Below are 288,358 nucleotides of genomic sequence, written 5' to 3'. Positions count from 1 at the left end.
CAATGAGGAGATAATACCAATAGTCCTCAAATTGTTCTAAACAATAGAAACATAATGAATACTACCAAATGCTTTTTATGAGGCCACACTTACCCTCATATCAAAACCAAACAAAGATGTAACAAAGAAAGAGAATTACAGATCAGTCTTGCCTATGAATATCGATGCAAAATACTCAGTAAAATACTAGTTAGCAGAATCTAAGAATATATCAAAGAATTATCCACTATGATCAAATAGGCTTCTGTTGCTGGAGAGCTTCTCTCCAGGTTCCACCAAGCCCAGCAGTCCCACATTCCATGTATAAAATAATCACTCAGACACTTATATCACTTATAAACTGTATGGCCATGGCAGGCTTCTTGCTAACTGTTCTTATATCTTAAATTAACCCATTTCTATAAATCTATACCTTGCCACATGGCTGGTGGCTTACCGGCGTCTTTACATGCTGCTTGTCCTGGCAGTGGCTGCAGTGTCTCTTCTCTTCCTTCTTCCTGTTTCCCCAATTCTCCTCTCTCCTTGTTCCGCCTATACTTCCTGTCTGGTCACTGACCATCAGTGTTTTATTTATATAGAATGATATCCACAGCACTTCCCCTTTTCTTCTTTTTTTTTTTAAAGGAAGATTTTAACTTTAACATGGTAAAAGTACATATAACAAAACAATTATTGAGCAAGAATTACAGTTACAATATTAAAGAAGATATCCTATCTATCTTATATTTGTGAGTTTAAGGTTTTATATCTAACTTATCTTTTATCATAACTGAGGAAATTACAACTATCTAGTCTTTAACCACATCAAAGATCTGAGAAGGAACATAATGGTACCTGAGAAATGGTAGATGGATGCAAGCAACTTTTGGGAATCTTGCAAGAGTAGACCAAGACAGCTGGCAGCCTGGACAGTCACCTAATGTTTCCCAACATTGTTGGTGCATTCAAATTGGCTACAGGCCTAGAGTATCTGACAGACCAATTTCAGAAGCAGGAATTCTGAGAGACCATCTTACCCTGTCTTGGCAGAGTACAGTGGTCGCTTTCCTTGTGTCCTGCTTGTCCAGAAAAGACAGCATTGCATTTATACTGTCAGCTGTCAAGGCAAGGGCAGTTCTTTGCCCAGTAGCCCATTTTGTGCCAAAAAGACAAACTTCCAAATGGAAATGTCTTAGAAGCCCAACATTCTCTCGGGATCAAATTGGTGCAGCCAGGAGCAATTGTGTCTCACATCAACAGAATTCTAAGTTATTTAAATGCCATATTCTCTAGGTCTATGAAGTGTTTGAAGATTATCTATCTATCTGAAATATATCTATGTATACCTAGAAGACTTAACTAACATGGCTACAAATATGATTATCATAGATGACTAATTATTAATCTATTTTTAATTATCAATTACAATTTTAAATGAGTTACATAAACATAATACCTCAAACAAGAATATATATATATATACATATATATATACAGTATATATATATATATATATATATATATATACAGTATAACAAAATTAACTTCAAGTTTGTATCAATAAACTAAAATCTATACCAATGTAAAACCTTTTAAACAAGTTGTTCTTTAAAATTAGGTTCATTAATCTACCCTTTTATCTTATCATCTCTATATCCTCCTATATATCTATATCATATCCCCTTTTCTTTTTTAGAAAGAGATCACATTTATAATCAATCTGTTTTAAATAAAAATATTGGTTTTTCTCTGTCCCACACCAGAGGGCTCCTCTGATTTGGGATGCAAGAATCTCTTAACCATTTCTTTTAAAGCAATATGTCTGGGTTTAGAGGGGGAGTGAGCCAATTCCACCTCTAAAGCCAGCTTGGTATATTTGGGAATTTGGGTGTAGCATCTCTTACTATTTCCTGCTGGAGGGGGGTGCTGTATCTTATGGGGATGCAAAGAAAATTTTAGGCCTATGGGGTCGTTCGTGAGGCTGTATTGTGTGAACCAGTTGCCTTGAAACTGCTCTGGATGTTGGATCATCTGGGCCATGGTGTCATCGGAGACCTTTCAGGGGGTCTCGGCTGGTGAAACCTGATGTATCTTAATCTGGAACAAATCCATAGCCTCTGGCTTTCTGTGGAAACAAAAGCAGAACCTCTTTTCCAAAGTAACATATCCTTATATTCAAATTTTGAAGTCAAGGTACCTTTAAAATTTACATTTTGGCATAACTGAACAGCTTTTACAATCAAATGTTTTTCTTTAGTTAGGAATATCAAAGACAACATAATCCAGATTTTCGGTGTGATAGCCATCTTTACATGGCTTATTACCTTTACTGTTTTTTTAAACAATTTATTTTTAGATACTATTTGTTTATATAATGGTATTTTTTTTATCTTTTAAGCCTACGTACATTTTTACATGTATTATAAACTATTTCATCTGAATCAGTGTTATTGACTGTAGCCTTCTAGGCCTGAAACAGCGCTGTGGCTGCTGGCTCCGCCCCCTTCAGCTTTTCAACATGGCGGTGGTACGTTTTCTCCAGCTCTGGGAGTCATCAAGTCTCAGAAATAGTAGGTCTACGCTTTTATCAAAGCAGCGCGTAGCCCAGAAACCTCTTTTTTTTTTTTTAAATACTAGTAAAGACTAAATCTACCACACAGCATAATGTGCTGCTGGCAGACACCTCATTACCGCCATACTGCTGGTCAAACGCACATGCCAGGAACCCGCCAGTGTTCAAACCCGCGTTTTGTGGCATCTAGCTGTCCATATGAGACAAGAAGCAGGAACCTGGTTTTGGCTCTGTTTAGAATTGGTTATTAAACATTCTCAGGTTTAAGGTGGAAACTCAAGCCGTTGGATGCCATTTGTTGCTGGAGAGCTTCTCTCCAGGTTCCACCAAGCCCAGCAGTCCCACAATCCATGTATTAAATAATCACTCAGACAGATATATTACTTATAAACTGTATGGCCGTGGCAGGCTTCTTGCTAACTGTTCTTATATCTTAAATTAACCCATTTCTATAAATCTATACCTTGCCACATGGCTGGTGGCTTACTGGCGTCTTTACATGCTGCTTGTCCTGGCAGTGGCTGCAGTGTCTCTTCTCTTCCTTCTTCCTGTTTCCCCAATTCTCCTCTCTCCTTGTTCCGCCTATACTTCCTGTCTGGTCACTGGCCATCAGTGTTTTATTTATATAGAATGATATCCACAGCAGGCTTCATCCCAGAGATACAGGGATGGTTCAACATACAAAAATATAAACAAACTGAAAGAAAAAAACACATAATCATCTCATTAGATACTGAAAAAGCCTTTGAAAATATCCAACACCTTCATGATAAATGTCCTGGAGAGAACATGGATACACGGTGCATACCTAAACATAATAAAGGCAATATACAGTAAGCCAACAGCCAACATTAAATTAAATGGAGAGAAACTCAAAGGGATTCAGCTAAAATCAGTGCAAGCCAAGGATATCCATTCTCTCCATATCTAACCAATATAGTACTCAAGGTTCTAGCTAGAACAATAAAACAACAAAAGGAGACCAAGGGGATTCAAATTGGAAAGGAAGAAATCAAACTTTCACTATTTGCAGATGATATGATAGTATACATGAATTACCTCCCCAAAATTTACCAAAGAACTCCTATTGTTGATAAATGCCTTCGGTAATGTGGCTGGATACAAGATTAACGCAATAAAATTAGTAGCCCTCCTGTATACAAATGATAAATGGGCTGAGAAAGAAATCAGAGAAACAACACCCTTTACAATAGCCACAAGTAATGTAATATATCTTGGGGTAACTCTTACCAAACGAAGGAAAGACCTATATGGCAAGGATTTTAACTCTTTGAAGAAAGATATTGAAATAGATATCAGAAAATGGATAATCTCCCATATTCATTTATCAGTGAGATTAACATAGTAAAAACAACAAACTTACCAAAAGCAATCTACAGATTCAATGCAAACCCCATCAAAATCTCAACACAATTCTTCACAGAACTAAAAAAAAAATCAACTTCATATGGAAAAACATAAAACCCAGGATAGCCAAAACAATCCTGTACAATTCATGAACTTCTGGAAGTATTACCATCCCTAACCTCAAGCTCTACTATAGAACTACAGTAATAAAAAAAACAGTTTGGTATTGGCATTAAAAACAGACAGGTGGATCAATGGAATCAAATCAAAGACTCCAGTATAAATCCACACACCCAAGACTACCTGATTTTTGACAAAGAAGCCAAAAATAAACAATGGAAAAAAGAGAATGTCCAACAAAAGTTGGTGGCATAACTGGATGTCAACATGTCGAAGATTGCAAATGTCTCCGTATCTATCATCAATCAGAAAACTCAAGTCCAAGTGGATCAAAGACCTCAACATAAATCCAGCTACACTGATCCTGACAGAAAAGAAAGTGGGATGTAGCTTTGAACACATTGACACGGAAGACCACTTCCTAAATATAACACCACCAGCACAGACACTGAGATAAGCAATTAATAAATGGGACCTCCCAAAACTGAAAAGCTTCTATAAGGCAAAGGACATGGCAAATAAGACAAAATGGCACCCTAGAGAATGGGAAAACATTTTGTCCAACCCCACATCTGACAGGGAACTGATTTCCAAAATACATATAGAATTGCTCAACATCCTTAGTCATCGGGGAAATGCAAATCAGAATGACTCTGAGACACCATCTTACACCTGTCGGAATGGCTAAGTACAAAAATTTAATGACAGTCTATGTTGGAAAGGATGTGGAGTAAGTTGAACACTCTTCCACTAATGGTGGGAGTACAAATTTGTACAACCACGTTCATAGCAGCATTATTTGTAATAGTCAGAACCTGGAAACAACTTAGTTGCCTCTCCACTGAAGAATGGATAAAGAAAATTTGGTACATCTACACAAAGGCATATTAATCAGCAGTAAAAAATAATGGCATCATGAAATTTGCAGGCAAATGGATGGAATTAGAAAAAAAATCATCCTTAGAGAGGTGACCCAGACACAGAAAGACAAACATGGAATGTACTCACTCTTAAGTGGATATTACATGTAAAGCAAAGGATAACCAGGCTATGATCCTCAGCCCTGAGAATCTAGGTAACAAGGAGGACCCTAAGGGAGATGTATAGAACTCCCTGGAAAGAGGAAATAGATGAGATGCCCTGGGTAAACTGGGGATGGGGTAGAGGGGCAGGGATGGTCAAGTTGGGGCCAGGGTATAGGGAGAGATTAATGAAAGAGATATCTTGATAAAGAGGGAACATTATAGGTTTAGGGAGAACCTGGTGCTAGGGAAATTCCCAGGAAACCACAAGAATGACCCCAGCTAAGACTCCTAGCAATAGTGGAGAGGGTGCCTGCACTGGCCTTCCCCTGTATTCAAATTGTTGATTATCCTAATTGTCATCATAGAGCCTCCATCCAGTAACAGATGGAGGCAGATGCAGAGATCCACAGCTAAGCACTGGGCTGAGCTCTGGGAGTCCAGGTGAAGAGAGGTAGGAGGGATTGTATGAGCAATGGGGGTGGGGGTCAAGATCATTCCAGGGAAACCCTCAGAGACAGATCACCTGAGTTTGTGAGCTCACAGACTCTGGACCGACAGCTAGGGCACTGGAATGGGACCAACCTAGGCCATCTGTATTTGGGTGACAGTTGTATAGCTTGGTCTGTTTGTAGGGCCCCTAGCAGTGGGACCAGGTCCTGTCCCTGGCACATGAGCTGGCTCCTTGGAACCTATTCCCTGTGGTGGGATGCCTTGCCCAGTCTTGATTCAAGGGAGAGGAGTTTGGTCCTGCCTCAACATGTTATGCCATGCTTTGTTGACTCCTATGGGAGGCCTTACCCCTTCTGAATGGAGATGAAGGAAGAGTGGATGGGGGGTGGTAGAAGGGAGGTGAGGGTGGGAACAGGAGGAGAGGATGGAGGGGAAATTGTGAGTGGTATGTAAAATACATAAATAAACAAATTAATTAATTAATTAAAATATCAGACAACACATTTCCTTCAGAAATCATGAATCTCATAATAATGGTAATGAATGCTGGTTGAACTGGATGATCCAAATACATCCATACTTATCACCAAAAAAACTCAACTCCGAATGGATCATAAACATCAACAGAACACCAGATCCACTAAATCTGATAGAAGAAAAAGTGAGGGCATAGCATTTAACTCAGTGGCACAAAAAGACTGAACATACACTATTAACACTAAGATCAAAATTTAATAAATATGGCCTCATGAAACTGAAAAGACTCTGAACAGCAATGGACATTATCATTTCGATAAAGCAGAAGCCTACAGAGTTGGAAAAGATTTTTACCAACTACACACTCATTGAGGACTAATATCCAAAATATATAAAACTCATAAAAGTGGAAATCAAGAAAACAAACATCCAGTTAAAAATGTTGTATATATCTAAACAGAGAATTCTCAAAAGAGGAAACTCAAGCAGTTGAGAAACACTTAAATATGTTCAACATATTTAACCATCAGGGCAATGCAAATCAAAACTACTTTGAGATTCCTTCTTACACCCATCAGAATGGCCAAGATCCATAAAACAACTGACAACTGATACTGGCGAGGATGTGGAGTCATCCTTTGATTGTGGAGTACAAACTTGTATAGCCACTTTGGAAATCAGTATGGCAGTTCCTCAGGAAGTTGGGAAGTGATCAACATCAAGACCCAACTATAGCATTCTTGGGCATATACCCAAAGGACACTTGATGCTACAACAGACATATTTGCTCAACCATGTTCACTGCTGCTCTATTAATAATATCCATAAGATGGAACATGGACCCAACACTACTTTGGTAACCAAGAACCTGAGATTAGATAGCCCACAGACCTAGATTAAAACCAAATACTACTGCTATAGAACAAACAAATAAACAAACACTCAGACAACTGTGCCCACCCCCAGAAAAAAGTCCATAGCAATATTATGAATGGTAATGGCATTCTTCTGTATTCATATATGAATACCTTGCTTAACCATCATCAGAGAATCTTCCTCTTACAACAGATAGGAACAAATATAGATACCCACAACTCACACAAGTGGCCCTAATTAAATTCAGAAGGTAAAAAATCATCAAAAAGACATGAAAGCAGGAGGGAGAATTGCTGGGAAGAAGGGTTTCAGTAGGAGGTGGAATAAAATAGGATATATATATATATATATAGTATATAATTATACTTAATTATATATTATATGTTAATATATGTACGGTTTGATAATTATATATACATCAAATATTTAAATTATCATATATTTCTAAGATGAAGAAGTAAATGAAAACACTAATTTGGTTAAACATTTGATATCAGTAATCATTTTGTAAAATGGAGCATGAAGATATGCATTATACATTTCATAGTTTTGTATCAAGGAATCATAGATTAGTGTCTTATAGGAAAGATGAATACTAAAACATGGATTTATCAGTGGCTCTCTCCCAAACACAAACAAAGGCTTTGGAATTCATGGGACCCTGCAAAGATAGATTGATTTTGAACTGGAGGTCCTTGGGCTGAGTTAGAATTTTAGGACTTTGGACACTAGGAGAGTCCATGGAGAAGTAATAACATCAACCAATGATTCACCTGACAACAATTAGGTGTCTAGGGGAAATGGAATCAGCAGGAAAGAAATTGGTTTCTATGAAGAGCCACAGCCCATGGGGAAATGATTGGCTGCATGGTGGAATAATGAGATGGAAATGTACCTAATGAGCAGATATGCATAGCTGTAAATACTGCCCCTGCTATAGTCCCATCGTGTATGCAGTTGAGGATTGTACATTGCATTGTCATTTCCTTTAATGCCCTCAACGTTTCAGGGTCTGATGACTGTCTTCCTGCCATCTAATTACACAGTGTCAGTCCTCTGTCAGCCTTCAACGGGGCAAATTGTTCTTACACACAGAAACCTTCTGTTTATACAACTCATCCAGGTGAGTCTCAAAGTCACCACAGCAAAGATTATTAGGGACAGAAGACAAGACCATTTGCTTAAAATCTTCTGAAAGCCAGTCCAGCCAAGCTGATCTGAGGGATGGCTCAGAGTTGGTTGTGAATATTTTCTTGCTTCTTCCAGGAAATCACCAATTCATGTAATTGATATGCTAGGATCAGAAGTAAACCTTCAAGTCAGCTATTCAAGATTATTGTTGACTGTGAAGTGATAGCAATGGGAGCCAATTAAAATGAGAGTAGAGGGGCTTGAGGGGATTTTATGTAAGCAGGGCATAGGTCAGGGGTCCTTGAAGTTCATTAAGGGGACAGGAGAAATTAAGTATTACATATGGTGAGTAGGAGGAGGAAGTTCATGCATTACTTATTTCTGAGTTCCATCACTTCTCTGAGTTTCTTAGTATTATTCTCCTATAACTATTTCCTACTTATAAGCATATCAGTAGAATTTTTGTTTTTATTCCTTATATATTTTTGGAATTGCTAGATATTTATGGTTATACATATTAAAACAATTTCTTAAGTGAAATATGTCTATGTTTTTTTCTCCTGAGTTTCTCATCTCAGGCAGCCCACCGATGAACTTTAGCTTTCCTTTCACTATTCAAGGTTTTAAAACTCAGCTAAAATGTGTTCTTGCCATGTGCTAAATGTTCACAAATAGCATTGTCACTGTGTATAACCAAGTGGCTTCAGTGGGGCAAAATATTAGAGGACCATTGTTCATTGAGTCTTTTAGTGTAGGTTATTGCTAAGTAATAGATAGATAGATGGATAGATAGATAGATAGATGATAGATACATAGGTAGGTAGATAGATAGATGATAGATACATAGGTAGGTAGATAGGTAGGTAGATGATAGATGATAGGTAGATAGGTTGTAGGTAGGTAGGTAGATAGGTAGTTACGTACGTAGATAGATGATAGGTAGGTAGGTAGATAGATGGATGAGTGGATAGATCACACCCAGTTATTGGTTTTTATTTTTATTTAATTCTTGATGATGAATACAAATCTATAGAATAAAAATGTAACTCTTTCACTTTCTCTATAGCCGCTGACATTCCTTGTATACCATAAATTTTAATTTTCTTTTAGACTTTGTTGTTGTTCTATATAACGCATACATATTCTCTACCACTGTGAAAGTGCAAAAGTGCACAAAGCAGGTGAGGTCTACTCACATAGCTCTCACATCTGAATGTGAAGATTCAGCAGAGTGTTCAATGTGATGGCAGAAGGGAATAGTCACACAGAGAATTGAATTAGGTGTGAAGGAGAAGTTTCCTGGTGAATGCAGGATTTCAGAGAACATGTTGTTGGGAGGTTTTTGCATGTTGGAGGAAACAAAAGGCAGAACTGCAATAGGCTTATTGGATTTTGCAAAGATTTCAAAACTAAAAGTTTCAGAATAACACAGGAAAAAGGTCCATACTGTGACTGGGGCAAAAAGCACGTGATATTAACAGGAGACTAAGAATCCCATGAGATTATGAGACTATGTTTTATGACTTGTTTTCAACAAGCGGGTGCACTGGTGTATGTGTGTGCTGTGTGCTGTGTGCTGTGTGTGTGTGTGTGTGTGTGTGTGTGTGTGTGTGTGTGTTTTCTATTAGGCTGTGGGGGTAGGTGTAGATTTGATAGGACAAGGGTTGCTGAATATATTCTAAAATGAGACACATATTATAGAGGGCAGAACACATTCAAAAAGTGACACATGTAAATAACAAAAAGGCAATTTCAACCGCATGAAGGTGCAAATTAAACTAGTGATCTGATCAGAGTAAATACTGGTATCTTCATGTTTCAGCAGCATCTAGGGTATTTTGTTTCTCATTATTTTCCCCTGCCACAAGTTTTGATTGTATGTTATGTTTAAAGATTCTATTTTAAAATTTTTATACAATGTATTTTGTTACTATTCTACCACCCCCCCCGCCCTCATACACTTACCCCCTTTCTACATACCCAACTCCAAGTTTTTTGCCTTCTTCCATTATCGTGGCCATAAGTTTAATATATTCTGCAATGTCTTCCTTGTTCTTTTAGGGTTTTGTTTCTTCAGAGAAATACATCACCATTTGTGTTGCAGGGCATGTGGAATAACAAGACACTGGATCTTGGTTGCTTTGGTCCTGATCTTCTTACCGTCCTTCTTTAATGCCTTTCTATAAACCTAATAGTAGATACCATCTTCTTTAGAGATGTTGAAAGGTTTTGGATTCTTCTACCCCTTTTGAGTCCCAACTGCTAAGGCAGAGCCTGCTTTCTCATACCAGAACCATCTGGGCATGGGGTTAGCCCACCCATATCAGTGACCAATCAAGAGAATGTGCCACAAACTTGCCCAAGGTGAATCTTACAGAGGCATTTTTACAATTAATCTTCTCTCTTCCCAGAAACGTCAAGGTTTGTTTCAAGTTGGAAAAAGTTCAACCATCACAAGGGTTAAGGTTTAAGTGTTTCAATGCATAACTTTTCAGTAAAGCTGAGAGTGAGTATTTCCACCTCAGAGAAGGCTAGGGTGCCAGGAGCCTTACTGTAGATGTGTTAAATGATCTAGGACAGATGTGTGAAGTTGGCACAATGAAGAAACTGTGACCACCTTTGTTCAAACAAGTGGCCTTGAATAGTCTGGGATGTTTTTATACACCTTTGTTGGTTTGTTTGAACAATTTTACAATCAGATTTGTTTCCTTAAGTTTCTAGAAATGGTTACTACAATTATGTTTGTTTTCTTTCCTTCTTTCACCCAAGCTCCCTCTACTTTCCCACTGGTACCCTTACCTATTTGATATAGAGCGCAAATGTTAGAAACACAAGCAATGTTGCAAGCGACAAAGGAAGTTTTCTAACTAGGCACACTTACAGATAGAACAGTTGGCAGCATTTGTGGATACAGCATCATGCAGAGTGGAAGATAGTTTTATCTCTAGTGGTTAATATTTACATCTGGTAAGGTCTGGGTTCTCACAATCCACTCACCAGCCAAAGCTGGATCAAGTCATTATACTTTCTGTACTACTCCATCTCCTCTGGGGACATACCAAGGCTTTCCATTTATCCTATAGACAGCATAACTAGGAAGCTTACTCTTAATAGTTTATCCTTAAATGTGTATCCCTTGTCCGTATATCCATCTATCTTAACTTCTCACAGTATTGGTACAGTTATTAGAAACGAGAGAACTGTGGATTTCTATGGTTCTATTTCATTACCCGTCTCTAGATTGTTCCCATTAACTGCTGATATCATCTCTTTTTAGCATTTCTCCAAAGCGCCTGTGGTTAAAATCATTCTTCCCAGAGCAGTTGTGCAAATATGTAATATTAAACTTATGAGCTACTGTGACTCTTTTAGGCTAGTTACAGGGTGCGTTGGAAAGGCAACACCTTTTTTCTTAAAAAGCCTGAATTCATGGTCACATTTGAAACACCAAAGGTTTTAGGGGCTGAATCAGGTCCACTGTGTATTTTTAGCAACATTCCCTTTGGCTGACTCAGATGAGAGTCATCAGGAGGAAGTTTTCCTTTTGTAATATCTATTTTATCTGTGACTGAGAAAGTGAAATTAAAGGTAGCCAGAAATATGGCTTGTATAGCAAAAGTAAGGAGAGAACTTAGTGCATATGCCCCCAGAGTCAAGTCCAGAATTATGTGGCAAACTGTCCACAGGCTTTGCCAAGTGGTCTATATTCTCCAGGGCCTTGCCTTATTACTCAAAGTCGCATGGCTCTCACCACTAAAGGGAGAACTATGCAAAAATTAAACACACATGAAAAACTGAAGAATTCAGGGCTTGACTAATATGATAGTGTTTCTATATAGTTACATAATTTCATCATCACATTTTCTCTGTTTTTTGTTTTATTTTGCTTTAATTTTTAGTAACATAAATGACATGGAGCTAGAGAATGACACACAAATTTCACAATTTCTCCTTCTGGGAATTTCAGAAGACCCAAGGTTGCAGCCTGTCCTCTTTGGACTGTTCCTTGCCATGTACCTGGTCACTGTGCTTGGGAATCTACTCATCATCCTGATCACGATCTCAGAATCTCATCTACACACGCCCATGTACTTCTTCCTCTCCAACTTGTCACTTGTGGACATCTGTTTCACCTCCACCACTGTACCAAAGATGCTAGTGAACCTCCAGTCACATTATAAGTTCGTAATGTACAAAGACTGCATCACTCAAATGCTTTCCTTCATATTTTTTTCAGGACTGGACATCTTTCTGCTAACCATAATGGCTTATGATCGATATGTGGCCATTTGTCACCCCTTGCATTACACAGTCATCATGAATCCCAGACTCTGTGTGTTGATGGTTGTGGTGTCCTGGATAGTAAATGTCCTGCATGTCTCATCACAAGGCTTCATGGTGCTACAGTTATCCTTCTGCACAGAATTGAAAATTCATCACTTTTTCTGTGAGCTGAATCAGGTGTTACAACTCACCTGTTCAAACAACTTTGTTACTCTCCTTGTCATGTATCTTTTACCTGTGTTGTTGGCAGCTGGATCCCTCATTGCCATCCTCTGTTCTTACTACGAAATACTTTCCTGCATACATGCTATCTCATCAGCTCAAGGGAAATACAAAGCATTTTCCACGTGTGCATCTCACCTCTCTGTTGTCTCTTTATTTTATTGCACAGGAATAGGTCTATATCTGAGCTCTGTTGTAACAGAAAATTCGCAGTCCACTGCCAGAGCCTCAGTTTTGTACAGTGTTGTCACTCCTATGCTGAACCCATTCATCTATTGTCTGAGGAATAAAGACATAAAAATTGCTGTGAAAAAGTTTTTGAGATAGAAACAAAATCACACCTGTTGAGCCTCAAAAAACAAAACAAAACAAAACAAACAAAAAAAAAAAACAACAACCCATGACTGTAGGATTCAGACCCTCAGGTCATATCTGAGATACATTGTTCTGATTATAGAAGTAGAATATACTCCTTCTATTATGTTCTTGGAAGCTCTCTGAATATGACTTCACTATTCAATTTAAAGTCTTATTTATTATGATTTTTTATTATCACTGAAATGTCCAACCTTCTCCATTATCTCATTTTCTACATTTTTCTAAGAAATACTTAAAATTTTCAATTATCTGATACCACATATTTAAGTATAGTTTATTTCAAATGACATATATAACAAGTAAACTTTCACTTCTTTAAAATAGTAATAAATTTTATTACTGTTAAGAAAAACCATACTTGGCACACAAAGCTCCATATATAAATTTATGGTGAAGGAAAAATCACAAACTATGATTTTTCAATATGTATTCTTCATCTCATAGTGTATGATTTTGATAGAATATTAATACATTATGCCTGGAAGTTATATTTTATTCTTACATTTAAAAATCATGTTTCTATTTCAGCTCATTGTCCTGAGTATAACATAGTCTTATCCAATCCAGTGTTTGAAATTTTAGCTATAACAATGAGATAAGATGTAATAGGGGTAAAAAAAAGGGAAATGAAGAAGTCACACTATTCCTCTTTGCAGAAGACATGTTTCTATACTTAATAGAACCTCAGACACTATAGGAAAACATATTTTATATCTAATATATATGTCTAGTAAAGAAACAGGATAAAAAAATCAAAGTAAAATTCAGTAGCTTCTATATATACCAGTAAAGAACTTGGGTGAGCAACAAATTGGGGGAAATATCACATTTGTGATATGTACAAAAATAAAGTACCTGGTAATAATCATAACCAAAGAAGAGAAAGACCTTTAGAACTAAAACTTTAAGACATGGAAAAAAGAAAATAGAGATGATAGTGAGACCTTCCATGATCTAGGATTGGCAGAATTAATATTGTGAATGTTGCCAGAATCTAACACAATTCCCATCAAAATTCCAGTACCATAATTCAGAGAGATAGAAAATATTCAAATCCATATGGAAACACAAAGTCACACAGACAAATCTATTCTAAACAGAATGGATAAATGTATTCAAATAGAAACTTCAGCCTATACTATAAAGCCATAGTGAAAGAGATAGCATTGTACTGCCATAAAATATACATGTAGACCAATGAAACAGTGCAGTGGTTTAAATGAGAATGTGCTCATAGGCTCTGACATTTGAACATCTTATTACCATTTGGTGATGATGTTTGAGGAGGCTTAGGAGGTAGGGCCTTGCTGGAGGAAGCTTCCATTCATTGGGGTAAGCCCCCAGGTTTAAAAGCCTTGGCCATTCCCAATTATTTCTCTCTGCTTCCAGTCTCTCTGTTTCCTACTCATTGTTTAGGATATGAACACTCTGCTTCTGTTCCTGATGCAATGCCTGCCACTTGCTCCCTTCAATAAAACCTTTCTTTTACATTGTCTTGGCCATGTAGTTTATTATAGCAATGGAAAAGTAACTAATATAAGCAGAATAGAGGGCTGATAAATGAACCCACATGGATATGGCAAGAACATTTGAAGCATGAACTGTTAATAGTGATAGAATACTGTCACAATTACTGTGGGTTCCTATGTGTAACTGTGTATGTTGTTCAGCAAATATCACTCCTTTATGCTCACAAACAGACTCTGGATTTTATGGTCTTTATGGCCCCTCTTTCCTGAAGATCTCTGGGACATTGGAGTGGGACATATAATGTAGATGACACATTTAGAGCTGAACATTCTTCAGCCTCTTAATCTCTGTACCCTGACCAGTTGAAGATCTTTGATTCATTGCCATCTATTGCAAAAATCTAAGCTTCTCTAATGAGGGTTGAGGGATATTCTAGTATATATGGGTTCAGTGAGAAGTTCTTCCTTCCCAAAACCAACCCTACAGAATCCCAGCATGGAGGTAAGGGTATACATGATGTCTAACCCCTAGCTAAGGAGGTATTAGGAAGGAGATGGAGAGTCATATTTCTTTAATGGTGTTACTCTGATGGGGCAACCATGCTCCAGAGGATGGCCACATACCCATGAGTATAAGTGTAGCACAAATTAGATTTGATAGATTATTTTTTAAAAGAGAACACAAATTAGGGTGGGTAGAGCTGTGATTGCAGATCTAGGAGGAGTTTGGGGACATGGTGAATATGATACATCATGTGAAATACACAAAAAACTAATTTTTTTTTAAGAGGAAAAAGATGAGAAGTCTGCTCAACAAATGGTGCTGGCAAAGCATGATATCCACCTGGAGAATAATGAAATTAAATCTATGTCTCTTAACTATATAAGTTATGTCAAAATGAACCAAATCCTCAAGCTGAAGTTATGAAACTGCCAGAAAAAATTATAGGCAGGATACCTCAGGATGCAAGTATGTGAATCACATAAGTGCTGTGGCAGTTCAGCATTTTGCAGAGGCCTCAGGGGAAGTTCAGGGACCATATTTGACATGATTTAGACCCACAGACACAGAGGAAGCTCCATTTTCCCCAGCAACCTCAGCAGTAGTCAAAGACACAGTGTGGGCCAATTCTTAGTATGCATAAAGCATATTGGTCCTTTGAATTTCCCACATCTTGTATCAGTTTCAGAAGCTGTGGGCTCAGTGTGGGGATGGAATCTGGCTCTGGGTAAGACTCATGGGGGGGTGTGGTGATCTCCATTGCTCACATCATAAACTGCATAAACAGACAGCAGGCCTGAGCTGAAACAGGCCAACACATGATCCACAGAGGAAAGCCTAAAATAGAACTTTTACTTCTAAATACTAGTCCCAAAAAAATTACACTTCAACCCTAAGTATAAGTTAGAACTCTAAAAACATTGCAAACTCCAACACTGAAATACAAGAAGAGTTGAATTTGCAAAATAAAGTATACAAAAGACATAAAGATCTCATCCATTTCTCTGTTGTTGGGTGATCCCTGTGTCTTTCTTAGGGTCTTGTTTTCTAGGTAGCCTCCCTAGAGTTGTGAGTAGCAGTCTAGTCTAGTCATCCTTTGTTTTACATCTAGTATCCTCCTATGAGTGAGTACATACCATGTTGTCTTTCTGAGTCTGGGTTACCTCACTCAAGATGATTTTTTTCTAGATCCATCCATTTGCCTGCAAACCTCATGATGTCATTGTTTTTCTCTGCTGGGTAGTATTCTATTGTGTATATGTGCCACAATTTATTTATCCGTTCTTCAGTTGAAGGGCATCTAGGTTATTTCCAGGTTCTGGCTATTACAAATAATGCTGCAATGAACATAGCTGAACATGTGCCCTTGTGGTATGGTCTTGGGGGAGATTGATTCCCGATTTTCTAAGAAAGCAACATATTGATTTCCAAAGTGGTTGTACAAACTTGCATTCCCACCAACAATGGAGGAGAGTTCTCCTGCTCCACATCCTCTCCAGCATAAGCTGTCTTCAGTGTTTTTGATCTTAGCCAATCTGACAGGTGTAAGGTGGTATCTCAGAGTTGTTTTGATTTGCATTTCCCTGATGATTAGGGATGTTGAGCAATTCCTTAAATGTCTTTCAGACATTTGAGCTTCCTCTGTTGAGAATTCTCTGTTTAGCTCTATAGCCCATTTCTCAATTGGACTGTTGGGCATTTTGATATTTAATTTTTTGAATTCTTTATATATTCTGGAGCAAATTGGACGTGTGGGGGGGAGGTAAAGAAGGGCAAGGTTTGAGGGAAAGAGAGCTTAGGGAAGTGGGAGATCCCAGCTGAATCAAGAACAGAGAGGGAGAATAAGGAAAAAGAGACCATGATAAATGAAGACCCCATGGGAATAGGAAGAAGCAAAGTGCTAGAGAGGTCCCCAAAAATCCACAAAGAGAGCAGAGACATTCAGGCCCAGCAGCAGCCCACAGAGGTAGACAGGCACGGCGGCGAAGGAAGCAGACGCAGGTAGGCCTGCGGCGGTGGCACACAGAGGTAGACTGGCCCAGCGGCGGCCCTCTGAGGTAGATGGGTCCAGTGGCAGCCCACAGGGACATTCAGGCCCGGCGGCAACCAGCAGAGACATTCAGGCCCAGCAGTGGCCCACAGAGGTAGACAGGCATGGTGGCGAAGACAAGCAGACGCAGGTAGGCCACAGAGGCGGCCTGCAGAGGTAGACGGGCCCGGCAATGGTGGCTGACAGGAACATACAGGCCCAGCTGCAGTCGGCAGAGACATACAGGCCCGGTGGCAGCCCCCAGGGGCAGACAGACCCAGCAGCAGCTGACAGGGACATACAGGCCCAGCGGTGGTGGACCACAGAGGTAGACAGGCCCAGGGACGAAGACAAGCAGACGCAGCTTGGAACAGGGACGCCCCTAACCCCAACACCTGGGGAAGAGGCTATTTCCGTGGGTCGGAACCAGAACGAATCTGAACACTCCATCTGAGGACAACCCAGGGCCCAGCTGCTGATCCTGTGAAACCCAACAACTTGGAGGTGTTGGTGAGACTACCCTGCTCAGCTGAAACCCATCTGGGAGAGGATTCAGATGCCTACAGTTTAAAGTCTGAAGAAACAAGATCAGCTGAGGAGTGGACAAATGAACAAAACGTGACCTGGGAACACAGAAGAAGGCACTACCCAGCCACCAAACCAGATCACCAGAATCATAAGTATATAATTCACCGATTGAAATCAGCTGCCCCTGAAGAAATAGCCCAATAGCACCAATTTAACCAAGAACCCCTACTAAACCAGACTAAAAATTAGAACAAGAGAGGCACTCTCAGACACAGACACCACCTGTACTGCACAGAGGAAGAGATGAGTAGACTCCAGTGCAAAAGTACAGGCAACAACATGAAATCCTATATGGCAACATCAGAACCTAGTGATTCTACACCTGCAAGACCTAAACATACCATGACAGAAGAAACAGAAGAAATCAACCCTAAAAATGACTTTAAGAAGATGATAGAGGCCCTTAAAGAAGAAATAAAACATTCCCTCAAAGAGGAAATAAAAACTTTCCTTAAAGAGGAAATGAAAAACTACCTTAAAGAGGAAATAAACACTTTCCTTAAAGAGGAAGTGAAAAACTCCCTTAAAGAGGAAATAAAAACTTCCCTTAAAGAGGAAATGAAAAACTCCATTAAAGAGGAAATAAAAAACTCCCTTAAAGAAATGGAAGAAAAAACGAACAAAAAATGGGAAGAAATCAAATCAAGCCAAGAAAAAGCAATTAAACAGATGAAAGAAACATTCCAAGATCTGAAAAATGAATTTGAGACAATAAAGAAAACACATTCTGAGGGAATACTGGAAATAGAAATCCTGACTAAACGAACAGGAACTACAGAAACAAGCATAACCAACGATTGCAAGAGATGGAACAGAGAATCTCTGACACTGAAGTCACGATAGAGAAAATAGATTTGTCAGTCAAAGAAAACACTAAAGACAAAAAAGTCGTAACACAAAACGTCCAGGAAATTTGGGACACCATGAAAAGACCAAACCTAAGAATAATAGGGATAGAAGAAGGAGAAGAATACCAACTCAAAGGCACAGAAAATATATTCAACAAAATCATAGAAGAAAACTTTCCTAACCTAAAGAAAGAAATACCTATGAAGATACAAGAAGCTTACAGAACACCGAATAGGCTGGATAAAAAAACAAAGGTCCCCTCGCCACATAATAATCAAAACACTAAACACACAGAACAAAGAAAAAATATTAAGAGCCGCAAAGGAAAAAGACCAAGTAACATATAAAGGCAAACCCATCAGAATAACACCAGACTACTCAATAGAGACTATGAAAGCTAGAAGATCATGGACAAACCTCATGCAGACACTAAGAGACCACGGATGCCAACCCAGAATATTATACCCAGCAAAACTCTCAATCACCATAGGCAGAGTAAACAAAATATTCCAGGATAAAACCAGATTTAATCAATACCTGTCCACAAACCCAGTCCTACAGAAAGTACTAGAAGGGAAAATTCAACTCAAAGAAGCTAAACACATCCATGAAAAATCAAGCAATAGATAATCCCACACCAACATACACCACAGAAGGACAACACAACACAACCAAAAAAAATAACAGGAATTAACAATCACTGGTCATTAATATCCATCAATATCAATGGTCTCAACTCACCTATAAAAAGACACAGGCTAACAGAATGGATAATAAAACAGGACCCATCCATTTGCTGCATACAAGAAACACACCTTAACTCCAAAGACAGACACTACCTCCGAGTAAAGGGCTGGGAAAAGGTTTTCCAAGCAAATGGACCTAAGAAACAAGCTGGTGTAGCTATCCTAATAACTAATAAAATAGACTTCAAACTAAAATCAATCAAAAGAGACCAGGATGGACATTACATATTCATCACGGGGAAAAATCCACCAAGATGAAGTCTCAATTCTAAACATTTATGCTCCAAATACAAAAGCACCCACATTCATAAAAGAAACACTACTAAAGTTTAAAACTCACATCAAACCCCACACATTAGTAGTGGGAGATTTTAACACACCACTCTCACCAAAAGATAGATCTACCAGACTGAAACTTAACAAAGAAATAAAGGACTTAACAGATGTTATGACTCAAATGGACCTAATAGATATCTACAGAATATTCCATCCTAACACAAAAGAATATACCTTCTTCTCAGCACCCCATGGAACCTTCTCAAAAATTGACCACATGCTTGGACACAAAACAAATCTCAACAGATACAAAAAAATTGGAATAACCTCCTGTATCTTATCAGACCACCATGCCTTAAAGTTAGACCTCAATAACAACAAAAATTATATAAAACCCACAAACTCATGGAAACTGAATAATGCCCACCTGAAACATCAATGGGTCAAGGAAGAAATAAAGACAGAAATTAAAGAGTTCCTGGAATTCAATGAAAATGAAAGTACAACATACCCAAACTTATGGGACACTATGAAAGCAGTGCTAAGAGGAAAATTCATAGCTCTAAATGCACACATAAAGAAGATGGAGCAATCCCATACCAATGAATTAACAGCACAACTGAAAGCTCTAGAACAAAAAGAAACAAACTCACCCAGGAGAAATAGATGCCAGGAAATAATTAAATTGAGAGCTGAAATCAAGGAAATAGGAAACAAGAGAACAATACAAAAATATCAATGAAAGAAAGAGTTGGTTCTTTGAAAAAATCAACAAGATAGACAAACCCCTAGCCAAATTAACCAAAAGGCAAAGAGAGCACCCAAATTCACAAAATCAGAAATGAAAAGGGAGACATAACAACAGACAACGAGGAAATCCAGAGAATCATCAGATCATACTTCAAAAACCTGTACTCCACAAAAATTGAAAACCAGGAAGAAATGGACAATTTTCTGGATAAATACCACATACCAAAATTAAATCAAGACCAGATAAACCATTTAAATAGACCAATAACCCCTAAAGAAATAGAAACAGTCATCAAAAGTCTCCCAACCAAAAAAAGCCCAGGACCAGATGGTTTCAGTGCAGAATTCTACCAGACTTTCAAAGAAGAACTAATACCAATCCTCTTCAAAGTGTTCCACACAATAGAAACAGAAGGAACACTACCAAACTCTTTTTATGAGGCTACAATTACCCTGATACCCAAACCACACAAAGATGCAACAAAGAAAGAGAACTATAGACCAATCTCCCTCATGAACATTGATGCAAAAATACTCAACAAAATATTGGCAAACCGAATCCAAGAATACATCAAAACAATCATCCATCATGACCAAGTAGGATTCATCCCAGGGATGCAAGGATGGTTCAACATACGAAAATCAGTCAATGTAATACACCATATAAACAAACTGAAAGAAAAAAACCACATGATCATCTCCTTAGATGCTGAAAAAGCCTTTGACAAAATCCAACACCCCTTCATTATAAAGGTCTTAGAAAGATTAGGAATACAAGGAACATTTCTAAACATAATAAAAGCAATTTATAGCAAGCCAACAGCAAACATCAAATTAAATGGAGAGAAACTCAAAGCGATACCACTAAATTCAGGAACAAGACAAGGCTGTCCACTCTCCCCATATTTATTCAATATAGTACTAGAAGTTCTAGCTAGAGCAATAAGACAACAAAAGGAGATCAAAGGGATACAAATTGGCAAGGAAGAAGTCAAACTTTCACTATTTGCAGATGATATGATAGTATACATAAGTGACCCCAAAAACTCTACCAGGAAACTCCTACAGCTGATAAACTCCTTCAGTAAAGTGGCAGGATACAAGAGCAACTCAAAAAATCAGTAGCCCTCCTATACACAAATGATAAAAGGGCTGAGAAAGAAGTCAGAGAAACATCACCCTTTACAATAGCCACAAATAATATAAAATACCTTGGGATAACACTAACTAAACAAGTGAAGGACCTTTTTGATAAGAACTTTAAATCTCTAAAGAAAGAAATTGAAGAAGATATCAGAAAATGGAAGGATCTCCCATGCTCATGGATAGGTAGGATTAACATTGTAAAAATGGCAATCTGACCAAAAGCAATCTATAGACTCAATGCAATCCCCATCAAAATCCCAACACAATTCTTCACAGACTTGGAAAAAAATATACTCAACTTTATATGGAAAAACAAAAGACCCAGGATAGCTAAAAGAATCCTATACGATAAAGCAACCCTTGGAGGCATCACCATCCCTGACCTCAAACTCTACTATAGAGTTATAGTAATAAAAACAGCTTGGTACTGGTATAAAAACCGACATACGGACCAATGGAATTGAATTGAAGACCCTGACATTAATCCATGCACATATGAACACCTGGTTTTTGACAAAGGAGCCAAAACTATACAATGGAAAAAAGAAAGTATCTTCAACAAATGGTGCTGGCATAACTGGATGTCAATATGTAAAAGATTACAAATAGATCCATATCTGTCACAATGCACAAAACTCAAGTCCAAGTGGATCAAAGACCTAAACATAAACCCAGTTACACTAAACTTAATAGAAAAGAAAATAGGAAGCACTCTTGAATGCATTGGCACGGAGACCATTTCCTAAATAAAATACCAACAGCACAGACCCTGAGCACAACAATTAATAAATGGGACCTCTCGAAACTGAGAAGCTTTTGCAGGGCAAAAGACACAGTCAATAAGACAAAAAGACAGCCAACAGATAGGGAAAAGATCTTCACCAACCCCACATCTGACAGAGGATTGATCTCCACAATATATAAAGAACTCAAGAAATTAGACATCAAAGTACTGAACAGTCCAATTAAAAAATGGGCTAAAGAGCTAAACAGAGAATTCACAAAACAAGAACTACAAATGGCTTAAAGACATTTAAAGAAATGCTCAACATCCTTAATCATCAGGGAAATGCAAATCAAAATGATTCTGAGATACCACCTTACACCTGTTAGAATGGCTACGATCAAAAAAACCAATGACAACCAATGTTGGAGAGGATGTGGAGCAAAGGGAACACTCCTCCACTGTTGGTGGGAATGTAAACTTGCACAACCACTGTGGAAATCAGTATGGCAGTTTCTTAGAAAATTAGGAATCGAACTACCTCAAGACCGAGCCATCCCACTCTTGGGCATATACCCAAGGAATGCTGATTCATACCATAAAGATACATGCTCAGCTAAGTTCATAGCAGCACTATTTGTAATAGCTAGAACCTGGAAACAACCTAGATGCCCATCAACGGAAGAATGGATGAAAAAAATGTGGTACATATACACAATGGAGTACTACTCAGCAGAGAAAAACAATGAAAGCATGAAATTTGCAGGCAAATGGATGGAACTAGAAAAAATCATCCTGAGTGAGGTAACCTAAACCTAGAAAGACAGTCATGGTATGTACTCACTCATAAGTAGATTCTAGATATAAAATAAAGAACAATCAGACCACAACCCATAGAACCATGGAGGCTATATATATAGCATGGAGGTCCCTAGGGTGTCTGTGGCTTATAGTAAATTTTGGTTTTACTCAATTATTGAAAAAAAATAGTCAAATGAATGGAAACACATGAACTATGAACCAAAGGCTGAGGGGCCCCCAGCTGGATCAGGCCCTCTGGATAAGTGAGACAGTTGATTGGCTTGATCAGTTTGGAAGGCAATTAGGCAGTGGGACCAAGACCTGTGCTCATTGCATGAGTTGGCTGTTTGAAACCTGGAACTTATGCAGGGACACTTGGCTCTGTCTGGGAGGAAGGGACTGGACCTCCCTAGACTGAGTCTACCAGGTTGATTGCAGTCCTCGGGGAGGACTTGTCCTGGAGGAGGTGGGAATAGAGGGTGGGCTGGGGTAAGGGGAGGGGGTGGGAGGGGAGAATAGGGGAACCCATGGCTGATATGTAGAACTGAATGGTATTGTAAAATATTGTAATATATATATTAAATATTGTTATATATATATATATATATACATATATATATATATATATATATTAAAAAAAATCCACAAAGATACCTCCACAATAGACTAATGGCAAACGGTCGAGAGAAAGCCCAAACTGACCTACTCTGGTGATCGGATGGCCAAACACCCTAACTGTTGTGTTAGAACTCTTATCCAATGACTGATGGAAGCAGATGCAGAGATCTACAGCTAGGCCCCAGGTGGAGCTCTGGGAGTCCAATCAGTGAGAAAAAGGAGGGATTGTATGAGTGAAAATTGTTGAGACCATGATTGGAAAAAGCACAGGGACAAATAGCCAAACTAGTGGAAACACATGAACTATGAACCAATAGCTGAGGAGCCCCCATCTGGATCAGGCCCTTTGGATAAGTGAGACAGTTGATTAACTTGAACGGTTTGGGAGGCCCCCAGGTAGTGGGATTGAGACCTGTGCTTAGTGCATGAGCTGGCTGTTTGGAACCTGGGGCCTATGCAGGGACACTTTGCTAAGGTTGGGTGAAGGGAGTTGGGGACTGGACCTGTCTTGACTGAATCTACCAGGCTGAGTTGAATCCCCAGGGGAGTCCTTGCCTTGGAGGAGATGGGAATGGGGGGTTGGGCTGGGAGAGGGCAGGAGGGGCGGGAGGAGGAAGAACAGGGAAATCCGTGGCTGATATATAAAATTAAATTAAATTATAAAATAAAAAAATCACAAGACAAAAAAAAAACAGCTGAATAAAGTTGCCACAGAAAGAGAAAAAAAGACAGAAAGAAAAATTCAAGCAACCAAACAACTCCAGATTCATGAGTCCCAGCCCAGAAAAAGAAACAACCCAAAAATCTTAGACAACACATATTCTACACAAATCTTAAGTCTCATAATGGTAACAAATACTGGTTGAACTGGATGATACAAATACATCCATATTTATCACTCTCACAAAACTCAACTCCAAATGGATTGTAAACATCAACATAAAACAAGATAAACTTAATCTTGAAGAAGAAAACTTGGGAAAATAGCCTTTAACTCAGTGGCACAAGAAAAAACTGAACAGAACATTGTTAGCACAGGCACTAAGACTAATAATAAATATAACCTTGTGAACCTGAAAATTTCTGCACAGCAAAGAACACCATCATTTTGACAAAGTGGCAACCATCAGTCTGTGGAAAGATTTTTACCAACTACACATTTGATGGAGCACTAATAAATAACATATATAAAGAACTCAAAAAAGCTACATATCAAGAAAACAACCCAGTTAAAACTGGGTACAGATCTAAAGAGAGAATTCTCAAAAGAGGAAACTCAAGTGGCTGAGAAACACTTAAAGAAATATTCAACATCCAAAGTCATTAGGGAAATGCAAATCAAAACTATTTTGAGATTTCATGTTATATCCATTAGAATGGCTAAGATCAATAAAACAACTGACAGCTGAGGCTATTGAGGATGTGGAGTCATCCACTGTTGGAGGGAGTACAAACTTATATAACCACTATAGAAATCAGTGTGATGGTTCCTCAGGAAGATGGGAATCAGTCTACCTCAACATCTGGATCTGCCCTTCTTTGGCATATGTCTAAAGGAAGCTCCATCTTACTATAAGGACACTTGTTCAACTTTGTCCATTGCTGCTCAAGTCATAATAGCCAGAAATTTGAAACAACCTAGATGTCCATCAGTGGAAGAATGGATAAAGAGAATGTGGTACATTTATGCAATGAAATATTACTCTGTCGTTACAAAATGAAATTCACTAGGAAAAATCATCTTGAGTGAGGTAACCCAGACCAAGAAAGACAAATATGGTATTGTTATTGCTTACATGTGTATATTAGCTCTTAATTCAATGATAAGCAAGCTACAATCCATAGAACCACAGAAGTTAGGTAGAGAGTAAGGACGAGTGGGGACATATAGTTCTTCTTAGGAGAGAGAAATGAAATAGATAGTTATGGATAGATGATGCAAGGAGCCTGGGATGTGCGGATCAAATGGCTGGGAAAAGAGAGGAGGGGAGCATGGGAGGAAATATGAGGAGAAACAGCTAAAATTAAGGGACATTTGAGGGGTAGTATGGAAACATAATATAGTAGAAGCTTCCTAAAATATATACATATATGGTGGTGATCTACATGAAATTGCCAAATAGTGGGAGAGGCAGAGTCCTAAATTTTGTCACATATGAATCTTCCATTACAGGATGAGTTACATCTAATTGAGTTGTTGGCCAAAGGGTTTCTATGGGAACCCCCAAACAACTGACATTTTTGTCAAGTCTAATGTGTTCTGCACAAATCAATAACAAATTTCTATTCTTGAAGACCACACCAACACAATTCATTGAACATGGAGAAGTGGAGTCGGTGCCTTCATAAAGCCTTTTATCCCTACATGCTGAGTCTTTGTTACAGGATGGTACTCTGCATCCTACTAAAGGAGAAGCATATACCCCAACCCAGCTACAAACCTTTTGCTCTAGAATAGTGTCCTGCCTTCAAGATATGTTAGTGCAATAATGGCACAAAGCTTGGGATAGCAATCAACCAATATCTGACTTATCTTAAGGTCCACTCCATAAGATGGAACCAATACCCAACACTATGCTGGTAACCAAGAACCTGAGATAAATTGCCCAGAGACCTAGGGTAAAACCAAATACTAATGCTCTAAAAACAAAACAGGCAGATAAACCCCACAAAGGTCAAAAAACAATGTACCAATAAAATGACTCCTAATGATATTCTGTTGTACTCATAGATGAGTACCTCAGCCCTCATCAGAGAAGGCTCCTCTTGCAATGGATGGGAACAAATATGGAGACCCACAGGCAGACAATAATCAGTGTGAGAGACATTTGCAACACTCAGCCTTAAACAGGATGTCTCTATCAAATCCCTCGCCTCAGGTCTAAGGGAACTCAATGGGAGAGGAAATAGAAGAGTGTAAAAGCCAGAGTTGATGGAGGACATCAAGGAAACAAGGCTGTCTACATTAACAGGATCAATGACTCTATGGGCTCACAGAGACTGAGGCAGCAAGAACATGGGTCTATACCAGAACGGGTCCTAGAGGTAAAAGAAGAAGAGAACACATGCCCTCTGACCTAGTACCTGTCTCCAATTGACAACCACTTGCAAATGAAAACCTAACTTTCTCCAAAGGAATCTCACTGGAGAAACAAACTACTTTTAAGGGTAATCTGCCTATCCAGAAGCAGGTGGCCAACAGAAAATGAACCCAACAGCATCTTTGGAGGTTCCTTGTCTCATACTGTTGTGTCTGGACTTTTTGTTTACCTTATTTTTTTAAGTTTTATTTCCATAATTTAATTTAATATATTTTTACTTTTTTCCTCTCTTTTTACCCTACAGGTATTTTGCATATATATCATGGCCTCTAGTTTAATGTTCATATAGAATTCCTGAGTGAGTGAATGAGTAAGTCTCTTGTGCCTACTCCTTGTGACCTTTCTTGGACTCTCTTCCTTCTGTTTGTTCTGTTTTGTCCTATTTCAATGTTTCAGTTTTTTATATTATATTATGATATTATTATTCCTTGGAAGCTTCTTTGTTTACTAATGAGAGACAGAAAGGGTGTGGATCAAATGGGAGGAGAGATAGAAGGAACTACAAGAAGTAGAGAGAGAGGAAACCATAATCAGGTATTAGAAAAAATATTTTCAATAAAAGGAAAATAATAATATATGAATATGCAGCAAGAAAACACAAAGAGTTGAATAAAATGTCAATTCAAGATATGATATGAAAATAAAATTCAACAAAGAGATGACATTTCTGAAAAAGAAAAACTCAAACTTAAATGATGCTTGAAATGCAGAACTCAGTAAACCAAATAACAACCCCATCAGATAACCTTAGCAATAGAATGAACCATTCAGGAAATGCAAAATTGGGGCCAGAGAAAAGGTAGAGAAATTGAATTCCAAGTGAAGGACAATTTACATTTATGAAAATCTACAAACAGAATATGGGTAAGTTTTGGACACCACAAAAGTCCCATCTTTTGATTATGGGTATAGAAGAAGAACATCATAGCAAATGTGTAGAAAATATCTTCATTAAGACCATAGAAGGGAATTTCCCAAACCTAGAGAAAAAGATGTCATCTCAGTTATAAGTCTACAATATCACAAATAAATATATGCAGAAAAGAACCTCCTCTGTGACATATTATAGTTAAAGCACTAAAATCACAGAATAAACAAAGGCTGTCAAAACCATAAAAGAGACAAGTCAAGACACTTATGAAGGCAGGCCCATTAGAATAACACCTAATTACTGAAAAAAATCTTTTAAAGCCAGAAAAGCTTAGAAGTATGTATAACAAGTTCTGGATGACCACAACTGCCAACTCAAATTGTTATACAAAGAAAAGAACTATACACTAAAATTGAAGAAGAGATATAAAGAAAAACTTTCTATGGCAAAAACAGATTAAAAGAATGTGTATCAACTAAAGCAGCTCTACAGAGGATACTGGAAGGAATACCTCCATCTGAAAACAGGGATAAACACCTGGAAGGTCACAGGACAATTCTAAAACAGTGTGTCAAGAGAAGTCCATTAAAGTGACAGAAAGCAACAAAATGATATACACTAATGAGCCCTGTTTGACAATAACTCTTTAATGATCTCAATTTCCAGTGAAGAGACATAGACTAGCAGTTATCTTTAGAACAGAACCCATCTTTTTGCTGCATATAAAAGACATTCCTCACTATCAACACTGAACACTGCTTTGGGGTAAAAGGACAGAAAATGGTGTTTCAAATGAATGGAAGTAGGAAACAAGGGTAAGTAGCTATTCTAATATCTGTCAAAAGAAACTTCAAATAAAACAAATCAGAAGAAATAAGGAAGGTCACATCATATTTGTTAAAGGAAGAACTCACCAAGAGGAGATACAATTCTAAACACATATATACAAGAAACAATATTGGCACCAAAACCTCAGAATAACCCCACACAATGAGAGTAGCTAACCAAAACATAGCTAACACCAAAAGAGCTGACAGGAGAAAATCATCAAAATCCAAGCTGAAATGATTGAAATGGAAAGAAAAAAAATCAACACAAGGAATCAATGAAGTGGTTTGGTTCTTTGAAAAGATTAACAAGATTCACATATTTTTATGGAAATTAAAACTATAGGAGGACCAGACTAATAAAATGTAAGATGAAAAGGGAGATTTTGCAATGCTTGATCCTAATTTATGTGTAGGAGAACACCATATGCTTCAGTATCACACCTGTCATGATTATATCTTCCATCATTCCTGTCACATAGAAGATTAATGAGGGAAAACTTTTTTATTCTGTAAAAAAAAAAAAAACCAACAAAATCAAAATCATGGGTTAAAACAATGTTTTTATCATTTTGTCTTCAAATTAAAATTACAGGCCGGGCGGTGGTGGCGCACGCCTTAATCCAGACTTGGAGCAGAGGCAGCGAATCTTGTGAGTTCGAGCCAGCTGGCTACCAAGTGAGTTCAGAAAGGCGCAAAGCTACATAGAGAAACCCTGTCTCGAAAAACAAAAAAAAAAAAAAAAAAATTAAAATTACAATGCCAGAAATTGGCCAACTAAACTCACAGTGCCTTTCAATAATTATGTAGTATGATCAAATATGATTTATTTACGAAGTGCATGGTGATCCATATAGAAATCCAAGTACATGCTAAACCATCAGTTGAATGTAGGAACTGAATGATCATTTTGTGGGTGCAGAAATGGTGTTTGAAAATATACAATCATCCTTTGTGATGAAAATCTTAAAAAAATCCATAATAGAACAAATGTACATCATCATGACAAAGACCATACAATGATTCACTGACATCTAATATCATATCCAGTAGGGGGAATCTGAAGGCATTTTTTTTCTGAGATTTGTACCATGACAGTATGCTCACTCTCACCATTAACAATACACCATGATTCCTGAAGCTGTATACAGAGCAAATAGACAAGAGAAATAACATCACACAAATTAGAAAGAAAAAAAAAGCCAATTTACCCCCTTTGCTGGAAACCTCATAGAGATGAAACAAAAGACTTTCCCAGAAAAAAAAAAAAACATTAGAATTGCTAAAGCCAGTAAGTAGCCTCCTTCATGGTCTCTGCTTCAGTTCCTGCCTCCAGATTCCTGCTGCACTGACTTCTCTCTGAGGGACTGTGATTTGGAAATATAAAATGAAACAAACCTTTCTTCCCAAAGTTGCTGTTGGTCAAGGTGTTCATCACTACAACAGAAAGCAAATTAGAACATCTGGTATATATAGACAGTAGAATACTCCTTGGATTTAAAGAAATAACAAAAATCCTACATCTGGAGCAGGTGGGTGAAATTAGATGACGTTAAGTAAAAGAAGCAACGCATAGAAAAATAACTACAAGCTCTTAGTCAAATGTGGAAACTAATATTGTCGACTTCATATGAGTAAAGGGTAAAATAATGGGTGGAGGCTGGAAGCTGCAGGAAAAAATGGGTGTGCACAGGGTTTTGTGATGTAATGCAACAATATAGGTAGATGAGATGTGGCATGTTCAGAGTGGTGTCGTCATAGACTGACAATACAAATAGACAAAACTATCTGCAGTGTAATAGAGTGATGATACTACATTGATACTAGTAAAATGATACTAGTAAAATTTACTGTGGATTTCAAAATAGGTAGAAAACTACTTGAAATGTTCACAAGGATATTAAGTAAAAACTCTGAGATGATGGATGGATAAAAGAAATACAGATAATTATAATTGATCTGTATTTGTGACTTTGTCTGGACACATGTGTTCATGTTTCCTCAGAAAAAGTTCAATAAGTGGATCTGTTGTCAGTGCCCTACCTGTTTGCTCTCATCTTCCTAAGAAGAGTTAACACTACATTCTGAATGAGCCCAGCTAGACAGATTACATAACCTTTTGAGTCCCATTCACACCAGATCAGAAAAAAAGTCCCTATTAGTACAGACCACAAGGAACAGAGTCTATAAAACCTAGAAAGTAAAGTTCCTGTCCCTCAGGATAATGTGAAGACATGTGTTCAGTCATTGAATATTTCCAAAGATAAGTGCTTTGTAAAAAGGTACATGAAGCCAAGGATCATACTGATCATGCTTTTATATTAAGACATGACAAATTAGCCCTTTACAGAAGAGGTAAGAATTTGAAATTCAGGTGACACTGAGGGCTATGTCCTCAGCATGAGTGAAGGCCATGGGATCCAATTAAAAGTAGTTCTTTAGTGTTAGATTTTGAGCAAAATTTCATTGAGGGTGTTGATAGGGTGTCAGGAGATAACATCACTTGGAGGCAAATGGTAAAAGACAATCAGCAAGAAAAAATTTCTCTGTGCATAGAAACATCCCATTGGGAAATGTTGCTCCCAGACATGAAATCATAAGAGAAACAGTGAAATGTGCCTAATGAGCAGACATTCAAAGATGTAAATATATCCCTTTTACATTTGCTCAGCATGTGTAACCTCTTTCTGCTCAGAACATGGCTGTTTGCGTTGGCATCACCATTGACTCAGGGAATGAAGATTGATCTAGTCTTACTGTCTCATCTTATTATATAACTTTTGTCTCCACTGTCAACCATCTGAAGAATTTAGAATTCCACACAGAGACCTCCCATCTTTAAACCACCCAGGTTAGTGTGGAAACATGGCTAATATGGCAGGAAAAATCCTGCAACAGGGAAGAAAAAAAAACATTTCACTACAGTTACCTTAGAACCAATCCAGAGGATCTCAGAGATGCCAGATGGCTATGGCTATTTACTGGCTTGTTTGATTAACTCAGTTGTATATTCACCATAACAGGAGGGGAAAGGGACACTGAACTCAGTGGGGCAGGGTCTACGTTGAAGATGAACTGATGGCGATGGAAGCCCAATCAGGAGAGGAGTTGGTAAGCTTCAGGTGGCTGAGTATATGAGTGTTAAAGTTTCTGTGGTTAATTAGGTGGAAAAGAGAAATTGAGTACTGCATGCAGAGAATTGTAGAACAAAGTAAAGGGTATCTCTGCCTTTTGAGCTGGACAACTGCTTAAAGTTACTTTTTATTATATTAGATGTTTTCTAGTTGCCATAGATTCAACGTAATCTCCAGTTATGCCTTCTATACCTTTGGAGTGCTCCTCTTATTTTGCTGAAATGTTTCTATCTTCTTACCTATGAATCTCTCACATTAATCAAGATGATTTTATCTACCATGAACATCTCCTTATGTTCCCATCTAATGTATTGTTTAATTTGATAATGATGTCACTATTTCCCAAGTTTTTCTAAGATATGTGAACTAGAGGACCAATTTTATGTTCCTTCTGTAAGATTGCCACTCACGCCATTTTTTTTTTTACTTAAGCATTGAAGCTTTTCTAACTCCATTAAGATACAACATGTCATATGTTAAATGTACATATACTCTGAGATCATTATGTACTGAACTTCTGCTGTAGACCACACAGTGAGTGGACTATCATGCATTACATTCTTTTAAGTGTAGTTTATTGTCAAGTAAATCAGCTATCTCCACTGGTAGCATTTGATTGTTAATATTATAGATGGTCTTTAACCTAATCACTGATTTTGGTTGAGCCTGTTTTCTATTGTTGTTTGGAACTCACTGGATTTTGCATTTTTCCTTTGACATTCTTGCTATGTCCCATGCCCTTTTCTTTCCTTTTATTCTATGTAATGCAGAAATATTCACGCAGCACAGTGAAACTTCAAAGTAAGCAAAACAGTGGAGTATCTGCTCATGCAGATCTCACTTTAGGAGGCTGAGTCACAGCACAATGGGATAAATGAAGGTACACACATGCCCTAAGGGTTCGTTGCAAAGAATTTCATAGGACATGTTCTGGGGGCCTCTTTGCATGTTGGGTGGAGCAACAGGGAGAATCACACCATGCCCTTTGGATCTGGCCAAAGAACTCAAGCTGCATGCACATTAGGAGATAAAAACAGAGATTTGCTGTGCTCTTGTGAATAAAAAAATTACTGATAGTTCTGTACCTGTTTGTGTGGTTTTGTTCCCCACAGAATGAGAAATAATAATTGAATTCCCATGGACTCTAAAACATTGATCTTAAAAGCAGAGATAGACTATAGTTTAACAGAAACAGGGTTGTGGGATAAGACTGGGAAAAGGTTGATCAATGGCATCATAGGGATATGCATTTTGCTGTTCTTTTGCCCAGTAGAGAGACAAGAGTTAAAAAATAATAAGCTAAATTGCATGTGAAGGGCCCTCACAATATCAAAGTCAGGCAAAACCCAGCACACAAAATCCCACCCCAAGCTGAGGAGCTAGTGGCAATTGATGGCTGCTAGAGGAGGAAGAGTCAGTCTTTTCTGAGGATCCTACCCCTTTGAGGTTACCAATGATGCAGTAGATGGTCCCACACCCATACATATACTTGCAGCACTAAGTGGAGTTGATGGGTTTCAAAAAAGGAGCACATTAAGTTTGGAGGGAGAAGTGAGGTTAGGGACAGAGAAGGAGTGAGAGAGAAGAGAATGAGGGTGGAATTGACCAAAAGAAATTATATACATAAATGAAATTCTCAAACAACAAAATATCCTGTACAGTATATTTCAAAATACCTTCAATAACATTGCATATTCTTAGTATAATTAAGCAATATGTAGTTGAGATGATTAGTACACTCATTAGCTTGTTTTGATTGCTACACTCATATGTATGCATGTATTATATCTTCATACTGTAATCCATAAGAGCATGCCATTACTATGCTCCAATAAAAGTGCAACACAATATAAATTCCAGTTAGTCAAATTTATATAGAAACTGTAGGAAAAAGCACACTTCAAATATTCAGTATAAAACCCTCCAAAATTCTGTAGTTATTTGTATATTTCTTTTCAAAAACTTTGTTTTAATTTATTTTATTTAAATTTTCTTCATACATTCTATTTTCCTCATGTTTTTCCCAGCCTCCATTTTTTTTGTGGAGGGAGGTTGTTTAATTTTATTTTGTTTGGGCATGTTTTATCTTATTAGTTTTTTGTTTGTTTTATTCTTGACTTTGCATTTTTACCCAAATGCAAGTTCAGCTATTATGGCATCACTCTAAAAGATATTTTTACTTCTATATTGTAAATGTTTTCTTTTTGACATTTTACTGGTTTTTTTATCCTATAGGAGATAGACACATGACCCCTGCTGCTCCGCCTCACCCCACTCCACACATAAGGATGTCTAGCTTGTCTTATCTATGTCTTTGTCTCTCATGCTCTCTCTCTCACTCCATTACAATCTTTTTTTATTTGAAGTACCAGCTTACCAGCTTTCTATCCTCTTTGAAGACTAGTGTGCCCTTTGTCATCCTTCATATATCACCTAATATCCCATTTCTAAGTGCTATTCCAACACTTACAGGTATATATATATATATATGTTGGAATAGCACCAGTATTCATCTCTATCTGATTCCTGACTGTGGATGCACTATGACCAGCCATCTTGTGATTCTGCTTGCCTCCCTTCTCAGCCATGATGTGCCCTCAAACCATTAGGAAATAACCTTTCCTTAAGTTAATATCATCAGATAATTTATCATGGCAATGGGAAGATAACAAATACACAGAAAATTTTGCAGCCAAGTTAAAAATAATGCAATGACATATGACCGGAGAAATGTCATTGTGTCTTGCTATTTCAACAGCAATAAAGCTGCTTCATCCTGCAGTATATTTTTTGTTTATTCTCCTAGTCACTCTACCTTTAGGTTAGACTTACACATTAAAACAAACACCTTCCTCAGAGCATTTCACTGGCTGTTCCTTCTGCAAGGCACATACTCCATTAGGTAACATAGCTCCCTATTAATTTTCTAGGGGTCTCTTTTCTCTTGTCTTTTTTTCTCACCCACATGCTCAGTACAAAATAAAGCTCCCTATTTACCATCTCCCATGTAGCTTTGTTTCCTTTCCTAGTAACTGTCACCAACTTACATCTTTCTTAGACTATCACTTCAAGTATTTATTTGTTTTTATTTGTTTGTGTTATTTCATCCTCATGTGATTTTAGAAACATTTGCATTCTGCACTGACCAATTCTTTCCTGAGAGTTGGCTCTTATACTATCATAACTAATTTATATTCCCTGAATGCATTCAAAAGAGATAGCATTTAAAATTAATGACCATTCAAAACTCAGCCAGGAAAAAGCAGAGTGTGGTATGAAGTTTTTAAATCAGATGTGAGATGTTACAAACTATTGTAGATCCCATTCATATCTAGAGTCTGCAAATTCAAATCTTGGATACAGGATATACAGGGACAAGGTTTCTCTAAGGTTTCACAATTGTGTCATGTATTTTCATGCCCTTTCTCTTTTCCTTAGTTACATCCACTAAATGGGGCCAGAGAATGACTCACAAATTTTACATTTTCTCCTTCTTGGAATTTCAAAGAACCCCAAACTGCAGCCTTTCTTATTTGTACTGTTTCTGGCCATGTACTTGGTCACCATGCTTGGGAACCTGCTCATCATCCTGGCAACGATTTTAGGCCCCCACCTGCATACACCCATGTATTTCTTCCTGTCCAACCTATCGTTTGTGGATGTCTGCTTCACTTCTACAACTGTCCCGAAGATGTTGGTGAATATACACACACAAAGTAATGTCATCACGTATAGGAACTGCATTGCCCAAATGCATTTCTTTATACTCTTTTCAGGGCTGGAAATCTTTCTGCTGACTTTGATGGCCTATGACAGGTATGTGGCCATCTGCCACCCCCTGCATTATACTGTCATCATGAGTCCTCGACTCTGTGCGCTGATGGTCCTAGCATCCTGGATCATGAATATCCTTCATTCCACAACACAAAGCCTAATGACATTGCGACTCTCCTTTTGTACCGACTTGGAAATTCCACACTTTTTCTGTGAACTTAATCAAGTTGTCCACCATGCTTGCTCTGACACCCTTCCCAACGATGTGGTTATCTATTTGGCAGCTGTACTGTGGGCTTGCTGTCCCCTGATGGGCATCCTTTACTCTTACTGCAAGATAGTTTCCTCCATTCATGCAATCTCATCACTGCAAGGGAAGTACAAAGCATTTTCGACGTGTGCATCTCACCTATCAGTTGTCTCTTTATTCTATTGCACAGGCCTGGGTGTTTACCTCAGTTCTGCTTCGACAGAAAATTCACAGTCAACTGCAAGAGCCTCCGTGATGTACAGTGTGGTCACTCCTATGCTGAACCCCTTCATCTACAGCCTTAGGAATAAAGATATAAAGAGGGCACTGAGAAACATATTGGGATGGAAGGAATAGAATATTCCTTTACTTGGGTGCTGAACATGATTATGTGTCCATGATCACACAGCTCAGAGTTCTCTGATGGGATCCTGAAAGTGGAACGTGCTTCCTCTGTTTTATCACTGGAGTTTCTCACTCTTTGTTTTCAGCTTCTCTATACAATTCAATCAGGGGATCCACTTTATCACTGTCAGCATTCACTATGACATTCATTTCTCTCTCTTTTGTCCTTTCCCAAATTTCCCAACATTTTTCTCAATCTTTGAACCAAGAAATATTCATAAATCTACACTGATCACAGAGAATAACGTTTAGAAATAATTTCCTTGCAAGGGACATGTGTCAGACTTAGAATTTTAAAATAAATTTTATTTATTAGTTATGCATGTGTGACTGTATAATACATACATGCTGACTCACATGCTGTGACTAACATGTGGAGGTCAGAGAACATTTTTGTGGAGTCAGTTTTCATCTCTCACTTTTGTATGAGTTCCAAGGATTATTATCATAGATATGACATTATACCATAATTTTTCTTGATGTTGCCATTGGAAGAGCTGAGTAAAGAATTTCTTTCCATCATTTCTTATTACTATATTTTCAGCTGTAATTTTTGCAAAATAACAAATAAAATACTACGTGGTACGTGAAAAATCACATGAGACCATGGATGTGAGTGTCATGGTTATATATTCAAGGGAGCACAATCCCCCATTGTTTAAAGCAGAGTGGTAATTTTCTAGAGACAGCAAGCTGTGCATTAGCAACATGTGAAATTTCAAGGAACCTACACTTGAGAGAAAACTTTAATTGGCTCTAGTATTTGTTAGAAGATAAATAACAAACCTTTAGTGTAGAAACTTGGTGGAGAAGTAACAATAGTGATTCCCCTGACTTTTACCCAGGTCACCTGGGACCAGACAATTCAGGAAACATTTTTGTTGCACACAGGACAATATCTCACAGGGTTTTGAGTGCCCAGGAGATGGAGTAGCAAGAGACATGTGCCAAATAAGCAGGAAAAACATCAGTCTCCTAGACTTTCTATCTTTCAGATTATGCAGCATTGGTCTTCACAGGACATGATTTTTTTTCTTAAAATCCTAATAGTGGTATAAGGGCCAGTGTCCTCATTTGGAAGTCAGACAACAACTTGGACAGGCCAGTTCTCTCCTTCCACCATGGGGGTGGAGAATGAGGAGGAAAATCAGGTCATCTCACCTGGTGGCAAGCGTCTTTACCTACTGAGGTATTTTGTTGATTGGAGGAGATAGATTTCCAGTTCTATATCTGTGGCTCCAACATCCTGCTTCCAACCAGATGACCTGGGGATGTGGCCAGAGGCTGTGTGTCAGCTCTAAGTCTCAATACCACCTCTCTGGGCACATATGGATTAAATGGGGAAACTGTGGGATGGGGTAAGTGAAGTCATGGTTTTGTTAGCATCTGCAGAGATCTTAGAAGGTTCACACTCTACAGGTTGACTCTGAGACTCCCCAAAACAAGGACAAGTGAACATATGGAGATAAACTACCATTGTAGCAGAAAGGGATGGATTTAGACCAGTCATTCAGAGAAAAGCAATAGCTACTAGAAAGAGCTGGTATAGTCTACAGACAGGAAAACAAGAGATATAGCACCTAGATCAGGAAGCATTGGGTCAAGGCCAGGAGAATTTCTGCCTAGAATCCTGCTCAGAAGTCCATCCTGGGTCCAGTGCTCACTTTGTTCACCCAGGCTTCCCTGCCTCTCGTGTTGAGTGCAGGCGAGCTTCATGGAGTAGTGATTGTAACTCATGGTTGTTCCATCCCTGGTATCTTAGCAGCTGCTTGATTCCAGGCATGGAGTAGAAGAGTAGAATCAGCTCCTCTTGCACTCAGCCAAGAATTAAGCTTCACCAATTCTCCTTGTGCTTGGTCTGCACACAGGAGATGAGGGAGAACATTATCACATCAAGCTTCCTTTGGCAACCTGTGACATTGATGTTGTGCACCATCCCCCACTACTTTGATAAGGCAGAAGGACATATCAAGCTTAGAGATTAATATCTGTCATCATGGAGTGACTAAAGATGTCAGAAGGTTGGATGTAAGGTAGAAGGTCATGGAAGTCCGTTGTGAGAGGATAGTATACAGCAAGGTCACATACCATAGACCATCAGTATCCTCAACTATAAATGGAACATTAACAAGTCACTTATATTGAAACAATCATGGTGGCTCATGCCTGTGATCTCCACACTTTAATGGCTAAAGCAGGAGAGTCACAATTTCAAGGAGGCCATGCAGGGCCACAGACTAAGTCCCTCTCAAAACTAAAATAAACTGTTTTGATCTTAATTCCACTTCTATTACTTACCAGCAGTGTGATCCTTTCCAAGTGCTTTTCCCTTTCTGAGATACTGTTCTTCACCTATAAAGTAGGGAGTAAAGTCCATACTTCATGAGGTAGTTGTAAGGCTCAAAATTGGAGTCTCTTGGCATAGACTTGGCAATGTAAGTTCTCCGTACAAAATTGCCATAGCAGCACACCAATGTAACCCTGGAATTTTGGAGGTGAAAGCAAGATGTGAGTACAAGACAAGTCTAGATGCGTGTGTGTGTGTGTGTGTGTGTGTGTGTGTGTGTGTGTGTGAGAGAGAGAGAGAGAGAGAGAGAGAGAGAGAGAGAGAGAGAGAGAGAGAGAGAGAATGATCAAAGTAAAAAGAGGCTATCAGTTTGAGAGAGAGCATGTGAGGGGTTGGAAAAAGGAGACATAGGAAGGGCTAGAAACAGGAAATGAAAGGGGGAAAGTAATACAAATATAATTTAATTTAAAAAGGAAAGTATTTTTCCAGACTCTAATCTGGAATTCTTCTTTTTTCTATGCCCACCATGTATAGATTTGACATTTTAATGGTGTCTCAAAAATGCTGTATGGTCTGTTCATGTGCTAAGTTTCTTGTTTACTTTGAGGACGTGAGGGATCCTGTTCCTCTATTTTGTCTTCAAGTGTTGGTATTCTTTCTTCTACATGGTCCAGTATGTTGGTGAGGCTTAACACTGAGTTTTTTTATTAGATTAGTTTTTCATTTTCAGCTTCATGTTCATTTAAATGTTTTTTATTATTTCTATCTAATTCTTGTATTCTAAACTCTAAATTATAAATTCTAACTCTCATGTTGCTCACATGTGTAGCAATTTTTTTTTTGTAAAGTGTAGATAATTGGAATCAATAGAGTTTGCTCTCTCTGCATATAGGAAAGACATGACTTTCAGCCCTTTGTTGTGAATAAAACAGATGGTCCAGCATTAACAAATGATGAGCTAAAATGAAAAGGGAGGCAACCCTTAGGAGATCCAGATGTGACCAGTTGGTAGGAAGTATACATGGATTATGCTAAGACAAGTTCCCTCAACCAAGTCTACTTCAGAGCAAAGGCTGGTGCTGGGGAAATGGCAGGAAAAAAGCCTGCCTTGCCCTGAGCACCTTCGATGGGATTCAGGGTCCTGCTGACAGTAGCAAAACTACTCCAGAGAGACATGGGAATGCACCAATGTGAGCTCTAGAGTGAGCCTTGAGTCAATAGAAAGGAAGAGGGGCAATGCCTGAGAGAAGGCTGCCTCTGCTTACTTAGAAAGCATGCTGACACCATGTGTTAAATAAGGTCATAGCAGCAGGTACAGCCAATGGCAGGTGGAGAGAATTGGTTCCCTAGACAGGTACTGAAACCAGATTCAGGTGGAAGGAGCTTTAGGGATACAGAAAGACTCCCGCCTCCTGGTGAGCTGGCAAAAAGGTGGTACAATAGAATCTCCTGAGAACAAATGGAAGGCCTAATTTTTATAAAAAAAATTTCCCCAGGTTGGGTGCTGGTATATTATAAGGTCTAGTTACAAGGTAAGTACCTCCAGGGTACATGCCTTGGGCAAGGAATTTGGGAAGAGGGAGAAAGTTTATCTTCTGTCATTCTTGTTGTCTCATAGATCTGGGTTTTCAGGAGGTCATGGTTGTATCTTCTTTGTTGAGTTATATAACTTTTCATATGCCAGTCTATGTCCTTCTGGATATTCATACTGTATGGGATGCTCAAAAATGCATATTGGCTTAATACACAGCTGCCTATAGTTTAAGGATCCACAGACATTTGTAAGAAGATCCCCACTTTTTCTTTTTTCTTTTTTCTTTTTTGGTTTTTCGAGACAGGGTTTCTCTGTGTAGCTTTGCGCCTTTTCCTGGAACTCACTTGGTAGCCCAGGCTGGCCTCGAACTCACAGAGATCCGCCTGCCTCTGCCTCCTGAATGCTGGGATTAAAGGCGTGTGCCACCACTGCCTGGCAATCCCCACTTTTTCTAACAGCTCCTCATCCTATTACCTGGACAGCTATAAAAATTTTTCCATCCTTTTAAATTTCTCAAACCCTGATCCAAATACCATGTTCCAACCCTTAATGGGAGTGGCTTTTTAGGCTGCTCTTCTCCTTCTGGGATCTCCAATCTGGGATTCCCCCACCCCATCATCTTTTCTCCTTGCACCTTGGTACCTGTTTATCTGAATAGGACAACATTTTTTTCATGTCTCTCTAATCCACTTCTGTCTCTCCAATAATTGGAATTTTCACAGTAGCGCAAGTAACTCCAAATGTGGATTTTGCTTTGAAAAACCAGAGCTTTCTTGTTCTATTGGCAGGCAATGCACCTGGAACCTGATTCATAATTTTGATCCGATGTTGGCCAGTCATGCATTTAAGTACTGTTACTTGGGTTAGGGGATAGAGGAGCTAGAGTTTTCTGAGGCAGTGAGGACACAGTTTTCTTAGAGAAGGATTGTGAGTTTGGTAAGGGTTCTTTTGACTAAGAGGCACTGTTTTCATCATTGTCACATCACTTTGGCTCATTGGGATGTCACAATGGGTTGCTGCAATATCACAAGTGAGCACTATGATCTCATAATGGGACACTATGATGACACAGGGGAGAATTATAATTGCACAACTCAATTGTGATGGTAAAGGGGTACACTGTTATAACAATGAGGCATTATAATCTCACACTGGAGATTTGCTATCACAAAGGAGCATTGCAATGTCAGAATTTAGCTTGTCATCCCATAATGGAGCATTGTAATATCAGAAAGGTATGATTTGATCTCTCAATGGAACATTGTGATGGTACAAAGAACACTGTCATGCAAAAAAGGAGCATTGTGATATCAAAATGGGATATTGATATATCAAAATGAGTCACTATGATGTCATAATGGGGCAGTGTAATATCACAAATATATTTTGTGGTGTCATACTGGAGCAATGTGATGCCAAAATGGTGCATTGTGATGTTACAATTCAATGCAACATTGTTATGCTGAAATTGAAAACAAGAGAGCATCATGATGCCACAATGAATTTTTGAGATGGCACAAAGGAATATCCTGAAGTCACAAGGATTACTTTCACACTGTAAAGTTACAATTAAGATTTGTCATCATAGTTTAGCAGTGGGATAGCACCATACAGCTTTATTATGGTAACATAAACTCTAGTTCCATAGTACAATGGAACATGATAATGTCAAATTTCAACATGTTCATGGTTCATGGAACAATTGAGAATTATGATGTCAGAGTGTAGTACATGCAGTACACAGTTAAGTCATCATGCCACAACATAGCATTGTGATGACACAGGTCTAAAAGGACAAGAAAGGCAAGCAATTGCATGACAATAGAGACAAGGTTATTCTGAATAAACTCACCAGAGAAGGATAGAAAGCAGACTTCTTACAGGCTGGGGTTTATCAGGACTCAGGGGTGGGTCAGTCAGTTTGGCCAGGTAGTGTTAATGATCAAAGCATGACATGAAGAGATAGTATTAGTGGTGTGGACCGCAGGAAACTGAAAAATTAAAGCTGTTAGTCATGAGAGTAGGGTGCTGCTCAAGCTGGAATGTAGTTCAAAGGAGGTAAGGAGCTATCAAGGCTGGAGAGGGGTTTTCTCTAAGTCATGATCTTATTTTCTCACAAGGGAGCTATGTGCCCCCCAAAGGGCCCTTTAATTGTGCAATGGGGCACTGTGATAAAATATAGTGTTATGATGTCACAATTCAACATTTTATAAAAAATTTAGTATTGAAGTGATATAATAGAAGACTCCATGCACAATACAGCATTGCAAAAATCACAATTCAGCATTATGTTATTGCAACTGACTATTGCAATGTCAATTTTTAACATTGTGTTGTGACAATGGAACTTTGTGATATCCCAATATAACAACTTAATGCTACAGTGCAGCACTATGATGTCATGCAGGAATATTACTGTGTCGCAATAGTTGAAATAACACTAGCTAACATTTTAATAGGACAATGAAACATTTTGATGCTACCATTCAGCAATGTGATGTCATAATGCAGCACTCTGATGGCACTACTGATTATAGTGGTGGCATAGCAGAACATTGGGATGTCAAAAGCCACCACTGTGATACAAAGTGCAGCATGGCCATGCTGCTGTACAGTCTATTAATGGCAAAGTGGAGCACTGTACAAATTCAAGTTTGTGAAAGAATAATGAAGGACTGTGATGTCATAATTAGCATTGGTATGGCACAAGGCAGCACTGCGATGGCCAAAGAACATTGCTATGCAAAGATAGGACACTGTGATAACAAACAAGCAAAGGTGTTCTCAAAATTCAGCACTGTGGCATTATAAGCAACATTGCAATAGAAAAATAAAATATTGATCACTTTTGGGTCATAATGCAATATGGTAACGCTACAATGGTTCACTTTGGTGTAATACTGGAACACTGGTATATAATAATGGGGCATAGTGATGGCATAATGTAGAGTTTTATATATGGCTGCTATCTTTCTGAAGTCATAAGGGAGTATTGTGATGCCTCAGCAGGGTATTGTGATGTCACAATAGGGAATTATGATGTCACCATGGACACTGTGATATAAAAACCAATCATTGTAATATAATTTACATTATAAAGACAGTGAAACATAACAACACTGAAGGCACAATGTACCTTTTCAGTGGCACAGCTCTGTGTCGTAAGAGCACAATTTAAAAGTGAGATGAAAATGTCACATGTGGTGGCACAGTGGGTCACTGTGATGACATCTATCCTTTAATGGTGGCATGAGGCAGCTTTGTGATGTCACATTTTCATAATGTGATTACAAATTGGAACATTGTGATGACAAAATGGATCAGTGTGATGTCACAATTTATTATCATGATGATGTAATCTAGCATAGTGATGGCACAGTGGATCTTTGTTGTCATGAAGACACATTATAACATCAAAATTCATAATTGTGATGTCATATATCAGCATTATGCTAACATCACAAAATACTGTGTTGGCTTAATGAAGCATGATAAGGGCCCAATAAAGAGTTTAGTTTTTAAAATTAATGATTGCAATGGCACAATGGAGCACTTTCATAAACAGTATAATATTGTGGTAGCACCATAGAGTGAGTATGTGGTTATCCAGTGCACGATTTTGCTAACTCCATGAACCTTGTAGTAGCTCATGGAGTGCTGTTGACATAATGAACTTTATGCTAACCTATATAGTGTTACTGGCCAAATGCATCATTGTGATCACACATATGAGCACTTTCATGTCAAAATTTAGCATCATGAAAAGACAGTGGGATTTTTTGATGTCACAAGGCCTCATACAACAATTCATCATTATGATATTATAGTTGAGTCATATGATAGCATATGGACTATTATGTAATGGCAGAGTGAATCATTGTTACATCATTTTTGAGTATTGTGATGGAACATATTTATATATTCAAGTATAGTGATTTGTGTGACATGTTATATAGATGACAGAAGGAAACACTGTGACATAAGAGCACCTGAGGTGAATTCACATTGGAGCATTTCAGTGGTATAGTACAGCACTAACTGTAATGCAAACCTAATCCTAACCCTAATGCTGACTGACCCTTTATAAAATCCAAACATAGAATAGGCTTAATAATAACAATAGTAATAGCCATATCCCAAAGTACTGCCATGAATTGTCCAAACACTAACACCAACAGTAGCTCCCAGAAGGCCTAAAGAAAAATAACAGCATTATCGTTAAATGTAACATAACCTAACCCTAATCTTACCCATTAACTATAACCTAACCTCTAACTATTAACTTAGTTACTAACCCAAACACTAACTCCAAGAAGTAATTTCTAAAATCAACATTAACCTAGCATAAACTCATTGATCTAACCTAATGCTAAATCCTAAAACATAACCCTAAATACAGCCTAGAACTTAGTACTTAACCCTAACTATAACTCTAAACAAAAACCTAACCCATAATCCTAACTCGAGCCTTAACTCTAAAACATAATCATAATCTTAACTAAAAATGGCCCAACTCCAAACATCTAACACTAACCCTCTAGTCCTAACCCTAATCTGAATCAGAACTCTAACCTTATACTTAACATTGACACAAATTCTGATATAGACACCAATTCTACACTCTAACCAGAACACTCAATTAACCCTTCCATTTAACCTTGAACCTAACTCAGATATCAGCCCTACAGAAACCCTAATACTATTCTTAACATAACTTGTTGCTCTAATAATAATCCTATCCCAAACTCTATAATCTAATTCAAATTCTAACCCTAACTTCATTCTCTAACATTAAATATAACGTAAGTTTTAACAGTAACCCTAGTAACTGCCTCAAACCCAAACATCAACTTCTTAACCTTAACCCTAAATTCTAACACTAGTACAAACCTAAAATCTAAATCCTAACCCTAACACAAACACTAACTCTAACCCTAACACCTAACCAGTAACCCTAACCTCTAAAGCCTAGTACACAATCCTAATCACTAACACTAGCCATATCTCCATATCAGTATTCCTAACCCTAACACTAATTCTAACCTAACACCTAACCAGTAACCCTAACCTCCAAACCCTAGTACATGACCCTAACCACCAGTATTAGCCATATCAGTATTTCTAACCCTATCCTGTAAAACATAATATGTCATCCTAACCCTAACCATATTGGTATTCCTAACCCTATCTTAATTCCTAGACCCTAACATATAATCCTAAACCCATCTTAACACTAACTGTAACTTCTAATCTAAAACCCTAAAAATAATCCTAACCTGTAACTAAAAGCCCAACCATAACCCCTAAGCCTACTCCTAACTATAACAATAATCCCTCTAAGTGATGACCCAAAACTCTAAAGTTAATTCTAACAGTGACCTAAAGATATAACTCTAACACTAAAACCTAACTCAAACCTTAACTTTTACTTCACAGACTAACACTTACCTATCACTTATTACTGATCACTAATTACTAATTACCTAAAAGTAATCTATCTCTAAATCAATACTAAATGTAATTGAAAGTTCTAACAACCCTAATACTCATCCTAATGCTAACCCCATCTCTGAAGATAACTTTAAGCCTTCATATATAACCTATAACTAAAACCTTCTTTCTAACTGTAACTAAAACCCTCTACCTAACTGTAAGGCATAACTATAATCCATAACCTTTACTTATCCCCTAACTGTATCACTAAAATAACTTCTAACCCTAGCTTTAACCCAAAGGTAAGTCCTAATGATTAACTTTCATCTTTATTCATCCTAACCCTAACCCTTAACCATAACTCTAACCCTCTCCCATAACACTGATGCTTGCAGGTTTTCAGAGGCTAGATGGAATTTCTACAACATTCAATTTAGTCCTAAGCACTCAACCTAACAGTAATAGGTTTTATATGTCAATCTTGAGGAGTATTCAGCTAGCTGCTGGGTTGTGGGCTGATTTCTAGGAAAGAAAGGCAGCTATAGACATTGTGATTTAACATTTCCCAAAGAAGACATCAGTTTTGTTATATCAGTCTTGTTACCAGTAGTCAGAGTCAGGTGTTTCCAGGTTGTTGTTTCTAATTCAAAAACACTAAAAAAAATTCAACATAGATTTTCAAAAGTAGCAAGAAACCTGTATTTAAAGCAAAACAATAGAAAAATGAGATTACACTGCAAAGGAACAGTGGACCATATATGAGTGATGAAGCTCAAGGGCCCCCATTATTGCTTGGAGCTTCCTTTTATGTGATTCAAGGGAAAAGGCATTAGGTTACTAAAAGGCATGGTGAGGATGGTTCTCTGATTTATAATCATCTTTCTACTGCTCATGTCACTTCCCATAAGGCATCTGATTTTAAATCATATTCACTCCTATGTAAGCTAAATAAACCCTTTCCTCCCCAAATTTTCTTTGGTCATGGCATTTTGTCACAGCAATAGTAAACCTAACTAGGACAGAAGTTGGTACCAGGGAGTGGGGAATTGCTATGACTGGCCTAACAATGCTACTTGTTGGCAAAATGTGGACTTTGAGACTTTGTATGAGAAAACAGGTCAAACATTTTAAGCAGGGTTAAATGGGTCATTCTAGTAGGAGCAGGAAAGATAGCAGTGCTGAGGGCAGTGTAAATTATGTGAAGTGTGAAAATAAAGCCTAGATTTTGTTGGGGGTCCCATGGTGTTGGAGATGCTAGAGCTGTGGGAATCCTGCCAAGAAGAGCTATAGAACAAGGTAAGAACCAGCCCAAGAGAGAAAAGCATGTTGCAGTCAACAAAGTTCAATGGAGGTGGAGAACTGAAGAGTTCTTTGACATCATACATGGAGACACAAATTTTGGAGTTTGTCCTGCTGAGTTTCAGTATTGCTTTGGTCCAGTATTTCCTCACTAGGTTCATTTTCCTCCCTTTTGGAATGGTAATGTATATTGAAAGTATGTAATCTGCTTTTTGTGTTTGATTTTAAAGGTGATTACATTTAGAAGATTGCCATGAGTCTCAGAAGAGATATTGAACTTTGGACTTTTATTAAACAGTGTTATAACTGTTAAAGACTATGAGGACATTTGAAGTTGAACTAAATGCATTTTACATTATGATCTGGCTACAAGGCTATGGGGACCAGGGAGTGGAGTGTGGTGGTTTGAATAAGAATGGCCCCATAGGCTCATATATTTCAGTGCTTAGTCATCAAGGAGTGGCACTACTTGAGAAGGATTAGAAGGATTAGGAGGTGTGGCCTTGTTGGAGGAAGTGTGTCACTGGGGGTGGGTCATCTTCGGTGTTTCAAAAGCCCACATCAGGCCCAGGCCAGCACCCCTCTCTTTCTCTCTCGTTTCAAAAGCCCACATCAGGCCCAGGCCAGCACCCCTCTCTTTTTCTCTCCCTGCCTGCAGACCAGGATGTAGCACTCAGCTACTTCTTCAGTGCCATGTGTGCTGCCATGTTCTCCATCATGATGATAATGAAATAAACCTCTAAAACAGTACGCAAGCCAATAAGAGCACCCATCCATGGTCACTGCATTAGCTCCTGTTTTCAGGCTTCCTGCTCTGTTTGAGGTTCTTTCCTGACTTCCTTCAATGATTGACTAGGATGTCGAAATGCACGCCAAATAGACCCTTTCACTGCCACATGCTTTGGTAATGGTGTTTCATCACAGTAAGAGTAACTCTAACTAAGACAGTGGTATATAGAATAGTTTGTCTAAAACTTTACTTAAGAAAATGGTATATCTTACCAGACATGAATCAAAACCAGGTCATATTCAATGGCCCTTCCCCAGCCCTGTACCCTGACCTAACTTGGAATATGTTTGAGTGAATTATATCCAAGTATGCCGGTTGTTAGGGAAGAAGCATATTCCACTGTTCAGAAGGATACATGTGTATTCCATTGCAGATGGGAATGCCACTTTGATAGGTTGCTAGGAGAGTGTGCTGAGTATATGCAGGTAAGGCTCTAAGACTACCAAGTGCAGTATGGTAAAAGGAGTATGTGTACAGCCCAAACTGAGAGTCTCAGGTCACTGAACTATTCTCTGTACTTACCTGCCTCAGCCCTGCTCAAAATTTCAGAAGGCAAGAAGGATTCTATCAGAAACCTGGACAAACACAATTCATGAAATAATCTGGCAAGGTTCTGGTTTTATTCTGATTGTGCCTCAAGTACTTGAGTGAATCTAAATTTGAATGTAATGAGATCCTCTGTTAGGTAGAGAAAAATCTCAAGATGTGAGAGTATCAGTCTAGTGACGAGAAACAAGCTGTAATTGTCAGAGATCAGCACCACTAAGGAGAAAAGTGCTGTTCTGGGTCAATGGGGAGGGCGTTCTGAAGGCATCCCACTAGAGGCTCCATTCTGTGAAGGCTCAAACTCATCTGATGAAAGCAAACCAAAACTGAAGAGATTTTCCTGTTTCTCTAAGTCAACGGACTATGACTATGACACAGAGTCAGCACATAGAAGCTGATGTCGCCATGGTCATGAGGAGACAGGCTCTACCTGAAGTTGGCAGCAGCAGCATCCATGTAGTACTATTTTGAAAGCACACAAGACGTAAGATTGGTGGGTTTAGGAAGTCCTGCTTCATGGTTTCAGAGAACATCTGAGGCCAGGCCATGTGGGGCAGTGCTGGAGTTGCCTTGGGAAGGCCCTGAGAGACCACTGTGTTAAGCAACAAGAAAGTAAACTATGACACTGGAGATCATATCCTGACATACATAATAGAGGTCACAGGCTGAGGACAGATTAAGCCTCCTGAGAGGACCAGCAGTCCTCTTCAGCAACCCAAAGCACAGCAATCACTGCCCACACCACCCCTGAATCTAGGTGAGTCAGCCAGGTAAGCAGGCCTAGAGACTCAGTATTCCTGTGGCCAGAAGATAAGTGGTTGATGTCAACAGATCCTCTGACTTGAGCTCCTGAGAAGCCATTGTCAGTGCCTGCCTCCCTTTCATGGATTAAGGACTATCTGATCCCTAGCTGAAAAGTATAATAGGCTTCTTCCATAGTGACAAAGCATGTGTTTCACTTGCTCAAACCTCCTACCCCACTCTCCCATAATACCCATCTCCAATTTTGGTTAAGATTCCCCTGCTTGATGAACCCAACCTTCTTGTACCCCAGTAGTAGCTCTTCATTTGTTTTTGTTTTTGGTTTTGGTTTTTCGAGACAGGGTTTCTCTGTGTAGCTTTGTGCCTCTCATGGAACTCACTTGGTAGCCCAGGTTGGCCTCGAACTCATAGAGATCCACCTGGCTCTGCCACCCGAGTGCTGGGATAAAAAGGCGCGCGCCACCACCGCCCGGCAGTAGCTCTTCATTTGTGTACCTCACCAGATACCTGGGCAGGTGATGAGAGGGCCATCAGACTCCACAGCAAATTATATAGACCACAACAACTCAACAAGACATAGAGCTTTCAGGAATTTATAATGAAGAAATAACCAACCAAAGGAGAAGGAACAGAGATGAGAGAGGATGCCAGCCAAATGGTGCTTATAAACTATGCTAGGAAACAGTCAACATCTATTGGGGGTTTAAGGAGCATCAGTTAACACCACCCCACCACAAACACTGGTCTGGGGAAAATTGGTGTTAATCTCTTTGCATTGATATGAATAGATATTAAGGTACAGTATAAAGTGGGGAGTTTGAAACAAAATCCTTAATTTAGTTTAATAAAACAATACTTTCAGAAACATAAAGGATTCAAGGTGGTAAGGAAGATTCACTTCCTATCTTCTTTACCCTTTCTGAGCTATCTCCAGTCGACTTTGTTGCTCAGAACTCTAGGAGGAGGGCCCATGAACAAAGAAAGGATTGTCATATCACTCCCCATACCAACTCATAAAGTTAATGAGTGGAATAGGGTGGCCCCGTGTATAGGTGAGTAGGAAGGCTCAACAGTGGAAAATTCTTCCTTGATCTAGGTAGCCTTACTGCTCAGCACTTGTCATTCACATTTATCTTGCCTATAGGAAGCAATCCTACCTTAGACTTATGATACCACAAATTTTTTTCAGAATCTTTGCCTATACAGAGAACTGCTATCCAAACTACTCAGTGTGGTATGACAAGAACTTTTGGGACTTCCTAGCCAGCTCTCTTGGGGAACTCTGGGAACACTGATTTTTGTTTAGGGAAAAGCTCTGTAACTTGAACTGGTGAATAATCCACACTTGATCATTCCATGTGCTGGCCCATCTCCTCGTGGGTAGTTTGGCCCAGGCTGCACTGAGAAAACTCAAAAAGCATCATGGCTCTCCAGAAAGCATTCCAAGAAGGAGGTCTGGACGTCAGGCCACTGCACCTGAAAAACCAGCTCAGTATTACACATAGAGGGATGCTCTCAGGCTCTGAAACACCTGCCTTCCTACCTGGGTACCTCCTGGACTCATCAGACCCATTCTCGAATTAGGAAAGGGATCCTAGGAGAGGGAGAGGGAGGGGAGGGGGAGAGGGAGAGGAAGAGGTACTCCAACCCCTACCCAGTTCTGAATATAGTAACATCCACCCACAAGTTCCTTACTCACTGCCCAGGATAACTACCTCTGAGAAGAACCATGCAAACCTCAGAGTGTCTCACCTGGCTGGAGGGCAAGGTTTGGCATAGCTCCATGGTTGATACAGGTGCTGGCATGGCAGATGAGGCTGGTGACACCTCTAGAAAACTGAAAGGGAAGACCTCTGTCTTGTACAGTTCTGTTTCTAACATCAGAAAAGGTTCTGTCTCTAGGAGATACCAGATGACATCATCCCCATAGTCCCATATCTATATATCAAAGCCATTCTGTATGACAGATAGAATTGTGAACACTGGTCAGACAAGGCAATCTGAAGAGTTCATCAGGAGGAAAACATAATAATGTGAGCAGGCTCATGTGGTAGGTCATAGACAGCAAATGAAGAGGGCAACAGTGATGCTGATCCAGTCCTCCCAGGACAATCTCACAGTGCATACACTAAGCACTTGACACCAGAGAAAAGCAAAGCAAAAGCAAACAAAAGGCTGGTCATGGAGCCAAAACCTACAATTACAGCACTCCAAGGCTAAGGCAGGAGGACAGCTAGGAGTACAAGGACAGCCAAATCTACAGAAAAAAACTTTTGTCATCAAACAAACAAACAACAAAAACCCTGAGTGCACACTATCTGATTCTATTTACATGGAATTCTACATAACTGTCAAGGAGTCATTTCCTCCTTGTTGAAACATTCCCTCCAGGAAGGAGGAAGATGCATGAGACTCAGGAATTAAACAAACTTCACATCTGGGAAAGCTGAAACTTTTAAGATTCACAAAGATCTCTCCCCCAAGGTTATCGAAGCAGTAAGCAACTGCTGAGTGTGGAGACTTGGATTAGCCAAGCTGCCTGAAGGAGACTCTGAAGAGCTGAGATGCCCAGGGAGGATACTAAACTTGTCAAATTGCCAACAAGAGAGCTTCAGGATTCCAGGTTTTGGGGGTCATCACACATGTTGGGGTAGGCTTTTGGTGATACAGCTGCATTTGGTCATCCCTACTCTGTAAGTGACCCCTTAAACTTATCCTTCACCCAGATGGACTTTGGTGGTAGTGCTACTTTGATTTGTTTTCAGTTCCCTGTTTGGGATGAGCATACATCTATTTCTATCTCCCCCTGGAATACCGTCACACAGAAGAATGAAGCTAACCATTATACTGGAAGAATATCCCTAGCCCTGAGGTGTCAGAGACCCGGTGGGTGACATGAGGAAGGTTCCATCACAAACTGGAAGTATGGCCTTGGCCATCCCTAGTGAAGATAGGACAGGTGTATACTGAAACAGGATGTAGCAACTCTTTTAGCATCAGAAGACCCCAGGCAATACTTCCAGTCTTCTTGAGATATCTTCCAACCTAGAGGTTTTTGTCATCTTATCTTGACCAAAATACCTCAGATCACTCATATACTTCACCAATCTACAGTCTCTTGAAAACCTGGTGCATCTTCTCTCAATAATAGAACCCTGGGATACTCTGGACACTATCCATCTTTGTCTCTTTAGTCCCTTAGGCTGTTGGACACTATCTCTCTACCACAGAGCCCTCTACTGGCCTATACACTCATGCCCCTCCAGTCCTCCCAGAAGCCCTTGGTATCCTATCTTAATAAAGCCCATGTCTTGGCATCTCTTAGGTTTTTTTAAGCCCTTTCAAAACAATCTGAAATATTAAAAGGCAAAACCTTGATGCTTCTCAGAAACCAGCAGCCTTAGTCTATGGAATAAATATGAAGAAAATGCTTGCAAATTCAAGGAAGAGCTCTGGCCAGGGGCAAGCCTGCATACCGTCCAAGGTACAGGATGTCCATGTGTGTCAGTGTTTGTGGTGTTCCTTGGTTGAGGAAAGGAATGCTAACATTTTCAGAAACACATAAGGAAAGAACCTTATCTGCAGATTCTGAAGTGATGAGTCTGTAAACTAAGCCCCAATCCTGCCTTGCGATCCACAGAATGCCCAGGACTCTTCTGCCTTACCTGTGGGGATGATGAATTTTGGAGCCTTCAGTGGAAGCTGCCTCCCCACTGCTCAGTCCTGGACTATCCTCTGGGTATAAGCTCTTGAAGCAACTACTGTGGAGGTCAATAAATTCTGCAGGCAAAGAAATTCCACAAACCATAGGTGAAAGGAAGGCACACAGCACACCTGTGGCACAGTCACTGTCTCCTGGAGACAGCCAAAGCTGTAAGAAAACAGTTCACCACCCCAGGGTCTCAGCCTCACTCTCAAGAAAATGATGGGCAGATCTTCCAACCTCTTGGCCTATCTGACCTTCAGAGACAAAGTGCAAGTCCATTTCTGTTGACTCTAGGCTGGGCTTTCCATTACGGGCTTTCGACAGTCCAATGCCACAGTTTCAATCTACTCCACATGTTCCCCCTCTTGTCCATGACATGCAACCTACACGTCAGGCTTTGGCCACAGGCCAGCTTTACTGTTCCCAGTTTTCACCTCTGATCTTAGTTTTCTGAGATTTCATTCAGGAGAAAGCTAGTGCTACCTCACCCTGCCCATTGACTTTCTCTCCAGCGGTGCCACAGAGTGACTTTTTGGAAGACCTTTAACTCTTAGAAGAAAAGATAATTGGGTTATCTCTGGGTGGATATACAGGTAGGAGAGAAGCCTGAAAGGAAGACTCCACACTGCCTTTAGTCCATGCAGTAGTACAGCCAACACTAACATAGCTTGACCCCAGACCAGAAACAGGGGCCTGGGGTAAAACTTGCTCTAGCCTCCTGCTTGACAACTAGATTGGAAGTGGAAGTAAGAGACTCCCTGGAAGCTCTCAGGCCAGGCAACAAGCTTGGTGTATGCAGTGAGTGTCAAATGGAGAGAAGAGAGGAAGGAGGGATTGTACAAGCAAGTGGGGTCAACATCATGATGGAGAAACCCAAAGAGATAGCTGACCTGAGCTAGTGGGAGCTCAGACTCTGGACCAGCAGCTAGGGAGCCTCCATGGGACTGACCTAGGCCCTCTGCATGCGGGTGACAGTTCTGTAGCTTGGTCTGTCTGTGGGGCCCCTAGCAGTGGGATCAGGACCTGCCCCTCGTGCATAAGCTGGGTTTTGGGAACTTATGGTGGGATGCATTGCTCAGCCTTGATGCAGGGGGGAGAAGCTTGGTCCTGCCTCAACTTGATATGCCATGCTGATGATGCCCATGGGGGAGGCCTTCCCCTTTCTGAATGGAGATGGAGGAAGAGTGAATGAGGAGGGTATACAGAAAGTGGAGGAAGGGAACAGGAAGATAGGAGGGAGGGGAAACTGTGGTTGGTATGTAAAATAACAGATAGAGACAGAGAAAGAGAGATACTTTTAAAATATAGAGCTTGTGATGCTTTGGATGAGAACTGTGTCCCATAGCTCAGGTATTTGAAAACTTAGTCCACTTTTGGTGGTGCTTTGCGGGGGGTGGGGGGTGGGGGTGGGGGGTCGTATGGAACCTTTAGGTGACAGGGGCTTGCTAGAGGAAGTACATTTTTTAAAAAAATGTATTTTTTAAAGAGGCAATTAGAAGCTGCAAGAAAAAAGGATGCATTATGTTCAAGGAATGCTAAGAAACACAAGGCAAGTCAACACGGCCTTGCAAGATGGAAAGTTGCATAACTCTGTTGTGTTATACACACAAAAATGCAATTTAAAGGCACTTACAACTACAGTAATAACTGAAAATCAAACTACTGACATTTCTACCCTAGAGTGATGTGCAGGACAGAAAGAGGCAGGTACTCACGCATTAGAAAGGACAGTTTGGGGGGTGGGGACAGTTTGACATATGGACATAACTACTGTCTCCCAGTTTAACTTTTTCCTAATTGTCTTGTTTTTCATTCATTTTTTTACTCAAAGACATAAATGAGAAATAATCTGGATAATTTGTGGGAAGAGTCTGTTCCTGCTCCAGTAGTTCTGGGTTTTACTGAACATTAAAGAGTCAAGCAGACGGTGGCCATATCCACACTTCCTCCCCAACACAGAGCCTAAGGACCTGAGGACATGAGTAGTTGTGGGGGCCAGACCAGAATCTCATTTTTGTGCAAGGTGGACCCACCTGTATGGCTGGGATTGCTAAGGGTAGCAAAGGCCATGGCCATGGGGGCATCTTCAGGATCCATCCCAGAATCCAGCTGGTTTTTATGGTCCATTTGCCCCATGTCGAGAAAAACTTCCTTGGAAGATGACAGTGCAAGGGACATCATCCTTGACTCAGGGGTGGCCATAGAGGAATCAAGCATGTTGCTGCTAGCAGCCAGGGAACAGAGGCCAGGGGCAGGACATATGGACGTGAGGTTGACAGGATGGTAACTTAGCTCCTCCTGGTACCCCTCACATCCACAGAGTGACCTGGGGAACATGACCAAACAATGTGCCTTTAGTGGGTAGAGACCAGGGCTGGGAGGGAGGAGTTGGGAGGTGATGCCATCTAATGTTGGAAATGTGGAATGTGGCAGACAAAGCTGTGGAACTTGGCACATCGCTAATAACCCTGCCTGCTCACCCCTGTGGCTGCCAAGTCTGGGCTCTGACATGCTCAGTCACAGACACTTATAAAGTCTATTGCATGGAACCCCAAAACAGAAAATGAGTGACAAGACCTTAATATTAAGTGAATAAATGATGGTTAGTATTAGAGGAACAAGCCGGGCAGTGGTGGTGCACACCTTTAATCCCAGCACTCGGGAGGCAGAGGCAAGCGGATCTCTGTGAGTTCGAGGCCAGCCTGGTCTCCAAAGCGAGTTCCAGGAAATCCAGGAAAGGTGCAAAGCTACACAGAGAAACCCTGTCTCAAAAAAAAAAAACTAAAAAAAAGGAACATCAGGCAGAAGCTGACAATAATCTAATGAAAATTCCATCAGTGCTAATGTGCCTCAAACATGAACAGAGCTTTTGTTCAATATCCCCTCAATCTCTGTGACAGCCTGTGTGGCAGGCCCTATCACATCCCTATTTCATAGAAGAGAGGTCACATGAACCATCACCTAGGCACACACCTGGCCAGTGTCCAGCCTGGCACTGCTCCCATGACTGATCAATGCTCGGATATATGCAGAAGGTTTGTGCCTTGCCACAGGGAGCAAAGTGCATGGAGAGGATCAGGCAGTGAGAAACATACCAGCTGCTGCTCTCTCCATGAAATAAAAACCTGACCAAATAGTCAGAAAAAAAAGAATACAAAATCAGTCCACAATGTCAAGGCCCAGCACACAAAGGACTGGGGTTAAGGTTAAATTATACTCTTCTCTCCACCCAAAGAAGAATAGGACCAAAGAGGAATCATGTCCCATGGACTGAGTTGATGGCACTACCTGAAAGCCATGATTGTGAGGTTGTGTTGTCTTCAGAAGAGTTCACAGCCAAGGACTGCAATCCATGTGATTCTTGGGTGGTCTCTGGGGACTGTAGAGTCCCACTTCCTTCATATCCAGCTAAAAGTAGAGCAGAGAGAGGGGTACAGTGGGTCTTAGCCTCCTTCCCAGCTGAGAGCAGCTCCACAGTAGCTTGTCCCTTGGTCTGACTTCAGTACAAACCAACAATTCCAAACCTGGAGATTGATTCACTTCTCAGATCTACTCATTGTCCCCCCCCTCACTATGTCAATCCCCACCTTCAGACACACACAGTCATGCCATGGTCAATCCCAAGTCAGCTAGATCTTGTAAAAATCAGCCCCCAAGAAGCCCTTGGGCTGCTCACCTGACCACTGAGACACAGTTTCAGACTCATGATGGTGTTCTGAAAGTGGCAGTGCTTCAGGACCACTCTTACTTGCACTGGAGACTTCTGATGTGGCCTCCTGATTTTCAATGTGCAGGGCACAAGCCTTCTGACGTCGCCGATAATTGGCAAACCAGTTGTACACTTGCTCAGGAGTCAAGCCAGTCTCCAAAGCCAGTTCCTTCTGACCCCCAAATAAGACAATCATCTTTGAGTTACAAGGGTGCACAGAGGTGACTGGGACAGCTCATATTCACTAAGGAAGCTCAGCCTAGCCTGACCCCGGGAATGGTGGCAGAGATGGTCATCAGTGAACTGGTACACTGGAATCATATTGTCTACTTAGCACATGCTGAAGAAGTAGATAGAGAACAATACATACATGCTCCACCTCCTGCACCCACTCCTTTCTAGGTCAGCTGAAGCTCTAAGACCCAAGACCCTAAGACAGGAAAAGGACTAGATTGATGCTACCATGAATCAGTGCCTGCACTGCTCTCAACCAGGAGCCCTCTTCCTTGCCCCGTTGTCACCATCACTTGGGGGCACAGAGCACAAGATTGGGGAGCATCTGCGAATTAACCAGGGTGAGAAGTAGGCACACCCCCCATGAGAAAACCAAACTTGGCAAAAAAGAGGTCAGGAAAAGGTGGAGTCCACCAGCACCCTGGGAGAGGGCTGGGGATCCCACTGAGCTGAGGAGAAGGAACCAAAGATAGCTGAAGGAGCTACATAGTGGAGGGGGCCGCCTGAAAGAAGAAGGACCTGCCTAGGAGAAGGACAAGAGGCCCTCGGGGAAGACGGAAGGGAAGTCGGCTGGAGGGAAGTAGGAAAAGCTGCCTGGGAAGAGAAGAGAGGTACTCAGGAGGAGGTGAGGAGACTTAGTTATTGGACGAAGGAAGGCTTCTGGAGTGTGGCAGAGAAGCCACTTGGAGTAGGCTGTTGTCCTTACCAACTGGGCCTTCTTGGGATAAGTGCTCACACCTGTGGCAAAGTTCTGCAGATGGCAGCGGATCTCTGGGAGGAAGTTCCGGCTCTTAGGGCCCGCAGGGCAGAGGGTAGGAGGTGGGGGGTTCCTGGATAAGGAGGGCCAGGAGGAATTACAACGTAACCTCCACTTGCTCCCTTCTCAGGTCCTGGCACTCCACAGGGAAGGGGTTCTGAGATGCATTCTCCAGTCCACCCCTGCCTCCCATTTCAAGTCACCTCAAAATGCCTAATTCCTACTTTCTGGGAGGCCACTTGGTTGTCTACCACACTTTGCAGTCCTCCAGTGAGAACAGGATACCCCAGAGCTCAGCTTAGCAGGAACACTGACTCCCTGTACTCCCCTGTTTACAGCAGGTTTAACAAATTTCTTCCAGCATTTCTTCTTCAGGGTCATCCCTATGAGCTCTTAAAGCTGGGAATCTCTCACCTTATACATGAATCTGTCTATACGCCTCTCTTTCATAGCATAACTTCTCAGAGAATAAGAAAGATTATTGCCCCAATCTTCCATATACTGATGCTGGCATCCCCTTGGCCCTCTCTCACTATTCCCTGAACTCAGCTTCCTAGCCCCTTGTATCCTCCATTCTCATCCTCCCACCACACTTCCCCTTTTATGCTCTGTGTGCATAAGCCCTTGCACTGTGCAGGAGGATCATCATTTCTTCCTTCCTCTCTCTGCACTGCATGGGGATTTCTGAGTCACTGAGGGGACCCTGTAGCTTTCTTTCTCTTATGTCTAGGCTGATTTTCCTGATCTTTCTTTGAATTTCTTCATAAAGGACATAGGGCATGTATAAAGGTCACCTATCTGTGGAACAGATGATATCCAGATGTATGGCATGTGTGCACAGCCCAAGAGCATCTCATCTAACACATCCCAAATGCAATCCACCTAGGACTCCAGAGCCTCCACCAGGCCAAACACATCCAGAACGAACTACCCTGCTCTGGGCAGTTCCTAATCAACAGAGAGCACCTCCTTTTTATACTTCAGCTCTGGACCATAGCTGATCTCCAAGACACTGCAGTGCTGACCAGCATATTCGCAGCATATCCATGTTCTGGTCACTGCCCACATGCTCCTGAGGTTGATTGTCTGTCTCCAATGACTGATTGCCTACTGAGCTTCCAAGGACTTATCTCATACTGTCAATATTTTTTAGATGCTGATTAACAATAAAATAAAACAAAAAAACAAAACCCAAAAAACTCTGTTCTTCCTACAGTGCAGTGAGTGGACCCCGTGACTCAGAAAGCCCGGATTACTTGGAGCAGCAAAGGAAAGCCTGCAGCCCTCCTTCTCCACTGAGAGGCCCCAGATGTAGAATAAAAGCTCCACAATCTCAGTGTCTAGGGATCCCTGACCTTGTATCTCCCATGAAACTCCTCAGGCATGGGACGTGACTATTTCATGTAAGATTTCTCCTCCATAAATAATAAAGATGAAACTAATTATCGATAACCTTCTCATCCTGCAGCCCCCTGCCCCATGTCTAGCCTGGCACCTAGATGTGAGGAACAGATGATCTGAGAAACAGTTGAGCAAAACTCAGTTTCCCTTCACACTCACTATTCTCATCTACAGGCTTCTTGTCTAGTGATGATGGGAAGTACAAACAGTCAGGATGTCAAGGTGCACACAGCAATCCACTTCCAGCCACCACAGCACTGCGCTGTCAGGCTTGGTGATGGGCACACAGGGGTTGCAGTCATGATGTTCATTACATTTCAATAAATACTGCTAAGGTGACTTCCTATCCTTGTTTCCTCAGCTCTCTTAGGTTTTGGATGACACATCTGGCCCCTGGAAGACCCAAGGATCCACAACAGAGGAGAATTAGCAAGTACCTCTTCCTGCAGCGAAACTTCTGCACTGGGCTCAGCATGGTGACACCCAGCTTCCTCATGGTTAGGTGGTAGTGAATGTCATTCCAGAGTTGTACCAGCTCCTTACTGCCTCCTGGCACCCGACACCCCTGTGGGGAAAGCCTGCTGAAACCAGTCACCCCTATAGGCCCTGGAGTGTGTGGAAATCTGTCATCCACACCAACCCAACCTATGGGAAAGGCAGTCATCTATACTCGAACCCACTGGTCAACAAACAACTAACGTTAGCCAAACATACAAGCCCTCCAAATCCTACTAGTCCCTGAGGAAGTGTGACCCTGGGCCAGCCAGTTACCTCACAGGCCATGGTAGACATTTATGCCAACAACAAACAGATCTAAGGTCTGGTTTCTGATCTTAAACCCTTCAGCCCTCCAAATAAATAAGTAAACCCAGTCATCCAATGAATCATACAAGTACAGAGAGCAAATATAGCAGTTTCACTATGTGCTGTTCTCTTTACCTGGCTCTGGGCAATAACTCCCTAAATGAGTTCCTAGTCCCACTCCAGGGTTTCTAATCACCAATGCCACTAATTGTTACTGATTAGTCACCTCAGTTACAACCATGCACTCCCTGTCTGTTGATCTCATTTTTTTCCGGATGGTTTTGTGTTATCATTTTGACACAGGCTGGTCCATAACTCGCCATTGCCTTTCCTCGGCCTCCTGAGTGCTGAGATTACGCTATGCACCATTTTATCAAAGCTTCAGGTCAGATATCTAGGGGTCTATGTCAAAGGTGCTACACAGCATTACATCAACACATTTGCTCACCACCTGGCATAGGATCACCATCCAATAAGGATTTTGTAAAAGGTATTTGTCAAGGTCACCAAGGAATATCTTGGTCAAATGGGAGCGGGCCACTCTGCCTGAGCTTATGACACTTTGGGGATGGTGGAGGCTGCTGTGTCCCCACTACTCTCTATCATACCTCTAGAATCTGGAGGGCTGAAAACTGCTGCTCCTGCTGGATCAGGACCTGGGTGCACACCAGTGCCACATCTGCATTTTCCAGCAGATGCCAACGATGTTGGCTGTCCAGAATGGCTTCCACCAAAGATAACACCTGAACAGGGTTGTGTTGGAAGTCCCGACACAGCTTGCCTGCGAGAGTCACCAGCTCTTGTGGAGGAGAGTGGCTGTCCCCATGCTCCCTCAGCAGCCTCAGGAAATTCTCCATCCTGCAGGAGCAACTCTGTCAACACAGAACGTTCAGAATAACACCGATATCAACTGTGTTCCATCCGCGATTCTTGGGAACAATTCCAGGAGGCAGGTGTTATGAGGCTACATCACTTCCACGGTAGAATAACACACCTGAGAAAAACTAGGGTGGTCTCATACATCCTTCTTCTAATTCACCCAAATAACTGTGTCCCTAAGGAAGGCAGCTGTGCACAGACCATTGAACAGGGCACTCTGCAACCATCCAATCTCACCTTTCGGAGCCTTGACCCTTCTCCCTGGACTGATCCTTGCATCTCTTTTTCCTTACTATGCTCCAGGCTCTGATATAAGCTATGATCAAGTTTCTTTTTGCTCTTTCCTGTGGCGCCAGAGTTTTCCAGAGACCCTGGCTGGCATCTGCCACATGGGTTAACAAGGCACTCATCTAACCACAGGCAGTTGCTCCTTTCACAGAGCAAAGGGCACAGACTTCCAGGATGAAATGTTGAATCCTGGAGCATTTGAAAACAGAAGGAACCCACCAAAGGAGAAAATACAATGATTTGTCAGTGAATTCACAGGCTCTAAGAGCCCCCCCACGTAGGGCGTTGGCACAGCATGTTGATGATATATTTTTCAGGCATAAAACCTAATCACAGAGATCCCATTTCTGTGGAACACGGGGAACAAGTGAGAATGAGTACTGGCTGTGCCTTGCAGTAGCCTACTGGGCCTGCTACCAAGAACCTCCCTGCAATTGGTTCCTGTGCACACTGGGGTCTTCATCCTGTGCTTCAACAGCTCCCAACAGAAGGTTCAAGGCTCTCATAGACGAGGAAGAAAGCTATCTTAGGACTCCCATTTTGTCCAGTACTCTAACTCCCTGCTGGCTGGAGCCAAGGTCCATTCCTGATGAGACCCTTATCCGAGGAAGGAAAAGGCTCTCTGAATCCCCCACCCAGGCTGGAACCACAGGGCCAGCAACACGGTGCCGGGTACCTTTTCAAAACACTTCTTTTTCAGGAAGAGGCTGACCAATGCTGGACTCCAAACACCGGAAGTGGAGACAGGAAGGCGCCGTGCTCAGCCCCACAGCCCACCTGGATTTCCGGACACCACCACCCACACACACACCCGAGGTGCCGTCTCACAACCCCCTCACACTGTGTGCCCTTCCGCCAACTCCTGGCTGACATGCACTTCCCACCCCCACATCCCACCTCCCACCTTCCACCCACCCCCGTGTGCCTACTTTTGTGGTTTTCACAACCGGTGCCCCTGGGCTGAAAGGTATAGCTACAAAGTATCCAAACTTCAATCTCTGTACTGCCCAGGCCAGAGGCCCGTATGACTATTGAATGTTGGGGCAAGACACCAAGACCTGTGCTTTGTATTTTCTAGCAGGATAGGAGAAAACTGACCCAGGACATGCCCTGTAGCGTCCTCACAGTGCCTAAACCATAAGCAGAGTTGGGGCCACTCTTGTGCCCTGTGTTCTTTGACTTGTCTCTGGCCACATGGGAGTGTGGGCACCCCTGACACAAACTCTGAAGACAAGCAACTTTGCAGGCCTTGCAGGGATGGACAGAGCCTGTACGAGGGTTCCCAGATATTCAGAAGGTGAGTATTCACTCTATGTTCACACTCCATAATCACACTATGGGTGTGGGATGAATCAAGCTTGGGGGCTCTGGGCAAAGGTGACTCCTACAGCCAGTTTCCAAGGGGTGGCTGAGACTGGTGGGAGAAAAAGATAGTTTAGCAAGTACATAAATGGCATTCAAAAGCCAGGAGGAGAAAAATGCTCTATCCAGTCAGCCAGAGATTCCAGCCCAGGCACACTGTATGTTGACAGCCTCAGAAGAATTCCCATAACCCAGGTCTTATGTTAGATTTGCATAGTAGAGTTCTGAGGGTGGAATTCTGGTTATCATGATCAGGACAATTGACCATGCTGTATGGCACAAGCAGATGGATGAGTGTTGTGAACCCATGTGGAAAGCAAAGGTGAAATTATACACAGCACATTAAATTATAACTGCACCTAGAGAAAGATAATTTGTTGTTATATTGGTTTCTGGTTTGCTGTTATTTGGATTTGGGTTTTTTTTTTTTTTTGGTTCATGTAGACCCAGCTGGCCTCCAACTATGTAGACCTTGAATTTGGTGTGGAGACAGGATAACCTGGAACTCCGATACTTCTACCTATCTTTCCCAAGTACTGGAATTACAATGGAGTGAATGCTAAATCAAAGTAGCATATCTTTTAAATACATGCAAGATGCTACATTCTTTTGTACATTTGAAAGAAGTCTGATACAGCATTCTAAGTTCTCCTTAGTTGTGTATGTTTGTGACTGTCTGTGGGTAAACATGCCACTGTGTGTTTGGAGGTCAGAAGACAAGCTGAAGGAAGCAGTTCAAGACTTTCACCTGAGGTACCCAGGCCCTTGCCTCGAACCCTGGCCCATTCTGCAAACATGATAGGCTATGGAAAAAGACCTAGCAGGGTGTAGGCCCTTGGCTCAGCAAGATGTGCCCTTGAGTCACTGACCTTGGGCCTAGCTCTACTTGCTAAAATTGCCTCACCAGATGTCCCCACATGATAAAAAAAATAAAAATTACAAATAGCAGGATCATGATAAAGATAAAATGGAGTAACCACAGCAACTGCTATAAGAGAACAATAACTTCCCTGCAGCTGCAACTGACCAATTAAGCCAAGGACAGCATCACTGACTGGGAGTTACACCAACTCAGAGTCTGTTCCTATGCATCCCATAGACCCCCAGATCCCCTTGCTTTACCTATAAATACCCTGCCCCATTGCTACTCGGGTTCTCTCCTGCTCCACTGCTGTGACAGACAGAGGGAGAGGCCGAGTTAACTTGCAATAAAAAATTCTTTGCTTTTGCATCAGATCTGGCCACTTGGTGGTCTTTAGGATTTTGGTCTCTGGGCACAACATTTTGGAAGTTCCACTGAAATTCCCCAAACCTACTACGACCACCTGCCATTCAGTCTTACAGTGCCTACTATCAGGTAACTTTCTAATTTGCACAGGCAAGCTCTCCTTTCAGTTTCAGGTTTTTGTGTCTGGCTGATTCTAGCTGTTGGAGTTCTGTCTGTGAAGCCCGCATAAAATCTAAGTGAATGCACTGGCAGATCATGGGTTGGGTACCTGGCAGACAATCTCATCTCAAGGTGGAACAGATATCCTCTAAATGGCTGACCTGCTGGCTAACTAACCCCAAGTCCACCAGAGGCAGCATGGAGTGTGGCTGAGAGGGGACCACCCAGGGTCTCATTGAGAGACTGGCTTTACTGAAGTAAAGCCTGGAAAATATGGCTATAAATTTCTATTAGTTTTTATAGATACTTTTCCAAAATAGGTAGAAGTCTTTCCTGCCAAGCACATGAAGGCCCACATGGTGGTCAAAAAGCTACTAGATGACATTATCCTCATGTATGGAATGCCTGAATTGCTAGACTCAGATAAGGGACCCACATTTGCTGCCTAGGTAACTCAAAGCTTAGCTAAGGTTTTGAGGGTGGTTTGTAAATTACATTGTGCTTATAGGCTACAGAGTTCTGGACAAGTAGAGCATATGAATCAGATGCTAAAAGAAACCCTTACCAAATTAATCATGGAGACTGGCTGAGATTGAGTGTCTCTCCTTCCTTTTGCTCTGTATCAAGTGCAAAACTCTCTGTATACACTTGGACTCACATCATTTGAGATCCTGTTTGGTAGACTCTCTCTCATAGTTGCCAATTTGTGGTCAAAACTGATTACTGAGTTCAATGATGCTAACTTGTTTGCCTCCCTAAATGCAGCAGCTTCAGTATTCAAAGATATCTGGCCTTGATTGCAAAAGATGGGTGAAAAAGCCCCTCCCCCCACTTTGCACTAGTTCCAGCCCAGAGATTGGGTCTATGTCTGCAGACATCAGCACAGAACCCTAGAGCCTCACTGGAAGGTACCCTATATTGTGATTCTGATCACACCCACTGCCATCAAGGTTGATGGAACTGCCAACTGGATCCACACTCCCATGTCCTGGTTTGGAGTTGTGAGTCCACTGAACACATGTGGTAGAAGCTCCCGGTCACAACAGATCTCATCTCACGCCACCAAAAACCTAATAGTGTCCCCACTGATCCTAAATCTGATACCATTGTGACATAATTTTCCCAGGACCTGTCCCACACTTCTGTAAAGATAACCTTCAGAAAACAAGGTAAAAAGGCAAAAGACTGGAATATCTGTAAAATATGGGGCATTAGACTATGTGAGTCTGGATATGATTCAGGGGCTCTATTCACTCTTCAGTTGATAGCCTTAATCCCTACCCCACCCCAGGAGGGCAGGGTCCCCAAAAGATAGGGCCGAACAGAGTGCTGGCCCCACCTGAACTGGCCCCTGTCCCAGAGTGAACACACTGACTGGTCCCATGCCATCCCAGCTCCCCTATCGATTGTTACACCCTTCAGGGCACCTCACCTCCCCACTATGCTGTCTGCTCAGACCTTACCAGAGCCAGACCTCTCTTAAAGCTGCTAGAGGCCCTACCAAGTCCTAAATGCTTCTAAACCAAACATCACCCATTCCTGTTGGCTATGCCTTGACACTAAGACCCCTTACTATGAGGCAATAGCTACCATGGGAAATGATGCTGAATCTGTCCAACCTTCTCAGTGCTGTTGACAGAAGAAAGGAGAGGGCAGGCTCACTCCACAGTCTCTTGTGGAAATGGGACTCTGCCTAGGAACTGTGGCTGCCTCTAACTAGCCACTATATAATTAGTCAATTCAGAGCTTCCCACAGATATCTCCTTCTCCTGGAGGATGGTGGTGGGCATGCTCCTGCAGGTTGGCCCCCTGTGTCCATTGGCAGGTATTGAGTCAGACAAAAGACTTTTGCATATTGATATGTTTGGTTCCAAAAATAATCTATCATCAAGAAAAAGACATATGCCAAAGGGTAGAGTGGAACCAGGCTTGACTAAACTGAGAGCCCATGACAGCCTTTATGTTAGGTGACCTCCTAAGCTTGGGACTAGCAGCTGCAGGGTCTGGGATATCATCTTTAGTGGTACAAGAGAAATATTACAATGACCCACGAGCTGCCATCAACATAGACATAGAAATGCTTGAAAACTTTCTTGCTGACCTACAAGCCTTGCTGTCTTCTGTTGCTGAAGTGGTGTTACAAAACAAATGTGTGATGGACCTCATATTCTTACAGCAAGAGGGGCTACATGCAGCTCTTGGAGAAGAACATTGTTTCTATGTTGACCATATGAGGTGATAAAGAGTCTTTGGCAAAGGTCAAAGAGGGGTTGGCAAAAATGTAAATGGGAACAAGAACAAACACAGAGCTGGTGGTCACTGTTCAACTCATTCTCATGATTGAAAATCTGATTTCCACCTTGCTGGGTCCTATACTGATGTAGTTACTATTTCTCACCATTGGTCCCTATATCCTGAACAAATTAGTTTCCTTTGTTAAGGAACAGATAAATACAGTATAGGTGATGGTGCTGAGGTCTCAGTACCTTCTCTAAGGGACCCTCAGAGAGAACCCATGATTGGGTTCTCTTAAGTAACATCTAGAGGGGGGAATGAGGAGCCCAGGCCCTTGCCCAGACCCTGCTTTGGCCATTCTGCAGCCATGACAGACTGCAGAGAAGACCCAGCAAGATGTAGGCCCCTGGCTCAGCAAGATGTGCCTTTAAGCCACTGACCTTGGGCCTAGTTCTAGTTACTAAAGAAACCCCATCATATGTCCCCATATGGTAAAAGAAACTAATTAAAAATTAGAACTAGCAGACTCATGTTAACGATAAAATGTAGTAACCACAGCAAACCCTGTAAGAGATAATAACTTTCCTGTGGCTGCAACTGACCAATTAAGCCAAGGTCAGCACCTCTGGCTGGGAGGTACACCAATCCTGAGTTTGTTCCTATGCATCCCATAGACCCTCAATACCCCCTTGCTTTACTCCCTATAAATACCCTGCTCCATTGCTATTCAGGGTGTCCCCTGCTCTACTGCTCTGAAAGATGGAGAGTGAGGACCAAATTAACTTGCAATAAAAGACTATTTGCTTTTGTATTGGATCTGGTCACTTGCTGGTCTTTCAGGGTCCAGACTATGGGAACACCATCACCATGTGGGTCCCAGGCTCAAACTCAGGTTGTCAGACCTGGCAGCAAGTGCCTTCATCTGCTGAGCCATCTCCTCAGCCTTCCTCCCATTTGGTTATTTATCGTTTTTTAATCCAGGTCTTATACATGTATGATTTCAATTCTGAATTGAAGTTCTTAAATCAAGAAACTTCTCTAGTTCAGACTCAATGGAAATTATTATTTTTATATTTTTTTCCTTGGGCCATTACTAAATGGTCTATCTCCATTTAACTAAGTTTGAAATCAGTAAATTTCTGCAGAGAAACTTAAATATATTTTATCTGCTTTGGTGATTTAGACTCAACTCAAACCTAAGAGAATTTACGATGTGTCCATATAAACCAGTAGTTCTTAACCTGTGAGTCTTAACTAACAGCGGTCACATATTAGACATCCTGAATATCAGATATCAGTTATGAAGTATCAGATATCAGTTATGAAGAAGCAATGAAAAAATCATATTGTTGAGGTTCACCACAACATGAGGAACTGTATTAAAGGGTCGCAGTATTAGGAAGGTTGAGAACCACTACTCTAAACCTTCAGACATGCTTTCAAAAAATAAGCATGCCATTTAAGGAAACAATTTACAAAAATGACATTCACTGCAAAAGCTGAAGAATCAAGTGGAGTGATAGGTGGATGTAGTCTTGGAAAAGGCAACTAACAGTTGCTCAATTGCGTCAAGTTGTTGACTTTGTTAGCTGCCCTTAAAGCATGGTATGGGGAAAGAGGCATTTAGATAGCATTAACTCAGGCTGCTTTCTCACATGCTTCTCCTGTTAAAACAAGAGTAACCATGAGTTTCATAAGTGGGAAGCTTGCTATGCCCACTCTTTTGCATCCTGTGATAGTGGACAGGTGTGCCTATGTCTGTGAGTTCTGTGGCCATTTGTGGAGCAAGTGACAAGGGACAGTGAGAGACCTACTCTGGCTGTGGGGAATTTTTTTCTGCATGAGATGCACAGTTCTATAGTTAGATTCTAAATCAATGGGCTCAGCCTTGCATGAAGGAATATTTAATTGTTATGAGATAGTTTTTTGTTCTAGCTTGAAAACTTGAGCCCCATTTAGGGCTTAGATTTGATGATAAAATGAATTCTTCTTGAAGGATGACCAGTGTTCAACAAAATGCTTATGACCCTGACAGCCATACACTTAAAGAAATGGCCTTCCTGCACCCTTTCCTAGTCTCCCCTTTCTTGGCTTCTTGATAGACTTGGGAGGCATCTCTAGGCTAAAATATGGTTTTGATCTCTTTTGAAAAATATTTTATGTGTATAGATGTTTTGACTGTATGTATGTCTGTGCACAGTATTCATGCCTGGTGCCCAAGAGGCCAGAAGTTGGAGTTGGATCCCGGGAATAGGAGTAACAGATGGTTTTGAGCAGCCATGTGGGTACTGGATTCAAACTCAGGTACTTTGGAAGAGAAGTCAGTGCTCTTATTGCTGAGCTGTCTCTACAGGCCCAGTTTTTTTTCATTCATTTCCCTGTCTGGAAGGATACAACTACAAGTTGAGCTTGAAGATTATCTGTGTGCATGTTGTTAACACGGGGGTTGTGGTTACATTAGTAAAAACTAACACAATTATTTTCAGGTCAACTTTTACCATTATGTCTTGGAACCAGAGATTTCTTTCTTTTGAGGCAATAGTTTTGCTAAGGGTCTAACAGTAATTTTTGGATGTGCCCATATAATGTTTTAGTTTGTATTTGAACACCCAAGAGATGAATAGCAGAATCGGTCGGAGCACTATTTGATCTTGATAATATTATGTAGTGGATGTAAGAATATCATTGTTTCTAAATACACAATGATATATAAATCTGTTTATGATGCAGTTAATGGAAATTGACATCTTTGTTCACTTGTAATGTGCTCTGTGCACAGGAATTGTGTTCAGTAAAGTTTGCTCTTTCAGAGTGTTGCATGAGAAGGTGTACTTTATTCATAGATCTGTGCTGTTGTACGATTTTAGTTTATTTTCATGGATTCAGAAGACACCCTCTACCTGTTTTAGTCTCTTTTCATGTTGTTCTAACAGAATGTGTGACAAAAAACAATGTACTTACCAAGAACAGGTATGAGGAATTAGATATATAAGTAGGTTTCAGTAGGACAAGAGTCATGACTTTTAAGTACATCCAGAGTACACAATTAAATAAAGCACAAAGGTGCAATACTATTTAGTCCTTTAAGCTCTGGAACTCCATAGAAAATAATACAACTTATGCATACTGTAGAATGGTGTTTGACTGTTGAATATACGGTTTAAAGCAAAGGTATTGACAGAGAAGTACATTTGTATATAAACACAACAAAGACTACCATTAAATATTTCTTTTATAATTTTTCCTAAAAATGATAAAGAAATATTCTAAGCATTATTCAGAGAATTCTCTGAAGTTATAGGTTCATGACATTTTATTCTTTTGTTCTTTTTTCCTTATGTCCTGGTCTTATAATAGTAAGTAAACAATAAAAGTTTTGTGTTAAAAAGTATTATTAAAAATTATCATGGAAATGTGACAGTTAGAAGCATATTGAGGAAGTAAAAACGATACAGTAAAAGGATCCAAGCATTCTTATGAAATGATATGTCTCTGTGGTAAAGGCTCTGTCTTAGTGAGTGTTCCATTACTGTGAAGAGACACCACGACCAAGGCAATTCTTATAAGAGAAAGCATTTATTTGGGTCTTGCTTACTGTTTCAGAGGTTTATTTATCATTATCTATTTTCATCATGGTGGGGAACATGGTGGTATGCAGGCAGATGTGGTGCTGAAGAAGTAGCTGAGAGTTCTTCATCTGGATCACAGGCAGCAGGAAGAGAGAGTAAGACACTGGGCCTGGCTTAGGCTTTTGAAACCTCAAAGCCCACCACCAGTGACACACTTCCTCCAACAAGGTCACACTTACTCCAAAAAAGCCACACATCCTAATCCTTCTCAAGGAGTCTACTCCCTGATGACTAAGCGTCAAATATATAAGCCAATGGGGGCCCTTCTTATTCAAATCACCACAAGTTCTGAGCACAGGAGCCAACTTTGGCTCCCATCAACCAAAGGGTATGTTATAACTTTAATAGTGATTTTTGGATGAGACAAAACCTATCACCAGATTATAGATAAAAACTCTCTTGTTCAAGTGTCACAATGTGAAATTAAGAATGTCTTATATTCAAACAAAGATGATATTATCAATGCACATTAAAAAAATCTGGGTGGGTGGTGGCACACACCTTTAATCCCAGCACTCAGGAGGCAGAGGCAGTTGGTTCTCTGAATTTGACACCAGGCTGCTCTACAGAGTGAATTCCAGGATAGATAGGGCTACACAGAGAAACCCTGTCTTGAAAAAAAATATTATCAAATATTATCAGAGGCTTTCCTCTGCTTCAGGATTAAGTCAAAACCTTAAATGTTAAGTAGAAGCCTTTCCAGGGAATGAATGAGATTCCAAATAATTCTTTATTTATAATTTTTATATTTTAGTTGAAATTTAATTACATCTTTTCTCCAATTTACACTTCACACCCTCTCAAGTTGATGGTTTCTTTTACTTTATTATATATATATATATATATATATATATATATATATATATATATATATATGTATAAATACAGCTACCTGAGTCCATTTAGTGTGGCTTGGGTGTGTATCATTTCAGGGTTGACTACTTTGCATTGAATCATTGAATAGCCAATTATGGAACAAATCCCTGGAATAAACTAATTATTCCTCCTCACCAGTCATTAATTACCTCTACTTTTTTTTATTTATGGGAGGGGTTCTGCAAAATTGCCCCCTTTCATGTTAATATGTCTATTGATTTTACCATGGTTTACATCTTGTTTAGGTAGCCATACTGTTGTGGTTTCTAGTGGAAATAACTTACCAATCATTTCTAGGAGACACAATCTTACAGTAGATTTCTTGGTTCTGTGAGCCAGAAGAGCAGAAGTTGTGTTGTAGATGTCTCCATTAGGACTGGGCACCTCACAATCAATTCATATCTGAGATATGATTATATAATCATCTCAGTTTGTTGCAAAGAGTAGCTTCTTTGATGTGGGGTGATACCTACACTAATCTATGAGTATAAGGATATGTTTTAGAAAGCAGTTAGGAAATGTGTTGCTCTAGTGAAGTGACCACAGTAGGTTCTCCTCGAAGACTCATGACCTCACTAGCCATGGGTAAATGCCTAGGAATCCAGTACTAGACATTATTTCCTTCCTGTGAAGCAGGACTTGAGTCCACTTAGACAGCTGTTGGTTACCACAAAGACATGTGTACCCTTGGAATATATTGCCATGCTGATTATGTTGTGATTCATAAGCATCGCAGCTATGTAGGACTCTTAGTTGTTTCCCTCTCTTGGCATCTTGCAAGGCACCTTCTGGTACTGTGAAAGCTAGATCTCAGGGAGAAGAGTTTGAGGTTAATTCAGCTCAAATATTCCTAGTCCTGTGTCTGAAGTTTGTGGTGTCTTGATCAACTGGGAAATGAACCATTATGGTGAGTTTTCAGTTTGAGGTGCACTTAATGCATCACAGAGAAGTTAGTCTCTTTCTGTCACAGTTGGGAGTTTAACACATGCTGGTTTCAGAATTCTGAGTGTTGAAAAGTTTTAGGCACTCTGCTAGGTGACTGGACCCAGGAGCAAAAATGAGACATTTTCAAGTTCTAATAATAAATGTATTAGATAAAATTGGCATCCTGAACCAATAGGAGAGGGAATTTGGTAATGGGATTATGCAAGGAAAACACAAAGACTGTGACTCTGTCAAGTGTAAGCCTATGGGAAAAAGAGAAAAAGAATTTCTCATGATCTTAAAAAGTTTAAAAAAAATTAAAAAATTCCTCATGACTTAAAAAACCTCTGTCTTGTCAGGCAGTGGTGGCCAACACCTTTAATACCAACACTTAGGAAGTAGAGGCAGGCAGATCTCTGTGAGTTCAAGGGCAGCCTGGTCTACAAAGTATGTTCTAGGACAGCTGGATCTGTTACATGGAGAAATTCTGCCTCAAAAAATCAAATACATAAATACATAAATAAATGAATCCACTGTCTTGTGCCACATTGTTATGGCAGCCATCTTTCTTTTCCTTTATACTGGTGTCCCTTTCTGCACAACAGCCTACTAAAATTTGCTTTGCTTTTACTAGTCTCTTTCATTTATTGAAGACTGAGTAGTCTTGTTCCCCACACGCTGGGATAACAACTGACCTGTGATGAAATACCCAGCTGATTTGCATCTTCTTAGCACTTCATTAACATTTAGGGCCTTTTGTTAACTTCAATGATATTTTAAGCCAGCTTGCAGAGACATGCATTTCTCTTGTCTTGGTTTATATGTCACTAAATTTTCAATAACAGCTCTGAGATAGAGGTACTCTCCCTGCCTCATATAGAGGGTGGGGGATGTGGATGCAGGTACATATTTTGTATATTCACTTGTGTGTGCATGTGTAAAAGCCGGACTATTAGCGCCCAGTATCTTCCATTATTTCTCTTATGATTTTTTTAAGAAAGGGTCTCTTAGTGAAACTGGACTTTATCATTTAGGCAGGACTAGATTGTAGACAAATTTCTAAATGGTCTTAGTAAATAAGAAACACAGAACCAAATATAGGGATGAAAGCCTTAGAGACCGGGGAAATAGTGAGAGCCACCAGCTAACCTTAACTCACCACACTGCCATAGATTTCTAAGAAAGCTAATTCCTGTCTAGCCAAGCTTTTATTGCTTTGCTGTTCTGTTCTCTCATTGGCTCCTAGCCCAACTACCTCATTTCCTTGTCACTGTCTGTACAGACCTCCAGGTCTCTATGTTTGGTACTGGATTAAAGGCATGTGTTACCACACTTGGCTGTTTCCTTGAACATACAGAGACCCTGCTTACCATGTAATCAGATTAAAGGAATGTGCTACCACTGGCTGAGTTTTATGTTAATGGCTGGCTATTACCTCTGATCTCCAGGCAAACTTTATTTATTAAAATATATTTCAGCACAAATAAAATATCACACTAGAAGATCAAGAAGACCCCAGGATTTGTGTCTGTATCTACCTTTGTACTTCAAACATAGCAAGTGCCTTACCCACTGAGCAATCTCCTCAGCCTACATTTTCTCTCCTATAAGTTTGATTGTATGGTGGAAGTGCTTTGGATGGGATAACAAGGATGGATTGTTAATGTAGAAAGATGAGTGAGAAGGCATTTACAACATGTCTTTTATTGTAAGCGGCATTTCTAGTGAAATTATTAAACTGTTAATTTAAAAATGGGAAAGGAGAAAGGTCTTAGGCAATAGTTAATTATACTGGAATTATTGACTCTCAAATAGAGAGATAATTCAAGCAAATTTCTGGATGAAGGGCTCCTGTCTCTTCCCATGTCCTATATTTTCCCTGATTCTTTGTCTTACCTCACATACAGTTGTCACTAAAAAAGCTGATCTGGAAGAGAAAGGACCACAGAATGTCCATTACTTGGAGAACAATCAGATCTAGTGTGTTCATATGTTGTGCAGGGTCAAGTTTATGACATTTGGAGGACTCTAGTTGCACCTTCTGCTTTGAACCATGCTCTCTTGCAGTCTGTATATCCAGAGTCTCCCCAATATGCTAGCATTTCAGTGACTGTAAGAACATAGGTTTTTGGTCCCAATTCTCAAAAACGTCCAGGAGTTGCCCTACTGTTCACTCAATTCCTGCTTCACCATAAATGCACTGCCAGGCTCCTATTGTAGCTGGCTTCCTTCTTGTGGGATAATTCACCTTCCAGGGAGAAAGAGCTAATCACCAGCCTCACCATGACCCCCTTATTCTCAAGAAACAGGGAACCTCAGACTATTGACTGAATCCCTGCAGCTACAAGTGTGCTGTCTAACAATTTCCTATGAGTTCATACATCCATTTCTGGAAGAAGGCTCAGGAAGTGAAAGACCCTAGCCCTTCAGGCTTACACCCCCAAGCCTCAGGAAAAGAAAACTTCAAGCACCAGGAAATGAGAAACTCAAAATCTAGTTCCAAGGGCAACCTGACTTAGCCATTGTTCAATCTCCCCTGCAACCATATAACAATGTAAAAAGATTTCTGTTAAGAGATGTGCTCAACTGTGACTGGGATAGTTGCAGGTGTTCCAGGAAGGACCACCGTGACCTGTGTGTAAACTCCACTCCCGCCTTGATACCCCACCTTGAGGTTTCAGGAAGAATATACCTGTTGACATAACTGTACCCCTTCTGTGATCACTCTATACCTAGACCATGACCTTGTGAAATGAAATTGTATGGGAATTGTAATCTTATGGGTTTTGTGGGTTTTTCCTTTATAAACCCTTATGGGGCTGCAGTAAGATGTGGCTCTTGCTCTTAGGAGCAGGGTTTGCCCTTCTATATAGAAGCTTTAATAAATCCTCTTGCATTTGCATCAACTGGACTGGTCTGGGTTCTTGGGGCACCCACTCGAGACCCCCAGATTTGGGGTCCAACATTGGAGGTTTCACCGAGATGGGGTGCCCCCCGGACCCCCACTCTGCCAGTTGGAGGTAAAAACTAGCTCGATCTATGTTTTATGTCTTGTCTTTTGTCTGGTTGATTTGGCGTTTGTATTCGGTGCCAGCAGAAGTGTGCAGGACTTGTGTCTGGGACTTGTGTGGGAGAGTAGACGTGCTCAAGAGTCCCCGGGTCCCCACTCTGGAGGTCTCCTCCAATCTGAAGAAGGAGAAGAGTCTCTCCTTCCTTGGGGGAGTGAGGCTGTTCGCGTCCACTCCCATTTGTTTGCTTGTGCAGCCAAATCAACCATGGCGTGGATTGTGTTTTTGTCTGTTTCTGCTCTTTACTGCTCTCTAATTTCCTTTCCATGGGGCAACAACTAACTACCCCCCTAAGTTTGACTTTAGATAACTGGAGAGATGTGCTCACTTGAGCTCACAACGCCTGTCTGGAAGTCAAGAAAAAAAAATAGATCACCTTCTGTTCCTAGCCAGGGGATGGGACTTTTAACACTGACATCATTTCACAGGTGAAGGCTCAGATCTTTGATCAAGGACCACACGGACACCCAGATCAAGTGCCTTATATTTTGGTCTGGGAGAGTTTAGCTAGAGATCCACCTGTCTGGGTGAAGCCATTTCTCACTGCTTCACCTGCCCCAGCAACGCTGGGACCCAGACCTCCCCCTCTCCCTTCTCAAACTCCCCTTACTCCCCTTGTCCCTTCAGCCCCAGCTGCCCTCTGACCGTTCCCCCCCTTTACCCTCTTAAGGAAATCAAGCATGAAAAACCCCAGTCCTTCCAGTGGACCCCGGAGACTAATGATGGAATCACCCCCTCATGCAGATCCGCCCACCGGCGAAGGAAAAAAAAATCCTCCAAAATGGCTCTGGACTCTGTGAGCAACGGAGCAGAGCAGAGCTGGCAGTAGCCAGCTGGAGCCTTGAGGAGTCAGAATGTGGGGGCTGGTGGAGAACTAACTGGGTCACAGCTGACAGGTCTGTGGGCCCAGCCAGGGCATGGAGTCACTTTTAGTCTGCCCCTCTCCTGTACTTAAAAATCTGAGATTAATAGCAATCTTTTGCCCCCAGGTGCATCTTCTTCATCTCCCATGCTGTTGGGTGGGACTCCCAAGAACTTTCCTGGAGCTAAAACCTGATCAGGATCTGGCTCCAAGAATGGAATGTCACTCCCTATATGAGGTTAACCTACAGTTTCTTGTCTAAGGTACAGTACTGATACAAATTTAGATTTCTAGATTACTGAGAAAAATCACAAGAAAGACTTTGATATAAAAGGTTATAAAAGGTCAGTAAACTGTTATGGTTTCTTATACCTGCAAATACTGAATTTGAAAGTTAATTCTGGTTGGTTTTCATCTTTAAAATGACTAATGATTCTGCAAACTGCTTATGTGTGTATATGGACAGGTATGTGACTTGGAAATGTAAGCAAGCTTTAACTGTATGTATGTATATATGTAACTTGGATCCAACTGTGTGTATGTATGCAAGTAACTATTGTTTCAAAAAATATATATGTAACATCTAAATATTTATGTCTTTACCAAGTGTTCAACAGTAAGTTTCTAAAAATTTAAATAGATAACAACATATGTTTAATAAATAAAATGTTTGATGAATATCAAAGCTACACATCAATGCCTTTATACACAGAAATATACTTTTCTCTGGCATCTAAACTTTGTAATTTAAGATTTACCCATGTAAAATGATAATGATCTTAAAGACATAAAAGGACCCTAGGAAACAGCTGAGGTCTGTAAATAAATGGCAGGACTAAAGTTTCAAAAAAAGTCTGGTTACAATGGTAGACCTTAGCAGTTTTAAAAATTGCCAACGTCAGGTGTTGATCACCGGAAACACCAGCCATAATAAAATAAAACAGACAGGCTATGTATGTGCTGCCAAAGGTAGGGTCAAAGAAATCATCCAAGCCTCTAAGTAAAAGAACCAAAAAGATTATGTTTTCTCCCCCTTAAAGTATATTTATAAGATCTTAATCTTTTAAAGACAGTTTTTATAGTTAAAAACCAATGACTTAAAGATGTTTCTCCTTACCTAAGGTACATTCAGGCTTAAGAATGTTGTCTAGCCTCCTTGTATTTGCTAATTTGCTAAACTTAAGTTATTTAGTTAAGCTGATACATATATATGTCTTATATTGATATTTTGTTTTGGTTTCTTTACTGAACCTGTATTTGATGCTAGAAGAAACTTCACCTTAAAAGCATTGTTTTTAATAGTCAGCCATGAGTAATCAAGTTTCTTTTTAATTATAGTCAGGATAAATAAGTACTGATGTAATATTACAGGAATAAGTTTAGTCATTTATTCAGTCGCTTGCATATGTTTTCAGGGTTGAGCTTGAAACAAATAGTTAAAAACAAAGTTTGTCTATTCAGACATCTGGACTGCCCTCATCTTCAGAGATCTGCAGAATATGGCAATTAAATGTTGATCTAAAAGTTTATTATATCAGACAGGCTTCCAGATCCTAGCAGTGATCCAAGGTCTCTGAAGAAGATTACATACGAGGCACCACAATGTCTCTGCCTGGATTATGACAATGCTGACCACAGGGCAAGATGCCCCAATGCCAGGACCCAGCCCAGACTGGACAAGCAGTAGGACACTGGAATTGAAGGTCAGTCTTCCGTGTTCCTATTCCACAGGAAAAATGCTCTGCCTTATGGGCCTGATGGCGGAAGAAGATTGATGCTGTTCTGACTGGTGCCTCCAATGCTATGGAGATCTGGGTAGGGAGTGATCCCTGTAATTTATGGGATTGGATGCCTCTTGTACTCAGATATAGTTTATCCTTCTCAGATCTCTGACAGTACTGATGGCTAGGCTAGCTCTAACTTTGTCAGCATGGGAGCATCAGACAACCAGATCCTTCTGAAAGGCCATAGCTAGCTTGTTAGCTCACTTAAAAAATGTTCTAAGATATAAAAGTTTAAATAAATCATAAGGGTTCAGATATGAGTCTAAAATGAGATATGTTTCAGATTACTCTCCTGTTCTATGGTTCAGAGCTTAGCATTTAGGAGTCCTGATGAGCTGATAGAGTAATGACTACTTACTATTCAGTCACAAGCTCAACATTTTAGATTTGTTTTAGATGTCATCTAGATATGGCTAAATGTAAACCTAAAAGTGCTTCTCACCAGGCCTAAAATCTCTGTCCAATTTATACCTGGCTTTCTGGACAGAAGAAAAATGCCCAAATCTGCAGTTCTTGTTGGGACTCAAAGGTATGAGTCCACTTCTGCTGTTTTACAGATACCCATTACCTGCTTTGTCTACAATATGGATTTCAGTAAAGATTGGTAATACTAATGTATCTAAAACTTTTATGTCATTTTGTAAGTAGGCCTCAAAGGATCAAGAAAATCATAAAAACCTAGATCCACTTCACAGAGGTCGAAAGGACCCCAGATAAGTATTCCTAAAGATGGTATTTTTCCTCTCTCCTGGTCTTGGGACTAATGCTTTTCCCATTACTAAGGGTATGGACCTAAGGGTTCCAAATAAGTTAATAAATTGTAACTTCTGTTCCTAGTTTAAATCTGTCTCAACAGATTTCTACTTGACTGGCAGACACCTCCAAGTTTCAGTTGCTGACTCCACTGCTCCAGATGACTGTGGACTCCGGACGTGCTAAAAGCTAACATGGACCAGCCCAGCTAACATGATTCTTCTCTGTCCCTAGGGGGTCAGGCAGCTACATGCTACTGTCAAATGCCTCCTGCTCAGTCTTTGACCAACTTTTCAGCCTTTTGGGGGAGGGGCCCTGATAACGGCGCCCCAATGCCAGCTCGAAGCAGTTCCAGAAGAGAATATATCGTCCCGTTTTCCTTGTTCAGAAAAGGCTGAAATGCTGGGTCAAAAGAAAACTCCTTGGCATAGAGACAAGATGGCTAATTATGCATGGACTATGCATGGCCATTGCAGACCATGAGTTACTAAAATAGGCCATGAGTTACTAAGTATAATACCAAAATTTTAAGATTAAACACATGTGAACAACACACACACATGCACACACACACACACACACACACACACACACACACACACACACCTCGTCTTGCAAAAATGGGTACAGGAAGTTAAGAGCAAATTTGCGGCTTTTTCAGAGGACCCTGGTTTGCTTTACAGCACCCACAGCGGGTACAAGCTCAGTCCATCTCTCTACTCATTGGAATGTTCTAATTTTGCCATCTTATCTTCAAGCTCCAAGTCTGCCTTGATACATTTTATTGGCCAGGCTTTCCACAGAGCCCTTTGTTACACTGAATGTGTTCCCTTCAAGCATTTCAGTATGCTCTTCACTGAATTCTTCTTTCAATTTTTTTGATTCACTTTCTCCTTTTCATTTAACTGTTTTTTTGTGTCATCATGTGATTTATTGTGGGGTTAATTTTCTTCTTTAATTTCGTTGGCAATATATATATACATAAAACCATTCATTTGAGGACTATGGTATTTCATCTAATTCATTCTGATTGTAGGTCATTTTGGGGAATGCATAATTTTGGGAGGAATTTTTTGTGATATTTGTTTCTCCTGTTATCTTGTTTTTTCCCCCGATTTCCTGGTGATGAAATGGCTCTGTCGTAACACATCAGGGGTATTTGTAGTACCTTCCCTACATGAGTTCATGAGCTCAGTTAACCCACATTCTTGTAAAGGCTATGTGGCATGGTGAAATTGTTGGACCTGTGAACACATTTTGTTTGTAGTAACTTTTAATGAGTGTGGGAGTATTTGGGCAGAGTACAAGTAAATGTGGCCCAGAAAACTCTGATGCCTCAGAGAGTTACTCTTCTGACCCTTGATATTAAGCAAATTTTTCCCTGTTAGAATTCAGATTTATAAGCACTCTCCCCATTTCTTGGTTTAATGGCTTCATCATTTGCAAAAGCTTCTTCCAATGTGTCTGTTTTCACATCTTTAAAGTAAGAATGAAAAATAGTACCAGTACTACTTATCCCACAAATGTGATGTATGGAACTCTTTTTTTAACTTTTCAATTTATAAAAAGATTTTTTTCATTATTTTAAATATTGTGCTCATGTGTTTATGTGTATGTGCATGCACATGTATGCAGGTGCCCACAGAAACCAGAGGTGATGAATCTCCCTGAAACTGCAGTTACAGACAGTCATATGCTGCCTAATGTGTATATTAGGAACCAAACACTGTGCCCTTCGAAAGAGCAGAATAGTCTCTTAACCAATGACTATTTGTCTAGCCCCTGTATTTCTTCTTTTTTGTTTAATGTTCATATATACTATATAAAGTGTTTTGAACAAATCCCCACCCCATTTCCTCACCTCCAGTTTTTCTACTATACCCTCCATAACTCTTTCCTCCACATTTCATGTGTTTTGTTGTTGTTGTTTAATATCCACTGATTCCATATAGGCCTAACTGTGTGCCCATGGGTATGAGACCATATATTGGAGCTTGGGTAGTACTTTAGGACTCTACAATTTTATATTACCACAAATCCCTAAGACTAAAAGATCATCAAGGAAGAGGAGAGAGAAGGATTGTTGAGCCAGAGAGAGCAGCTGTTTGCAGAGAAACAGACAGTGCAGTTACACACATGACCTCATGGGGATTGTGACATAAGATCAAGCATGCCAGCACCCCAACATGGATGCAAAAAGGGCTCATGCAGTCCCATCTTTTTCTTATAATTTTGTATTATTAAGAAAATTTCTATTCATTTTACATACCAACCACAAATCCCCACCCCTTTCTTCTCCCACCCTCAGCTTTCCACCCATATCCTACCTCCCATTCTCACCTCCTCCAAGACAAGGTCTCTTGTGAGGAGTCAGCAGAACCTGATAGACTCAGTTGAGGCAGGTCCAAGCCCCACTTCTTATACCAAGGTTGGGTAAGATGTCCCACCATGCACACCTAAACACTCCAAAAAGCCCACTCATGCCCTAGGGATAGATCCTGACCCCACTGCCAGGGGCCTCCTTAAGCAGATCAAGCTACAAAACTGTCTCACCTACGCAGGGGGCCTAGCCCAATCCCATGGAGGCTCCACAGCTATTGGCCCACAGCTCATGAGTTCCTACTAGTTTGATTTAGTTGTCTTTGTTTATCCATCATGATCTTGATGCCCCTTGCTCATAGAACCCTCTTTTTTCTCTTTGCCTGGATTCTTGGAGCTTGGCTGTGGATCTCTGGATCCTTCAATCAGTTACTGGATGAAGGATCTATGATGACAGTTAGGGTAGTCACTAATCTGATTACCAGGGTAGCCTAGTTCAGGCACCCCCTCCACTACTGTTAGTAGTCTCAGGTGGAGTCTTCCTTGTGGATTTCTGGGAACTTTCCTAGCACCCAGTTTCTCCATATCCCCATGATGTCTCCCTCTATCATAGTGTATTTTTTGTTGCTCTTCCACTTCATCCCTATTTCTGCTCGACCATCCCGTTCCCTTATATTCTCATTCCCCATCCCCTACCCTCAATTGCATCCCCTCACCCCCAGTCTACTCATGAAGATCTCATCAATTTTCCCTTCTGAGGGCAGTCAATGTGTTCCTCTGGGGATTCTCCTTTTTAGAAAGCCCCTTTGGAGCTGTGGGTTGTAGTCTGGTTATCCTTTGTCTTTCATCTATTATCTGCTTACAAATGAGTACATACCACGTTTACCCCTCTGAGTCTGGGTTACCTCAGTAAGGATGATATTTTCTAGTTCCTTCCATTTTCCTGCAAATTTCATGATGTCACTTTTTTTCCTACTGAATAGTATTCCATTGTGTATATGGACCATATTTTCTTCATCCATTCTTCAGTAGAAGGGCACCTAGCTTGTTTCCAGGTTCTGGCCATTATGATCAATGCTGTTATGACATAGTTGAGCATGTGTCCTTGTGGTATGATAGAACGTTCCTTAGGTATATGCCCAAGAGTGGTAATGCTGTGCCCTGATGTAGATAGACTCCCCATTTTTGAGAAACCACCATACTGATTTTCAAAGTGTCTGTACAAGTATGCACTCCCACCAAAAATGGAGAAGTGTTCCCCTTGCTTCACATGCTCTCTAACAAAAGTTGTTATCAGTGTATTTATTTTAGCCATGATGAGAGATATAAGTTGGTATCTCAGTGGTTTGATTTGCAGTTCTCAGATGACTAAGGATGTTGAGCAATTTCTTAAATGTCTTTTGGCCATTTGTGATTATTCTCTTGAGAATTCTATGCTTACTTCTGCAGCCCATTTTTTAATTGTATTGTTTGGTATTTTGATGTCTAGTTTCTTGAATTCCTTATATATTTTGGAGATAAGCTCTCTGTCAGATGTGGGATTGATGAAGATCTTTTCCCATTCTCTAGGCTGTCCTTTTGTCTTATTGACCATGTATGTCATTTGCCTTACAAAAGCTTCTCAGTTTCAGGAGATCCCATTTAATAATTGTTGCTCTCAGTGTCTGTGCTACTGGTGTTAAATTTAGGAAGTGGTTTCCTGTGTCAGTGCATTCAAGGCTATTTCCTTCTTTATCTTCTGTGAGATTCAGAGTAACTAGATTTATGTTGAGGTCTTTGGTCCACTTGGGCTTGAGTTTTGTACATGGAGATTGATGTGGATCTATTTGCAGTCTTCTACATGTTGATATCCAGTGGTACCAGCACCATTTGTTGAAGATTTTTTCTTTTTTCAATTGTATAGCTTTGAATTTGTCAAAAATTAAGTGTTCGTACGTGTGCAGATTAATGTTAGGGTCTTCAATTTGATTCCATTGGTCCACATGTCAGTTTTTATGCCAGTATCAAGCTGTTTTTATTACTGTAGCTTTATTATAGTAGATCTTGAAGTCAGGGATCATTATGGCTACAGAGGTTGATTTATTGTACAGGATTCTTTTAGTTAACCTGGGTTTTTTGTCTTTCCATATGAAGTTGAGTATTGTTCTTTCCAGTTCCATGAAGAATTGTGTTGGGATTTTGATGGGGATTGCATTGAATCTGTACATTGCCTTTGGTAAGATTGCCATTTTTACTATGTTAATTATACCTGTCCATGAGCATGGGAGATCTTTCCATTTTTTATATCTTCTTCAATTTCTTTCTTCAGGGACTTAACGTTCTTTTCATACAGGTCCTTCACTTGCTTAGTTAGAGTTACCCCCAGGTATTTTATATTATTTGTGGCTATTGTAAAAGGTGATGTGTCTCTGATTTTTTTCTCATCCCATTTGTCATTTGTATATATACGAGGGATACTAAAACTTTTGAGTTAGTCTTGTATCCTGCCACATTACTGAAGGTGTTTATCAGTTGTAAGTGTTCCTTGTTCAAATATTTGGGGTCACTCATGTATACAATCATGTTGTCTGCAAATAGTGAAAGTTTGGCTTCTTCCTTTCTAATTTGTATCCCTTTAATCTTTTAGCTAGAACTTCAAGTACTATATTGAATAAATATGAGGAGAGTGGACATCCTTGTCTTGTTCCTGATTTTAGTGTAATTGCTTTGAGTTTCTCTCCATTTAATTTGATTATGGCTGTTGGCTTTCTGTAAATTGCCTTTATTATGTTTAGGTATGTTACCTGTATTCCTGATCTCTCCAAGTCCTTATCATGAAGGGTTGTTGGCTTTTGTCAAAGGCCTTTTCAGCATCTAATAAAATGATCAAGTGGTGTTTTTTTTTCAGTTTTTTTATATGGTGTATTACATTGAAAGAATTTCGTATGTTGAACCAACCTTGCATCTCTGGGATGAAGTCTACTTGATCAAGGTGGATAATTGTTTTGTTATTTTCTTGGAGTCTTTTGCCAATATATTATTGAGTATTTTTGCATCAATGTTCATGAGGGAGATTGATCTGTAATTCTCTTTCTTTGTTGCATCTTTGTTTGGTTTGGGTTGCAGAGTAACTGTAGCCTCATGAAAGGAGTTTGATAATATCCCTTCTGTTTCCATTATATCGAACAATTTAAAGAGTATTGATATTAGCTCTTCTTTGAAGATCTGATATAATTCTGCATTGAAACTATCTAGTCCTGGACTTTTTTTGGTTAGGAGACTTTTGATGACTGTTTCTATTTCCTTAGGGTTTATTGGTCTATTTACATAGTTTATCTGGTCTTGACTTAACTTAGGTATGTGGTACCTACCCAGAAAATTATCCATTTCTTTTCAATTTCCCAGTTTTGTGGAGTACAGTTTTTGAAGTATGACCTGATCATTCTCTGGATTTGCTCATTGTTTGTTGTTATGTCTCCCTTTCCATTTCTGATTTTGCTAATTTGGATACTCTCTCTCTGCCTTTTGGTTAGTCTGGATAATGGCTTGTCTATCTTGTTGGTTTTCTCAAAGAACCAACTCTTTGTTTTATTGATTCTTTGTATTGTTTTCTTTTTTCTTTTTATTGTTTTCAGCTTTTCAATTTGATTTATTCCTGGCATCTTTTCTCCTAGAGCTTTCAGGTATGCTGTTAAGTCACTAGTGTGAGATTTCTCCAACTTCTTTGTGTGGGCATTTAGTGTTATGAATTTTCCTCTTAGCACTACTTTCATAGTGTCCCAAAGTCTGGGTATGTAGTACATTCATTTTCAATGATCTTTAAGAAGTCTTCAATTTCTTTCTTTATTTCTTCCTTAACCCGTTGGTGATTTAGTTGAGCATTTTCCAGTTTCCATGAGATTGTAGGCTTTCTGTAATTTTTGTTGTTGTTGAACTCTAACTTTAAGCCATGGTGGCCTGATAGAATACAGGAGGTTATTCCCAATTTTTTGTATCTGTTGAGATTTGCTTTGTGAATGAGTATCTGTTCTATTTTAAAGAAGGTTCCATGGGCTGCTGAGAAGAATGTATATTCTTTTGTGTTAGGGTGGATTATTCTTTAGATATCAGCTAAGACCATTTGAGACATAGCATCTGTCAGTTCCCTTATTTTTCTGTTAAGTTTCTGTCTGGCAGATCTGTCCATTGTTGAGAGTGAGGTGTGGAAGTCTCCCACTCCTAGAGTGTGGGGTTAGATATGTGGTTTAAGCTTTAGTAATGTTTGTTTTACAAATGTGTATGCTCTTGCATTTGGGCATAAATGTTCAGAAGTGAGACTTCATCTTGATGGATTTTTCTTGTCGTGCATATGTAATGTCATTCCCAACCTCTTTCAATTGATTTATTATTATTATTATTATTATTATTATTATTATTATTTTATTTTACAACACAATTCAGTTCCACATAATAGCCACAGATTCCCCTGTTCTCCCCCTCTCGCCCCCCTCCCTCTCCCCCAGCCCACCCCCCATTCCCACCTCATCCAGATCAAGGTCTCCCCCAAGGACCAGGATCGACCTGATAGACTCAGTCCAGGCAGGTCCAGTCCCCCCCTCCCAGACCAAGCCAAGCGTAACTGCATAAGTCCCAGGATTCAAATAGCCAACTCATGCAACGAGCCCAGGACCCGGCAACACCACACAGCTGCCTCCCAAACAGATCAAGCCAAATGCCTGTCTCACCCATTCAGAGGGCCTGATCCAGTTGGGGGCCCCTCAGCCTTTGGTTCATAGTTCATGTGCTTCCATTCATTTGGTTATTTGTCCCTGTGCTTTATCCAACCTTGGCTTCAACAATTCTCCCTCATATAAACCCTCCTCTTTCTCACTAATTAGACTGACTCCCAGTGCTCCACCAGGGGCCCAGTCGTGGATGTCTGCATCCAGATTCCTCAGTCCTTGGATGGGGTTTATGGCACAACTATCAGGGTGTTTGGCCATCCCATCACCAGAGTAGGTCAGTTCCTGCTGTCTCTCGACCATTGCCAGCAGTCTTTTGCGGGGGTATCTTTGTGGATCTCCGTGGGCCTCCCTAGCTCTCTGCTTCCTCCCCTTCTCATGTGGTCTTCATTTACCATGGTCTCCTATTCCTTGTTCTCTCTCTCTTTTCTTGATCGAGCTAGGATCTCCCACTCTCTTTCCCTCGACCCTCGCCCTTTATTGCTCCCACTCATGACCAGGCTGTTCATGTAGATCTCATCCATTTCTCCATGTCTTTTTTGGGTCCCGTTTTCCAGGTAGCCTCACTGGTGATGTGAGTAGCAGTCCAGTCATCCTTGTTCCACATCTAGCATCTTCCTATGAGTGAGTACATATTTGTCTTTCTGAGTCTGGGTTACCTCACTCAGGATGATTTTTTCTAGATCCATCCATTTGCCTGCAAACCGCATGATGTCATTGTTTTTCTCTGCTGAGTAGTATTCCATTGTGCATATGTGCCACAATTTGTTTATCCATTCTTCAGTTGAAGGGCATCTAGGTTGTTTCCAGGTTTTGGCTATTACAAACAATGCTGATATGAACATAGCTGAGCAAGTGCTCTTGTGGTATGATTGAGCATTTCTTGGGTATATGCCCAAGAGTGGTATAGCTGGATCTTGGGGGAGATTGATTCCCAATTTTCTAAGAAAGCGCGATATTGATTTCCAAAGTGGTCGTACAAGCTTGCATTCCCACCAGCAGTGAAGGAGAGTTCCCCTAGTTCTACATCCTCTCCAGCATAAAGTGTCTTCAGTGTTTTTGATCTTAGCCACTCTGACAGGCGGAAGGTGATATCTCAGAGTTGTTTTGATTTGCATTTCCCTGATGATTAGGGATGTTGAGCAATTCCTTAAATGTCTTTCAGCCATTTGAGTTTCCTCTGTTGAGAATTCTGTTTAGTTCTAAAGCCCATTTCTCGATTGGACTGTTGGTCGTTTTGATGTCTAATTTCTTGAATTCCTTATATATTCTGGATATCAGTCCTCTGTCACATGTGGGATTGGTGAAGATCTTTTCCCATTCTGTAGGCTGTCGCTTTGCCTTGTTGACCGTATCTTTTGCTCTACAAAAGCTTCTCAGTTTCAAGAGGTCCCATTGATTGATTGTTTGTCTCAGTGTCTGTGCTACTGGTGTTATATTTAGGAAGTGATCTCCTATGCCAATGTGTTCAAGACTACTTCCTACTTTCTCTTCTAGCAGGTTCAGAGTAGCTGGATTTATGTTGAGGTCTTTGATCCACTTGGACTTAAGTTTTGTGCACGGTGACAGATATGGATCTATTTGCAGCCTTCTACACGTTGATATCCAGTTATGCCAGCACCATTTGTTGAAGATGCTTTCTTTTTTTCATTGTACACTTTTGGCTTCTTTGTCAAAAATTATATGTCCATAGTTGTGTGGGTTAATGTCAGGGTCTTCAATTCAATTCCATTGGTCCACATGTCATTTTTTATGCCATTACCAAGCTGTTTTTATTACTGTAGCTCTATAGTAGAGCTTTCTAAAAATTATCACTTTCTCCTTATGAAGCAGGCCACGTTGGTGACACTATGTATACAGAAGGTCTAGGCTGAGATGCTGTTCTCCCACTCATCCTGTGTGGTCTTGGGTGAAGTTCGTATCTGGGCCTAGAGCATGGAAACTTCAATGCTAGCTATACTTGCACTTAGTGCTGTCGTTTTGGATCAGAGAACTAACCTTTCTTTGACTTAATATACCAATTTTAAGCAAAAGTTTTGAAAGTTTTGAAAAAAAATTATTTTAAAGAAGATGTATTTGATAAGATTCTTGATAGACTCACATCAGTAACTGTGTCAAAATACTTAAAAAATAAACCTTACCTTTCATTTTTGGAGTTTTCTCTCTGTCTCTTTCTGTCTCTATTTCTCTGTCCCCTTGTTTCTGTCTCTGTGTCTCTGTCTTTTTCTCTGTTTTATTATCTTTCTTTCTCTGTTTGTATCTATGTCTCTCTGTCTCACTCTCTCATACACACATGTGTTGTTAGGTAATAGACTATTGTGGGGTCATTGACAACACAGTCATATGGATTCACAATTTTAATGGCTCAGGTAAAGAGTTACAACTTTTCCCTGGTTTGGCATGTCTGGTAAGTTCTTGGGTTTGGTTTCTCTGATTGGATTTCAAGATGCCCATGTGCCTTGTAGTCTCAATTCTTCATGATAAATTTATAGGTGACAGCCCTTCTAATCCCTGGGATAAGTCATTTATTAGTCTGTGCCACATGGGTGGTACCCAACAGATGGTTGTTATCTGAAGATTCACCTTTGGGTATAATCATCCTCTACCCTCAAACTGGAATGAAAAGCTGTCTGTAAAGTGGAGTATCTCAGGTCAAGGTATGGTGTGGAATAACTCAGAGCAGTGCATATCTGATTTCAATAAAGAATTCTTAAGTCTCATACATTCACAGTGTGCTTTGTTTTCTGTATATAGAAGTCATACAGTCTATGTGAATTTCCTCACCTTGTGACAAAATTGCTGACAAGAATCAACTGATGAACATAACAATTAATTTGGTCTAACCATTTAAGAAAGGATAGATTCCATTACAGTGGAGAAGGCAGTGAAGCTGGGGCATCAGATGACTGCCCACATTGCATCTACAGGCAGGAGACTGACAGACACAAAGTGCAGCCAGAGATAAACCACGTCCCTATACACAGCATTACCAGGTGGGATGAGATCATCTGAGTACACTGGAGATATTTCACATCTAAAATACAATATTTTGCCACAGGCCCCATGGGTTCAGGATTTTAATGAGAACTCCTGCGAAGGAGCTATGTCTACAGAGACTGATAGACTGATTGGAACTGTCATAAGATGAAGATGTTGGAATGTTGCAGATCTGGAGCCTAATTAATCTATCTTGGGGAGTTTTACCTCCCTGGACAGCCATTCCTTGACAATCTCTGTGTCAGAACTAACAGATAAAACACATTTGGAATCTATTAACTTAGCTTTCACCAACCCCAAAGCTAAGATTATTATAAGATAGCATATGAGGCTTATATGGGAGATTTCCCTATCTTGCTTTAACCAACTCTATGAGGTACCAAAAGTAATTTTAAATTGGCTTGATTTATGGCTTATTTTGTTCTGCTACTATAAAAACTCTACAAAACTGCTTCCACACAGAAACATTATATCTGAAGGAATCTAAATGTATGTTTGCAGGCTATAGTCACACATATATGTTCCAAAATAAAACATGTCTTTAATTCTTTTGAGGTGAGACGTGTTTCTTTTGATGACAATGGCTATCTCATAATGCAGAATTCATTTGTTACTACTTCCACACTCCTCACACTCCCCACAGTCTCCATAGTCACCATAGTCCCAGAGTTGCCACAAAAATGTTCAAAAGTCCATTGCCTCTTCTGAGACTCAAAGCAATTTCTGGATTCTAAATCCTTGAGAAATTTAAAAATGAAACAAAACAATGGTACATGGATCCAGTATATAATGTCACTGATTTAGTGTCTCCATTCCAAAGAGATAAATGATGTTATAGCAAGGAAGGTTTAGATTGTAGCTTGACCAAAATTACAAAGGATAAACATGACATCTTTCAACTCAATTTTCAGTATCAGGCTTGTGATGGAATCCTGTGGTCTCTAAAGAACTTGGTGAAGCCTTCCCCTCAAATTCAGCAATCTACAGTGTGTACATCTCTCTTGACTCAACTCCTTCTTCTTAATTTAGTATGCATCCTATGGCCATGTGATCTCCAAAGTTCTGGGCTCTTCAGCTTCATAACTTCATGCAGTGTTGCCTAAGGGTCTCCTTTCAGGAAATTCAGCCTTTCTGCACATTGTTTGGCATCAGCAACATTCAGGAATCTCAGTGAAGTTTCTATGCTTTCTCACTTTTGTATTTTTATTCCCTCAAAAGCAGAATCATCTGAACGACACATTCTGCTTTCAGTTTGAGCTGTTCTCTAGCCTCCATGGAAGACAATTGCAGTGAACTCTAGGGTTCTCAATGGACAAATATATGAAAAGACTTTTCTAGGATTCTGCTCTTGTAGGATGCCCAGGTTCAAGCTCTCTATCTTTAGAGTTTGAATATTCTCATGGTGGATTCTGGGTCTTGTCCTCAAGGCATTTTCCTAGTGTCCAGGGGAAGAAGTTATGTTACTTTCACACAGGACTCATACATCACTTCCAACAGTTACAGGTACTTTGGAAACTACTTCATTTGAAACTTTAAATGCATTCATGCTCCTCTTTCTTTACCCATCTGCCTGCTTGTGTGTGTCTCACTGCTTCATTTATTTCTCTTTCACTGTAGACCTGGATAGGAGAAATTAGAATGAACCACAGTGAAGCCTTACTGCTATACTGTATTAAAATTTCCTCTGCAAAAAAATGAGCCCATTTCCCTAGAGAAGTCAGGAAACTTCCTACCGACCATTTAGCTTTTATACTGCCCAAAGGTGCTGTAGCCTGTTGCAGGAGAAGAGACAGCAGTGATCTTATGCAGTGTTGGAGCCTGCATGCTGCAATCCCAAACTGTCAGACAAAAATTGCCTACAGGTACAATAACAGTATGATAGTTATGAGTAACTGAATGCTTTATGACATATGATGACTAAAGCAGTGTTTCTTAACCAGTGGGTCTCAACCTCTTTGATGGTTTAGCAAATGGGAGCCACACATCAGATATCTTGCTTATCATATTTTTTTTGTTTTGTTTTTTGAGACAGGGTTTCTCTGTGTAGCTTTGCACCTTTCCTGGATCTCACTCTGTAGACCAGACTGGCCTTGAACTCACAAAGATCCACCTGGCTCTGCCTCCCAAGTACTGGGATTCGAGGCATGTGCTACCACTGCCCGGCTGCTTATCATATATTCACTTTAGGATTGGCAAGAGTATTAAAATTACAATTATGAAATAGCAACAAAAATAATTTTATGGTTTGGGGTCACCACAACATGAAGAACTGTATTAAAGGGTCACAGCATTAGAAAGGTTGAGAACTCTAATCTAAGAAGAGGTAAAAGCATTCCATTCTGCAGGGAACCTGCTAATTTCAGGAAACAAACTACTCAAAGTCTTCAAGAAGTCCCTGAAACTGACAAAATTCACTATACCCCTCCCTCCTCAAGCATTTATAAGCTGTTAGAACTTCAGAGAGACACAAACCAGAAGAGCTGCTTAGAACAGACACTCCAACATGTCAGGCTGTCTGCTAGCTGTGCTGTGTGCTCCAGGTCTCCAGTTTTTGTGAGCCACCACAGATGTTGAGGTGGGCTTTGGGGAATGTATCTGTCTTTGAGTCATTTTTACCCAATAAAAATTATTGGTTTATCAAGTAGAAAGTCGGTGGTATTCTTACTTTGGTCTGTCATTGATTCACTGTCTGGAGTGAGTAGATGTTGTTTCACATCATCCCAAGACTAGCGTCATACAGCAGGTCCTACATTCTAGATTATCTGTAGGAAATTGTTGAGGTTAAAGCCATGATAGATAGATGAATTCAACAGATAAGTGTTTATAGTCTTGTATCTATATGTTTCTTATTATGATTCTTTCTTTAGAATGACAGCTGTTGAATATTGATGTACTTGAGCACCAAAGAGAATTTCAACCTGCTTTCATGCTACTTTTACATATGAGAGTCTGTTATGATCTCTTACAATCTATGGCTATTTGGGAGCACATTTCAATCACTGAGCTTCAGTTTCTCCCTCTGCATGCCAGAGACAGTAATATAACCATATTAAGAAGTTAAAGTCAATAAAACAAAACAGGAATGCATCAAGATTTCCTGAGCTACCAATCCCACTCTTCTTTCAAAATGTATCCAAGATTTTCAGTTGCTCTTCATTAGCAGACAAGTTCTTTGCCACCAGTTTTCTTTCATATTTCTGATTATTCCTCAAATGCATTAGGCATGTTCTCGGAACAATACTGCATGAACATGTCTGCTTCTTTCTCACCCCATGTGAGGCAAAAACTGAACAAGGAATATCTGCAAGTCAACCTGCATACTACACAGGAGACCCTAGATGACATTATTTCATTTGCATTGAGTCTATGCATAGATTCCTGGTCAATGGCAATTTTTAGCAAAAACTATGAATTTTATTTAATGAGTCTTGGAGGAAAAACTATTTAATGTACAAAAAATGAATCTAGAAATGTTACATCACCTGATAATAGCAAAAGAAAAACAAAACCATCACACCACCACCAACACAACAACAACAAAAGAATTGAAAGATGAAAGCAAACAAGCAGATGAAGAAGTGACTATGTTGTACCATGAACACAACCTTCTACTACAACCAGTGTCTTGTAACAATCAGAGGTGTGTAGGTAAAAAAATGGGATGATTTGGTGTATGGTTTTTGGTAATCTCTGGACATAATAATAACACTGATCCTGTTGCTCAATATCCCACAGATTACCGTTGCACTGGAGTTAAATTAGGAGTGTGTACACAATTATTTTCCAACAGTCCAAACTAGAAGATGTCTCACGCCTTCAGGGAGAGGAAATACACAGTCTGTGGATTACTGTGAAAAGGAGACAAGACACTTCAAAAGTGTAAAAAGGAAATATGTTCACAAATATAACCTTATTTTTGTTTTCTAAACAAGGTTTATTTTTATTTTAAGTGCATGAGTGTTCTGCCTATGTGTATGTGTGTGCCATTTGTGTGCTTGGTGCATGTAGATGTCAGAAGATGTCAGATCCACTGCATCTGGTGTTATAGATGGTTGTGAGTCACTGTCTTAATCAATGTCCTAGGGCTGTGAAGAGACACCATAACCAAGGCAATACTTACAAAGGAGAGCATTTCATTGGGAATTGTTTACAGTTTCAGAGGTTTCGTTCATTATCATCTTGCTGGGAAGCATGGAGGCATGCAAGCAGACATGGTAGCTGAGAGCTCTACATTTTATTTTATAGACATCAAGAAGAGGGAGTCAATGGGCCTGGCTTGCCCTTCTGAAACACCAAAGCCTACCCTCTGTGACAAACTTCCTCCAACAAAGTCACACCTCCTGGTCTTCTCAAGTAGCACCACTCCCTAATGACCAAACATCCAAATATATGACCCTTTGGAGACCATTCCTACTCAAACCACCATAGCCACCATGTAGGTGCTGGGAACCTAACTGGGTCCTCTGCAAGAGAACAAAGACTTCTTAACCATGGAGTCATATCTCCAACCTGTCCTGTGTGATTCATAAAAACTCACTTGTTGGAACTCTCCCATCAAGATTGTGGTATAGGTCACACGAGACAGTTTCAACCAGTACAGATTGATACGTGTCACACCATATTTCTATTTCAGGTATTGGCTGAGCATGCATGCATTGTCAGTGAACCCTTCTGTTAGGTCATCCACACACAGCATAACCTTTAGTGGACCATAAGCAAGTCATTTGTGAACTACACAGCCTCTTCAACTACTCTTAACCAACCAATTTGGATGTCCAATTTCATATTTTCTGTGTATTGATACAATATTAGATACTTTACAGTCTTATTGTCTCTTACCTTCATAGAGACTGAACTTTTTCTGGACTTGATAGCTAATTTAATAATGTACCTTGACATCACTTAAGTTGTATGCTGATACCCTACTGTATATCGTTTTGATTAAAAAGCCTTTAAGACAATAATGTCACAAACAACTTCACTAACCTTTGATTTCCCATGTAATGAGCTTTTACAACCTAAGCTAATGCACAATTTTAATCTTAAATTATATATCCATCTATGTCCCTGACTCAGAGTAAATGCATGGGTGTGTTGTGGTAATCATTTGATGAAAGCAGCCTATAGGTTGGAAGCAACTCTATAAATAAATATCGACCATTAATGTTGCGAATAACATAAAGATACAGCATGGTAGTGTATGCTTGCCATACTTTTTTGGTATTTGAGGGTTTCAGTGTTTGTCGGAGTCAGTAAATCACTTCCTCTCCTCCATAAAACTCTCCTAAAGATTTTTGTAAAGAGTTCCTCATCCATTGTCCATGCCATGCTTTCTGTGCTGTCCAATAAATGCAGAGCTTAGTCCTTTGTTAGGGACACATAAACAAGCATTAGGTACACACAGATTCACAGGTACAGATGACCAATAAACCACACATGCTACAGAGAGAGGGAAGGCACAGGGGAAGAAGTGAAAAATTCAAGCTTGGGCTTGTGACACTAACATATTCTGGTCCTATGAGTATATTTTTAAAACACTTCACTGACACTGGGAATACAAAAATAATAGTGAGCAATGCCCATTAATAATAAAGTGTAAGGCAAATATATACAGAAACCACAAATGCTGCAAAAAACGATAATAAAAGAAATACATGGGAAATTTTAGTTTATCTAGGGATGATGTTTTCTTTGTCAATTTTGTTAATAATGTGATCATTTATCTTCTAGGGTACACAGGGTTCCACAGAAATATACATGTTTATATATTTATAAATGGGGCATGAGTTCAAAGATGTGTTTTGCAATATAGAGAGCCCCATAAACATCAAAGGACATGTAATGTCAATCACTCTATTGCATTTCTGACAAACATCTATGACCTCTGGTCTTACCAAGAACATTGGATTAGTTATTTATTAATTTCCTAGGGAAAAGAACTAAAAAGAAGTCAAAATGTAGTTTAACATAAACTATCATGAATTGTCAACTGAAGGTGTCACTCATGTTCTCCATACCCAAGGAAGATACACTGTTGATCTTTCTACTAGCACTAGTGACTGCTCCACCCCCTTTCCTAGCACATAAATCCTGCAGATTGTCTTCACGGATTCACACCTGAACTCAGAAAGACACCGCATATCCTAACCTACTAGGAAAAGAGAGATTTCTTGAGGGAAAAGAACAATGGACCTGATTCCAAACTTTTCCACAGAGACGTGGGCACTTCTGGCTACCATCCTGGTGCTCCTCTACCTGTGAGTAATTAATTGGATGTCTCCCATTTGTGGGCTCAGAGGTGAATAATTTTCAGGCCCCCTTTCCCTGTTAGAAAATCAAAAGGTATAATCCAATGGAAATTCATACTCCCACATCTGAACACATTTCTCCTGTAACCTAAATCATTTAATTCACTGTGCTTTTCAGCCAAGTGTTTTCAAGTAATGTTAAAAGTCCAACATTGGGAGACAATCCAGAGCAGGTTTAAAATGATTACAGTTCGCAGTTTCTCTTGTTTGTTTTCTGTCATTAGTTTTTCACATTGGGATAGGAAGGTGCGCAGAATATTGAACCCACAATGAGGGAAACTACACCTGAGATAATAATGATTATTTAGATTCAGGCCTGTCTGTCCAGAGAGTGTTGTCACGGAGATTGTTGGATTACTGACAGTAAACTAAATTCCTGTGGCTGATCATCTAAGTACAGAAAACTGTCTTTGTGCCATCTAGGGTCTAGGAAGAAACAGAACATTGCCGCATGGGTTCACTTGGATAACTCATTGAGTGCTTTGCATTTTCTGGGAAAGATGGGAACAAATATCCTTTGACTCAGTGGGGCACAATACAGATCAATGTATCCATTCCTCCAAAGTCCACCCTGGAGAGACATGAGTTTATGGAGTTATTACAGGAATGTGTTTGAAAGGTTACTTGGAGGAGCATAAATGGTTCAAAGACAACAGTAGCATCAAAACTCCACACCTGAACAAAGGACTCCCAAAATTGGTATCTTAAAAAATATATTTTTATATTGTCCCTATGAATGTTTTGCGTGAATGTATGTATCTGTATCACTTGTATGCTTGATATCCATGTAAATTAAAACCAGGCATTGGATTCTCAGGGAGTGGAATTATATAGTGTTGTTAGCTCTCATTTGGGGGCTAGGAATGAAACCTTGGTCAACTGCAAGGGCAGAAAATGCTCTTACCTGCTGAGCCATCTCCCAGCCCAAAACTGCACTTGGGAAGTTCTGCACACATTTCAGTCTGAGAAACAGGAAAGGATAGAGAATCTTGTCTTGGGGCTCTGCTGGTGGGTTATCTTCCCCCTCTGAACAACCTCACTATTCACTGCTTACTAATGTTGAGGATCTTGCATTGCAGGTTACTCACACTGATAATATGTGTCAACTTCCTAAGTCTATTGAGTCCTTTAGCAACATTCAAACTCAAGTTTATAGAGTTTTATTACATACTAACTTAAAGAATGGGACCATCAAGTGTTAAACTAAAAGTTTATAGTAAGATGGAATATGAAGGGGATTAGTTCTCTGAATTTTTATGTTGTATTCTTCCCACTTGTTACCTCACTGAAAAATTCTGGTAATTCTCAATATTTGCATCCAAGAATATATATATAATATATATATATATAATATATATTTATATATCATATATACTCATATATGCATGTATATATACTCATATAATACATATTGAGTCAATAATATACATGAATTAGTGTATATATGTAGACATTAATATGTTTATTTTTATATTTCAAGTGGGAATATGTGTATTTATGTGTGTGTATGATTATTAATATTTATGTGTATGAATAACAACCCCATTATTTGACTGACTTTATTCTCCGTGTTTTAGGTACGGGACCTCTTCTCATGGACTTTTTAAGAAGCTGGGGATTCCTGGCCCCAAACCTCTGCCTTTTTTTGGTACGATGCTTAACTATAGGAGGGTGAGTGTTGTTGGGTTCCCTACTTGGCTTCTTGTGACAGTGTCACTTACACAAATATTAAACCCCATGTCAGTTCATCCATTCTAATGGATATTGGGATCAATTGTAAGGCTTTCAGCTGGAAGAATTTTTTGTCACACCCACATCATTGCCAGGTTACCCTTGGGTTTTGCTGACATGTGTTTGTGACCTTAGGTTTGTGGCAGGGCAGATGACCCTGGCTGTTAGCACACTAGGACCTGAAGCTAAAATGCTGATGTGTAGACTTTGAGAGCATCAAATATTTTTTTCCTTTTTAGTGTACATTCCAGAAAAGTACAGTTATTCTTAATTAGTATTTAAAGAAATATATGTAAGGCCACTGAGTAGCACCTCATCAACCTGTGTGATTTATTAACATCTGAGTTCAGTAATAATATTTACACTCCTTGCTGAGTATCTCTGGAACATGCTTGTCAGGAAGCATGTAGTTACTTTTGGGGAATATACACATACTTGAATCCTCAATTGAACTGATTAATCCCATTATTACTTCCAAGGCTCTAGCCAAGCATTTGCTACCTACAAGAAGATTTGCCTTTACTCCTTTTCCCTTCAAGGTACAACCTTATGCATGAGTCTAAAGAGCAGGAATATGGGAGACTAGATGATGTTGCCTATAAAGCATACTGTGAGTTTTATTTCTTGAAACAGAAGCAGAATCATTTATACAAAATCACTAATAAAAGCGTAAGTTGACAAATCTGTGAAAAATATACGTGTAGTGTGAAATATATATATATATATACATATATATATATATATATAAAATTGTATACATATATACATATACATGTACCCATATAATAGGGACTGTGAATTTACACAGACATCTCTGGATGCTTTCTAAAGGTTGGACTCTTGGCCTGAGCTCCTGCGCAGGAGCAGTGCCTACAAGCAGGCTGCACTCTTGCAAGATTTGCTTTTCTGAATTCTCATGGTTTACTTATTAGATCATAATTCTTCAAAATTATTGCATAAGTTATGAGGAATACCATGCTTTGCTCCCAATTGAAAAAGCAATAACTTCCTTGTCATTTTTGGATGAACTTTTCCTTATGTAGTTTTTGAAATACACTTCTTTGGTTTTTGTTTGTTTGTTTCAAGTAGTCTCCTGTACACAAGATTAATCTCAAACTTGCTGTTCAGAATTTGACCACAGAATAATCTTACTCAGTACTTGGATATACCATGATATCCTATCTATAGGTGACTAGGTATTAATAGGGATGTGGTTATACTATGATGACCCAAAGCTACAAAAATAAGAATCACAAAAGGTGAGGTTTTGTGAGGGAGTACCAAGGGAAAGAAATAAAAAAAGACAGGACCTGAGACTTGGAGGTCTTGCAGAAGCTGATGACTTACACCAAGGAGGTTTATTAATCAGCATAGATCCTTACATACTCACTATTTGCATGAAGAAATAGCCAAGGTCAGCTGAGAGCTAAGTCTGACAATGTTGGGAAAGAGAACCCAGGATTCCTCAGACACAGCTGCCTTGTGACTGATAACCACAACCCAGGGAAAAGATTAGGATCCCCATAAACTACAACCAAAACTTCTTAGAGGCCCTGACCCCAGACCCAGAGAGGAACTTGTCAAATCTGTGCCTGAAAGGCCACAGAACTGTCATACCTTTTGTTCTTTAACAATGGTGTCTGAGAAAACTTTGAATTACTCTGTTTCAAAAAGGACTCCCCCCACCAAGACTTTTTGCTTTTTATGGCCAGATGAGTCATTTGTGTCTAAACATTTAAGAGCCTAAAAATGCTTTAAACCAGAAAATTACTCCTATATTATCAGATGGTTTATCAGCACAAGTAATTTGAGGATAATAGTGAACAAGTGTTTAACAGTGTTAAGGAGATTGCATGTAGCAGTTGTGTAATAAATCTTTGACTGGCTTCAAAGGGGAACTGAATGTGTAATGAGCATGGCACATGCCAGTAACTATTTGCTTAAGGGTTACAAAATCTAAAATAACATTCTGATGTTGTCATATTACCTGAAAATGATTTTAATTATCTCCCATTTCCATTCACATTCATCATAATTTAAAGGAGCAGCACAAATGTATCTAAATCCAGCAGGACACTGTAAAGATATTTAACATTATATTGCTTTAACTGTATCTCCCAGGCTCAATACACAAATTTTCAGAGCATTTAACTTAGCTTCTAGTTGTGGTTTTTATTTTTTATCTATGTTTATCTAAGCTACAGAAGTATTATAAGGGATCTGTTTAACAAAATGGGCAGTTTGTACTTGTTGGGCAATGGACACTGTGGAAGCGGACTCTGACTGGTGAGCTGTAAGTCCTGCAAAAATTATAGTTAAAATAAAATCCAGAAATATATTTTTAGTAAAATCCTAATGTAGCTCAAAGAGACTGTGTTGTCCAAAGTCCCCATACTTAAAGGATTATTAGGTTGCACAGGAACCATAGCAAAGCAAGACTATTAAAGTAAAGGAAGGCTCCCATGAGCAAAGGCATCTATACAACTAGTGAGGATACAAGTAATACATGTAATTTTGAAGTGTACTCTCTTTTATTTAATAGAGGGATTCTGAGTCAGTTAGATTTATGGAGTTTTAACAGAATAAGTGAGGTCAAATATAAAATGATATGCCATGGTTGGTCATCTTCTCTAATAATCCCATATGTCACCCCATTATCAGGGACAGTGGCTCAAAATCTAATGTTTTCCTCTAAAGATAGTATAAACAGGTTGTGGCCAATGAGAGGATTTTGGGATTTTATATTCATCCAGACCAGGTGGGCACCACTAAGACAATACAACCAGCACTGCAGATCATCTGTTCAATGGCAGGAAGTACTTTAGAATCATGGAGCAAGCCACTCAAGGAGAATTCCATTCTGAAGCAGGGCACAGGAAAGTCACTAAATTCTGGGAAATGTCCATCCAATGGGGTAACTGATGGATGATGAGAATGGTGAATGAGTTGGTGATGCTTGATTTTTGATCTCATGTGGATCCTTGAGTCACTCACATGAGAAGAACATAGTCATACTGTCCCATCAATGACAAACAAATGGGAATAATTTATGATCTACCAATATAGTTAAAGTGAATGGTGCCAGGCACGACATGTGAAACATCAGCATTGCAAAGTAAACAAGCATATCATTAGTAAATACTCTAGTAGGCAGATCTTCCCTTGTGATTGGATAAGCCAAGGGGAGTGTAAGCTATGCAGGCCCAGTAGACTTTACACTTTCCAGATTAAGTTTAGAGGTTGAGGGAATGCAAAAGAAATTTACCTTCTGAGAAGACTTAGCTGAAACATTCAATAAATGAGGAGTTACTTCTTAAAGTATAGCATTAGGCACCCTAGAGTGCTCTCACCTAGGAACACAGTATCTGTTTCTGGGATTGTGTACCTCCTATAAAGTAGTATTAAAAAATTTGAATCAGCCAGGCAGTGGTGGCACATGCCTTTAATCCCAGCACTTGGGAGGCAGAGACAGGTGGATCTCTGTGAGTTCAAGGCCAGCCTGGTCTACAAAGCGAGTTCCAGGAAAGGCACACAGAGAAACCGTCTCAAAAAAACAAAAAAAAGATCAAAAGATCAGCATGATATGAAGTACAATGCTGGCCCATAAGGTCAAAAAGAGCTACCTGTCAAGAGTCAGTGAAAACCCAAAGTGAATCAAATAGTGAAGATGTTAAGGGGTGAACTATCAAGTCAATTTATTATGGAATAAATTGATGGGCTTGAGGATTCCTGTTTTCTGGATAAGCTAAGCAAGGATTTCATAATAATAAGTCAAGGGACAGCCAACATCAGTGGGCAGAAAAATCCATTCTATAGTTCTCCTAGGTTGCAAGAGTCAGCCCAGGCTGAGCTCCTGGAAACCAATCGATGAGAGAGAGAGAGAGAGAGAGAGAGAGAGAGAGAGAGAGAGAGAGAGAGAGAGAGAGAGAGAGAGAGAGAGAGAGAGAGAAGGGATTCTGCAGTTGGTGGACATCGAGATGATGATGGAAGTACATGCAGAGATGACCAGTCACACTAGTAGAAGCCTATGAACTGTGGACTGGTTGGTGCCTGAGGAGCCCCCATGGGACTGGACTAGGCCCTCTAGATATGGAAGAAGGTTGTTTGGCTCGAACTCTTTGGGGGGCACCCAGGCGGGGGATTGGGATCCATTCCTGTTGCATGGGCAGGCTTTTGGGAGCCCAGTGCCTGTGGTGTGATGTGCTTGCACAGCCTTGGTGCATTGGGAAGGGGCTAGTACCTGCCTAGGCTCAGTGTGCCGGGCTATGCTGACTCCCTTTGGGAGACCTTGATTTGGGAGAGAGGGCTGGGTTTGGAAGGAGGGAGGAAGTGGGATCTGTAGGTGGTATGTGGAGTAAGTACAAAATTTCTCAGCCGGGCGGTGGTGGTACACGCCTTTAATCCCAGCACTCGGGAGGCAGAGGCAGACAGATCTCTGTGAGTTCAAGGCCAGCCTGGTCTCCAAAGCGAGTTCCAGAAAACGGTGCAAAGCTACACAGAGAAACCCTCTCTTGAAACCTCCCCAAAAATTCTCTCTCTCTCTCTCTCTCTCTCTCTCTCTCTCTCTCTCTCTCTCTCTCTCTCTCTCTCTCTCTCTCGACAGGGTTTCTCAGTGCACCATTCCTGGATCTTGCACTGTAGACCGAATTGGCCTCAAACTCACAAAGATCTGCCTGCCTCTGCCTCCCAATTGCTGAGATTAAAGGTATGTGCCACCACCACGTGGCTTAAAATTTCTTAATAGAGAAAATTGAAAAAAAATGTAAAAAAAAAAAGTCAGCCAGAAGAGGGGTCATTATCTCCTCTTAATGTGAAAAATTAGAGAGTCAAATCTTTTGTAATATGTTTCAGGGAAGATATAAGCCAATTCGTATTTCCTAAGATCTTTTGAAAATCAATAAATGTTAGTAGTTACATGTGGATCTTTGTGGGCAAATGGTACTGCCCTTTATAATATGATCTAAATAAGAAAAGGTTTAATATGTGATTTCTCCAAGGAAATTTCCAGCTGTGTCTGTTCTAAGTGATGGTGGATGGTGAGAAATAACTGAATAATTAGATTGTCAATCGGTACAGAAATCCCCTAGGTAATAAATAATCATGAAAGAAGGGTACTTTTTTCTAACTGTGAGTAAGATTTGAGCAATAAATTGTTGACACAAGTTGGAGCTCTTGGCCATACCATGTAGTAGCATCTTCCATTGATCTTTCTTCATGAGTTTTTGAAAACTAGAGGAAGGAAGGCTAAAAGGAAAATGAGGAGAGTTCTGAGGAGGATGGGGTTTGGCTCAGTTAAACAAGTAGGAGCCAATTCAGACAATATTATTACTTCACCAGCAAAAAGGAAGTTTCTCTTAATCCTCTGAAGTATCATGAAGTGAAAGTAATTCAAGACATTAAGGTACCTCCTGCTCCTCAGGTACTAAAATATCTCTATTTTGTGACCTTTTATTTTATCTTGTGTCTCCCAGTTTCTATTGGAGTATTTTGACTATATCTACAGGGGTGTTGAATTACAAATGAATCATATTCAAGCTGTAGATGTAATTAATCTTGTATAAAATTCAATAGCACAATCCCCAAATAGGAAACTCATGTGGCCCTCATAGGTGATATTTTGTCTTTAAACTTCCACCTACATGTTCCCATGTCTTTAAATTTACAGAACCTTATTTGGGGAACCAAGGGTATATTTTTTAATGAAAGTAAAGAATTTATCTAAGTACCATAGTGATACATGTCAAAATAGAAGCCAATGAAACATGTGAAAGAAAAGAAATTGTTTTTTAGAATCTTTTCTTTCCATGTTTTAATCTCAGCTATTCCTTCACCCTTTCTTTCTTACAGGTCCTCACATCTGACTCTTTTTGAACATTTAGCACAGTAACAATCATTCTTGGTGATTTCTATTTATCTTCAGCCCTGTATTGAGTACCGAATTATGTGAACTGGAAGGAATAAGGATCCCAATGGTCAAGGTGATGAGATGTTTCAGGAGAGGACCGTGTATGACAAATAAAGAAGACATGTATCTATGCCTAGGCAGTCTTGCATAAAATGATGAGTTATATCAGAAGATTATTAAGCAGAAAGCTTCCTACATGGTACATGTAAAAGGGAAATGGCCAAGTCTAGCACAGAACTAAATCATAAAAGGCTGGCAAAAAGATCACATATATCCATACCTCAGTCACAGATGCATTAGGACTGAAGCACAGACTAGAAAAAAGTCCAATCTCCATGAAACTACAACATTCACACTTTTGAGAAACTGACTCTAGCCCTGGACTGGTTCTTGCCAATTCAGTTCCTGGACAAGGACCCAGAAGTAATGTTCCCTTTGTAATTTCATTAGGATCTCAGAGAATACCTTAGTTCAGTCTGGCTCTAAATACTACGCTCTACACACTAGGCTCTATCACCTTCCTGGAGACATAGTTTTGTATAGTTGACATTCACAGTACCTGAATATGGAATTCCCTTCTGTAGAATGCTTGCCTAGAATGGACAAAGCCCTGGGTTGAACACAGCACCATAAAAACTAGACATAGGGGCACACACCTGTAATCACTAAATTCAGAATGATCAGCATTTTAAGGTCAGTTTAGATACATAGAAAGTTTGAGTCCAAGCTGAGTTTTTAGGATTTTATCCACTAAAATTACAATTGCCACTTAATGTTTACATGGACTTTTCCCCAAGATCCAGAGGTGAAAGTTCAAACCAAGCATTAACTTTTATGTTTCTTTATGTGAGGCAGTTATCCTCATCTTTCCATATTGAACAGGGACACTAGAAGGCAAATTCATTTGCCTCTGCTTTCTTGTTTCTTTTCATTTAATATTATGAAAGGCAATTACGTAAATCTAATATGCTATATACATCAATGTTGTCTTCACTTTACTGACGATACTGAATCCTGGAGAAGTAATCAAGTGAGTGAAAGGGGCAGTAAGCAGTGAGATGCAAATAGAATTTGCACAGTCATGGCAATCTCCCCGACTCTTGGTGCCCTCAGGCACCCAAGGAGGGGAAAAGACAGAGTGTTTCAAGATTTCAGAGTCAAGACAAAACTAGAGAACTCCCAAAGATAAAGACAGCTGCTACTTTAAATAAAGAAGAAACAGTTTTGGAATATACAATATCCAGAGAAGAAATCATGAATACCTTTAAATTCACTATGTCAAGTGTCTCCTGTATTTTCTTGTTTTTTTTTTCTCAGAGAACTTGGAAGGATTTCCATTAATTGCATGTTTAGAAAATTAAATAATGAGCCTGATGTCCTGGGCTTTGAGTAATTCGTTTCCAGTTTGGTGGCCAATACAGGTAGAAAAATAATGACTTTTCATTTTCTCTTCTTTTCCCAGGGCATATCAAAATACGATATAGAATGCCATAAAAAGTATGGAGATATGTGGGGGTGAGTATTCTGCAAATGTCTGTTATGCAGATTTGTTATGATGTGACAGAAAACTGCATGAGAGAACTTTGTCAGTCCAGAGTTAATTGGGTCATATTTGCCTGATTTAAAGTGTCTGAAATCCTGTCCTGCCAAGGGTTCCACAAGTATGTTGTTGCCCACAGTCTGAATTAAGATGAGGGCATTCCAGGTAATGATTTGTCTGCATCCATTGATGTTCCAGAAACACCAAGCCTTACTTGAATCCAATGTCTTATAAGGGTTCCTGCCTCCATATAGTCTTCCTTGAAACTTTAAAAATTTTTAAGATATGCGTTAATTCAGATGCATGTAATATGTGCTCATAAATTCAGAAGAGTGTCCCCTGCCCATACTGATTTATACTTAGATAAAAGCAAAATTAATTTTATAAAAAATTATTTCCAGTAAATGTGAACTTTTCAAAGATAGGTTAAGGGAAACATAGGCATATTTCCAGTTATTATTTTTGTCTAATTTAATGTGCGTATAAAGTATGTTTTTTTATTTTTATTACTTCACTTTTTGATTGAGATTATAATATAATTGCATCCTTTCTCCTGTCCCTTTCCTCCTTCAAATACATCCTCTGGTTTTCATTAATTGTTGTTACATGACTATATGTATATATAAGTCCATTTCTATTCGTAACTATGACCTATTCAATCTGCATACTGTTTTTTGTATATGTTTTCAAAGCTGATCATATGGAACTGGTAACCAGTTTGTGTTCTCTTCCCTGGGGAAGACCATTTCTCTCATTCTCAGTAATCCTTACCTGCCTGTACTTCTTTCTGTAGGTTTGAGTCATCCTGGGCCTTGCCCTGTTGTTAATTTTTTTGAAACCAGGTTTCAATATATCCAACATAGGTCTGGAATTTGCTATGAGTCCATATTGGCCTAGAAGTCTCTGTCTTCCATCTCTGCCTCCTGATTACTGGTCTTAGAGTTCTACGATTCCAAACTTCATTGAATTTCCTTTTACTTTTCAATTTTTGTTACATTTATACAAGACATTGACTTTTTAACTAAAGTGTATATAATTATTTCCTCTCAACACATACTACTCACTTTGAAGAAAAGTTGTTGGATATGTTATACCATGCTGTTGACTTCTGGGCTTGTTTCATTTATTTACTTAATTATTTAATTATTTATTTATTTATTTATTTTTGCTGTGTGGTGGTGGTGCATGCCTTTTTCTTTCTTTCTTTCTTCCTTTCTTTCTTTCTTTCTTCCTTCCTTCCTTCCTTCCTTCCTTCCTTCCTTCCTTCCTTCCTTCCTTTCTTTCTTTCTTTCTTTCTTTCTTTCTTTCTTTCTTTCTTTCAAAGATTTATTTATTATTTATATGGCTTGTATGACAGCAGGCCAGAAGAGGGCACCAGATCTCATTACAGATAGTTGTGGGCCACCATGTGGTTGCTGGGAATTGAACTCAGGACTTATTTTGTGTGATGGTTGAGCTAACTGGGGATTTGTCTAGAGCATCGAAAGAAGTGACATCACTATGCTATGTTCCACAAGCAAGGTGAAAGAGGTTCTGCCTCTTTCTCTATTCTCACTCATCACCAGAAACTACAGTAATAATCACAGGGTCTGCTGAGCTCTGATGGCCTCATGACCCAAGGCCATGGGCATGTTGTACTTCATTTCTATTGACCCCACGGAAAAATTCCTTGAAACATTACTGCTTGTCAATTGTTAATAATTTGCTCTTAGGTGCAATAGAGTAGCAGTGAGTAAACACCTGGTGTTCTTACAGAGGGCCAAGGTTCAGTTCACAGGAGCATGTATATATAGAACTAGGGGTAATATCAGGATCAAAATGTAATCATCTCTGTTTTCCCAATACAGGATATATAATGGGCTGGTCCCTGTGCTGGTTATCACAGAACCGGATATGATCAAGAATGTACTAGTGAAAGAATTTTATTCTAACTTCACAAATCGACAAGTAGGTATTCTTTCAAATATGTGAGGATTATACAAACCAAACATGTTATATATAGGAGTATGTATATGTCTATAAATATTCATATATGTACTCGATAACAATTATTTCAACAACCAGGCATGAATAAGAAAAAGAGAAGAAAGGTGTATGTGGAAGTATTTGAAAGGGAGAAATGTGCAATTACATTATAATCTCAAAAATAAAAAAAATTAAAATGTGAGTATTCATTTAAAAATTTTATCATGCTCCCACATAATCCATAATCTAGCAGTTAGGGTTGCTGGTTTTCACTCAGTGTGCCTATGTTGCACTCTAGGTATAGGAACAGCTGCATCTTTCAAAAAAATTAGCCAGGCTGTGCTGCTGCACTTTTACTCACAGCATCAAGGAGGCAGAGGCATGTGGATCTCTTTGAGTTTGAGCCTAACCTGGTCTACACATCAAGTTCCAGGACAGCCAGAGCTACACAGAGGAACTCTGTCTTAAAAAGCAAAAACAAACAAACAAAAAGTATTATGAGAGGCTAGAGATGCTGCTCAGTGTTAGATTAACCTGACCCAGAGTTCAGTCTCCAGTACTGAACAAACATTTTATTATGAAATTCTTATGGATTCACTGTAATTTGTCAAAAATTTACAAAGTATGCTATGAGTCTTCATGCTGTTTTGTCCAGGTGGAGGCTTCAACCTTTCCCAAGCAGAAATTCTCAGCACTCAGAGATAAACAAAACACTGCTTTTATTTGTTTACAACCATTGTTTAAGAGGCCCAAACTTGCTGTCTAAGTGGGTACTCATGGTGGTCACTTCTCAGGGGGGAAGAGCAGATGTGACCTTGGTCATCAGATAATGTGCAATCGGTGTCACAAAGCAGAAGTCACTAGTTCATTTTAGCAGCTCTGCTGTCTCAGGGCAGAGACTGGCTGTTACCTGCTCCTTATACTTATGTCACCCGATAGTCCCTAAAGAAGCTTGGTAATCATAAATAAGGTTAAAGTTGGTGTTTTCCTTTCTCCTCCAGTTTTTCCTAGGCAGTTACTTATTTACTTTATTTATTTTATTTGGCAGTGTGTTTAAGCTTCATTAGTGAGTGTCAGTGGTTTGCATCCAAACTCAGTTTGGTCTGATGACAGAGCTAATGTAATTTATCCACATTTATATACCTCCTTGTATAAACAGCTTTGAATGGTACTTTTAAAACTTTTTAGTTAAAATACAAATATGTTATTTGTTTTCTCCTGCTCATCCCTCCCCTGTTCCCTACCCAGCTCCCTTTAGATAATATAAAATATTGAATCCCTGTGTCATTCAACCATCCATAGTGTTATTCATCATTCCCTCTTCCTCTCCTGTATTTTCCTCCTTCTTCCCTCTCCAGTTAAAAGTCCCTCCCATTTTCCCCATTTCTCCTTCATATTACCTGTGTCCTGCTATTTCCCTCTTAGGGGTTCCCTTTGTCACACCCCCATTTTAGTTACTTCCTTTCTGTATTCAGTCTTTGTTGTATACACACATATGGAGATTGAGGGCTAGGAACCAAAGGTGTGAAATAACATGGGGTATTTGTCTTTGTGGGTCTGGGTTATGTCATTCAATATAATATTTTCTAGTTCCACTCATTTACTGCATGGTTTCAATTTTCTTTACAGCTAAATTGTATTCATTTTATACATATGCTGCATTTTCATTATCTATTCACTATCTATTAGTTGAAGGATATTTAGGTTGTTTCCATTTCCTAATAATTGTGAACAGACCATCAATGAACATGTCTGCAAAACATCCGTGGAGTAGGATATTGTCTTTTTGAAGAAATGGTAAGAATTGGTATAGCTGAGTTATGTGGTAAATTTATTTCTAGTTTTTTGAAGAATTATCCATAATGATTTTCAGATTGCATTAGTTTGCAATCACACTACCACACTACTGTTTTTAATATCAGAGAGATCCATCTTCCTTTGCTGTTGGTGTGCTGCTGTTAAATGTGTGAGACATGATGCCCTCTTTCATATCTCATTTTAAAAATGAGTTGCTTGTTTCCTTGAGTCTTTGTGCTTTGGTACCTTATAGATTTAGACATTAAACCTTTATCAGATGTGTAGCTGGGAGAGATTCTCACTTTGTAGTGTTCACCTTCACTCAATTGACTGCCTTCTCTTCTCTACAAAGCTTTTTATTTTTATGAGGCAATATTTGTCAAATTTTTACCTTAATTTCCAGACAAATGGAGTCCTGTTTATGAAGTCCTTTACTACACCTGTATTTTTTAGTGTACTGCTTCAGTATTTTTCTTGAATATCTAGCATTTCAGATTTTACACTGAGGTCTTTGAACCTTTTGTAGTTAGTTTTTTTTTTTTTTTGGTAAGGTGATCGAGATGGGTCTAATTAATCGTTGTACATGGAGATATCCTTGTTTCATAGCATATTTTTGAAGATTCTGTATTTTCTCCAGTGTGTATTTTTGGAATCTTTGTCAAATATTAGGTGGCTGTAATCATGTGTACTCATGTTTGAGTCTTTTGTTTTTTTCATATATATATATATATATATATATATATATATATATATATATCAATGTGAAATCTGGATCCATAAAGTAGGACAAATAGCTAGAGAAGTGTATATATATATATATATATATATGTGTGTGTGTGTGTGTGTGTGTGTGTGTGTGTGTGTCTGTGTGTGTGTGTACACATATGTTTTTGGACCAGTAAGATACATTGTTTATTAATACTGCTGTAGAGCATATTTTAAAATCTTGAATGATAATTATTCCCACATTGTTCTTATTATTAAGGATTTATGTGGCTATCCAGAATCTTTTCTGATTCCATATTTGTGGGGCATTTAGCCACCACCCCCACAGTTCCCCAGAGTTTTCTTGAGTGCAATCAGCAGGAAATATTAGATAGAAGGATTTATAGCAGAGAATCTTGCAGAGATAAACAGATAGAAAATAAAGGATAGCCTCGAGAGGGCCTGGAACCTATTCCAGCAGGCCCCAACTGTCTCTGGCCCAGGTTTTCTATAGAGACGCCAAGGGGTGGAGCAAAAGACCTCCTCCCCCAGCACAGCCAAGTGCAGACCATCACACACCTGCACTCAGGCCTGTGGTCCTGATCATCCTCTATTCGGACCTGCTGGGTAAAGCCACGTGGAACTATTTTAAAATAGTTATAAAATAACAATTTTCTCCATCTTACAGCTTTAACTCAATCATTTGAATTTTCTTGTTAACAGAACATAGGAAAAACTTTCATGTATTCACATTGAATTTAAATATTTCCTTAACTCCACAAAACCAGGGTGCATTAATATCAATAGGTTTCTGCAAACATAATTCAATCTCATAACTCCTCCTTTTCTTTATAATTTTTTAAACAAAATCTCAAACCTAATTAGAGGAACCAAAACTTACACAATTCCTACAAACCAATATTGAAAAGCAATATTTTCAATCTAACCATTATCACTTTGAAAACTTTTAGCAAAACATCCAAAAGAGTTTTACACTTTAAATTTAGTATACCTATTTGCATTTCTTACTAACTTAACATTAATCCACTCAAATAAGAAAATGTTTTTTTAAATTACGTAGACTAAGGAATATTAACTCTCACTTTTCTTTATAATTTAAGCAAAGTCTCAAGCCTATTTAGAAAACCCAAACTTTTCCATTTAAACAGTTCCATTTGTAACACAAAACCAGTTTCTTAAGTAATTTCATTTTTACATAAACAGTTCCACAAAACAATTCATGAATCACCAGTTAATAAAGCATATATGCATATACAAAACTGCATCTTGATTCTAGGTAGAAATAAATTTCTTCATTTAACCCAATTCCAGAAAACCGTTCCTAGGTCAATACTCAAAATTGTCCCATTGCAATGAAATCTCTAGTGTTTATTTCATTTCTTAAGTCTTAAAATTCAAATGATAAATTCTGGTACTAGCCTTCCAAATATGAGAAATCCATAACCAAAATCTTTTTGTAACTTTATCTCATTTTAAGTTCAAAAAGTTCAAACAAGAAAAATTCTGGTATCAGGCTTTCACTTCCAAATATGAAGAGACATTTTTCAAACAAACCTTTTTGCTGTTAATAATTTTTGTCCAAACAAGCGTCTCTGAACTTTTATTCTCAAGCCAGAGACCTTTTTAGGTACAGTAGTATTCTAAACCGCACCGTTTTTTATGTTAGCTCAGGTTTTTCGGTGCTGCGTCGATTTTCCACGGATTTCAGCTGCGGATGCCTTGTGCTGATTCTGGCGTCCACCATTCTTAGCTTCTTAGCGGCTTCTGGAGTTTTTGAAACCATTCAGACTGCCTACTTTGCAGTCTACTGGGACACTAACCTTCTGTGTCTTGGGTTCTTTCACCATATACATTAAGAATAGACTCACACTTAACATTTACACTTTACAAACTCACATGTAACTTTTTTTGCCTTGCAAAGCATTTAGACTCACATTCAACATTTACATTGTACAAACTCACATATAACATATTAACATCTACTTATTTTTATACTCCTTAAGGAAACTATAGAACTACTTTAGCAAATATTTCTTATTATTCATTCCATTTTATTCTTATTTAAACTTACATTTACAACTAGCATCTTTACTTCTTACAAGCTTATTACTACATATCTTAAGACATAGATACCTTAGATACTTCTTGCAAGCTTATATTCTTAAAGGAACTCTATAGATCTATTTTACAAACTTATATAGGTTTACTATTAGCATATATTTAACTTAGCAAACACCAAAAGATTTATTAACACAGATCTAACAAGATAGAATAATTTCTACAAACTCATATCTTATTTTCGTCTTTCTACTTCTTACTCTTAATTATTATCACTATCTCTATTAGAAAGATTCTCTTAACTAGACAGGAAGTACGTACATCATTTCTAAAGTTTATAGTTTATAGTCAGCTTTTCTATACCACACTGGGATTTAGTGAGTGTTGTTATAGAGTTGTGATACTTGTTGCTAGGGGACTGTAACATTCTCTGGACAAAGTCACACCCCAAAGTTGCCAGTTCTCTCAGCCTTTCCGGACTGGCAGAGATGCACTGTTAGCGGCAAATGTTTTTTAACTAGAGGCTGTCCCTTCACCCAAATTCATAACAATCCCCTAAATGCCCCAATTCAGACAAGCGTTTCTATTACAGCAGTATTTTTGGTTCGTTCTACCGAAAAACTTCACTTCACGCTGAGAGTGAAATGGCCGTATTTAGCTGCTGTAAAGCTCTTCGCCAAATACTGCACAGCTATTAGGTGATATAAAGTATTTTTTTCTAAAGGAGCTAGTAAGCCAAAAGCGGCCCAGCTCTGAACTCTTATTCCTCACTGTTTGCATTAAACCAGTGACAAAACTCAGAAATACTAATCGAGCCACTTTCATTCTGGTTCCTTTATAGGAAATGTCATTGGAGCTGACTTTTCTTAGTTCCACACTCCTTAACAAACGCTCCGGTAACCACCGAGCTTCATTCTCCTCTTGTGAAAAAACACAAACATGTCCTCGACCCCATATTAACACAGGATCGGGACCCTTCCATAATCCCGAGCAGGGATCTTTCCATTTCACTTGAGTTTCAGGATTTAGTATTTTCACTTCATTAGCTTTAACTCCTGATGTTATTAGCAGCTGTGATATTTAGCATTTATTTCTTATAAGGAACTTTCAGGTAAAGCAACTCTTTTGTAAGACAGCTAGATTTTCTGAAGTTTGTTTCCAGTCTATAAAGCAGTCATTTCTTTTTTGAATGCCTGTTTCCTTGTCTCCTTATTAGATTTGCAAAGGAATTACTCATTGCAGGCAGTTTGTTCAAACGGCAAATAACTTTTTTTTTAATTTCAACATAAGTTTCTTCATATCTAAGACAACGTTCAGTGTATAAACTGCTTTCCCTTATTTTAAAGATTTTAAAGTGGCTTGTTTGCTCTTAAAGGTAGCTTTTTGTCATCCAACTACCGTAAAAACTTTGCACAGCTATTAGGGTAAATAAGGCATTTTACCATGGGAGCCCCAAACCGCGAAGCACCTAGTTCCATATCCTTGCAATCTTTCATTAAAACTAATACTTAAACTCTTACACGACTTTCCTCCTTATTCTTTTAAAGGCTGTATTTTAAGTTTACCATGAATGTATTTTCGAGCTGACAAAAGTGTTTCAGGGCAATGTCGCCATCTTTAGCGGAAAAACTACCTTTCCCAGAATGCATTTCCCTCATATGAGTCCATAATAATATCAGTCTCATATCATTTTCCTTATATCATTCATTTCTCATAGTTCTTTTCGGGTCTGAGAGTCAACTGGTTCTCTTTTACTAGACTTGCTTACAAATTCTTGCTTGGGAGGTTTGAACAAAGTTTTTTGCTTTTGCAATGGGAGATTTGAACAAGCATTTTACATTTTCAGCTATGGCACATTGGGAGGTTTCTATTCTCCTCAGCTGGCTTTAACAGGTATTTCAACTTCATCAGACACTGGCCCCCGAATCAGAACCACACCTGCCTCGTTAGCCGGCATTGAGGCTGGCATTTCTGATAGCAACTTTCCTCGGGGCTTGTGTTTGCCTTAGCCAGTCACTGAAAAACAAGATCATTTGCAGCAGAGCTTTTCCATAGGTCCTTCAGAGATTTTCTCCCACTAATCTATCTCATTTTTCTTGTTCCTTCCCCCCACAGATGCAGAGCTTCAGCTATCTGTCTGTGGCTCTGTTCCCCTGCCTCCATATATATATCATAACACCGGCATGCCTTTCCACTGGCAGGGCTGACAGCACTCTCACCAAAAACTCTATAATAAAACTATTATTTTCCTTTATCTTTAGTCCCTCTTACTTTGTCTTTAGTCCCTGTTCATTTGTCTTTAGTCCCCCCTTTTTTTCTTCAGTCCCTTTTTTTTTCTTTTTTCTTTAGTCCCTGTTCAGGTGCCATACTGTGGGGCATTTACCCACCACTCTCACAGTTCCCCAGAGTTTTCTTGAGTGCAATCAGCAGGAAATATTAGAAGGATTTATAGCGGAGAACCTTTCGGAGATAAACAGATAGAAAATAAAGGATAGCCTCGAGAGGGCCTGGAACCTATTCCAACAGGCCCCGACTGTCTCTGGCCCAGGGTTTTTATAGAGACGCCAAGGGGTGGAGCAAAAGACCTCCTCCCCCAGCACAGCCAAGTGCAGAGCATCTCAGACACCTGCACTCAGGCCCGTGGTCCTAATCATCCTCTATTCGGACCTGCTGGGTAAAGCCACGAGGAACCCGAGAACGGGCTCCCACACATATTGATTTTAAGATATTTTTCTTGTTCTGTGAAGAATGTTGTAGTGATTTTCTTGCTGTTGCCTTGAATGTGTAAAATGCTTTTGGTAGAATTATCATGATTTATTATCATTGTCAGTTCCACCATTCCAGAATCAAAGGATGTCTTTCCATCTTGTAATGTCTCAATCTTTTTCTTCTGAGATTTAAAGCTTTCACTGTAGAGTTCTTTCCTCTATTTGATTAGGTTCATTTCAAGGTCTATTATATACTATGAAGGTATTGTGAGTGAAAATGTGTTCATGATATTCTTCTCAACCTGCTGGTGTACATAAAGGCTACTAATTTTTGTAAGCTAACTTTGTATCCTGCCTCTTTATTGAAATTGCTCATCATTTCAACATTTTTTTCTGGTGAAATTATACACACACACACACACACACACACACACACACACATATATATATATTCTGCATAAGGATAGTTTGATTTTTTTCTATAATTTTCTTCTCTTGCTATTTTGCTCTGGCTAGCACTTTGAGGATTTTATTGAAAAAGAGTGGGGAGCGTGGAAAGCCCTGTCTCACTCTTGATTTGAATTTAATTTAATGGTATCGCTTGAGTTTTTCTCCATTGAGGATAAAGTTGACTGTGAGTTTGTAATATAAAGCATTTATGATTTTGATATGAACTATATAATTTAATGTCTATTTCTGTCATTCCTACTCTCTCTAGTACTTTTATAATGAAGCCATGCTGATTTGTTCTCAAACACTGTCTCAAAAGTATCTTTGCCAGTCTTGGAACTCAATATGTAGTCAATGCTGATGTTGACCTCACAGATGTCTACCTGGCTGTCCATCCTGTATGCTGAGCTTAAAGCACACAGCACCACTGTGTTGAATTTTTGTATCACTTATTTGTTTATTTATTTATTTTTATAAGATTTATTTTTAATTTTAAAATTATGTGGGTATGTGCACATGAGTAATGATACTAATTCTTATTTTTATACCTTTCTTGTTTCATATATGTATGTACTATAAATTTTATTATGATATTATTGCAATAAATAGAATACATGCTAACATGGATATAAAATACATGAATATATATATGTATATATATGTATATATATATATATGTATTTTGCTTATATTCACCTCCTATTACCTAGTCTTGTCTCTCTCACAGTCTTACTGTTCCTCTTCCTCTCTTAAATTATTTTTCCTTTTACTCTAATGTCTTTCAAATATTTGGTGATCCAGGGAATTTAGTAAGTACTGATTACAAGAGAACATACATTGGAGAGTTATTTTCAGGAACATAGAGACCATATCACTCTCTACACTGCTGAAGTAAATGGTTCTTTCCTCTCTGGTTCCCACTACCTACTTATAAATCCTCAGGGGGAGACAGAATATGAACCCTTCCCTTCTCCATGGTAGAATGCCGAAGGATCTTATCGTGTGAATGGTCTTGGGCCATTAATCACAATTGTTGGGTTTTAAGAGTGCAAAGACCTTTTTGTGCCCAGAAGTGAACTTTTTATAACTCTCTACCTTTCCTATATATCCTAAATTGTTTAAGAAACATTATTTATATTTATTTAAATATGTGTATGTGTTTTTGTATATGAGTAAAATGTCCATGAAGACCAGAAAAGAGTGTTGGATCCCCTGGTTCTAGAATCACAGGCAATTTCCCCACCTGACTGGGGTTCTAGAAACTGAACTCAGGTCCTTGTCAAAAGCAGTATATGTTCTTAATCAGTGAGCAACTTCTCCAGTCCAGTCCTTATATTTCATCTGCTCCTCTCTCTTTTTTAATCTCTCCTGAGCCTTTGAGTGAGTGAATTATATGTCACATTATGAGTGAGCATTTTGAAGACACCTTTTTTTACATTGCCTAGTTATAAATTTCTATATTAATCTCTGGCCATTGTAAAATGAAACTTCTAAGACAAATCTGACAGCAGTTATCTGAGGTTATAAACATAAGAATCTAGAAGGCAATTAGATTATCATCACATTCCATTTCATAGCAACAACAGTCGTGGTGATATTATGTTCCCCAATATATTGTGCATCCTAGTAAAATTATCTGGAGACAGACAACAGAACAGCCACTAGATAGACATAGAGGCCAGAAAATGATAGCACACCCACCTTTAATCCTAGCTTTCCAGAGGAGGTAGAGATCCACTGTGATCTTTGTGAGATCAAAGCCACACTGGAAACAGCCAGGCATGATGACACATGCCTTTAAACACAGGAAGTTGTGGTAGAAAGGAGAAAGGTATATAAGGCATGAGGACCAGGATTTGAGCTTTTAGCAGCAGTTCTGCTGAGATCCATTTGGATGAGGACTCGGAGGCTTTCAGTCTGAGGAAACAAGATCAGCTGAGAAGTTGGTGAGGTGAGGTTAGCTGTGGCTTGTCTGTTTCTCTGATCTTTCAGCATTCACCCCAATATCTGGCTCCTGAGTATTTTATTAATAAGAACTTTAGAGATTCGTGCTACAAACATTAGTTTCTACACTAGTGATGATGACATGATTTTATCAGTTTTACAGTGCTGCTTATGGAGAGAAGGCTCAGGCATTAAGAAAACTAACTGCTATCACAGAAGACCAGGGTTCAATTTCCAGTATCCACATAGTACTGAAACTCATCTCTAAATCCAATCTCATTGGATCTGATTCCCTCTTCTGGGCACTTCAGGCACTACACATGTTCAGTAGAGATGTGTTACTGATATACATGGAAAATATCCTTGCTACTATTATTAGCTCCACAGATAGGGACAGTGATAATCCGAACCTCTTTCCCATCTGTGCTGGATTTTTAAAATTAGATTGGCCTTCTAGAGGTCTAGTGGGGATAACCATAGCATCTGTGAGTCCATGTGAGCCATACCCAAGTCATGCCCAGAGTCCAGCCCTTTGTGACGCTCCTCTGGCTCTAGCAGCCTTTTCACCATGTCTTCCACAATGTTCCTTGAACCTGGGGTGTGCGAGGTTGTAGGTATTTTGTTACTTTCAATTTCCTTAATTTTTTGTGTATAATCTTTATTTGTTCCATATAGTTAATAACATAACTTGAATATGGAAATATTTCTATTTCCAATGAAATCAACATGTCTTTTAGTTTACGTTTTCCCTTACTGCAATAGCTAGACACAAGGTTGAGATGTAGTAAAAGGTGAGAACAGATATTTTAAAATGGTTTCTTAATGTTAAAACCAGGGTTTCTTTCAAAGCAAGTTGTTGGATGAAGATTTTGTTTGATGTAGTTTTTAAGTTATGTATGAAAGTTCTGTCCCTCTATTACCATGTATTTATATCATTAAGAACTATTGAAATGTTCCAAGTTAGAATCAAATACAGGGGCATATGGTGGAAGGAACTTTCCATTGGGAAAAGAGAATTACAGTGGTCTTTTGCTTATATTTCAGTAAACACAATCAAGGAGAGATATTTCCATGATATTCAATTAATACTCAGGCTAATAATACCTAGTCATTCAGTATTTGTAATAATTTAATGATTACTGTGTCATGTGACTTCTTTTCAAAATATCTCAAGCTGAAGATACTTGTAAGTGCCAAACTGGTTTAAGGAAAAGTTAACCATTATAGCCCTCTGTTGCTGAAAGTTTTCTTGTGTCCCTCCTTGTCCTCAGCTGCTCAAACCCAAGTAAACACATGTAGGCTTATTTTTATTAAAACTGCTCAGCCATTATCTCAGGCCTATCACTGATTAGCTCTTACACTTAAACTCAGCCCATTTCTCTAAATCTATATGTTATCACGTGTTCTGAGTGGTGTCTTCCAACTCAGCCTTGCTCTTCCCAGCATTCTTATGTGCTTATCCTGCCTATACTTCCTGTCTGGCTACTGGCCAATCAGCATTTTATTTATCAACTAATCAGAGCAACAAATTCACAGCATGCAAAGTGATATGACCCTTCAGCCCTCCTATATGTACCCTGTTGTGCTGGTTGCTTTTTGGCAACATGAAACAAACCTAGACCTAGTTAGCAAGACAAACCTCTGTGGAGAAATGCATCCATCAGTTTACATGTAGAAAGGCTGTGGAGCACTTTCTTAATTTTTAGTGACTGAGCTCAACTCACTGTGGTTGGTGCCAAACCTGGGCAGTTAGTCCTGGGTTGTATTTGAAACCAGGCTGAGAAAATCAGGCTGAGCAAGCCAGTAAGTGGTATACCTCCAAATTTTTGGCTTTAGTTCCTGCCTTCAGGGTCCTGGCTTGAGTTCCTGCCTTGACTTCTCTCAGTGTCAGACTGTGGCCTGAGAGTTGTAAGATTAATAAACCCTCTACATCAGAAGTTTCTTTTGTTCATTGTCTTTATCACAGCAGTGGAAATCCAACTAAGAAATCTACATTTTCTATACTAACTTGGAGAATACTTTTGGTTTCCTACCTGTCTTTACACATAGAAAGACATATTTTGGTACAGAAGGAATCATATTGAAATGATGATTATAACATAATAGCTTTATCCTACAGAGATGGTTGTATGTATATTTAATTTTGAGGAATTTTACATATTTTATTTATTACATATGTGTGCCTGAGTGTATGTATGTGTACTGCATGTGTGCAGTACTTACAGAAAAGAAGACGGCATCAGATACTATGAATTGCAGTTACTGGCAGTTGTGAACCACTTAAAGTGGTTGCTGAGAATTGAACCAGAGTCCTCTGCAAGAGGAGCAAGTGGTGTTAACCACTGAGCCATTGTTCTAGCCCCATTTTGAGGAACTGTTATTGAGAGACTAGCATGAAATCTGCCACCTAGAAGAGGATAAGTAGCTGTTAAGAAATGTTGTCTATTTCATACATGTTTTATAACTGTTAAGATAACAAATCTAATGGAGGACAAAAATCTATTTTTCTTGGTATTGTAGATTCTTGGTCCAGCTGGATTTATGAAAAAGGGTTTATTTAGATCTAAGAATGAAGAATGGAAAAGAATTCGATCATTGCTGACACCAACGTTCAGCAGTGGAAAACTGAAGGATGTAAGTTAATGAAGAACATTTATTGTAACTGTAATAGAATCTATTGGAGGACTGGTAGAAATATTATCATACTATTTAGAGATGTTGCTTTGATCATTACATTGCTAAGGATAGTCTTTTTTGTTTTGTTGTTGTTATTTATTCTTATATAGTCCTTTTAAAAATATGATGATCTTTTTATAACTTCAAAAGACTTGTTATTTGGGGACTCAGATGCTGCCATTTACCATGAGACTGTGTTGTGTTTTGTGCTTAGATGTTCCCCATTATCCAAGAATATGGAGACGCACTGGTGAAAAACATGAGTCAGGAAGCAGCGAAGGGCAAGAATGTCACCATGAAAGAGTGAGTAGTGATGTAAATATACCCTGGGGACTCTGTGCCCCATCTGGTGACCTCCCTCTGCCTGACAGGTAGCTAAAATTATTCCAGATCAAGAGTAAGGGAGAGGCATGATGTTACCCTGCTGTGAACCACACATTAAATAAAATTTCCCACAATACCATTTGAGACTCTCTCCACTGTGTACATGAGATAAAATTAGGTTATCTGTTGTCATCTTGTATGTTTTAGAAGACAGTTATATAGTTTAGAATGAAAGAAGAAAATTTAGGAAAGCTGCAGATGTGGGGATTAAGAAATGTGGGAGGAGGATTTATGTGCTGCATCAGAGTGCATTGGTTTGGCAAGAATATTATAGCTGTAAGTTTCAACAATCTAAATCGTCAGGAGTTGCTGAGTGTCTTAGAAAAATATCAGCAGGAAACAAACTACTTCTGCCTCTCTTTCATCCAACTGAAGAGGGAGAAGTTTCTGGAAATGGTATGGGTAGTGAAATTATGTTGATTTCTGAAAATACCACAGTAGTAAAATCAGGCTGTGTTGATGATATTGCAGACAAATTGTCTCATACATCAGAGGTTGTATGAGTAATACATTAACTCACCTGCTTCTCTACTCAGCATCTTTGGGGCCTACAGCATGGATGTGATCACTGGTACCTTATTTGGAGTGAAGGTGGATTCCCTCAACAACCCCCAGGATCCCTTTGTGAAAAACACCAGAAAGCTTTTTATATTTGACTTTTTCAATCCATTGGCTTTCTCTGAAGGTATATAGTCTATTTTCAACTATATTAAGATCTTAGATTTCTTTTAATTAGCATACAAAGTAAAAAGGTTCCTCACAGCATATCCATACACAATTATTATCTCCCTCATCTTACCTTCACTCTTGTGTAATCTAGTTCTTTTATGACTCTTTGAATTTTAATATCATATGTGTTGATCCATCATTGCCAAATACTTTGTACTTTTTGATAACTATGAGATAAGAAGGTGATTTCTGTCTTTGAGCCATTAATGTCATGATTTATATTTATCCATTGACATATATTGAATCATTCCTCCATATCTTGAATGAAACTTGAATCAAAGTTATATTAATGTGATCTACTTCCAATATTTTTCTGGTTAATTTGTTATGGATAGTGTATTTATTTTAATATGAATGTAGAAGTCACTCACAATTATGTTGCAGGATTTATTCTGTGACATTGTATCTGATAACATTTGTTTTATGAAATGGACTGCACATATTGATGCATATATGTTTACAGTAGCAATTTTGTGTGGGTGGATGGTTTTCTTAGAGTGTATAAAGTGATTTTCTACATCCTTGTGACTAGCTTTAAATTGATATTGGAATATTGATGCACACTTGTTTCCTACATTGGTATTTTTGTGGTTGGGTACATTTCTTAGGGTCAAGAGAAAGCATTATGCTTGCTAATCCCATCTGCTTGTCTGTGTATTATTTACTTATCTTTTTATTTAAAGACAGGCTCCATGTATTCCTAGCTGGTCTAGAACTGCCTATGTAGACAAGATTTTTCTGAATCCCATAGTGATCTGCCTTCCTCTGGCTCTTGAGTGTTGAGGTTAAAGCATGTATCACTATCTTCAGCATTATTCTGTGTCCTTTGATAAAGAAATATAGACTTTTAATATTTAGAGTTCTTATTGAAAACATGCACTGATTCCTGACATTTTATTGTTTTTCTCCTCTCTGGCATTGTCTTGGCCCTCTTTTCTTAACAGCTGTCTTAGTATCATTATTTTTCCTCTAGCCCCTTGTCTGTATTTACTTTTTTCTCAGTCCAAACTGACCTTTATATTATGTAATGCAAGCAGAATTCATTGTGAAAAATTCTATATTATGACATAGCATGGATAGGTCTTTTTCTCTTTTGATAATAAGTAAGGATTTAATATATATATATATATATATGTATATTTATATGTTTGTATATATATTATACATATATTGTTCAGTAGTTCTTATTTTCTAAACATGAAATACAACTTTCTATGCCTTCCTGGCATTTTGTTTTCCATTTTGATATTCAGGAGTTATGCTCATGGACCTGTCTTTGTATGTGATTTTGTCCTTCTTCTCAAAGCTTCTAAAATACTTTCTTTATTCTGTGTTTTCCCATTTATTTTTTTTTCTTTTTTTTTTTTTTTTGGTTTTTCGAGACAGGGTTTCTCTGTGTAGCTTTGCGCCTTTCCTGGAGCTCACTTGGTAGCCCAGGCTGGCCTCGAACTCACAGAGATCCGCCTGGCTCTGCCTCCCAAGTGCTGGGATTAAAGGCGTGCGCCACCAACGCCCGGCCCCATTTATTTTTAATGTAAAACGGAAAGTTTCTTCTCTGGTCTTTTTATCTGTGTAATACTCTTTATCTACTTTTGGATCTTGATGACCATTTCTTACTTTCATTCTGGGAACTTCATTTCTATGATTTTATGCCTTTGACATGGAATTCTTGCCATTGCTCTATGTTGAAAGTCATAGACTTTTTCTTATATGCTCAAAACTTACAACTGTTTAACAAAGTGATCACTGTTCATGACTGAATAATTTTATTATTCTGCCTTGTCTTCATGTCCTCACCTTCTGTCTTCTATGTCATCCACTCTATTTCTGATCTTTTGCACTGAAATTTGTATTTGACTTAATGAAACATTAATTTCTATCATCATTTCATTTTGTTTTTCTTTTCTTTTTTTTTTTTGGTTTTTCGAGACAGGGTTTCTCTGTGTAGCTTTGTGCCTTTCCTGGAACTCACTTGGTAGCCCAGGCTGGCCTCGAACTCACAGAGATCCACCTGGCTCTGCCTCCCGAGTGCTGGGATTAAAGGCATGCACCACCACCGCCCGGTCCTCATTTTGTTTTTCTTATGTATATCTATCTCTTTATCAAATTCCATCTTAATATCTAGATTCAATTCCCTTATATCTTTCATTATTTGGTGCTTCCTTTGGATTAATTCAGGAGATAGTCATGTGTTCATCTTTCTCCCTTTAGCTGGAGTTTTTTTCAGTGTTCAGGAAGGCCTTGGCTGTATTAGGGTTGAAGTGATGTTTTCTCCTGTTAGGCTTGTGTTCAGGGCTCCAATCTCTTCTTCCAGTGATCCTCTGGTAGGTGGTCAGTAATTGCAACAATAGTTATCATCAATCATCAAACCCACTATCAAATTAGTGTAGCAGTTGACTTCAAAATAGTCATTAGTCATTCTTTAAGGGCCAACTGTATTATGGAGAAAAGGAAGATTCCATTCTTTCTATAAATGTTACATGTTTGTGGGTATAAGTAGAAATAAAGGGGAAAAGTAAGAAATAAGTCATGGTGGAACTAGTTATTAATAGAGTGTTACTAAGTGGTACATAGAGGAGCAGCAAAAACATCATGATAGAGTAAAAATGGGGGTATGGAAAGATTTAACAGTTTGGGTTAAAGTAAACTGGAAAAAGAGAGGTAAGACTGTGCAGCCATATTATGTAGAACAGTCTCAATTCTCTGGAAACTGAGCCATAGAGTCCTGTAACCAGGACAGTCTGTGTTACTAAGATGGAAGAAAGGATGTCTGAAAACATTTCCAAAAGCAACAAATTACATAAAATGTGAACGTTAAGAAACTGGGCCTACCTTCCTACATTGATCTTAGTGTGATATAAAAATGAAATAGTTGTAGGAAGAAATGCCATTTAGTGGATCTATTGGATCATAAAAGTAAATGTCCAGAATATAGGGTTATCTCATCACTGGGAGACCCTCTGCTTTGTTCTCCCCAAAAGTCCTGCTCCACAATATTACTTATATTGACTTTCAGCATCAAGTTCTTCCTTGATCATACCCCATGAGCGTTATATGAGCAGATGGACCAGTGTGCAGTGGTTGGACCATGATTATTTAGTTTGATTATTTTGCAAATGCTGTTTTCTTCATGATCATTTGTATTATTTGTTACATTGGATATGAAAACACTAAAGTAGAGGAACAAGACTGTATCAACAGTGTTGAGGAATATTTTTAATCCATGCAGTAGGGCAATAGAGGTGGGAAGAATTCAGTTCTTGCCCTATCCTACATTAAATCAAGATTCTTCCTCAAACCCAGATGCTAGAGTTGGAGCTTTATGACATGGTGCTCAGCTAGTATGCAAAAGGCTATGCCTTTCATCACCAACACTGCATTTGTTCTTAATATTTACACAGATTCTATCTAATAATCAAGTCTGCTTTCAAACTTGTGTTTCTTTGACTCAGCCTCCAGAGCAGACAATTACAATTTATTTTCATGTATTTTGTGTGTATTCATGCTGTAGCATTATATATATATATATACTTTCTTTTTGGTTCTAGTCACTGAGTAGAAGTAATGATAGAGTGAGAGAACTCTCATTGTCTAAGTAAAGACTTACTCCTTCAATTTCTATGTTAGCTCTTAGTTTCCATTAAGAATTCTCATAAAGTTAAGGGAAATCCCTGCTGATCCTAATTTTCTGAGAACATTTCTTAGGAAGGAATGGTAGGTTTTCCCTGATTTTTCAAAGTATTTCATCTCTGATTGCTTGTGTGACTTAGATTTATTCTGTGTTGTGCTTCATTGGGTAGTCTACAACAGAATTCTTTTCATGTTTCTGCATTCAGTTGGTAAGTGTTTTACTGATAAAATCACTTTGGTATATTTAAGTCACATTTCTATACAATTTTCCACTCCAAAATATATTCTGATTTTAGTAACAGGGCAATAGAAGCAACCAGATTCAATTTTGTACTTTCTTCAAGTTTCATAAGTTTTAGAAATGCCTGTGAATAACTGGTAAGTATTATCTGATAAATATTTCATAGAATTGCCATCCCATTACCAGAGTAGCCAGAAACCCCATCCAAGGACTGAGGAATCTGGATGCAGACATCCACAGCTAGGCCCCTGGGTGGAGTGCTGGGAGTCTAATTAGTGAGAAAGAGGAGGGTTTATATGAGCGAGAATTGTTGAAACCAAGGTTAGATAAAGCACAGGGACAAATAGCCAAACGAATGGAAACACATGAACTATGAACCAAAGGCTGAGGGGCCCCCAACTGGATCAGGCCCTCTGAATAGATGAGACAGTTGATTGGCTTGATCTGTTTGGGAGGCATCTAGGCAGTGGTACCAGGTCCTGGGCTCACTGCATGAGATAGCTGTTTGAAACCTGGGACTTATACAGGGACGCTTGGCTCAATCTGGGAGGAGGGGACTGGACCTGCCTGGACTGAGTCCATCAGGTCGAACTGAGTCCTAGGGGGTGGCCTTGATCTGGAGGTGGTGGGAATGGGAGGTGTGCTGGGGGGAAGGGGAGGGGGCAGGAAGGGAGAGAACAAGGGAATCTGTGGCTGTTATGTAGAACTGAATAGTATTGTAAAATAAAAGAAAAAAATAAAAAAAAAATATTTCATATAATTGCACCCTGAATATTCCTGGAGCTGAACTCTTCTCTATGTCCTTTTATTTAAAATTCAATTACTTTTAGAAGTGATATACTTTCTATATTTTGTAAATAAACTCTTTTCTAACATAGTTATTCCTGTTGTTTTGATATTTCACTTAAATTATTAAAATTTTGCAATTGGTGAATAAAATAACTGTCAAATGCTTAAATTTGCATTTTAATCATTTTGTCTTTTCTCTATAGCACTCTTTCCATTCCTTCCCAGAATATATAACAAATTAAACATCAGTATGTTTTCAAATGATGCTACATCATTTTTTAAGAAATTTATAGAAAAGACCAAAAAAGAGAGACTTGAAAATACCAAAGAGGTAAACTATGACAAAATTTATTTTAATCTTAAATTAATGATGTCAAAAGATAAACATTCCTCATAAAAAGACCTCCTCTGATATTTAATGTATTTGGTCTGTTCAATTTTGGTTGTAGTGTGCCTAGAACTTCAGCAATATCTTTGAGCATTGAGATTGCCACTTGTATAACCCAGTTTTGCTTAATACAGCATACACACTGGAATAAGAGTAAGGATGTTGGCTGAAAAAAATGATGACAGAATGCTGTCAGGGAGTCAGCATCATGTGCGAGGAGGTGCCACTGCTTATTTGCTAGTATTCTGGGGTTTAGAGCATGGTTGTCAAAGGGAGTGGCGCAATTAGGAGGTGTGGTTTTTTGGAGTAGGAGTGGCCTTATTGGAGGAAGTGTGTTGCTGTGTAGGTGGGCTTTGATCTCATATATGCTCACAGCATGCCCAGTGTCTCAGACCACCTGCAGTTGCCTGTCAAGGTGTGAGAACTCTCAGCTGCCTCTCTAGCATCATGTCTGCCTGTATACTGCCTTGATTTCTGCCATGATGCTAATGGACTAAATATCTGAACTGTAAGTGAGCCATTGGAGTTAAATGTTTTCATTAATAAGAGTTGCCAAAAAATTGATGGTGTATCTTTACAGCAATAGCAACCCTAACTAAGAGAGTAGGCAATCACATGAAACCTAGCAATCAGTTCCAGAAACACCAGTTGATGAGTAGGAGATATTGGTGAACAATATACCAAGGAGAAAAAAACTACAACCATTTAGCCAGGAGCCTGCCCTCAACAGCTACAGGTGCTTAGAATGAGGGAAAGCAATGCAAAATGATGTTGGACATGACAGCCTGCTACACTGCCCTGAAAGACTTATTTAAAACAAATATTTTTTCATGACAAGGTCTCTCTGAGTAGCACTGGCTATCCTGGAACCCATTTTATAGACCAGGCTGGACTCAAACTCAAAGATGAGCCTGCCTCCTAAAGTGCTGGTATGGAAGTGTGTGCCATCACTACTGGGTTCATGAACTTTTTGTTCCCCCAAATCTAGGGGTCAGTGTTTATGTCACTAGTAATTCAAACAACATTAGCTGAACTCTTAAATGAGCTATTTCCTCACATGAGAGTTAAACTTCTACATTTCATCCTTATTTTTGGCCTGCCAACCCACTTTCTGCTTTTAAAATTTCTGTCTCCTTTCAGCACCGAGTGGATTTTCTTCAGCTGATGATGGACGCCCAGAATTCCAAGGACATGGAGTCCCATAAACGTAACTAAGGATAATTTAGGGTCTAAAGGGAATACACAGAGGGAGGGGCTGATTCTTGAAATGTAAAGGGGTCATTGAAGCAGAAAAGGCTGCCTGCTAATTCTCAAAAAGACACAGGCATGCTGTTATAGGAATCAGCCTGAGGCACTTTCTAAAATCATGGTGTATATGCATACAGAACATATTATATTTATCGTACCTTCCCTCTGTGACTGGGAAGCTACAACCATGAAATATCACCAACATGGCTACCTAACCTAGACCTAAATTAGTCCAACAAGAGTTGACATTTCAACATAGATGGGGAAAATTTCATAAGAACCCATCCTTAGATGAAGAGATGCAGGTAGTTCAGGTCATCTGAGAGAGAGATAATTACACTTCCTAAGGGATGAGGCCCTGATTGTGTATCCAATACTAAGTTGCCAACCCAGAAACAGGTACAAGTAGGCAAAACTGAGTAGATTCAGTATGTTATATTTGTGAGTATTTATTTTTATATGTAATAAAAATAATTAAATATAAGGCCATAAATTTCAGAGTGAGTGGAGGTGTGACATGGGAGGATAGAAGGAAGGAGAGAAAGACAGTAGTGAAATAATTATATTTTAATTAAACTTTTCAAAATCTGAAGGTCTGTTATGAGCATTGCTTTTACACTCTAAGAGTCTTCATTGATGTGTGGATCAGCAATATCAGTCAAATGCTGATTCACAGTCTCAGGCAGGGCCACTGAATCAGAACCTCTACTTACAAATCTGCATCCAGAGGACCCATTCAGGAAGCACAGTGTCCAAATATCAAAATTCACTGTGCTTTATTCACTGGAAGTGTGTTCACCAGCTTATGGGACTGTGGAAAATTATTTTTACTTTCACAATAACATATTGTGAAGAATATTAAAGAAGAAACATATTAAAGAAGAAAAATCACAGTGTTTATAACATATTTCCTCTTCATTCTTTTACTCACTGTTTATTGCAGGGTAATGCTTCTTGGCATACATTGGTACTACAATGTGTGTTTTGGAAATTATAATTAATTAAGTCCATGGCTATTCCCACATTTGAAGTCAATGCCCAATTTTTGTTATTTTCTATTATTAAACATTTTTTAATTTAAATATATTTTGATCATATTCTTCCCCTCCCCCAAATCCTTCAAGATCCCTCCACCTAGTGAACATTAAGTTATTTTTCAAATGCAAACAAAAGCCCAATACAACAGAAAATTACCCAAAACCAAGGAAAAAATATAAAACAGTACCCCAAACAAACACTGAAATGTAACTAAATAAAAATACACACACACACACACACCGTGGAGACTACAATATATTGGGGAAATAAAATGAGGCCTGTCCTGGAGTGGTTGATATTCCCAGTGTCACTCCATTTGGAAAGAAACCTGATTTTCTCTCTCCCAACACATAAAAACCGCTCAGTTGTTTCCCTTTACTCCAGTGACTAGGTTTTCATTTATCCATTCATTTTCTCATGTAACAAAATAAAATATCAAAAGATAAAATCTAATATATCAAAGCTGGGAAAGAAAAACTAACAGAAGAGTCTAAGGGAAGATGCAAGAATCAGAGACCCACTCATTTGCACACTCAAAAATACCATAAAAACACTGGGAGCCGTAATACATACACAGAGGACCTAGTAGATAACTGCAAAGGCCCTATTCATGCTTCTTCAGTCCTGGGGTGTTCATATGACATTTCATCATATTGAATAGGAGTTTTGTATTCTTGTTTTTCTTGGTAGTCTCATCCCCATAGAGTCTTATGCTTCATAGAGTCTTCTTGACTCCTTTTCTGTGGGATTTCCTGGACTATGAAGAGAGGGATTTGGTGGAGACATCCCACTTAAGACAGTTTTCCAAATGCTCTCACTATCTGCCTATTGTCTGGCTGTTGTTCTCTACATTTGTTCCCATCAACTGCAGGAGGAGACTTCTCTCATGATGACAGAGCAAGGCTCTTATCTACAAGTAAAACAGAATATCATTAGGAGTCATTTTATCCATTCATTTATTATTTTCTTTTTACAACAGCATTATTTGGTTTTGCCCTTGGTTCCTGGGATATGTAGTTGCACATTCTTGGTTATCTAAGCAGTGCCAATCTTAGTTCCATCTCATGACGTATGTCATAAGTCAAACCAGTTATTGGTTGGTTACTCCCATATGTATTGTGCCACCATAATCCTTACATATCTTGCAGGCAGTACACCATTGTACATAAAATGCAGTGTATCCTCCTGCATCAAAACTGGTAGAACAAAGCAGGTGAAGACTCTGTGTAGGCACCAGCTTTGATCATTGACATAAAATGTCTAATTTCAATTCAGCTCTTTCTGATCTGGAGATCCTGGCCCAATCAATCACATTTTTTTTGGCTGGCTATGAGACAACAAGCACTGCTCTTTCCTTTACTACATATTTACTGGCGATTCACCCCAATGTTCAGAAGAAACTTCAGAATGAGATTGATGCAGTCCTGCCCAATAAGGTGAGTGGATGGTGCTGGGAGCCTCAGGGAAAATGTCAACCTGAAACACTACTACCGCACTTGCATTTAGAATTACAGTAAATACAGTAAAAATTGATTCTTTCATCAATAACCTGTGGAAATCTAAAACAAAGGAAAAATTATGTATAGAGAAAAACTAATCTCTCTAATTCTGTATTGATCCTACAATATGCAATGAAACAGTTCAAAAACATGCATAAAATCTCTTCTGATTTTTAAAGATAAGCAAGTGTCATTCAAGTGTCTTTAAATGTGTGTTTTGTCTGCATGTATATCTCTGTAACATGTGAATATCTGAAACATGAGAAAGACAGAGGATTTCCTCAGATTCCCTGTAACTAGGCTTCTAGCATATTTGCTTACCATATGGGTACCAGGAACTGAACCTGGGTCCTCTGCAAGAGCAAACAGTGTTCTTAACCACTGAGGCATACGCCTAGAACTTAAACAATTGATCTGACAGCTAAGTTATTATTACTGGAAATACTTTGGCATGACTGATATCAATGATGTTTTGTGTGGTCCTTTCTGGGCAGGCTGATTCAGCTATACTCTTCATTACTTCTCTCTCTAGTCACATAATTAGACTCAAACAAAGCACATCATGGCAGCTTTCAAATTAAAATGTTCACTCTACATTATGGTAATGTTGGAGTCCCACAGTGTGAGAGCCACACATCATATAATCTGTCTTCTCATCTATGCAAAAAACTGGGTGCAATGGGGTGTAAGGTACCTGAACTCTGGGAATGGTTGGATTGTCAATGACATGCACACAAAATGTCTTCAGACCTCGTACTCACCCCCTGTTCTTGTTTCATTCTTCACTGTGACAAATGTCATGACTCAAAACAACTATGGGGATGAAAACATTTACTTCATTCTACATTTTCACATGACAGGCTATCACTGAGGACAGTCAATGCAGGACTCAAGACAGGAACTTGTAGGCAGGACTGCCTGCCATTCTACATAGCACTGCTTCTGACCAAGGTATTCACATACAGCCAAAGAAGCACAGCAGGAACTATGAAGGTTGCTGACTGCCACCTGGCCAACTCAATGACATAATATTATCTAGTTGTTCTCATGCAGCCCAGGGTCATCCACTCAGGAAACAGTACCACCTGCAAATTGCTGGACCTTCCTACATCAATGAACAGTTAGGGTAACAACTCCCCCAGATATATGCACAATCCAATCTATTCTAGCAATCCCTAATCTTTCATTTTAGACCTCCTTTTCAGGTGACTTTAGCCTGTGGGAATTTGAAAGTTAAAGATTTAGTAGAACAACATATGAAGTAACAAGGAAAAGTTCCTTTCAGGAACTTAGCATGGAGCTAAAAGGGTCTCTCACTAGAACAGAAATTTTTTGCTCAATTCATCTCCAGTTTAGACTGTTTTACCATAAAGAGTTTCAAAGTGAAAAGATTCTACTGAAGTTAGTCACTGTAAATTCATATACTATTCCTGTTTAATATGGCATTGATCTTTAAATTGAACATCTATAGTAATAAATTAAATTTAATCATAGGATTTAAAAAGTGTGAGCTTTACTCTGAAAGGATTGATATAGAATTTTAAACAGGAATTAAATGTTTCACACATTGTATTTCCTCGGTCTGGACTTGTGGATTCCCTATATTAAATTTTGACAACCTCAACAGCTGATGTATGTTGAATGAGATTGACATAATATGCCATTCATTATTACTGAAAAGGAAAACAGTACAAAGGAAAACTGAAGATTTGGGACCTAAGTGTAAGCTTATGTGAATATTCTTCCATATTCACTTCACCATGCATTTCAGTGGACCTTTAGTATGTCAACACACATGAGTGTAGTGAATAGGACTTATCAATGATAAATCCAATCATTAATCTGGGTTGAATGTGGAGTTCCAAAAAACTTAATAGTACTGTGTAGATTGACATGAAAGTTAGCTTTAAATCTCAAACCAGCAAAGTCTTTTTTTTTAAATTTTCTCAGGCACCTGCTACTTATGAAGCCCTGGTAGAGATGGAATATCTGGACATGGTGTTGAATGAAAGTATGAGAATATATCCAGTTGCTATCAGGGTTAACAGGCTCAGTGAGAAAGATGCTGAAATCAATGGTGTGTTCATTCCCAAAGGGACAGAGGTGGTCATACCTGTCTTTGTTCTTCACCGAAATCCAAAATACTGGCCAGAGCCTGAGGAATTCCGTCCTGAAAGGTACAAGAACCCTGAGAAAGGGAACACATACATAACCAGACTTCTTTCAGTATGTTAAGATGTCTCTTACTTTAATCACTTAAATATAAATGTGTATTACCTTTCTGTATGTAAGTTTGATTTTAGAATTCCAGTAGTACAAAATGATAATTATTGTAAAAACTACAGACATTTTAATGGAACAAAAATAACATTTCTGTATATTATAATTTTGTTTTAGAGTCTTAAACCTGTCTTAGTTAAGGTTTTTTAATGTTGTACAGAGATACTATGACCATGGTAACTCTTATAAAGGAAAATATTTCTTTGGGGCTGCCTTATGGTTTCGGAGGTTTAGTCCATTATCATCATGGCAGGAAACATCATGGCAGCATGCAGACAGACATGGGGTTGGGCAAGCAACTGAGAGTTCTACATCCAGATCAGCAGGCAGCAGGGAGAGAAGAAAGGCAATAGTCTTGGCTCGAGCTTCTGAGACCTCCAAGCCCACCAGCAGTGACAATTTACCACAAAAGGCCAGACCTCCCAATAGTGCCAGTCACTATGAGCCTATGGGGCCATTTTCATTCAAACTACTATAAAACCTTAATATAAATTCCATTAGTATAATGATATTATTGGACATATTTCAAAGTGTGTGTAAATATGTAGATATTAGAAAAATCATCAGTTTTCGCATGTTTTTACAATTGCTGATTACTCTGTATAACATATAATTGCTATTTTATGACAGGTGCTTGAGTGTGTGTTTGTGTGTGTGTATGTGTGTGTGTGTGTGTGTGTGTGTGTGTGTGTGTGTTTGAAAGGGAGCAAGTACAATTACCATGATTAGGAAATCAATTATCTTATTTAAGTTGTGAAGTTTATATTTCTTTAATCTGGACCCATCCCAAAATATAGGAATAATTTCCCAAATATAGTAATCCATTGTATTAGCCATTGGTGCAGGTAGAGGTGCAGAAGCCTCCTTTCAGATGGTTTAAGGTGCATCGCTGAGGATGAATGCTAATACAAATCCTCTTAGTCTTATTCCTGACTGTTTTGTGAAGGAAATTCCCTCACACCTATCCAGTTGTTGAGTCCTCCAAAGTCAAGTAATCCACTCATTAGAAAGTTGTTATTTTAATCCTTCTGGAGTCTGAATCAGGGTATTCTGTTATTGGAATGTATTAAGCAGTCTATGGGAATTGTTACTAGGTTACCATTGTTGCCCCACTAATAAAAATACAAAATCTTACTTTATCGTAATTTTTTAAGTTTTGAGAATACAATTTGATATAATATTTCTTCATTCATTTCCTCACTGCAAATACTCCTATAGATCCCTCCCCACATTTCTTCAAGTACATGGCCTCTTTTTTCACAAAATGTTATTTAGGTGCTCACATATAGGTGTGTTGATATACATATATATTTCTATAAATAACCTGTCCAATCCATATCATGCTACTTATGTAAAAATTATATTTTTAAGATAAATGCAGCTGAATCAGGAGGCCGAGAATTTAGCCATGTAGTAGTATCTTTTATGAAATTCTTGATGCCTAAGGCCTTGTATTCTTAGCCATGTGTCTCTGGTGTTGGCAGATGGTCTATGTACAGTGCTTATTAGAGGTGTAGAATGGAGTCACCTAAGTCCTGTTTTCTGGTTAGGTGATTTCTATGTCCCTCTATATAGATATCATTTCCACCCCCTGTAGTTCAGTGGCTCCAAACTTGGACATTATTCATTTTGCATCTCAATTGTTACTTCTGCTTTCAATCATATAATATAGACTCAATGTTATCAGTGACTAGACCATGGAAGAGGAATGAAAAAGTTACAATATACTGATGTTTTAATCAAGTGCAGTACATAAGATGTCTACAGAAGAAAGCCAGTGCTTCCTATATGTGTATGTGTAAAATTTTCCCAAACAGGATTCCACCAAGTTCACCTTGCACACATATACAAGTACAACTTTCACTAGACTCCAATGCAGTTCTGTAAAATAGCTTAGAAATTATTTCTTTATCTTCCCTGATACGTCATAACTCTTAGAGAAAAGATGGTTATTAGTCCTCTACAACATTTCCAGAATCAGCATTTTTATTTAAATAATCATGTGAGAAATCCAATTTTAATTGGACATAGGTCTGTACTTTTAGTAGTCTTTCCACTAATGGAGGAGATGGAGAAAAAATTCAGTGATAACAGAGTAGAGAAGCAGCATGTGTCATTGAAAACCACTTCAGTTGATAACTCTTGTAGGTGGGAGATATAGTCGAAAATTATGTGAAAGGGACTTAATGAGGAAGAGGAGGAAGAAGAGGAAATGATTGGGATGAATAGAATAAAACAAGGACAGGAAGGAAAGAGATGATGGTGAAGAGAGAATGGAATATTAATAGTTCATTTGTAACATACATGTCCTCATTTTCCAATGAACAAATCCCCAACTCAAGTGTCATGGTCAGGGCAATTCCTTCCTTCTTCAATTTTACTTTCTGATGTTCACACACTGGGAACAAAAGGCATCCTTAATATTTTCAACTGTAAAGACACATTTGATTTCAATGAGCATTGGCCACAATCATCCTATTAACTACAGTAGCTCCTTTGGTGTAAATTTGTAAAAAGAACTTTATCTTTTAAATCTCATAATGAATTAACTCATGCTGATTGGAATAAAGAACATACTGGAGTTACCTGTATGATTCTGAAAACTGTAAACATGTGGGTCTTGTCCAATTAATATTTCTTTAATTGTTCAATTGTAATATCAGGTTCAGCAAGGAGAATAAAGATAGAATCAATCCTTATACATACCTGCCTTTTGGACATGGTCCTAGAAACTGCATTGGCATGAGGTTTGCTCTCATTAACATGAAGCTTGCAATTGTCAAAATCCTACAGAACTTTTCCCTGAGTCCTTGTGAAGAAACAGAGGTGAGTCAGAACATTATTTTGGCATGTTTTTGTTTTTTATTCATAGAAATTTTCATAAATATGTGGATATATAGGTTAACATATGTATGAAGTATACATATATATGTATATATAATATACTGTTTTATCTTTAATCGATATTTTCTCTGTCAGAGATCTATATAAATCTATGAGCGAGCACTAGGGCCCTTGAATTCTGAAATAGTAAGTCCGTGTCTACGTGTAAATATTAAGATCATGTAGAGTCATTGAAGATAATCTTTTTATGTTTACATGTAATATCACGGAATTTGAATATTTTTTCTTGTTACAAGTATATAGGCCTTTTTAAAATAACAGACTTTTTATAGCATTTTCATACTTGTATATACCATACCTGGAAAAGATTATTTTCTTTTTATTTATTCTTTTCTCATAAAATGCATCCTGACCACAGCCTCCTCTCCTCTTCCTCCCCTCATCCCAGTGTCCCCTCAAACTCCTCTATCTCCCAGATCCACTGCTCTTCCAATTCCCATGTGGAAATACCAGGCCTCCCAGGGATATCAAACAAACATGGCATAAAATATGCAATGAGACTGGGCATAAATGCTCATATCAAGGCTGGGTTAGACAACCTATTAGGAGGAAAGGATCCCATGAGCAGGCAAAAGAGTCAGAGACACTCCTACTCCAAGTGTTAGGATTCCTACAAAAATCCCAAGCTAAACAACCACAGCATGTATGCAGCAGGCCTTGCATAGACCCATGTAGGCGCCATTATTGCTGCTTTAGTCTCTGAGTCCCTATGAGCTCTGCTTAGTTGATTCTGTGGGCCATGTTCTCCTGGTAGCCTGAACCTCCCTGGCTCTTAAAATCATGAAACTGATTTTTAAATTGTATTTCAGTTTACCTACATACATGTACATGCTTTGTCTCTTAGAGGTGTAATGATCACTTTATGATCCCTGGGTGATCTCAAAATGTTCCAAATGTTTCACCCACCAAAGTGGCTTTAAACATTCTACAGTGGTTCCAATTTATAGACACAGACAAAATCACTGCATTAATTCCTTTTTAATGGATACAAAGGACTCCTCTTTTTTTTGGCCACTTTGTGAACTTGTCCTCACATTTTAGGAACTCAGGTCTAGACTAGCAGGCATATACGTACATTCTTATGAATTCATCTGTTTCTTCCCTTCCTTATTCATTATTATTTCTTATCCTACAAGTTCATATCAATCAAGTCCCCTCCAAGCCAAGAACCTTCACCAGATTTTCTTGGTGCAATTTTCTCCTGTCTTCTAGATATGCTGTCTTCAAGCTGCCACTGTTCAACAACCCCCAAATCTATGAACTACCCCATGTACTTCCCACTGTTATTTTATCTTTGTTCATCCCCTAATTTCTAAATTACCTAATTTTATTCTCTCCAGAAAATAAACTGTTGTCTTGGAGGACATTTTTATATTAAAATCCTGCAATAAATACATTAAATAATTCTAAATACTAAAAACTCACAAAATTATTTTTATACATGCATTTCTTTATGTATACTTTTAAACATTGTTATTAATCCTTTGAGAATTCATACAATGCATTTTGATTACATTCACCCCATCACCACAGTTTATCCCATATCCATCCCCACCTCACCTCACACTCAATGTGTTCTTTTTCCATTTTTCTCTCTAATTTTTAAGTCAATCAATCCATTTTCTGTGGCATGACTGCTCTTATCTGTTTGGCCTGGTCTGGAATCTGGTGTATTTAAGAGTGTTCACAGCATTAATAATAAAAAAAAACTACATTTCTTAGCAACTATCAAACATTATAGCTCCTCAGCCACGGGTGGGACTATGTTTCTACACACACACACACACACACACACACACACACACACACACACACACCATTTTGGATTGAGTTTGCACATGTTACATATCTTGTGCATGCTGCCACAGCATTGTAAGTTTATATGTGCATCTGCCCTTGTCTCTCTAGAAAATACTATTTCCTTGAAGTCTGTGACCATGTCTAGCCTTACAAATCCTCAGCCCCCTTCTGTGCACTGTTAATATAAGGTGTCACATTTAGAAACATGTTTAGAAAGATCTCCTCTGAAGAACTTAAGAATATGTTGTCAATACCTTAAATGAAGCAATACCCAACAAGTTTAATTTCATGACCCTTGTATTAAATATGACTCAGTAAGTTTTCCTCATGGAAGAAGAATATTATGTAGTCATTATCCTTTGGTGACTTTAGGTCAGCTGTCCTCCTGCTCTGTACTTGAATACAGTTCGGTAACTTTGTTTTGATGAAAGCCAATCTGTAGGTAACTGGCAATCTTTAACAAACTCAAACTACCTACAAGACAGCCTTTCTCAAAATATGAGGCAACAATTGCGTATTCTTCTGCTGATATATGATTATTACTCTGTAAGCGAGCCTTCTCTTTCACAAACCGACAATAATGTCATTTAAAAAATTAGTCAAAATGAGTGCAAATTCCCCTTTTAGCACTATCTTAGAATTTTAGAAGAGAGAGAGAGGATTAATATCATAGTGGTACCTAAAGCCCCCCCCCACATTCATGAACCCTCATGTATCAGATTGGAAAGTAAATGCATTGTGATAGTATTATCATGTACCAAACCTACTCATGGTTTTCTTTCCAGTTTTACAAAATGAAAATTAACTTTATATCACCCTTTAAAATCTGTTTGCTATGTGTTCACAAGTGTTCTTTACAAATTTCAAATTTCTAATTTTCAGTTAAAATTTAGAACAATAAAGAAGACAACCATCTCAATTTTGTCTCAGGCCTTTTACACATTAGATGCTCCATATGTATGTTGAAGTATGAATAGATTGAAGTATGTTTTCATTTTCTATATAAGCAATTCATGGCATTTGGTGTTTGTCTTAATTGGAGATTCTATTGTAATGATGAGACACCATGACAATAGCAACTCCTATGAAGGAAAACATTTTTATTGAGGTGACACCTTACAGTTTCAGAGGTTTAGTCCATTATCATTGTGACAGAAAGCACAGTGGCCTGGAGGCAGACATGGTACTGGGGAATTCTTTATCTGTATACAAAGGCAACAGGAAGTGGCCTGAGACACTGGACACGTGTTTATCATATGAGAACTTAAGGTCTACCTCCATAGTGACACACTTCCTGTAAGGCCACATCTACCCCAAAAGGACATACATCCTAAGAGTGCCACTGTCTTTGGGGGGCATTTTCTTTGAAAACATCACAATGTTAAAAAGTCTTTTATTCACTTATAAAGATGAATTTATTTATTTCTAGAAAGTAATCCATATTGTTCAAGATAGTACAGAACATGCTATGTAAACAGTCAAGTCTTAACCTTGTATTTCTCTGCCCTCTTACTTCTGAATGCTATGGTCACAGCCATGTGACAACAGAGGAAGAAACAACTATTGTTCTTAATATATTGGTTCTACTAGCCTTCTGTATAATTGATGATTTATTTAACTCATCAATGTATTTATTCAACTATTTTAGGTTCCCTTGAAATTAGGTAAGAAAATGGCTCAGGCTCCAGAAAAGCCTGTTGTCCTGAAGATTATATCAAGAAATGGGGCCATAAATGAAGGTTGATTTTATCTCAAGTTCTGGTATGTTCTTCAAAGAGTTCATTCTAAATACCTGGATTTTAATTTAATCTGGAAGAAAACCTACATGAATATGACTTTAATCTACCACACTTCATGACACAATCTTCAATTATTTTTTATTGTCTTGATTTTGTGTATGGACAGAAAATAATTATTTAGCAATCTTTATGTTCTCTCATGTCAAAATTTGCCCATTTTCCCAAAGATAGAACAATATGTTTCATTTCAATACTGATAAAAGATTTCTCCTTAATTGTGTCAATAATGTTTCCATTATAGAATCTTTAATTTCCCATTTATGGGTGAGCATTCCACTGACAATTATTCTTTGCACTTTGATGGATTGTCAGCTTTTTGTTAACCACTATCCACTTCAAAAAGAAATTACTTTGATTATATCTGAGGGCTATATTAAAATATTGGTAAAACATGCTAATTTAGAAGGCAGTTGGATATTAAGACCATTTATCAGAGCAATAGGTCCATTCTTGTGTCTGTGAGCTCCTCAACCATGGGTCCTTGGCTAGAGAATAAACATATGTTTCCTTCTATGGAATGGAGTTAAATCCAAATAGAAAGTGGTTGACTACCCCCATAATATTCATGCCATTATCCTATATATACATGAGATAATCTTGCCATGCTGGTTATTATGGGAGTTTATGGGATTCACTGCTGAGTAAGAAAGACTGTTGATTTCTTTCCCCCTAAAGAATCCTCCCAACTGCCTTCCAGTACTATAAAAGATTATCATCAAGGAGAAAGTTTCCTGTTCAGTACAATGTTGACCCTGCCTATAACCAATGTGTTTACTGTCTTCTGCTCTAGGATCTTACCCTCATGTTCTGCTTAGGAACCTAGAGCAATGGTAGACCCCTGTAGTTTTAGGTGTTGTTCAGGACAACTCTGGTGAACAATCTGAGTGTAGATATCCTACATCTGGTACATGTAGAAATAGATGGGCTATTTATTAGACACCTTTGGCTTCTGAAAGGACCATAATCCTCAATTTATGGCATGTTTTCATATGTACATGTAAAGATGATGAAAATGTAGCTTTCCATCCTGGTTTGTTTCAATTGCCCACAAACTGTATCCAGTCCTCACAAAGGTACAAACTAAAAGTAAAACAAGAGAGGAAGAGAGATGACTTATCCTTGAACTAGAATGGTCAGGCAAAAGACGTCACTACCTTCTGCCAGGGGTCAGGAGGGTGCTAACAAACTATGCATTCTAGAAGTTCCTGTTCAGTGGGTGCCAGCTATAGGGTCTCCTTTTTTCTCATAGCACATTGGCCAACAGGCTACAGGGAGAAATGGAGCAGAACCACTGAGTAGGGTTTGAATGGCTAGAGTATTATGGAAAGAACCTCTGAGAGTCAGCTTAATTTCATTCCAGAGAGTGGGGGGGAATATATAGGATGGGGACACTAGCTTGGGCATCACATGCTCATAGTATTCTTTGTTTGTATTATACTGGGACAACACCCTGGCAAAGAAGAAAGAGGAGGAGGAGAAAGGATGGGAAGAAGAAAGGAAATCAGGAAGGAAGAAGGAAGGAAGAAGTAGAAAAAAAACAAATAATTTAGTTTTTAAGAGTGATCCTATCTCAGGTATTCTATAGCAACATAAAACAAAAAAAACAATAATGACATCTAAGTGGAAAAATTTTCACAGCCATGTATTTCCATTTACCTATTTTTGTAGAAGTACTTTGTTTCCATGGTAGTACAAGAATGTTGCAACCAGCCCATGTGTATCAGTTACTTTCCTCCTGCTATCACAGGACATGATGCTCAAGACAATTTATAAAAGATGTGATTAATTGGAATTATGATTTCAGAGAGCTGTTTTCATAATGGTAGATCATTATCTATGTTTGGGCCTCCAACCTACATATGGCTCTCTGCAATGTCTTCCTAGCTGCTATAAGGATAGGCCATTAAATCCTAATTATAGCATCCATCCTATCTTCTCATTTAAAACTCCAATGTCATTCACATTTCTCTAAAAACAACATAGGCAAGCCTGTCACAGCAATAGCCCACTCCTTGGTAGCACCTTCCTTCTTACTTTTTTTGCTGAGTTAAAACACCATGACTAAGACAATATCTAAAAGAAAGCATTTAACTGGGCTTAGAGTTACAGAGTATTAAAGTTTGTAGTTGTGAAACAAAGGCATGCAGACAGGACATCTGCAAGCTCATATCTGGATCCAGAAGCAGGAGACTGAGAGGACACTGAAAAAGACTAAACCTTTTGAAACCTCAAAGCCTACTCCCAGTGACACAACTCCTTCAATAGGCCTGCACCTCATAATCCTTAAAGAGTTCAATTGGAGAACAAATATTCAAACATTTGAGCCTATGGGAACCATTTTTATTCAAATCATTAATCCATTGAATGCTAGCTCTCCATAGCTCCACCTTCACTGAGTTTGTGCTGCCTCTACAGACATTTTGCAATAAAATACTTCTTGGAGTGCCTGGTCTGGTTTCCTTTAGAATAGTCTTGTACACACCTGCCCTACTTTTCTGTTACCCTCAATGCATCCTAGCACAGTGAAATACTAATTCAGACAGGTGCACTAGGTCCTGCAGACCAGGAATATGCCTTGTGATTGATCAAAATAGAGTGTTGTGTTCTTGAAATAAGAAATTGTGTATATTGAGTTGGTAAGAACTCAAGGAAAATCCTTGGGGTTTGTGTTACCACAATGAAATGTCTCCACAGAAAGCCCTTACTAATGCCTGAATAATTATGCATATTCTTTTATTGTATGGGTAGTGAATTCATTATTTCCATGCACTCATCAAAGAATTTTTTAATTTAGGTGATAGTTAGAGATAACATCTTGGGAACTGAGGAGATTTATGAGACTGAAACTAGTGGTCCTTTTTTTTCTCTGCTCCATGAGGTTCATGGAGTTCATAAATCTGCATGAACTTAAAAAAATACTTTATTATTTCTAGTGATTCTTAAGTTGTTTTCTTGTTTGTTATGGTATATACATCTCTTTCTTTTTAACATTTTATTATATTTGAAAATTTTATCTGTGTGCCTATGTGGTCTCCATCTCATGTCACTGCATTGAGCTGGTGGGCATGCTTCTCTGGGATTGCTCTCTGTGTCCATGGGCAGTTATTGAGTCAGACCAAAGACTTTGCATATTGGTATGTTTGGTTCCAAAACAATCTTTCATCAAGAAAGACATATACCAAAGGCTAGAGGGGAACCTGACTTGACTAAAAAGACAGTCTACAACAGCCTTCATGTTAGGTGACCTCCTAAGCTTTGGACTGGCAGCTGCAGGGTCTGGGATATCATCTTTAATGGTACAAGACAAATATTACAATGACCTACAAGCTATACAGACATAGAAATGCCTGAAAACTTTATTGCCCACCTACAAGCCTTGCTGTCTTCTGTTGCTGAAGTGGGTTACAAAACAAATGTGATTTAGACCTCATATTCTTACAGCAAGGTGGGCTATGTGAAGCTCTTGGAGGAGAATTTGTTTCTATGTTGACTATTCAGGGATGATAAAAGAATCACTGGCAAAGGTCAGAGAGGGGATGGCAAAATGCAAAATGAACAAGAGCAAACACAGAGCTGGTTTCAGACACTGTTCAACTCATCCCCACGTTTGACTACTCTGATTTCCACTTTGCTGGTTCCCATACTGATTTAGTTACTCTTACTCACCTTTGGTCCCTCTGTTCTGAACAAATTAGTTTCCTTTATTAAGGAACAGATAAATACAGTACAGGTGATGGTGCTGGGGTCTCAGTACCTATCCTTAGGGACCCTCAGAGAGAACCCGTGATTAGGTCCTGTTAAGTAACATCTAGTGAGAGAAATGAAGAACCCAGTCCTTTGCCCAGACCCTGCTTTGGCCCTTCTGCAGCCATGACAGATTGTGGAAAAGACCCAGCATTATGGAGGCACCTGGCTCAGCAAGATGTGCCCTTGAGCCACTGACATTGATCCTAGCTCTAGTTATTAAGAAAACCACACCAGAAATGCCCACATGGTAAAAGAAACCAGTTGAAAGTTACAACTAGCAGGCTCATGATAAAGATAAAACGTAGTAACCACAGCAACCACTGTAAGAGATAAAATCTTTGCTGTGGCTGCAACTGACCAATTAAGCCAAGGTCAGCACCTCTGGATGGGAGGTACACCAATCCTGAGTTTGTTCCTTTGCAGCCCATAAAGCTCCAAATCCCCCTTGCTTTATACTCTATAAATACAATGCTCTACTGCTATGAAATATGGAAGAAGAGGACCAAATTAACTTGCAATAAAAGACTGTTTGCTTTTGTATTAGATCTGTTCTCTTGGTGGTCTTTAGGGGGTCCAGATTCTGGAAATACCACCACCATGTGAATCCCAGGATCAAACTCAGTTTGTTAAGCTTGGCAGCAAGTGCCTTCATCTGCTGAGCCATCCCATCAACCTCCTTCCTGTTTGTTTGTTTGTTTGGAGGGTGGGGGATGTGGGTGTAGGTACATATATTGGTATATCTACTTCTGCATGCATTCGTAGAAGACAGACTGTTAGTGTCCAGTATCTCCCACTTTTTCTCTTATTTTTTTTAAGACAGGATCTCTTAGTGAACCTGGAGTTCATCATTTCAGCAGGAATAGATGACAACAAGCCCCCAGGTTTTGTGTCTATCTCCACCTTCACTCTTAAGCATTCAAGTGCCTTACCCACTAAGCAATCTCCCCAGCCTTCTTTCTCTCACCTGTAAGTTTGACTGTAGTGTGTCTGTGGAAGTGCCTTGGATGAGATTATAAGGATGGATTGATAAAGTAGAAGGATGAGCAAAAAGGCACTTAAAACATGTCTTTTATTGTAAGTGTGGTTTCTAGTGATATTCTTAGAAAACTGTAATTTATAACTGGGAAAGGAGAACGGCCTTAAGCAAATGTAAATTATACTGAAATTATTGAGTCTCAAATAGAGAGAGGACTCTAGCAGACTCCTGGATGAGGGGCTCCTGTCTCTTCCCATGTCCCATATTTTCCCTGATTCTGTATCCTACCTCATAAGCAGCTGTCACTAACAAAGGAAGAAAAGGGACCACAGAATGTCCATTACTTGGAGAACAACCAGATCTAGTATGTCCATATCTTGTGCAAGATCAAGGTTATGACATTTGGAGAAATCTAGTTTCATCTTCTGCTTTGAACCATGCTCTCTTGCAGTGTATATACAGAGTCTCCCCAGTGTGCTAGCATTTCAGTGATTGTAAGAACATGTTTTTGGTCTCAATTCTCAAAAACTTCCATGATTTGCCATTCATTCAATTTCTGCTTCATCATAAATGCACTGCCTGGATCCTCTTTTTTTGGCAGCAGACGCTGAACAGGCTTTGTGCATAGCCTGTTTGCTTGCCCTAAGTTGCCCTTTTGTTCTTCCTCTTTTCCTGTGGTCAGTAAGTCACAGGATGTTTATGATACAGCTATTGCTGGGACATTGTTTCAAGAATCAGCTCTCTGCTTGGGGTCTTGCTGTTTGGCTGAACTGCTGGGACCTGGATGGGAACCTGAGGACCGTACCCTGACCCCATGGAGAGTAGGAAGTAGCAGGGTATATAAGGCTGATGGATAGTCAATGAAAGTGCTCTCTTTGAATGACGAATCACGGTGTGTCCTGAGTGCTGCTTAACCTCGACGTCCCTCGCCAGTTCTCGGTCCCAGGCTGTGAGGGTTGCAGCAAGTGGAGGTTCCATCGAGACTTTGAAAGAAGGGGTAAGTGTATGAGGCTCACCTTCACAAAGGAAGGGGGAGGATTGGATGTAACAGAGTAAAATAGGGTACGTACCATGGAAAATTCCACAGCTAAGGCTCAGTTGGCCACTGAGTTGAGAGAGCTGTTGCAGAAACAAGGAACAGGTATTAAGTCTAGTACTGCACTCACATTTGTGGACACTATAGATGAATCTAGCCCGTGGTTTCTGACAGGAGGAGGGTGGAATATCCCTGATTGGGAACAGGTGAAATGTGATCTACAGAAGGCATTGCAGGATACGGGACCAGAGGTGTTTCCTATTGCAGCCTTTTCTCTTTGGAGGCTGGAAAAGGATGTGTTATTAACTGACAAGGTGAAAGTGAAGGAACAATTAGCAGAATGTGAGCAGGCTTTTGCCACTGCCCAGGAAGCTGAAACTAATGAATCTTTAAAAGGGGAAAAAGAGGAAGAGAAGGCTATGAAACCCCGCAAGAGACTTGCAGTTCAGGATGATGAGAGTGACCTTGAGTCTATATATGAGTTGTTGGGTGAGGAGGAGCGGTTAGAGAAAGAGATCGAAGAATTACAACGGCGGCTGCAGAAAACAAAAGTAAAACATAAAGAGCCTTCAGCTCCGATTTGCTGTCATCTGCCTCCTCATAATCCATACTGGTTGGATAGGGACAATCAGGGTGAAAAGGAGGAAGGGAAATGGAGGGGACTTATCTGGCAGGATATTGTTCAGACTTATCCCGTTTCCAAAAATGTTAATGTTGCCGGACAAGCCGTCAGGAATCATGTACCTTTGACATTTAAAGAAATGAAACAATTAAAAGAAGCAGTGAGCAGTTATGGTCTGCAGGCTCCATTCACTGTGACACTTTTTGAGTCCTTTTCAGCTAGTTATTTAACACCTAGTGATTGGCAGCAATTATGCTGTGCTGCCCTGTCTGGAGGAGATTATCTCTTGTGGAAAAGTGAGAATTATGAAAGATGCTTGGAGCTGGCATGCATTAATGCATGGGCCAGTCAACCCCAGAGGGATTATGACATGCTGTCAGGTCCAGGGCAATATGCTGATATTCAACAGCAAATATTGTATGACCCTGGCACATGTTCAAATAGCTAATGCAGCGGTCTGAGCCTGGAAATCTCTGCCAAACCTTGCTGCAGGAGAACAAATTTCAAAGGTCTTGCAAGGTCCTTCAGAACCCTATGCAGATTTTGTGTCATGGCTTTTGCAATTGGCAGGAAAGATCTTTGGGGATTCTGATCAGGCCGTGCCGGTAGTTAAACAGTTGGCATATGAGAATGCAAGTAAGTAGTGCAAAGAAGCTTTAAGAGGGAGCAAAGGCAAGAGTTTTAATGACATGCTTCATGTCTGCAAAGTCATAGATGGTGATCATATTACTGGACAAGTTTTAGCTGCTGCCATGAGACATGGCTTGCAAGGCATGAATGGCCGAGGTGCTTGACCTAAAGGATGTTTCCAGTGTAAGCAGGAAGGCCATTTGAAATGCGATTGCCCACAAAACAATCCAAACCAGTCACTTGGACTATGTTCCAAATGTAAAAATGGGTCGGCACTGGAGTAGTGAATGTAGATCTAAGTAACCCACTACCTTCAGAAACAGGGGATGGGGCCCACTTCAGGCCCCAAAAGTCAGAGTGTATGGAGCTATGCAGACCCAAACAGTAATCCCAGGGAGTGGTCGCCTCCATTTCATTCCACAAAACAACCCCTTTCAATTGACCAACTCAGTCAAGGAACACCAGGAAGTAAAGGACTGGATCTCAGTTCCACCACCAGAGCAATCTTAACCCCTCAAATGGGACCTCAAGCACTACCCACTGGAGTTTATGGCCCCTTACCAAAAGGATCTGTGGGACTGCTTTGGGGTAGAAGTAGAGCGTATATGAAGGGCATAAGGATTTTGCCTGGGGTGATAGATAATGACTATGAGGGAGAGATAAAAATCATGGCAGAGGCAACACAGGGGGTCTCAGTGATCCCACAAGGGGAGCGTATAGCTCAACTACTTCTGCTTCCTATTGTTTCTACAAAAAATAGAAGTTTATGTGTGGCCCAGGGAAAGGGAGGTTTCGGGTCCACTTGTACTCCTCAAGCGTTCTGGGTAGCCCACATAGATTCTAGACCTAAATTAGAATTAAAAATTCAAGGTAAATCTTTTGTGGGGATTCTTGATATTGGGGCAGATGTATCTGTTATATCCAAAGAATACTGGCCTGCACGATGGCCTCTGGAGGATTCTACAGCAGTGTTACAGGGCATAGGACAGACCAGACCACAGAAAAGTGCCTGCATATTGAAGTGGAGTGATCAGGAGGGGCGTGAAGGACATTTTCAACCTTTTGTTGTATTAGGTTTACCTACTAACCTGTGGGGAAGAGATGTGTTAAAAACCATGGGAGCGGTTCTCACTACTCAAGCTCTAAAGGGAGAAAATCCGTTCGTTAATAATATAATGATGGATATGGGATGGACACCAGGAAAAGGGCTGGGAAAGGCAGAGCAGGGTTGTGTTGCTGCTCTTACTGCGCTGATGAGGTCACCAGACTACTTGGAGATCAGAGAGGCTTAGGGCATTTTTAGTATGGGTCACTGGTGTGTGGCCTTCTCCCACACCTATTAGTTGGTTATCTGATGAGCCTGTGTGGGTAGATCAGTGGCCCTTAACACCAGAAAAATTGAGGGCTGCCCATGAGTTAGTGCAGGAACAATTGTTGGCAGGGCATATTGTCCCTTCCATGTCCCCCTGGAATACTCCTATTTTTGTTATCAAGAAAAGGTCTGGAAAATGGAGACTTTTACAAGATTTACATGCAGTAGATGCCACTATGCAGTTAATGGGGGCTCTTCAGCCAGGCCTACCCAGTCCAGTTGCTATTCCCAAAGATTGGCATATGATAGTGCTAGATTTGAAAGATTGCTTTTTTACTATTCCTTTGACTCAGCAAGATCACCAGCGTTTTGCATTTTCTCTTCCTTCTATTAATTATAAAGAACCATATAAATGGTATCATTGGGTTGTTTTACCTCAAGGAATGGCTAATAGCCCTACTATGTGTCAAACGTATGTTGCAGAAGCCATACAACCCATTAGAGCAAAGTTTCCATATGTATATATTATACATTATATGGATGATATATTATTGGCAGTATCTACCCAAGACTGTGTATTATAAGTTTATGCAGATTTGCAACAAGTACTTGCAGCTGCAGGATTAGTGATTGCCCCAGAAAAGGTACAAAATATAGCTCCTTATCAATATTTGGGATATACTATAAATTCTGTAGGGATATTTCCACAGAAATTACAATTTCATATTGCAGAATTAAAGACATTGCATCATTGGCAGAGGTTTTTAGGGGAAATTCAATGGCTCTGCCCCTCATTCCAAATACCCACCAGAGAACTTAAGCCTCTCTATGATGTTTTAAAAGGAGATTCTTCTCCGACTTCCTTAAGGACCCTATCAGCAGAAGCCAAGGCTGCTTTAGGAAAGGTAGAACAAGGAACCTATCAGCAGAAGCCAAGGCTGCTTTAGGAAAGGTAGAACAAGCACTACAAGAACTCCAAGTGCAACAAATAGATTATACCAAACTCTTATTATTGCTAATTCTTTCCTCTGAATTTTCACCTATGGGAGTATTTTGGCAAACAGGGTACATATTTTGGGTGCATTTATCTGAAACCCCATCTAAACCTTTGAATGCATATTATGAATTAGTAATTCAACTCCTACGGAAAGCTAAATATATGGGGGAAACCTTGTTTGGAAAGTCTCCTGAGTGCATTGTACCCCCTTATACACAAGAAATGTTAACTTATTTGCAAAGAGAACATGAAGCTTGGTGCCTTTTCTTACGTAATTTTAGAGGCTATATAGATAGATAATCATTATCCAAAACATAAACTTATAGAAAGCTTTAAAGTGGGTAGTTTTATTTTTCTCCATATTGTAAAACAGGAACCTATTATGGGTGCTCATTTAATTTTTACTGATGCATCTAAAGGAGGTTTTGCTGTAGTCATCAGTGGGGATGAGGTAACATGGCTGGCAGTGCCCTCCATGTCTGCACAACAAAGCTGAGATTACAGCTTTACAATTGGCTTTGCAAGTTTACTCTTTAGAACCTATAAATGTCTATACTGATAGTTGCTATGTGGCCACAATGATGCATAGTATTGAAACCACTCCATACATTGGAAAACAGTCCACAGTACATTCTCAATTACAGACCATTCAAAGGTTAATTTGGGCTAGAAAACATCCTCTGTTTGTGGGCCATATTCGAGGGCACTCTGGTCTTCCAGGGGTGCTTGCAGAAGGCAATGCTGCTGTAGATGTAGCTACTCATTTCACTTGTGTAGTCACCACCTTTGATCAGGCATTTCAATTACATCAGAAATTCCATCTCAATGTGCAAACTTTACAGCATTGTACTGGCTGTGCTCACTCTGAGGCCTTAAAAATTGTATCTATTTGTGCCACTTGTGCTCCTTTTATTCATGTACCATCATTAGGTGTTAGTCCTCGTGGCCTACATCCCAACGATATCTGGCAAATGGATGTCATGCATATTTCAAGTTTTTGAACTTTATCATATGTACATGTGTCTGTGGACAGGTATTCTCATTATATAGTAGTCACCCTTCACAAGGGGGAGTGTGCACAAGATATAATTAAACATCTTTTGGCTGCTTTCTCTTATATGGGGGTTCCACAGTGTATTAAAACAGATAATGGGCCAGCTTATGCCAGCCAAAGTTTTCAGAAATTTTGTTCACAATGGAATATAATTCATAAAACTGTCATTCCCTCAACGACATTTTTCAGGCTCCTCTCCCTCTGAGGTTCTGGTCAGGTGGAAGGATCTTTCCACAGGCACATGGCAGTCCCCTGCGCCACTATTGGCTAGGGTGAGGGGAGCAGTTTGTGTATACCCTCCAGGTGCTGAGAAACCAATCTGGATACCAAAATGGTGTGTTTGGCCCGTGGAACAGACACAGAAATCTCAACATGAACAACCTCATGATTCTGATGGTGCTGATGGTCCTTAGCCCTTGGGTCTACACAGAGCCTTCATGGAGCCTGGTTAAGAATCCTCCAGTTTTGTTGCCAGTAAGTATTGAAAGCTCTGTGTTTCCTGCTGTCTTTGCTTCTAATTGGACTATTGGAACTATAGCTAGTAATGTTAAACATGATGTGCAAAGCATAAATGTCACCATGAATTTATGTAATTCCCTGTGCTTTGCTCGAAACCCTACTGCAGGATTCAATAACAACATTTTTTTTTCTTTATTCTCTGGAATGGCTCGGGTGTGGGAGGGGAGGAGTTAAATTGTTCAGCTTTGAATTGCAGCCTAAGTAATTGCTTGAGTCCTAATGTCACACATACTGTGGTGGTGAGAATTCCTGCCTTTGTCATGATGCCACAGGAACAGAATGCAGCAGAATTTCCCTTGCAACTCCATCACGGCAGACGGGACCTTGGCATAACTGCTGCTGTAATTGCTGCCATGGCAACTTCGGCTGTTGCAGCCACTGCAGCTGGATTGACTAATTCCCAGGGCGTGCAACAGGCTACTACTATTAATGCCCTGTCAGAAAGAGTAGCTGGTGCTTTGGACATCCAACAGACTTTAAATGGACAATTAGACAACATATGTTATGTGCCTATGGGTTTTCTGAAATATGTGTAACCCCTCATATTGTTGTGAATGCATCTGCTAATGTTAAAGAATTGAATGATTACTTAAGAGGGTCATGGAATGCAACTTTTGTAAATTTTACTTTGCAAGTAGTTCATGCCATTGTTCATATTAATGAAAGTAGAGTCACTCCTATTGATGAAAATGTTTGGTGGCAAGCTATGTCAAAAATTGCTGGATGGGTTACTAGATGGTCAGGGTCTGTTTCCCTACTTACCCTGTGTATATTGGGTCTTGGGCTCAGATTCTTCATGGTTTACCGATGGCATCTCCAGTTTAGTTGAGGCCAATGGGCAACCAAGCAAGCTTTATTAGCTATGCAGCACCCTGAATCTGCTCAGGTGTGGTTACATATGTTGGAAAGATAGTACCCAAAGACGGGCAACTCCTGTGCCTTGCTGACAACCTAAGACGGGATAAAGGGCCTCCCTGAGGACGGGAAAGTCAGACAGGGTTTTACAGGTGACCTAAGACAGGGGCTATCTGTGCGCTTTTAAAAAAGAAAAGGAGAGGACATGTTGGCAGCAGGCGCTTAACAAGCCTTGTGCATAGCCTGTTTGCTTGCCCTAAGTTGCCCTAAGGTGGGTGCCCTTTTGTCCTTCCTCTTTTCCTGTCGTCAGGGAGTCATGGGATGTTTACAATATAGCTATTGCTGGAACATTGTTTTAAGAATCAGCTCTCTGCTTGGGGTCTTCCTGTTTGGCTGAACTGCTGGGACCTGGATGGGAACCTGAGGACCGTACCCTGACCCCATGGAGAGTAGGAAGTAGCAGGGTATATAAGACTGATGGATAGTCAGTAAAAGTGCTCGCTTTGAATGACGAATCACGGTGTGTCCCGAGTGCTGCTTAACCTTGATGTCCCTTGCCAGTTCTCGGTCCCAGCCGTGCGGGTCACAACACTTTTCTAGCTGCTTCTCCTCTCCTGGGATAATCCATGTTCTGGGGAGAAAGAGCTAATCACCAACCTCACTATGTCCTCCTGATTCCAAGAAACACTGAGCCTCAGACCCTTTGGTGAACCTCTACAGCTACAGGTGTGCTGTGAAACAATTTCCTATGAGTTGATATATCAGTTTCTGGAGGAAGACTCAAGAAGTACTATTTGAGCTGGGCAGTGGTGGCTCACGCCTTTAATCCCAGCACTTGGGAGGCAGAGACAGGTGGATCTCTGTGAATTCAAGGCCAACCTGGTCTACAGAGTAAGTTCCAGGAAAGGTACCAAAACTACACAGAGAAATCCTGTCCTGAAAAAAAAAAGTACTACTTAAAACATTGTCTCCAAGACATAGGTTCCCAACCTTACTAACACTGCCATCCTTCAATACAGTTCTTCATGTTGTGAGGGCCACCAACCATAAAATTAGATTTTTTTGCTACATCATAACTGTATTTTTGCTACTATTGTGAATCAATGTAAGTGTGCAAGATGGTCTATTTTTTTGAGGATCTTGTAAAATTCACCACTTCATTTATACCCTCACTTTTTAAATAAGGAGATTTCTAAAATTTACTGTTTCAATCTTACATCTTATTGTTTCAGATCTGCTCTAATTATTGATTCATTATGGTATAAAACTGTGTCTAGAAATTCATCCTTCTTTTCTCAAGTTTTGGATTTAGTGAAATAATGTTTTTCAGATTTTCTTCCTAATTCTCTGGATTTTATGTTACTGAATCTTCATGATGTTATTGCCATCTGTAGTTTATCAATTTGGGCACTTTCACTTTCATTTGGTGGCTTTGTCTAAGGGCTTATTGATGATGTTTATCCATTCAAAGAATTTACTGCTTCATTGATTCTTTGCATTGTTTTTCCTCAATTATATTTACTTAATTTTTGCCTTCCTCTCAAATCAATATCTCTCATATCTTCTTCAATTTCTTTCTTTAGAGATTTAAAGTTCTTACCAAACAGGTCCTGCACTTGTTTACTTAGTGTTATCCCAAGGTATTTTATATTATGTGTGGTTATTGTAAAGGATGATGTTTCTCTGACTTCTTTCTCAGCCCTTTTATCATTTGTGTATAAGAGGTTTACTGATTTTTTTTTGAGTTTTTCTTGTATCCTGCCACTTTACTGAAGGAGTTTATCAGCTGTTGAAGTTCCCTGGTAGAATTTTTGGGGTCACTTATGTATACTATTATATCATCTTCAAATAGTGAAAGTTTAACTTCTTCCTTTCCAATTTGTATCCCCTTGATCTCCTTTTGTTATCTTATTGCTCTAGCTAGAACTTCAAGTACTAGATTGAATAAATATGGGAAGAGTGGACAGTCTTGTCTTGTTCCTGATTTTAGAGGAATCACTTTGAGTTTCTCTCTATTTAATCTGATGATCAATAAGACAAAAAGACAGTCTACAGAATGCTAAAGTACCTTCACCAACCCACATCTGACAGAGGACTGATTTCCAAAGTATATAAAGAGCTCAAGAAAGTAGACATTAAAATACTGAACAATCCAACTAAAAATGGGCTAAAGAACTAAACAGAGAATTTTCAAAAGAAGAATCTCAAATGCCTGAAAGATATAAAGAAATGCTCAACATCTTTAATCATTAGATAAATACAAATCAAAACAACTGTGAGATACCACCTTACACCTGTCAGAATGGCTATGATCAAAAACACTAATGACAGTCTATATTGGAGAGGATGTGGAGCAAAGGGAACTCTCATCCACTGTTGGTGGGAAAGCAAACTTGTACAGTGGATATCAGTATGGCGTTTTCTCAGAAAATTGGGAATCGATCTATCTCAAGACACAGCCATATCACTTGTGGGCATATACCCAAGGAATGCTAAATCATACCACAAAGATATATGCTCAACTATGTTCATAGGAGCACTATTCATAATAGCCAGAACATGGAAACAACCTAGATGCATGTCAAATGAAGAATGGATTAAGTAAATGTGGTAGATATACACAATGAAGTACTACTCAGCAGAGAAGAACAATGACAGCATGACATTTGCAGGCAAATGGATGGAACTAGAAAATACCATCCTGAGTGAGGACAAACATGGTAGGTGTTCACTCATAAGTGCATACTGGATATAAAGCAAAGAACAATCAGACTGCAACCCACAGAACCAGGGAGGCTATATAGCAGGTGGGACCCTAGTATGACTGTGGCTTATAATAAGTTTTAGTTTTACTCAATTACTGGGCAAGCCTCAATGAAACATTTCACTATTAGGATAAGAATTTGTACTGTATCAAGCTGATAATAGAAAAATACATAAATAAATAAAAATGAAAAAAGAAACAAAAGCTGAAATCAGAAAATAAAACAAACCAACAAACAAAACCCTCAACACAGGTCCCCTCTAAGCAAACAGCAAGTGCTTGCTCTTAATCCCTAAGCCATGTCTCCATTCCTTATATGGTTCAAGGTCCAAAACTGTCATCAATTGAAACAGTGATGGCTGCTTCTTTTTAGCTCCATTTCTTCAGGAAGAAAAATGTTTTTCAGTCCTTTATTCTAAGGGATGCCTGTCTTTTATGACAACACACTTTTCTCTGATGCAAGATTGTTCCTGTACCCATTATTTGCAAGGTGTGTGTGTGTGTGTGTGTGTGTGTGTGTGCATGTATGTTGTTCACGTGTGTTTGTGTTGTGTTTGGAGAGGGTGCATGTACATATATGTTGGCATGCATTTGGATGCTCAAAGTTGGCATCAGGAATTTCCTTGCATAGTTCTTCACTTTATCCATTGAGATAGAGCCTATCAGTCAAACTGAGAGCTTGCTTTTACAGTGAAATCTAACTATATAATTTGTTCTGAAGATGCCTAGTTTCTACTTTTTAAGTGGTTGAATTTTTAATGGGCTGTCAACATCTGAACACATGGAAAGTACTTTATGGATCCATCTCCCTAGCCTTATTCCTGCCTTTTCATACATTTAACAAGAATGTGTGCTTAATATTTTACATTATTTGATTTCATTTTATGTGAATGGGTGTTATGCCTGCATATACATCCGTATGCCACTTGCACTTCTGATATCCATGGAGTGCAGTAAGGATGTTGGAATCCCTGGAGATGGAGTTACAGATTGTTATGAGCTACCATGTACCTCCTAAAAATAGAACCTGGGTTCACTGGAAAATGAGGCAATGCTCTTAACCACTGAGAAATCTTTGTAGCCCTTGGTCTGTCTAGATTGGGCAATTTATAATAATAATAATAATAATAATAATAATAATAATAGGTGTTGAAAGGTTTATAATTCTTTTGTGGATTTTGATTGGTGTTTTTCTACTCCTCTCTTGCTTAACTTTCACTCATGTGTAGTTTATTCTTGCCTGTGACCTAATGGATGTGAATACATTTCTCTTTAATGTGAAGGGTGCCTTCCAGAATCTTATGTAATTGTAGCTTAGTGGGTATGAACTCATTTTTATGGAATGATTTCTTTTCTTTCTCTATTGTGACAGAAAATCATTGTTTGGTATAATAATCTAGTTTCCTAATGTCTTTCCAAAGTTGAAATACACAATCCCAAACTTTTCTGGATTAAAATTTTCCCTTGAGAATTTTGCTCTTCTCCAGAGTGTTAGTGTATACCTTTATTCCCAGCACTTGGGAGGCAGAAGCAAACTCTGTAAGTTTAAGGCTAGATGGGCCCACATAGTGAGTTACAGGCAAGTGATGGGTATATAATGACATTTGTCTCAAAACAAAGGGAGAAATAGAGGGGCAGTGGAAGGATGTCTCAGAAGATAAGAGCATTTACTGCTTTTTCAGAGGACCGTGGTTTGCTTCCCAGTACCCATAGGGGCATAAACCCAGTCCATCTCTCTACTCATTGGAATTTTCTAATTTCGCCATCTTGTCTTCAAGCTCAAAATCTGCCCTGATACATTTTATTGGCAAGGCTTTCCACAAAGCCCTTTATTACACTGGATGTGTTCCCTCCAACCATTTCAGTATGGTCTACATTGAATTCCTGTTTCATGTTTTTTTTTAATTACCTTGGTTTTTCTTCATTTGACAGTTTCTTTGTGTCATTATGTGATTTATTGGGGATTAATTTTCTTCTCTAATTTTGTTGGCAATAAATATGATCATTCATATGAGAACTTTGGTATTTCATTCAATCCATTTCTGATTGGAGGTCATTTTTGGGGAATGGATAATTTTGGGAGAAATGCCTCAGAGAGTTACTCTTCTGACTCCTGATATTAAGCAAGTTTTCCCCTAGTAGAATTCAGATTTATAAGCACTCTCTACATTTCTTGGCTTTATGGCCTCTTCATTTGCAAAAGTTTCTTCCAATGTATCTGTTTTCATATCTTTAAAGTAAGAATGAAAATATTACAAGCACTACTTATCCCACAGATGTGAAGTATAGAACTCTTTTATTTGACTTTCAGTTTATAAAAAATATGTTATTATTATTTTAAAAATTGTGCTTATGTTCCATATGTATGTGCATGAACATGTATGCAGGTGCCCACAGAAACCAGAGGTGATGAATCTCCCTTAAACTAGAATTACAGGTAGTTCTAAGCCACCTAATATGTATATTAGGAACCAAATGCCATGTCATTTACAAGAGCAGAACTCTCTCTTAACCAATGGCTATCTGTCTAGCCCCTGTACTTTCTTCTTTTTTGTTTAATGTTCATACATACTATATAAAGTGTTTTCATCAAAACTGCTCCACATTCCCTGACCTCTAGTTCTTCTACTATACCCTCCATAACTCTTCCCTTCTCATTTCATGTGTTTTGTTGTTGTTGTTTAATATCCACTGATTCCATATAGGCCTGACTGTGTGCTCATGTGTATGAGATCATGTATTGGCACATAGGTAGTGATTTAGAACTCTACATTTTTATATTACCACAAACTTATAAGGCTCAAAGATCATCAAAGAAGAAGGACTATAGAGCCAGAGAGAGAAGTCATCTGCAGAGAAACAGACATGATAGTGCAGATGTAACAGTCTTATTAAATAAGAAACATGGAGCCAGATGCAGAGTTAAAAGCCCAAGATGTCAGAGCAGTAGCTAAGAGCTGATACTAAAAACTCTTCTTACCCTTCGCTGCTTCTGTCGTCCTTCCCCTCTGCTCATGCCGTCCTTCCCATGAACCCATGGGAGATAGAAGAATTCAAGAGATAAATGTATGTAGTCTTGTATCTGCATATTTTTTATTATGATCCTTTCTTTAGAATGACAGCTGTTGAATATTGATGTACTTGAGCACCAAAGAGAATTTCAACCTGCTTTCATGTTACCTTTATATGTGAGAGTCTGTTATGATCTCCTATGATCTATGGCTATTGGGGAGCAGATATTAATCACTGAGCTTCAGTTTCTCTGTCTATATGCCAGAGATAGTCACATAACCAGATTAAGAAGTTAAAGTCAATAAAACCACACAGCCATGCATTAAGATTTCATGAGCCACCAATCCTACTCTTCTTACAGACTGTTTCTAAGATTTTCATGTGTTCTTGGGTGGCAGACAAGTGCACTGCCACCAGTTTTCTTTCATATTTCTGATTATTTCTCAAGTGCATTAAGTATGTTCTCGGAACAAGACTGCATGAACATGTCTGCTTGTTTCTCACCCCACCTTAGACAAAACCTGAACAAGGAACCTCTGCAAGACAACCAACACACTACACAGGAGACCCCAGATGACATTTCTTCATTTGCATTGAATTTATGCATAGATGCATGGTAAAAGGCACTTTTTAGGGATACAATGAATTTTATCTAATGAATCTTGGAGGAAAACCTTTTTAATGTATAATATATGAATCTAGAAATGTTACATCACCTGATAATAGCAAAAAGCAAAACAAAACCATCATCACTAGCACTAACCCAACAACAACAACAAAAAATTAAAAGATGAAAGCAAACAAGTAGATGAAGAAGTGACTATGTTGTACCATGAAGACATCATTCTTCTATAACGCATGTCTTGCAATAATGAGAGGTGTGTTGTAAAAAATGGGAAGATTTGGTGAATGGTGGTGAAGTGTGTGGATTACTGTGAAAAGGAGAAAATACAGTTCAAAAGGATAAAAAGGAAGTATGTTCACAAACATAACCTTGTTTTTATTTTCTAAACAAGATTTGTTTTTATTTCATTTTGCCTACGTGTATGTGTGTGTGTAGCACTGTTTTGCTTGGTGCATGTTGAGGTCAGAAGATAATGCCAGATCCAGGGCACCTGGTATTACAGATGGCTGTGAGTCACCATCTTAATCAATGTCCTAGTGCTGTTAAGAGACACCATAACCAATGAAATAATTACAAAGAAAGCATTCCATTGTGAATTGTTTACAGTTTCAGAAGTTTAGTTCATTATCATCGTTCTGGAAAGCATGGAGGCATGCAAGCAGACATGGTAGCTGAGAGCTCTACATCCTAGTTTATAGACATCAAGAAGAGAGAGTCACAAGGCCTGGCTTGTGCTTCTGAAATCCCAAAGCCGACCCTCAGTGACAAACTTTCTCCAACAAGGTCACACCTCCTAATCCTTCTTATGTAGCACCACTCCGTAATGACCAAATATCCAAACATATTACCCTTTGGGGACCATTCCTACTCAGACCACCATAGCCACTATGTAGGTGCTGGGAACCTAAGTGGGTCCTCTGCAAAAGCACCAAGACTTCTTAACCATGAAGTCATCTTTCCAACCTGTCTTGTGTGATTCATAAAAACTCACTTGTGGGAACTCTCCCATCAAGATTGTGGTACAGGTCACAAGAGACAGTCTTATTGTCTCTTACCTTCATAGAGATTGAACTTTTTCTGGACCTGACAGTTAATTTAAGAATGTACCTTGAGATCACTTATGCTGATACCCTACTATATATTCTGTTTTGATTAACCTGCCTTTAAGAGAACAATGTTACAAACACCTTCACTTACCTTTGATTTCCCATGTAATGAGCTTTTACAACCTAAGCTAATGCCCAATTTTAATCTTAAATTATATATCCTTCCATACTCCTGACTCAGAGTAAATGCATGTGTGTGTTGTGGTAATCATTTGATGAAAGTAGCTCATAGGTTGGAAGTAACTCTATAAATAAATATCCACCATTAATTTTGCAAATTATATACAGATACAGCTTGGTAGCATATGCTCTCCATAAAACTCTGTTGAAGATTTCTGTAAAGAATCCCTCATCCATTGTCCATGCCATTTTCTCTACTGTCCAATAAATTCAGAGCTAATTACTTTGTTAGGGACACAAAAAGAAGCAGTAGGTATGCACAGATTCACAGGTACCAAAGACCAATAAACCACCACATGCTACAGAGAGAGGGAAGGCCCAGAGCAAGAAGTGAAAAATTCAAGCTTGGGTTTGTAACACTAACATGTTTTGGCGTCTATGGGTGTATATTAACACATTTAACTGACACAGGGAATAGGAAAATAATAGTGAGCAAAGCTCATTAATAATAGCAAAGTATAAGGGAAGTATATGCAGAAGCTATCTATGAATGCTGCAAAAATGACAATAAAGGAAATATATGGGAAATTTTAGTTTATCTGGAGATGATGTGATTTATTTATTTTTTGTCATTTTTGTTATTAAATGTGGTCATTCATCTTCTAGGGTATAAACATGGTTCCATAGAGGGAAATGTGCATATGTAAATATTTATAAAAGGAGCTGGTGTGCAAAGATTCAATGTGTTTTGCAATATAGACAGCTGTGTAAACATCAAAGGACATTTAATGTCAATCACTCTATTGCATTTCTGACAAACATCTATGACCTCTGGTCTTAAAAAGAACATTGGTTTAGTTATTTATTAATTTCCCAGGGGAAAAGAACTAAAAAGAAGTCAAAATGTGGGTTAACATGAACTATTATGAACTGTCAACTGAAGGTGTCACTCATGTTCTCCATACCCATGGAAGATACATAGTTGATCTTTCTACTGGCACTAATGACTTCTCCACCCCCTTTCCTAGCACATAAATACTGCAGATTGTCTTCATGGATTCACACCTGAACTCAGAAAGACACCGCATATCCTAACCTACTAGGAAAAGAGGGATTTCTGGAGGGAAAGAACAATGGACCTGATTCCAAAATTTTCCACGAAAACATGAGCACTGCTGGCTACCATTCTGGTGCTCCTCTACCTGTGAGTAATTGATTAGCTATTTCTCTTTTGTGGATTTAGAGGTGAATAATTCTCAGGCCCCTTTTCACTGTCAGAAAATCAAGAGGTATAATCCAATAGAAATTCGTACTCCCACAGCTGAACACATTTTTCCTGTAACCTAAATGATTTAATTCACTGTGCTTTTCAGCCATGTGTCTTCAAGTGATGTTAAAAATCCAACATTGAGAGACAATCTGGAGCAGGCTGAAAATGATTACAGTCTGCTGTTTCTCTTGTTGGTTTTCTGTCATTAGTTTGTCACATTGGGATAGGAAGGTTTGCAGAATATTGAAACCACAATGAGGGAAACAGGCCTGAGATGTTACTGACACTCAGGCCTGTCTGTCCAGAGAGTATTGTCGAGAAATTATTGGATAACTGACAGTAAACTAAGTGCCTGTGGCTGATCATCTAAGTACAGAAAACTGCTGTTGTGCTTTCTAGGGTCTAGGAAGAAACAGAACAGATAAAAGATGCTTTCTGTAGTTCATTGCCTCATGAGTTCATTTGGATAACTCATTGAGCACTTTGCATTTTCTGGGAAAGTTGGGAGCAAATATCCTTTGACCTCAGTAGGGCACAATTGACAAACCCATTCCTCCAAAGTCCACCCTGGAGAGACATGATTTTTTGAAGTTATCACAGGAATGTGTTTGAAAGGTTACTTGCAGGAGCATGAATGGCTCAAAGTCAACTGCAACATCAAAACCCCACATCTGAACAGAGGGCTCCCAAAATTGGTACCTTAAAAATATATTTTTATATTGCCCTGATGAATGTTTTGCATGAAGGTATGTGTCTGTATCATATGTATGCCTGATGACCATGTAAGTTAAAATGAGGCATTGGATTCTCAGGGACTGGAATTATAAACTCTTGTTCTTGATGGGTCATGTTGGGGACAGGAACGAAACCTGGGTGTTTGCAAGAACAGAAATTGCTCTTACCTGCTGAGCCATCTCCCCAGCCAAAAACTGCACCTGGAAAACTCTGCACAGTTTTCAGTCTGAGGGACAGGAAAGGTGAGAGCATCTTGTCATGGGGCTCTGCTGGTGAGCTGTCCTCCCCCTCTGAACAACCTCTGTTCCCTGCTTACTTAATGTTGAGGATGGGTCATGTGGATCTTACATTGCAGGTTACTCACACTGATAATGTGTGTTGACTTCCTAAGTCTGGTGAGACATTCAGCAACATTCAAACCAAGTTTATAAAGTTTTATTACATATTAACTCTAAGACTGTAACCATCAAGTGTTAACCTAAAAGTTTATAGTAAGATGGAATATGAAGGGGGTTATTGCTCTGAATTTTTATGTTATATTCTGTCCACTTGTTACCTCACTTTAGTAAATTCTGGTAATTAACAGTATTTGCATCCAGAATATATACTCACATATACATGTATATCTACTCATACAATACATATTGAGCCAATAATATACATATATATTGTATATATGTATACATAAATATGTATATTTTTATATGACATGTGGGAATGTGTATATTTATTTGTGTGTATGATAATGAATATTTATGTGTATGGTTAACAAGCTCATGATCTGACTGACTTTTTCCTCCATGTCTTAGGTATGGAACCTCTTCTCATGGACTTTTTAAGAAGCTGGGAATTCCTGGCCCCAAACCTCTGCCTTTTGTTGGGACAATGCTTAACTATAGGAGGGTGAGTGATGTTGGGTTCCCTAGTTTGCTTCTTGTGATGGTGTCACTTACACAAATATCATTAAACCCCATGTAGGTTCATCCATTCTAACGGACATTCAGATTAATTGTAAGGCTTTCAGTTGGCAGAATTGTTTTTGTTACACTCACATCATTGCCAGGTTACCCTTGGGTTTTGCTAACATGTGTTTGTGACCACAGGTTTGCAGCAGGTCAGGTATGACTTCAGGTTTGTGTCAGGTCAGGTGAGGACCCTGGCTATTAGCACACTAGGACCTGAAGGTAAAATGCTGATGTGTAGACTTTGAGAGCATCAAAGATTTTGTTTCCTTTTCAGTACAGATTCCAGAAAAGTACAGTTATTTTAATCAGTATTTTAAAAAGCACATGTAAGGCCACTGAGTATTCAAATCTAAGTTCAGTAATAATATTTACACTTCTTGCTGAGTATCTCTGGAACATGCCTATCAGGAGGCACATTGTTACTTTTGGGGAATATGCACATACTTGATTCCTCAATTGAACTTTTAATCCCAATATTACTTCCAAGGCACTAGCCAAGCTTTTGACACTTACAAGAAGATTTGCCTTTACTCCATTTCACTTCAAGGTACAACCCTATTCATAAGTCTAAAAGAACAGGAATATGGGAGACTAGATGATGTTCCCTATAAAACTCGGATATTTAACCAGATTGGGAGTTTTGTTTCTTGAAACAGAAGCAGAATCTTTATACAAAATCACCAACAAAAGACAAATTTGTAAGAAATATACATGTACGATTTGAAATATAATATGTATAATTGCATACATATATACATATACATGTACCTATATAATAAGCAATGTGAATTTACACAGAGCCTTTCTGTATGCTTTTTGAAGGTTGAATGTTGGCCTGTCCTTCCTGAGCTCCTACACAGGAGCAGTGCCTACATGCAGACTGTACTCTTGCAAGATTTGCTTTTCTGAATCCTCAAGGTTTACTTATTAGACCATAATTCTTCAAAACCAAAGATTCCATTGCTTAAGTTTCTAAGAATTCCAAGCTTTGCCCCCAATTAAAAAAGCACAACTTCCTTATCATTTTTGGATGACTTTTTTATGTATTCTTTCAAATACACTTCTTGGGTTGTTGTTTGTTTGTTTGTTTCAAGTAGTGTCTCCTGTAGACAAGATTAATCTTAAACTTGCTGTTCAGATTTTGGCACAGATTAGTCTCCTTGCTCAGTGTTTGGGTATACCATGATATCTTATTTAGGTGACTAGGTACCAATAGGGATGTGGTTATATCATGCTGACCACAACCTGCAAGAATTAGAGTCCCAAAAGGTGAGGTTTTGAGAGGGAGGACCAAGGGAAAGAAATAAAAAAGAGAGATACCTGGAACTTGGAAGTCTTGCATGAGCTGGTGACTTATGCCAAGGAGGTTTATTAATCAGCAAAGATCCTTACATACTTCCTATTTGCAGGGGCAAATGACCAAGGTGAGCTGAGAACTAAGTCAGACAATGTTGGCAAAGAGAACCCAGGATACCTCAGACAGAGCTGCCTTACGACTGATAACCACAACCCAGGGAAAAGATTAGGATCCACATAAACTACAACCAAAACTTCTTAGAGGCTCTGGCTCCAGACTCAGAGAGGAGGTTGCCAAATTTGTTCCTGGAAGGCCACAGAAATGTCATGCCTTTTGTCCTTTTGAAATGGTGTCTGAGAAAACTTTGAGTTTAGTCTGTTTCAAAAAGGACACCCCCCTCTTTTTGTTTTTTATGTCTAGATGAGTCATTTGTGTCTAAGTATTTATAGCATAAAATACACCTTAAACCAGCAAATGCCTCTTAATATTATCAGATGAAATATCGACATAAGTAATCTGAAGATAATAGTGAACAAATGTTTAAAAATGTTAAGGAGATTAAATCTGGCAGTTTGTGTAATAAATGTCTGACTGGCCCCAAAGGGGAATTGATTGTGTAATGAGTATGGCACATGCCAATAACTATTTGCTTGAGGGTTACAAATCTAAAAAAAATTCTCATGTTGTCATATTACCTGAAAATGTTTATTAATTCCCTCCCATTTCTGTTCACATTCATCATAATTTAAAGGAGCAACACAGATATATCTAAAGCCAGCAAGACACTGTAAAGATAATTAAATTTGCATTGCTTGTACTGTATCTCCCAGGGTCAATAAACAAACTTTTAGAGCATTTAACTTAGCTTCTAGTTGTGGTTTTTATTTTAACTATGTGTATCTAAGCTACAGAAGTATTATAAGGAATCTGATTAAGAAAATGTGCAGTTTGCTCTTGTTGGGCAAGGGTCATTGTGGAACAGCAGCCTCTGTCTTGAGAGCTGTAAGTCCTGCAAAAAATTATAGTTAAAATAAAATCCAGAAATATATTTTCAGTAAAATCCTTATGTAGTTTAAAGAGAATGTGTTGTCCAAAGTAATCAAAGTTAAAATATCATTAGGTTGCACAGGAACCACAGCAAACCAAGACTGTTAAAGTAAAAGAAGGCTCCCATGAGCAAAGGCATCTATACAATTAGTGAGGATACAAGTAACACTGCAATTCTTTTTTTGGTTTTCCAAGACAGAGTGTCTCTGTGTAGCTTTGTGCCTTTCCTGTGACTCACTTGGTAGTCCAGGCTGGCCTCGAACTCACAGAGATCCGCCTGCCTCTGCCTCCCGAGTGCTGGGATTAAAGACGTGCACCACCACTGCCCGGCCGTAACACTGCAGTTTTGAAGTGTACTCCCCTTTATTTAATAGGGGGACTCAGAGTCAGTTACATATATGGAGTTTTAACACAATAAGTGAGGTCAAATATAAAATGATATACCATGGTTGGTCATCTTCTCTAAAAATCCTTTGATCAACCCATTTTCCAGGATGGTGGCTCGAAGTCTAATATCCTTTTCCTCTACGGACAGTATAAACAGGAAATGGCCAATGAGCAGATTTTAGGATTTATATTCATCCAGACCAGGTGGGCACCACTAAGACAATACAACCAGCACCACAGATCATACATTCAGTGGCAGGAAGTACTTTAGAATCACGGAGCAAGCCACTCAAGGAGAATTCCATTATGAAGCAGGCCACAGGAAAATCACTGAATTCTGGTAAATGCCCATCCAGTGGTGTAACCTATAGGTAATCAAAATGATGAATGAGTTGATGATGCTTCATTTTTGGTACCATGTGGACCCTTGAACTATAGGCCTTGCCAGTCACTCACAAGAGAAGAACATAGTCATAGTGTTCCATCAGTGACAAACAAATAGAAATGATTTATGATATACTAATATCGTTAAAGTGAGTAGTGCCAGGCACCACATGTGAAACATCAGCATTGCAAAATAAACAAGCATATTATTAGTAAACATTCTAGTAGGCAGATTGGACAAGCCAAAGGGAATGTAAGCTATGCAGGCCAGGTAGACTTTTGTACTTTCCACATGTGGCAGAGAGTAATGCCAGAATTGCTAAAATAAATAGAGTGTGAATAACAGGCTCCCATGTCTCCTTGACCACTCAAATTCCTTCTGCTGTGAGACATTTAATCTGTCCCCAAGTTGGGAGTGGGCCCTACCAGGTGGACTGCAAGTGGTGTACTGCACTGCATGTTGCCTTCAAACTCATCATCGTCATCTGTATCCTTAGCTTTGGTCAACTGTATCAGGGCAGATGCCTTCATAACCTGGGAATACAGAACAAGGTGTTTGGGGACCCAATGTGATCCACAGCCCCCTGTAGGAAAATACAAACGTTCTCTCCTCTTTATGAGCATATGGTCAGGATCACACCATTCCCCTATAGCAGGAATTTTCACAAAATCTCTCTTTCTGGAGCATGTCAAATCAAAAATTTTCTGCTCCAGTTCATCTTTGTTGTTCTGTTCTCAAAACATATTAAATTAAGGAACAATTAAGAAGATTTGTAGAAGTAAGGAGGTATGTATACTCCCACTTTTTTTATTTTCAAGCAAAACCTTAAGAGACCCATGTGTGTTTTCTTGTCATTGAAAAAATACAATAGAGGCCAGTTTTATGTATAATACATAATGTAGCACAAAATTTCTTAAAGGCATCAGAAGTCTATGCTGGAGCATTAACTGTTATTTGAAAACATTTTTGGAGGGCCAGCTATAAAAAAAATGTTCACTGGAAAGTAGTAATCAAATGCTTGCCAACTTTTCCAGTTAATGGGATAGGCATGAGGAGGAACCCAGAGTAAACGTCATACTAACGTGAATATATTTGAGGCTGCTAAAAATTTGAATTGCCCATAACTTCTCTCTGCCATAAGGTAGTAAGTCTTGGAGATTTATACCATAACAAGAAGGCAGATATGTTATACAAGCAGGACAATCTGAGACAATTTGTCATACTTGATCTCTAGATAACTGTAATTGGGGTTGAGGCAGAGTACAGTGCTGATGGTGAATTGCATGAGTCAATAGCTAGCTTAAACCAAGCAGAATCAGCAACCTTCTAATTATAATAATGGGAAGCTAGACCTACAGCTTGAAAGTATTGGAGAAATTAAGGAGCCTCCTGGTTCTAACTGTTGTTTGGCATGCTGAAACAAGTGAAACATTTCTTCATCCTCAGTCTGTTTAATAAGAGCACAAGGAAGTATTTGAACAGCTTACATGAAATATAAACTGTCAGAGTAAATGTTAAGAGGTTGAGGGAATGCAAAAATAATATACATTCTGAGAAGACTTAGCTGAAGCATTCAATGTATGAAGAATTACTTCTTGAAGTATGACATTAGGCACCCCAAAAGGCTCTCACCAAGGAACACATTATCTCTTTCTGAGATTGTGTACATCATACAAATGTTGGGATAACTAGAGAGTAGTGTTGACATATTTGCATTAAAGGATCAGCAGGATATGAAGTACGAAGCTGGCCTATAAGGCCAAAGAAGACCCAAAGTGAATTAAGTTGTGAAGAGGTGAAGGGGTGAGCTATCATGTCAGTTTATCACACAATAAATTTAAGGGCTTGAGGACACCTGTTTTCTAGACAAGCTGAACAAGGATTTCATAATAAGAAGTCAAGGGGCAGCCAGCATCAGTGGGCAGAAAAATCCATTCTAGGGGTCTCCTAGGTTACCAGAAGGATATGTAGGAGTACCTAACAGTATAGGAGTTAGAAGAAGCTTTGGGCCAATACTTGTCAACTGTACATGAGTGATGATTCAGTATAACAATTATAATGTGTTTGACCCTCAGGAGTAAGGTTTCTAGAAGAGGGGTCATTATCTCCTCTTAATATGAAAACATAGAGGGTCAAATCTTTTGTAGTATGTTTCAGGGAAGGTCTAAGCCAATTAGAATCTTTTGAAAATCAATGAACGTTAGGATCTACATGCAAATGTTTGCAAATGGTACTGCCTTATGTAATATGATCTAAATAAGAAAATGGAAGTGTACTCTATGATTTCTCTGATGAAATTTCTTGTTGAGTCTGTTGTAAGTGATGCTGGATGGGGAGAAATTACTGAGTAATTAAATTTTCAGTAGGTGCTGAGATCCCTTAGGTAATATATAACCATGAGAAAAGGTTACTTTTTTCTAATTGTGAGTAAGGTTTGAGCTATAAATTGTTGACACAAGTTGGGGCTCTTGGCCATACCATGTAGTAGCATCTCGTATTGTTCTTTATTCATGAATTTCTGAAAACTAGAGGAAGGAAGGCTAAAAGCAAAATGAGGAGGATACTGAGGAGGATGGGCTTTTGTCTCAGTTAGACAAGTAGGAGCCAATTCAGGTGATTTTATAACTGCACCAGCAAAAAGGAAGTTTCTCCTCATCCTCTGAGGTATCATGAAGTAAAAGTAATTCAAGAAATTAAGCTATCTCCTGGTCCTCAGGGTCTTATATCTCTATTTTTTGAAATTTTATTTTTATCTTGTGTCCCCAGTTTGTTTTGGAGTATATTAGCTAGATGTACAGGGGTGTTGAATTACAAACACATCAAATTCAAGGTGTGGGTATAACTAGTCATGTATAAAATTTGACAGCACAAACCCAAAATAGGAAACTCATGTGGCCCTCATAGGTGATATTCTGTCTTTAATCATCCACCTACATGTTCCCATGTCTTTAAATTTACAGAACATTATCGGGGAACCAAGGGTATATTTTTTAATGAAAGTAAGGAATTTATCTAAGTACCATAGTGATACATGTCAAAGTAGAAGCCAATGAAACATGTGAAAGAAAAGAAATTATTTTTTAGAATCTTTTCCTCCCATGTTTTACTCTCAGCTATTCCTTCACCCTTTCTTTCTTACAAGTCCCCAACACTGACACTTTTTGTACATTTATCACAGTAAAACTCATTCTTGATGACTTCTAGTAATCTCATGCCCTACATAGAGTGCCACATTACATGAACCAGAAGGAATGAGGATCTCAATGGTCAAGGTGATGAGATGTTTCAGAGTGGACTGCGTATGATAAATAAAGAAGACATGTATCTATGCCCAGGAGGTCTTGCATAAAATGATGAGTTATATCAGAAGATTTTTAAGCAGAAAGATTCTTACATGGTGTATGTAAAAGGGAAATGGCCAAGGCTTGCACACAACTAAATCATAAATGGGTGGAAAAAGAACACAGGTATCCATACCTCAGTCACAGATGCCTTAGGACTGAAGCACAGACCAGGAAAAAATCAAATCCCCAAGAAGTTATAACCTTCACTCTTTTGAGGAGCTGGTTCTAGCCCTAGACTGGATCTTGCCAATTAAGTTCCTGGACAAGGACCCAGAAGTAATGTTCCCTTTGTAATATCATTTGGATCTCAGAGAATACCTTGGTTCACTCTGGCTCCAAATACTAGGATTTACACACTAGGCTCTATCACCTGCCGGGAGACATAGTTTTGTATAGTTGACATTCAGAGTCACTGAATAGTGAATTGCCTTCTGTAGAATGCTTGCCTAGAATGGACAAAGCCCTGGGCTTGATCCCAGCACCATAAAAACTGAACATGGGGGCATACACCTGTAATCGCTATCTTCAGAAGGATCAGAATTTTAAGGTCAGTTTAGATACATAGAGTGTTTGAGTCCAAGCTGAGTTACTTGGGATCTAACCACCAAAATTACAATTGCCACATACTAATTACATGGATTTTCCCCCAGAGTTCAGAGGTGAAAGTTCAAGTCAAGCATTAACTTGTAGGTTTCGTTTATGTGTTCATTTATGTGTTCATCTTTCCATGTTGAATGTGGGCACTAGAAGACAAAATCATTTGCCTCTACTTCATTGTTCCTTTTCATTTAATATTTGGAAAGGTAATTATATAAATCTAATATGGTATATACATCAATGTTGTCTTCAATCTACTGACTATACTGAATCCTGGAGAAGTCACCAAGTGAGTGATAGGGGCTGGTGAGATGCAAATAGATTTTGCACAGTCATGGCAATCTTGCTGGCTCGTAGTGCCCTCAGGCACCCAAGGAAGGGAAAAGACAGAGTGTTCCAAGACCTACCAAAGATAAAGATAGTTTCTACTTTTAGTAAAGAAGCAACAATTTTGGAATGTACAATATCCAGAAAAGAAATCTTGAGTATCTTTAAATTCCATAGGTCAAATTTCTCCTGTATTTCCTTTTCTCTCAGAGAACTTGGAAGGATTTCCATTAATTGCTTGGTAGGAAAATTAAATAATGAGCCTGATGTGCTGGGGTTTGAGTCATTTGTTTCCCATTTGGTGGCCAATACAGGTAGAAAAATAATGACTTTTCATTTTCTTTTCTTTCCCCAAGGAATATCAAAATATGATATAGAATGCCATAAAATGTATGGAGATATGTGGGGGTGAGTATTCTGAATTTGTCCAATATGTGGATTTGTTATGATGTGATACCAAACTGCATGAGAACTTTGTCAGTCCAGAAGTAATTGGAACACATTTGCCTGTTTGAAAGTGTCTGAAATCCTGTCCTGCCAAGGGTTCCATATATGCATTGTTGCCCACAGTCTGAGGTAAGATGAGGACATTGCAGGTAATCATTTGTCTGCATCCTTTGATATTCCAGAGACACCTAGCCTCACTTTTACCCTATGCCTTATAATGGTTCCTGCCTCCATTTATTCTTCCTTGAGACTTTTAAAAATTGTAAGATTGCATTAATTCTGATGCATGTAATATGTACTCGTAAATTCAGGAGAGTATCTTCTGCACATAATGATTTACCCTTAGATAAAATCAAAAGTAATTCTATAAAAAAATATTTCCAGTAAATATGGACTTTTCAAAGATAGGCTAAGGGGAAAATGGACTAATTTTTAGTTATTACTTTTGTTTAATTTATCAATAAAGTGTAGTTTTCTTATTTTTATTTCTTTATTTTTTGTTTGAGGTTACAATATAATTACATCCTTTCTCCTTTCTCTTTCCTCCTACAAATACATCCTCTGGTTTTCATTAATTGTTGTTACATGACTGTATATATACGTGCATTTATAGTCATAACTATGTCCTATTCAGTCTGCAAGTGTCTTTTGGTTGTATGTTGTCAGGGCTGATCATGTGGAACTGGTAATCAATTTGTGTGCTCTTCCCTGCGGAAGACCATTTCTCTCAATCTAAGCAATCCTTACCTGCCTGTACTTCTTTCTATAGATTTGAGGCATTCCTGGCCTTCCGCCATTGTTTATTATTTGAGACCAGGTCTCAATATATCCAACATTGGGCTGGAAGTTACTAAGAGTCCATATTGGCCTAGAAGTCTCTGTTTTCCATCTCTACCTCATGACTACTGGTCTTAGAGTTCGGCAATTACACATTTTGCTGAATTTTCTTTTACTTTTCAATTTTTCTTACATTTTACACAAGGCAATGACTTTTTAACAAGAATGTGTATGGTTATTTCCTCTCAACACATATTACTCCCTTCGAAGAAAAGGTGATGGGTGTGTTATAACATGCTGTTGACTTCTGGGCTTATTTCATTACTTATTTTGTGTGATGATTGAGCCAAATGATTACTATCTAGAGCCTAGAAAAAAGTGACATCAATATGCTGTGTGCTACAAGCAAGGTGCTATAGGTTCTGCCTCTTCAACTCTTCCCATCAATCAGCAGAAACCACAGTACTAATCACAGGATCTGCTGAGCTGATATGGTCAATAAGAACATGTGACCCAAAGCCATGGGCATGTTGTGCTGCATTTCTATTGGCCCTAAGGAAAAATTCCTTGAAACATTATTGCTTGCCAATTGTTAATAATTTGTCCTTTGGGGCAGTAGATTCCCAGTGAATAAACACTTGCTGTTCTTACAGAAGATGAAGATTCAGTTCACAGAAGCATGTATTATATAACTAGAGGTAACATCAGGATCAAAATGTAATCATCTCTGTTTTCCCAATACAGGGTATATGATGGACACCTCCCTGTGCTAGTCATCACAGAACCAGACATGATCAAGAAAGTGCTAGTGAAAGAATTTTATTATAGCTTCACAAATCGACATATAGGTATTCTTTTTAAATGTGTGAGGATTATACACACCAACATGTTATATATAGGAATATATATGTATATAAATATGCATACATGTAATCGATAACACTGATATTAACAACTAGGCATGAATATGAAAAAAGAAGGAAGGTTTATATGGAAGTGTTTGAAAGGGAGAAATGTGCAATTACATTATTATCTCAAAAATAAAATGTGAGTATTCATTTAAAATATCTTTGTTTCTCTATAGCTTTATTTCTGAGTAAAATAATTAAGAAAAGTCTCATTTATAATTGTTAAACTAAGAGGTCAGATGGAATTTTCCTTATTAAAATGAATTACTTCTAGAAAGATGAAGTGCACAGATATTAAAACACTAAAATGATGCAATAAGACAAGGCTTTGGGTTTACCAAAAATTGTTTCATATTTTCAAAGTCTTGACTGATACAAAAAAATGTCCTTCTTAATGCTTTCATATTCCTTTGCATTGTAAACTGGATTTGAATACCTTTTTCTAAGTGCTCCTTATGAAATGACTGCTAGATAATGACTGCAAAAATAAATTTTTCTGCTTTAAACTTGTGATAATTCTAACCAGACAAGTGAATAATTTGTATTTTGAAAACTAAAATAACTTTATGAAATTGAAGAAAGGCATTGACAATTATACCAGAAGATGGAATGCTCTCTGATGAGAAGGATTATTATTTTGAAAACGTCCCTACCACTAAAGCTACAGATTCAGGGCAATACCCATTGAAAAATGTCCAACACATGTCTTCACAAAAATTAAAAAAAACAATAAAACAATGTTCAACATCTTATGGAGAAACATAATGTATTGGGGTTTGTTGAAAAGACAGCATGACTATTGCAAATCTTATTTAGGAAAACATTTTGTTGGGATGATTTTGGTTCATAGGTTCAGAGGTTCAGACCATTATCATCGTGGTGGGTGGCATGCAGGTAGACATGTGCTGGAGAAAGAGGTGAGAATCCTACATCTTGTTCTACAGGCAACATAAAGTGGTCTGAGACACTGGGCATAGCTTTGGCATAGGAGACAGTGACACACTTCCTTCAACAAAACCACACCTCCTAAAAATGCCACTCCCCATTAGATTATAGAGGCCAATTACATCCAAACTAACACACATACACACAACTAAAACATTGTGAATAATAAAAGAAGTGCTAGAGGTATCTATCACCATCCTAGAATTTAAGTTGAACTACAGATCTATAGTAATAAAAACACCATGATTTTCATAGAAACAGACACATTGACCAATGAGATTGAACTGAAGACTTAGATGTAAGCCACACTTCTCTGAACATCTGATTTCTAACAAAAAAGCAAAGAATTCACAATGGAGCAGAGAGAGCACTTTATTTTCCTCAGTGGTGCTCATCAAACTGCTTGACTGCATGAAGAACACAATGCAAGCAGATCTGTGTTTAATACCCTGCAAAAACTCCACTGAAAGTGAACCAAAGGGTGAATCTGATAAAATAGGAAATGGGGAATTGATTTGAACTCATTAGCACTGAAAATATTTTCTAATCAGTAATTTAATAGCATACGCACTAAGACCAATGATTAAAAAATGGGACCTCATGAGCTCAAAATACTCTGTATGGCAAAGCACACCAGTACTCATATAAAGAAGCATTATACATATACAGATAAGATCTTTAACAAATACATATCTGGTAGTAGTATCTAGGAGATATATATATATATATATATATATATATATATATATATATATATAACTTAAAAAATAAAAATTAAGAAAATAAATGACCCAATTTTAAAAATTTCGTATAGAAGTTACCAGAAAGTTCTCAAAAGATGAAATACAAATAGCTCAGAAACATCTGATGAAGTATATGACATCTTTCAACACTGGGGAAATGCAAATTCAACTATTTTGAGATTTCATGTTATACCAGTCACATTGACAAATATCAATAAACCAAATAGCAGCACATGCTGGTGAGGATGTGAGGAAAGGGGAACATTTATTCACTGCTAATGGGAGTGCTAATTTGTGTGACTATGGAAATCAGTGTGGTGGTCTCTGAGGAAGCTGCCAATTGATATACTCTAAGAACCCACTATACCACCAGTGAGCTTATACCAAAAGGACTCTACATCATATTACAGAGATACTTGCTCATCTATGTGCATTGCTAACCTATTCAAAATATCAGAAATTGGAAATACCCTAGATGTTCATCAAATGATGAGTGGATAACAAAAATATGGTATTTTTACACAGTGAAATATCATACAATTAAGAAAAATGAAATTTACAGGTAAATAGATGAAACAAGAGAAAATCACCCTGAGTAAAGAAACACAGACCACAAAAGACCAATTTTTTTAGGATGTCATCTGTGAAGTCTTTGAAATGAGTGCTATAATCTTAATAGCCTCAAAAGTTAGGTACCTACTATGCAGTATGGAAGAAAGGATCTCCCCAGGAAGGGAAAATATAACATTGTTATAGAGAGACAGAGGGTAGATTAGAATAGGAGGATTATGTAGGGAGAAAAATATAAAAATAACCTTCAGAATACAAGGTAAAAAGCAAAAGATTGGTGTAGCTAGAGTTTTCCTGCCTTGCCCACTGTCAAGACAAATCTTTGTCGACCGCCAGTCCCATAGCTGCTCAGACCCAACCAAGTAAACACAGAGACTTATATTGCTTACAAACTGTATGGCCTTGGCCGGCCTCTTGCTAACTGTTCTTATAGCTTAAATTAATCCATTTCCATAAATCTATACCAGCATCTTCACATGCTGCTTATCCTGGTGGCAGCTGGCTGTGTGTCCTTCTGCCTTCTTGTTCTTTCTTTTCTCCTCTCTGTTAGTCCCGCCTATACTTCCTGCCTAGCCACTGGCCAATCAGTGTTTTATTTATTGACCAATCAGAGTAACACATTTGCCATACAGAACATCCCACAGCAGATTGGGATATCTATAAAATATGGGGCATTAGACTATGTGAGTCTGTGTATGATGCAGTGGCTCTAGTCATTCTTGGGTTGATAGCTTTAATCCCTACCCCACCCCAGGAGGGAGGAATCCCCAAAAGATAGGACCCAGCTGAGTGCTGGCCCCACCTGAAATGGCCCCTCTCCCAGAGAACACACTGACTAGTCCCATGCCATCCCAGCTCTGCTATCAGATTGTTACAGCCCTCAGTGCAACTCTCCTTCCCACTATGCTATGTCTGCTCAGACCATTGCATAGCCAAACCCTACCTTAAAACTGCTAGAGGCCCCTACCAAGTCCTAAATGCTTTGAAACCAAACCTTACCCATTCCTGTTATGACTTGACACTAAGTCCTCCTACTATGAGAAATTATGCTGAATCTGCCCAACCTTCTCAGTGCTGTTGACAGCAGAAAGGAGAGGGCAGGCTCACTCCACAGTCTCTTGTGGAAATGGGACTCTGCCTAGGAACTGTGGCTGCCTCTAACTAGCCACTATATTATTAGAAAATTCAGTTGCTTCCCACAGATATCTCCTTCTCCTAGAGGATGTGCTGGTGGGCATGCTTCTCTGGCATTGCTCTCTATGTCCATGGGCAGTTATTGAGTCAGACCAAAGACTTTTGCATATTGGTATATGCAAGACATATCCCAAAAGCTAGAGGGGAACCAGGCTTGACTAAACTGAGAGCCCATGACAGCCTTCATGTTAGGTGTCCTCCTAAGCCTTGGACTGGCAACTTCAGGTTCTGGGATATCGTCTTTAATGGTACAAAGCAAATATTATAATAACCCACGAGCTGCCATCAATATAGACATAGGAATGCTTGAAAACTTTATTGCCCAACAACAAGCCTTGCTGTCTTCTGTTGCTGAAGTGGTGTTACAAAACAAATGTGGGTTGGACCTTCTTACAGCGAGAGAGGCTATGTGCAGCTCTTGGAGAAGAATTTGTTTCTATGTTAACTATTCAGGGATGATAAAAGAATCACTGGCAAAGGTCAGAGAGGGTTTGGCAAAATGCAAAACAAACAAGAGCAAACACAGCTGGTTTGAGGCACTTTTGAACTCATCCCCATGGTTGACTGTAGTGGGTAGCCATTCTAGCTTGGATCTGGAAGTTCCAACCCCCATTGAGACTCTGGCAACTGTCACGCCTAGGAGGCGGGGCCAAGGGAGGCGCCTGGAGACCCGAGAGCTGGGGGCCTGATATTGTTGAAATTATTTTGGCCACTCCACGTAGTTAAAAGGATATTTATTTAATGGCGTAACTGACAAATTAAGTAATAGGTAGGTCGCAGGCTCTGGGGAAGGTGTATGGCAGTCCAGCGGTGTTCTCTGGAGCTCTGCACAGTCTACCTTCACCGTTCAGCATCCAGGCACAGAGTGAGCACACCGAGAGAGGCAAGTGCCTTCATCTGCTGAGGCATCCCATCAGCCTCCTTCCTGTTTGTTTGTTTGTTGCGTTTTAATCCAGGTCTTAAATATACACGATTTAGATTCTGAGTGGAAGTCCTTCAAACAAGAAACTTCTCAAGTTTAGTCTCAATGGAAATTATTATCTTTACATCTTTACTTAGGCTATTACTAAATGCTCTATCTGAATTTAACTAAGTGTGAAGTCAATGAGCTTCTGCAGAGAAAACTAAATGTTTTGTCATCTGCTTTGGTGATTTGGACTGAACTGATAAACACAAATCTAAGGGTATTTTTGATGTGTGCATCTAAACCAGCAGCTCATAACCTATGTGTCTTAGCCTATAGGGGTCACATATCAAACATCCTGCACATCAGATATTAGTTATGTCTTGATCAACAGAGAAATGAATCATTATGGTGAGTTTTCAGTGTGAGATGCATTTAATGCAAAGATTCACAGATCAAAGTGGGAGTTGGTCTCTTTCTTTCAGAATTCTGAGTGTTGAAAATGTTCAGGCAGTCTGCTATATAACTGGACCCAGGAGTAAAAGTGAGGCATTCTCAAGTTCTCAAATATATATAAAATAAAATTGGTATCCTGAACCAATGAGATAGGGAATTTGGTAATGGGATTATGCAAGAAAAACACAAACATTGTGACTCTGTCAAGTGTCAGCCCATGGGAAAAAGAGGACAAGAATTTCTCATGATTAGCGACTTTAAAATCCATTAACTTGCCAGGTGATGGTGGCCCATGCTTTTAATCCCAGCGTGTGGGAAGCAGAATCAGGCAGATCTCTGTGAGTTCAAGGCAAGGTCTACAAAGCAAGTTTCAGGACAGCTGGTGCTATTACATGGAGAAGCTCTGTCTCAAAACCAAACCAAACTAAAACAAAGCAGCAAAACAAAAACAAAATAAAATACCCCCCAAATAAGTAAATAGTTAAATAAATAAATCCACTGTCTTGTGCCACATTGTTATGGCAGCCATTTTTCCTTTTTCTTTATGCTGGTGTCCCTTTCTCCAAAAAGCCTATTAAAATTTGCTTCACTTTTGCTAGTGTCTTTAATTTAATGAGGACTGTGGGCCTCGTTTCCCACATTCTGGGATTACAGCTGACCTGTGACAAAAAGTCCAGCTGCTTTACCTCTTCTTAGCACTTCATTACCATTCCAGGCCTTCTGTTATCTTCAATAACATTTTAAGTCAGCTTGCAGACATGTATTTCTCTTGTCTTTGTTTCCATGTCAATAAATTCTTATTAACACTATTGAGGTGTAGGTAACTCCCCATCTCACATGGAGAGTGGGAGATGTGGGTACAGGTACATATTTTGGTATATTTACTTGTGCATGCATTCATAGAAGACAGACTGTTAGTGTCCAGTAACTCCCACTATTTCTCTTAAGTTTTGTAAGACAGTATCTCTTAGTGAACTTGGAGTTCATCATTTCAGTAGGACTAGATAACCAACAAGCCCCAGGTTTTGTGTCTATCTCCCACTTTGTGCTTTAAGCATAGCAAGATCCTTACCAGTGAGCAGTCTCTTCGGCCTCCTTTCTCTCGACTGTAAGTTTGACTTGCTCTGGAAGTGCCTTGGATGAGATTATAAGAATGGATTGATAAAGTAGAATGACAAGCAAGAAGGTGTTTATAACATGTCTTTTGTTTTAAGTGGGGTTTCTAGTGAAATTCTTTAAAAAACTGTAATTTATAACTGGGAAAGGAGAAAGGCCTTAAGCAAATGTTAATTGTACTGGAATTATTGAGTCTCAAATAGAGAGAGGATTCTAGCAGACTCCTGGAGGAAGGGCTCCTGTCTCTTCCCGTGTCCCATATTTTCCCTGATTCTGTATCCTACCTCATATGCAGCTGTCACCAACAAAGGAAGAGAAGGGACCACAGAATGTCCATTACCTGGAGAACAACCAGATCTAGTGTGTCCATATGTTGTGCAAAATCAAGGTGATCACATTTGGAGAACTCTAGTTTCATCTTCTGCTTTGAACCATGCTCTATTGTAGTGTATATCCAGAGTCTACCCAATGTGCTAGCATTTCAGTGATTGTAAGAACATACGTTTTCAGTCTCAATTCTCAAACGTGTCCAGGAGTTGTTTTACTGTTTATTTAATTCCTGCTTCATCATAAATGCACTGCCAGGATCCTCTTCTAGCTTCCTCTCCTCTCCTGGGATAATCAATGTTCCAGGCAAAAAGAGCTAACCACCAGCCTCACTATGTCCTCCTGATTTCAAGAAACACAGAGCCCCAGACTCTTTGGTGAACCTCTGCAGCTACAGGTGTGCTGTGTAACAATTTCCTTTGAGTTGGTACATCAGTTTCTGGAGGAAGACACAAGAAGTACTACTTGAGCTAAGCAGTGGTGGCACACACCTTTAATCCCAGCTCTCGGGAGGCAGAGCCAGGCAGATCTCTGTGAGTTCAAGCCCAGCCTGGTCTACAGAGTGAGTTCCAGGACAGGCACCAATACTACACAGAAAAGTCCTGTCTTGAAAAAAAAAGAAGTACTGCTTAAAACATTATCTCCAAGATAGAGGTTCTCAACCTTCCTAACACTGCCATCCTTCAATACAGTTCTTCATGTTGTAAGGGCCACTAACCATAAAATTATTTCCTTGCTATTTCATAACTGTAATTTGCTACTGTTGTGAATCAATGTAAATATACAAGATGGTCTATTTTTTTGAGGATATTGTAAAATTCACCAGTTCATTTAGACCTTCACTTTTTAAATAAGGAGATTTTTAAAATTAACTCTTTTAATATTTCATCTTCTTGTTTCAGAACTGCTGTAATTACTGCTTTCATTATGGTATAAAACTGTGTCCAGAAATTCCCTCTTCTTTTCTCAAAATTTGAATTTAGTGATATTTTTTAGATTTTCTTTCTAAATCTCTGGATTTTATGTTCCTGTATATTCATGAAGTCATTGTCATCTCTAATTTATCAATTTGGGCATTTCACTTTCTTTTGGTGGCTTTGTCTAAGGGTTTATTGATGATGTTTATCCATTCAAAGACCTTACTGCTTCATTGATTCTTTGTATTGTTTTTCCCCAATTATATTTCCTTAAATTTTGCCTTCCTCTCAATTCTCTCTTTCTTTTTTCCCTAGTGACTTTGTTGTTTTGCATGTGTTTCCAGTGCTCTATGTTATATCATTAAACTATTTATTTGAGGCCTCTGCAACTTCTAAATGTAAGAACTTAGATGTATAAACATCCTTCTTAGACTGATTTCACATCATACCACAAGTTTTCCCATTTATTTGTTTATTTTTATATTATGTATATGGATGTTTTATATGCATTTCTGTCTGTGCACCACATGCATGCACTGGCCACAGAACTTGGAGTTACAGATGAGTGTGAGCCTCCATGTGTGTACTGGTACTTGAACACAGGTTCTCTGCAAGAGCAGCTAGTACTCTTAACCCCTGTGCATATGTGTTATTTTAAAAATATTTATCAGCACTAATGTTCTAAAAACTCAACACAGGTCTCCTGTGAGCAAACAGCAAGTGCTTGCTCTTAATCCCTAGGCCATGTCTCCAAGGTCCAAAACTATCACGAATTAAAACAGTGATGCCTACTTTTTTTAGCTCCATTTCCTCAGGAAAAAATGTTTTTCAGTCCTTTCATTCTAAGGGAGTCCCTATCTTTTATGACAACACACTTTTCTCTGATGCAAGATTGTTCCTGTACATATTATACATATTATTTGCTAGAGATGTGTGTGTGTGTGTGTGTGTGTGTGTGTGTGTGTGTGTTGTTCACATGTGTTTAGGGAGAGGTGCATGTACATATATGTTGGCATGCATTTGCATGCCCAAGATAGTCATCAGGAATTTCCTTGCATCATTGTTAACTTTATCAATTGAGATAGAGTCTATCAGTTGAACTGAGAGCCCACTTTTACAGTGAAATCTAACTAGATGGTTTGCTCTGAAGATGCCTAGTCTCCACTTTTTAAGTGGTTGAATTTTTAATGGGCTGTCAACATCTGAACACCTGGAAAGTACTTTATGGATCCATCTCCCTAGCCTTATTCCTGCCTTTTCATCCTTTTTACAAGTATGTGTGCTTAATTTTTAATTTTATTTGCTCTCATTTTATGTGAATGGGTGTTATGCCTGAATATACATCTATGGTGATATTTTATTTGTATTTAAATGTTATTTGTATGTTAATAAATAAAGTTGCCCGGGGATCAGAGCTATTAGCAAGCCGTAGGAAAGCAGGGCAGTGGTGGCATACGCTTGTAATCCCAGCACTTGGTAGGCAGAGCTAGGTAAGTGTGTGTTCTCTGAGTGTTCAGGGATACAGCCAGTATTGGATACACATGCCTTTAATCTCAACACCAATCATAGAAAACCTGGAGGTCTATACAGACAGGCCATGATGAGGCAGTCATGTGGTTGGGTTTACAACCAATGAGAAGGCAGAACAGAAACACTATAAAAAGACAGACACACAGGAAGTGGTTCTGGCTCAGAGAGGTAGGACCAGCGCAGGAGGAAGGGTAAGGATTTAGCTCTTAGCTCTGACCTCTTGGCTTTCTTCTTTGCATTGGTTCTGTTTCTTATTTAATAAGACGGTTGGTTACATCTACATTTGGCACACAATATGACCACTAGGCTTGGTGGTAGGTCCAGTTTCCCGGCCTGGGCGCCGGCTCCCAAACTCAGGCCCAGGTCTGACTGACCCACAGTTGGAGCTACTTGCAACTGCTAAAAACAAGTCAGGCCTGCCCTGCCAAACAGGGCCACTGCCTGTAAAGCCAAGGATTGGCTTGGCTCAAGTGGCTATGCTTTCTTGCTCTCTCTCTCTCTCTCACTGGATTCACACCTTGAACACCAGGTGGCTGTTTTGAAATTCTCTCAGATTTCTACTGTGCTATGCAGGCTTGGTGAGTCAATTAACATATCTATTTAAAGAGAATTTTTTTCTACATTAAAAAATGGGCTTTATGTGTACATTGGAAGAAAATTGGGCTTTGTTTGAAATTTTAGGCACTCTGACAATGGAACAACTATATGAGAAGATTAATAATGATCTAATTATGCAGTTTATTACTTTTCTTATCCTCATTTTACTATTTAAAGAGATAGTCAATTTAAGTTCCAGGATAAGTCTTAGAAAAACCTGTAAAACCTGTAAAAATGAATTATAGAGAAATTCAAATTCAGACAGAAGAAATTAACAGTGAAGTTGTTTCAAAATTGGATCATAAGGTTACAGAAAGAAAGCCAGTTTTCACACAATCACCCTTAATTTATTTGGTAGCCATACAGCAGCTACCGGATGAACAGAATGAACAAAATACTTGGATTCCAATTGAAATGTTAGACTTACGAAGATTTAAGGAGGCAATAACATCTTATGGCATGCATTCCCCATATGTAAAGCAAATGTTAGACACCTGGTCAACTTGTAATAGGATTTTACCAAAGGACTGGAGGGATTTGGCACAGGCTGTTCTTGAACCCGGACAAAATCTCCAGTGGAAAATGTGGTTCAATAATGAGGCTAAAAATATAGAAAAACAATGGAGGGATAAGAGAATACAAGTCTGCGAGGATCAGCTTATTGGAGAAGGCCAATATGCTTCAGTACAAACACAATGTTTATATGATGTCCAAACCCTAGTTCAATGTCGAACGGCCGCCTTGAATACATGAGACAAAGTTGAGGAACCAGGAAAAAAACTGAGTCATTTACAAAGGTTATACAGGGCCCAAAAGAATCTTTCACAGATTTCTTACAAAGATTGACTTCAGCAGTACAGAGAATGGTCCCGGATTCAGAAGCTAGTCAGATAATAATTGAATCTTTGGCCTTTGAGAATGCAAATGCAGCATGCAAAAGAATAATCAGGCCATTAAAGGCAAGATCTGCACCTTTGAAAGATTGGATAAGAGATACAGTTAATGTTGAGGGTTATGATCATGATGATATGTGGGTAGGAGAAGCAATTTCAAAAGGTTTGAGAAATGTTAGATGTTTTGGATATGGAAAGCAAGAACATCTGAAAAGGGACTGTAAAGAGGTCATTCCTAGAAATAATGTTTCTTCAAGGAACACTGGCAACTGAATGCCCCTTCCTTCTGGTGTATGCAGAAGGTGTGGTAAGGGAAAACACTGGAAAAACGAATGTAGATCAATAAGGGCTAGATTTGGTAATCCTTTGCCTCAGGCTTCGGGATACTCCCAGAGGGGCCTTAGGCAGGCCCCCACAGTAAATCCAGTTCAAACCTTTCCTGCAGTTGTAGAGGAAACCCCTACTCAAAGCAACTAAATAAACAAATGCCTATTGGAATAAATCATGTTGGTCAGGATGATGAAACAGAGAGAATAGGAAATTCAGGAAAAAACATAAAGAAAAATTTTTGACAAACTTCTATTAATGAACCAAGACCAAAACTAACAATAAAAATAAATGGTGTTTTGTTGTCTGGTCTGGTAGACACAGGTGCAGACATTACCATAATTGCACCTGAATTTTGTCATCCAACTTGGCCTCTTCAGGAGGTAAACGTTCAACTGTTAGGAACTGGGACATTATCTCGAGTGAAACAGAGTGCAATATGGCTCGAATGTATAGGTCCAGAAGGACAGAAAGGAAAATTAAAACTATATATGGCTAACAGCTATGAACCTGTGGGGTCGAGATTTGTTACAACAATGGGATACTCAGATTAATAACCCTTCAATCTCAGAAACAAATCATCAACTAGTACATGTTTCTGAGAGAAATATTAGAAGATATTATTCTAATGAGTGCTCACTAGCCATCCATGTCATACAAGAACAGGTCACAACAACTGATAATCTTCCAAAACCACCAACAGCTCTACCTTTAAAATGGTCAACAGACAAGCCTGTATGGATTCAGCAATGGCCTTTAACAACAGAGAAACTCCAGGCTTTAGAAGAGCCGGTAGAAGAACAGTTAAATGCTCAGCATATTGAAGAATCAACCAGCCCTTGGAATTCTCCTATATTTGTTATTAAAAAGAAATCTGGTAAATGGAGAATGGTAACAGACTTTAGAGCAATTAACAAAGTAATTCAGCCAATGGGCTCTCTACAATCTGGAATTCCATTCCCTACTCTGTTACCAAAAGGATGGCCTCTCATAGTTATTGATTTAAAAGACTGTTTCTTTTCAATACCGTTACAAGAAAAAGACAGAGAAAGATTTGCTTTCACAGTGCCTACTTATAATAATTATCAACTGGTTAAAAGATTTCAGTGGAGGGTCCTCCTACAGGGAATGTTGAATAGCCCAACTCTGTGCCAATATTTTGTACAACAGCCATTGGAAGTGATAAGTAAAAATTTTTCTAAATCTATAATTTATCATTATATGGATGATATTTTATTAGCTGACTCAAATGCAGATACTTTAGAAAGAATGTTTGAAGAAGTAAAGAAAATTTTGCCTTGCTGGGGATTACAAATTGCTCCTGAAAAGATACAAAGAGGAGATTCTATTAATTATTTAGGATAAAATAGAGCTACAAAAAATTAGACCCCAAAAGGTGCAAATTAGGAGAGATAGACTACAGACACTTAATGACTTTCAAAGATTATTTGGAGACATTTCTCATCTAAGAACTGTTGTTGCGGTAAAAAATGATGAACTAAATAATTTGTTCAAAACCTTAGAAGGTAACAAGGACTTAAATAGTCCAAGAGAATTATCACCTGAAGCTGAGAAAGAATTGGCCTTGGTAGAAAAGAAAGTACATGAAGGGCACGTAGATTGTATTGATCCAAAGCTAGATTGCATTTTGGTTATTTTACCTTCTAGGCATTCCCCAACAGGAATATAAATGCAGAGAAAAGATATTATATTGGAATGGATATTTTTACCAAATAAAAAATTAAAAACTTATGTGGAAAACATCTCTGACTTGATTTGGAAAGGAAAATTGAGACTTCACCAATTAGCAGGAATAGACACAGCAGAAATTGTCGTACCTTTAACTAAGGAGGACATTGAAAAATTATGGATAGAAAGTGAACCATGGCAAAAAGATTGCAGTAATTTTTTGGGAGAAATTAATAGCAAATATCCCAAAAGCGATAGAATTGATCTTATAAAGAGAGCTGATTGGAACTTGCCTGGAATTTTGCGGAAAAAAAACCATATCTGGAGTTCATACATTTTATACAGATGGCAACAAACAAGGAAAGGCAGGTTACAAATCAGAAAATTTAAGTAAAGTGGTTCAAAGTTCTTATAATTCAGTTCAAAAATCAGAATTGTATGCTATTCTGTTGGTATTAATGGATTTTTCAGAACCTCTCAACGTAGTAACTGACTCTCAGTATGCTGAAAGAGTAGTATTACATATTGAGCCTGCAGAATTTATCCCTGATACTTCAGAATTAACTTCACTATTCATTCAATTGCAAGATACAATCAGGAAAAGGAGTCACCCTTTATATATAAATCACATCTGATCTCATACTGGTCTGCCAGGCACTCTAGCACAAGGCAATGATGAGATTGATAAATTATTGATAGGAAATGCATTGGAGGCCTCAGAATTTCATAAAAAAATCATGTCAATAGTAAAGGTTTAAAAGAGGATTTTTCCATAACCTGGCAACAAGCCAAAGAAATAGTAAAGAAATGTCCTACTTGTTCCTTCTATAATCAAATGCCATTACCAGCAGGATGTAACCCAAAGGGTACTCAGAGGAATGAAATTTGGCAGATGGATGTGTTTCACTTTGCAGAATTTGAAAAATCGAAATATGTACACCACACCATCGATACTTATTCAGGATTTCAATAGGCAACTGCTTTGAGTTCTAAAAAAGCTGATTCTGTAATCACTCATGGCCATCATGGGTATACCTACACAAATCAAAATTGACAATGCTCCATCATATGTCTCTGTTAAAGTGAAAAATTTTTTTGCTTATTATAATATAAACTATATTACAGGTATACCACATAATCCTACAGGTCAAGCAGTTATAGAAAGATCAAACAGAACTCTAAAGGATATGCTAAATAAACAGAAAGGGGTAACAAGCCCCCAGAAATAGACTACATAATGCTCTATTAACTTTGAATTTTCTCAATGCCAATGAGAAAGGAACAAAAGCTACAGAGAGACATTGGATAATAGAAAAGACTGCAGAATTAAATCAGCCTATATACTTTAAGGATGTGCTAACCTCAGAATGGAAACCAGGATATGTGTTACATTGGGGACGAGATTTTGCTTTTATTTCTACAGGAGAAGATAAGCTGTGGGTGCCATCAAAATTGATAATGGTTCGATTTGAACAAGAGAGACCTCTTAATTAGAAGAGGTGATAGTTCATCAACTAGCATGAACATCCATTTAAACTAACTTATGCCTTTGGACCCCAAAGTTTAGGGTCTCAAGTGGGCGCCCCAAGAACCCAGACTCAAGTCCAGTTGATGAAATACCAGGAGGATTTATTAAGCTTCTATATAGAAGGCTCCTCTGCTCCCAAGAGCAAGAGTCACATATTACTGCAGCCCCATAGGGGCTTATAAAGGAAAAACCCACAAAACCCACAAGATTACAATTCCCATACAATTTCGTTTCACAAGATCATGGTCTGGGTACAGAGTGGTCACAGAGGGGGTACAGTTACGTCAACAGGTACATTCTTCCTGAAACCTCAAGGGGGATATCAGGGCAGGAGTGGAGTTTACATACAGGTCACGGTGGTCCTTCCTGGAACACCTGCAACTATCCCAGTCACAGTTGAGCACATCTCTTAACAGCAATCTCTTTACATTGTTATATGGTTGCAGGGGAGATTGAACAATGGCTAAGTCAGCCTGCTCTTGGAACTAGATTTTTAGTTTCTCATTTCCTGGTGCTTGAAGTTTCTCTTTTCCTGAGGATAGGGGGTGTAAGCCTGAAGGGCTGGGGTCTTTCAATACCAGTAACACATGCCTTTTCATTTAATCAGATAATAACTTGCCAAAATGGAACATCCCCAAAAAACCTTGGGGAAAGTTTTTTGTTTTTGTCTTTTAGGAGAATAAAGGTTAAGGAATTTGAAGAACACTGGACAAATGTGACAACTGAAGAAAAGGGACAAATCATCTATCACAAGAAACAGAGTGAAACGGCGTATGGGTATATATCATCTAAAAAATTTTATGTCTTCCTAAATGTTTGTTTCTGCTTTTCTTTAAAGATTTAACACTATTGGTCTTCTAGTAGTCCCAGTTCAATTAAAATTTAAAGCTGACTATTGAGTTGGAGAATTGGTCTCTTCTTCTTTAAACTCAAGCATGTTGTTAAAAGGAAAATGCAACCTCCCTGTATCATGCCAGAAGAAAAGAGCCATCTTCTGTTATGGGACAGGAGAAAACCAAATTAATTAAGGGACTATTCTATTACTAATCTCAACTCTTTGATTCTATTCTGATTCTTTAAACTTTTCTTAAAGTATGAATTTTATATCAAAATTTACAAGATTTATATATATATATATATTTTAAATTGTTAAGATATGAATGGTCATATAGAGTACTAACTAATTCTAAAAAGAAAAAAGGCTTCAATTACCTGCATATATATGTCTTTGTGTTTGAGTCTCTTATCAGTTTTTTGCAGGAAAACAAGGCCAGGCCTAACATCAACTGAAGTCTCCAGAAAGAAGATGGGGCCCCCAAACAGCAACAATTCCACGTGGACAGTAATAACATCACTAAGCTGACAAACAACATCTAAAGATCAGCTTTGAACTACAAAGTGCTCAGAGCAATTTTGAGAGAGAGCTTGCTGAGATGATCCAGTCTCAAAGACTACTTGAATAAGGATTTGAGATAAACCCTGAACTTTGGCATTATACACAGACTGGATAATGAAGGATATAGTTACCTTTCCTAGAATTTGTCAATTAACCTAAAATTTTTCTTTTCAGGATGAAGATACCTTTGCCCATACCCAGCAGGAAGCAATTTCAAGAATATGAAGCCCACATTCCCAAAGAGGTGGTGTGGGGAGGGTGTTTTTTTTTGGTTTTTTAATGGGTTTTGGGTCTGGGATAATTTTCATTGATTAGGGGGTTTGGTTACAAGTTGTTGTCAAGGGTTAGGAAAAGGGCTAAGCAAAGGAGATTAGATTTAAGGTTCTTGTTTAAAAAGGAGAGAGAGAAAGAAAAGAAAAGAAAAATGTAAATACTTTACATTGGATTGGATTGTTTTATATTGTATACAAATTATATATATTGCCGGGCGGTGGTGGTGCATGCCTTTAATCCCAGCACTTGGGAGGCAGAGGCAGGCGGATCTCTGTGAGTTCGAAGACAGCCTGGGCTACCAAGTGAGTTCCAGGAAAGGCACAAAGCTACACAGAGAAACCCTGTCTCGAAAAACAAACAAAAAAAAAAAACAAAAAAAAAACAAAAAAAATTATATATATTGAAATTGGTATTGTTAGAAAATGCTATACATATATTTCTAATTGTACTTATACCATTCATTTAACAATGTAATGCAATTTTCTGATCCTTGAATGTTGTTATTACCAACTATTAGGATATAAGGATATGAAAGTTAGTAGTTAGACATTATAATAGAAGTTGTAGTCATATTAGGTATGTTTTCAAGATTGAATAGATATATAGACAGGTTATCTTCAAACCCTTCAGAGATCTATAGAATATGGCATTTAAAATGTTTTCATAACTTAGAAAATTTTTCTTTTTTGTCATGACTATGAGACATGTTGGCTCCTGGCAGTACCAATCTACTTCAGAGCAAATATAGGCATTGAAAAAACTGCAATTGGAGTTAACTTTCATTGTGGCAAAAGTTAGCCACTGGACAACAAAGTATCCTCAAATCAACTGCTGACAAACAGGACACGAAACAAAGGACTACTGATTCTTGCCTAAACAAGTGTAGTTATGGCTTTATCAAAAGGCATCTTCTGAGGCCAGGACAATATGGCACCATCCCTGAAGTGGCCTTCACAATCCAGAAAAGGTACAGTGCCCTTTTCTTTGAAGGCAGCTTAACAGGCAGTGGGCCGATAGCTTCTGATGTGCAATGGGACAGCAGCTGAAACAGTTATTCTTGAAGAGTAACTAAGCTCATGCCTCTCAATAGTAGACTGGCATTTAATAGAGGAATGTGGAGAACGGGATGCTGAGATGAAGCCACATACACACATAGCCAAGAAGAATGGACAGCTGAATTAAAAAAAAATCAACAATTTCCAGAATTTAAAATCCTGAATCATGACATGACACTAGTGGCATTCAGGTGTTTCTGGTATATAGACTGCTCTCACCCAATGTGAGGTTGAACTGTTGACCTTGTGTACATCCTACTTCACAAATGAGTCTGTCAGATATGCTAAGCCTATAGGCTGAAGATGATGCCCCAACACTGCAGAGAAAACTCAGATGACTGTCCAAGCAGCTGGCTGTTTCTGTCAACTCACAATTTTTTGGAAGTTGCTTGCATGTACTTGCTGTTTTTGTTTTTGTTAGCTAATATTATTTCCTTCTTGGGTCTTTGAGGGAGTTGAAGATTAGTTAGTTATAGTTGAAGATTAATTAGGATAGAAAGTGAATTAGATACAATAGAATAAATAATGGAATTATTTTCTCATTCAGAGAAATGAACTAGACATTGTTTAGGAATACTAGACATTGTATATATTGTATATAGTTATTGTACTTTTGTATATAGTTTTTCTTATGTTAGTTATAAGCTTTTTCCTTTTTTCTTTTTATTAAAATAGAAATGGGGAAATATGGTGATATTTTATTTGTATTCAAATGTTATTTGTATGTTAATAAATAAAGTTGCCCGGGGGTCAGAGCTATTAGCAAGCCATAGGAAAACAGGGCAGTGGTGGCATATGCTTGTAATCCCAGCACTTGGTAGGCAGAGCTAGGTAAGTCTCTGTGTGTTCAAGGATACAGCCAGTATTGGATACACATGCCTTTAATCTCAACACCAATCATAGAAAACCTGGAGGTCTATACAGTCAGGCTGTGACGAAACAGTCATGTGATTGGGTTTACAACCAATGAGAAGGCAGAACAGAAACACTATAAAAAGACAGACACACAGGAAGTGATTCTGGTTTGGAGAGGTAGGACTACCGCAGGAGGAAGGGTAAGGTTTTAGCTCTTAGCTCTGACCTCTTGGCTTTCTTCTTTGCATTGGTTCTGTGTTTCTTATTTAATAAGACAGTTGGTTACATCTACATACATCTGTATACCACTTGCGCTTCTGATATCCATGGAGTGCAGGAAGAGTTTCCAAACCCCTGGAAATGGAGTTATATACTGTTATGAGCTACCATGTGCATCCTGAAAATAGAACCTGGGTTTGCTGGACAATGAGCCAATGCTCTTAACCACTGAGCCAACTTTGTAGCACCTGGTCTGTCCTAGATTGGTCAATTTATAATAATAATAATAATAATAATAATAATAATAATAATAATAATAATAATAGATGTTGTTGAAAGGTGTATAATTCTTTTGTGTACTTTGATTAGTGTTTTCCTACTCCTCTCTTGTGTAATTTCACCCATGTGTAATTTATTATTGCCTGTGACCTAATGGATGTGAATACATTTCTCTTCAATTTGAAAGGTACTTTCCAGAATCTTATGTAATTGTAGCTTATTGGGTGTGAATTCATTTTTATGGAATGATTTCCTTTCTTTCAGTATTATGACAGAAAATCACTGTTTGGTATAATACACAATCCCAAACTTTTCTGGATTAAAATTTTCCCTTGAGAATTTTGCTCTTCTCCAGAGTGTTAGTGCATACTTTTAATCCCAGAACTTGGGAGGCAGAAGCAAACTCTGTAAGTTTAAGGCTAGATGGGCCCACATAGTGAGTTCCAGGGAAGTGATGGGTATATAATGACATTTGTCTCAAAACAAAGGGAGAAAGGGAGGGGCAGTGGAAGGATGGCTCAGAAGTTAAGAGCACTTGCTTCTTTTTCAGAGGACCCTGGTTTGCCTCCCAGCACCCACAGGGGGTATAAGCCCAGTCCATGTCTCTACTCATTGAAATGTTCTAATTTTGCCATCTTGTCTTCAAGCAAAAAGTCTGCCCTGATACATTTTATTGGCAAGGCTTTCCACAAAGTCCTTTATTACACTGAATGTGTTCCCTTCAAACATTTCAGTATGCTCTTCACTGAATTCCTCTTTCAATTTTTTTAATTCACTTTCTCTTTTATAACTTAACTGTTTCTTTATGTCATGTGATTTATTGGGGTGTTAAATTTCTTCTTTAATTTTGTTGGCAATACATATAATCATTAATATGAGGACTATGGTATTTTATCTAATCCATTCTGATTGGAGGTCATTTTGGGAATGGATAATTTTGGGAGGAATTTTTTGTAATATTTTTTTCTCCTGTCATCTTTTTTATCTGATTTCCTGGTGATGAAATGACTCTGTTGTAACACATCAGAATTATTTGTAATACCTTCCCTACATGAGTTCATAAACTCAGTTAACTTATAAAGGCTACATGGTGAAATTGTTGGACCTGTGAACACATTCTGTTTGTAAGAACTTTTAATGACCTTGTGAGTACTTTTCAGAGTGCAAGCAAACATGATCTGGAAAACTCTGATGCCTCAGAGATTTTTTCTTCTGACCCATGATATTAAGCAAGTTTTTCTCTTGGTAGAATTCAGATTTATAAGCATTCTCCCCATTTCTTTGCTTTATGGAATCATCAATTGCAAAAGCTTCTTCCAATGTGTCTGTTATCACTTCCTTAAAGTAAGAATGAAAAATAATAAAAGCACTATTTATCCCACAGAGTGAAGTATGGAACTCTTTTATTTAACTTTTCAATTTAATTTTTTTTATTACTTTAAAAATTGTTCTTATGTGTTCATATGTATGTACATGCACATGTATGTGTTCACAGAAACCAGAGGTGATGAATCTCCCTGAAACTAGAGTTACAGGTAGTCCTAAGCCACCTAATGTGTATATTAGGAACCAAATGCCAAGCCATTTACAAGAACAGAACACTCTCTTAAGCATTGACTATATGTTTAACCCCTGTACTTTCTTATTTTTTTGTTTAAAGTTCATTCAATCTATATAAATTGTTTTGATCAAAACTCCCCACACTCCCTCACCTCCAGTTCTACTACTATACCTTCCATAATTCTTCCCTCATCATTTCATGTGTTTTGTTGTTGTTGTTTGATATACTCTTATTACACATAGACCTGACTGTGTGCCCATGGGTATGAGACCATGTATTGGAGCATAGGTAGTAATTTAGGACTCTACATTTTTATATGACCACAAACTCCTAAGGCTCAAAGATCATCAAGAAAGAGGACACAGAAGGACTGTAGAGACACAGAGAGCAGTCACCTACAGAGAAACAGACATGATAGTGCAGTTACACACATGAGCTCTTGGGGACTATGGTATAAGATGAAGCATGCCATCATCACAACATGGATAAGAAAAGCACTCATGCAGTCCCATTTTTTAATTATTAAGAAATTTTCTGTTCATTTTATATACCAACTGCAGATCCCTGCCCCTCACTCCTTCCACCCCATAGCCTTCTCTTCATCTCACCTTCTATTCCCAACTCCTCCATGGCAAAGTCTCCCATGGGCAGTCAGCAGAGCCTGGTACACTCAGTTGAGGCAGGTCTAAACCTGAGTTCCTGCTCCAAGGTTGTATAAGGTGTCCCACCATAGGCAGTGGGATCTAAGAAGCCTGCTCATGTCCTAAGGATGGATCCTGAATCCACTGCCATGGGGCTCTTTAAGCAGATCAAGCTATATAACTATCTCACCTATGCAGAGGACCTAGTCCAGTCCCATGGAGGCTCCACAGCTCATGAGTTCCCACTAGTTTGGTTTGGTTGTCTATGTAGGTTTCCTCATCATGATCTTGATGTCTCTTGTTCATAGAATCCCTCTTCTCTCTCCTTAACTGGACTCTTGGAGCTCAGTTTGGTGTTTGGCTGTGGATCTCTAGATTTTCTTCCATCAGTTACTGTTTGAAGGCTCTATGATGACAGTTAGGATACTCACTAATCTGATTACTAGAGTAGGTTAATTCAGGCACCTTCTCCATTACTGCTAGGAGTCTAAGGTGGAATCATTCTTGTGGATTCCAGGGAACTTGCCTAGCACCTGGTTCTTCCTATCCCAATGATATTTCCTTCTATCATGGTATCCTTTTCATTACTCTTCCACTCCATCCCTATTTTAGCTTTACCATCCCATTCCCTTATGTTCTCATCCTCCATCCCCTACTCTCAATTGTGCCCCCTCCCAACTTCCAGTCTACTCATGGAGATCTCATCCATTTTTCTGTCCCGTGTGAGTTCCATGTGTCACTCTTGGGGTTCTCCTTGTTAGCCAGCCTCTCTGGAGCTATGGGTTATAGTCCGGTTATCTTTTGCCTTTCATTTATTATCTGCTATGATTCAGTACATACTATGTTTGTCATTCTGAGTCTGGGTTACCTCACTGGTGAAGATATTTTCTAGTTCCATCCAATTGCTTGCAAATCTCAGGATGCCATTTTTTTTTTTTTTGCTGAGTATCATTCCATTGTGTATATGGGCCATATTTTCTTCATCCATTCTTTGGTTGAGAGGCATCTTGGTGGTTTCCAGGCTCTGACTATTACAATCAATGCTGCTATGAACATAGTTGAGCATGTGTCCTTGTGATATGATTGATTGTTCCTAGGTTTCATGCCCAAGAGTAGTATTGCTGGATGCTGAGTTATATTGACACCCAATTTTCTGGGAAACCACCATACTGATTTCCAAAGTGGCTGTATATTTTTAACTCCCACCAACAGTGGAGGAGTGTTCCCTTTGCTCCACATCCTCTCCAACAAAAGCTGTTATTGGTATTTTTTTTTGTTGGTAGCCTTTCTGACAGACATAAGATGGTATCTCAGTGTTGTTTTGATTTGCATTTCATTGACCATTCAGGATGTTGAGCAATTTTTTTAAATGTCTTTTGGTAATTTTTTTTTAATTAATTTATTTATTATGTATACAGTATTCTGCCTGCTGTGTCCCTGCAGGCCAGAAGAGGGCACCAGATCTCATTACAAGTGGTTGTGAGCCACCATGTGGTTGCTGGGAATTGAACTCAGGTCCTCTGGAAGAGCAGGCGGTGCTCTTTAACCACTGAGCCATCTCTCCAGCCCCGTCTTTTGGTAATTTAAGATTCTTCTGTCATAATAGAGAACAAAAAGAGAACACTCCATAAAAACCAATTCATATTGACCAAGATATAATTATATAAGATTCTAGAATGTACCCTTCACATTGAAGAGAAATGTAAACACATCCATTAGGTCATAGGCAAGAAAAAACTACACATGAATGAAAGTTAAGCAAGAGAAGAGTAGGAAAACACCAAACAAAACCCACAAAAGAGTTATACACCTTTCAACAAATACTATATAAAGTTTTTGAACAAATCCCCACCCCATTCCCTCACTTCCAGTTCTTATATTATACCCCCCATAAATTTTTCTCCTCATTTCATGTGTCTTGTTGTTGTTGCTGTTTAATATCCACTGATTGCATACATGCCTGACTATGTGCCCATGGCTATGCAGCAGAAGGATGGATTCTGATTTTGTATCCATTCTGTTAGCTTGTGTCTTTTATAGGCAAATTGAATGCATTGATATTAAAGGGCTGGATTTGTAAAGATACGTGTTGTTTAAATCTGGTTTTATCTTAGGATATTTTGTTTATTCCATCTATGATTATTTTCATCTTTTGTTTGTCTTTTTTTCTATTTATTTAAGTTTAACATCTGCTTCAGGAAAGATGAGTGGATGCTATTTAAGACTATTGCTTCTTTGAATCTCCTCAAATTTAACATTGGCACAGGAGTCCAGTCGGCTCTTACATATCCTTGAGGATATCAGTCACTGGGTTGTTCCTGTAAGATTAGTGGATACGCTGAATTTAGCTATTTGAAAGACTTAGGCTGTTGTTCCATGACGTTACAAGGCAATGCTGAGATTGGTTCTCTTTGAAATTCTTCTGTCTGGGTCTGAACATTTCTATGATATATTTTAACAGGTTTTTCTAAAACTTTTATCTTGGCACTAATATTAACCAAAACAATTTAACGACCAAAAAATAATATTTATAATTGACATTACATAAATCTCATCAACATTAATTATTCTCTCATTTAATTGATCTATTTTCAGAATGTCAAACATATTATCAAAACATATTATCAATCAGAGAAAAAACTTCCTCCATTGTAAAAATGTTGCCAAATTTTGATGTGGGAAAAACTTTCCTTTAACTAATTCGTCCCTTTAAGAAATCTTAATTGACACACCAAATCTGCTGACAATGATGATTCAAATGATGGTGTGGCAGCAGTCCAAGGATGGGTCCCAGAGAAAGCCAACGGGAAGAAACAGGAGAGCCAGCTGTTTGTAGAGAGGAATTGTGAAAGCACCTAATTCTGTCATGTTTGGAGCCTGGAACTGCGGAGTTTGCTGCAGAGACCCTGCAACTGAAACTTAGCCATCAGAGTAAGGAATCTAGACCAGGTGAGCTGGAGCCTCTAGGTTTGTGCTGCTGGGACCTGTGCAGGGAACTGCAAGGCCATAGACAAGTGGCTTTTTCATGAATTCTTGTTTGTTCTTGTTCTCTGATATTCAGGCAAATTTTATTAGTTTACACAAATTATCACCTCATCACTGCTCTATTAATTTCCCTTTCCCTGTATACCTGGATAAAAGAAATTAGAATGAACCACACTGAATCCTGTCTGCTATTCTCTATTGGAATTTCCTCTGCAAATAACAAAATGAGTCCATTTCCATAGAGAAGTCAGAAAACTTTCTATTTCCCACATAGCTTTCATACTGCCCGAAGGTGCTGTAGGCTGTTGCAGGAGAAAGACATCAGTGATCTTATGCAGTGTTGGAGCCTGCATGCTGCAATCCCAACCTGTCAGACAAAAAGTGCCTACTGGTACAATAATGATATGACAGTTATGAGGTAACTAAATGCTTTATGACATAGGATGATCTAAGACAGTGGTTCTGAACATGTGAGTCAAAACCTTTTTGATGGTTTAGCAACCTTAACGTGGGAGCCACAGATCAGATATCTTGCTTATCATATATTTACATTATGATTGACAAAAGTACCAAAATTGCAGTTATAAAGTATCAACAAAAATAATTGTATGGTTGTGGTTCACCACAACATGAGGAAGTGTAATAAAGGGTCACCTCATTAGAAAGGCTGAAAACCACTACTATAAGAGGAGGTAAAATCATTCCTTTCTGCAGGGAAGCTGCTAATTTCAGGAAGCAAACAACTTGAAATCTTCAAGAAGTCCCTGAAACAGAAAAATTTAACTATCCCCTCCCTCGCCAAGCATATATAAGCAGTAAGAACTTCACAGAGACACTCACAGACCAGAAGAGTTGTCTAGAATAGATACTCCAACCTGTCAAGCTGCCTGGTGTCTGTGCTCTGCACTCCAGGTTTCCAGTTTTTGTGAGCCACCACAAATGTTGAGGTTTGCTTTGGGAATGTATCTATCTTTGAGTCTTTTCTTCCCCAATAAATCTCATTGGTTCATCAAGCAGAACTTCTGTGGTATTCTTACTTTGGTCTGTCATTGCTTCACTGTCTGGGGTGAGTAGACATTTGTTCACATCATCCCAAGACTAGTGTCACACAGCAGGTCCTATATTCTAGATAATCTATAAGAAATTGTTGAGGATGAAGCTATGGGAGATAGAAGAATTCAAGAGATAAGTGTTTGTAGTCTTGTATCTGAATATTTTTTATTATGATCCTCTCTTTCAAATGACAGTTGTTGAATATTGATGTACTTGAGCACCAAAGAGAATTTCAACCTGCTTTCATGTTACCTTTATATGTGAGAGTCTGTTATGATCTCCTATGATCTATGGCTATTGTGGAGCAGATTTTAATCACTGAGCTTCAGTTTCTCTGCCTATATGCCAGAGACAGTCATATAACCAGATTAAGAAGTTAAAGTCAATAAAACAACACAGCCATGCATTAAGATTTCATGAGCTACCAATCCTACTCTTCTTACAGACTGTTTCTAAGATTTTCATTTGTTCTTGGGTGGCAGACAAGTTCTCTGCCACCAGTTTTCTTTCATATTTCTGATTATTTCTCAAGTGCATTAAGTATGTTCTCAGAAAAAAAAAACTGCATGGACATGTCTGCATGTTTCTCATCCCATGTGAGGCTAAACCTGAACAAGGAACCTCTGCAAGACAATCTACACACTACACAGGAGATCCCAGATGACATTACTTCATTTGTATTGAATCTATGCATAGATGCATGGTTAATGGCACTTTTTAGGGAATACTATGAATTTTATCTAATGAATCTTGGAGGAAAAACTTTAACATACGAAATATGAATCTAGATATTTTTCATTACCTGTTAATAGCAAAAACAAAACAAAACCATCATCACCACCAACAACACAACAACAACAAAAGAATTGAAAGATGAAAGTAAACAAGCAGATGAAGAAGTGATTATGTTGTACCATAAAGACATCCTTCTACTACAACCAGTGTCTTGCAACACTCAGAGGTGTGTAGGTAAAAAATGGGACGATTTGGTAAATGGTTTATGGTAATCTCTGGACTTAATGAAAACACTGATTGTGTTTCTCTATATCCCACTGATTACAGTTTCAATGAAGGTAAATTAGGAGTGTGTACAAACTTACTTTCCAACAGTCCAAACTAGAAGATGCCTCACTTGTTCAGGTACAAAAAATACATAGTGTGTGGATTACTGTGAAAAGAAAAAAAAGACAGTTCAAAAGGTTAAAAAGGAAATATATTCACAAACATAACCTTATTTTTATTTTCTAAAGAAGATTTATTTTTATTTCATGTTGTCTATGTGTATATGTGTATACCACTTTTTTTCTCGGTGCATATTGAGGTCAGAACATACTGTCAAATCCACTGCACCTGGTGTTACAGATGGTTGTGAGTCAGTGTCATAATCAATGTACTAGTGCTGTGAAGAGACACCATAACCAAGGCAATACTTACAAAGGAAAGCATTTCATCAGTAACTGATTACAGTTTCAGAGGTTTCGTTCATTATCATCTTGCTGGGAAGCATGGAGGCATGCAAGCAGACATGGTAGCTGAGAGCTCTACATCCTAGTTTATAAACATTAGGAAGAGAGAGTCACAGGGCCTGGCTTGGCCTTCTGAAACACCAAAGTTTACATCTGTGACAACCATGTCCAACAAGGTCACACCTCCTAATCCCTCTCAAGTAGTAACACTTCCTAATGACCAAACATCCAATTATATGACATTTTTGGGGACCATTCCTATGCAAACCTACATAGCCACCATGTAGGTGCTGGGAACCTAACTGGCTCCTCTGCAAGAGCACCAAGACTTCATAACCATGGAGACATCTCTCCAACCTCTCCTTTGTGTTTCTTAAAAATTCACTTGTGGAAACTCTCTTATCAATATTGTTGTTCAGGTCACAAGAGACAGTGTCAACCTCTATAGGGAAATATATGTCAAACATATTTATATAGCAGCTATTGGCTAACCGTGCATGCAGTGTCCATGAGCCCCTCCATTAGGTCATCCACATACAGCATAACCTCTAGTAAACCATAAAGAAGTCATTTGTGAACTACACAGCCTCTTCAACTCAAATTAACCAGCCAATTTGGATGTCCATTCTGATATGCTCTATGTATTGAGACAATATTAGATAATTTACAGTCTTATGGTCTCTTACCTTCATAGAGATTGAACTTTTTCTGTACTTGATAGCTAATTTAATAATGTACCTTGACATCACTTAATATGTATGCTGATACCCTACTATATATTCTGTTTTGATTAACCTGCCTTTAGGACAACAATGTCACAAACAACTTCACTATCTTTGATTGACCATGTAATAAGCTTTTACAACCTAAGCTAATGCACAATTTTAATCTTAAATTATATATTCTTCCATGCCCCTAACTCAGAGTAAATGCATGGGTATGTTACGGTAACATTTGCTGAAAACAGCCCATAGGTTGGAAGCAACTCTATAAATAAATATTCAATATTAATTTTGCAATTAACATACAGATACAGCATGGTAGTGTATGCTTGCCATACTATTTTGGTATTCTGAGTGTTTCAGTGTTTGTTGGGGTCAGTAAATTATTTCCTCCCATGATAAAACTCTGTTGAAGATTTCTGTAAAGAATCCCTCATCCATTGTCTATGCCATTCTTTCTGTACTGTCCAATAAATACAGAGCTATGTCCTTTGTTAGGGACACAAAAAGAAGCAGTATGGATACACAGATTCACAGGAACAGATGACCAATAGACCACCAAATGCTACAGAGAGAGGGAAGGCCCATGGCAAGAAGTAAAGAATTCAGGCTTGGGTTTATAATACTAACTATGGGTGTATATTAACACATTTAACTGATACAGGGAATAGGAAAATAATAGTGAGCAATGACCATTAATAATAACAAAGTATAAGGGAAGTATATACAGACACCAAGAATGCTGCAAAAGTGTCAATAAAGGAAACATATGGGAAATTGTAGTTTATCTGGGGATGATGTGATTTATTTAATTTTTGTCAATTTTTTTATTAAATGTGATCATTCACCTTCTAGGGTAAAAACAGTGTTCCACAGAGAGAAATATGCATGTGTAAATATTTATAAAAGGAGCTGGTGTGCAATGATTAAGTGTGTTTTGCAATATAGAGAGTCCTGTAAACATCAGAGGTCTTTTAATGTCAATCACTCTGTTGCATTTCTGACAAATATCTATGACCTCTCATCTTACCAAGAACATTCATTTAGTTACTAATTAATTTCCTAGGGAAAAGAACTAAAAAGAAGTCAAAATGTGGGTTAACATGAACTATTATGAACTGTCAACTGAAGATGTCACTCGTGTTCTCCATACCCATGGAAGATACATTGTTGATCTTTCTACTGGCACTAGTGGCTCCACACCCTTTCCTAGCACATAAATACTGCACAGTGTCTTCATAGATTCACACCTGAACTCAGAAGAAGAATTCAGGTCCTCACCTACCAAGAAAAGAGAGATTTCTTGAAGGAAAAGAGCAATGGACCTGATTCCAATCTTTTCTGCAGAAACATGGGCACTGCTGGCTACCATTCTGGTGCTCCTCTACCTGTAAGTAATTGATTAGATGTCTCTCTTTTGTGGGCTAAGAGGTGAATAATTCTCAAGCCCCTTTTCCCTGTCAGAAAAACAACAGGTATAATCCAATGGAATTTCATACTCCCACAGCTGAACATATTTCTCCTGTGACCTAAATAATTGAATTCACTGTGCTTTTCAGCCAAGTGTCTTCAAGTAATGTCAAAAATCCAACAACTGGAGACAATCAGGAGCGGGCTTAAAATGATTACAGTCTGATGTTTCTCTTGTTTGTTTTCTGTCATTAGTTTGTTACATTGGGATAGAATGTGTGCAGAATATTGAACCCACAATGAGGGAAACGACACCTGAAGTGTTACTGAGACTCAGGCCTGTCTGTCCAGAGAGTGTTATCGAGATTTTATTGGATTACTGACAGTAAACTAAGTGCCTGTGGCTGATCATCTAAGTACAGAAAGCTTCCTTTGTGCCATCTAGGGTCTAGGAAGAAACAGAATGGAGAGATTATGCTTTCTGTAGTTCATGGCCTCATGAGTTTATTTGGATAACTCATTGAGCGCTTTGTATTTCCTGGGAAAGATGGGAGCAAATATCCTTTGACCTCAGTAGAGCATAATTGACAAACCAATGTAGCCATTCCTCCAAAGTCTATCCTGAAGAGACATGAGTTTATAAAGTTAATACAGCAATGTGTTTGAAAGGTTACTTGCAGGAGCATGAATGGTTCAAAGGCAAATGCAGCATCAAAACCCCACACCTGAATTGAGGACTCCCAAAATTGATATCTTAAACATATATTTTTATATTGCCCCTATGAATGTTTTGCATGAACATATGTACCACATGTATGCATGATATCCATGTAAATTAAAACAAGTCATTGGATTCTCAGGGACTGGAATTATAAACTGTTGTTAGCTCTCATGTGGGGGCTAGGAATAAAACCTGGGTCATCTGTAAGAGCAGAAAATGCTCTTACCTGATGAGTGATCTCCCCAGCCCAAAAACTGCACCTGGGAAGCTCTGCACACTTTTCAGTCTGAGGGACAGGAAAGGTCAGAGAGTCGTGTCAGGGGCTCTGCTGGTGGGCTGTCCTCCTGCTCTGAGTAACCTCACTGTTCACTGCTTACATAATGTTGAGGATGGATCATGTGGATCTTGCATTGCAGGTTACTCACAATGATAATGTGTGATGACTTCCTAAGTCTAGTGAGTACTTCAGCAGCATTCAAACTCAAGTTTATAAAGTATTATTACATATTAACTCTAAGACTGGGACCATCAAGTATTAACCTAAAAGTTTATAGTAAGATGCTATATGAAAGGGTTTAGTTCTCTGAATTTTTATGTTATATTCTGCCCGCTTGTCGCTTGTTACTTCACTGAAGAAATTCTGGTAATTCTCAATATTTTCTTCCAAGAAATATATATATATATATATATATATATATATATATATATATATATATATAATCACTTACATATATCATATATACTCACATATACATGCATATCTACTCACATAATACAAATCAAGGCAATAATATACATGAGTTAGTGTATATATGTATACATAAATATGTATATTTTTATATGACATGTGGGAATGTGTTTACTTATGTGTGTGTGTATGATTATGAGTATTTACATGTATGGTTAACAAGCCCATGATCTGACTGACTTTTTCCTCCATGTTTTAGCTATGGGACCTCTTCTCATGGACTTTTTAAGAAGCTGGGGATTCCTGGCCCAAAGCCTCTGCCGTTTGTTGGGACGATGCTTAACTATAAGATGGTGAGTGATGTTGGGTTCCCTACTTTGCTTCTTGTGACAGTGTCACTTACAAAAATATTAAATCCCATGTCATTTGTTCCCTTCTAATGGACATTGGAATCAATTGTAAGGCTTTTAGTTGGCAGAATTGTTTTTGTCACACCCACATCATTGCCAGGTTACCTTTGGGTTTTACTAACATGTGTTTGTGACCTCAGGTTTCCAGCAGGTCAGGTATGACTTCAGGTTTGTGTCAGGTCAGGTGAAGACCCTGGCTATTAGCACACTAGGACCTGAAGCTAAAATGCTGGTGTGTAGACTTTGAGAGCATCAAAGATTTTGTTTTCTTTTCAGTACAAATTCCAGAAAAGTACAGTTATTCTTAATCAGTATTTAAAAAGTACATGTAAGGCCACTGAGTAGCACCTCATCAACATGAGTGATTTATTCAAATCTAAGTTCAATAATAATATTTACACTTCTTGCTGTGTATCTCTGGAACATGCCTTTCAGGAAGCAGATAGTTATTTTTAGGGACTATGCACATACTTGAATCCTCAATTGAACTGTTTAATTCCATTATTATGTCCAAGGCTCTAGCCAAGCTTTTGCCACTTACAAGAAGGTTTGCCTTTACTCCTTTTCACTTCAAGGTACAACCCTATGCATGAGTCTGAAGAGCAGGTATATGGGAGACTAGGTGATGTTGCCTATAAACCTCGAATATTTAACCAGACTGTGAGTTTTCTTTCTTGAAACAGAAGCAGAATTATTTATACAAAATCACTGATAAAAGCTTGAGTTGACAAAACTATTAAAAATATACATGTAGTGTGTGAAATATAATATATATACATATATACATATATATACTTATAATTGCATACATATACATATACACGTACCTATATAATAGGTATGAAATTACTATGAAATTACACAGGGCCTTTCTGAATGCTTTCTAAAGTTTGGACTCTTGGCCTGTCCTTTCTGAGCTCATGACCAGAATCAATGCCTACATGAAGACTGCACTCTTGCAAGATTTGCTTCTCTGAATTCTCAATGTTTACATATTAGATCATAATTCTTCAAAACCAAGGATTCTGTTGCATAAGTTCCTAAGAATACCATACTTTGCTCTCAATTGAAAAAGAATAACTTCCTTATCATTTTTGGATGACCTCTTTTTTATGTAGTCTTTGAAATACACTTCTTGGGTTTTAGTTTGTTAGTTTCTTTCAAATAGTTTCTCCTGTAGATAAAATTTGTCTCAAATTTGCTGTTCAGATTTTGACCACAGATTAATCTTACTTAGTGCTTGGGTATAACATGATATCTTATTTATAGGTGACTAGGTACTAATAGGGATGTGGTTATACTATGATGACCCAAAGCTGCATGAATAAGAGTCACAAAAGGTGAGGTTTTGTGATGGAGGACCAAGGGAAAGAAATAAAAAAGAGAGATACCTGATGACTTACACAAATGAAGTTTATTAATCAGCAAAGGTCCTTACCTAATTACTATTTGTGTGGGGAAATGGCCAAGGTCAGCTGAGAGCTAAGTCAGACATTGTTGGCAAAGAGAACCCAGGATACCTCAGACACAGTTGCCTTATGACTGATAACCACAACCCAGGGAAAAGATTAGGATCCACATAACCTACAACCAAAACTTCTTAGAATCCTCATCCCAGACCCAGAGAGGAACTTGTCAAATATGTTTCTGGAATGTCACAGAACTGTCATATCTTTTGGTCTTTAACAATGGTGTGTGAGAAAACTTTGAGAAAACTTTTAGTCTGCTTTTTTTTTGCTTTTTAGGGCCAGATGAGTCATTTGTGTCTAAATATTCAATAGCCTAAAATATGCTTTAAAGCAGAAAATGACTCATAATATTATAAGATGAATTATCAACATAAGTAATCTGAGGATAATAGTGAACAAACGTTTAACAGTGTTAAGGAGATTATATCTGGCAGTTTGTGTAATAAATCTTTGACTGGCTCCAAAGGGGAACTGAATGTATAATAAGCATGGCACATGCCAGTAACTATTTGCTTGAGGGTTACAAAATCTAAAATAACATTCTGATGTTGTCATATTACATGAAAATGATTTTTAATTCTCTCCCATTTCCATTCACATTCATCATAATTTAAAGGAGCAACACAAATGTATCTAAATCCAGTAGGACACTGTAAAGATATTTAACATTATATTGCTTTAACTGTATCTCCCAGGCTCAATACAAAAACTTTCAGAGCATTTAACTTAGCTTCTAGTTGTGGTTTTTACTTTTTATTTATGTTTATCTAAGCTACAGAAGTATTATAAGGAATCTGTTTAACAAAATGCACAGTTTGTACTTGTTGGGCCAGGAACACTGTGGAAGCAGCCTCTGAGTGGAGCGCTGTGGGTCCCGCAAAAATTATAGTTAAAATAAAATCCAGAAATATATTTTTAGTAAAATCCTGATATAGTTCAAAGAGAATATGTTGTCAAAGTCATTGTTTTTAAGTATAATTAGGTTGCACAGGAACCATAGCAAACCAAGAGTGTTAAAGTAAAAGAAGGCTCCATGAACAAAGATATCTATACAACTAGTGAGGATACAGGTAACACATGCAATTTTGAAGTGTACTCCCATTTCTTTAATAGAGGGACTCTAAGTCAGTTACATAAATGAAGTTTTAACACAATAAGTGTGGTCAAATATAAAATGATATGCCATGGTCGGTCATCTTCACAAAAAATCACATATGTCACCCCATTATCTGGGACGGTGGCTCAAAACCTAATGTTGTTTTCCTCTAAAGATTGTATAAACAGGAAGTGGCCAATGCGTGGATTTTAGGATTTATATTCATCCAGACCAGGTGGGCACCACTAAGACAAGTCAAACAGCACCTCAGATCATCTGTTCAGAGCCAAGAAGTACTTTAGAATCATGGAGCAAGCCACTCAAGGAGAGTTTCATTCTGCAAAAGGGCACAGGGAAATCAGTGAATTCTTGGATATTCCCATCCAATGGAGTAACTGATGGGTGATCAGAAGGATGAATGAGTTGGTCATGCAGAGCTTTCATTCCATGTGGACCCTTGAGCAGTCAGTCACATGAGAATAACATAGTCATACTGTCCCACCAATGACCACCTAATAGGAATAATTTATGATATACCAATATGTTAATTCATGATATACTCAACATGTGGTGAGTACTACCAGGCACCACATGTAAAACATCAGCATTGCAAAGTAAACAAGCATATCATTAGTAAATACTCTAGTAGGCAGATCTTCCCCATGTGAATAGATAAGCCAAAGGGAATGTAAGCTATTGCAGGCCAGGTAGACTTCTATACTTTCCACGTGTGGCAGAGAGTAATGCCAGAATTGCTAAAATAAATAGAGTGTGAATAACAGGCTCCCATGTCTCCTTGACCACTGAAATTCCTTCTGCTGTGAGACATTTAATCTATCCCCAGGTTGGGAGTGGGTCCTGCCAAGTGGATTGCAAGTGGTGTACTGAACTGCATGCTGCCTTCAAACTCATCATCATCTGCATCCTTAGCTTCTGTCACTTGTAACACTGCAGATGCCTTCATAGCCTGGGAATGTGGTACAAGGTGTTTTGGGAGCCAGTGTGATCCTGTAGGAAAATCCACACATCCTCTCCTCTACATGAGCACAAGGTCAGGATCACACCATTCCCCTATAGCAGGAACTTTTCACAAGATCTCTCCTTCTGGAGCATGTCGAATAAAAAACGTCCGGCTCCAATTAATCCTTGCTGTTCTCTTCTCAAAACATATTAAATTAAAGTACTATTAAGAAGATTTGTAGAAGTAAAAAGGTATATATACTCCCACTTTTCATTTTTTTTCGAGCAAAAATATAGAAGACCCTTGTGTGAATATAAGAGAGGCCAGTTTTACGTATAATACGTAATGTGGCACAAAATTTATTAAAGGCATCAGAATTCTGTGCTGGAGCACCAACTGCTATTTTAAAACACTTTTGGAGGTTCAGCTATGTAGCAGGAATCTTAACAGGTCTTATTAATAAAATCAAACTTGAAGCCCGGTATTGGGGTGAATGCTGAAAGATCAGAGAAACAGAAAAAAACCACAGCAACCTCACCTTGCAAATTCCTCAGCTGATCCTGTTTCCTCAGATAGGAAGCTTCTGAGTCCTCAGTCAAATGGATCTTAGTTGAACTGTGCTGCTCAAAGCCTAAAAGCTTAACCAGCTCTAGTTCCTGGTCCTCACGCCTTATATACCTTTCTGCTTTCTGACATCACTTCCTGAGATTAAAGGCTCACTTCCTAGGATTAAAGGTGTGAGTCACCATTCCTGGCTGTTTCCAGTGTGGCTTTAAACTCACAGAGATCCAGATGGATCCCTGCCTTTAGAATGCTGGGATTAAATATGTGAGTGCCACCATTTTCTGGCCTCTGTATCTAGTGGCTGTTCTGTTCTCTGACCCCAGATAAATTTATTAGGGCACACAATATTTTGGGGAACACAATATCACCACACAGCTATAGAAAATGTTCACTGGCAATGAGTAATCCAGTGCTTACCAGCTTTTCAGGTTAATAGAATAGACATGAGGGGGACCTCAGAATAAAGGTCATAAGAACATGAATGTATTTTAGGCTGACAAAAATTGAAATGCATCCATCTGCCATAAGGTAGCAAGCCTTTGAGATGTACACCATTACAAGGAGAAAGAAGATAAGTTACACAAGAGGACAGTCTGAGACAGTTTATCATACTTGATCTCTAGATAACTGTAATTGGGACTAGGCATAGCACAGTGCTGATGGTGATTTGCATAAGACAATAGCTTGCTTAAACAAAGCAGATTCAGCAGCCTTCTGAATTGAATAATGGGAAGCTAGATCTATAGCTGGAAAATATTGGAGAAATTAAGGAGCCTACTGGTTCTAACTGTTGTTGGGCATGCTGAAACAAGTGAAACATTTCTTCATCCTCAATCTGTTTAATAAGAGCACCAGGAAGTGTTTAAACAACTTACATGAAATATAATCTGTCAAAGTAAGTGTTTAGAGGTTGAGGGAATGCAAAAATAATCTATATTCTGAGAAGACTTACCTGAAACATTCAATATATAAGGAGTTACTTCTTGAAGTATAACATTAGGCACCGAAGAAGTCTCTCATCTAGGAATACATTATCTGTTTCTGGGATTGTGTACCTCCTATAAAGTAGTATTGGAAAATTTAAATTAAAAGATTGGAAGGATAAGAAGTACCAAGCTGTCAGATAAGTTCAAAGAGAGCTACCTGTCAAGAGTCAGTGAACGCCCAAAGTGAATCAAGTTGTGAAGAGGTGAAGGGGTGAACTATCAAATCAGTTTATCACGCAATACATTGATGGGCTTGAGGACACCTGTTTTCTGGATAACCTAAGCAAGGATTTTATAATAAGAAGTCAAGGAACAGGCAGCAGCAGTATGCAGAAAAATCCATTCTATAGATAGCCTAGGTTGCAAGAGTTGGCCAGAAGGATATGATGGAGTAGCTAATAGTATAGAAGATAGAACAAGCTTTGTGTCAATACTTGTCAACTGTTGCATGAGTGATGATTCAGTATAACAATTATAATGTGTTTGACCCTCAGGAATAAGCTTTCTAGAAGAGAGGTCATTATCTCCTCTTAATATGAAAAAATAGAGAGTCAAAACTTTTGTAGTATGTTTCAGGGAAGGTCTCAGCCAATTCATATTTCCTAAGATCTTTTGAAAACCAATAAATGTTAGTATTTACCTGCCAATCAATGCGGGCAAAGGGTACTGTCCTCTGTAATATGATCTAAATAAGAAAAGGGGGGTATAATCTGTGATTTCTCCAAGAAAATTTCCAGCTGAGTCTGTTCAAAGTGATCATGGATGGTGAGAAATAATTGAATAATTAGATTTTCAGGAGGTACTGAAATTCCCTAGGTAATAAATAATCATGAGAGAAGGGTACTTTTTTCTAACTGTCAGTAAGAGTTGAGCAATAAATTGTTGACACAAGTTGGGGCTCTTGGCCATACTATGAAGTAGCATCTTCCATTGTAAATATCTGAAAACTAGAGGAAGGAAGGCTAAAAGGAAATGAGGAGAGTCCTGAGGAGGATGGGCTTTGGTTCAGTTAAACAAGTAGGAGCCAATTCAGCCAATTTTATAACTTCTCCAGCCAAAAGGAAGTTTCTTCTCATCCTCTGAGGTATCATGAAGTGAAAGTAATTAAGAAATTAAGCTACGTCCTGGTACTCAGGGCCTTATATCTCTATTTTTGGCATGTTATTTTTATCTTGTGTCCCCCTGTTTCTTTTGGAATATTTTGGGTACATCTACAAGGGTGTTGAATTACAAATGAATCATATTCAAGCTGTGGATATAAACAAATCATGTATAAAATTTGACAGTGCAAACCCAAAACAGGAAACTCATGTGGGGTTCATATGTGATATTCTGTCTTTAAACTTCCACCTACATGTTGCCATGTCTTTAAATTTACAGTACCTTATACAGTAAACCAAGGGTATATTTTTTAATGAAAATAAAGAATTTATCTAAGTACCATAGTGATACATGTCAAATTAGAAACATGAATTAAAAGAGATTGTTCTTTAGAATCTTTTCCTCCCATGTTACTCTCACCTATTCTTCCACCCTTTGTTTCTTACAGGCCCCTACGTCTGACTCTTTTGTACTCATTCTTGATGATTTTTAGTAATCTCAGTCCCTGCATAGAGCACCACATTATATGAAGCAGAAGGAATGAGGATCCCAGTTGTCAAGGCAATGAGACTATGTATAACAAATAAAGAAGACATGTAGCTATCACCAGAAGGTCTTGCCTAAAATAATGAGTTATATCAGAACAGTATTAAGCAGAAAGCTTCTTACATAGTATATGTAAAAGGGAAATGGCCAAGTCTAGCATACACTTAAATCAAAAAGGCTGGCAAAAAGAACAGGTATCCATACCTCAGTCACAGATGCTTAGGACTGAAGCACAGACCAGGAAAAATTCAAATCTCTAAGAAGCTACAACCTTCACTTTTTTGAGGAACTGACTCTGGCCCTAGATTGGTTCTTGCCAACTCATTTCATGAACAAGAACCCAGAAGTAAATTTCCCTTTGTAATTTCATTAGGATCTCAGAGAATGGATCAGACTGGCTTTAAATATTAGGCTCTATCACCTGCCTGGAGACATAGTTTTGCATAGTTGACATTCATAGTCACTGAATATGGAATTCCTTTGTGTAGAATGCTTGCCTAGAATGGTTCATTGCCTTGAACTCAGCATCATAACAACTGGACATGGGGCACACACTTTTAATTACTACACTCAGAAGGATCTGCATTTCAAGGTCAGTTTAGATACATAGAGAGTTTGAGTTCAAGCTGAGTTTTTAGGATTCTATCCACCAAAAATACAATTGCCACTTATTGATTACATGGATTTTTTCCCAAAGGTTCCAAAGTGAAAGTTCAAATCAAACATTAACTAGTAGGTTTTCTTTATGTGAAGCAGCATATCCTCATCTTTCATGTTGAACAGGGACACTAGAAGACAAAATCATTTGCCTCTACTTCCTTGTTCCTTTTCATTTAATATTATGAAAGGCAGTTATATAAATCTAATATGCTATATACATCAATATTGTCTTCAATTTACTGATGATACTGAATTCTGCAGAAGTCATCAAGTGAGTGAAAGGGGCAGTGAGCAGTGAGAAGAAAATAGATTTTGCACAGTCATGGCAACCACTCTGACTCTTGGTACCCTTAGGCACCCAAGGAATGGGAAAAGACAGAGTGTTTCAGGATTTCAGAGTCAAAACAAAACCAAAGAACTACCAAAGAAAAAGGCAGTTGCTACTTTGAACAAAGAAGAACAATTTTGGAATGCACAATATACAAAAATGAAATCATGTTTATCTATATTCCCCATGTCAAGTGTCTCCTGTATTTTCTTTTTTCTCTCAGAGAACTTGGAAGGATTTCCATTAATTGCTTGGTAGGAAAATTAAATAATGAGCCTGATGTTCTGGGGTTTGAGTCATTTGTTTCCCATTTGGTAGCCAATACAGGTAGATAAATAATGACTTTTCATTTTCTTTTCTTTTCCCAGGGCATATCAAAATATGATATGGAGTGCCATAAAAAGTATGGAGATATATGGGGGTGAGTATTCTGCAGTTGTCCAATATGTACATTTGTTATGATGTGACACCAAACTGCATTAGAGAACCTTTTTAGTACATAGTTAATTGGGTCACATTTGCCTGTTTTAAAGTGTCTGAAAGCCTGTCCCGCCAAGAGTTCCATATAAAAGTTGTGGCCCACAGTCTGAATTAAGATGAGGACATTGCAGGTAATGATTTGTCTGCATCCTTTGATGTTCCAGAGACACCTAGACTCACTTAAATCCAATGTCTTATAAGGGTTCCTGCCTCTATTTATACTTCCTTGAGACTTTTAAAAATTGTGAGATATGTGTTAATTCAGATGCATGTAATATGTGCTCATAAATTCAGGAGAGTGTCCCCATCCATATTGATTTACATTTAGATGAAAGCAAAAGTAATTTTATAAAAAAATATTTCCAGTAAATGTAAACTTTTCAAATATAGGCTAAGGGAAAAATGGGCATATTTACAGTTATTATTTTTGTTTAATTTAATGTGTTTATAAAGTATATTTTTTATTTTTATTACTTCATTTTTTGATTGAGGTCATAATACCATTGCATCCTTTCTCCTTTCTCTTTCCTCCTTCAAATACATCCTCTGGTTTTCATTAATTGTTTGTATATGACTATATGTATACATAAGGGCATTTATATCCATAAGTATGATCTATTCAATCTGCATAGTTTTTTATGTATGTATGCTTTCAGGGATGAACATGTGGAGTTGTGTAACCAGTTTGTGTGCTCTTCCCTGGGGAAGACCATTTTTCTCATTTTTAGTAATCCTTACCTACCTGTATTTCTTTCTATTGGTTTGAGTCATCCTGGGCCTTGCCCTGTTGTTTATTTTTTGAGACCAGGTTTCCATATATCCAACTTTGGTCTGGAAGTCGCTATGAGTCCATATTGGCCTAGAAATCTCTGTCTTCCAAAGCTGCCTCCTGACTACTGGTCTTAGAGTTCTACGATTCCAAACTTTGTTGAATTTCCTTTTACTTTTCAATTCTTGTTACATTTTATACAAGGCATTGACTTTTTAACAAAGTTGTATATGGTTATTTCCTCTCAACACATACAACTCACTTTGAAGAAAAGGTGATGGGTGTGTTATACCATACTGTTGACTTTTAAACTTGTTTCATTAATTATTTTGTGTTATAGTTGAGCTAACGGGGGATACATTATTGATTGTCAGTTGTTAATAATTTGTCCTTAGTGGCAGTAGCATAGCAGTGAATAAACACTTGCTGTCCTTACAGAAGAACAAGGTTCAGTTCACAGAAGCATAAATTATAGAACCAGAGGTAACATCAGGATCAAAATGTAATCATCTCTGTTTTCCCAATACAGGCTATATAATGGGCTTCTCCCTGTGCTAGTTATCACAAAACCAGATATGATCAAGAATGTGCTAGTGAAAGAATTTTATTCTAGCTTCACAAATCGACAAGTAAGTATTCTTTCAAATATGTGAGGATTATACAAACCAAAAATGTTAAATATAGGAATATCTATATGTATATAAATATGCATACATGTATTCAACAACAAATATTTCAACAACAAAGCATGAATATGAAAAAGAGAAGAAAGGTGTATGTGGAAGTATTTGAAAGGGAGAAATGTGCAATTACATTATAATCTCAAAAAAATTAAAATGTGAGTATTCATTTAAAATTTTTTATTATTCTCCCACATAATCTAGCAGTTAGAATTCCTGGTTTTCATTCAGGGGGCCTAGGTTGCACTCCAGGTATAGGAAAACCTGCATGTTTCAGAAAAAAATTAGCCAGGTTGTGTTGCTGCACACTATTAATCACAACATTAAGGAGGCAGAGGCATGTGGTTCCCTGTGAGTTTGAGCCTAACCTGGTCTACAAATCAAGTTCCAAGACAGCTAGAGCTACACAGAGGAACTCTGTCTTAAAAAGCAAAAACAAACAAAAAAAAGTATGATGAGAGGCTGGAGATGTTGCTCAGTAATAGATTAACCTTGCCCAGAGTTCAGTCTCCAGTACCACAAGATGAACAAACATTTTATTATGAAATTCTTCTGGATTCACCATAATTTGCCAACAATATACAAGGAATGCTATGAGTCCTCATGCTGTTTTGTTTAGGTGGGAGCTTCAACCTTTCCCAAGGAGAAATTCTTAGCACTCAGGGATAAACAAAACACTTCTTTCATTGGTTCACAACCATTGCTTAAGAGTCCCAAACTTGCTTTCTAAGTGGGTACTCATGGTGGTTACTTCTCAAAGGGAAAGAGCAGATGTGACCCTGGTCAGCAGAGAATGGACAAGCAGAGTCACAAAGCAGAAGCCAGTAGTTCATTTTAACAGCTCTGCTGACTCAGGGAAGAGACTGGTTGTTACTGTCTCCTTATAATCTTGTCACCCCATAGTCCCTAAGGAAGCTTGGTAATCATAAATAAGGTTAAAGTTGGTGTTTTCCTTTCTCCATCAGTTTTTCTTGGGCAGTTTACTTATTTATTTTATGTTTTAGTGTGTTTAAGCTTCATTAGTAAGTGTCAGTGCTTGCATTCAAACTCAGGTCTGATGACAGACCTAATGTAATTTATCCACATTTATATACCTCCTTGTATAAACAACTTAGAATGGTATTTTAATTTTTTGATTAAAATACAAATATATTATTTGTTTATTCCCACTCATCCTTCCCCTGTTCCCAACTCAATTCCATTTAGATAATATAAAATACTGAATCCCCATGTCATTCAACCATACATAGTGTTATTCATCATTCCCTCTTCCCCTCCTTCTGTGTTTTCCTCCTTCTTCCTTCTCCAGTTAAGAGTCCCTCCCATTCATCCCATTTCTCCTTCATATTACCTGTGTCCTGCTATTTCTCTTTCAGGGTAGCCCTTGCCTTATCTCCATTTTAGTTTCCTCCTTTCTACGAATACTCTGTTGTATACACACATCTGGAAATTGAGGCATATGATCCAAATGTATCAAATAACATGGGGTATTTTCTTTTGTGGGTGTAGGTTATCTCACTCAATGTAATGTTTTCTAGTTCCACTCATTTACTGCATGGTTTCAATTTTCTTTTGACTAAATAATATTCTATTGTGTGCTTATATATACTGCATTTTCATTAAATATTCACTGTCTATTAGTTGAAGGATATTTAGGTTGTTTCCATTCCCTAATAATTGTGAACAGACCATCAATGAACATGTCTGCAAAACATCCGTGGAGTAGGATGTTGTCTGAAAAAATGACAAGAAGTTATATAGCTGAGTTATGTGGTAAATATATTTCTAGTTTTTGAAGAATTAGCCACAATGATTTTCAGATTGCACTAGTTTGCAATCACACTACCAGTGAATTATGATTCCATTTTCTTATGTCCTTGCTAGCATTTTGTTGTTTTTGGATTTCTTGATTTTTACCATTCTGAGATGAGTAGGATGAAATACCAATGTTGTTCTAATTTTTATTTATCTAATTTGTATGGGTAATGAACAATCAGTTTATATTTCTTCGACATTTTTATTTCTTCTTTTGAGAATTTTGTTCAACTCCATTACCCAGTCCCCCCTTTGAGACAGAATCTCTCTACATAGCCCTGGTTGTCCTAAAACTCACTATGTAGACCACACTGTTCTTAAAATCAGAGAGATCCATCTTCCTCTGCCGCTGGAGTGCTGCTATTAAATGTGTGAGACACTATGCCCCTCATTCTTAAAAATGAGTTGCTTGTTTTTATGAGTCTTTTTTTTTTGGTACCTTATAGATTTAGACAAACCTTTATCAGATGTGTAGCTGGGAGAGATTCTCACTTTGTAGTGTTCACCTTCACTCAATTGACTGCTTCCTCTTCTGTACAAACTTTTAATTTTATGAGGCAATATTTGCCAATTTTTACCCTAATTTCCAGACAAAAGAGTCCAATATTTGTAGTCCTTTACTACATCTGTATTTTTTAGGGTGCTGCTTCAGTATTTTTCTGGAAGATATAGCATTTCAGATTTTACACTGAGGTCTTTGATCCATTTGTAGTTAGGTTTTTTTTGTAAAGTGATAGATATGGGTATAGTTCATTGTTGTATGTGGGGATCTCTTTCTTTTGTAGCATATTTTTTAAAGATTCTGTCTTTTCTCCAGTGTGTATTTTTGAATCTTTTTCAGATATCAGGTGCCTGTAATCATGTGGACTCATGTTTGATTATTTTGTTTTCTTCCACTGATATTTATATCTGTTTTTGCACCAGCAAGATACTATGTTTATTAGTACTGCTGTAGAACATATTTTGAAATCTGGAGTAATAATTATTCTTGCACTGTTCTTATTATTAAGGATTGCAGTGGCTATCCAGAATCTTGTCTGATTCCATATTGATTTTAGGATTTTTTTCCTGTTCTGTGAAGAATGTTGTGTTGATTTTATTGATGTTGCCTTGAATTTGTAAATTGCTTTTGGTAGAATCATCATTTTCACAATGCCAGTTCTACCAGTCCAGAATCAAAGGATGTGTTTCCATCTTGTAGTGTCTCAATCTCTTTCTTCTGAGATTTAACGCTTTCACTGTAGAGTTCTTTCCCCTATTTTATTAGGTTCATTTCAAGGTCTATTACATACTATGAAGGTATTGTGAGTGGAAATGTGTCCATGATATACTTCTCAACCTGCTGGTGTACATAAAGGCTACTGATTTTTGTAAGCTGACTTTGTATCCTGTGTCTATATTGAAATTGTTTATCATTTCAACATTTTTTTCCGGTGGAATTTATATATATATATATATAATTTCTGGTGGAATATATATAATTGCATATATATTCTGCATAAGGATTGTTTGATTTTTTTCTATTTCTATAATTTTCTTTTCTTGCTGTTTTGCTCTAGCTAGAACTTTGAGGATTTTATTGAAAAAGAGTGGGGAGAATAGGAAACCCTATTTGAACCCTCACTCTTGATTTTAATTTAATTTACTGGTATTGCTTGGTTTTACTCCATTGAGGATAATGTTGGCTATGGGTTCATAATATAGAACATTAATGATTTTGATGTTTATTATATATTTTATTTGATGTATGTTTTTTCATTCCTACTCTCTCTAGAACTTTTGTAATGAAGGCATGCTGATTTGTTCTCAAACACTGTCTCAAAAGTATCTCTGTCAGTCTTGGAACTCAATATTTAGTCCAGGCTGATGTTCACCTCATAGATATCTACCTGACTCTTTATCCTGTGTGCTGAGCATAAAGCACACAGCAACATTGTGTTGAATTTTTTATCATTTATTTATTTATTTATTTATAGAAGATTAATTTTTAATTTTAAAATTATGTGTGTGTATGTGCATCAGTATGTGGGTAGGTGCACATGAGGAATGATAGTAATTTTTATATTTATGTCTTTGTTATTTCATATATGTGTGTATTACAAATTTTATTATGACATTATTGCAATAAATAGAATACATGCTAACATGGGTATATAATACATATATGTATTTTGCTTATATTCACCTCCTATTACCTAGTCTTGTCTCTCACACTCTTATTGTTCCTCTCCCTCTCTTAAATTATTTTTCCTTCTACTCTAATGTCTTTCAAATATTTAGTGGTTCAGGGAATTTTGTAAGTACTGATTACAATAGAACATACATTGAAAAGTTATTTGCAGGAACATAGAGAAACTATCACTCTCTACACTGCGGAAATAAGGGAGAGACGGAACCACATGAACCCTTCCATTCTCAATCATGGAATGCTGATGGATCTTTTCCTGTGAATGGTCTTGGGTCATTAATCACAATTTCTGGGATTTTAAGTTCACATGCCCAGATGTGAACTTTTTATCATTTCTACCTTTCCTGTATGTCCTACATTGTTTAAAAAACATTATTTACATTTATTTAAATGTGTGTGTGTGTGTGTGTGTGTGTGTATGTATGAGTTAAAGTGTCCATGAAGACCAGAAGGGAGTGCTGGATCCCTGGGTTCTGGAATCACAGGCAATTTCCCCACCCGACAGATGTTCTGGAAACTGAACTCAGGTCCTTGTCAAGATAAGTATATGTTCTTAACTAGGAGCCACTTCTCCATTCCAGTCCTTATATTTCTTCTGCTACTCTCCCTTTTTTAATCTCTCTTGAGCCTTTGAGAGAGTGATTTAGATGTCATATTTAGGAGTGAGCATTTTGAAGTCACTTTTTTACATTGTCTAATTATAAAATTCTATATTAGTGTTTACCCATGGTAAAATGAAACTTCATTTTTAAAAATATTTTTATTAAGAGATTTTCTATTCATTTTACATACCAACCACAGATATCCCTGTCGTTCCTCCTCTGCCCCCCCCCAGGCTTCTTCCCCCAATCTACACCGCATTCTCACCTCCTCCAAGACAAGGTCTCCCATGGGGAGTCAGCAGAGCTGGGTACATTCAGATGAGGCAGGCCCAAGCCCCTCGCTCCTGCACAAAGGGTGCACAAAATGTCCCACCATAGATACTAGGTTCCAAAAAGCCATTTCATGCACTAGGGACAGGTGCTGATCCTACTGCCTGGGAAGCCCCTACACATTCCATGCCAAAACACTGTCTCACCTATCTAGAGGGCCCAGTCAGTACCATGGGAACTCCTCAGCTATTGGTCCACAGTTCATGAGTTTCCACTAGGTTGGCTAGTTGTCTCTGCCCTCTTTCCAGTCATGGTATCAATATCCCTTGCTCACAGCATCCCTCCTCTCCCCCATCAACTGGACTCCTGGAGCTCCACCTGGGACCTGGCCGTTGATCTCTGTATCTGTCTCCATCAGTCACTGGATGAGGGCTGCATGATGACAGTCAGGGTATCAGTGATCCAAATACCAGAGTATGCCAGCTCAGGCACCCTTTCGACCACTGCCAGCAGTCTATGGTGGAGTTATCCATGTGGATTCCTACGAACCCCACCTCCTCAGCACTCTGTTTCTTCCTATTCCCATTGTGTCTTCATTTGTGATAATATCTCATTCCTTGCTTGCCCACTCTGTTCCCATTCCAGTTTGAAACTACACCTCCCTAACCACTCATCCCCATCTCTTGCCCTCCATTACCCCCCATCACCCCCAGTTTGCTCAAGTAGATCTCATCGATTTACCCATCTCTGGGCAATCCTTCCTAGGGTCCTCCTTACTAGCTAGCCTTTCTGGAGCTGTGGTGGCAGTCTGGTTATATTTGCTTTATATCTAATATCCACTTATGAGTGATTGCATACTATATTTGTCCTTCTGAGCCTGGGTTACCTCACTCAGGATGTTATTTCCTTGTTCCATCCATTTGCCTGCAAACAACATGATGTAAATGATTTTCTCTGCTGAGTAGTACTCCATTGTGTATATGTACCACATTTTCTTTATCCATTCTTCAGTTGAGAGGCTTCTAGGTTTACAGGTTCTAGCTATTATAAATAATGCTGCTATGAACATAGTTGAGAATTTGTTTTGTGGTATGATTGAGTATTCCTTGGGTATATGCCCAAGAGTGGTATAGCTGGTCCTTGAGGAAGATTAATTCCCAATTTTCTGAGAAAGCACCATACTGATTTCCAAAGTGGCTGTACCAGTTTGCATTCCCACCAACAGTGTAGGAGTGTTCCACTTGCTCCACATCCACCCCAACATAAGCTGTCTTCAGTGTTTTTGATCTTAGCCATTCTGACAGGTGTAAGATGGTATCTCAGAGTCCTTTTGATTTGCATTTCACTGATAACTAAGAATGCTGAACAATTCTTTAAATGTCTTTTGACCTTTTGAGATTCTTCTGTTGAAAATTCTCTGTTTAGCTCTATAGCCCATTTTTTAATTGGACGGTTAGGTATTTTTATGTCTAGTTTCTTGAATTCTTTTCTTTTGGAGATCATCCCTCTGTCAGATGTGAGTTGGTGAAGATTTTTTCCCATTCTATAGATTGTTGTTTTGTCTTATTGACTGGGTCCTTTGCCATACAAAAGCTTCTCTGTTTAAAGAGTTCCCATTAATTGTTGCTCTCAGTGTTTGTGCTACTACAGTTATATTTAGGAAGTGATATCCAGTGCCAATGCATTCAAGACTACTTCCTACTTTCTCTTCTATCAGGTTCAGAGTAACTGGATTTATGTTGAGGGCTTTGATCCACTTGGATTGAATTTTCATGCATGGTGACAGATGTGGATCTATTTGCAATCTTCTGCATGTTGACACCCAATTATGCCAGCACCATTTGTTGAAGATGCTTTCTTTTTTCCATTGTACAATTTGGCTGCTTTGTCAAAAGTTAGGTGTTCATACATGTGTGGATTAATGTCAGTGTTTTCAATTTGCTTCCATTGGTCCACATGTCAGTTTTTATGCCAGTAACAAGCTGTTTTTTTTTTTTACTACTGTAGCTCTATAGTAGAGCTTAAAGTCAGGGATTGTGTTGCCTCCAGAGGTTGCTTTATTGTACAGGACTCTTTCAGCTATCCTGGGTTTTTTGTTTTTTCATATGAAGTTGAGTATTGTTCTTTCCAGGTCAGTGAAGAATTGTGTTGGTATTTTGATGGGGATTGCATTGAATCTGTAGACTGCTTTTGGTAAGATTGTCATTTTTACTATGTTAATCCTACATATCCATGAGCAGGGGAGATTTTTCAATTTTCTGTTATCTTCATCAATTTCATTCTTCAGAGATTTAAAGTTCTTATGATACATGTCCTTTGCTTGCTTAGTGAGAGTTACCGTAAGGTCTTTTATATCATTTGTGGCTATTGTAAAAGGTGATGTTTCTCTGATTTCTTTCTCAGGCCTTTTATCATTGTATAGAGGAGGGCTACTGATTTTTTGAGTTAATCTTGTATCCTGCCACATTACTGAAGGAGTTTATCAGCTGTAGGAGTTTCCTGGTAGAATTTTTGGGGTCACTTATGTACACTATCATATCATCTGCAAATGGTGAAATTTTGACTTCTTCATTTCCAACTTCTATCACTTTGATCTTTTTTTGCTTTGTTTTTGAGATGTGGTTTCTCTGTGTAGCTTTGTGCCTTTCCTAGAACTCACTTGGTAGCCCAGGCTTGCTTCGAACTCACAGAGATCTGCCTGGCCCTGCCTCCTGAGTGTTGGGATTATTGATCTCTGTTTTATGTCTTGTTGCTCACTTGGAACCACAAGTACTATATTGAAAAAATATGGGGAGAGTAGACAGCCTTTTTTCCTGATTTTAGTGGAATCACTTTGAGTTTCTCTCCATTTAATTTGATGTTGGCTGTTGGCCTGCTATAAATTCCCTTTATTATGATTAGGAATGTTCCTTCTATTCCTGATCTCTACAGGACCTTTAACATGAAGGGGTGTTAAATTTTGTCAAAGGCTTTTTCAGCATCTAATGAGATGATCATGTGTTTTTTCTTTCAGTTTGTTTATAAGGTTTATTACATTGACAGATTTTTCATATGTTGAACCATCCTTAAATCTCTGGGATGAAGCCTAACTTGATCATGGTGGATAATTTTTTATGTGTTCTTGGATTCGGTTTGCCAATATTTTATTGAATATTTTTGCATCAATGTTCATGAGAAAGATTGATCTGTAAGTCTCTTTCTTTGTTTCATCTTTGTGTGTTTTGGGTATCAGGGAAACTTTAGCCTCATTAAAGGAGTTTGGTAATGTTCCTTCTGTTTCTATTGTGTGGAACAATTTGAAGAGTATTGGAATTAGCTCTTCTTTGAAATTCTGGTAGAATTCTGTGCTGAAACCATCTGGTCCTGAACTTTTTTTTTTTTTTTTTTTTTTTTTTTGCTTAAGAGACCTTTAATGATTGTTTCTATTTCCTAAATGCTTATTGGCCTGTATAAATAGTTTATCTGCTCTATATTTAATTTGGTATGTGGTACCTAACCGGAAAAGTGTCCATTTCTTTCAGATTTTCCAATTTTGTGGAATACAGGTTTTTGAAGTATGACCTGATTCTCTGGATTTTCTCTTTGTCTATTGTTATGTCTCCCTCTTCATTTCTGATTTTGTTAATTTGGAGGCTCTCTCTCTCTCTGCCTTTTGATTAATTTGGATAAGATATTGTCAATCTTGTTGAGTTTTTCAAAGAACCAACTCTTTGTTTTATTGATTCTTTGTATTGTTCTCTTTGATTCTATTTCATTGATTTCAGCCCTCAATTTGATTATTTATTGACATTGATTCCTCCTGGGTGATTTTGCTTCTTCTTGTTCTAGAGCTTTCAGGTGTGCTGTTAAGTCACAACTGTGAGATTTATCCAACTTCTTTATGGGGGCATTTAGTGCTATGAATTTTCCTCTTAGCACTGCTTTCATAGTGTTCTATAACTTTGGGCATGTTGTACTTTCATTTTCATTGAATTCTAGGAAATCCTTAATTTCTCTCTTTCTTTCTTCCTCGACTCATTTGTGACTCATTTGGTAATTGTTCAGTTTACGTGAGATTGTAGGCTTTCTGTAAATTTTGTTGTTGTTTGAAATTTAACTTTAAGCCATGGTGGTCTGATAAAATACATGAGGTTGTTCCAATTTTTTGTATCTGTTGAGACTTGCTTTGTGACCAAGCATGTGGTCAATTTTAGAGAAGGTTCCATGGGGTGCTAAGAAGAAGGTATATTCTTTTGTGTTAGGGTGGAATGTTCTGTAGATATCTTTTAAGTCCATTTGAATCATAAATTCTGTTATGTCCCTTATTACTCTGTTAAGTTTCAGTCTTGCAGAGCTATCCAATGTTGAGTGTAGGGTGTTGAAATCTCCCACTACTAGTGTGTGGGGTTTGATGTGTGATTTAAGCTTTAGTAATATTTCTTTTACAAATGTGGATGCTCTTGTATTTGTCACATAAATGTTCAGGATTGAGACTTCATCTTGGTGGATTTTGTCTGTAATAAGTATGTAAAATCCTTCCCAATTTCTTTTGATTGATTTTAGTTAGAAGTTTATTTTATTAGATAGTAGGATAGCTATACCAGCTTCCTTTTTAAGTCAATTTGATTGGAAAGTCTTTTCCAAGCCTTTTACACTGAGGTAGTATCTGTCTTTAAAGTTGAGGTGTGTTTCTTGTATGCAGCAGAAGGATGGATTCTCTTTTCTTATCCATTCTGTCAGCCTATGTGTTTTTATAGGTGACTTGAGACCATTAATATTAATGGATATTAATGACTAGTGATTGTTTATTCCTCTTATGTTTTGTTAGTAGTGTTGTGTTGGTATTTGTTGGTGTGGGATTATCTATTGCCTGTATATAAAATGGGTGTATCTAACTTCCTTGGGTTGGAATTTTCCTTCTAGTGCTTTCTGCAGGGCTGGATTTGTGGATAGGTATTATTTAAATCTGGATTTATCATGGAATATTTTGTTTACTCCATCTATGGTGATTGAGATTTTTGCTGTATATAATAGTCTGGGTTGACATCCATGGTCTCTAGGTGTCTGCATAAAGTCTGGCGAGGACCTTCTGGCTTTCAGAGTCTCCATTGAGAATTCAAGTGTTATTCTGATGGGTCTACCTTTATATGTTACTTGGACTTTTTCCTTTGCAGCTCTTAATATTTTTTCTTTATTCTGTATGTTTAGTGGTTTGATTATTAGGAGGCAAGGGGTCTTCCTTTTTGGATCCAATCTATTATGTGTTCTGTAAGCTTCATGTCTCTTCATAGGCATTTCCTTCTTTATGTTTTCTTCTATGATTTTCTTAAGTGTATTTTCTGTACCTTTGAGTTGGCATTCTTGTTCTCCTTCTTCTATCCCTATTATTTTTTTTTGTCTTTTCATAGTATTCCAAATTTCCTGGATGTTTTGTGTTATGACTTTTTTGGTTTCAGTGTTTTCTTTGACTGATGAATCTCTTTTCTCTATTGTATCTTCAGCGCCAGAGATTCTCTCTTCCATCTCTTGCATTCTGTTGGTTATGCTTGCGTCTGTAGTTCCTGTTTGTTTATTCAGATTTCCTATTTCTAGCCTTTCCTCAGTTTGTGTCTTCTTAATTGCCTCTATTTCATTTTTCAAATCTTGGACTTTTTCATTCACTGGTTTAAATGCTTTTTTTTTTGGCTTTCTTTAAGAGATTTATTGATTCCTTCCAATTTTTTTGTTTGTCTTTTGTTTGAATTCTTTAAGGGTAGTTTTCATTTCCTCTTTAAAGGCTTCTATCATCTTCCTCAAGTCATTTTTAAGGTCTATTTCTTCTTCTTCTTCTTCTTCTTCTTCTTCTTCTTCTTCTTCTTCTTCTTCTTCTTCTTCTTCTTCTTCTTCTTCTTCTTCTTCTTCTTCTTTTTCTGCTGCTGCTGCTGCTGCTGTTTTGGGATGTTTAGTTCTTGCTGGTGTGGCACCACTAGGCTCTGATTGTGTCATATTGGTCTTTATGTTGTTGACTATATTTTTTTGCACTGGTATCTACCCATCTCTTCGTACACTCCATGCAAGTGCTGTCTATGTCTGAGGGAGCCTCTTTGGTACCATTGACACTTTTGGTCTAATGGGAGCTCTTGGTCTAATCCAGGCTCCTGATGCAATTGGCACTGAGGGGTCCTGTGTCTGAAGGCACAGATCATAGTCCAATGGGCCTCAGTGGGCTCTGCCTCAGGGAGCAGCTATTCCCTCTTGGTGCTGGGTAGGATCTGTTTTCTGTTTCCAATCAATGCAGGGTAGGCTTATCATGGGTTTTACTGGTGTCACTGGGGGCTGTTTTCTAAGCCAGGGGGCAGGAGAAGAGACAGCTAGCTGGTCTGTGGAGCTCCAGTGGCTTGGGGGATGGGCACAGGGTTTGCTCCTGGCATCTGCCCAATCTGAAGACAGGGACTTACCTGTTCCCAATCTGTGCAGTGTGTGCTTATGTCTTCAGTTTTCACTGGTGTCACAGTGGCAGTAAATGAAACTTCTAAGACAAACTCTGACAGCAGTGATCTGAAGGTATAAACATAAGAATTTAGAAGGCAATTAGATTACCATCACATTCCATTTTGTATCAACAACATTTGTGGTGATATTGTGTTCCCCAATATATTGTGCACACTATTAAACTTATCTTGGGTCAGACAACAGAATAGTCACGAGATAGACAGAGGCCAGAAAATGGTGGCACACACACCTTTAATTCTAGCATTCTGAAGGCAGAGATCCATCTAGATGTCTGTGAGTTCAAAGCTACACTGGAAACAGCGAGGCATGGTGACACATGCCTTTAATCCCAGAAAGTGGTTGCAGGAGGCAGAAAAGCATATAAGGTGTGAAGACCAGGAACCAGAGCCTTTAAAGCTTTTAGCATTTAGAAGCAGTTTAGCTGAGATCCATTTGGATGAGGACTCAGAGGCTTTCAGTTTGAGGAAACAAGATCAGCTGAGAAGGTGGTGAGGTAAGGTTAGCTGTGGCTTGTTTTGTTTCTCTAATCTTTCAGCATTTACCCCAATACCTGGATCCTGAGTATTTTATTAATAAGACCTTTAGAGATTCCTGCTACAAACAGTAGTTTGTACACTAGTGCCCATGACATGCTTTTTATCAGTTTTACAATAGTACATATGGAGAGATGGCTCAGATATTAAGAAAACTAACTGCTATTAGGGAAGACCAGGGTTCAATTCCTAGTATCCAAGTGGTACAAAAACTCATTTCTAAACCCAATTTCATTGGACCTGATGTCCCTTTCTGGGCATTTCAGGCACTACACATCTTTAGTACAGATGTGTTACAGATATACATGGAAAAATGCTCTTACAACTCTTACTAGCTCCACAGATAGGGGTGGTGACATCCCGAGCCTCTTTCCCATCTGTGCTGGATTTCTGAAATTAGATTGATCTTCTAGAGGTCTTGTGTGGGTAACCATAGCATCTGTGAGTCCATGTGAGTCATACCCATGTCACGCCCAGAGTCCAGCCCTTTGTGGCACTCCTCTGGCTCTAGCAGCCTTTTCACCATGTCTTCCACAGTGTTCCCTGAGACTTGGGTGTGAGCAGTTGCAAGTATTCTGTCACTTTCAGTGTCCTTAATTTTATGTGTATAATATTTGTTTGTTTCACACAGCTAATAACATACCTTGAATATGTAAATATTTCTATTTCCAATGAAATCTACATGCCTTTTAGTTGATCTTTTTTTCTCTGATTGCAATAGCTAGACACAAGGTTGAAATGTAGTAAAAGGTGAGAACAGATATTTTAAAATGGTTTCTTAATGTTAAAACCAGGCTTTCTTTCCAAGTGAGGTGTTGGATGAAGAGTTTGTTTGATGCAGTTTTTATCTTATATGTGAAGTTTTCCTCTCTCTATTACAATGTATTTATATCATTAAGAACTATTGAAATATTCCAAGTTAGAACCAAATACAGGGGCATATGGTGGAAGGAACTTTCCATTGGGAAAAAAGAATTACAGGAGCCTTTTGCTTTTATTTCAGAATTCACAATCAAGGAGAGATAGTTCCATGATATTTAATTAATGCTCAGGTGACTAATACCTAGTCCTTTAGTATTTGTGATAATCTAATGATTATTATGTCATGTCACTTCTTTTCAAAGTAGCTCAATCTGAAGGTGCTTGTATGTGAAAAGCTGGTCTAAGGAAAAGTTAACCAATATAGCCCTCTGTTGCTGAAAGTTTTCTTGTGTCCCTCCTAGTATGCAACTGCTCAGACCCAAGTAAACACACAGAGGCTTAATTTAATTAAAACTGCTCATCCATTAGATCAAGCCTACTACTGATTATCTTGTACACTTAAACTCAGCCCATTTCTGTTAATCTATGTATGTGTTGTCATGTGTTCCCAGTGGTGTCCCCCAACTCAGCCTTCCTATTCCCAGCATTCTCCTTGTCTGCTTATCCTGCCTATACTTCCTGTCTGGCTACTAGCCAATCAGAATTTTATTTATCAACCAAACAGAGCAACACATTCACAGCATGCAGAGCAATATCACCCATCAGCTCTCCTGTATGTACTCTATTGTTCTGCATTTTGGCAACATGAAACAAACCTAGACATAGTGAGCAAGACAAACCTCAGTTGAGAAAGGCATCTATCAGCTTACATGTAGAAAGGCTGTGGGTATTTTCTTAATTAGTGAATGAGCTCAACTCACTGTGGTTGGTGCCAAACCTGGGCAGTTAGTCCTGGGTTGTATTTGAAACTAGGCTGAGCAACCATAGTGAGCAAGCCAGTAAGAGGCATTCATCCAAAGCTTTGGCTTCCGTTCCTGCCTTCAGGTTCCTGTGTTAATTTCTCTCAGTGACAGACTGTGGCCTAAGATTGTAAAATTAATAAACCTTCTACATCACAAGTTGCTTTTGTTCATTGTTTTATCACAGCAATAGAAACCTAAGAAATCTATTTTTCTATACTAACTTGGAGAATAATTTTGGGTTCCTACCTGTCTTTTCACATAGAAAGCCTTTTTTTTTTCTACAGAGGGAATCATATTGAAATGAAGATTGTAATAAAATAGCTTTATCCCACACAGATGGCTGTATGTATCTTTAATTTTGAGGCATTTTACATATTTTATTTATTACGTATGTGTGCCTGTGTATATATGTGTACTGTATGTGTGCAAGTACTCACAGAAAACAGAAGAGGGCAACAGATACTCCGAATTGCAGTTACTAGTAGTTGTGAACCACCTAATGTGGTTGCTGGGAATTGAACCAGAGTCTTCCACAAGAGAAGCAAGTGGTGTTAACCACTGAGCCATTGTTCCAGTGCCAGTTTGAGGAAATAGCATGAAATCTGCCACCTAGAAGAGGGTTAATAGCTATTAAGGAATGTTGTCTATTTCATACAGGTTTTATAACTGTTAAGATAACAAGTCTAATGGAGAGCAAAATCTATTTTTCTTGGTATTGTAGTCTCTTGGCCCAGATGGATTTATGAAAAAAGGTATAGTAAGATCTGAGAATGAAGAATGGAAAAGAATTCGATCATTGCTGACACCAACGTTCAGCAGTGGAAAACTGAAGGATGTAAGTTAATGAAGAACATTTTATTGTAAATGTAATAGAATCTATTGGAGGACTGGTAGAAATAATATACTATTTAGAGAGCTGTTGCTTTGATCATTACATTGCTAAGGATGCTCTTTTTTTGTTTTGTTGTTGTGATTTATTCTTATATAGTACTTTTAAAATATTATGATCTTTTTATAACTTCAAAAGACTTGTTATTTGGGGACTCAGATGCTGCCATTTACCATGAGACTGTGTTGTGTTTTGTGCTTAGATGTTCCACATCATCCAAGAATATGGAGACGCACTGGTGAAAAACATGAGTCGGGAAGTAGCGAAGGGCAAGAATGTCACCATGAAAGAGTGAGTAGTGATGTATGCATTCGCTGGGGACTCTGAGCTCCATCTGGAGACCTCCCTCTGCCTGACAGGTAGCTAAAATTATTCCGGATCAAGAGTAAGGGAGAGGCATGAAGTTACCCTGCTGTGAATCATACATTAAGTAAAAGTTCCCACAATACCATTTGAGACTCTCTCCGTTGTGTACATGAGACAAAATTAGGTTACCTGTTGTCATCCTTTATGTTTTAGAAGACAGTTATGTAGTTTAGAATGAAAGAGTAATATTTAGGAAAGCTGAGGATGTGGGAATTAAGAAATGTGGAAGGAGGATTTATGTGCTACATCAGAGGTAATTGGTTTTACAAGAATATTATAGACGTAACTTTCAACAATGTAAATCATGAGGTTTTGCTGAGTGTCTTAGAAAAAATATCAGCAACAAACAAATTTCTTCTGCCTCTCTTTCATCCAACTAAAGAGGGAGAAGTTTCTGGAAATGGCATGGGTAGTAAAATCATGCTGAAAACACCATGATTGTAAACTCAGGCTTTGTTGATGATATTGCAGACTAATTGTCACATACCTCAGAGGTTGTGTGAGTAACACATTAACTTCTATGGTTCGCTACTCAGCGTCTTTGGGGCGTACAGCATGGATGTGATCACTGGTACCTTATTTGGAGTGAAGGTGGATTCCCTCAACAATCCCCAAGATCCCTTTGTGAGAAATACCAGAAAGCTTTTTGTAATTGATTTTTTCAATCCATTGATTTTCTTTCAAGGTATGTAGTCTATTTTCAACTATATTAAGATCTTAGATTTCTTTTTATTAGCATACAATGTAAAGAGGTCCTCATAGCATATCCATACTCAATTATTATCTCCCTCATCTTTTTTTAAGTGCTGCTATTTTATTTTGCTGAAGTTTTTTGCTTTTTTAAATTATAGTTTTATTATATATATACATATATATACATATATACATATACATATACATATTAATTTTACATATCACCCATGAATTCCCCTATCCTCTTTTCTCCTTTCCCCAGCCTTCCCTCCCCTAATACACCACATTCCCACCTCCTCCAATGCAAGATCTTCTTGGTGATTCATCACAGCCTGGTAGATTCAGGTGAGGCAGGTCCAGTCTCCTCCTCCTCCCTACACTAAGGCTGAACAAAGTGTCTCAGCATAGGTCCTAGGTGCAAGAAAGCAAGCTCATGTACTAAGGACAGTACCTGGTCCCACTGCCTGGTGGCCTCCAGAATAGTTCAAGCTAATGAACTGTCTCACTTATCCAGAGAGCCTGATCCAGTTTCATGGGGGTTCATCAGCTATTGGTTCATAGTTTATGTGTTTCCACTAGCTTGGCTATTTGTCCCTGTGCTTTTTCCAGTCATGGTCTCAATATTTCTTGATCATATAATCCCCCCTCTCTCTTACCGATTGGACTCCTGGAACTCCACTTGGGCCTTGGCCATGGATCTCTGCATCTGTTTACATTAGTCACCAGATGAGAGTTCTATCATGTCAGTTAGGCTGTTCGGCCATCTGATCACCAGAGTAGGTCAGCTTGGGCTTTCTCATGACCATTGCCAGTAGTCTATTGTGGAGGTATATTTGTGGATTTATGGGGACCTCTCTAGCACTTTGCTTCTTCCTATTCCTGTGGGATCTTCATTTATCATGGTATCCCTTTCCTTGTTATCCCACTATGTTCCTGATCCAGGTGGGACCACCAGATCCCTAAAGCTTTCTTTTCCCTGACCCTTGCCCTCCATTACCCCCTCACATCCAGTGTGCTCATGTAGATCTCATCCATTTCTCTGCCATTGTGTGATCCCTGTGTCTTTCTTAGGGTCCTCTTTACTAGGTAGCCTCCTAGAGTTGTGAGTTGCAGTCTGGTTATTTTGCTTTACATCTAGTATCCACTTATGTGTGAGTACATACCATGATTGTGTTTCTGAGTCTGGGTTAGCTCACTCAGGATGATTTTTTCTAGTTCCATCCATTTGCCTGCAAACCGCATGATGTCATTGTTTTTCTCTGTTGAGTAGTACTCCATTGTGTATATGTACCACATTTTATTTACCAATTCTTCAGTTGAAGGGCATCTAGGGTGGTTCCAGGTTCTGGCTACTGCAAATAATGCTGCAATAAACATAGTTGAGCATGTGCCTTTGTGGTATGATTGAGCATTCCTTGGGTATTTGCCCAAGAGTGTTATGCCTGTGTCTTCAGGGAGATTGATTCCCAGTTTTCTAAGATCCACAAATCCAGCCCTACAGAAAGCACTAGTAGGAAAATCACAACCTAAGGAAGGCAGATACACCCACAAAAATGCAGGCAATAGATAACCCCACAGCAGTAAACCTCAAAGAAGAGAAGTACACACACAAACATTACAACCAAGAGATAACAGGAATAAACAATCATTGGTCATTATTATCCATTAATATCAATGGACTTAATTCACCTATAAAAAGACACAGGTTAACAGAATGGATACAAAAGCAGGACCCATCTTTCTGCTGCATACAAGAAGCATACCTCATATTCAAAGATAAACACTACCTAAGCATAAAAGGCTGGGAAAAGTCTTTCCAATCAAATGATCTTAAGAAGCAAGCTGGTGTAGCCATCCTAATAACCAACAAAATAGACTTCAAACTAAAATCAATAAAAAGAGATCTAGAAGGACATTACATACCCTTCATAGGAAAGATGACACAAGATGAAGATTCAATCCTGAACATTTATGCCCCAAACACAAGGGCACCCACATATGTAAAAGAAACATTACTAAAGCTTAAATCAAATATAAAACCCTACACATTAATAGTGGAATACTTCAACACCCCACTCTTACCACTGGACAGATCTGCCAAATCGAAAATTAACAGACAAATATCTGCCTCATCTTACCTTCACTCTTGTATAATCTGTTTCTTTAATCACCCTTTGAATTTTAATATCACATGTGTTCATCCATGATTGCCAGATACTTGGTATTTTTTGATAGTTATGAAATAATCATGTGATTTCTGTCTTTGGGTCATTAATGTCATGATTTAGATTTATACATTTACATATATTGAATCATTCATCCAAATCTTGAAGGAAACTTGAATCCAAGTTAAATTAATGCCATCTATTGCCAATGTTTCTCTGGTTATTTTGTTATGGATAGTATATTTATTTTAAAAATGGATGTAGAAGTCACTCAAAATTATATTGCAGAATTTATTCTGTGACATAATAGCTGATAACATTTGTTTTATGAAATGGAGTGCACATATTGATGCATATATATTTGAGTAGCAATTTGTGTGGGTGGATGGTTTTCTTAAAGTGTAAAAAGTGATTTTCTACATCCATGTGTCTAGGTTTAATTTGATATTGGAATAGTGATGCATGCTTATTTCCTACATTGGTATTTGGTGTTTGGGTACATTTCTTAGTGTAAAGAAAAAGAATGCTTGCTAATCCAATCTGCTAGTCTGTGTAATATTTAGTTATCTTTTAGCTTAAAGACAGGTTCCATGTATTCATAACTGGTTTAGGACTGGCTACGTAGACAAGATTTTTTGAATTCCATAGTGATCTGCCTGCCTCTGGCTCTTGAATGTTGAGATTAAATCACTATATTTACCCTTAGTCTGTTTCCTTTGATAAAGGAATATAGACTTTTAATATCGAGACTTCTTATTGAAAGAATTGCAAAGATTCCTGACATTTTATTGTTTTTCTCCTGTCTGGTATGGTCTTGGCCCTCTTTTCTTAACAGGTGTCTTAGTATCATTATTTTTCCTCTAGCCCTTTGGCTGTATTTACTTTTTTCTTCAGTCCAATCCAAACTTTACATTATGTAATGCAAGCAGAATTCATTGTGAAAAATTCTATAGGATGAGATAGCATGGATAGATCTTTTTCTCCTGTGATTATAATAAATAGGAATTTAATATATATCACATATTGTTCAGTAGCACTTATTTTCCAAACATGAAATACAAATTTCTATGCTATCCGGGCATTTTTTTTCAATTTTGATGTTTAGGAGTTATGCTCATAGACCTGTCTTTATATGTGACTTTGTCCTTCTTCTCAAAGCTTCCAGTATACTTTCTTTATTCTCTGTATTCACATTTATTTTTAATGTATAATGGGAAGTTTCTTCTCTGGTCTTTTTTCATCTGTTTTATACTTTTTATCTATTTTGGATCTTGATGAACATTTCTTTCAATCAGCCTGGAACTCCAGTTCTACGATTTTATTGATAATATTTTCTTGACATGGAATTCTTGTCATTGCTCTATGCTGGACGTCATAGACTTTTTTTCTTATATAGTCAAAACTTAGAAATGTTTAACAAAGTGATCACTGTTAATGACTGAATGATCTTATTATTCTGCCTTGTCTTCATGCCCTCACATTCTGTCTTCTCTGTGATCCACTCTATTTCTGATCCTTTCCACAGAAATTTGTATTTGACTTAGTGAAACTTTAATTTCTGTCATCATTTCATTTTGTTTTTCTTCTGTATATCTATCTCTTTAGCAAATTCCATCTTAATATGTAGATTCAATTTCCTTATTTCTTTCATCTTTTGGTGTTTCCTTGGGATTAATTCAGGAGACAGTCATGTGTTCATCTTTCTCCCTTCATTTGGAGTTTTTTCAATGTTCAGGAAAGACTTGCCTGTAGTAGGGTTGAAATGATGTTTTCTTCTCTTAGGCTTGTGTTTAGGGCTCCAATCTCTTCTCCCAGTGATCCTTATCAATCATCAAATCCTTTATGAAATTAGTGTAGCAGTTGACTTCAAAGGAGTCATTAATCATTCTTTAAGGACTAACTGTATTATGGAGAAAAGGAATACTCCATTCTCTCTATACTGACAAGTTACATGTTGTGGATATAAGTAGAAATAAAGGGGAAGCATAGGAAATAAGTCATGGAGGGATTAGCAATTAATGAGTGTTACTAAGTGGGACCTAGAAGAGTGGCAAAAACATCATGATAGAGTAGAATCTGGGAGTACAGAAAGATGTCACAGTTTGGGTTAAAGGTAAACTGGAAAAAGAGAGGTAAGACTATGCAGTCATATCATGTAGAACAGTCCTATCTCTCATGAAACTGAGCCACAGAAGTCCTGTAACCAGGACAGTCTGTGTTACTAAGATGGAAGAAATGATAAATGAAAACATTTTCAAAAGCAAAAAATTACATAAGATGTGAATATTGAGAAACTGGGCTTGCCTTCCTACATGGACCTTGGGTGTGGTATAAAAAAGGAATAGCTGTAGGAGGAAATGCAATTGAGTGGATCTATTGGATAATAGGGGTAATTGCCCTGAATATTGGGTTATCTCATCACTGGGAGAGCCTCTGCATTGTTCTCCCCAAAAATCCTCTCTCCATAATATTCTTTATGTTGAGTTTCAGCATCAAGTTCTTCCTGGACCATTCCCCATGACTTCAATAGGGGATGATGGACCCGTGTACAGTGGTTGGACCATGATTATTTAATTTGATTATTTTGTAAATGGTGTTTTCTTTATAATCATTGGTATTATTTGTTACATTAGATATGAAAACACTAAAGTATAAGAACAGGACTGTGTCAATATTGTTGAGGAATATTTTTAATCCCTACAGTAGGGCAATAGAAGTGGGAAGAATTCAGTTCTTGCCCCATCCTACATTAAATCAAGATTCTTCCTCAAACCCAAATGCTACAGTTGGAGTTTTATGACATGGTGCTTGGCTAGTATGTAAAAGGCTATGACTTTCATCACCAACACTGCAATTTTTCTTAATATTTAAACAGATTCTATTTACTAATCAAGTCTGCTTTCAAATGTGTGTTTCTTTGACTCAGCCTCCAGAGCAGACAAATGCAATTTATTTTCATGTATGTTTTATGTATTAATGCTGTAGCACAAAAGATACATACATGCACCTGCTTTTTGGTTCTAATCACGGAGTAGAAGTAATGATAGAGTGAGAAAACTCTCATTGTCTAAGTAAAGACTCACTCTTTCAATTTCTATGTTGGCTCTTAGTTTTATGTGAAATTTTTCAAAATACTCCATCTCTGCTTGCTTTTGTGATTTGGGTTTATTCTGTGTTGTGCCTCATTGGGTAGCCTACAAAAGCATTCTTTTCATGTTTCTGCATTCCATTGGTAAGTGTTTTACTGATAATATACCTTTGGTATATTTAAGTCACATTTCTACACATGTATCTATCCCAAAATATATTCTGATGTTAGTAACAGTGCAGTAGAATCAACCAGATTCAATTCTCCACTTTCCTCTACTTTTATAAGTTTTAGAAATGCCTGTGAAGAACTGGTAAGAATTATCTGATAAATATTTCATAGAATTTGCACTCTGAATCTTCCTGGAGCTGAACTCTTCTTTTTGTGTTTTTATTTAAAATTCAATTACTTTTAGGAGTGATACACTATCTATATTTTGCAATTAACTGATTTCTACAATAATTATTCCTGTGGTTTCGATATTTCACTTAAATTGTTGAAATTTTGCAATTGATGAATAAAATAACTGTCAAAAGCTTACATTTTTATTTTAATAATTTTTTCTTTTCCCTACAGCGCTCTTTCCATTCCTTTCCAGAATATATAACAAATTAAACATCTGCATGTTCCCCAGTGATGCTACATCATTTTTTAAGAAATTTATAGAAAAGACCAAAAAAGATCGACTTGAAAATACCCAAGAGGTAAAATATGAAAAAGTTTATTTTATTCCTATGGTAATGATTTCAAAAGACACACATTCCTGATAGAAATCCCTCTTCAGATATGTGATATATTTGGTTTGTTCAATTTGTAATATGCCTAGAATTTTGCCAATATCTTTGAGCATTGAGATTGCCACTTGTATAACTCAGTATTGCTTTATACAGCATACATGCTGGATTAAGTATAAGGATGTTGGCAGAAAAAATGCTGACAGAAGGCTGTCAGAGTGTCAGCATCATGTCTGAGGTGGTGCCATTGATTCTTTGCTAGTATTCTGGGGTTTGTAATATTTGTAGTTGTGGTTTCTTGAAAGAAATTGACTCCAAAGGGAGTAGCACTATTAGGAGGTGTGTTTTTTTGGAGTAGGAGTGGCCTTATTGGAGGAAGTGTGTCACTGTGTAGGTGGGCTTTGATCTCATATATGCTTAAGCCATGCCCAGTGTCTCAGACCACCTCTAGTTGCCTGACAAGGTATAAGAACTCTTAGCTACCTTTGTAGCATCATGTCTGCCTGTATACTGCCTTGCTTTCTGCCATGACGCTAATGGACTAAACTTCCAAACTGTAAGTGAGCCCCTGGAGTTAAATGTTTTTATTTATAAGAGTTGCCAAAGTAATGGTGTCTCTTCACAGCAATAGCAACTCTAAGAGAGTAGGCAATCACATGAAACCTAGCAATCAGTTCAAGAAACATCAGTTGATGAGTTTGAGATATTGGAAAACAGTATGTCAAGGAGAAGAAACTACAACCATCCAGCCAGGAGTCTGTCATCAATAGCCACAGATGCTTAGAATGAGGAAAAGCTATGAGAAATGGTGTTGGACATGGCAGCATGATACACTACTCTGATAGCCTTTTAAAAAAGATATTTTTTCATGACAAGGTCTCTCTGAGTAAAACTGGCTATCCTGGAACCCATTTTATAGACCAGGCTGGACTCAAACTCAAAGATGAGCCTGCCTCCTAAAGTGCTGTTATGAAAGTGTGTGCCATCACAACTGGCCTTATGATGAACTTTTTGTTCCTGCAAACCTATGGGTCAGTGTTTTGTGTTACTAGTAATTCAGACAACATTAGCTGAATTCTTGAATGAGCTATTTCCTCACATGAGAGTTAAACTTCTACATTTCATATTTATTTTTGCCCTGAAACCCACTTTCTGTTTTTAAATTTTCTTTATCCTTTTAGCACCGAGTGGACTTTCTTCAGCTGATGATGAACTCCCAGAATTCCAAAGACACGGATTCCCATAAACGTAACTAAGTATAATTTAGGGTCTAAAGCGAATGCACAGAGGAAGGGACTAATTCTTGACATGTAAAGGAGTCATTCATGCAGGAAAAGCTTCCTACTAATTCACAGAAATGCTTTTTTTTGTTTTTTTTTGACACAGGGTTTCTCTATGTAGCTTTGTGCCTTTCCTGGAACTCGCTTTGTAGACCAGGCTGGCCTCGAACTCACAGAGATCCGCCTGGCTCTGCCTCCCGAGCGCTGAGATTAAAGGCATACGCCACCACCGCCAGTCTCAGAAATGCTTTTATAGGAAGCAGCCTGAGGCACTTTCTAAAATCATGGTGTATATGCATACAGAATATATTATGTTTATTGTATCTTCCCTCTGTGACTGACAAGCCACAACCATGAAATCTCATCTACACGGCTAACTAATCAAGACCTGAATTCACCCAACAACAGTTGACATTCCAACATAGATGTGGAAAATTTGATGAGAACTCAGCCATATATGAAGAGATCCAGGTAGTTCAGGTCATCTGAGAGAGAGAAAAAAATAAATAGTCTTTCCAAGGCATGAGTCCCTGATTGTTTGTCCAATACTAAGTTGCCAACACAGAAACAGGCACAAGTAGGCTAAACTGAGTAGATTCAGTAGGTTATATTTATGACTATTTATTTGTGTATGTAATAAAAATATTTAAAGAAGAGCCCCTAAATTTGAGAGTGAGTGGAGGTTTAGCATGGGAAGGCTAGGAGGAAGGACACAGAGAGGGTAATGAAATAATTATATATATATATATATATATATATATATATATATATATATATATATTTTTTTTTTTCTTCTTGATGAAAATGGCTTGTGGCTAAGTGGTTTTTTTTTCATTTTTTAAATTTATTTATTAAATTTAATTTTACATATCAGCTATGGATTCCCTTGTTCTCCCCTCTCCCACCCAACTCCCTGCCTTCCCCCTAGCCCACCCCCATTTCCATCTCCTTCATGGCAAAGAATCACCAGAGGATTGAGTTCAACCTGGTAGATTCAGTCCAGGCAGGTCCAGTCCCCTCCTCCCAGGGTGAGCCAAGTGTCCCTGTATAAGCCCCAGGTTCCAAACTGCCAGCTCATGCACTGAGGACAGAACCCACTCCCACTGTCTGGATACCTCCCAAGCAGATCAAGCTAATCAACTGTCTTATTTATCCGGAGGGCCTCATCCAGTTGGGGGCTCCTCAGCTATTGGTTCATAGTTCATGTGTTTCCTTTCGTTTGGCTATTTGTCCCTGTGCTTTATCCAACCTTGCTCTCAACAATTCTCGGTCATATAAACCCTCCTCTTTTTCACCAATTGGACTCCAGGAGCTCCACCTGGGGCCTGACCATGGATCTCTGCATCCAGTTCCCTCAGTCATTGGATGGGGTTTCTAGCATGACAATTAGGATGTTTGGCCAGGTGGCCTTCAAATACTTCAGAGATCTATTCAGAGGGCCTGATCCAGTTGGGGAGCCTTCAGCCATTGGTTCATAGTTCATGTGTTTCCATTCATTTGGCTGTTTGTCACTGTGCTTTATCCAACCTTGGTTTCAACAATTCTTGCTCATATAAACCCTTCTTTCTTGCGAATTGGATTCCAGGAGCACCACCCTGGGCCTAGCCCTGGGTCTCTGCATCCAGATTCCTCAGTCCTTGGATGGGGTTTCTAGCATGACTATTAAGGTGTTTGGCCATCCCATCACCAGAGTAGGTCAGTTCCAGCTGTCTCTCAACCATTGCCAGCAGTCTTTTGTGGGGGTATCTTTGTGGATTGCTGTCGGCCTCTCTAGCACTTTGTTTCTTCCCTTTCTCATATGGTCTTCATTTACCATGGTCTCCTATTCCTTGTTCTCCCTCTCAGTTCTTGATCCAGCTGGGATCTCTCGATCCCCAAACTCTCTTTCCCTTGACCCTCGCCCTTCATTATTCCCACTCATGTCCAGGCTGTTCATGTAGATCTCAGCCATTTCTCCATTATTGGGCCATCCTCATGTCTTTCTTGGGGTACTGTTTTCCAGGTAGCCTCCCTGATGTTGTAAGTAGCAGTCCAGTCATCCTTGTTCAACCTCTAGTATCCTCCTATGAGTGAGTACATTCCATATTTGTATTTCTGAGTGTGGGTTACCTCACTCAGGATGATTTCTTCTAGATCCATGCATTTGCCTGCAGACCTCATGATGTCATTGTTTTTCTCTGCTGAGTAGTATTCCATTGTGTATATGTGCCACATTTTATTTTTCCATTCTTCAGTTGAAGGGCATTTAGGTTGTTTCCAGGATTTGGCTATTACAAACAATACTGATATGAACATAACTGAGCAAGTGCTCTTGTGGTATGATTGAGAATTTCTTGGGTATATGCCCAAGAGTGGTATAGCTGGATCTTGGGGGAGATTGATTCCCAATTTTCTAAGAAAGTGCCATATTGATTTCCAAAGTGGTTGTACAAGATTGCAGTCTCACCAGCAGTGGAGGAGAGTTTCCCTAGTTCCACATACTCTCCATTATAAAGTGTCTTCAGTGTTTTTGATCTTAGCCATTCTGACAGGCATAAGGTGGTTTCTCAGAGTTGTTTTGATTTGCATTTCCCTGAGGATTAGGGATGTTGAGAAATTCCTTAAATGTCTTTCAGCCATTTGAGTTTCCTCTGTTGACAATTCTCTATTTAGTTCTAAAGCCCATATCTTAATTGGACTGTTGGTCATTTTGATGTCTAATTTCTTGAGTTCCTTATATATTCTGGATATCAGTCCTCTGTCACATGTGGGGTTGGTGAATATCTTTTCCCATTCTGTAGGCTGTCACTTTGCCTTGTTGACCATATCCTTTGCTCTACAAAAGCTTCTCAGTTTCAAGAGGTCCCATTGATTGATTGTTTCTCTCACTGTCTATGCTACTGGTGTTATGTTTAGGAAGTGATCTCCTATGCCAATGTGCTCAATACTACTTCCTACTTTCTATTCTAGCAGGATCAGAGTAGCTGGATTTATGTTGAGGTCCTTGATCTACTTGGACTTAAGTTTTATGCACAGTGACAGATATGGATCTATTTGTAGCCTTCTACATGTTGAAATCCAGTAATGCCAGCACCATTTGTTGAAGATGCTTTCTTTTTTCCATTGTACACTTTTGGCTTCTTTGTCAAAAATTATATGTTCATAGGTGTGTGGGTTAATGTCAGGGTCTTCAATTCGATTCCATTGGTCCACATGTCGGTATTTTTGCCAATACCAAGCTGTTTTTATTACTGTAGCTCTATAGTAGAGCTTGAAGTCAGGGATTGTGATGCCTCCAGAGGTTGTTTTATTGTACACGATTCTTTTGGCTATTCTGGGTTTTTTGTTTTTCCATATGAAGTTGAGTATTATTCTTTCCAGCTCTGTGAAGAATTGTGTTAGTATTTTGATGGGGATTGCATTGAATCTGTAGATTGCTTTTGGTAAAATTGCCATTTTTACTATGTTGGTTCTGCCTATCCATGAGCATAGGAGATCTTTCCATTTTCTGCAATCTTCTTCAATTTCTTTTTTCAGGGACTTAAAGTTCTTGTCATATATGTTCTTCACTTGCTTGGTTAGTGTTACTCCAAGGTATTTTATGTCATTTGTGGCTATTGTAAAGAGTGACATATCTCTGATTTCCTTCTTAGCTTCTTTGTCCATTGTATATAGGAAGGCTACTGATTTTTTTGAGTTGATCTTGTTTCCTGCTATGTTGCTGAAGGTGTTTATAAGCTTTGTCAGTTCCTGGGGGGAATCTTTCTGGTCACTCAAGTATACTATCATGTCATCTGCAAATAGGGAAAGCTTAACTTCTTCCTTTCCTATTTGTATCCCCTTAATCTCCTTATGTTGTCTTATTGCTCTGGCTAGAACTTCAAGTACTATATTGAATAAGTATGGGGAGAGCAGACAACATTGCCTCGTTCCTGATTTTAGTGGAATTGCTTTGTGTTTCTCTCCATTTAGTTTGATGTTGGCTGTTGGATTGCTGTAAATTGCTTTTATCCCTGTATTCCTAATCTTTCCAAGACTTTTATCATGAAGGGATGTTGGATTTTGTCAAATGCCTTTTCTGCATCGAGTGAGATGATCACATGGTTTTCTTCTTTGAGTTTGTTTATATGGTGTATTACATTGACAGACTTTCATTTGTTGAAACACCCTTGCATCCCTGGGATGAAGCCTACTTGATCATGGTGGATAATTGTTCTGATGTGTTCTTGGAGTCTGTTTGCCAGTATTTTATTGAGTATTTTTGTATCAATGTTCATGAAGGAGATCAGTCTGTAGTTCTCTTTCTTTGTTGTATCCTTGTTTGGTTTAGGAATCAGGGTAATTGTAGCCTCATAGAAGGAGTTTGGTAATGTTCCTTCTGTTTCTATTATGTGGAACAATTTAGACAGTATTGGTATTAACTCTTCTTTGAAGATCTGGTAGACTTCTGCACTGAAACCGTCTGGTCCTGGACTTTTTTTGGTTGGGAGACTTTTAATGACTGTTTCTATTTTCTTAGGGGTTATTAAACTATTTAAATAGTTTATCTGGTCTTGATTTAACTTAGGTATGTTGTATTTATCCAGAAAATTATTCAATTCTTTTAGATTTTCCAGTTTTGTGGAGTAGAGGTTTTTGAAATATGACCTGATTATTCTTTGGATTTACTCAATGTCTGTTGTTATGTCCCCCTTTTCATTTCTGGTTTCGTTGATTTGGATTCTCTCTCTCTGTCTTTTGGTTAGTTTGGATAGGGGCTTGTCTATCTTGTTGATTTTCTCAAAGAACCAACTCTTTGTTTCATTAATTTTTTTGTATTGTTCTCTTAGTTTCTATTTTATTGATTTCACCTCTCACTTTGATAATTTCCTGGTGTCTCTTCTTCCTGGGAGACTTTGCTTCTTTCTTGTTCTAGAGCTTTCAGGTATGCTGTTAAGTCACTAGTGTGAGATTTCTCCAACTTCTTTATGTGGGCATTTAGTGGTATGAATTTCCCTCTTAGCACTGCTTTCATAGTGTCCCATAAGTTTGGGTATGTGGTGTCTTCATTTTCGTTGATCTCTAGGAAGTCTTTATTTCTTTTTTTATTCATTCTTTAACCCATTGGTGATTCAGTTGAGCATTATTCAGTTTCCATGAGATTTTAGGTTTTCTGTAGTTTTTGTTGTTGTTAAAATCTAACTTTAAACCATGGTGGTCTGATAGAACACAGGAGGTTATTCACAATGTTTTGTATATGTTGAGGTTTGCTTTGTGGCCAAGTATGTGGTAAATTTTAGAGAAACTTCCATGGGGTGCTGAGAAGAAGTATATTCTTTCTTGTTAGGATGGAATATTCTGTAGATATCTATTAGGTTTTTTTGTGTCATGACATCAGTTAAGTCCTTTATTTCTCTGTTAAGTTTCGATTTGGGAGATCTGTCCATTGGTGAAAGTGGGGTGTTGAGATCTCCCACTATTAATGTGTGGGGTTTTATATGTGGTTTAAGCTTTAGTAATGTTTCTTTTACATATGTGGGTGCCCTTGTGTTTGGGGCATAAATGATCAGAATTGAAACTTCATCTTGGTGGATCTTTCCTGTGATGAGTATGTAATGCCCTTCTCGATCTCTTTTGATTAATTTTAGTTTGAATTCTATTTTCCTGGATATCCGGATGGCTAGACCTACTTGTTTCTTAAGACCGTTTGATTGGAAAGTCTTTTCCCAGCCTTTTATTCTTAGGTAGTGTCTGTCTTTGAATTTGAGATGTGTTTCTTTTATGCAGCAAAAAGATGGGTCTTGCTTTCGTATCCATTCTATAAGCCTATGTCTTTTTATAGGTGAATTAAGTCCATTGATATTAAGGGATATTAATGACCAGTGATTGTTAATCCCTGTTATTTTTTGGTGGTAGTGTGTGTGTACTTCTATTCTTTGGGGTTTACTATTGTGGCTTTATCTATTGCCTGTGTTTTTGAAGGTGTATCTGACTTCCTTAGGTTGGAATTTTCCTTCTAGTGCTTTCTGTAGGGCTAGGTTTGTGGATAAGTATTGTTTAAATCTGGCTTTTTCTTGGAATGTCTTGTTCATTCCGTCTATGATGATTGAAAGTTTTGCTGGGTATATTAGTCTGGGCTGACATCCATGGTCTCTTAGTGTCTGCATTACATCTGTCCAGATCCTTCTGGCTTTCAAAGTCTCCATTGAGAAATCGGGTGTTATTCTCATGGGTTTGCATTTATATGTCACTTGGCCATTTTCCTTTGCTGCTCTTAATATTCTTTCTTTATTCTGTACGTTTAGTTGTTTAATTATTATGTGGTGAGGGGACTTTTTTGGGGGGTCTAGTCTGTTTGGTGTTCTATTGGCTTCTTGTATCTTCATAGGCATTTCTCTCTTTAAGTTGGGAAAGTTTTCTTCTATGATTTTGTTGAATATATTTTCTGTGGCTTTGAGTTGGTATTCTTCTCCTTCTTCTGTCCCTATTATTCGTAGGTTTGGTCTTTTCATGGTGTCCCAAATTTCTTGGACATTTTGGTTCATGACTTTGTTGGCTTTAGTGTTTTCTTTGACTGATGAATCTATTCCTTCTACTGTTGCTTCAAAGCCAGATATCCTCTCTTCCATCTCTTGCATTCTGTTGGTTATACTTGCATCTGAAGTTTCCGATAGTTCACTCAGATTTTCTATTTCCAGCATTCCCTCTGTTTGTGTCTTCTTCATTGTTTCTATTTCCCTTTTCAGGTCTTGGATTGTTTCCTTTATTTGTTTCATTGCTTTTTCATGATTTTCTTTCAGCACTTTATTGTTTTCTTCCAGGACTTTATTGTTTTCTTCTAATTTGTTTGTCCTTTCCTCTAGTTGTTTATAGCGTTCTTACCATTTTTTTGTCTTTTCCTCTACACAAGCCTCTACCTTTTTCATGATGTTATTCATAAGGCTGTTTTCTTCTGCTTTTTCCAAATTTTGATGTTCAGGTCTAGATGTTGGAGGCGTTTTAGGTTCTGGTGGTGCTGTATTGCTCTTCATTTTGTTGTATGTACTTTTTCCTTGATGTCTGCCCATCTCCTTGTGGTTTGTTCTTGGTCTTATCAGCCCACTTGGTTCAGACAGAGCTGACAGATTCAGGACATCTCTCTCTGTTGTCCAAATGGGAGCTCTCTTGTCCAAATGGGAACTCCAGGGCAGGATGGGAGCTCTTATCCAGACAGGAAGTCTGGGGCAGGGTGGGTGTGCTTGTCCAGAAGGGAAGTCCAGGGCATGATGGGAACTCTTGTCCAGAAGTGAAGTCCAGTACAGGATGGGAGCTGGGGGCCGGTCTCTAAATCTCAGGAAGCTGCTGGGGTGGATGGGTGTCGGGGCAGAGCGTGGGGATTGCAGGGTCTGCCAGGGGGCTTGGAGAAGGGGATCCTTCTCCGTGGGGATAGAAGGGAACCTGCCCGTTGGCCAGAATCTGGGGCCAAGTTGGGCATGTCTTCCCCGGAATGCCTGTTGCCCTGCGATGGGGTCTGGGCTGGGAATAATTATATTTTAATGAAACTTTTAAGATCAGAAGGTCTGTTATAAGCATTGCTTTTATACTCTAATTGTCTTCATTGATGTGTGGGTCACATCATCAGTCAAATGGTGATTCTCTGCCTCAGGCTGTGCCACTGAATCAGAACCTCTACTTGCAAATCTGCTTCCAGAGTACCCAATCAAGAATCAGAGTATCTAAATAGCAACTTTCACTGTGGTTCATGCATTGGAAGTGTGTTCACTAGCTTAAGGGACTGTGGAAATTTATTTTTCCTTTCACAATAACACAGTACATTTAAGAAGAAAAATCCCAGTGTCTACAATGTATTTCTTCTTCATTCTTTTACTCACTGTGGCTGGGTGTAGTATTTCACAGTAATGCTTCTTTCCATACATTGGTACTACAATATGTGTTTTGGAAATTTTAATTAATTAATTTAATAGTTAATCCTACATTTGAAGTCAATGCCCTATTTTTGTTATTTTCTACTACTAAATAATTTATTAAATTAAATATGTTTTGATCATATTCTTCCTCTCTTTAAAGGCCTCCCTCCACCGAGCAAAGTTTAAGTTCTTTTTCAAAAGCAAACAAAAGCCCAATACAACAGAAAATTTCTCAATACAAAGGAGAAAACACAAAACAGTACCCAAAACAAACACTAAAATGTAACTAAATAAAAGTACACACACACACACACACACACACACACACACACACAAACTCTGGACTCCATAATATATTGGGCAATGACTGCTGAGAATGAAGCCTGTCCTGGAGTGGTTGATATTCCCAGTGTCACTCCATTTGGAAAGAAACCTGGTTTCCGCTCTCCAAAGACACATAAAAGACCACTCAGTTGTTTCTCTTTTCTCCAATGACTAGGTTTTCATTTATGTACTCATTTTCTAATATAACAAAATAAAATATAGAAAGACAAAAACTAATATATCAAAGCTGGGGAAGAAAAACTAACAGAAGAAAAGAGTCGAAAACAAGATGCAAGAATCAGAGACCCAGTCATTTGCACACTCAAGAATAACATAGAAACACTGGGATCCAAAATACATACACAGAGGACCTGTAGATACCTGCAAAGACCCTATTCATGCTTCTTCAGTCTCTTGGTGTTCATGACATTTCATCATGTTGAATTGGAGTTTTGTATTCTTGTTTTTCTTGGTATTCTCATCCCCACTGCCTCATAGAGTCTTCCTGACTCCTTTTTTGTGGGATTTCCTGGACTATGTAGAGAGAGATTTGGTGGAAACATCCCATTTAAGACTGAGTTTTCCAAATGCTCTTACTATCTGCCTATTGTCTGGCTGTCTTTCTCTATATTTGTTCCCATCATCTGTCGAGGAGTCTTCTATCATGATGACTGAGCAAGGAACTTATCTACAAGTAAAACAGAATATCATTTGGAGCCATTTTATCCATTCATTTCTTTTTTTTTTTTACAACAGTATTATTTGCTCTTGGTCCCTGGGATATCTGGTCTCAGGTTCTAGGTCACCTAAGTGGCGCCAATCTTGGTTCCATCTCATGGAGTAGGTCGTAAGTCAAATCAGTTATTGGTTGGTTACTCCCACACGTATTGTACCACCATTGCCTGTGCATATCTTGCAGGCATTACTCCATTGTAGATAAAGTACAGTGTACCTTCCTGTATCAAAGATGGTAGATCAAAGCAGGTAAAGGCTCTATGTAGGTACCAGCTTTGATCACTGACATAAAATGTCTAATCTCATTTCAGCTCTTTCTGATCTGGAGATCCTGGCCCAATCAATCACATTTATTTTTGCTGGCTATGAGACAACAAGCACTGCTCTTTCCTTTATTATGTATTTACTGGCGATTCACCCCAATGTACAGAAGAAACTTCAGAACGAGATTGATGCAGTCCTGCCCAATAAGGTGAGTGGATGGTGCTGGAAGCTACAGGGAAATTGTCAAACCTCAATGTGAAACACTACTTCTGTACTTGAATTTAGAATTATAGTAAATACAGTAAGAAATGATTCTTTCAGCCATAACCTGTGAAAATCTAAAACAAAGAAAAACTTATGTGTAGAGAAAAATTAATCTCTGTAATTCTGTACTGACCCTGTAGTAAACACTATCTCTAACTACAATGAAACAAATCAAAAAATGCATAAAATATCTTTAGATTTTTAGGGATAATCAAGTGTCAGTCAAGTTTCTCCTTTAAACTCAAATGGGTGTTTTGCCTGCATGTATATATCTGTAACATATGCATATCTAAAACACAAGGAAGCCAGAAAATTGCCTCAGATTTCCTGTAATTAGACTTCTGAGAAATGTGCTTACCATATGTGTACTGGGCACTGAACTTGGGTCCTCTGTAAGAGTAAACAGTGCTCTTAACCATACCCCTAGAACTTAAACAATTGACCTAATAGCTGTATTATTTTCACTGGAAATTCTTTGGCATTACTAATATGATTGGTGTCTTGTGTGGTCCTTTCTGTGCAGGCTGGTTAGCTATGGTCTTCATTATTCCTCTCTCTAATCACATAATTAGAATACAACAAAGGGCATCATGGCAGCTTTCAGCTTAAAATGTTCACCTCTTCATCATGGGAGCTTCAGAGTCCCACAATGTGAGAGCCAAACATCATATGAGCTGTCTTCTCATCTATGCCCCAAATGCATAGTGTGTGTGTGTGAGGTACCTGAACTCTGGGACTGGCTGGATTGTCAATGACTTGTATTCAAATCATTTTCAGACCTCATACTCACACCCTCTTTTTGTTTCATTCTGTCACTGTGACAAATGCCATGATCCAAAACAACTATGGGGAGAAAAACATTTAACTTAGCCTACATTTTCACATGACAGGCTAACACTGAGGACAGTCAATGCAGGAACTCAAGATACAGACTTTTAGTCAGGACTGCCTGCCTCTCTACGCAGCACTGCTTCTGACCAAGGTACTCACACACAGCCAAAGAAGCACAGCAGGAACTATGAAGGTTGCTGACTACTCTCTGGCCAACTCAATGACATATCATTATCTAGTTGTTTTCATGCAGCTTAGGATCATCAAATCAGAAAATAGTACTACATGCAACTTGCTAGACCCTCCTACATCAATGAACTTTTAGGGCATCAACTCTCCCACATATATGCACAATCCAATCTAAGCTAGCAATTCCTAATTGATTAATATAGACCTTCTTTTCAGGTGACTTTATCCCCTGGGATGTTGAAAGTTAGAGATTTAATAGAAAAACATATGAAGTATGGGAGCCCGTTCTGGGGTTCCTCGTGGCTTTACCCAGCAGGTCCGAATAGAGGATGATCAGGACCACAGGCCTGAGTGCAGGTGTCTGAGATGGTCTGCACTTGGCTGTGCTGGGGGAGGAGGTCTTTTGCTCCACCCCTTGGCATCTCTATAAAAACCCTGGACCAGAGACAGTCCGGGCCCGTTGGAATAGGTTCCAGGCCCTCTCGAGGCTATCCTTTATTTTCTATCTGTTTATCTCCACAAGATTCTCCGCTATAAATACTTCTATCTAATATTTCCTGCTGATCGCACTCAAGAAAACTCTGGGAAGCTGTGGAGGTGGTGGGTAAATGCCCCACAGAATGGCGCCGTGAACAGGGACAAAAAAAAAAAGGACTAAAGAAAAAAGGGACTAAAGAAAAAAAGGGACTAAAGAAAGGAAAAAAGGGATGAAAGAAAAAAAAGGGGACAAAAAAGGGGGGACTAAAGACAAATGAACAGGGACTAAAGACAAAGTAATAGGGACTAAAGATAAAGGAAAATAATAGTCTTAATACAGAGTTTTTGGTGAAAGTGCTGAGTCAGCCCTGCCAGTGGAAAGGCATGCCGGTGTTATGAAAAAAAAAATATTTTATATATATATATTTTTTGGTGAGGCAGGGGTTTTATCCTCGAGAGAAAAGGAAAGCGGACTGGAAGGATGTCCGATGCTGCAGCGAAATTCTCTTCTGTCAAAATTTTCTATCTTCTATCCCTTTCTCAATTTCTATCTGTGAAAACTAAGGTATAGGGTAGTAATATAGTTTAAGAAAAACTTAGAAGTGTAAGATTGTGTAGGAAAAAATAAGTAAGGCAACTAGACAGAAAAACTCTTCAATTTTCTAACTTTGGGGGCTTTGAAAGCAAACTGGGGGAAAAAATCTTTCTTTGGGCTTTTCGGGTAGTAAAAAAGCTCTTCTTTGAGCTTATGGGGAAGAAAAAGTTTCCTATGGAAGCTTTTGACCTGGGGACAGCTGAAATGCCAAATCCAAGCGGCAGGAGAAAGTAATTTCTCCCTGAGGCAAAAATGGGGGTGTAAGAAGTCAAAATTTAAAGTTGGGAAGTTTTGGGAAAAGTTGGTCTTTCTCCTGGGGGGGGAGAAACCTTTCTCTTAAACTCTAAAGATTTTCTTGAAAAATTTTGGGGGAAAAAACTCTCTAAAAAGCCTTAATCTTTCTCAAAAGCTCTCTTAAACTTAAAAACTAAATTTGTCCTTCTGGGAGATGACAAAAAATTAGAATCACCTGAAGATATTAGTATGGGGACCACCTGTGATTAGCTCTAAGGGAAAACAACAAATCTCTTAAGACAGCAAAACCTCGAAGTTCTCTTTCAAGCTTTAACAATCCTCCCTGCAATGCAGGAGGCAGGAACAAGTTTCTAAAAACCTCTAATAAGCTCTCTTCAATCTAGTAAAAGACAGTGGGTCAGAATATCCTGACGGAAAAGCTTGGGGAGAGCAAGGGTGAACAGCTACAGAGAGCCCAAAAGGGCAGCAAACTTTACCCAAGAAAAGCAAAAAGCCAAGCTTTTCAGTTACAGCCGAGCTGAGGCATCAAGTGCTCTGTTTCTGAGTGAGCCTTTCAGAATGAAAAGGTGCTCCTAATCTTCCTAATGCAAAGATCCCCTGAAGCAATGCAAACACTGTTAGCATTGTATCCTCGCTTTTGACCAAAAACCCAGAGGTGACTGGCCAGCATCTCTGAGTTGGGGTGCATTTCGGGGATACTAGGGTTCCTGCAGTTGTAAACTTCCTGGAGCACAGAGCTGAGGCAGGAAGGTTCAGGACCCAGGGGAAGATTGCTAATGAATAAACAAAGCTAAAGCCGGTGGGAGCGGCACAGTTGTGCACTTTCCTACAAGTCCCGGGTTGATAGGTCCACTGCTGCAAAAAGAAATCTGAGAAAAAGCTTTCCTATCAGAGTAAGGACCTTTCTGGGAAAACAGTAAAGCTGAATTGTGTCTGAAGCAGTCGTGCTGCCAAGTCAGAACGCTGTCTGGGGAAAGAGCCCAGCCAGGGCAGAACAGAACTATCCAGGAGTAAAGCTTTCTTTTCTGTCAGAGAAAGCACCTCTTTGAGAAAAGCTTTGTTTCACCTGACTCCCTAAGATGAGGGAGTGTAGCCCTGAGGGGTGATTGCCCCTGGCATAAGCTCTGTCCTTGAGCACCTAGACAAGCAAACCCAACCCACTGGGGGACTGCGCCCGGTGAAGGCCTGATGAGGCAAAACACCTGTTCTAATGGGAGTTTAGAAATGGCAAAAACCTCCCTTGTTAAATTTTTCAGTCTGTACGCAAACCACACAGACCCTGAAAACAGAAACGGACAAAAAGCCCCTACCTTCAGTAGCAGGGAAAGCCGCCGCTCTAGTGTCGGAAACCATTTCTGGGGTAGAGGGATAAATTGAGACCAAACTGGGAACTGTCTGGGAGAAATACTCTGAAGAACAGAGAAGGGACATAATCCTCCCCAGAAAATGCATGACCTGAAAAAGCTGCTAGAATTTGAGGCAGATTCGGGGAGGGGGAGAAAAAAAGCCCCTACCTTCAAAGGCAGCTAGCAGAGGTACAGAGCCGCAGACAGATACCTGAAGCTCTGCATCTGGCAGGGAAGGAACAAGCAAAATGAGAATAAGATCAGTGGGAGAAAATCTCTCTGAAGGAGCTATGGAAAAGCTGTTGTACATGATCTTGCTTTTCACTGACTGGCTAAAACAAACACAAGCCCTGAGGAAAGTTGCTATCAGAAATGCCAGCCTCAATGCCAGCTAATGAGGCAGGCATGTTTCTGATCTGGGGGCCAGTGTCAACTGAAGGAGAGACACCTGTTGAAGCCAGCTGAGGAGCGAATAGAAACCTCCCAATGTCCCACAATTGAAAATGTAAAATGCTTGTTCAAATCTCCCGTTGCAAAGGCAAGAGACTTTGTTCAAACCTCTCGGGCAAGTCTAGTAAAAGAGAACTAGTTGACTCTCAGACCCAAAAAGAACTATGGGAAATGACTGGTATAAGGGAAATGATATAAAGGACTGATATAAGGGACTGATATTATTAGGGACTGATATAAGGGAAATGCATTCTGAGAAAGGTAGTTTTTCCACTAAAGATGGCGGAATTGCCCTAAAACACTTTTGTCAGCTTGAAAATATGTTCATGGTAAACTTAAAATACAGCTTTTAAAAGAATAAGGAGGAAAATCGTCTAAGAGTTTAAGTGTCAGTTCCAATGAAAAATTGAAAGGATACGGAACTAGGTGCTTCATGGTTTGGGGCTCTGTTGGTAAAATGCCTTATTTACCCTAATAGCTGTGCAAAGTTTTTACGGCAGTTGGATGACAAAAAGCTACCTATAAGAGCAAACAAGTCACTTTAAAATCCTTAAAATACTACCTAATAGCTGTGCAGTATTGGCGAAGAGCTTTACAGCAGCTAAATAAGATAATTTCACCCTCAGCGTAAAGTTTTTCAGTAGAACAAACCAAAAGTACTGCTGTGATAGAAACGTTTGTTTGAGTTGAAGTTCTTAGGGGAGCTATTATGAATTTGGGTGAAGGGACAGGACAGTCTCTAGTTAAAAACCATTTACCGCTGACAGTGCATCTCTGCTGGTTCGAAAAGGCCGACTCGCAACTTTGGGGTGTGGCTTCGTCCTGAGAATGTTACAATCCCCTAGCAACAAGTATCACAACTCTATAATGACAACACTCACTAAATCCCAGTGCTTTATAACAAAGCTAACTATAAACTGTAAACTTTAGAAATGTTGTACGTACTTCCTGTCTAGTTAAGAGAATCTTTCTGATAGAGATGGTGATGATAATTAAGAGTAAGAAGTAGAAAGACGAAAATAAGATATGTGAGTTTGTAAAAATTCTGTCTTGTTAGATCTGTGTTAAGAAATCTTTAGGTCTTTGCTAAGTTAGATATACGCTAATGGTAGCCTATATAAGTTTGTAAAATAGATCTATAGAGTTCCTTTAAGAATATAAGCTTGTAAGAAGTATCTAAGGTAGTCTTCAGACATGTAGTAATAAGCTTGTAAGATGCTAGTTGTAAGTGTAAGTTTAAAATAAGAAATAAGATGGAATGAATATAAGTATATAAGAATTAATAAGAAATATATTTGCTAAAGTAGTTCTATAGCTTCCTTAAAGTATAAGTAAGTAGATGTTAATATGTTATATGTGAGTTTGTAAAAATGTGTAAATGTTGAGTGAGTTTATGCTTAAGCACATGTTATGTGGGTCTGTAAAGTGTAAATGTTAAGTGTGAGTCTATTAATGTATATGGTGAAAACACCTGAGACACAGGAGATAGTGTCCTAGTAGACTGCAAAGTGGGCAGTCTGAATGGTTTCAAAAGCTCCAGAAGCCGCTAAGAAGCTAAGAATGGCGGATGCTAGAACCAACACAAGGCATCCGCAGCTGAGATCCGTGGAATATCAACGCAGCACAGAAAAACCTGAGCTAACAGCAAAAACGGTGCGGTTTAAAATATTACTATAACTAAAAAGTTCTGTCTGTGAGAACAAAAGTTGCAGAGACGCTTGTTTGAACAAAAATTAACTGCAAAAAGTTTTGGTTGAAAAATGTCTCTTCATATTTAGAAGTGAAAGCCTGATATCAGAATTTTTCTTGTTTGAACTTTTTGAACTTAAAAATGAGATTAAAATTACAAAAAGATTTTGGTTATGGATTTCTCATATTTGGAAGGCTAGTACCAGAATTTATCATTTGAATTTTGGGATTTAAGAAATGAAAAGAAAAATAGAGATTTCACTGTAATGGGACAATTTTGAGCTTACTTATAGTAATGACCTAGGAACGGTTTTCTGGAATTGGGTTAAAAATGGAACTATTTAAATGAAGAAATGTATTTCTACTTAGAATCACGATGCAATTTTGTGTATGCATATATGCTTTATTAACTGGTAATTTATGAATTGTTTTGTGGAACTGTTTATGTAAAAATGGAATTACTTATGGAACTGGTTTTATGTTACAAATGGAACTGTTTAAACAGAAAAGTTTGGGTTTTATAACTAGATTTGAGATTTTGCTTAAAATTATAAAGAAAAGAGAGAGTTAATATTCTTTAGTCTATTTAATTTAAATTGTTGTTTGAGTGGATTCATGTCATGTTTTGTTAGTAAGAAATGCAAATGGGGTATACTAAGAGACTATTTTTAAAGTGTGTAAAGAGTTTTATTAAGAAACTGCTAGCCGGGCGGTGGTGGCGCACGCCTTTAATCCCAGCACTCGGGAGGCAGAAGCAGGCGGATCTCTGTGAGTTCGAGGCCAGCCTGGGCTACCAAGTGAGTCCCAGGAAAGGTGCAAAGCTACACAGAGAAACCCTGTCTCGAAAAACCAAAAAAAAAAAAAAAAAAAAAAAAAAAAAGAAACTGCTTTTGGATGTTTTGCTAAGTTTTCAAAGTGTTAATGGTTAGATCGAAAATATTGCTTTTCAATATGGGTTTGTAGGAATTGTATGAGTTTGGGTTCCTCTAACTAGGTTTGAGTTTTTGTTTAAAAATTATAAAGAAAAGGAGGAGCTATGAGATTGAATTATGTTCGCAGAAACCTATTGATATTAATGCACCCTGGTTTTGTGGAGTTGAGGAAATGTTTAAGTTTGATGTGAATATATCGAATTTTTTCCTATGTTCTGTTAACAAGAAAAGTGACTGAGTTAAAGTTGTAAGACGGAGAAAATTGTTAACTATATATAGCACCATATATGCTAATTCAAATGGTTCTGTTAAGAGTTTGCATTGAGTTGTAAGATTGAGAGAATTGTGACTATGTATAGCAATATTTATGTTAACTTGTTAATGGTAATGATGAAGCTAAGGGATTCTTTAAGTTTGTAGTTGCCTTAAGAGTTTTGGTTTAGAAAGGGCTTGAGGCAGCTAAGACTGCTGTGGTCATCTTGGACCTAATTCAAAAGAGAAATGCCATTTATATCATCCTCTACTCCCATACTGGGAGGTGTAACAGCTATGGAGATTTCTGTAAGCCATTAATAGTTATTTTTTTTATATATTAAGAAGGGTGGACCTGTGGGAGCCCGTTCTGGGGTTCCTCGTGGCTTTACCCAGCAGGTCCGAATAGAGGATGATCAGGACCACGGGCCTGAGTGCAGGTGTCTGAGATGGTCTGCACTTGGTTGTGCTGGGGGAGGAGGTCTTTTGCTCCACCCCTTGGCATCTCTATAAAAACCCTGGACCAGAGACAGTCCGGGCCCATTGGAATAGGTTCCAGGCCCTCTCGAGGCTATCCTTTATTTTCTATCTGTTTATCTCCGCAAGATTCTCCACTATAAATACTTCTATCTAATATTTCCTGCTGATCGCACTCAAGAAAACTCTGGGAAGCTGTGGGGGTGGTGGGTAAACGCCCCACAATGAAGTAACAAGGAAACGTTTCTTTCAGAAATTGAGCCTGGAGCTGAATGGTTCTCTCACTAGAATAGAAATTTTTTGCTCAATTCATCTCCATTTTAGGCTGTTTTACCATAAGGAGTTTCAAAGAGAAAAGATTCAACTGAAGTCAGTCACTGTAATTTCATATACTATTCCTATTTAATATGGCATTGATAAACTTGGACATCTATAGTTATAAATTAAATTCAGTCATAGGATTTAAAAAGTGTGAATTGTACTATTTTTTTTTTTCATTTTCCCAGGCACCTGCCACTTATGAAGCCCTGGTAGCGATGGAATATCTGGACATGGTGGTGAATGAAACTATGAGATTATACCCAGTTGCTAACAGGGTTAACAGGCTCAGTAAGAAAAATGCTGAAGTCGATGGTGTATTCATTCCCAAAGGGACACAGGTGATCATACCTATCTATGTTCTTCACCAAGACCCAAGATACTGGCCAGAGCCTAAGAAATTCCGTCCTGAAAGGTATGAGGTCCCTGAGAAAGGGAAATTACACATAACCAGACTTCTTTAAGTATGTTAAGATGTCTCTTATTTTAATCACTTAAATATAAATTTGTATTACCTTGCTACATTTGCTTGATTTTAGAATGCCATTACTATGTACTGATAATTATTGTAAACACTACAGACATTATTGGACCAAAAATGACATTTTTATATTCTGTAATTTTGTTATAGAGGCTTAAACCTGTCTTAGTCAGGGTTTTTAAAATTGTGAAGAGATACTATGACCATGGTAACTTTTATAAAGGAAAATATTTTTTGGGGCTGTCTTATGTTTTCAGAGGTTTATTTAGTTCATTATCATCATGGCAGGAAGCATGGCAGCATGTAGACAGACATTGGGCTGGGGAAGTAGTTGAGAGTTCTACGTCCAGATCAGCAGGTAGCAGGGAGAGAAGAAAGACAATAGTCTTGGCTTGAGCTTCTGAGACCTCCAAGCCCACAACCAGTGACACTTTACCACAAAAGGCCACACCTTCCAATAGTGCCAGTCGCTATGTGCCTATGGGGCTATTTTCATTCAAACTACCACAAAATCTTAATATAAATTCCATTAATATAATGACATCATTGGACATATTTGGAAATGTGTGTAGATATTTAGATACTAGAAAAAATATCAGTTTTCAACTGTATAAGTGCTGATTACCTTCTATAATCTATAATTGCTATTTTATGACATGTGCTTGAATGTTTATGTGTGTGTGTGGGTGTATGTGTGTTTCAAAGACGGCAAGTAAAATTACCATGATTAGGAAATTAATTATCTTATTTAAGTTGTGAAGTTTATATTTCTTTACTCTGGAACCATTCCAAAATATATGAATAATTTCCCAAATATAACAATCTATTGTATTAGACATTGGTGCAGGTAAAGGTACAAAAAACCTTCTCTTAGATGGTATAAGGTGCATCACTGAGGATGAATGTTAATATTAAGTCCCCTTAGTCTTATTCCTGTCTGTTTTGTGAAGGAAATTCCCTCACACTTATCCAGTGGGTGAGTCCTCCAAAGTCAAGTAATCTACTCATTAGAAAGCTGTTATTTTCATCCCTCTTGAATCAGAATTGGTGTATTCTGTTAGTGAAAAATAATGCCCAGTCTGTGGGAATTGTATGTAACATGGAAACAGTTGCTAGATTGCCATTGTTGCCCCACTAATAAAAGTACAAGATCATATTTTAACTTTTTTTTAAGTTTTGATATTATAAGTTAGAATATCATCTCTTCATTCATCACCTCACTCCAAATTCTCCTATAGATCCCTCTCCACATTTCTTCACGTACATGGCCTCTTTTTTCACAAAATGTTATTTAGGTACTCACATGCAGGTGTGTGGATATATATGTATTCCTATAAATAACCTGTCCAATCCATATCATGCTACTTATATAAAAATGATATTATAAAGATAGATGCAGCTGAATCAAAAGGTCAAGAATTTAGATAAATAGTAAAAAATTTTATGAACTTCTTGATGCCTAAGACCTTGTAGTCTTAGCCATGTGTCCCTGGTGTTGGCAGATGGTCTATGTACAGTGCTTATTAGAGGAGTAGAATGGAGTCACCTAACTCCTGTTTTCTGATTAGGTGATTTCTATATCCCTCTACATAGCCACCACTTCCACCTCCTTTAGTTCAGTGTTTACAAACTTATTCATTTTGTGTCTCAATTGTTGCTTCTGCTTTCAATCATATAATATAGACTCAGTGGGAATCAGTGACTAGACCAGGGAAGAAGAATGCAAAAGTTAAAAATTCTGATGTTTTAATCAAATGTAGTACATAAAATGTCTACAGAAGAATGCCAATGTTTTCCATCTGTTTGAGTGTATGTGTGTGTGTGTGTGTGTGTGTGTGTGTGTGTGTATGTAAAATCTTCACAACAGGATTCCACCTAGTTTACATTGCACACACATACCAGTACAACCTTCATTAGACTCCATTGCAGTTCTATAAAATAGCTTAGAAAGTATTTCTTCATCTTCCCTGATTCTTAAGAACTCTCAGAGAATAGATGGTTATTAATCCTCTAGAATATTTCTAGAATCAGCATTTTTATTTAAATAATCATGTGAGAAATCAAATTTTCATTGGACATAGGTCTGTACTTTTAGTAGTTTTTCCACTAATGGAGGAGATGGAGACAAAATTCAGTGATAACAGAAGCAGCATGTCCCTTGAAAAGTACTTCACTTAATAACTCTTGGAAGATGGAGAGGCAGTCAAAGATCATGTGACAGGGACTTAATGAGGAAGAGGAGGAAGATGAGCGAAATGTTTTGAATGAGTAGAATAAAACCAAGACAGGAAGGAATGAGAGGATGTTGAAGAGAGAATGGAATATTAACAGTTCATTTATAGCATACATCTCCTCATTCTCCAATGAACAAACCCCCAACTCAAGTGTTATGGTCAGGGCAAGTCCTTCCTTCATCAATTTTACTTTCTAATGTTCACACACTGGGAACACAAGATATCCTTAGTATTTTAAACTTTAAAGACACGTTTGATATCAATGAGCATTCACTACATATCATCTTACTAACTTCAGGGGCTCATTTACTGTAAAGTTGTAAAAAGAACTTTAACTTCTAAATCTCAAAATCAATTAACTCATGTTGATTGGAATAATGAACATACTGGAGTGACCTGTATGATTCTGACTGAATACTGTACGTGAAAACTGTAAACATGTGGCTCTTGTTCATTTCGTGTTTCATTTTTTGTGTTCTTGTTCAATTGTGACACCAGGTTCAGCAAGGAGAATAAAGATAAAATCAATCCTTATACATATCTGCCTTTTGGATATGGTCCTAGAAACTGCATTGGTATGAGGTTTGCTCTCATTAACATGAAGCTTGCTGTTGTCAAAATCCTGCAGAACTTTTCAGTGCATCCTTGTGAAGAAACAGAGGTGAGAGAGAACATATTCTTTTTAGCATGTTTTTGTTTTTTATTCATAGGCATTTTCAAAAACTGGTGGATATATATATATATATATACATTTCATACATAAGTTATATATATTAACTTATGTATGAAATGTATATATATAGAATATACACTTTTATCTTTAATTTATATTTTCTCTGTCATGAGATCTATATAAAGCCACGAGTGAGCTTTCGGGCCCTTGAATTCTGAAATAGTTTGTGTCTAAGTGTAAATGTTAAGATCACATAGAGTCATTGAAGATACTCTTTTTATGTTTACATATAGTATCATTGAATTTGAGTATTTTTTTCTTGTTAGTAGTATATAGGCCTTTTTAAAATAACAGACTTTTATAGCATTTTCATTCTTGTATATGCCACACATAGAATAGATTATTTTCTTTTTATTTATTCTTCTCTCATTAAATATATCCTGACTACAGCCTCCTCTCTCCTTCCTCCCCTCATCCCGGTGCCTCCTCAACTTGGTCTTCTATCTCCCGGATCCACTGCTCTCCCATTTTTCATGAGAAAATATCAGGCCTCCCAGGGATATCAACCACACATGGCATAAAAATATGCAATGAGACTGGACATAAATGCTCATATCAAGGCTGGGTGAAACAACCCAGTATGAGGAAAAGGGTCCCATGAGCAGGCAAAAAAAGTCAGAGATACTGATACTCCCAGTGTTAGGATTCCTACAAAAACCCCAAGCTAAACAACTACAGCATGTATGCAGCAGGCCTTGCATTGACCCATGAAGGTTCCATGATTGCTGCTTCAGTCTCTGAGTCCCTATGAGCCCTGCTTAGTTGATTCTGTAGGCCATGTTCTCCTGGTAGCCTGAAACTCTATGGATCGTACAATCATGGAACATATTTTTAAATTTTATTTCATTTTACCTATGTATATGTACATGTTTTGTCTCTTAGAGGTGTAATGATCACTTTAGGATCCCTGTGTTATCTCAGAATGTCCAAAATTTTTCACCCACAAAAGTGGCTTTACTCATTCGACAGAGGTTCCCATTTATAGCCAGAGACAAAAATCACTGCATTAAATCATTTTTCAGGGATATGAAGGACTCCTTTTTTTGTACATTTTATACACTTGGCCTCACATTTTAGGAACTCGCGTCTAGAGTAGCAGGCATCTACTTAAGTTCTTATAAATCCATCTGTTTCTTCCCTTTTTTATTCATTATTATTTCTTATTCTACAAGTTCATATCATTGAAGTCCCTTCCAAGCTAAGAACGTTCACTAGATTTTCTTTGTGCAATTTACTTCTGTATTGTAGACATGGTGTCTTCAGGCTGCCACTGTTCCCCAACCCCCACACCTATGAACTGCCCCATGCACTCCCCACTGTTATTTTAATCTTTGTTCATCCCCTACTTTCTAAATCACCTAACTTTATTCTCTCCAAAAATTAAAATGGTGCTTGGGAAGACATTTGTATATTAAAATCCTTCAATAAATACATTAAACATTTAAAACTATTCTAAATACTAAAAACTGACAAAATTATTTTTATAAAAGCATTTCTTTAAGTATGCTTTTAAACATTGTTATTAATTCTTGGAGAATTCATACAATGCATTTCGATCACATTCACCCCATCACCACAGTTTATCCCAGTTCCATCCCAACCTCAACTCACACTCAATGTGTTCTTTTTCCATTTTACTCTCTAATTTTTAAGTCAATCAAGTCCATTTTCTGTGGCACAACTGCTCTTATGCGTGTGTTCTGGTCTCACATCTTGTTTATTTAAGAGAGTTCACAGCATTAGTAATAAAAACTACCTTTCATAGTAACTGTCAAACATCAAAGCTCCTCAGTCATGGGTAGGACTATGATTCTACACACACACACACACACACACACACACACACACACACACACACACCATTTCAGCTTGAGTTTGCACATGTCACATGTCTTGTGCATGCTGTCACACCATTGTAAGTTTATATGTGCATCTGTGAGGTATATCACTGGATCTACTCTGAGAAAAAAGATAAAGAAATAATAGGATAAATGGGTAGATCACTGAATCTATTCTAAAAAGAAAAATGGGAAGTTATAAAAATGACAAAAGGTACATTACTGAATCTATTATGAAATAAAAAATACTTTAAAAAAGGAATTACCTGTTTTAAATAGGAAAATAATGAAAATTTTTTTGTTTGAGTTTATCAAAAGACTGGACTGGATGATTTTATATATATATATATATATATATATATATATATATATATATATGAGTTTTTTATCTGAATCTGTCAAATGTTAATGGACTAGACATCTTTAATGTAATTCTTGACTGTATATATTATATATAGTTATTGGATAGTTTTTCTTGTATTAGTTATAAGATTTTTTAATTTTAGACAACAAAAGGAGAAATGTGGTGGTATTGTGTTCCCCAAAATATTGAGCACACTAATAAACTTATCTGGGGTCAGAGACAGAACAGCCACAATATAAATATTGAGCACACTAATAAACATATCTGGGGTCAGAGACAGATCAGCCACAATATTAAACATAGAGGTTAGGCAGCGGTAGCACATGCCTTTAATTCTAACATTCCAGAGGCAGAAATCCATCTGTTCAAGGATACAGCCAAGCATGTTGACTCACACCTTTAATCCCAGAAAGTGAGCCTTTAATCCCAGGGAGTGATGGTAGAAAGCAGAAAGCTATATAAGGCAGGAGAATCAGAAATTAGAAGCATTTGCCTGGTTATGCATTTGGCTGGTTAAGCTTTTAGGCTTTGGAGCAGCAGTTCAGCTGAGATTCATTTGTATAAGACTCAGAGGCTTCAAGTATGAGGAAACAGGATCAGCTGAGGAACTGGTGAGGTGGGGTAGCTGTGGCTTGTTCTGCTTCTCTGATCTTCCAGCATTCACCCCAACACCAGGCCCTGAGTTTGTTTTATTAATAAGACTCTTTAAGATTCCTGCTACACATCTGCCTTGTTCTCTCTAGAAAATACTGTTTCCTTGAAGTCCATGTGTTCACATCTAGTCTTACAAATCCTCAGCCCTCTTTTCTTTACACTGTTAATCTAAGTTGTCACATTTAGAAACATGTTTGAGCCGGGCAGTGGTGGTGCACGCCTTTAATCCCAGCACTCGGGAGGCAGAGCCAGGCAGATCTCTGTGAGTTTGAGGCCAGCCTGGGCTACCAAGTGAGCTCGAGAAAAGGCGCAAAGCTTCGCAGAGAAACCCTGTTTCGAAAAACCAAAAAAAAAAAAAAAAAAGAAACATGTTGAAAAGATCTCCTCTGAAGAATTTAAGAATATATTGTCATTACCTTAAATGAAGCAATACTCAACAAGTTTATTTTCATGACATTTGTATTAAATATTACTCAGTAAGTTTTCCTCATAGAAGAATATTATGTGGTCATTTTCCCTTTGGTGACTTTATGTCAGCTGTCTTCCTGCTCTGTACTTTAATTCATTTCAGTGAGTTTGTTTTGATGATAGGCAATCTGTAGGCATCTGACAATCTTTAATAAACTCTAACTACCTACAAGAAGGCATTTCTCAAACTATGAGACAACAATTGCACATTCTTCTGCTGATACTGGATTATTACTCTGTAAGAGGACCTTCTCTTTTGCAAACTGACCAGAACATCATAAAAAATTAGTAAAAGTGAGTGAAAATTCCCCTTTTAGTACCATCTTAGAATTTTAGAAGATATAGAGAGGATTAATGCCATAGTGGTAACCAAAGTCCCTCCCTATATCATGTATCAGATTGGAAAGTAAATGCATTGTGATACTATTACCATGTACCAAACTGACACATGGTGTTCTTTCTAGTTTTACAAAATGAAAATTAACTTTATATCACCTTTTAAAATGTGCTTACTATGTGTTCACAAATGTGCTTTACAAATTTCAAACTTCTAATTTTCAGTTAAAATTTAGAACAATAAAGAAGACAGCCATCATAATTTTGTCTCAGGCCTTTTACAGATAAAGTGCTCCATATGTATCTTGAAGTAGGAATAGACTGAAGTATGTTTTTTTATTGTTTATAAGAAATTCTAGAGGTTTGCTGTTTGTCTTAGTTGGGGTTTCTATTGTAATGAAAAGACACCATGACTATGGCAACTCCTACAAAGGAAAACATTTTTATTGAGGTGACACCTTACAGTTTCAGAGGATTAGTCCATTATCCTCATGACAGAGAACACAGTGGCCCGCAGGAAGACATGGTGCTGGAGAATTCTTTATATGAATACAAAGGCAACAGGAAGTTGCCTGAGACATGGGTATGGGTTGAGTATATGAGAAGTCAAGACCTACCTCCATAGTGACATACTTCATATAAATCCACATCTGCTCCAACAGGAACATACATCCTAACATTGCCACTCCCACTGGGGGTCATTGTCTGTCAAACCACCACAGTGTTAAAAGTCTTTGATTCACATATAAAGATAGATTTATTTATTTAATTAGAAAGCAATCCATATTGTTTAAGATGGTACAAAACATGCTATGTAACCAAGCAAGTTTTAACCTTGTATTTCTACTCCCCCTTACTTCTGAATGTTATGGGTCACAGCCATGAGAAAACAGAGGAAGAAACCACCATTGTTCTTAATATATTGGATCTGTCAGCCTTCTGTGTAATTGGTAATTTATTTAACTCATCAATGTATTTTTTCAACTATTTCAGATTCCCTTAATATTAGGTAAGAAAATCACTCATACTCCAGAAAAGCCAATTGTCCTGAAGATTATATCAAGAAATGGAGCCGTAAATGAAGGTTGATTTTTTTTCTCAAGTTCTGATATGTTCTTCAAAGTGTTCCTTCTAAATACCTGGATTTTAATTCGATCCTGAAGGAAACCTACATGAATATGAGTGAATTTTATCTACCAGATGTCATGACACAGTCTTCAATTATTTTTCATTGTCTCAATTTTGTGTATGGAAGGAAAATGATTATTTAGCAATCTTTATGTTCTATTATGTCAAAATTTGCCCAGTTTCCCAAAGATAGACCAATATGATTCATTGCAATGCTGAAAAATGATTTCTCATTAATATTGTCAATACTGTTTCCATTATAGAATCTTTAATTTCTCATTTATGGGTGAGAATTCCATTGACAATTATTCTTTGCACTTTGATGGATTGTCAGTTTTTTTGTTAACCACTATCCACTTCAAAAAGCAGTTCCTTTGACTATATCTGAGGGCTACATTAATATTGGTAAATGATGCAAATTTATAAGGCAGTTGGTTATTAAGATCATTTATCAGAATAATAGATCCATTCTTGTGTCTGTGAGCTCCTCTCCATGGGTCCTTGGCTAGAGAACTAAGCATGTGTTTCCTCTTATGGAATGGAGTTAAATCCAAAGAGAAAGTGGTTGGCTACCCCTATTATATTCATGCCATTATCCCATATATACACCCCTATCTTGCCATGATGGTCATTATAGGAGTTCATGAGATTCACTGCTAAGTAAGAAAAACTGTTGATTTCTTTTCCCCTAATTAATCCTTGCAAGGACCTTATAGCACTATAAAAAATTGTCATCAGGGAGAAAGTTTCCTGGTCAGTGCAATGTTGACATATACAATAACCAATGTATTTACTATCTTCTGTAATAGGATGTTTCCCTGATTTCTGCTTTGTAAACAAGAACAATGGCAGTCTTCCCGGGATGTCTTTCTGTAGGCTGTGAATGTGTTGCTCTGATAGATTGATAAATAAAACACTTATTGGCTAGTGGCTGGGCAGGAAGTATAGTATAGGCAGGATAATCAGAGAGAATGCTGGGGAGTGGAAGGCTGAGTCAGGAGACTCTGCCAGCCACCACCACCAAGAGAAGTAAGATGTAAAGATACCAGTAAGCCAGGTGGCAAGGTATAGATTTATAGAAATGGGTTAATTAGCAGGAAACCTGAGCCATTAGGCCAAAAAGTTTTAATTAATATAAGCATCTGTGTGTTTATTTGGGTTTGAGTGGCTATGGGCCCAGGCTGAACTGGAGAAAACTCCAGCTACACAGTCTCCTGTGATTGTAGGTGTTTTTCAGGACAACTCTGGTGAACAATCTGAGTGTAGATATTCTACATCTGGTAATGGGCTATTTAATAGACACCTTTGGCTTCTGAAAGGACAATAATCCTTAATGCAGGGCATGTTTTCATACGTACATGTAAAGATGATTAAAATGTAGCTTTCCATCCTGGTTTGTTTCAATTGCCCACAAACTCTATCCAGTCCTCACAAAGGTACAAACCAAAAGTAAAATGAGAGAGAGAGAGAGAGAGAGAGAGAGAGAGAGAGAGAGAGAGAGAGATAGATGACTGATCCTTGAACTAGGTTGGTCAGGCAAAACATGTCACTACCTTCTGCAAGGGGTCAGGGGGATACTCACAAACTCTATGCATTGTGGAATTTCCTGTTCAGTGAGTGCCTTTGTGGGGTCTCCTTTTTTCTCATAGCCCCTTGTCCACCATGCTACAGGGACAAAGGAAGCAGAATCCCTGAGCAGGGCTTGAATGGCTAGAGTATGATGGAAAGAACCTCTGAGAGTGCTCAATTTCCTTCCAGAGAGTGCAGGGAATATACAGGACAGGGACAGCAGCTGGGGCATCATCTAGTTGGTGTTCATAGTGTGCTTTGTTTGCATTTGAGTGGGACAGCACCCTGTCAAAGAAGGAAGAGGAAGATTAGAAAGAAAGGACAGAGGAAAGGAAGAAGAAAGAAAGGAAATGAGGAGGGAAGAAGGAAGGAAGAAGTAGAAAAAATAATTTAGTTTTTAGGAGTGATCCTATCTCAGGTATACTATATCAACATAAAACATAAAAAAAAACAGCAATGACCTCTAAGTGATAAAACTTTCATAGCCATAATTTTCCATTTATCTACTTTTGTAGAAATACTATTTCTTCCATGGTAGTACGAGAATGTTGCACCCATTCCATGTGTATTAGTTACTTTCCTATGCTGTCACAAAACACAATGCTAAAGAAAATTTATTAAAGATGTGTTTAACTGGATTTATGATTTCAGAGAGCTGGTGCCATAATGGCAGATCATTGTCATTGTTTGGGCCTCCAACCTCTATATGGTTCTCTGAAATGTCTTCCTGGATGCTACAAGGATAGGCCATTAAATTCTGGCTATAGCATTGTAACCTTTTTTTCTAGTTTAAAACCCCAAATTCATTCACATTCCTCTGAAAACAACATGGGTAGGCTTGTCACAGTAACAGCCCACTCTCTGGTAGCACAGTCCTTTTTGTTATTTTTTTTATTTCTGAGTCAAAACACCATGACCAAGGCAATATCTCAAAGAAAGCATTTAATTGGGATTATAGTTTCAGAGTATTAAAGTTTATTGTTGTTAAACAAAGGCATGCAGACAGGACATCTGCAAGCTCATATTTGGATCCAGAAGCAGGAGACTGAGAGGACACTAAAAATGACTAAACCTTTTGAAGCCTCAAAGCCTACTCCCAGTAACACAACTCATTCAACTGGCTTGCACCTCATAATCCTTCTTAAAGAGTTCAACCAAATGGAGAACAAATATTCAAACATTTGAGCCCATGGGAGTCATTTTCATTCAAATAATTAATAGATACAACTCTAGAACTCCATAGATTGTCTTCATTGAGTTTGTGCTGCCTCTATAGACAGTTTGCGTCAAAGTACCTCTTTGGGTGCCTAGTCTGGTTTCCTTTAGAATAGTGTTTTACACACTTGCCCTGCTGCTCTGTCCCTCTCAATGCACAATAGAATATAGCACAGTGAAATCCTAATTCAGACAGCTGCACTAGATCCTGCCATCCAGGAATATGGCTTGTGATTGATCAAAATAAAGTGTTGTGGTCTTGAAAAAAGAAATCTTGTAAACTGAGTTTTTAAGAACTCAAGAAAATCCTTGGGGTTTTTGGTACCACAATGACATGTCTCCACAGAAAGCCCTTACCAATGTCTGAATAATTATATATATTCTTTTATTGTATTGTAGTGAATTCATTATTTCCATGCACTCATCAAAGAAGATCTTAATTTGGTAATAGTTAAAGATAACATCTTGTGAACTGAGGAGATTTATGAGACTGAAACTGGTGGTCCTCTTTTTTTCTGCTCCTTGAGATTGACTGAGTTCATAAATGCATGAACTTGAAAAAATATTTTATTATTTTCAGTGATTCTTAAGTTGCTTTCTTGTTTGTTATGGTATATACAATTCATCTCTTTCTTTATAAAACTTTATTAAATTTGAAAATTTTATCTGTGTGGCTATGTGGTCTCCATCTCATGTCATTGCATTGAGATGGAGGTAAGAGGACAACTTTCATGAGTCATTTCATTCTTGTCTCTACATTGGCTGCACAGGTCAATTCATCTTGTCAGCCTGGGTGTCAGGTTCTTTAACCCAATGAAATATCTTTACAGCTCTATAGCTTTACTTCTGAGTAAAATAATTAAGAAAAGTCTCATTTATAAGAGTCCAAATAAGAAAGCTGATGGAATTTTCCTTTTTAAAAATGAGTTACTTCTGGAAAGATGAAGTGCACAGATATTTAAACACTAAAATGATGCTTAGGACAAGGCTTTAGGTTTACCAAGAATTGTTTTTATATTTTCAAAGTCTTGTTTGATTCAAGAAATGTCCTTCTTAAGGCTTTCATATTCCTTTGCATTGTAAATTGGATTTGAATACATTTTTCTAAGCACTCCTTCTGAAATGACTTCAAGATAATGACTGCAAAGCTAACTTTTTTCTTTGTTAATCAGTATCTTTTAATAATTCTATACAGATAAGTGAATAGTTTGTATTTTCAAAACTAAAACAACCTTAAAACATTGAAGATTGACATTGACAAAACCAGAAGATGGAAGGCTCTCAGATCAGGATTATTATTGAGAAAACTTTCCTGATACCTAAAGCCATCTACAGATTCAGTGTAATACCCACCAAAGCATGTTCAACATACGTCTTAGCAAAAATGAAACAACAATAAGAAAAAAACAATGTTCAACCTCATATGGAGGGAGACACAGACACATATACAGATAGTGTATTAGGGTTTGTTAAAAAGACACCATGACTATGGCAAAAGTTTTAAGGAAAATATTTAATTGGGATGGTTTACAGGGTTAGAGTTTCAGGCCATTTTCATCATGGTGGGTGGCATGCAGGCAGACATATGCTGGAGAAAGAGCTGAGAATCCTACATCTTGTTCTACAGGTAACAGGAAGTGGCCTGACACTGGTCATAGCTTTGGCATAGGAGACAGTGACACATTTCCTTCAACAAAACCACACCTCCTAATAATGCCACTCCCCATTAGCTTATGGAGGCCAATTACATCCAAACTAACACACATACACACAACTAAAACATTGTGAATAATAAAAGAAGTACTAGAGGTATCTATCACCATCCTAGAATTTAAGTTGAACTACAGATCTATACTAATAAAAACACCATGATTGTCATAGAAACAGACACATTGACTAATGGGATTGAACTAAAGATTTAGACATAAGTCCACACTTCCATGAACATCTCATTTCTAAAAAAAAAAAGAATTCACACTGGAGCAGAAAGAGCATTTTATTTTCATCAGTGGTGTTCATCAAACTGCTCGATTCCATGTAGAAGAATGCAAGCAGATTTGTGTTTAAGACCCTCCAAAACTCCACTGAAAGTGAATCAAACAACCCAACTTTAGGCCAGACACAGTGAATCTGATAAAATAGAAAATGTGGAATAGATTTGAACTCATTAGCACTGAAAGTATTTTCTAATAAGTAATTGAATAGTACAAGCACTAAGACCAATGATTAAAAAAATGGGACCTCATGAGCTCAAAATATTCTGTACGGCAAAGCACACCAGTACCCATATAAAGAGGCACTCTACATATTCAGATAACATCTTTATAAAATACACATCTGGTAGTAGGTTAGTATCTAGGATATATGTAGAACTTTAAAAAATGAAAAGTAAGACAACAAACACACCAATTTTAAAAATTGGTATAGAGTAAACAGAAAGTTCTCAAAAGATAAAACACAAATAGCTAACAAACATCTGATGAAATGTATGACATCTTTCAATATCAGGGAAATGCAAATTCAAGTATTTTGAGATTTTATGTTATACCAGTCACAATGCACAATGACAAAGTTCAATAAAACAAAGAGCAGCACATGCTAGTGAGAATGTGAGGAGAGAGGAATATTTATTTAATGCTAATGGGAGTGCTAATTAGTGTGACTATGGAAATCAGTGTGGTGGTCCCTGAGGAAGCTGCCATTTGATATACTCTAAAATCCAGCTATACCACCAGTGATTTTATACCAAAATGACTACATCATACTACAGAGATACTTGCTTTTCCTTGTGCTTTGCTAAACTATTTGCTATTCAAAATATCAGAAATTGGAAATATCCTAGATGATCATCAAATAATGAGTGGATAACAAAAATACGGTATTTTTACACAGTGAAATATCATACAACAGTTAAGAAAAATGAAATTTACAGGTAAATAGATGGAGCTAAAAAAAAACCCAAGTGAAGAAACACAGACCACAAAAGACAAATATTTTTGGTTTATTTGAGGATGTCATCTGTGAAGTCTTTGAAATGAGTGCTGTAATCTGAATAGCCTCAGAGGTTAAGCACCTACTATGCAGAGTGAAAGAAAGGATCTCCCAAGGAAGGGGAAATATAACATTGTTAAAGAGAGACAGAGGGTAGATTAGAATAGGAGAGTTATGTGGGGAGATAAATGTAAAACTAACTTTCAGAATACAAGTTAAAAAGCAATAGATTTGGATAATCTGTAAAATATGAGTCATTAGACTATGCGAGTCTATGTATGATGCTAGAATTCCAGTCATTCTTTTGTTGATAGCTTTAGTCCCTACCCCACCACAGGAGGCCAGGATCCCCAAAAGATAGGATCCAACTGAGTGCTGGCCCCACCTGAACTGGCCCCTGTCCCAGAGAGAACACACTGACTGGTCCCATGCCATCCCAGCTCTCCTATCAGATGGTTACACCCCTCAGGGCACCTCCCCTCCCCACTATGCTGTCTGCTCAGACGGTACCAGAGCCAGACCCTCTCTTAAAACTGCTAGAGGCCCCTAACAAGTCCTAAATGCTTCTAAACCAAACATCACCCATTCCTGTTGGCTATGCCTTGACACTAAGACCCCCTACTATGAGGCAATAGCTGCCATGAGAAATGATGCTGAACCTGTCCAACCTTCTCAGTGCTGTTGACAGAAGAAAGGAGAGGGCAGGCTTACTCTACAGTCTCTTGTGGAAATGGGACTCTGCCTAGGAACCGTGGCTGCCTCTAACTAGCCACTATATAATTAGTCAATTCAGAGCTTCCCACAGATATCTCCTTCCCCTGGAGGATGGTGGTGGGCATGCTCCTGCAGGTTGGCCCCCTGTGTCCATTGGCAGGTATTGAGTCAGACAAAAGACTTTTGCATATTGATATGTTTGGTTCCAAAAATAATCTATCATCAAGAAAAAGACATATACCAAAGGCTAGAGTGGAACCAGGCTTGACTAATAAGACAGCCCATGACAACCTTCATGTTAGGTGTCCTCCTAAGTTATTGCTAACCTACAAGCCTTGCTGTCTTCTGTTGCTAAAGTGGTGTTACAAAACAAATGTGGGTTGGAACTCATATTCTTACAGCAAGAGGGACTATGTGCAGCTCTTGGAGAAGAACGTTGTTTCTGTGTTGACCATATAGGATGATAAAGAGTCTTTGGCAAAGATCAGAGAGGGGTTGGCAAAATGTAAATGGGAAAAAGAACAAACACAGAGCTGGTGGTCACTGTTCAACTCATTCTCATGATTGAAAATCCGATTTCCACCTTGTTGGGTCCTATACTGATGTAGTATGGAAATTTTACCAAAAGCAATTTAGAGATTCAATGCAATCCCCATCAAAATACCAACACAATTCTTCACAGATCTGCAAAGAATAATACTCAACGTCATATGGAAAAACAAAAAACCCAGGATAGCCAAAAATCCTGTACAATAAAACAACCTCTGGAGGCATCACGATCTCTGACATCAAGCTCTACTATAGAGCTACAGTAATAAAAACAGCTTGGTATTGGCATAAAAACCGACATGTGGACCAATGGAATCGAATTGAAGACCCTGACATTAACCCGCACACCTATGAACATATAATTTTTGACAAAGAAGCCAAAAGTATACAATGGAAAAAAGAAAGCATCTTCAGCAAATGGTGCTGGCATAACTGGATATCAATATGTAGAAGGCTGCAAATAGATCCATATCTGTCACCTTGCACAAAACGTCAAAGAGGATCAAAGACCTCAACATAAATCCAGCTACTCTGAACCTGCTAGAAGAGAAAGTAGGAAGTAGTCTTGAATGCATCGGCATAGGAGATCACTTCCTAAATATAATACCAGTAGCACAGACACTGAGAGAAACAATCAATCAATGGGACCTCTTGAAACTGAGAAGCTTTTGTAGAGCAAAGGATGCGGTCAACAAGGCAAAGCGACAGCCTACAGAATGGGAAAAGATCTTCACCAACCCCACATGTGACAGAGAACTGATATCCAGAATATATAAGGAACTCAAGAAATTAGACATCAAAATGACCAACAGTCCAATTAAGAAATGGGCTATAGAACTAAACAGAGAATTCTCAACAGAGGAAACTCAAATGGCTGAAAGACATTCAAGGAATTGCTCAACATCCCTGATCATCAGGGAAATGCAAATCAAAACAACTCTGAGATACCACCTTATGCCTGTCAGAATGGCTAAGATCAAAAACACTGAAGACACCTTATGCTGGAGAGGATGTGGAACTAGGGGAACTCTACTCCACTGCTGGTGGGAATGCAATCTTGTACAACTACTTTGGAAATTAATATGGCGCTTTCATAGAAAATTGGGAATCAATCTCCCACAAGACCCAGATATACCACTCTGGCATATACCCAAGGAATGCTCAATCATACCACAAGAGTACTTGATCAGCTATGTTCATATCAGCATTGTTTGTAATAGCCAAAACCGAGAAACAACCTAGATGCCCTTCAACTGAAGAACGGATAAATGAAATGTGGCACATATACACAATGGAATACTACTCACCAGAGAAAAACAATGACATCATGAGATTTGCAGTCAAATGCATGGATCTAGAAAATATCATCCTGAGTGAGGTAACCCAGACTCAGAAAGACAAATATGTTATGTACTCACTCATAGGAGGATACTAGACATGGAACAAGGACAACTGGACTGCTACTCACATCACCAGGGAGGCTACCTGAAAAACAGGACCCCAAGAAAGACACGGGGATTGCCCAATGACAGAGAAATGGCTGAGATCTACATGAACAACCTGGACATGAGTGGGAGTAATGAAGGGTGAGGGTCGAGGGAATGAGAGCCTGTGGGAGTGGGAGATCCCAGCTGGATCAAGAACAGAGAGGGAGAACAAGGAATAGGAGTCCATAGTAAATGAAGACCACATGAGAAAATTAAGAAAAAAAGTGCTAGAAAGTCCCACAGAAATCCACAAAGATGCCCCCACAATAGATTGCTGGCAATGGTCGAGAGACAGCTGGAATTGACCTACTCTTGTGATGGGATGGCCAAATACCCTGATAGTCATGCCAGAAACCCCCTCCAACAACTGAGGGATCTGGATGCAGAGATCCACAGCTAGGCCCCAGTTGGAGCTCCAGGAGTCTAATTAGCGAGAAAGAGAAGGGTTTATATGAGCAAGAATTGTTGAGACCAAGATTGGATAAAGCACAGGGACAAATAGCCAAACGAATGGAAAGACATGAACTATGAACCAAAGGCTGAGGGGCCCCCAACTGGATCAGGCCCTCTGAATAGGTGAGACATTTGATTGGCTTGATCTGTTTGGGAGGCATCTAGGCAGTGGTACCGGGTCCTGTGCTCATTGAATGAGTTGGCTGTTTGAAACCTGGGGCTTATGCAGGGACACTTGGCTCAGTCTGGGTGGAGGGGACTGGACCTGCCTGGACTGAGTCTACCAGGTTGATCTCAATCCTCGGGGGAGGATCTGCCCTGGAGGAGGTGGGAATGGGGGATGGGCTGGGGGAAAGGGAGGGGGCAGGAGGGGGGAGAACAAGGGAATCTGTGGCTGATATGTAGAACTGAATGGTACTGTTAAAATAAAATAAAAGGAAAAAGAAAAACAAAAACATAAAAAGACTCTTTGCTTTTGTATTGGATCTGTTCTTTGGGTGTCTTTGGGGTTCCAGACTCTGGGAACACCATGTGGATCCCAGGATCAAACTCAGGTTGTCAGGCTTGGCAGCAAGTGCCTTCATCTCCTGAAGCGTCCCATCAGCCTCTTTCCTGTTTGTTTGTTTGTTGCTTTTTAATTCAGGTCTTAAATATACACGATTTAGATTCTGAATTGAAGTCCTTCAAACAAGAAGCTTCTCAAGTTTAGTCTCAATGGAAATTATTATCTTTACATATTTTCTTAGGCTATTACTAAATGCTCTGTCTCCATTTAACTAATTGTGAAATCAATGAGTTTCTGCAGAAAAAACTAAATATTTTATCATTTGCTTTGGTGATTTGGACTGAACTGATAAACACAAATCTAAGGGTATTTATGATCTGTTCATCTAAACCAGCAGTTCTTAACCTGTGTGTCTTAGCCTACAGGGATCACATGTCAGACATTCTGCACATCAGTAATTAGTTATGTCTTAATCAACAGAGAAATAACCATTATGGTCGGTTTTCAGTGTGAGGTGCACTTAATGCAAAGATTCACAGATCAAAGGGGGAGTTGGTCTCTTTCTTTCATATCTGGGAGTTTAACACATGCTGGTTTCGGAATTCTGAGTGTTGAAAATGTTCAGGCAGTCTGCTATATGACTGGACCCAGGAGCAAAAGTGAGGCATTCTCATGTTCCCAAATATATATCAAATAAAATTGGTATCCTGAACCAATAAGATAGGGAATTTGTAATGAGATTATGCAAGAAAAACACAAACATTGTGACTCTGTTAAGTGTCAGCCCATGGGAAAAAGAGGACAGAAATTTCTCATGACTAGGTTCTTTAAAATCCATTAACTTGCCAGTGATGGTGGTCCATGCTTTTATTCCCAGCACATTGGAAGCAGAGTCAGGTAGATCTCTGTGAGTTCAAGGCCAGGACTACAAAGCAAGTTTCAGGACAGCTAGAGCTGTTATATGGAGAAGCTCTGTCTCAAAACAAAACAAAACAATACAAAAAAACCCAATCATGAGTTTTTTTTTAAGACAAGTTCTCTTAATGAACATGAAGTTCATCATTTCAGAAGGACTAGATGACCAATAAGCCCCCAGGTTTTGTGTCTATCTCTACCTTTGTGCTTCAAACATAGCAAATGCCTTACCCACTGATCAATCTCCTCAGCCTCCATTTTCTCAGCTGTAAGTTTTACTGTAGGGTGGATCTGGAAGTGCTTGGATGAGATTATAAAGACGGATTGATAAAGTAGAAGGATGAGCAAGAAGGCATTTACAACATATCTTTTACTGTAAGTGGGGTGTCTAGTGAAATACAGTTCCTCATGTTGTGATGGCCACCAACCATAAAATTATTTTCCTTGCTACTTCATAACTATAATTTTGCTATTGTTGTGAATCAGTGTAAATATGCAATGTGGTCTATTTTTGAGGATCTTGTAAAATTCACCAGTTCATTTATACCCTCACTTTTTAAATAAGGAGATTTTTAAAATTAACTCTCTTAATCATATATCTTCTTGTTTCAGATCTGTTCTATTTACTGCTTTCATCATGGTATATAACTTTGTCTAGAAATTCACATTTCTTTTCTCAAATTTTGAAATAAGTAAAATAATGTTTTTCATATTTTCTTCCTAAATCTCTGGATTTTATGTTCCTGGATCCTCATGATGTCATTGCCATCTCAGTTTATCAATTTGGGCATCTTCACTTTCCTTTGGTGGCTTTGTCTCAGGGTTTATTAATGATGTCTATCCATTCAAAGAACTTACTACTTCATTGATTCTTTGTATTATTTTTCCCCAATTATATTTCCTTAATTTTTGTCTTCCTCTTAATTATCTGTCTCTTTTTTCCCTACTGATTTGGTGTTTGGTATGGTTTTTTTCCTGAGGCCTATGTTATATCATTAAGGTATTTATTTCAGGCATGTGCGACTTCTAAATGTAGGAACTTAGATGTATAAATATCCTTCTTAGACCCCTTTCACAGCATACCACAATTTTCTAAGTTTTCTCATTTATTTTTTTATTTTTATATCATGTATATGGATGTTTTATCTTCATTTATGTCCTGTGCACCACATGCATGCACTGGCCACAGAACTTGGAGTTACAGATGAGTGTAAGCATCCATGTGTGTGCTGGTACTTGAACACAGGTTGTCTGCAAGAACAGTTAGTACTCTTAAACTCTGTGTATATGTGTTATTTTTTAAAGATTTATCAGCACTAACATTCTAAAAACTCAACACAGGTCCCCTGTAAGCAAATAACAAGTGCTTGCTCTTAATCCTTAAGCCATGTCTCCATTCCTTATATGGGTCAATGTCCAAAACTATCATGAATTGAAACAGTGATGCCTACTTCTTTTTAGTTCCTTCCTCAGGAAGAAAAATGTTTTTCAGTCCTTTCATTTTAAGGAGAGCCTGTCTTTTATGACAACACACTTTTCTCTGATGCAAGATTGTTCCTGTACTCATTAATTGCAAGGTATGTATGTGTGTGTGTGTGTGTGTGTGTGTGTGTGTGTGTGTGTATGTGTGTGTTGTTCACATGTGTTTGTGTTGTGTTTGGGGAGAGGGTGCATGTACATAATTAGTTGGCATGCATTTGGATGCCCAAGGTTAGTATCAAGATTTTCCTTGAATCATTCCTTACTTTATCCATTGAGGTAGAGTCTGTCAGTTGAACTGAGAACTTGCTTTTACAGTGAAATCTAACTAGATAATTTGCTCTGAAGATGCCCAGTCTTCACTTTTTAAGTTGAATTATTGATGAGCTGTCAACATCTGAACACCTGGATAGTACTTTATGAATCCACCTCCCTAGCCTTTTTCCTGCCTTTTCATCCATTTTACAAGTATGTATGCTTAATTTTTAATTTTATTTGCTCTCATTTTATGTGAATGGGTGTTATGCCTGCATATACATCTGTATACCACTTGTACTTCTGATATCCATGGAGTGCAGGAAGATTATTGGAACCCCTGGAAATGGAGTTACAGATTGTTATGAGCTGCCATGTGCATCCTGGAAATAGAACTTGGGTTCACTGGAAATGGAGCCAATGCTCTTAACCAGTGAGCCAACTTTGTAGCCCCTGGTCTGTCCTAGATTGGGAAATTTATAAAATAACTAATAATAATAATAATAATAATAATAATAATAATAATAATAATAGGTGTTGTTGAAAGTTGCATAATTCTTTTGTGGATTTTGATTGGTATTTTCCTACTTTTCATTTGCTTAACTTTCATGCATGTGTAGTTTATTCTGTCCTGTGACCTAACGGATGTGAATACATTGTGAGTTCATCCAATGTAATGGGTACCTTCCAGACTTATGTAATTGTAGCTTAGTGGGTATGAATTCATTTTTATGGAATGATTTCCTTTCTCTCTGTATTATGACAGAAAATCATTATTTGGTATAATAACCTAGTTTCCTAGTGTCTTTCCAAAATTGGAATACACAATCCCAAATTTTTCTGGATTAAAATTTTCCCTTGAGAATTTTGCTCTTCTCCGGAGTGTTAGTGCATACCTTTAATCCCAGCACTTGGGAGTCAGAAGCACGCTCTGTAAGTTTAAGGGTAGATTGATCCACATAGTGAGTTCCAGGCAAGTGAGGATTATATAATGACATTTCTCCCTCAAAATAAAGGGGGAAATGGAAGGATGGCTCGAAGATAAGAGCACTTGTTGCATTTTCAGAGGACCCTGGATTGGTTCCCAACACCCACATGGGTACAAGCCCAGTCCAGCTCTCTACTCATTGGATTATTCTAATTTTGACATCTTGTCTTCAAGCTGAAAGTCTGCCCTGATACATTTTATTGGCAAGGCTTTCCACAAAGCCCTTTATTACACTGAATGTGTTCCCTTCAAGCATTTCAGTATGCTCTTCACTGAATTCCCCTTTCACGTTTGCTTAACTCACTTTCTGTTTTTCATTTAACTATTTCTTTGTGTCATCATGTAATTTATTGGGGAGTTAATTTTCTTCTTTAATTATGTTAGCAACACTTATAATCATTAATTTGAGGTCTTTGGTATTTCATCTAATCCATTCTGATTGGAGGTCATTTTGGGGAATGGATAATTATGAGAGTGTTTGTAATATTTGTTTCTCCTGTTATCTTTTTTTAAAATCTGATTTTCTAGTGATGAAATGGCTTTGTTTTAACACATAAGAGGTATTGGTAATACCTTTCCCACATGAGTTCAAGAACCCTGTTAACCCACATTCTTGTAAAGGCTACATGGTGAAATTGTTGGACCTGTGAATACTTTCTGTTTGTAATAACTTTTAATGACCTTGGCAGTACTTGGGCAGAGTGCAAGTAAACATGTCCTGGAAAACTCTGATGCCTCAGAGATTTACTCTTCTGACCCCTGATATTAAGCAAGTTTTTCTCCTGGTAGAATTCAGATTTATAAGCACTCTCCCCATTTCTTTGCTTTATGTAATCATCATTTGCAAAAGCTTCTTCCAATGTGTCTGTTTTCACACCTATAAAGTAAGAATGAAAAATAATACCAGCATGTGTAGGTGCATGCACATGTATGCAGGCATCCACAGAAACCAGAGGTGATGAATCTCCTGGAAACTGGAGTTATAGTCTGTCATAAGCCACCAAATGTGAATATTAGGAACCAAATGTTGGGCTCTTTACAAGTGCAGAATAGTCTTTTAAGCAATGACTATCTGTCTAAGCCCTCTACTTTCTTCTTTTTTGTTTAACATTCATACAAACTATATAAAGTGTTTTGATCAAAACTCCACCGCATTCCCTCACCCCCAGTTCTTCTACTATACCCTCCACAACACTTCCCTCTTCATTTCATGTGTTCTGTTGTTGTTTAATATCCATTGATTCCATATAGTCCTGACTGTGTGCCCATGGGTATCAGACCATGTATTGGAGCATAAGTAGTAATTTAGGACTCTACATTTTTATTTTATATAAAATATATTTTATATACATTTATATATTTATGATCTTTGAGCCCCTATGGATCAAAGATCATAAAAGAAGGAAGATAGAAAGACTGTAGAGCCAGAGAGAGCAGTCATCTGCAGAGAAACAGACATGATACTGCAGTTATGCTCATGAGCCCTTGGGGACTGTGACAAAAGACCAAGCATGCCACCATCACAACATGGATGAGAAAAGCACTCATGCAGTCCCATTTTTTAATTATTAAGAAATTTTCTGTTCATTTTACATACCAACTGCAGATCCCAGCCCCTCTCTCCTTCCACTCCCCAGGCTTCCCTCCATCTCACCTCCCATTCCCACCTCCTCCAAGACAAGGTCTCCCATGGGGAGTCAGCAGAGCCTGATACACTCAGTTGAGGCAGGTACAAGCCTGTCCTCCTGCTCCAAGGTTGTATAAGGTGTCCCACCAAAGGTAATGGGCTTCAATAGGCCTGCTCATGCCCTAGTGATGGATCCTGATCCAACTGCCAGGGTGCTCCTTAAGCAGATCAAGATACATAACAGTCTCGTCTATGCAGGGGTTCTGAAAAATCCATTAATACCAACAGAATAGCATACAATTCTGATTTTGAACTGAATTATAAGGACTTTGAACCACTTTACTTAAATTTTCTGATTTGTAAACTGCCTTTCCTTCTTTGTTGGCATCTGTATAAAATGTACGAACTCTAGATATGTTTTTTTCCCCAATAATTCGAGGCAAGATCCAATCAGCTCTTTTATAAGATCAATTCTATCGCTTTTTTGAATATTTGCTGTTAGTTTTCCCAAAAAAAATTCTGCAAGCTCTTTGCCAAGGTTCACTTTCTGTCCATAATTTTTCAATGTCCTCCTAAGTTAAAGGTATGACAATTTCTTCTGGGTCTATTTCTGCTAATGGACGAAGTCTTAAATTTCCTTTCCAAATCAAATCAAAAAATTTTTCCATGCAAGTTTTTATTTTTTTATTTGGTTTATTTGGTAAAGTTATCCATTCCAATATAATACCTTCCCTCTGCATTAATATTCCTGTAGGAGAATGCCTAGAAGGTAAAATAACCAAAATGCAATACAGCTTTTGATCAATACGATCCACGTGCCTTTCATGTACTTTCTTTTCTACCAGGGCCATTTATTTCTCAGGTTCAGGTGGTAATTCTCTTGGACTATTTAAGTCCTTGTCACCTTCTAAGGTTTTGAACAAATTATTCAGTTCATCATTTTTTACCACAACAACAGTTCATAGATGAGAAATGTCTCCAAATAATCTTTGAAAGTCATTAAGAGTCTGTAGTCTGTCTCTACTAATTTGCACCTTTTGGGGTCTAATATTTGGTATCTCTATTTTATATCCTAAATGATTAATAGAATCTCCTCTTTGTATTTTTTTCAGGAGCAATTTGTAATTCCCAGCAGGGCAAAATTTTCTTTACTTCTTCAAACATTCTCTGTAAAGTATTTGCATTTGAGTCAGCTAGTAAAATATCATCCATTTAATGAAAAATTATAGATTTAGGAAATTTTTTATATACCACATCCAATGGCTGATGTACAAAATATTGGCACAGAGTTGGGCTATTCAACATTCCCTGTAGGAGGGCCCTCCATTGAAATCTTTTAACCAGTTGAGAATTATTATAAGTAGGCACTGTGAAAGCAAATCTTTCTCTGTCTTTTTCTTGTAAGGTTATTGAAAAGAAGCAGTCTTAAATCAGTAACTGTGAGAGGCCATCCTTTTGGTAACAGTGTAGGCAAAGGAATTCTAGATTATAGAGAGCCCATTGACTGAATTACTTTGTTAATTGCTCTAAGGTCTGTTACTATTCTCCATTTACCAGATTTCTTTTTAATAACAAATATAGGAGAATTCCAAGGGCTGATTGATTCTTCAATATGCTGAGCATTTAATTGTTCTTCTACCAGCTTTTCTAAAGCCTGGAGTTTCTCTGTTGTTAAAGGCCATTGCTGAATCCATACAGGATTGTCAGTTAACCATTTTAAAGGTAGAGCTGTTGGTGTCTTTGGAAGATCATAAGTTGTTGTCCCCTGTTCTTGTGTAATATGGATGGCTGGTGACCACTCATTAGAATAATATCTTCTAATATTTCTTTCAGAACAATGTGCTAGTTTATGATTTGTTTCTGAGGTTGGAGGGATGTTAATCTGAGTATTCCATTCTTGCAACAGGTCTTGACCCCACAGGTTCATAGCTATGTTAGTCACATATGGTTTTAATTTTTTTCTCTGTTCTTCTGGACCTATACATTTGAGCCATTATGCACTCTGTTTCACTTGAGATAATGTCCCAATTCCTAACAGTTGAACATTTACCTCCTGAAGAGGCCAAGTTGAATGCCAAAATTCTGGTGCAATTATGATAATGTCCACACCTGTGTCTACCAGACCAGACAATAAAACACCACCTATTTTTATTGTTAATTTTGGTCTTTGTTCATTAATAGAAGTTTGAAAAAATTTTCTTTATGTTTTTTCCTGAATTTTCTATTCTGTTTCATCATCCAGACCAGCATGATTTATTCCAATAGGCATTTGGTTATTTAATTACTCTGATAGGGTTTTGCTCTACAACTTTAGGAAAGGTTTGAACTGGATTTGCTGTGGGGGCCTGCCTGAGGCCCCTCTGGCAGTTTCCTGAAGACCGAGGTAAAGGATTACCTTGCCTGTCCCTTGTTGATCTACATTTGTTGGTCCAGTGTTTTCCCTTACCACACCTTCTGCATACTCCAGAAGGAAGGGGCATTCTGTTGCCATTGTTCCTTGAAGAAAGATTGTTTCTAGGAATGACCTGTTTACAGTCCCTCTTCAAATGTCCTTGCTTTCCACATCCAAAACATCTAACCTTCCTCAAACCTTTTGAAATTGCTTCTCCTACCCACATATTATCATGATCATGAGCCTCAACATTAAGCATGTCTTTAATCCAATATTCCAAGGGTGCAGATCTTGCCTTTAATGGTTTGGTTATTCTTTTGAATGCTTGCATTTGTATTCTCAAAGGCCAAAGATTTGACTATTATCTGACTATCTCAGGACCATTCTCTGTATTGCTGAAGTCAATCTCTGTAAGAAATCTGTGAAAGATTCTTTTGGGCCCTGTACAACCTTTGTAATTGACTCAGTTTTTTTCCTTGTTGCTCAACTCTGTCCCATGCATTCAATGCTGCCATTCAACATAGAATTAGGGTTTGGACATCATATAAACATTGTGTTTGTACTGAAGCATATTGGCCTTCTCCAATAAGTTAATCCTGGAAGACTTTATCCCTCCATTGTTTTTCTATATTTTAGCCTCATTATTGAACCACATTTGCCACTGGAGCTGTTGTCTGGGTTCCACAACAGCATGTGCCAGCTCCCACTAGTACTGTGGTAGAATCCTATTATATGTTGACCAGGAGTTTAACATTTGCTTTACATATGGGGAATGCATGCCTTAAGATACTATTGTCTCCTTAAATCTTCATAAGTCTAACATTTCAACTGGAATACAAGTATTTTGTACATTCTCTTGATCAGGTAGCTGCTGTATGGCTACCGGATAAATTAAGGGTGATTGTGTGAAAACAGACTTTCTTTCTGTAACCTTATGATCCAAGCTTGAAACAACTTCACTGTTAATTTCTTCTGTCTAAATCTGAATTTCTCTATAATTCATTCTTTTAATGTGGAAAAAAAATTCTCTTTTAAATAGTTTCCTTTAAAATATCTGATATCTTAATTGACTTATCAATACTGAGTAGAACAGTAAAAATCTGAGAGAATTTCAAAATTCTCTCAGTGTCTGAGATGTGAATCCAGAGAGAGGGTAAGGGAGAGAGAGAGATCAAAAAAGCGTAGCCACAAGTTCTGGCTAAAATCTTAAATCCAGCCATGTGTTCCCGCTTGAGTTGTGTTAAGCATGGGCTCTGGCTTCCTTAAGCTCCGACCATGTGCATTGGCTTTACAGGCAGGAGCCCTGTTTGGTATGGCAGGCCTGAGTTGTTTGTAGCACCAGCTTTAAGCAAGTAGCTCCAGCTGTGGGTAACCATTTGGGGTCAGTCCAGCCTGAGACCTAAGCCGACCTGGGCCCGAGCTAGGGAGCTGGGCCACCCAGGCGGGAAAGAGGACCTGCAGCCAAGCCAAGCCAAGCAGTTTTTAATGGATTCTTGCAGTGTGGGCACCAAAAAATGTAGATGTAACCAACCACCTTATTAAAAAAGAAACACAGAGCCAATACAGAGATGAAAGCCAAGAGGTCAGAGCAATAGCTAAGAGCTAAAAACCGTACCCTTCACTGTCGCTGTTGTCCTACCTCTCTGAAAGAGACCCACTTCCTGTGTGTTTGTGCTTTTTATTGACTTTCTGTTCTGCCTTCTCATTGGTTGGAAACCCAACCACATGACCTCCTTGTTACTGCCCATCTGTACAGACCTCCAGGTCTTCTATGGTTGGTATTGAGATTAAAGGCGTGTGTCTCCATGTTGGCTGTATCCTTGAACACACAGAGATCTGCTTAGCTCTGCCTTCCAAGAGCTGGGATTAAAGGCATGCAACACCACTGCCCAGCTTCTGCTAAGGCTTGCTATTAGCTCTGACCCCCCAGGCAACTTTATTTATTAACATACAAAACACATTTTAGTACAAATAAAATATCACCATAATCACCTAATTTTATTCTTTTCAAAAATTAAAATGTTGCCTTGGAGGTCCTTTTTATATTAAATCCTTTAATAAATACATTAAACATTTTAAACTATTCTAAACATTAAAAAACAGACAAAAGTTTAATAGATGCCTTTCTTTATGTATACTTTTATACATTGTTATTAATTCTTGGTGAATTAATACCATACATTTTGATCACATTCACCCCCTCACCACAATTTATCCCAATTCCATCCCCACCTCACCTCACACTCAATGTGATCTCTCTCCATTTTTCTCTCTAATTTTTAAGTCAATCAAGTCCAGTTTCTGTTAGATGACTGATCTTATGTGTGTAACGTGGACTGGAATCTGGTTGATTTAATAGATGTAACAGCCTTAATAAAGAAAACAGACTACTTTTCACAGCAAATGTCAAACATCAAAGCTCCTCAGCCATGGGTGGGACTATGATTCTATCCACACATACACACACAATTTAGCTTGAGTTTGTACATGTCATAAGTCTTGTGCATACTTTCACATCTTTGTAAGTATATATGTGCACTTGATCTGTTCTTTCTGGAAATTACTATTTCCTTTGAAGTCCATGACCATGTGTAGTCTTAAAAATCTTTAGCCTCCTTTTGAGTGTAATTTTAATATAAGGTGTTACTTTTAGAAACATGTTAAAAGGTCTCATCTGAAGAACTTAAGAATAAATTGTCATTAACTTAAATGATGCAATGCCCAAAAAGTTTAATTTCATGACTTTTGTACTAAATATTACTCCAATATGAGTATGTTTTCTTCAAGGAAGAAGAATATTATATCGTCATTTTTCTGTTTGATGACTTCCTACTCCATACATGAATACAGGACTTCCTACTCCATACATAAACACAGTTCAGTGACTTTGTTTTGATGATAGGCAATCTTCAGGCATCTGGCAAACTTTGACACACTCAAGCTACCTACAAGACAGCCTTTCTCAAAATACAAGACTACCTGTTGGCTCATTCTTCTGTTGATACTGGATTATCACGCTGTTGAAAGGCACTCTTGTCAATAAACTGACAAGGATATCATTTAAAAATATTAGTCAAAATGTGTCCCTTTAGCACCATCTTGGAATTTGAGCAGAGATAGATAGGATTAATGCCATAGTGGTATCCAAAGTCACTCTACCTATCATGAACCCACATGTATAAGATTGGCAAGTAAATGCATTGTTCCAAATCAGAGAATATTAATAGTATTTACAATGTATCAAACCTACTTGTGGTTTTATTTTCAGTTTTACTAAATGAAAATTAAATTAATATAACCTTTTAAAATGTGCTTGGTAAGCCGGGCGTGGTGGCACACGCCTTTAATCCCAGCACTCGGGAGGCAAAGCCAGGCGGATCTCTGTGAGTTCGAGGCCAGCCTGGGCTACCAAGTGAGTTCCAGGAAAGGCGCAAAGCTACACAGAGAAACCCTGTCTCGAAAAAACCAAAAAAAAAAAATGTGCTTGGTATCTGTCCACAAATGTGCTTTACAAAGTTCAAACATTTAATTTTCAGTTAAACTTTAGAACAATAAGGAAGACAACCATCACAATTTTTCTCAGACCTTTTACAGATTCAGTGCTCAATATATTTGTTGAAGTATGAATAGTTTGAACATTCTATGTTTTCATATTCCATAGAAGCAATTCAAGACATTTTGTGTTTGTCTTAGTTGGGGTTTCTTTGTTATGAAGAGAGACCATGACCATGGCAACTCCTATAAAGGAAAACATTTTTATTTAGGTGACAACTTACCTTTTCTGTAGATTAGTCCACCATCATCTTGACAGGGAGCACAGTGGCCTGCAGGCAGACATGGTGCTGAAGAATTCTTTATCTTGATTCAAAAGCAACAGGAAGTGGTCTGAGACACTGGGTGAGTATTGAGCATATGAGAACACAAGGCCTAACTCTAAAGTGACATACTTCCTGTAAGACCACACCTATTCCAAAAGGCCACACCTCCTAATAGTGCCACCATTTGGGGGGACCATTTTCTTTCAAAATACCATAGTGTTGAACCCGGACCACATCCCTGGACACCAGCCACTCTGGGAAGACCTGCCCAACTTGGCGCCAGGTTCTGGCCACCAGGCAGGTCACCTTCTAGCCCCACCGGGAGGGATACCCTTTTCCAAGCCCCCCGGCAGCCCCTGAAATCTCCCCGACCTGCCCCCACCCCCATCTGCCCAAGACCCCAGCCACTTCCTGAGACTTAGAGACTGGCCCCCAGCTCCCATCCTGCCCCCGACGTCCCTTCTGGACCAGAGGTGAGTATCCGGGCCCAACCCGGACCCCATCCCTGGGCACCAGCCAATCTGGGAAGACCTGCCCAACTTGGACCCAGGTTCTGGCCACCAGGCAGGTCCCCTTTTAGCCCCACCAGGAGGGATCCCCTTTTCCAAGCCCCCCAGCAGCCCCTGCAATCTCCGCACCCTACCCCCATGCCCATCTGCCCTAGACCCCAGCCACCTCTGGAGACTTAGAGACCTGACCCCAGCTCCTATCCTGCTCCCGACTTCCCATCTGGACCAGAGACTTCTGGTCCAGATAAGAGCTTCCATCCTGCCCCAGAGTTCCCATTTGGACAAGAGTACTCCCATCTGGACAAGAGAGAGAGATGTCCTGAATCTGTCAGCTCTTTCTGAAACAAGTACACTGATAAGACCAAGAAGGAATCACAAGGAGATGGGCAGATGTCAAGGCAGAAGTACATACAACAAAATGAAGAGCAATACAGCATCACCAGAACCTAGCCTGCCTCCAACATCTAGACCTAAACATCAAAAATTGGAAGAAGCAAAAGAAAGTAGCCTTATGAGTAACATCATGAAGAAAGTAGAGGCTTGTGTAGAGCTAAAGACAAGAAAATTGGAAGAACGCTGTAAACAACTAAAGGAAAGGGCAAACAAATTAGAAGAAAGCAATAAAGTCCTGCAAGAAAACAATAAAGTCCTGAAAGAAAACAAGAAAGTCCTGGAAGAAAACAATAAAGTACAGAAAGAAAACTATAAAGTACTGGAAGAAAACAATAAAGTACAGAAAGAAAACTATAAAGTACTAGAAGAAAACAATAAAGTACTGGAAGAAAACAATAAAGTACTGAAAGAAAATCATGAAAAAGCAAATAAACAAGTAAAGGAAATAGTCCAAGACCTGAAAAGGGAAATTGAAAAAATAAAGAAGACACAAACAGAGGAAATGTTGGAAATAGAAAACCTGAGTAAAAGATCGGGAACTTCAGATGCAAGTATAACCAACAGAATGCAAGAGATGGAAGAGAGGATTTCTGGCATTGAAGATACAGTAGAAGAAATAGTTTCATCAGTCAAAGGAAACACTAAAGCCAATAAAGTCATGAACCAAAATGTCCAAGAAATGTGGGACACCATGAAAAGACCAAACCTACGAATAATAGGGATAGAAGAAGGTGAAGAATACCAACTCAAAGCCACAGAAAATATATTCAACAAAATTATAGAAGAAAATTTTCCCAACTTAAAGAGGGAAATGCCTATGAAGATACAAGAAGCCTATAAAACACCAAACAGACTAGACCCCCCCAAAAAAGTCCCCTCGACACATAATAATTAAACAACTAAATGTACAGAATAAAGAAAGAATATTAAGAGCAGCAAAGAAAAAAGGCCAAGTGACCTATAAAGGTAAACTCATCAGAATATCACCCAATTTCTCAATGGAGACTTTGAAAGCCAGAAGGACCTGGACAGATGTAATGCAGACACTAAGAGACCATGGATGTCAGCCCAGACTAATATACCCAGCAAAATTTTCAATCATCATAGACAGAAGGAACAAGACATCCGAAGACAAAGCCAGATTTAAACAATACCAATCCACAAACCCAGCCTTATGAAAGCACTAGAAGGAAAATTCCAACCGAAGGAAGTCAGATACACACTCGAAAACACAGGCAATAGATAAAGCCACAACAGTAAACCCCAAAGAAGAGAAGTGCACACACACTACCACCAAAAATAACAGGGATGAACAATCACTGGTCATTAATATCCCTTAATATCAATGGACTTAATTCACCTATAAAAAGACATAGACTTACAGAATGGATAGGAAAGCAGGACCCATATTTCTGCTGCATACAAGAAACACATCTCAAATTCAAAGACAGACACTACCTAAGAATAAAAGGCTGGGAAAAGACTTTCCAATCAAATGGTCTTAAGAAACAAGCAGGGGTAGCCATCCTGATATCCAGCAAAATAGACTTCAAACTAAAATTAATCAAAAGAGATCAAGAAGGACATTACATACTCATCACAGGAAAGATCCACCAAGATGAAGTTTTAATTCTGACCATTTATGCCCCAAACACAAGGGCACCCACATATGTAAAAGAAACATTACTAAAGCTTAAACCACATATAAAACCCCACACATTAATAGTGGGAGATCTCAACACCCCACTTTCACCACTGGACAGATCTCCCAAATCCAAACTTAACAGAGAAATAAAGAACTTAACTGATGTCATGACCCAATTAACCTAATAGATATCTACAGAACATTCCATCCTAACAAGAAAGAATATACCTTCTTCTCAGCACCCCATGGAACTTTCTCTAAAATCGACCACATACTTGGCCACAAAACAAATCTCAACAGATACAAAACAATTGGAATAACCTCCTGTGTTATATCCATGGTTTAAAGTTAGATTTCAACAACAACACAAGCTACAGAAAACCTACAATCTCATGGAAACTGAATAATGCTCAACTGAATCACCAATGTGTTAAGGAAGAAATAAAGAAAGAAATTAAAGACTTCCTAGAGATCAATGAAAATGAAGACACCACATACCCAAACTTATGGGACACTATGAAAGCAGTGCTAAGAGGGAAATTCATAGCACTAAATGCCCACATAAAGAAGTTGGAGAAATCCCACACTAATGACTTAACAGCATACCTGAAAGCTCTAGAACAAGAAGAAGCAAAGTCTCCCAGGAAGAATAGACGCCAGGAAATTATCAAAATGAGAGGTGAAATTAATAAATTAGAAACTAAGAGAATAATACAAAAAATTAATGAAACAAAGAGGTGGTTCTTTGAGAAAATGAACAAGATAGACAAGCCCTTATCCAAACTAACCAAAAGACAGAGAGAGAATCCAAGTCAACAAAATCAGAAATGAAAAGGGGGACATAACAACAGACATTGAGGAAATCCAGAGAATTATTTGGTTATATTTCAAAAAACTCTACTCCACAAAACTGGAAAACCTAAAAGAAATGGACATTTTTCTGGATAGGTACCACATACCTAAGTTAAATCAAGACCAGGTAAACTATTTAAATAGTCCAATAACCCCTGAGGAAATAGAAACAGTCATTAAAATTCTCCCAACCAAAAAAAGCCCAGGACCAGATGGTTTCAGTGCAAAATTCTACCAGATCTTCAAAGAAGAGTTAATACCAATACTGTCTAAATTGTTCCACACAATAGAAACAGAAGTAGCATTACCAAACTCCTTCTATGAGGCTACAATTACCCTGATTCCTAAACCAAACAAGGATGCAACAAAGAAAGAGAATTACAGACCGATCTCCCTCATGAACACTGATGCAAAAATACTCAATAAAATACTGGCAAACAGACTCCAAGAACACATCAGAACAATTATCCACCATGATCAAGTAGGCTTCATCCCAGGGATGCAAGGGTGGTTCAACATACAAAAGTCCATCAATGTAATACACCATATAGAAAAACTCAAAGAAAAAACCACATGATCATCTCACTCAATGCAGAAAAGGCATTTGACAAAATCCAACACCCCTTCATGATAAAAGTCTTGGAGCAATCAGGAATACAGGGAACATACCTAAACATAATAAAGACAATTTGCAGCAAGCCAACAGCCAACATCAAATTAAATGGAGAGAAACTCAAAGCAATTCCACTAAAATCAGGAATGAGGCAAGGCTGTCCATTCTCCCCATACTTATTGAATATAGTAATTGAAGTTCTAGCCAGAACAATAATACAACATAAGGAGATTAAGGGGATACAAATTGGAAAGGAAGAATTCAAGCTTTCCCTATTTGCAGATGACATGATAATATACTTGAGTGACCCCAAAGATTCCACCCAGGAATTGATAAAGCTTATAAACACCTTCAGCAACATAGCAGGATACAAGATCAACTCAAAAAAATCAGTATCTGTCTTATATACAATGGACAAAGAAGCTGAGAAGGCAATTACAATAGCCACAAATGACATAAAATACCATGGGATATCACTAACCAAGCAAGTGAAGGACCTATATGACAAGAATTTAAGTCCCTGAACAAAGAAATTGAAGAAGATTGAAGAAAATAGAAAGATCTCCCATGCTCATGGATAGGCAGGACCAACATAGTAAAAGTGGCAATCTTACCAAAAGCAATCTACAGATTCAATGCAATCCCTATCAAAATACCAACTCAATTCTTCACAGACCTGGAAAGAATAATACTCACCTTCATATGGAAAAACAAAAAACCCAGGATAGCCAAAAGAATCCTGTACAATAAAACAACCTCTGGAGGCATCACAATCCCTGACTTCAAGCTCTATTATACAGCTACAGTAATAAAAACAACTTGGTATTGGCAAAAAAAACCGACATGTGGACCAATGGAATTGAATTGAAGACCCTGACATTAACCCACACACCTATGAACATATAATTTTTGACAAAGAAGCCAAAAGTGCACAATGGAAAAAAGAAAGCATCTTCAACAAATGGTGCTGGCATAACTGGATATCAATGTGTAGAAGGCTGCAAATAGATCCATATTTGTCACCTTGCACAAAACTGAAGTCCCAGTGGATCAAGGACCTCAACATAAATCCAGCTACTCTGAACCTGCTAGAAGAGAAAGTAGGAAGTAGTCTTGAACGCATTGGCATAGGAGATCACTTCCTAAATATAATACCAGTAGCACAGACACTGAGACAAACAATCAATCAATGGGACCTCTTGAAACTGAGAAGCTTTTATAGAGCAAAGGATATGGTCAACAAGGCAAAGCGACAGCCTACAGAATGGGAAAAGTTCTTCACCAACCCCACATGTGACAGAGGACTGATATCCAGAATATATAAGGAACTCAAGAAAGTAGACATCAAAACGACCAACAGTCCAATCGAGAAATGGGCTTTAGAACTAAACAGAATTCTCAACAGAGGAAACTCAAATGGCTGAAAGACATTTAAGGAATTGCTCTTCATCCCTAATCATCAGGGAAATGCAAATCAAAACAACTCTGAGATACCACCTTATGCCTGTCAGAATGGCTAAGATCAAAAACAATGAAGACACTTTATGCTGGAGAGGATGTGGAACTAGGGGAACACTCCTCCACTGCTGGTGGGAATGCAAGCTTGTACAACCACTTTGGAAATCAATATGGCGCTTTCTTAGGAAAATGGATGGATCTAGAAAAAATCATCCCGAGTGAGGTAACCCAGACTCAGAAAGACAAATATGGTATCTACTCACTCATAGGAAGATGCTAGATATGGAACAAGGATGACTGGACTGCTACTCACATCACTAGTGAGACTACCTGGAAAATGGGACCGCAAGAAAGACATGGAGAAATTGCTGAGATCTACATGAACAGCCTGGACATGAGTGGGAGCAATGAAGGGTGAGGGTCGAGGGAAAGAGAGCGGGAGATCCTAGCTGGATCAAGAAAAGAGAGGGAGAAAAAGGAATAGGAGACCATGGTAAATGAAGACCACATGAGAAAAGGAAGAAACAAAGAGCTAAAGAGGCCCACAGAAATCCACAAGGATACCCCCACAAAAGACTGCTGGCAACGGTTGAGAGACAGCCAGGACTGACCTGTTCTGGTGATGGGATGGCCAAACACCCTAATAGCTGTGCCATAAACCCCATCCAAGGTCTTTGGAATCTGGATGCAGACATCCACAGGTAGGCCCCGGGTGGAGTGCTGGGAGTCTAATTAGTGAGAAGGAGGAGGGTTTATATGAGCGAGAATTGTTGAAACCGGGGTTGGATAAAGCACCGGGACAGATAGCCAAATGAATGGAAACACATGAACTATGAACCAAGGGCTGGGGGCCCCCTTGCTGGATCGGGCCCTCTGAATGGGTCAGACAATTGATTGGCTTGATCTGTTTGGGAGGCATCTGGGCGGTGGTGCTGGGTCCTGGGCTTGTTGCATGAGTTAGCTGTTTGCAACCTTGGACTTGTGCAGGGACGCTTGGCGCAGTCTGGAAGGAAGGGACTGGACCTGCCTGGACTGAGTTTATCAGGTCGATCCCAGTCCTCGGGGGAGACCTTGCTCTGGAGGAGGTGGGAATGGGAGGTGTGCTGGGGGAATGGGAGGGGGGCTGGAGGGGAGAGAACGAGGGAATCTGTGGCTGTTATGTAGAACTGATTGGTATTATAAAATAAATAATAATAATTTAAAAAAATACCATAGTGTTAAAGCTCATTTTATTCACATATAAATACAGATTTATTTATTTCTGGAAAGCATTTCATATTGTTCAAGATGGCACAAAACATGCTATGTAGCTAAGCATGCTGTAATCTTGTATTCCTTCTCCCTCTTACTTCTGAATGCTAGGGTCACAGCTATGTGGCAACAAATGAAAAAGCTACTATTGTTCTTAATATATTGGTTCTACCAGCCTTCTGTGAAATCAATTATTCATTTAACCTACCAGTCTCTTTATTCAACTATTTTAGGTTCCCTTAAAATTAGGTAAGAAAATGATTCATACTCCAGAAAAGCCTATTGTCCTGAAGATTATATCAAGAAATGGAATCATATCTGAAGGTTGATTTTATCTCAAGTTCTGCTATGTTTTTAAAGAGTGCATTTTAAATACCTGGATTTTAATTTATTCCTGAAGAAACCTAGATGAATATGAGTTTTATCTACCATACTTTATGACACAATCTTCAATTATTTTTCATTGTCTCAACTTTTATGGAAGGAAAATTGTTGCTGGAGGGCTTCTTTTCAGGTTCCACCAATTCCGGCAGTCCCACAACCCATGTATATAATAATCACTCAGACGCTTATATTACTTATAAACTTTATGGCCGTGGCAGGCTTCTTGCTAACTGTTCTTATATCTTAAATTAACCCATTTCTATAAATCTATACCTTGCCACGTGGCTCATGGCTTACCAGCATCTTTACATGCTGCTTGTCCTGGCCGTGGCTGGCAGTGTCTCCCTCTCCTTCTTCCTGTTCCCCCAATTCTCCTCTTTCCTTGTCCTGCCTATACTTCCTGCCTGGTCATTGGCCAATCAGTGTTTTATTTATGTAGAGTGATATCCACAGCACTTCCCCTTTTCTTCTTTTTTTTTTTAAAAAAGGAAGGTTTTAACTTTAACATAGTAAAATTACATATAACAAAACGATTATCGAGCAAGAATTACAGTTACAATATTAAAGAAGATATCCTATCTATCTTATATTTGTGAGTTTAAGATTTTATATTTATTTTTTATCATAACTGAGAAAATTACAGCAATTTAGTCTTCATCCACAACAAAGACCTCAGAAGGATATAATGTTACCTGAGAAATGAGAGAAGCAACTTTCGGGAGTCTTGCAGGGTAGACAGAGATAGCTGACAGCCTGGACAGTCACCTAATGTTCCTTTGTAAAGTTGGGGCATCTGTCTTCAGCTCACAGGGTTAAAGTCTGTCTGTTAATTTTTTCAGTGTGCTGTAGAATGTCTGGCAGTTTTCTCTGAGAAGCAGGAATCTGAAGGACTATCTTGTCAAGCAAAGTTTAGCGGTCATCCTTCCATGGGTCTTGCATGTCTAGTCGATCAAGCAGTCCAGGCAAGAACAGTTTCTTGCCCAAATGACTATCTTTGCCAAGGTGAAGATAAACTCCATATGGAGTGCTTTGATGCCCATCCTCCTCTCTGAAGTAAATCCAGTGCTGCCAGGAGCAGATATGTCTCACTGTCCAGAACGTCTAAATTTTTAAAACATTTTAAATGCCATATTCTGTAGGTCTTTGAAGTGTTTGAAGACTACCTAGCTAACTGAAATATATCTATGTATACCTAGAAGACTTAACTAACATGGCTACAAATATGATTTCATAGATGACTATTAATCTATTTTTAATTATCCATTACAATTTTAAATGAGTTACATAAACATAATACCTCAAACAAGAATAGAAATATATATACAGTATAACAAAATTAACTTTAAGTTTGTATCAATAAACTAAAATTTATACCAATGTAAAACATTTTAAACATAAACTAAAATCTATACCAATGTAAAACATTTTAAACAAGTTGTTGTTCTTTAAAAGTAGGTTCATTAATCTATCCTTTTATCTTATCATCTCTATATCCTCCTATGTATCTATATCATATCCCCTTTTCTTTTTAGAAAGAGATCACATTTATAATCAACCTGTTTAAAATAAAATTATTGGGTTTTCTCTGTCCCACACTGGAGGGCTCTTCTGATTTGGGACACAAGAATCTCTTAACCATTTTTTAAGCAATATGTCTGGGTTTAGACGGGGAGTGAGCCAATTCCACCTCTAAAGCCAGCTTGGTATATTTGGGAATTTGTGCGTAGCATCTCTTACTACTTCCTGCTCAAGGGGGGCAATGTATTTTGTGGGGACACAAAGAAAATTTTAGGCTTATGGGGTAGTCCATGAGGCTGTATTGTGTGAACCAATTGTTTTGATACCATTTTGGATGTTAGATTATCTGGGCCATGGTGTCATCGGAGATCTTTCAGGGGGTCTTGGCTGGTCAAACCTGATGTACCTTAATCTGGAACAAATTCATAGCCTCGGGCTTTCTGTGGAAACAAAAGCAGAACCTCTTTTCCTAAGCAAAATATCCTTATATCTAAATTTTGATGTCAAATGTTGTTCTGCAGTTAAAATTCCCAAAGACAATACAATCCAGATTCTCTGTGTAATATCCATCTTTATGTGGTTTGTTTTTATACTAACTTTACTGTCTCTTTAAAGACTTTATTTTTAAAAACTATTTCTTTATATACCTGTCTATATTCATTTTCATCTCTCTTCCAAGCCTATGTACATTTTCACATATATTGTAAACCATTGAAAGTCTTGTTCCATCTGAATTGCCTTATTGTGTAACCATTGCTTTAAACTGCATTGACTAGTACTGAAGCAGAAGCCTTGGCTGCTGACTCCACAGAACATCCCAACATTGTGGAGGTAATTCACCTCCAGCTCCAGGCCATGTGTACCATTAACTCTCGGTAGCAATGGGTCTATGCCTCCATTAAAGCAGCATATAGCCCAGAAACCTTTCTTTTTTTAACTAGGAAAAGCTATATCTGCCACACAGCATAGTGCAAAGCTTGAAGACACCTCTGTGTAATGTTTCATGTGTGTGACATGGCATAGTTCAAGTTGACACACCCCAAACCCAACATAGAGTAGCTCAAGCCAGCATGTTGCTGTGTCTTGCTGCCTGCCTGAGACTTAAAGCAGGAACCTGTATTTGGCTCCATTTAGAATTGCTTATTAAGTATTCTCAGGTTTCAGGTGGACACTGGAGCCTTTGGGTGCCATTTGTAGCTTATGTTTTCTCCACTCCTGCCCTGCCCCACAGACCTTACAGCCACTTATAAAATAATCACTCAGATGTTTATATTAATTGAAACTGTTTGACCATTAGCTCAGGCCTACCACTGACTAGCTCTTACATTTAAACTCAGTCCATTTCTGTTAATCTATGTGTTGCCACATGTTCCGTGGCTTTACCTGTGTGCTATTACATGCTGCTCCCTGGAAGATGGGCTGGTGTCTGCTTACTCACCCTTCCTGTTTCCAGAATTCTCCTTGTCTATTTACCCCACCTATACTTCCTGCCTGGCTACTGGCCAATCAGCTTTTTATTTATCAACCAATCAGAGTAACACATTCACAACATATAGAACATCCCATAGCACTGGTTCAATCAGAATAACGAGCAAGAAGCCCATCTGCCTTACAACTTTCTTATACCCTCCATTCTGTTTATAAAGACACAATCAGCTACTACTCTTTCTTGCTTCATGCCCATCTTCTTTCTGTGCCTCTGCCACCAACTCAGGCAGATATCCACTACTCAGGTGCAGGCTAAACCAGTCAGAAGAACAGGTGCAGGCCATACCAGCTGAAAGAACAGATATACACAGCTTCTAGAACTACAGATAGGTGGCCTACTTGAATACCTCTCCCATTCTCTAAGTAATCACCCCCTACCTGACGCTATCAATAAAGTTCCTTCCTTTTCTAATCAATATTTACCACTCATAACTCAGGCTGAGACTCTCTTTTATACCAGAGGTTATATCTCTTTTCAGAACTTTAGGCCACAAAGACCAGAAGAACAAGAAAAAAATAGCAACTAAGAACAAAACATCCATCCAACAAAGACAAACTCAGAAATTGGCACTATGAAATATAATCATTCCAAACCCAGATACCTAAAGTGTGGAAGAAAAAAATTAAAAGCAATAAAGCAATTTCCCTATCAGAACCAAGATATCTTACTACAGTAAGGCTTGAAATTTTAATACATCTGAAGCACCTGAAAATCAACTGATGAAAATGATAGAGGTCCTTAAAGAGGAAATGAATAAATACATTAAAAAATTGCAAGAGAAAAGCAAAACAACAGTTGAAGAGGACAAATAAACCATTTCAAGACCTGGAACTAGAAGCGATAAAGAAAACCAAAATTGAGGGAATTCTGGAAATGGAAAACCTAGGTAACTGGACAGGAACTACAGATGCATCAACAACATAATACAAGAGATTGAAGAGTGACTTTCAGTCATTAAAGATTCAATAGAAGAAACCAAGTAGTTAAAGAAAATATTAAATCTAAAAAATTCCTGGAACAAACATCCAGGAAATCTGGGATACTCTGAAAAGTCCAAACCTAAGAATAATAAGAAAGAAGAAGGAGAATATTTCAAGCCCAAAGGCCCAGAATATATTTTCTTTAAAATAATAGAATACTTTCATAACTAAAGAAGGACATACTTATAAAGGTACAAGAAGCTTACAGAACACCAAATAACTTGGACCAGAAAACAAAGCCCCCTTGCCACATATTAACTAAAAACATTAAATGTACAGAACAAAGAAAGAATATTAAAAGCTACAAGGAGAAAAGGACAAGTAACATGTAATGGCGGACCATGAAAATTACACCTGATTTCTTAGTGTAAACTCTTAATGCAGAATGGCCAGAACAGATGTCCTGCAGACTATAAGAGGCTACAGATATCAGTCCAAAGTAGTATACCCAGCAAAACGTTCAATCACCATGGTTGGAGAAAACAAGATACTTAATAATAAAATCAAATTCAAGCAATATTTATCTATAAATCCATCCCTAAAGGGGAATAATGGTAAAAACTCCAACCCAAGGCCATTAACTATACTCATTAAAAAACAAGTGATAAATTGTCTCATACCAGCAAAACTAAAAGAAGTGAAATACACACACCACCATAACCTCTACCAACACCAACACCACCAACAAAATAAGAGGAATTAACAACTTATTGATCACTGATATCTCTCAATATCAACAGACTCAATTCCCCAATGAAAAGACACAGTCTAGCAGAATGGATGAAAAACACTATCCATGATTCTGTTGCACATTAGAAATACAACTTAACAACAAAGATATATATTGTCTCAGAGTAAAGGGTTAGAAAAAGTTATACCATTAAATGGATTTAACAAGCAAGTGGGTACAGCTATCTTAATATCTAACAAAATAGACTTCAGACCAAAATTAGTGAGAGGAGATGGGTAAGGATATTTCATACTCATCAAAGAAAAAATCCACCAAGATGTCATTTCAATTCTTAACATCTATGCCCTAAATACAAGGGCACCCACATTTGTAAAATTACTATTACTAAACCTTAAATCACACATCAACTACCATATATTAATACTGGGATATTGCAATACCTCACTGTCACAAATAGACAGGATATAAACAAAGAAATAATGGAGCTAACTGATGTTATGAACCAAATGGTGCCAATACATCCACAAAACATTTTACCCATACATAAAAGAATAAACCTTCTTCTCACCACCTCACAGAACATTCTCCAAAAACTGACCACAAAGCATGTATCAACAGATACAAGAAAATTCAAATAACCCCATCATGGTTTAAAGTTGGTTTTCAAAAACAACAGAAACAACGGAAAGCGTACAAATTCATGGAAACTGAAGAACTCTCCACTAA

The 288,358-nt window shown here is 38.4% G+C and overlaps 5 protein-coding genes across 7 annotated transcripts; 4 read left to right on the top strand and 1 right to left on the bottom strand.

Moving 5' to 3' along the window:
• Positions 1 to 11,910: 11,910 nt before the first annotated feature.
• Positions 11,911 to 12,831, top strand: LOC114684396 (olfactory receptor 7A17-like). The gene has a single exon (XM_028858960.1). It carries the CDS (start codon positions 11,911 to 11,913, stop codon positions 12,829 to 12,831), a length of 921 nt encoding a protein of 306 aa, XP_028714793.1.
• Positions 12,832 to 34,764: 21,933 nt separating this feature from the next.
• On the top strand, positions 34,765 to 38,525 carry LOC114684394 (olfactory receptor 7A17-like). Its single transcript, XM_028858958.1, has 2 exons — positions 34,765 to 35,666; positions 38,501 to 38,525. The coding sequence occupies exons 1-2, from the start codon at positions 34,765 to 34,767 to the stop codon at positions 38,523 to 38,525; spliced, it is 927 nt and encodes a 308-aa protein (XP_028714791.1).
• An 11,217-nt stretch (positions 38,526 to 49,742) lies between these two features.
• On the bottom strand, positions 49,743 to 59,861 carry LOC114684383 (anomalous homeobox protein-like). Its single transcript, XM_028858950.1, has 8 exons — positions 59,613 to 59,861; positions 58,638 to 58,765; positions 56,749 to 56,872; positions 55,781 to 55,980; positions 54,133 to 54,425; positions 52,059 to 52,173; positions 50,093 to 50,230; positions 49,743 to 49,869 (listed from the first exon to the last, which is right to left on the bottom strand). The coding sequence occupies exons 1-8, from the start codon at positions 59,859 to 59,861 to the stop codon at positions 49,743 to 49,745; spliced, it is 1,374 nt and encodes a 457-aa protein (XP_028714783.1).
• A 33,201-nt stretch (positions 59,862 to 93,062) lies between these two features.
• Positions 93,063 to 168,217, top strand: LOC114684384 (cytochrome P450 3A13-like). Of its 2 annotated transcripts, XM_037198479.1 has the most exons (20): positions 93,064 to 93,324; positions 94,953 to 95,046; positions 102,474 to 102,526; positions 104,399 to 104,498; positions 116,720 to 116,833; positions 117,090 to 117,178; positions 117,796 to 117,944; positions 122,852 to 122,979; positions 124,177 to 124,243; positions 126,598 to 126,758; positions 128,772 to 128,832; positions 128,917 to 128,998; positions 131,765 to 131,927; positions 135,454 to 141,324; positions 146,335 to 146,452; positions 156,008 to 156,183; positions 157,110 to 157,226; positions 157,794 to 157,887; positions 165,690 to 165,741; positions 167,302 to 168,217. In XM_037198479.1, the coding sequence occupies exons 1-14, from the start codon at positions 93,254 to 93,256 to the stop codon at positions 135,547 to 135,549; spliced, it is 1,428 nt and encodes a 475-aa protein (XP_037054374.1). In that variant the 5' UTR covers positions 93,064 to 93,253; the 3' UTR covers positions 135,550 to 141,324; positions 146,335 to 146,452; positions 156,008 to 156,183; positions 157,110 to 157,226; positions 157,794 to 157,887; positions 165,690 to 165,741; positions 167,302 to 168,217. The 2 variants fall into 2 exon arrangements, with proteins under 2 accessions (XP_037054373.1, XP_037054374.1); XM_037198478.1 differs by having other exon boundaries at positions 93,063 to 93,324; positions 128,772 to 128,998.
• On the top strand, positions 156,150 to 255,375 carry LOC114684395 (cytochrome P450 3A13-like). Of its 2 annotated transcripts, none has more exons than XM_037198477.1 (13): positions 156,150 to 156,183; positions 196,785 to 196,878; positions 205,015 to 205,067; positions 206,425 to 206,524; positions 220,900 to 221,013; positions 221,270 to 221,358; positions 221,970 to 222,118; positions 227,956 to 228,083; positions 229,295 to 229,361; positions 238,629 to 238,789; positions 246,845 to 247,071; positions 249,870 to 250,032; positions 254,758 to 255,375. In XM_037198477.1, the coding sequence occupies exons 2-13, from the start codon at positions 196,861 to 196,863 to the stop codon at positions 254,851 to 254,853; spliced, it is 1,365 nt and encodes a 454-aa protein (XP_037054372.1). In that variant the 5' UTR covers positions 156,150 to 156,183; positions 196,785 to 196,860; the 3' UTR covers positions 254,854 to 255,375. The 2 variants fall into 2 exon arrangements, with proteins under 2 accessions (XP_037054372.1, XP_028714792.1); XM_028858959.2 differs by lacking the exon at positions 156,150 to 156,183 and adding an exon at positions 194,815 to 195,096.
• The last annotated feature ends 32,983 nt before the right edge of the window (positions 255,376 to 288,358 follow it).

The sequence above is a fragment of the Peromyscus leucopus genome, chromosome 23 (assembly GCF_004664715.2).
Source record: "Peromyscus leucopus breed LL Stock chromosome 23, UCI_PerLeu_2.1, whole genome shotgun sequence".
Classification (NCBI taxonomy): domain Eukaryota; kingdom Metazoa; phylum Chordata; class Mammalia; order Rodentia; family Cricetidae; genus Peromyscus; species Peromyscus leucopus.
The sequence above is the reverse complement of the archived record's forward strand: the minus strand, read 5'-3'. Positions and strand labels throughout refer to the sequence as shown.

What these genes read in the sequence shown, in the direction of transcription:
- LOC114684395 (XM_028858959.2), top strand. Translation starts at nt 195,026, where the DNA reads ATGGACCTGATTCCAATCTTTTCTGCAGAAACATGGGCACTGCTGGCT. An exon ending in GACTTGAAAATACCCAAGAG is followed by an intron (nt 228,084 to 229,294) that starts GTAAAATATGAA and finishes TTATCCTTTTAG; the next exon opens with CACCGAGTGGACTTTCTTCA. An exon ending in AGACACGGATTCCCATAAAC is followed by an intron (nt 229,362 to 238,628) that starts GTAACTAAGTAT and finishes ATCTCATTTCAG; the next exon opens with CTCTTTCTGATCTGGAGATC.
- LOC114684394 (XM_028858958.1), top strand. Translation starts at nt 34,765, where the DNA reads ATGGGGCCAGAGAATGACTCACAAATTTTACATTTTCTCCTTCTTGGA. An exon ending in AAAGATATAAAGAGGGCACT is followed by an intron (nt 35,667 to 38,500) that starts GAGAAACATATT and finishes TTTAATTTAAAA; the next exon opens with AGGAAAGTATTTTTCCAGAC.
- LOC114684384 (XM_037198478.1), top strand. Translation starts at nt 93,254, where the DNA reads ATGGACCTGATTCCAAACTTTTCCACAGAGACGTGGGCACTTCTGGCT. An exon ending in CGATGCTTAACTATAGGAGG is followed by an intron (nt 95,047 to 102,473) that starts GTGAGTGTTGTT and finishes TTCTTTTCCCAG; the next exon opens with GGCATATCAAAATACGATAT. An exon ending in GAGGAATTCCGTCCTGAAAG is followed by an intron (nt 128,999 to 131,764) that starts GTACAAGAACCC and finishes TTGTAATATCAG; the next exon opens with GTTCAGCAAGGAGAATAAAG.
- LOC114684383 (XM_028858950.1), bottom strand. Translation starts at nt 59,861, where the DNA reads ATGGAGAATTTCCTGAGGCTGCTGAGGGAGCATGGGGACAGCCACTCT. An exon ending in AAGTTTCGCTGCAGGAAGAG is followed by an intron (nt 56,873 to 58,637) that starts GTACTTGCTAAT and finishes CTCCTTATCCAG; the next exon opens with GAACCCCCCACCTCCTACCC. An exon ending in TCTGAAACTGTGTCTCAGTG is followed by an intron (nt 54,426 to 55,780) that starts GTCAGGTGAGCA and finishes CATGTTCCCCAG; the next exon opens with GTCACTCTGTGGATGTGAGG.
- LOC114684396 (XM_028858960.1), top strand. Translation starts at nt 11,911, where the DNA reads ATGGAGCTAGAGAATGACACACAAATTTCACAATTTCTCCTTCTGGGA.